The sequence below is a fragment of the Protopterus annectens genome, chromosome 11.part0, assembly GCF_019279795.1.
Source record: "Protopterus annectens isolate FY-2018-M chromosome 11.part0, PAN1.0, whole genome shotgun sequence".
Taxonomy (NCBI): Eukaryota; Metazoa; Chordata; order Ceratodontiformes; family Protopteridae; genus Protopterus; species Protopterus annectens.
In genome coordinates this window covers 922,403,821-922,673,010 of record NC_056745.1, presented here as the reverse complement: position 1 = coordinate 922,673,010, position 269,190 = coordinate 922,403,821, and the positions used below count along the sequence as shown (strand labels likewise).

The 269,190-nt window shown below is 41.5% G+C and overlaps 1 long non-coding RNA gene across 1 annotated transcript; it reads left to right on the top strand.

Annotated features, from left to right (window-relative positions):
- Positions 1-26,876: 26,876 nt before the first annotated feature.
- On the top strand, positions 26,877-167,324 carry LOC122815641. Its single transcript, XR_006366978.1, has 3 exons — positions 26,877-27,885; positions 90,822-90,955; positions 166,950-167,324. It is a non-coding gene; the product is annotated as an uncharacterized LOC122815641 (long non-coding RNA).
- The last annotated feature ends 101,866 nt before the right edge of the window (positions 167,325-269,190 follow it).

Genomic DNA, 269,190 nt, shown 5'->3' with positions numbered 1-269,190 from the left:
GTTAACAAAAGAAAATGTTTAAGATAAAAGTATTTGATGAAACAATTAACTGTAAAGCAAAACAAGTATGTTTAAAGCAAAACAAATGTGTTTGAGGCAAAGTTGGGCATGTTTAGAGTAAAATGAGCTCAAGAAAAGTATGTTGGGCATGAAAGGGCTTAAACGAGCAAAATGATTATAATAAGAAAAGCAAAGGGCATGTTAAGCAAAAATAAAGCAAGGTGACTGCCTGTGTTTTGGGCAAAGTGCTATGTTTGGGCATAACTATGACTTTGTATTGTATCAAGGGCATAAAATGAAGTTATGTACTTACCATAACGTTCAATGTTTGTAGTTCATCTCACCCTTCATTCTTACACTTGGGATTGGAGCCGAACCTCGGCTCCGACTCGGCCATTCTCTAGCTCAAAAACTTCTGGTTGGCTCATGGCTAGGAGGTATTCCATAATGCACCACTAACATATCCCAGATCTTGTTTGCTGCAAGGTGAAAATATACAGAGACAAAGAACAAACCATGTAGAAAGGAATCAACATAACTAAAGCAGTAGTCACTCTACCCCCAGGTCCTCAAGGAGGGGGCAGGAGGAAGGGTTTGTAAGAATGAAGGGCGAGATGGACTACAAACATTGAATGTTATGGTAAGTACATAACTTCTTTATGTTTTGCAGTCCTATCTCGCCTTCATTCTTACACTTGGGACAGCGTCCCCAGCACCTTTGTCTTGGGTGGCTCACTGGAAAATGCTCTTGAGTACTGCGGAACCAATGGAGTACCTGTTCCTGGAAGCCTTGTCCAATTTGTAGTGAGTAATGAATGTGTGAGGTGAAGCCCATGTCACTGCTGCACAGATGTTATCTATAGGAATTTTTGCTTGAAAGGCTACTGAGGTAGACACAGATCTGGTAGAGTGAGCTTTCACCTTGAAGGGAAGATCTTTGCCACTGGATGTATAGACAAAGGAAATGCAGCTGTAAATCCAGTGAGGCAATGTGGTTTTAGAAACTGGAAGGCCCTTCCTTGCATCTGAAAAGGAAATAAACAATTGATTTGACCTTCTGAATTTCTTTGTTCTGTCAAGATAAAAACGCAACTGTCTATGCACGTCAAGTTGGTGAAATCTGTACTTTGCCCTATTAGAAAAATTAGGGAAGAAAACAGGTAATTCAATGGACTGATTAATACTGGCCTAAGAAGAAACCTTAGGAGCAAAAGTAGGGTTTGTCCGTAAGGAGACCCTATCTCTGTGAAACACCAAGTAAGGGGGCTTAATGGAAAGGGCTTGCAGTTCAGAGACCCTCCTTACAGATGTAATAGCCACTAAAAATATAGTTTTCCATGATAAGAACTTCAGGTCACAAGTTGCTGAAGGTTTGAAAGGGTCTGAAGTAAGTCTATGGAGTACAAAATTCAAATCCCAGGGTGCCACCAGATCCATGACTGGAGGTCTTAATAAGGTGGCCCCTTTAAGGAAAGCTCTACACAGTCTATGCACCATAAGGTTAGGGTCATTAGCCAAGTGAAAGGTAGAAATAGCTACCAGTTGAACTTTAATAGTGGCAGCTGCTGAGCCTTGATGGAACAACTGAGTAAGGAACTCTAAAATGGCAGAAATGGGAGCTGTGTAAGGATTGAGGTTTCTCTCACGGGCCCAAAATGAGAACCTTTTCCATTTACTGGTATAAGTCTTTCTGGTAGACGGTTTGTGAGAAGATATCAGAATATGTATAACCTCAGGAGAAAAGTCATGAAGCCTGACTAGGGATGGAATTGGAGCAGCCAAGCTGTCAAACTGAGGGTGTGGAGAGAGGGATGGAAAACTCCTGACATGTGAGCCAGCAAATCTGGCACTGGGTCCAGAGTCCACTGTTCGTCCATTAGATGAGGTCTGAGGAAGGGGAACTAAATCTTTTGAGGCCAGTAAGGAGCAATTAGGATCATTTTGCTTCCCAAAGATATTACTTTCTGAATTACCTTCGGTATCAGAGGGAATGGTGGGAATGCATGGAGAAGTCCCGAGGGCCAATCGTGAATGAGTGCATCTCTGGGTGCCTCCCCTTCTGGGGGAATTAGGGTGAAGTAGCTGCTACATTTGGCATTTAGGGGGTGGCAAATAAATCTTAGCAAGGCTGACCCCATTTGTGAAAAATCTGTTCCGCAATGTATGTGTTCAGAGACCACTCGTGAGGCATCAGAATAGCCCTGCTGAGCCTGTCGGCTATCACACTGGATTTCCCCGAAATGTGCATTGTGACCAGAAAATGTTGGGAAGACACTGCCCACTCCCACACTTGAAGTTCCTCTCTGCAAAGGGGATAAGATTTGGTCCCTCCTTGTTTGTTTATATACCACACCACCGACGTATTGTCCAAGTAGATCACAATCGTCCCTAGAAGGAGAAAGCTGTGAAGTGCTTGCAAAGCTAGAAGCACTGCTCTCATCTCCAAGATGTTTATATGCAAATGAGCCTCGTGTTCCTGCCATGTGCCTTGGACTGTTCTCCCTAGATAATGCCCCCCCATCTGGGTGGCATCCGTGGTCACGGTGGAAACACGGGGGGGGGCAGTACAAATGGTCTGCCTGTGGTCAGATGGCTAGACTGGGTCCACTAACGAAGATCCTGTTTGCATGATTCTGTTATCAGGATGGGGTGAAAAAGAGATAGATGCTGCAGTGACCACTGGGCAAAAACTAACCACTGCAGAACCCTTATGTGCAGTCTGGCTAATGGGACTAATGTTATTGTAGAGGCCATCATCCCTAACAATTTGAGCACCATCTTTGTTTTGCTTTCCTTAGAGGAAGTAAGCTCATAATGTGTTCCCTGAGGTTCTGAATTCTGTCTACAAGAAGGTAAGCCCTCATTGAGATGACATTTATTTCGGCGCCAATAAAATTCACATGCTGAGAGGGTGATAATGCAGATTTTTGCCAGTTTATTGTAATTCCTAACTGCAAGCAAGTTGAAATGGTAGCATCCCTGGCTTGTAACAGTAGATGCCTGGTGGTGGCAGTCAGGAGCCAGTCATCCAGGTACGATAACACTTGGAATCCCCAATGTCTCAAGTGAGCCATTACCACTGCCATGCATTTGGTGAACACCCTGGGGGCTGTGGTAAGACCAAAGGGCAGGGCGCAAAACTGGTAATGACTGGCCCCCAGCTGGAAGCATAAGTGACTCCTTGATGCTCTGTCCATTTTGATATGGTAGCACGCATCTTGGAGATCTTTGGAGCACATCCAAATGTCTTCCCCTAACAACGGCAGTATCGACTGTAAGGCGACCATTCAGAACTTGGACTTCTGTACAGATTCATTCAATTTGCTGAGATCCAAGATGGGTCTTAAGTCCCTTGTTCTTTTTGGCACCAAAAAGAATCTGGAGTAAGTCCCTAATTCTACTTGGTCTGTGGGGATGAGTTGGATGATTCTCTTTACGAGCAACTTTTGGATTTATAGAGTTGCTGAATCCCTGTGATTTGGTGGAAGGGATCCAAGGAAGGGGGAAAAGGAAGGGAATATGGTAACCTCTGGTAATTATCCTTAATACCAACTTGTCTTGAGTGATATCATGCCAGGCTTCTCGGTATAAGGATATATGACCCCCGACTGGCTCCAGAGATGTGCAGTCAGGCCTCCTTTCAGGAGCGGTGATAGGGATGACCACAAAAGGAATCGTGGTCTCCCTGGTTCTGAGGGCCTCCCCTGCCTCTAGAGTGGCATCTACCATTATTTCCTCCTCCTCTGCCTCTGGAGAAGGAATCACCTTGTGCATCCTGGAAAAACCTCTGCGACTTCTTGAACCACATTTTACCACCCTTCTGCCCTTTGGGATATGGTCTAGAAGGAACAGAAAAATGGACACCCATGGCAGACAGGGTTTTTCCCTTCCTGTTTGCACCTGGTGAGGGTGTCCTTTACCTTGGTTCCAAACAATAAGGATCCATCAAAGGGAGGGTTGGTAAATGTAGACTTAAAGGCCTCTGCAAAGTTACACAAGCCCATCCAGGAGTGTCTTCTAAGAGAAACTCCTGAACCCACTGCCCTACTTGCTCCATCAGCTGTGTAAGATACCAGCCTCATGGAGGAGTTTACAATAGAATTTAAGGTAGACATCTGTGTGTTAACCTTCTCAGATACCACTTCAGATACGTTACCTTGCAGAGTCTCTCCCAGTTCTTTTAGGAGATCTCTCTGGAGCCTTGTGAAATGAGACAGGTAGTTCAATGATCTAAGTGTAAAAGCCACTGAAGAAAAGATGCGCATCCCATACCTATCCATCATTTGAGACTCCTTGTTCAGTGGATGGACAGTGGAGGAAGTTTCAGCAAGTTCCTTTTTGCTGGCACCACCATGGCATCTACTGGCACACCCTTAGTAAGAAAGTCTTTGTTCTGAGGTGCTGACAAAAATATATTAGGTCTTCTAGGAACCGGTTCCACAGAATCAGGAGATTCCCACACCTTTTGACTCACTAGATCCAGTAGCACGTCAAAAGGTGGAGTCACCCAAGAGGCGGAGGGTTGAGACCCGAAAGCCTTCAGGTACACTGATGGATCCACAATAGAAACCTCTGTCGGTACTGAGACCAGTGGAGCCGGCGAGGATGTAGTCAGTTTGGCAATTTTGTCTGGTGGTTCCAACAACACAGCATGAGTGGGAGACCACCTTTTTGTGGACTTGGCTTTGTCTTTCTTGGAGGGTGGAGACTTAGAGCTAGAGGACAAAGAAGCCAACTCATCCTCAAATGAATGCTTTAATAGTCCTTTCAAGATAAGTCTGTTCTCTCTCTTGAAGAACACGGGGACTAAAGGCATGACTAAACATGCAAGACTCTTGAAGGTGAATAGCACCCAAGCAGTACACGCAAAGATTGTGCCCATCTGTTTTCTGGGCACATTTTGTACATTTTTTAAAGCCCAAATGCTTGTGATCCTTAGTATCCTTGGACATTAGTGCAATAAGTAACTAAATGTAATAATGAACCAGAACTACCTCCAAAAGGTTAGTCCAGGCAACAGCAAAGACAAACAGACAGAGGATTAGGTCCTCTAACTTAAATGGGCTTAGCCCTGAAAGAAGACACAAAAAACAGAGCCAAGGACTAGGCCCTCTAACTTAAACAGGCCTAGCTCTAGGTGAAAGAGAAAAAAACAAGAAGCAATTAAACAGCACAGCAAGTGAAAGCGATGCATGGATACAACAAGGCCAACAGAAGGCGGCCAATCAAAGCACAAACAGTACAAACAATAAACAATGCAGCAAATTGTCTAAAACAGACACAGAATGTGATAAAACACTAAACTAGAGAATACAATTATTCTTAGTCAGCAAATAACTAGATAATGTGTAGAAACGTTTTCACTTAGCCACGGCCAAGAAGAAGCATGTCTAAGCTCAACGAGTGGCAGATGAGATCTGGGATACGTTAGCGGTGGATTATGGGATACCTCCTAGCCATGAGCCAACCAGAAGTTTTTGAGCTAGAGAATGGCCGAGGTTCAGCTCCGATCCCAAGTGTAAGAATGAAGGTGGGATAGGACTACAGAACATCTAAAGTTATTCAAAGTATGAGCTTACAATGTATGCTTATTACTGTGCATGTATTTCAAAAAGTTTATTGTGTGCAAAGTGCAATTATTTTGTGCAACCCAGTCAAAATATAGCTATTTTGAAAAAGTTTTTGTGCTTGGTGTGTCTATTTGCAAAGCACTGCCATTACAGAGTGCTTCTTGTACTGTAAAGAGTTGTCTAGCAAGGTACTGCAATTTTAGGGAAACTTCAGTGTGCTGTATGTAGTTATTCACAAAGTGTAATTACTCTGAAAATTATTGAGTTTTGGGCAACAGATGTTCGATTTATTCACATTGTGCAGTTGTTTGACATGTTTCTTACACTGATGCAAAAGATGACATTACAAGAGTATTACAGTGCTCGTGAGTTATTCAGTTGCATTGCAAAGTTCTCAAATGTGTCTTAAAGTGATGACTTTAACAAATGATGGTGCATGACTGTAGCATTTCTGCCTTTACTTATAAAATTCTGAATGCATCGAACAGCCCAAGAAGTTATTTTGCAAACTTCGGTAAGGTATTGAAAAGTTCGAGAAGTTATTTCTTAAAGTTCAGTAAAGTATCAAAAAGCTCAAAAAGTTTATTTCACAAAGTCCAGTTATTTGAAAGTACTACAAATTTGTTCATTCATATTATTCTGATAAGTCCAATGAAAATATAAGCTCAGAGCATGAAGGCATTGGAGAAGTTCTGTTTATGCCAGAAACGTCTGCATATGTGTATGCGTGTATATTCATGCTTATTCACAAAACTTCTTTGCTGGTATGTGTTAATATGGTAGATGGATTTTGAAACCCCCTACCACTTGTCTTTGATCAGAATATTGCAGAAAACTGGAGGATATTTGGGCAGGAGTATGATATTTTCATGCAAGCAGCTTATGCAGATAGAGATGCATTCATTTTGCTAAACCTAGCAGGGTCAGAGGCCATAGAAAGAGAGCATTCATTTGTGTATGCACCAGCAGTGTATGAAGGAGAATGTGCAGCCCGCCATATTGTTGTACAAGTTGAATCAAGGGAAGACCTCAAGTGTTTGAAGTGCAAGTTTAGAGAAATTTGCAACTCTCAGATGAATGTTACATTAGAGAAGCATTTGTTTTACACAAGAGATCAGAAACCAGAGGAAACATTTACAGCTTATATAACTGACTTGAGAAACAGAGCTAAGACGTACTGGTTTGGTGATCTGAACGATGAGCTGATAAAGGACAGGCTTGTATGTGGTATTAATAGTGCTGCTGTGAGAAAGATTTTACTTCGTGACAATGATTTAATGCTGAGTAAAGCCATAAAGATTTGTCAAATCCATGAGGTGACAGAAAAACATACAAGTATGCTAGCGAGTGACAGAAGCATAGGTTCACTTGGCTGCAGAGCAAATGTAGACAGTATGCAACATGTAACAAACAAGATCAGGCTTAAGCATGTGGCAGCTACAGGATTTCCAAAGAAGCCGTAAGGTTTCCTAGAAAGTTCCAGAAATGTTCAAGCTCCAGCACCAGCTCAATGTAACACAAACGTGAATCAGCAAAACCCAAATCTACCTTTATTGGTTACCATCGCAATTGTGGTGTGAATCATGAGTCTAAAAGAGAGAAGTGCTTAGCATTTGGTCAGCAATGTTACAAGTGTAAAAAATGGAACCATTTCCAAAAGTTTTGTAAATCAAGTAAACCTCATGTAGTTGTAAAGAAAGGTTGCACAAAAAAGCAAGTTGATCAAGTAGAGCCAAAACAGCTTTCTATGTAGATGGTGTATCAGTGCTTGGTGAAAGAGTTGATGCAGTAAACTTACTGACAAGAAATGAAGTGTTTTATACAGTCTGGATTACTGGAAAATCCACAGAGCTCAAAGTAGACACTGGGTTAAAGTGTAATGTTATATCAGTGACACATTTGCAAAAATGAGAGCTAACAAACTCAATGTAACCAGTAGTGTGAGACTTGCTGCTTATAGAGGTGAAGAAATTCAAACCAAAAGTTCAGTTATACTTTCATGTGATTTGATCGAGAACTGTTGCAACTTGTTATTCTGTGTAGTCCAAAGGCCAGTGCAATCTTTATTGTGTCTCAAAGATAGTTTAAAAATAAATCCTTTTTCTTTTGCCAAAGAGGTTCATCATGTGAGTGCAGTTCTGAGTTCCAGTTTCTCCAAAGCCATTTTCTCAGAGTATGCTGATGTTTTTGATGACAAACTGGGCAAGCTTACAGTTGTATATTCCATGGAGTTAGACACAGAGATCACTCCAGTAGTCAGACCAGCAAGCAAAGTTCTGATAGCCATGCAAGATAAAGTTAAAGCTCAGTTGGATAAAATAGTGCAACAAGGTGTGATTTGTCCAGTCAGAAAACCAAATGAATGGGTATCATCCATGATAGCCACTCACAAGAAAGGCTCAGATTAAATCAGAATATGCATTGACCCAAGAGATTTGAACAAAACATTAAAAAGACCGTATCATCCAATACACACAGTTGAAGAAGTTGCAGCTCTAATATTGAATGCCACTGTATTTTCTGTTTTGGATGCAAAGAGCTCATTTTGCAAGTGATGCTTGATCATAAATCCTCATTTCTAACTGCTTTTGGTGCTCCATTTGGCAGATTCAGATTCCTAAGGATGCCGTTTGGAATAAATTCTACAAGTGAAGTTTTTCAGCGTGCAATGGAACAAATTTTTTAAGGTTATCCTTGTGCCATAATAGTAGACAATCTGTTGATTGAAGGCAATGGTGAAGCAGAGCATGATAGAAAACTCAAGAAAGGTTTAGACAGAGCATGTGAAGTGAACTTAAAGCTCAATCCTCTGAAGTACAAATTCAGACTTCCAGAAGTTATGTATGTAGGTCATTTGTTTACAAGTACAGGTTTGAGACCAGACCCAACCAAGCAAGCAGCTATTCTAGAGATGTCAGCGCCAGACAATGTACAAAGTTTACAGCATTTTCTGGACATGGTCAATTATTTAGACAAGTTCATACCAGACTTCAGTGAGTTAGCATCTTTAAGAGAGTTAACACACAAAAATGTTGCATGGTCATGGCTGGAACATCATAAGAAGATAGTTGAAGACCTTAAGTGGAAAATTGCCACCCCACCTATGTTAAGATACTATGATGTGAACAAACCAGTTATTCTTTCCTGTGATGCTTCAAAATTTGGCCTAGGCACAGTTATACTTCAAAAGGGCAGACCAGTAGCCTATGCATCTAGAACACTAACCCAAACTGAGATGCAATATGCTCAAATTGAGAAAGAGCTTTTAGCTATAGCATTTGCATGCTCCACGTTTCATGATTATATTTATGGTGAAGCTATTCAGATTGAAACTGAACATTATCCTCTAGTTATTATTCTAAAAAAGCCTATGCATTCTGCTCCAGTGAGATTACAAAGAATGATGTTCAAATTGCAAAAGTACAATTTCAAATTGATTTACACTAAAGACAAATTGCTTTATCTGGCTGATACTTTATCCAGATCTCCATCCAATGCACACAGCTGAAGAAGTTGCAGCTCTAATATTGAATGCCACTGTATTTTCTGTTTTGGATGCAAAGAGTTCGTTGTTGCAAGTGATGCTTGATCGTAAATCCTCATTTCTAACTAGTTTTGGTACTCCGTTTGGCAGGAAAAGAGTCCTAAGGATGCCATTTGGAATAAATTCTACAAGTGAAGTATTTCAGCGTGCAATGGAAAAAGAAGTTATGTACCTACCATAACGTTCCATGTTAGTTGTCTCCATCTCGCCTTCTTTCTTGCTGGTTGGGATCGGAGCCAATCCTTGGCTCTGACTAGGCCATCTTCAATAGCTTGAGAGCTGTTTACTGGCTCGAGGCTACCCCTTATCCCATGATGCCTAGCGATAGCTACCCAGATCTCGTTTGAAATAGCTAACTCTAGACATAGCAAGAAAATAAACCAGTCCAAAAAATAGGTTGACTATACCTGCCATATTCTCTAAGTCAATAGAGGAAAAATAACAGAACACGCAGCCAGTGAAACAGGAACTCCTCTCGTTCCACTAGGACAGGGGGACAGAGGGTGGTATGCAAGAAAGAAGGCGAGATGAAGACAACTAACATGGAATGTTATGGTAGGTACATAACTTCTTTATATTAAGTTGTCTATCTCACCTTCATTCTTGCTGGTTGGGACAGCGTCCCTAGCACCTAATATCCTGGGTGGCTCAGTGGAACAGACTCTTCAGAACAGTGGAACCAAAGTCAGCTCTGCTCCTGGAGACCATATCCAGTTTGTAATGAGAAATAAAGGTATGAGGGTTTGCCCACATGGCAGCTGCACAGATAGAATCCATGGGCAACCTAGACTGGAAGGCTACAGAGGTGACCAAGGCCCTAGTAGAATGACCTTTCGGTTTAATAGGTAACTGTTTGTTCCTTAACTGATAAATGAAAGTAATATTGTGAGACAACCACCTGGATAAGGTTACCTTGGAAACTGGGAGACCTTGTTTGCCTAAGGCATAAGAAAGAAATAATTGGTCCGACTTTCTTATTTCTTTAGTTCTGTGCAGGTAAAAACGCAATTGTCTATGAATGTCCAATTAGTGTAGTTTGTACTCTGCCTTGTTGGTATGATTAGGGAAAAAGTCAGGAAGATCTATAGATTGGTTTAAATTATTTTCTGAGCAGACTTTAGGAAGAAATGAAAGATTAGTCCTCAGAACAACCCTGTCCTTATGAAAAACCAAGTAGGGAGGACGAACACATAGTGCCTGAAGTTTGGAGATGCATCTGGCTGAAGTAATAGCTACCAAAAAGAGTGTGCTCCAAGATAAAAACTTGATGGAGCAGGATGCTGCTGGTTCAAAAGGGAGCAGAATTAAGGAAGTTAGGACTAAATTAAGGACCCAAGAAGGAGGGGAATCTCTCACTGGAGGCCTAAGAAGAGTTGTCCCTCTCAAAAAAGCTTTACAGAGCTTATGAGACATAATGTTAGAATTCGACAAACCAACATGAAAGTTAGAAATGGCCGCTAATTGTACCCTGATCATAGCAAAAGCAGACCTGGAGTGAAACAATTGTGCTACGAATTCCAGAATTTTGTGGACTGGGGCTGAAAAGGGATCCACATTCCTAGCCTCTGCCCAACAAGAAAAACATTTCCATTTGCTAGCATAAGTTTTTCTCATTGTAGACCTGTGAGAGGAGATGATAATCTCACGTACTGCTGGGGAAATGCTGGGAAGCCAGGCTAAGGTAGGAAGTGGAGCAACCAAGCTGTGAGCTGGAGAATTTGGAGGGATTGATTCAGCCCGCCTGATTGATGAATCAGGAGATCTGGAATTGGGTCCAGAGTCAAGGGTTGATCGAGAAGGTAATGGTGCAGGAACGGGAACCATATCTGTCGAGGCCAGTAGGGGGCAATGAGGATCATTTTGCAACCCAATGATTTTGCTTTCTGTATGAGTTTTGGTATCAGGGGAAATGGAGGAAAAGCATAGAGGAGTCCCTGAGGCCAATCATGGACTAGGGCGTCTCTGGGTATGTGACCTGGAAGTGGAAGAAGGGAGAAGTAGTTGCTGCATTTGCTGTTGAAGGGGGTGGCAAAAAGATCGCAGCAAGGCTGTCCCCATTTGCGGAAAATAAGATCCACAACTTCCTGATTCGGAGACCACTCGTGAGGCATGAGGATAGCTCTGCTGAGCCTGTCCACTATGACGTTGGATCTCCCAGGGATGTGCATCGCAATCAGAAAATGGTGGGAGGAAATCACCCACTGCCAAAGTCTGAGTGCTTCTTGACACAGGGGGAAGGATCTGGTTCTGCCCTACTTGTTGATGTACCACACCACTGACATATTGTCTGTTTGAATTGCAATGGTCCCAGAAGGAAGAGAGTTTTGAAGGGCTTGCAACGCCAGGAGCATGGCTCTCATTTCCAGGACATTTATGTGCAGATGGTACTCGTGAGGTTGTCAAGTGCCTTGGACTGTCCTGCCCAGATAATGCCCCCCCACCCTATCAGAGGGGTGTCTGTCATCACTGTGGCTACTGGAGGTGGCTGAATCAAAGGTCTGCCCTGAGTAATTAGTGGGGAGACCATCCACCAAGAAAGATGTCTTTTGCATGCATCCATGATCAGGATCATGTAAGTCATGGGTAGCTCTTGGAAGACCACTGCGTGAACAGAAGCCACTGAAGAATTCTCATATGAAAGTGCGCTAATGGGATTAGAAGGATGGCTGCTGCCATGGAACCCAGAGTTTGAAGGACATACCTGACTTGGATCCTTTTGCTCTGCATCAGAATCTATACTTGCTGACGAATTGCGGACACCCTTTCTAGTGGTAGCCTTGCAAACATATCCATTGTGTCTAAGTCTGCTCCTATGTAAGTGATAGATTGACAGGGCAACAAGGCAGATTTTTCAAAATTTATTGTGATGCCTAGCTGGGAGCAGATTGTGATTGTGTAGTCCCGTGCTTGCAAGAGTTGATGCCTGGTGTTAGCAGAGAGGAGCCAGTCGTCTAGATATGGAAACACCTGGAATCCTTGACATATCAGGTGAGCCTTGACCACTGCCATACATTTGGTGAACACCCTGGGGGCAGTGGTGAGATCAAAGGGCAGAGCTCTGAACTGATAATGACTGGCCCCCAGCCGGAAGCGAAGATATTTTCTGGAGCGCCTGTCCATCTTGATTTAGTAGTACCATCCTGAAGATCTATCGAGCACATCCAATTGTCCTGACCCAGAAAGGGTAAAATAGACTGTAGTGTGACCATCCGAAACTTTGTTCTTTGCACAGACCTGTTTAGTCTTCTGAGATCTAGAATCAGTCTCCAGTCCCCTGTCTTTTTTGGTACTAAAAAGAACCTTGAGTAAGTTCCGGATCCATGCTGGTCTGCTGGGACTTCCTGGATGGCTCTTTTTTCTAGCAGTTTTGAAACTGCTGTTACTGCTTGCTCCTTCAGATTGGGTGGAACATCTGGAAGGGTCTTCCTTGACTGTATGGGGGGTTGATGGAAGGGACTTTTGTAACCTCTGGATATAATGGACCGTACCCATTTGTCTTGTGTTAAACTTTGCCAGACTTTTGGGTACAGTGAAAGTCTTCCCCCGACTGCCTCCAGAGGTGAGCAGCCAGGAAACCCTTCAGGGATGCTGGAAGGGCTTATCAGAGAAAGATTCTCTGTTTCCCTGGTTCTGTGGAACCCCTCTTCCATGAGGGCGGCATCTATTATTGTTGTTTCCCCCTCTGCCTCTGGAGGAAAAATCACTACGTGTGTCAGGCAAGGCTCCCTGAGATTTACGGAACCACATCTTCCCACTCTTCTGACCCTTGGGGTAAGGTCTAGAGGGAGTGGAAAAATGGACTCCCATGGCAGAGAGAGTCTTGCCTTCTTGCTCACACCTAGTCAAAGTGTCTTTCACCTGTGGTCCAAAAAGAAAGGAACCATCAAAGGGAGTGTTGGTGAAGGACGCTCGAAAGGGTTCCGCAAAGTTACAGAGCCGCATCCATGCATACCTCCTAAGGGCCACACCCGTACCTGTGGCTCTACTCGCCCCATCGGCTGCATAGGAAATTAGCCTCATGGAGGAGTTAACAACAGAGTTAAGCGTCGCTAGCTGGGAAGCTATTTTGGCTTGTGCTCCCTCAGCTGTTGGATCTTGAAGGGTATCTCCGAGCTCTTTAAGGAGATCCCTTTGAAGTTGGGTAAAATGACATAGGTAGTTCAGTGACCTCATAGAGAAGGTTGCTGAAGTGAACACTCACTTCCCGTATCTGTCCATCATCCTAGACTCCTTGTTAGGAGAATGGACAGACGAAGAGGTCTCCGCTAACTCTTTTTTGGTGGCTGCTGCTATAACCATGGCATCAACAGGAACACCTTTTAAAATGAATTGCTTATCCTGGGGTGCTGTAATGAATTTACCAGGTCTCAGAGTTGGTTCCACTGTATCCTGAGCTGACCAAGCGTTTCGAGCCACCACTGTCATAAGTGGATCGAAAGGTGGAGAAACCCAGGAGGTGGAAGGTCGGGAACCGAAAGCATCCAGAAATACAGACTCATCCTCGGTGGGGGCGAGGGGATTCCAGTTCACCCTCTGCTTAAGCATTTCTAGGATGTCCGAGAAGGAAACATCTTCAGAGGGGGATCTCGGGGACCCTTCCAAATCATCTAAGTCTGTATCAGAAGTGACAGACTCGGGGGAGTCAATGTGCTTCCTCTTATACTTTTTCTTCCAAGGGGGCTCCTCTGAGTGATCAGGAGAGGCCTCGGAAGAGGATGAAACACCCAATGGGGTGTCCTGGAGCATCGGTTCCCTACACTTATGGTCTGGAGGAGGAGCAGAGGTTGGCACAGGCACTACAGGGGATGGAGCCAGTGGGTCTGAAAGTGGAGCTGACTCAGAGGACAGCACACTCCGCATGACATCAAAGGCGTCCATGCCATGATGCAGAGAAAGCTCCAGTTTTGAAGAAATAGGAATCTCTCTAAGTTAAATGAGTTCTACAAAAGGAGGGATAGTATAGAATAAACAATTATCTACCACAGTAAAAACACTATTGCTAATAATAAGATATTAGAAGAGTTAAATTCTAGTAAGAATTTACACAAAAAATTCTATACAAGCCTGAGCCAGAAAAATGACACCTTGCAGCTGAAGCGGCAAATGAGATCTGGGTAGCTATCGCTAGGCATCATGGGATAAGGGGTAGCCCCGAGCCAGTAAACAGCTCTCAATCTATTGAAAATGGCTGAGTTGGAGCTGAGGATCGGCACCGATCCCAACCAGCAAGAATGAAGGCGAGATAGACAACTTAACATCAAATTTTTTCAGGTTATCCTTGAGCCATAATAGAAGACAATTTGTTGGTTGGAGGAAATGGTTAAGCAGAGCATGACAGAAAACTCAAGAAAGATCTAGACAGAGCACGTGAAGTGAACTTAAAGCTCAATCCTCTGAAGTGCAAATTCAGACTTCCAGAATTTATCTATGTAGGTCACTCATTTACAAGTACAGGCTTGAGACCAGACCCAGTCAAGCAAGCAGCTATTCTAGAGATGTCAGCACCAGAGAATGTACAAAATTTACAGTATTTTCTGGGCACAGTCAATTATTTAGGCAAGTTCATACCAGACTTCAGTGGATTAACAGCATCTTTAAGAGAGCTAACACACAAAAATGTTGCATGGTCATGGCTGGAACATCATAAGAAGATATTTGAAGACCTTAAGTGGAAAATTGCCACCCCACCTATGTTAAGATACTATGATGTGAACAAACCAGTTATTCTTTCCTGTGATGCTTCAAAATTTGGCCTAGACACAGTTATACTTCAAAAGGGCAGACCAGTAGCCTATGCATCTAGAACACTAACCCAAACTGAGATGCAATATGCTCAAATTGAGAAAGAGCTTTTAGCTATAGCATTTGCATGCTCCACGTTTCATGATTATATTTATGGTCAAGCTATTCAGATTGAAACTGAACATTATCCTCTAGTTACTGTTCTAAAAAAGCCTATGCATTCCGCTCCAGTGAGATTACAAAGAATGATGTTCAAATTGCAAAAGTATAATTTCAAATTGATCTACACTAAAGACAAATTGCTTTATCTGGCTGATACTTTATCCAGATCTCTTAGAAAAGCAACAGAACAGCTTGTTGCCAAAACGTTTGACTTTGATGTGATGTCTGTGCATACCTTTTCCACAACTAGACTTGATGAGTTAAGACATCAAACTCAGACTGATCCAATTTCACAAAAGCTCAATCATTATAGTAATGTTGGATGGCCATCAAGCAATCTAGTGTATCACCTGAGGTGCAAGCACATTTTCCTTACAGAGATGAATTGTTGATGGAAGATGGCATTATTTTCAAAGGTCCTATAATTGTTGTTTCTGCTTCCTTACAACAAGAACATATTCAGATTTTGCATCATAGTCACCTAGGATTCACACCTACTAAGAGAAGAGCAAGAGAATTGGTATTTTGGCCTTCATTATCAAAATACATTGATAGAGTTCTTTCTTCTTGTTCGGTATGCAATAGTACTAGACCACATTTAGAGAACCACCTCAGCTAAATCCAATTCCTAAACTACCTTGGTCTACTGTAGCAACTGATATCTTTGAGTGGAACAATCAACACTACTTAGTTTTGGTAGACTCTTATTCAAATTGGTTTGAAACTGATCTACTACCAAACTTAACCTCAACTGTTGTAATTACTAAATTGAAACATCATTTCTCAGTTCCTGGTAGTCCACAGAAACATTTTTCTGACAATGATACTCAATTCACTAGCCAGTTGTTTCAAACATTTGCAAAGGAATGGGACTTTGTACATGTCACTAGTAGTCCTGAATATCCTTAGTCCAATGGTCTAGCTGAATGAGCAGTACAGAGTGCAAAGCAATTACTTGAAAGATCAAAGCATGACAATACTGATGTATTCTTGAATTTGCTTAATCTCAGAAACATACCTGTGATGATATTCTTGGCTCACCTGCTCAAACACCACTTTGCAGGCAAACTAGGACTACGCCACCTATTTCTTCAAGTTCGTTGCAGCCTAAATCTAGGAAGACTAAAACCGTCAAGGCTCAATTGTTTAAGAAGCGTAATAACCAGAAATCTAGTTACCACAGATCAAGCAGATTAGTTCGTCCATTGAGGGAAGGAGAGACGGAACAAATCCAGAGAACAAAAGGTTTTAAATAGGACAGATTACAGGCATCTGTGAAGAGCCGAGATCTTACTTGGTAAATTCCGAAAGAGTGGAGTATAGGAGGAATCACAGACATCTTCTTCCTGTACCAGAACCATCATCATTGCAACCACAACATTGTATTTGTGCTGAAAATTCTAAATCAAAGAATGAGTCAAACACTGTTTCTAGATCAGAATGTGTTCAAAAGTGTGATTCTGTTCCCGAAAGTGATTTGAACATTCCATAGGTCAACCATTTTCCAGAAACTGTCCCACTTGCTAAATCTAATTCCCAGTTTTATGTTACATGATATGGAAAAGTCTCTAAACCAAGTGTGAAATATGCAGCAACATGGACTTTATTGTACATACCTATATGTTTAACATTGTATAATGCATGTCTATAGATTACCTGTGATGTCTGCCTGCCAAACAGTCTCATAACAATTGTATGGTCTAATTCTCAAAGATAGAGGATGTAGATCAGAATGTAAATTGTGTGTGCTTCTATCTTTAAGAAGCATGTGAGGTTGTATGTGCACGTATATAACCAGCACACGTGCACAACTTTAGTGCTATTTTGAAGGAGCAGCTAGGGAGTGAGCATGCAAGATCATAGTCATCAATTGTATATGAGTTACTTAAGTTACAGTCTATAGTCAACAATAGTAATGTGTTTGTATATAATAAAGCTGCTTGAACAGAACCCACAAAGATTTGTTTATTCCTGCCCTAACATGAAAGCGACAAAAAACATTTGTGAAAAAAAATAATAAAAAAAGAATGACAGAGAAATAAAGCTGAAAAAAAATTAATTCAAGCATAGCATATCCCTAGTAATGAAGAGATGAAGAAATGCATTACAGTGACACATTATCCTTCTTACATCTCCTTGACACATCTGAACTTTAATTTCTGGCACATATTACCAGGACTGTAGGTATTGCCATATAATGTTAAAGGGAACATACAACAGCTCACATTTTGTTTGCAATAATAGGAAAAGTTGATTTTCAAACAGCAACACAATGATGTCATAAAATGTGTATAAATATATATTCAGCCCACTCCTTTTTATAATTATCAGTTCAATGGATTCAGACCAAGCATCAACTGTTTTCTTTCTGTACAATAACTGTACTTACACCTTGTGCTACAGAGAGAGCTACCTGAGAGATGCATTTTCTTCATTGCATACTATCCATAGTACTGACAGCTGTACACTGGCACCAGGCTTGTTTGAACTACAGAAGGCAGCCTAAATTAAATTTTCAACTATTTTCCTTAGGCAGAGAACTGTACTTCACTGCTAAGGACCTTTGTCAGTCCAGAGTGGGTAATGCAAAATGATGCACAAACAAGGAAGAGAAAAGAAAAAAATGCTACTGAAGTAGAGGAAATGTTATGAAACAAGTAGTTAACTGTATAATTCTAATATTTCCTCAATTTGGTTGTGAAACATCACTATATTCACACAAACACAGCCATGTCTGGATTAGAACCCCAGGGCACTAGGGCACTCATATGAGAGAGTTCAGATTCTTATCACTATGTGCCATACTCATTATACTGTGAAGCTAAAAAAGACGTTACCTACACTTAATATGTGACACAATATCAAGTGACATTACAAGCGCAACAGAAAAACTTTCCTGACCTTTGTCTTGTGTAATTTGAATTTAGATGTGTGAAAGGCTGTGATATTGGCAACAGGGAAAATATTCTTTCCTCACACATTATGAAATAAAAAATGTGAACACTGCTTCTCTTTATTTTTTGAACATCACTCCCAGATATATGCTTCTCTAATAAGACTGCTTTGTGCTTTGCCTTGCAGTTGATATATGTTTCAAAGAGTAACCTACTTCCTTAGAATTGTTGATACAATTGTATTGAGAGACAGAAACTGTTGTTGCAAACAATTCAGATCAACAGTAGGAATGTTCCTCTCCTACATCTGTCAATGGTAGTCTCAGAAGTTCTTGTCAACCCTTCTCCCTGACTCGCCATGATTAATACTGCAGTCAGAATAATCATTCACAACTGCAACCACTTAACAGGTAACACATCTCAGTGCTCACCTTTGCAGATGTAAGGAGTGAAGGTGTGTTCATACAATCATACAGGTCCTTATACCATCTTTACATTCCCTAGACTTAGCACAGATTTTAGAATTCACAAATGCTAATAAATTCACACCTCATTTGTATATTCACAGTGCTAACAGGGCTAAATCTGCACTATACCAAAGTAATTGTGTAGGCAAGGAAATGTGTATTGTGGTAGAGGAAACAGTTTAACCGGAGCACTACATGCTGCTAATTGCTTGCAAAACACATTTCTAGAGCCACAATGAACCCAATGCACTTGTAAGTTGCTGTGTTGTTTTTTTTTTTTTTTTTTTTTTTTTTTTTTTACAAAATGCTGTATTTCAACTTTACCAATAGATTGCAATTCACAATAAACCCATAGCTTAGTGTATGTATTGTTTATTCCTTGGTGATGGCATAGGCGTGTATATGTTATTTGTTATATTATAAAGGTTTATGAAGAATGCAACATGAAATTATGGAACATTTTCTAGCCCATCTGGTAAGTTATTGCAGAATATTGTTATATCACTTTCTAGCAAGGTCAGGGGGTTGATGTTTGTAGTCCACAGATGTGTTAAGTCAGTGATATATAAATGACTGCCCTCCACACAAGTGGACATCCAAGAAGACTTTTAACCATTTGTACTGGAAAAGTGTGCATTGCTTTGGTTAATGCTACAATGTACTACTCATTACACATCTGTTGTCCTCCTTACATGACTTGCACACTTGGTTTTCTTTCTTTTTATGGGGGGCTGTATTTACTTGTATGTACTAATATGGAGCCTTCATTTTTTAATTATTTTGTATGTTGATGTTGGTTCTGGCATGAAGAACAGCACCATTTGGTATACTGCAGAACTTTAAAGAAGGCAATACAATTCAATAATTCACACTTACTTCTTTGGTCTTCAGCTTGCCTTCAACTGCCCCCCCCCCACCCTCTGACAATGATATGACTGTGCACTGGCCTTTGCACATTTTTAATACAGTCTGAACTCCATATATGTGTGGGAAAGTACAATTCTTGATGCACATTACAGTTGTACAGTATTACTGACATTACTATACAAAGGACAAATGTCTCATCTTAGGGACATATAAATACTTGCATATGGAACTAAGTGATTAGCTATTTTTTTTTCAAACAAGTTCTACGTTTACCTTGGGCCTTAAATGAGGATGAAAAATGTGTATATTTATTTACTGTTTCCCTATCTACCCAGTTTTGCTGTACAATTTTCTGTGTCATGCAGTACATACCAAGTCACACACAGTATAAAACCCTTCTTCTTCATGGAAGAGGTTTGGTAACAGCAGCAGCAAATTTATTTAAAGCCTGCTACACTTAGAAAAAAATGTTAGCAGCTGCTGCTGCCATTTGAAAGTTGTAAGTATAATCATGGCTGTAATCCAGAGTTTTATATTTCAAGGCAAATGTCTACACTGAATATACACACTTGCTTTGCGGCTTCATGAATAGCTCTGCCATGTTGGATTGGTTAATTAGCATGTAATTTGGCTATTTATGCTTTTATTAGCATATTCTGCTAGCGCACTTTCATGTGTGTGTGATATGTCACCCCTGTACACAACAGCTGCACTTAGTATAGCTGTTAATGAATACGGCTCTTAGTTTTCCATATTGAAATCATATTTACTTATTGCATAGTCTGTGTTAACCACTTTAGTCTCACTTATCTCACTTAACATTTGATTACAAAAGATTAAATCCCTATTTGTAAGATTAACTTTTTTTAATTCAGACTACCTATACATTCTGTTCTAAATTATATAAAAAATAATGTAAACATGCCATGCTGTTATATCAGGATATTTGTATATACCATTTTTAAGTGTTTTAATATGTCTAAGTAGAATTTATTGGATTATTTCTGTTTTTTAAATAAATATTTCTTTAAGAGCTACTTCATATTATTATTTATGATTTGTTTATGATGCGTAGTAATGTTTTTTTCTTTATTTAACAAAATGTTTTAATGTATTTTTTCCTGACTGGCTTATAATTATACATTATTCTTCTTTGTTTCCTTTTAAAGAACACATTAAACAATTTAGTGACATTTATTTGAAGTTACTGTGGTACCCCAATAAACCTAAACTAGCTTTGTGACATCATGCAAAAATCTGGAAAATGGTGGAATAGGATTTCCTGACCTAGAAACATTTGTTATAGCTTTGGTTATTAAAACCATAGCTTTGTGGTCAAGTTCTGATCATTAAGAAGTTTCTTGGAGCACTTTCTTCCATCTGAAATTGTTGTTATTTGGACTGGTTAGCAGACTGTTGCTACCTTATGAATGGTATATGACAACTTTCTATCTTTTTGTCATTGCTTTGCAACCTAATAGACATTCTCTGTGTTATCTTCTGAATCACATTCCAGAAACTGGTAGAGCTTCTCTAATGCCTCATTCTTTGCCATTGAGACTATTAGCCTCTTTGTTAGTCATACAGTATTCCTTTTTAGTCTGTTTTATCTTTTCTGTCTCCCACTTCTTCCTGCACTGCTTCCTCTTGCCAACTTCTGTATTTTTGCATTCCATCATCAGCTTTCCGTATGTACCTTACTGCACTACTTGGCTTGACTGCACAACTGTTCTATTGTCTTCTCACATACTGTTTTGCAATGCCACCATTCCTCTTCAGCTCCACCTATTTTCTTTTCTTCCTGTGGTGCTACAGATATATTACCTTAAACATTTGTACCTTCTTTCCAATTAACTTCCAGATCACCAGCCTAGTCTGTGTTGACCTTAGAGCCTTCTCTGATCACTGCTTATGGCTGATTGTGGCCAACTGTGGATTATGCTATGGACCATCCATGTCATTATGGATGATTTTACAATCTCTGATTTGACTTCAATGTTCTCTTCTTATTAGGAGGACGTTTACTCAAGTTGGCTGCTGACCATTCTTGAATATGATCTTGTGACTGCCTCTTGGAAAACTATTCCATCTCTCCTTATCCTGTCAGTACTCACGCTCATTAATGCATGTCATCTGTCCATAGCCTGTCAGGACTTAAATGTTTTAATATGTAACATCTCTCTATTTGTCAGTACTTAACACCCTTTAATGCATGTCATCTGGCTCTACCCTGTTAGTACTTACCCCCTTAAATGCATGCCATATCTCCTTCCATGTCAGTACTAACACCCTTTAATACATGCTATCTCTCCTTACCTATCAATAATTACAACCTTTAATGCATGCCATCTCATCTTACCCTGTCAGTACTTGCATCCTTTAATGCATGTCATCTCTCCATTCCCTGTCAGTACTTGCACCCTTTAATGCAATTCATCTCTTCTTAATCTACCAGTACTTATATCCTTTAAAATATGCCACATCTCCTTCCCCTGTCAGTACTTATACTCTTTAATACATGCTATCTCATCTTAACATGTCACTACTTACACACTTAAAAGTCATCTGGTCTTACCCTGTATGTACTTACACCATATGATGCATAGATTCATAGGTGTGTACTAGGCCAATGGCCCTGGAGTCTTTACAAGCCTAGCCCATTGAAGTGCCCTGGCATCATGCCGCCATTAGTTTCCGGTGCCTCTAACAAGTAGAGTCATCATATCTTACTCAGTCAATGCTTACACCCTTTAATACATCACACTTTACCTTACCAGTAAGTACTTACACTCTATAATGCATACCATCTGGCCTTACCCTCTCAGTACTTATATCCTTTAATGCATGCCATCTGGCCTTACCCTCTCAGTACTTATACCCTATAATGCATACCATCTGACCTTACCCTCTCAGTACTTACACCCTATAATGCATGGGTCTATATTATATATTTGAATTTTGAAAATGTTGAACGCTCTAAAGAGCGAAAATGCCGGAACTCAAAGTTTTTTTATTGAGATCGCAGTACAGTGAAGATCAGAATATATACCCTTTCCTCACTGTACTGCGATCTCGGAGTTGCAATATATATTTAGTGGGGGTCAGTAGTTTGAGTTCTGGCATTTTTGCTCTTTAGAGCGTTTGACATTTTCAGTAGTCAGTTATATGATATAGACCCATAATGCATACTATCTGGCCTTACCCTCTCAGTACTTACATCCTTTAATGCATGCCATCTAGCCTTACTCTCTCTGTACTTACACCCTATAATGCATACCATCTGGCCTTACCCTCTCAGTACTTACATCCTTTAATCCATCCCATCTGACTTTACACTGTCATATTTATACCTTTTAATGTATGCCATCTCTCCTTATTTTGTCAGTACCTGCACCCTTTAATGTGGCCATCTCTCCTTATTCTGTCAGTATGTGCACCTTTTAATGCATGCCATCTGTCCTTATCTTCTCAGTACATATATCCTTTAATGTATGCCATCTCTTCTTACCATGCCATTACTTACACATTTAATGCATGACAACGTGCCTTACCCTGTCAGTCCCTTTAATACATACCATCTGTCCTTTTGATTCTTACTTACCATTAGAATTTGAGATATCTTCATATTAGTTTTATTCTATACATCCCAGTCCCAGTTAAGGTGAATTATTTGCAAACAGAGGCCACTATAGACACCAAACCAACAGTACTTTTGCAGAAAATGAGGTGAGTGATAACACGGTTGGAAAAGGAAATACTCCAAGCCACATTACCCTTCCTCTCCAAAATATCTCTAGGTTTTAATTTCTCCAAGTCTTGTGTTTCTAATACCATGACGGAATTGGACTTCATTCCTAAATCAAAGTCTGATTAAAGTTCATGAAATTAGTATTGTTTCAATCTTTAATATTAGTGAGAAGTACTCTTTGCAGCACCCACAATGCGTCCAGTAATAACTCCTTCTGCAGTTTGTATGGATCTACATGTATCAGTAATATAGCTAAATACAACTGTAAATTCTTTTTTATAAGACCCATTCTTCCTACTACTATTGAAACTATCTGGGTATCCTTCTTCTACATTGCCCTCATTTCTGCCTGCAAATCCTGGTATTTTATGACTTTGTGTCTCTATGTAAAACACTGTAGTCACTGAGTGTAGCAATTTCAATGATCAATGCTACTTTTGTCTTCTTTTTATGGACCGCTATATCTGTTTTTCTCACATCTATTTTTTGAACTGTAGGTAATAGGTGATCCCATATGATATAAACTTCATCATTTTCTATAATGCTTTGTGGTTCATATTTCCATTATTTTTCAGCTACTTCAATACTATAATGTTTGCACAATCCCCAGAGCAACAGTCTTGCCACATTATTATGCCTTTCAGTATACAGTCTTTCTGCCATTAGTATATCACAGCTAGCAACAAGATGTGCGACTGTTTCCAATTCTGTTTTACAAAACCTACATGTGTCTGTTTCTCCCACATGTTCAGTGGACTTTGTAAACCAATGTGTACATAGTCCACAGTCTTAGGCCAGCACCTTTCATCTTTTGGTTTAAATTCACTTCTCCTTAACCATTCCTGCATTTGATCCTGATCAACATGATGCTGTTCCAAGAGTTTTCTATACTTGCAACTATAATTATGAATTTTACACATTTATTGCCTTCTCATCTAATCCTTCACCTTATATTCTTTCTTTTGTTTTTTTGGCACATTCAGTTGCTGCTGATTTTTATCTACTTCTGGTTTGATTTCCATTCCCACTTGATGCTGATATGCTTCTGCTAAACTAAGCAGGGAAGTCATCTTAGACTTATTCTCCACATTTTAAAACCTTCACTGCATCTGGGTCTTGTGAGGTCAGCAGATATGTATGCGGTCCCATGATTTCAGATCTATACATGTAATCAATTTTGAGGAGACCCCATACCTCCTTCAGAACAGGAAATATATAGACTTGTTACACACTGATTTCTATAAATCATTTGATGAACATGAAGCATCCTTCTTGTTTTCCTGTCCAACCTATCCAACACCTTTTGAGGCCAGTCAATTACTCCAAAACTGTAAGGACAGGAACAGCAAATTGGTTTATAGTTTGAACTTTGTTCCTAGATGTCAATGCTGTTTTCGGAATTCATTTAACTCTTCTAAAATTTTCCTAAGTTTTATTCACATTTGTTCATGTTTTATTGTTGATCCTTCATCAATTTCTCAAATATTTATACACTCCCTCTTGCACAAGTTCTTTTATATCACAATCCTATCCCAAACTGATGTTTTCTTGGTGCTGCAGCTTTCCTGCTTTAAAGGTTACTTTTGCACATTTATCAAGACCAAATGACATTCTTATATCATCTGAAAATGTTGTGAAAACTTGCAGTTGTGCTTTCAGTTCCCAATCTGATGATCTATACAATTTTGAATAATCTACAAAAAGAAGATGAGAAGTCTTTACACGTTGTTGTATTCTGGGAGCCAATTTGTAGCCATGATCTAACAAGTTAAGTAGACAGCTTAATGGGTTAAAGGCAAGACAAAACAGCAGTGGTGACAGAGAGTCACCCTGGAATATTCCCCTTTGAATTTTTATCCTTGAAATATTAATTTGACCTTTATCATGGTTTAATTGCAAAGTGGTTTGACACTATTTCATGGTCACTGTAATGAAATTGATCATTGTAGGGTGTATCTTATACATTTTTAAGCACTCTTTTATCCATGAATGTGGGATACTGTCAAATGCTTTTTTGTAGTCTAGCTATACCATACTTAGATTCTTCCCCGTTTTACAGTTCTCCATTATGATTTTATTTAACAAATGATCCTTTGTTCCATATGACTTTTTATCACCCTTTTGTTCTATTGCCATGATTGAGTTTCCTTCTAAATGACTATAAACTCTGTTGGCATCAATTCCAGTGCATAGTTTATATGTTATCGGAAGGCAAGTTATTGGTCTATAGTTTTCAGGTTAGCTTGCAGGTTTGCTCTTAAGCAGTAGTATTGTATTTCCTGTTATTAACCAGGCTGGTGTCTGTCCGGGGTGCACATAAAATATTTCTTGCTCATGGCTAAATCTTCATGTAAAGATGTTAATACTTTTTGCCAGAAGTTAGGTACTGCATCTAGGCCTAGGGTTTTCCAGTTAGGAGCTTTTCTTAACTTTGTTTCAATCTCCCTGGCCATTACTTTATCCCATTTTATATCCTGTACATTTGAACTTCTTATTCTTTCTTTTACTTCTTCTATCCATTTATCATCTTTGTTATGTTTCACAGGATCTTGGTAGGTATATCTCCAAAATGTATCTATTTTTTTTCTATTTTTGGTGGTGTTTCAATTTCTTTTGCCATGTTTTCTAATTCTCTATAAAACTTTTTGGGTCATCAATAAATTGCTTATTTTGTACTTTTCTTTATATTTATCTGCATATCTTCTAAGTTCTCCTGACTGTGCTGATGTTTATTATTTGATATAGTGCACAATAGATCCTGATCTATTCTGATACTCCACATTGTTTTTATCATGTCTACCTTTCTATTTTTGTTGATCTGTTTCCTCTTCTGTACTCTTCTAACAGTGATACTTCTTGTCTTAATTGCTTTATAGTTTTCTCTATTTGATACTTCCATGATGGCATTTGATTTCTCCCCTTCCTTTCCTGCCCTGTGTTTTTGTGGTAAGACTTTATCTGTTATTAATTTAGCTGCACAGTAATATATCCTATTTACTTGTTATATTGCATGAATCTCTATAGACAGAACTAATTACCATATTCATTTATTTTATTAAACTTCCAACTTTTGGGGTTTTATTGACTTTCTGTATTATATTTCTTTCAATAATCTTAATATATCTGACCGTGTCTATTAAATCAAGCAACTCTTCTCTTAGATCATTTTCTTCTAGACTGAGGGCACATTCTTTGTTCTCCATTTCCTGCAAGCTTTTTATAGAAAGCTCCAGAGCATCTTCCTGGGCCACATTCTCTTCAGTTTCATCCTGTGTCATCTGTTGCTCTCTAGTCATAGGATGTGGGTAATGTACGACAAGATCACTAGACCGATAATGGCAAAAAAGTAAGGAAAAATTATGTCCAGCATTGTGGCGCTTTATTTCAGAAATCGTAGAGCGTAGGGCATTTTCTGCGAAAGTGCTATTGGTAGGGCTTGTCAATAATTATTGCCAAGGGAAAGGAGTGCAACCAGGATTTCTGGAAATGTACACTGACTTTGATACTATTGGCACTCCCCCGCCCCTTGAAATATTCGATTTGTAAATATAGGTCCAGCTTCTGATGTGCTACCATTGCTGTATCTAACTTAAGTAAATTTCATTTTTTTGTTGCCCGCGCTATAAATATCTTAAACACAAAATTAAAGATGCACAAATACTAATATTACTACAATAGAAGCCTTTAGTTGGACAGATAAGTATATCATGGATAAAATCATATTATGTGCTGGTTCAACTGAACTCTTGTTTGGAACTTGGGCATTTAAAAAATGTGCCTTTATGCTTGGCAAAGTGCTGCCCTCTTAAAAGTAGATTAATACATCACGCCTTTATATGGTGTACGCCTAGCTACAGACCTGCTAACCACGTACGATTGGATAACATTTACAGGAATACTTTGGGAGAATGTCTTGATCGGAATAGTTACAGCGATCCGGGCAGGTGCACTACTACATCATAACTACAGGGAAACAACTATGTAGTGCGGTGCCCGACTGATTGTAAACTATTTACTATTTATGTACAGCTCACAAGACCAAGCAACGTATGACTCTAGATAATGAAAAGTGCTCCGGGGGTCGTGGCTGTCGCAGTTTAATTCGGTACGTGCGTGTCTGATCCCAAGGCTCCAGGGATTCCAGAAAGAGCCGCACCACTCCCCCTCCCCTGTTACTGCAGCAACTCACCCATCCAGTTTCTCTACAACATCAGTGCTCCTGTCCAGAGGATATACGATTTACTGAAATAAGGCGCAGTTATGCTGGATATATTTTTCTTAATGTTTTTTGCCATTATCGGTCTAGTGGTCTTGTCTTACATTATCTATATCCTATGACCAGAGATGTTTCGGAGAGGAAGGGCGATGTGGCTCGGAGTAAGTCCTTATCCAACCGTGTCTTCGCTCACTTTATTTTCTGCAAAAGTGCTGTTGGTTCGGTGTTTGTACTGGCCGCAGTTTGCAAATAATTCTCCTTAATTGGGGCTGGCAAAATTGCTTTCAACTTGCTTGTCCTTGATTTCAAGACCAGAAATTACATGCTTTCTTTTGTGAGGATGTGCAACAATCAGCGAACTACAAAGCTGCTATCCTTGCAGGAGTAGCCCTTCACTAGATGACATTCTCTTCTACTGCTGCAAGCTGTGGCGACTGCCAAACCCCGAACCTAATACCATGGACAGCTCCACGTCCGGCCTCAAACAACGTCCTTCCGTAAAGAGGTCACGGTCATTGGGCACTTTTTATTCTACAATTGCTGGCAGATTGATGCATGTGTATCTTTATTTTTTAAATAAAAAGGATATTATGTGATAGGCGAACCATTTCCACTTTCAAACAACGCCGAAGATTAATCGAAGGCCTGCAAAGTGAAAGGTTAGAAGAAGACAAGGTAAACACAGAAACATACATACGTACATACTGGCCATGCACGCTATCCCCAAGCACAACTTTATGTGTTCCCCTATTTCTGTCCATCTGATATATGCATATGTGTTAGGACTTGATGTTGTGAAAATGTTTTATGTTCCACCTACCTAGTGCTTGATGCTTGACCTTCCACCTATCCAAATTACTACACACATCACTCCTCACAGTCCCCACCATTTACACACACACTGCTGTTTGTTTCTTTCTGCCTGTTATTCCTTGCACATGGCTCTTAGCTTTATTTTTTATTTATTATGTAAAATGTTGTTTCATTTACTAGGTAATCTACCTTCTAGCTATTCACTTTATCTTCCCGTCAGTTTTGAAAAAGGTCCACTGGGTCTTCACCACATTATCAAAAGAAACAATAAGTTATGCAGTCATAGAAATGTTAAAAACCTACAACTTGCGACAGCAAGAAAAGGAGCTGGAAGGCTAAATCAGATTTGTCACAAGGCACATATTTTCATGTAAGTGACTAGGATGGATGTACAGTGCACTGAATCAAAATATGTAATTTTACCGTGTTGCCAGGGAAGCCTGCAGAAAAATTAAACAGTGTCATTGCTGCTGGTGAGCGCTAAAAGCTTTTTCAGTTTCATTTATTTATTCACTTAACTGGCTAAATGAATTTTCCACTCTCATTCTCTCTCTCTCTCACACACACGTACGTATGTATAAAATTGACCTTTATATATTCAAATGTTCTTAGTGTTAGTTTAAAAACTGGCATTAAGCAGTTTGAACACAGAGAATGCTGAACACCCTAAATATTGAAGGTACAAAAGATCAAGAAAGGAAAACTATTTCCTTTCCCAATCTTCACACTACCCCCCCCCCCCCACACACACACACACAATAACATTAGCCTCACATTTGTCTGAATAGTTTCAATGTTAAGGAAAGGTATTAGATTATGGCTGAGGAAGAGGCAGCATTAGGGTTAGCACCCACTACTAAGATGGGAAGGGGGCTCTGTAATCCTAACACTGACCCTTCTCCCAACCCTATCCATACACCTTACCTTAATAAAAACCCCACCTTCAGTACTTACATATTATCACAACCAGATTTTGGATCTGCTGTAATTTGTAATGTTACCGTGGAAGGAGTTTATCTCTTCTGGCGTCCTGACTGCAATTGTTGCTCATTTATGGAAAGTACTGTTAATTTCATTTTTTACCACGTCATTATGTTATCTTTGCAATGGGAACATGTTACAGGTCTTGGAAAACTTAAATAATAACAGGAGTAGCACTGACATGTATTTTCTGAAGTACAGCAAGCACAAACAAGCAAGCCACGGTAGGAGAAAGTCAAAATACCACTTTCCTCGGCCAGTATAACATCTTTTACCAACATAATAATAACAGTAAATGTCTGCACCATAACCACAACTGCAGACTGAGTCATTCCGAATCTGCTTGAAGTACTTAAAAATGTGTGTTTGCGGACGTCTATATAATACATCACTCCCTGCTTTTTCTTCATGTAATGATATGTACTCGCTGTGCATTACACAGTAGTGAGTAAATGCTTCCCCTGACTTTAAACAGCAGTGAAACCTGTTTTGTCACCTGTTTGTACCCTTACAACCCCAAAGCAGTGTAAGGAGTGATGATTGTTAAAGTGGAATGCAGGCTTTGCACAGCATGCTGCAACTGTGGAGTTCACAAACACATGAGGCGCACCACGGAGGAGTAGGAAATTTCACTTTTTTTCCTCCTGCTGCGTCATACCTGTTGTGACACACTACTTCCTTCAAAACACAGTGGGAGGTTTCTGGGCAGTAGTAAGCACTTACCATGACACATTCAAATGTTTCATGCTGTCCTATCTCTGCAGGTATGCGGGTATGGCAAATCTGAAAATCTGGTTGCGATAATACGTAAGTACCAAACCCTTCCCATAACACTGCCACTACAGAAGATGCACTCAAACCCACAGACACATAAACACACACACAGTGGTGCATGCAGTGGTTAGCAATTGCACCTCACAGCAAGAGGTTCCCCAGTTCGATTCTTGGCTGGGCTAACTTCTGTGTGGAGTCTTCATGTCCTTCCTGCATTTGTGTGGGTTTTCTCCAGGTGCTCCAGTTTCCTCCCACATTCTAAAGATATGCATCTGGAGCATTTCTCCCTGGGCCTCTAATGAATATGGGCTCTGTCCCAGTCGGACCTTCCTGGTAAACAAATGTTAAATAAAAATAAAACTACATCTGTCCCCTTATCTAACCCTGACCCTAGCCCCAAAATTCTCAAACAAACATACAAAACCTATCCTCTGACTTCTCCCTGACCCTAACCCTAATGCTGACACACACATGGACAAATGCTCTCACCCCACTAACTCCAGCCACCTTTTTCGATGAAACATTATCTCAACAGTTTTACCATTCAACTCTCCGTATTTTCAATATAAAGTACTACCCCAGCACTCATTGATCAATGGACATTTGCTGAAATGCATTTTTGTTAGGGAACTACGATTTTTTTTCCCTGGGAAAAAAAAATCGATGTTTTGTGTGTTCGTTATTGTGCAGTTTTGGACTTTTGGGTTTGATATTACATCGTTCGAACTTATACAAGTTCGATGATTTGATATATATATATATATATATATATATATATATATATATACATTTAATAATAAAACCCACATATATATATATATGTATGTGTGTGTGTGTGTTTTTCATTTGATTTTTGCCCCATGCCTGCTGATCATTGACCCTCCCCCATTTGGACACACCCCATTCATTCTCTTACATAGAAATTTCACCTGGAGTCAGGACAGATGCTGTGAACATGAAGACTGAGCACCTGTAATGAAGAAGCTACTCTACAACTTTAAGATACAATACAATATTTTAAAGTGAGAGGATTTAGTCACATAATTTTGGATATGACTAAAGACATGGTAATGGCAGCATAAGCTGCAAATGTTAAGCATATTTTTCTGAAACATTTAATATACCATGAAGGTAGATAACAAAGGGTAATGTTATTATATTATCCTTAACATAAACATAATAAAGGAGACATTGATATATATATATATATATATATATATATATATATATATATATATATATATACACTCCAATCATTTCAAAGACTTGCTAATGTGAAACAAGACCATTCACAAATCAGAATGTGAAATATCTGCAATGAAGATTTATTATAAAGAAATAAATTTTACTCAAAATATTAAATGTAGTCAAAAAAGAGATATACCATATTATAATATGTAGTATTATAATACATATTTAACATACTGGAGGGATAGGTTCTGACCCAGTGACTCCCCATACTCTGGAATAGACTGCCCATACATGTCAAGCAGAGCATCTCCTTGGCTGTCTTCAAAATGAACCTTGACAATTGGATGGGAGATAGGAAATTCACCTCGGGGATCACGTCAGTCGCCCTGCTAGACAGGGGTCCAGGGAAGTAAATATTATGGGAAGAAATATCCAGGGAATTGTTATGGCTAGGCTTGTATAGGCCCTAGGGCCGATAGCCTAGTACAAACCTATGAGCCTATAAATGCTAGCAATGCCAATGTCTATACAATTGGAGATTTTTGTACCCCCTATAACAAATAGGAGGTATTTCTTTTATTTCTTATTTTTACTGGGAAGTACTTCTTAAATATGTTTGCAGACTGTGTTTTTAAAAATGTATTATAGGCTTTGTGTATTATGTGTCCTGCATTCTATTTAGGAATACAAATTGAAAATTTAGACAGTGCATTGTTGCTTTCAAAAATATGACAAAGGGCCTGATACCAGAAGACTTGCTGTTACTGTAATGACCACTTACACTGACAGCAGGTCCATTCTAATCTGGTTCTCTAGGCCTTACAATAAAGCAAGTCACTTACATGCATAGCGAGTCTTTTAGAACCAGGGCAGACTTACACCGAGAGCAACTCTTTTGGAATCTGGTCCCAAAGGATAAAACTAATGTTTTATACAGCATACTGAAGAATGTAACAGAACACACAAATTTGTGTTTGCAATATTACACACTGTGCATGAAAATAGAAGAGGTGGTGGTGTAGCTTATACTGAAACATGAATACAATTGGATAAATACACTTGGTGGTGATGGGCTCCATGTTTAAATGGTTAAATTAGTATAACATTTGTTTTGTGACTTATTCCATTGAGGAAATGAAGTAATAATGCTATATTTCATGTGAATCATTATGAACTGGTCATATGTTTTTTTTCTTTCGTACACAAAGCATTTGAAAGGAGGTATTCTGGTTAGTACTTGAGGAGGCATAAGAGGTGTGGATGCTTGCACATTTTTTCTTTTAACACCTATATTAAATTATCAATTAAGACATAGGCACACATACATTAATAGAAAGGAAAACAAACCATAATACATTTTTCCTTCATGCATTATACATTGCATATGTGTTTTCTTTTTTTATAACTGTTGTCATACACTCCAGCATTACATACTTTGCACAATTCCTGCCTTTTCTGAAACCTCACTCCTCCTTCTCCTGAACATTATTTTGCATGTATCATTTCCACAAATTTAATTTATTTCTGTGTAATGTGCTTCTTCCCATATCTAAATATCTTACTTCAATTTCTTTCATCACTTTAAGAAAATTCAGTGCTTCACTTACAGTTGGTTGGTTTAGATATTGATTTCCATTTTCTAGTAACTGCTTTTTTGGCAGCCAATAACGTTAAACTTAATAAGGTCTAATGGTGTCTTGGCAATTCAGATTATGTATCCTAGTGCAGAAGAGTAATTTCTTTAGATACAGCAATTTGCTGTCCCCATATTTCTGAGAGAGTACACTGTAGTGTAGTTTTAAAATCTACGAACTCATTACACTCCCAGAAAACATTCTCCCAGTTACTTCCTTCTTTCAGATTACACCTGCAGCATTTGCGCTCTAGCTGATGATTTTTTTTGAAGTCTACTTGGAGTATAAAAATATCTATGCAAACACTTCCCAGCAAAAATCCTAAACCTTCTGGACTTTGTTGCATACCTGGGAGCCATATATAAGTCCTTCCACTGTTCCACTGTAATTTGTTCTTCCTGTCTCTCTTCCCAGTCATTTCTAGCCTCATCTGATCGATTCTTATAGCAGTACTTTATATGTGATACTAATTATCCCTTTTTAACAATCTCTCTTCTAGACTTGACTGAAAACTCTACTAGACCTGGTCCTTTACTTAGGACTCCCCTATCCCTTTCTCTTTGCCCATACTCTGATATCAATCCCTGCTAAGAAAGACAATCTTTAACCGACAGTGCAAACTACTGCTTATCCTCATCCCACTCTATTATCTCTCCCTCTCTAGTTATTTATTACCAATACCTTGGTTCCTTTTCCAATTTTCTCCAGCATATTACAATCCCCTCTTGTTTATTGTTGGTACACCTCTTTGCAGTCTTCCCTACTGGCAGAATCTCCTTTCTCCATTCCCATGCTGACTTAATTCTTAGAATACTTACTGTAACTTTATAAACATAATATTCTGTATGGTTATTGTTATTCTTCTTAAGGATCTGCATTGTAAATCCTACTCTGTCCATATTTCTAACCCCCCCTGCTTAATCACTATCCCATTTCACCTTGAACTATAATCTTCTGCTTGTGTTATGTTTATGAGCCTTAACTGCACATTTATAAAATACCCATACAAATTAGGTAATCCTAAGCCACCTTGCGCTATGGGAAGGAGCAATTTATAGTTTCATAGGTAATTACTAGGCTAGCTGTGCTTGTAGGGCATTTTAAGCCCAGTCAGTTTCCTAAATTTTGCCAAACACTGTACCTTGTGTCTGTGAGCTAAACAGCTCACCAGCCTGGGCATAAACCCTTACGTCACAAGATGGATCGCAAACTGGCTCTCAGACAGATCCCATAAAGTAAGAGTAGCGGGATCTATGTCCGAATCCAGACCAGTAAGGAGTGGTGTGCCTCAGGGCTCTGTCCTGGGGCCCCTCCTGTTTGGCATATACTTCTCAGATTTACAGGCAAGCATGGAAGGGCTGTGGCTGACTACGTTTGCGGACGACTGCAAACTGAGTGCTATAATAGAGTCTCCGGCCGACATGGAGATCCTCCAGAAGGGCCTAAATGAGACTGATGCATGGTGTCAAAGCCATGGTCTCAAGCTAAATGCAAAAAAATGCGTAGTAATCCCCTTTGGAAAAAACAGAGTACCCACAAACTACAACATAGGAGGTAATCCCCTGAAATTTGAAGAAGAAATAGGGGATCTAGGGACCCAAGTAGATAGTCAGCTTTCCTTTGATAACCATGTTGCCAAAGTGGTTAGAAAATCCTTCTATGTGACCCATCTGATCACAAAAAGATTCACATCAAGATCTAAGGATGTAATGGTGCCCCTCTACTCTTCCCTCATCAGACCCATTATTGAGTACAATGCACCAATTAGAATGTACCTGGCTAGACATCTCCAGCAGCTGGAGAGACCACAGAGGTACCTAACCAAGAGGATTACTGGCCTCAAACAGTTGCCCTATGCAACACGATTGAAAAAGCTAAGACTGTTCCCTGTTGCATACCGCTTTCTCAGAGGCTATCTCTGTCTAACGTATAGAGCCATGTCCAACCCAGAATTGTTGAACATGCTCCATCTTAGCAAAACCAAATCTACTCAAGCTACACGCTCTAGGGATATAAACCTCAACACAACAATGAATAGAACATGCTGGAGGGATAGATTCCCTTCACAGAGACTTCCCTTACTATGGAACAGGGTCCCGATCTACATAAAACAGAGCCCCTCACTGTCACTCTTCAAGAGGAACCTTGATGAGTGGATGGGTAACAAAAAGTTCACACCGGGGATCACACCAACAGCACTACTAGATAGGCGCCAAGGGTACTAGCTGCTAGTATAAGGGTCTAGGGAACTACTAAATGAGCGGTGAATACCGCACAACATGGCTGGGCTAATATATGCCTTCGGGCAGATAGCCCAGTACCAACTTATGAACCTATGAACCTATCTTAACCATTATACCAACACTCAACCCCTTATACCAACCCCCAACCACTTAACTCTCACCCTCTTCCCCTCATAAATAACTTCCTTCAACTCTTTGTTAATTATTGTCCACAACTTCTCCTCTGGTTGATATAAATATGCCTGACCTGCACATAAAACTAAAGGGACTAAAGATTACTATCCATATCCATAAACAGGAGCTTCTAGTTTCACAGCTTTTGTATAATCTTTTGTTTAGTCTCTTCCCACATATGCACTGCCAAAACATAATCCTTTTTAATCCATACAATTGAATACTTAATTTTATCGTCCTCCATAAATATACATATTGCTGAACACATTCATGTGTGGGCACATAATTAAATGCTGTAGCCTTTGCTTTATCTTTATAATTTTATATGTCAAAAAAGACAAACTGTCTCAAAATGTTCCACAACACAGAAATGCCATTTTCTGGATATATCACATAAAAATAATATCATCCACAAATAAAGCTAAGTTTTTTTGTACTACCACACCAGTTTAGACCTCTCAACCTCTTGGAACAAGAAATCTGGAGAAAGCCATAAATAGTGGGGGGAGAAGGGCCTGAAATAGGGACAATTTTTTAAATATCACTCTTACAAACTTAGAAAGTTGATAGAATAACAGGTTTTACATTATCATTTTCTGAAGGATATGATGTTTGAAACTCAGATGTCTATCATTATTTCCTGACTTTAATCCTGAATGATTTGTCAGTGAATTTCCAGAAAACCAATATTTTATGAGAAGCACACCAAAAATATTAGGCAAAAATCTGGACATTCTGTGAAAATCTGAACAGTTGAGAGGTATGTATCAGTTATATATTTCAACTTATGTGACCCTAATTTTCATTATTAATGATTCTAAATTTAAAGCAAATAACAAAAGGTAAAGATGGCACATCTACCTGGTTCCTGTCTTCAAACACAGCTTATAAAAGAGGAACCCTCCCACCTTAATTCTTGTCTCTGATCCTTCATATAGCCTCCTAATTAACCCAATTATTGTAACAGGTATTTCAAATGCTTCTAATTCCCTAATCATAAAGTCCAAGCTTACTCTGTTGAATAATTTCTCTGCATTGAGACCCATCAACAACAGCACTGTTTTCTTACTATCTGCTTTCCTCTAGATCATCATTGTTTTGCTAATAAACTGAATAAAAAGTTTTAATTCATAAACCACGGTAAGCGCTTTCACATAAAAATGCTTCCTCAGACCTTCATAAATCATAAACCAAAAATTAACACGCATATATATATATATATATATATATATATATATATATATACACACAATAAATTAATTCAAATGAACCAATAACGATTCACAACTAATTAATTAACCAAATCAACTTAAAGGAAAACCACATAAAAATGTACAATAAGAAATCCCTAAAAAACTCATATGATTCGTTCTAAGCATATTATACTAAAAGTATAAAAGGACATATTATACTAAAAATATTAAAATGTTTAATGACATATTTCATCTAAATAACCTTTGTTTCTTCAAAAGGGGTTTAATGGAAGCACGTTCATTAAGACCATGGCCTCTATCAGCTCTAAAAATTATCATCCAATTATTTTCCTTAAACTCAGTATGATTGCAAATGTTGCCCATGCGTATATTGGGCAAAACTAAATCTATAACTCTGAAGACAAAATGATGCAATTCCCCAAGTGCCATAATATGTTTGGAAAGGGCATTGGCAGTAATACCCTTCCTAATGCTATAGACATGCTCTCTAATCCTATCACGAAGGCTACGATTAGTTTTGCCTACATAAAAAGACATACAGAATGTACACTGAGCAAGATAAACAACATTCATAGTCATACAATCAGCACTGACATTAAAAGAAAAACTCCTATGTAAATCAGGATGTTCAAAAACTGAAGAAGTATCAATGTATTCACAAAAATTACAATTACCACAAGGTAATGTAACACCATCCTGACCAAACTCACTCTCTCTTCCTAACTCTCTACTACCACAAAGAATCCGCTTCAGATTTTTCTTGTTCCTAAACACAAACTTGGGATTAGGACCAACAATATTCCCCAGATCGGAATCAACATGTAGAATAGGCCAAAATTGTTTAAAAATATTACATAACGCATTTTGATCTCTAGTAAAAAATAAAGCAATACGCACATGATCAGAGTACCTCTCAGCTGAAGATAAGGTTGAACTAGGCTCTGTAAACTGCGGTCCATAATATGGAGCTGCTATACCCTTTCTTAGGGAACTCAAGTCAGACCAACTTGACAAAATCTCATCTTGTGTATACTCTCTAGGATCCCTCAGTTTGGTGACAACCCTTTCTACATTCAGTTGCCTAAATCATTATGTTTAAAGTTTTTGTGATCTGGAGTTGTTATAGAAAATAACTGCTTAACTGCAATATTTCTAAATTCATATATATTATCCAAATCCTCCCTTATTTCCCATTTAGCACTCTGTAGTTGCTCTTCGTGTTCTTTGAGGTTCCCCTTATTCTGCAATAGTTTAATAATTTTCAGCTATTCTATTTATTTCTACTGTATTTTAAACTCCATTGTCATTTTATCCCTTTTGAAGAAATTATTTCACTTAACAACCAAAGAGTAATTTCCACTTCTCATTCCTTAAATGTCTTTCTTTTTAACAGGTACATGGGAAAACACCAGTGTCTCATTTCTACTTCTTTACTCTGTATTTTTATCTTAGGTGTTATTAGTGAATGATCTGAAATAGTTATTGGATATGTGTCTAAGCTTTCAATTAAATGCACATGTTCCTGTGAAATATAATTTCTATTCAATCTAGCCCAGCTATTATTCCTCAGGGAATACTATGTAAATTATGTCTGAGTTCCTACTACTGAATGCACATCTTCCATACCAAATATTTTCATAAATTTCTTTGGAAGCCTACCCTCCTTTGTTTTATTTTCCTTTCTAGGTCCCCTAATACATACTTACTATTACAAATCAAGTTCTAATCCCCACATATACATAATATTCCTGCTAAAAGCTGATTATTTATCCCCAAATTTTCTTAAGCTCCATAAAAGCAGTTTTTGGTGGAATATAAATACGTCAGCATAATCCTCCTCCCTTTCCAATAGCACCTTAGTACCATAAACCCATTATTATATTCTTACTCTTCTATCACTATTGGAGCCCATCTAGCACTTAGTATTATTACTCCCCCTTTCTGTTGTCCCTGATATTCTAATGAATATCCATCCCAAAAATCCTTTCTCAAATTCACATGCTCATTTCTGTCCAAATATGTCTACTGAATTATTACTATTTGCACTTTATATTTCTTAATATAATTCAATACCATTTCCTTTTTGTCTATACTTTTAAGGCCATTCACATTCCAAGATAATACAGACAGAGTAGCCATTATAATAGAAAGCTGTTGCTTCCCCCTGTTATACATGACAGCTGTTTTGAATGTGTATTTCCAACATTTGTCTTACACACACAGTTTGGTAGGCTGATCTTTTATACTGCTGCTTCTTCTCATCTCTGTTCAAACAGAAGATGTTTGAACCTATGTAACATTTTCAAGACTTTTTTTCTCTAAATAAAACCATTAAACAGAAAATTAAATACATGTTCACATCTTAGAACAAACACACACAATAAGTACATTTTAAACAAATGAAGTTTAACACTCCAGATAGGGGCAATTACTCCAAATTCATGACTATACCACATGCACTACCTAATCTAAATTTTAAAGTTATTCAAGCTAAAGCACATGTTGCAATCTATGTCCCTTCTCATGTTGATTGCTGTTTGTACGTTTTGTATTTCTGTTCCCCTCCCAGATGAGAAAAACAGTTTGCATGGTTTCAGATAGCATTAAAATTTAGCCATAAGAAAAAGTACACTGGCTACTGTACCTTCAAATTCTTCATTTATCCCAGCAAAGAATGCACAGAACTCTCAATATTAATTAATTACACCTGTAGACAGCTTGTCAGCAATTAAAAAAAAATCAGCTAACACCTTTGCAGGAATCTTTGTACTTTTCATTTAGAACACAATGTACAATATTCTCCCGGCCAGCTGCCTTCACCTGCAGATTTCATGCTTCCCAATAACAGCATTTGCTAATGGAAAAAAAAAAAGAAAGCAAGCTAATAACTCTGCAGATTCAAGAAACCCAACATTTTCCCATACCTTTCATTATTTTCTGTGGTCTTTCAAGAATATATTTTTAAAGAAATGTCCATAGCTCAAGCCAGGGGCATTAATCTAGATATCTACCCTTGTAAAAACAAGGGAAATTATTATTTTAATTATATATATAATAAAATCAGTACACTTTTACACCCTAACACCACCCCAGCAGCCCAAGATCATACAATATTAACTTAAACTTGCTTTTCCCCAGCTTTCCTTATCTTTACACAGTAGAAAGTGGCTCCCTATTGAAATATAGACATTCAACATGCTGACTGACAAAAAGCTGAAAAAAGACCAAAAATACAGGAGAAGAGTGAATCTCAAACATCTTACTTCTCCTTAAAACTTTTTTTTGCAGTGGGGGGCAGGCCTCCCTCACCCCCAAACTTATATATACCAACCCCAAGATCACTATACCTCAACGAAAAGGGCATATTCCAAGAAATGGCATCTTGAACTTAGTATATACAAGTCTGATCTTTTAGCCATTCAGTCTCCGCATTTTGGGACTTGCTCTAGTGGCTCACAGCATGTCAAATGGTTACTGTGTAAAGCATAGCTATCTTCTAACTAAAAAAGAAGCTTGTTTACTTTAGTATCTTTAACATATATAGCAGTCACTGAAAGGATTCACACCACATGTATAATACCCCTGATTTCCTAATATACAACACTTTTTTTACACTATAACATGCAATTTACATCATGAAATGTTTTATACAGATATTAATAAGAGCAATTTTTTACTTACAGTTATCCCTTTAGTATCCTTTTAAACACAATTAAGAAAAGCTGCTAAATGGAAAACCCCAGGCTTGGATGCAGTACATAACTTCTAACTAAAAGTATTAACATTGTTGCATGAAGATTTAGCCTGAGTAAGAACTACTTATATATGCACCCAGAACAGACACCAACCTGGTTAACAACAGGAAAAATGATACTCCTCATTAAAAGTGAACCTGCAAGCTATCCTAAAAACTATAGGCCCATAACTTGCCTTCAGACAATATATAAACTATATACTGGATTTGATGCTGACAGAGTTTATAGTCATTTAGAAAAAAACTCAATCATGGCAATAGAACAAAGGGGTAACAAAAGAAAGTCATATGGAACAAAGGATCACTCGTTAAATAAAGTCATAATGGAGAATTGTAAAATGAGGAAGAATTTAAGTATGGCTTGGATAGATTGCAAAAAAGCATTTGATAGCATCTCTCATTCTTGGATAAGGGAGTGCTTACAGATGTATAAGGTACACTCTACATTGCTTAGTTATATTACAGTGACCATGACCCATTGGCAAACCACTTTGCATTTAAACAATGATAAAGGATAAATTATTATCCCAGGGATAAACATTCAAATGGGCATATTTCAAGATGACTTTCTGTCACCGCTGCTCCTTTGTCTTACCCTTAACCCATTAAGCTGTGCACTTAACAGATTAGCTCATGGTTACAATTTGGCTCCCAAACAACAACAGAGTGTAAGGACTTCTCATCTTCTTTTTGTGGATATTTTAAAACTGTACAGTTCATCAGATGAGAAGCTGAAAACACAACTGGAAGTGGTCAAAACTTTTTCAGATGATATAAGAATGTCATTTGGTCTTGATAAATGTGCAAAAGCAACATTTAAATCAGGAAAGTTGCAGCACCAAGAAAATATCAGTCTGGAACAGGAATGTGATATAAAGAAACTTGAGTGGGAGGGAGTGTATAAATATTTGGGAATTGATGAAGGATCAGCAATAAAACATGAACAAATGAGAACAAAACTCAGTAAAGATATTTTAGAAGACTACAGTTAATACTGAAAACAGCCATGGCATCTAGGAACAAGGTCCAAGCTGTAAACCAATTGCCTTTCCTGTTCTAACTTACCTTTTGGGGCCAGACAGTCATCCCACAACTGTATTGGATAAGTTTGACAGGAAAACAGGAAACATGATTCATGCTTATGAAATGATATTTAAAAATCAGTACATGCCAAGGTTATATATCCGTCATTCTGAAGACGGTATGGGCCTACTCAAAATTGATTACATGTATAGATCTGCAGTTGTAGGACTGCATACAATATCTGCTGACCTCATCAGGTCCAAACAAAGTGGAAGTTTTGAAACATGAAAAGAAAATATCTAAGATAACTTCCCTGCTTAGTTTAGCAGAAGCATAACGGTGTCAAGCAGGAATGGAAACCAAACCAGAAGTAGATAAATCAGGCAACAACTGAATGTGCCAAAAAACACAAGAAAGCATATAAGGAGAAGGATCAGATGAGAAGGGAATAAATGTGGAAAAGGAATAAATATAGTTGCAAGTATATAAAATACCTGTAAGAGCCTCATGTGGATCATGATCTGATGCATGAATGGTTAAGGAGAGGTGAATTTAAACCAAAAGCTGAAAGGCTAATATTAGCATCCCAGGATAGTGGATTATGTACAGTCCAGTTTACAAAGTCCATTGAACATGTGGGAAAAACAGACAAATGCAGGTTCTGTAAAACAGAACAGGAAACAGTAGTACATGTTGCTGGATGTGATACACTAATGGCAGGGGGCCTGTATATTCAAAGGCATAATAATTTGGCAAGACTGTTGCACTGAGGATTGTGTAAACATTACAATACTGAAGTAGCTGAGAAGCATTGGAAACATGAGCCACCAAGCATTGTAGAGAATGATGATGTTTGTATTGCATTGGATCACGTAGTACCACCAGTTCAAAAATAGATGCAAGAAAACAGATATAGTAGTCCATGAAAAGAAGACAAAAGTAGCATTGATCATTGAAATTGCTACACACAATAATTAGTGTCTTATGTACAGAGAAACACAAATTCATAAAACACCATGATTTGCAGACAGAAACAAGGGCAATGTGGAAAAAGGATACTCACACAGTTCCAGTAGTAGTAGTAGGAGCAATGGGTCTCACAAAAAAATAATTTCTAGTCTTATTTAGATATGCTACTGATATATATATATATAACTCTGTATGAACTGCAGAAGGACTCAGCACTTTGTGGGTCCTGTGAAAAACACTTTTGGCTAACAACAAAGATTTAAACAATACTAATTTCATGAACTTTAATCATACTTTAACTTAGGAATGGGATTCATTCCTGTCATGGTATTAGAAACCCAAAAGACTTGGAGAAATTAAACTACAAGAGACCATAGGACTATATAATACAAATTATCTGAAGAAATAAAGAAAGGCAACAGCATAGAGAGCTGTTAAGCTCAGGTGAGGTCTACTTGGTCACCATGAGTGAGAATATTGGAAAGGGGAAGGAGGTAAGGATGTTGAACTGGGCAAAAATAAGGCAACACTGAGCTACCATTATGGTAAGTATGTAACTTTCATATTCATTTGAATCAATGTTTGGGACAAATTCCCAAGCTGCTAATTATCCAGGTGGTATCAAGGAAGGACATTACTGAGGATGGTGGAACCAAAGAATGACTGTGATCTAGATTTACATCCACTTTATAATGAGACACAAAAGTATGAACAGTGGACCAATTTGTGCTGCACAAATATCATCAACTGGAATTCTATTCATAAAGACTGCAGAGGTAGTTACTGCTCTTGTAGAATGAGCTCAGGATTTTGATGTAAAGATAATCTGCTATTAGTGTAAGCAAATGAAATACATTCTGGTAACCATATTGACAGGATAATTTTTTAAATGCCCTTACTCAGTTTTGCCCTGGAGTAGGTTACAAATAATAAGTCTGACTTTCTGAAATCCTTTAGAATCTGAGCTGATAATGAACATCAAACATGTGCAAGATATACTCTCCTTAGTTTGAGAATCTTGGGAAGAACACTGGTAGATCAGTAGACTGATTTAGATTTGGTTTGGATGTCACCGTAGGGAGAAAGGATGAGTTAGTTTTTTAATGCCATTCTGTCTTTATGAAAAAATTAAATACAGTTTTACATGAAAATGTTTGTAGCTCAGAAATTCATCTTGCTGAAGTAACCGCAACTGGGAAAATCATCTTCCAAGAAAGGAACTTCTGCATAGGTTGCTGGTTCAAAAGGGGAGCAAGTCAAGGTTTGGAGCAAAATTAGTCCCTAACTGGAGGTCTTATCAAAACATTTCCCTTGAGGAAGGCCTTGGAAATTTTCAGAGATACTGTGGAGGTGTCATTTTGTCTAACATGAAAATTAGAAATAGCAGCCATTTGTTCTTTGATAATTGAAAAACTGGATACACTTTGAAAAAAAGTTCTGACAAAAATTCTAAAATAGAATGAGAAGTACTGAGAAAGGATCTAAAGCCTTTGACAAGCCCCAAATGGAAAAGCTTTTCTATTTACTTTGGCAATATCTTTTTCGTGGATTGTTTTTGAGAAGTTGAGACCTCTGATGCAGAAAAACTGGCCTCTCTGGCTATGGTTAAAACTGGAGGAACCAAGCAGTCAATATCATGGACGTTAGGTTCAGAAGAGGCAGCCTGGATGGATGACTTAGAAGATTTGGATACTGATCCAACATCCAAATTGGATGTACCAGATGAGACCACAGGAAGGGGAATCAAACTTGCCAAGGGGAAGCAATAAAGATTATTTTGGTCTTGCACCTTCTGGCTTTCTGAATAAATTTGGTTATTTGTGGTATTAGAAGAAAGGCACAGAGGAATCCTGGGGGACAACTGTGGATTAGAAAATCTCTTGGTGATTGTCGCTCTGGAATGATCAGGGCAAAGTAACTGCTGCATTTGTTGTTCAGGTAGGATGGGAAGATGTCACAGCAAGGTTGGCCTCAGCAGCTGAAAATATCAGTTGCCATTGTTTGGTTGAATGACCACTCATGAGGTATAAGTATTGACCTCCTCAGTTTGTTCGCTAGTACATTGGATGTCCCTAGGATATGCACTGCTAACAGAAAACAATGTGAAGACATTGCCCATTGCCACACTGTAATGGCGTCCTGAAAAGAGGGTATGAGTGAGTTCCCCCTTGTTTGTTGGCATCCCAGACTACAGCCATGTTGTCTGTATAGACAGAAATCACACCCTTGGAAAGGAAATCCTGGAAGGTCTGCAATGCTAGGAGAACCAACCCTCATCTCCTAGGCATTGATATGAAAATTGGCCTCTAGATGTGACCAAGAACCTTGGAACATCCTCCTTTCTAAATGCCCCCCCCCAAACCCAGAAGAAAGACATCCATGGCTACTGTGACCAATGGCTGTACCTGTTAGAATGGCCATTCTTCTGTTACTGACATAGGTAATCCATAATCCGATGGGAGCCTTGCATACTTGTGTGATATGAATCCTGGAATGGAGATGGTGAATGTTCTGACACCACTGAACTGAAAGGGTCCACTGAAAAAGTCTCATGTGGAACCTGGATAAGGGTAGCAGAGTTACTGTTAAAGCCATTAGGCCTAGAAGATGAAGTATTAGTCTAACATGAAGAGAAGGATATTGGATGAGTTGGGTGGCAAATCGACAGAGGAAAAGCACCATGTAATATGGTAATTTGACTATTTGAAGAGTTGTGTTTAGGTAGCATCTGATGAATTCTATCTGTTGCATAGGAATCAACTGACTTTTGAAGTGATTTACTGTTATACCCAGATTATGTAGCAACTGGAGCAAATGGTCCCAATGTTGAAGCAGTAGATCCCTGGAGGTAGGAGTGAGAAGGCAATCACCTAAGCATGAGAAAGCTTGGATTCTTAGACAGAGATGCACTGCTGCTCTAGCATCATCTATGTAAACACCCTGGGGACTATGGTGCGACTGTAGGGCAGTGATGCTGAACTGACAGTGATTGTTTCCCAGCTAGAAATGGAGAAATCTCCCATATTGTGTCTCTATCTTTATGTGATAATAGGCATCTGGTGATCCATAGAGCACATCCAGTTGTCCTTCCTCAAAAGAGGTAGTACGGGTTGAAGCAAAATCATCTGGAATTTTATCTGTTTCACAAATTGAGATGACTCAGGTTCAAAATTGGTCTGAGGTTCCCTGTCTTTTTGGGTACTAAAATGTACATGGAATAGACTCCAGATTCTAACTGGTCTTAGGGGACTTGTTGGATGACTCTTTTTTTTTCTAGCAGCTTGGAAAATTCTGCTGCTCTCGATTCTCACTGATTGGGTGCTATGTGTGGAATTTTTCTCTTTTTCTTTGGTGGATAAGAAAAGGGATGGAGTAGCCTCTGATTATTATCCGTAACATCCAAGAATCTGTTGTGATGTTCTGCCAAGCTTGTAGTTGCAGGGATAAGTCATTCAACTGCCTCCAAAGTGCAGCAGTTGTGCAACATTTCAGGAGTGCTGGTAGGGTTTTTCAGTGAAGGGACCATGGAAACTCTGATTCTGAGGTCAGCAACTGCTTTTGGGGTGACATCCATTAGAATTACCTCCTAAGGGAGGACTGTCATGGTGATAGCCCTGTGACTTCCTGAACCCCACTTTCTTCCCATCCCTCTGATTCTGAGAAAATGTTCTTTGGGGAGCAGAGAAATGCATTCCCATGGCAGACAGGGTTTTACCATCTTTTCACTCCTGGTCAGCACATCTTTTACTTTTCATCCAAATAGTATGAACCCATCAAAAGGGGTATTGACAAAGAATATCTTGAAACCTTCCAAAAAAAGTTACAAAGGTGCAGCCAAGTATGCCAGTGCATTGTAATGCCAGTGTCTGCTACACTAGATGTGCCATCAGCCTTGTTGCATAGCAGAAGCATGGCCATGTTCGATATAGATTGAAGAATAGACAGTTGGGAGTCCAGGTTTCCTGAACGTCCTCTGGTAATTTATCTGACAGTGACTTGGTAAGTTCTTTGATAAAGTTCCGCTGGAAATGTGTCATATGTGCTAAGCAGTTCAGCACTTTGAGGGCAAATGTCACTGAAACATAGGTCCCTTTCCCAAATCTGTCCAAAGCCCTTGATTTTCTTTTAAGGGGGTGGACAGAATAACATTCTTTGAACAGTACTTTTTTGTCGTTTCCTATCCTTGGTGGATACCAATATCGTATCAAGCTTTTTAGCAATAGGTTCCACCACATCAGGATCCTTCCAAGCCTATTGAGCCACAAGGTCTATAAGAGGATCAGTGGGTGGTACCACCTACAATGCAGATGAGCCAGCACTAAAAGCTTTGAGGAACACAGATTTGTCCAGTGAGAGATCATTGGTGGACCAATCCCCTCATTTTTTTCATCAGTTCAAGTATGTTGCCAAAAGTGACATCTTCTAAAGAGGATTTGGGGGAATCTTCACCTTCTTCCAAGTCTGCATCTTCTGTGACTTGACTGTGGTGATGAGTCTAAGTGCTTCCATTTGCACGTCTATTTCCTGTGACCATGTCTCGGAGAAACATCCGAAAGGTCTGAATCTGACTGCAGACTCACAAAGTGAGTGACCTCTTGGCCTTTTGGTATTGAATGTCCATGTCTATTAGAATGAATGGAAGGGGAAGCAGTATTCACCTAAGGCTGGGACAGAGCCAAGCTGGAAGATAATGCATTTTCTCCTTGTCTGGCAAAAACCCTTTTAAAGGCCTGAAAGGCTGAAACCACAGTTGATGCCAAAGAAACTTTCCTGCCACCTGAGAATGATTCCTGATAGGCCTTGGCTCTGAAAATGACCCCATACCCAAACTGTTGAGAACCAAGGCCATGAGAGCTGGAGATGGCCCCAAAAACTTTGAAGTCAATTCACCTCCCTAAACCTCAGTGTTGACACTTTGGCTCAGATGTTCATCCTAATTGAGTGAATCAGAATCAAGAAGGTCAAGGATTTTATTGGTGTTAAAGTCATTTGGACTGTCGGCTCTAGTAAAAGTACACCAGTGGAGCCTGGACTCATAGGAGCTGTACTAGAAGGGTGGACAAGTACCGGAGATAACAAAGGGGAGGTTGTTAGACCTGCTGCATGTGCATTTGAGGTGGATGGCACTGAGAGAACCCCAAGCTGAATCTGCATTCTCAAGAACTTCCTCATCATTCTATCGATGTCTATCTCTGTAAGGCTTCTAAATGACCAGGTGGACTTCAAAGATGTTGCACAGAAGAATTTCTTCTCTTAAAGGATAAGAGGGTGGAGTCTTGAGCTCACCAATTCCAGGGAAGAACAGAGCCATAGAGAAGAAGATCAGGCCCAAGGAACTGGTGGATCTAACTTCTGAGACATCTCAGCATCTGGACCCATAGAATCATTTGGCTTCAAGGCCCTTTTCCTTGGTTTTTCACTTTTCTTTTCCTCTTTTCTTTCTTTCAGTTTTTCCTTTTTTTATAGGCCTGTCTTGTTTCTTGCCTGGAGAAATGAAGCAGTGGATGAATCTGGGTAGACCCTATCTGAGGTGGTAGAAGTCCTTTCAAAATTATCTTTTCTTGTTTAGTTTCAATGGCTGAGGTGCCAAAGAAGGCACAGGCCTTGCATACAGTATCTAAATGGGCAGCACCCAATCAGTAGATACAAAATGAGTAAAGGTACTGTGGGGGGAGTTTTGTGCCTACAGGCCGTGCACTTTTTTAAATCCTTGGACCTTATCTGTTATTATAGGTATAAAACACCACCAGAATATATTCGTTATTGAAACTCACTATTCAAAAGTAGAAAGCACTTGCAGAGATCTAACAAGTGGGAGCATTGATGGAACACTTCTACTTAACAGTAAACAATAAAAGGAATACTAAGTTCTATCTAAACTTTAAAAAGTTAAAGATAAATACTATCAAAATTGCTTCACAGCAACAAAGTGTGCTCTAGCTATAGTAAAAAATAGCATATGTACGGAAGAGAAGTAGCTAAATATGTAAATATTATTGTAATTATTACTATTTTTTAAACTATTAGCCCAATAACTATCAACTGTTCACTAAAAACAACACTAATTTAGATAGGAAAGGAATCATAATTATGAAAATTGTAAAAGTGAAGAGAACAACTCCTATCACTTTAGAGAGCCCTCAGATATTCTGATGAAGTTCGTAGATGAACGAAACCTAGGTCAATAAAGGATTATCTGGTACGTTATGGTGGTGTTTCTGCTTTTTCATACAACTACGCATTACTTGTTATCGTGAAGGTTTGCTTGGCTTAGCTGCACTTCTCTTTATTGGTGTTTCTTCCTTCTCGTTGTTCCAACTATCAGTTTGTGTTTGGTTTTGGTTACTAGCCCTCAGATATTCATCTGGATGCTTCTGGCAGCAGACGATATCTGGGATACTAAAGTGGTGTAGAGAGAATTATGGGTAGAGTAAGAGTCAGAGTCCTGCTTTAAAAAAAGAGAATGAAGTTGGACTCAGTTGGATCCAACAATCCAAAGGTTATAGACAACATTGGATCCTACATTTATATAAAAGATAAGCAATTTTAACATTTGGATATGGTGCAGTGGTAGTGTTGTTGCCTCACAGCAAGAGGCTGTATGGTTCAATTCTTGGCTGGAGTGCCTTCTGTGTGGAGTCTGCATGTCCCGCCTGAGTATATGTGGGTTTCCTCTGGGTGCTCCTGTTTCCTCCCATGTTGCAAAGACATGTGTCTAGAGCATTTCTCCCCAGGCCTCAACAGAAAATTGGCTTCATTTCAAGTCGGACTTTCCTGATAAACAAATGTTAAATAAAAAAAAAATTAAAAAAAACATTTTCACAGTTACTAACATTATGCATAGCATATCTTCTTTTATACAATTATCATCAATCCAGCATTACTTAAATCGATCAATTCCTGCCTCCAAAACATAATTCTGTATGTATTGTTTTCTTTTTTTCTATGTAATTTGCTCCTAACCTTTTCTAAAGATCCCACTTCTAGATATTTGTATTACTGTGTTAATATGTATTTTATTTTTATTAATTTATACAATATTTACTATTTCTAGTAATTGCTTTTTGGTAGCCACCAGAATTAAACTTAGCAAGGCCTTACTATGTCTAGGCAATTCAGATCCTATATCTCAGCTCAAAAACCATTTCCTTAGTTACACCCATTTGCTGACCCAGTATTTCTGACAGAGTACTCTATATGAAATTTTTAAAGTTTCCAACTCATTTTCTCCCAAACATTACCTCTTCCTTCCCCATTACATCTCCAGTATTTGCCACCCCTTCATTTTTATGAAGAAGTGGTTAACAGAGCATGAGGCTCCTCAAGAAGTGTTTCAAAAAATAGAAAAGTTGGAAGACAGTGTGCAAAGAGAAAACCAGAGATTTTCTACTGTATTAGAGAAGCCAGAAGGAACAACCTCTGTTAATTTTTTGAAAGAACAAAACAGCAAAAATCAGAGGCTGAATTGAAGAAAATGCTAAGTATGAAACTTCTTAATAACAGCTGTTTTAAAAAATGGTAGAATTGGAAGACAGAGCACACAGAGAAAACCTGAGATTTTCTGCTGTACCAGAGAAACTGGAAGGAACAGACTGTACTAATTTTATGAAAGCACAAATAAGCAACTGGACTGGTATTCCAGAGCATGATTTGTTAATTAAAAGGGTGCATCAACTGTATTCTCCAAACTTTGCCATGAGAAAGCAGTCAGGACCTGTATTAGTAAAATGCAATCATTCCAGCAGAAAGAGTTGATCCAGACAAAACTGTGGAAGAATGAAAAAGTATTAAAAATTGGAGACAGTGGGGTATTTGTGAAAAATAATGATTCACTGTACACCAGGTAGAAGAGAAGCAAATTTATCCCATTACTCATAGGAATGCTGAGAGACAGGTATGAGATTCAAAGTGCTATATCCAGCTGTCTTCAGCATATTTCTTTCCAGGAGGATCATAGTCATTTTTGGATGCAAGACAGGCTAAGGAGGAAATAAAAAGTCTATCAAACAAAGAGTGAGCCAGCAAACAGAAGGGTATTCTGCTTCTCATTCTTCCCACAGTAAATCTCACAGAGCGACTTTACCAGTGAGCCCTTTTTCAATGTTCAAAACGAAAATGCTTGAGAGACAGAAAAGCAAAGGTGTTGATTATAACAATCAGGAGTGCCTTCAGCTTGAACCAAAGACTGGTGTTGGGAGATAGCGATGAACAGGAAGAGGATCCACAGCACTGAAATTAGTGAATAAATAGGAGAATGTAAAGCATCAATCTCATTTGTGAAATATAGCTTTGCAAGAAAACATATCTGAAAAAGACTGGCCTCCTGTTGACTTTGTTAAACATGTGGGTCGACTGTAAAGAATATACCCCACTTTATGTCATTAATGTTTAGAAGGGCAATAAAAGGGAAAATGTAACTGCAAATAAAACAGTTTTGTTCTTTTTAGCATTTCTGTAAAACATTTCATGATATAAACTGCATGTTTTATATAGTAAAGCAGTTTTGTATAGTATGTAGTTAGAAATACTTTAATTGTAGAGGGAGTCTTTTCAGTGACTGTTGTATCTGTTAAAGATATTAAAGTAAACAAGCACTTTTTGAGTTGTAAGAAATATAGGCTTTATAGTGTACCAAGAGAAGAAAGGCTGGACAAAAGCAAGTTTAATGTTAATATGTTGTGGTCTTGGGCTGCTGGGGGCATGTACAAGTGCACTAATTATATTATATTATATTACCTGTAAAATTAAGATATTTTCCTTGTTATTACAAGGGTAAATGTCTAGATTAATGCCCTTGGCTTGAGTTATGGTCATTTGTTTTTTGTAGGCAGGTAGGCTTGAAAAATAAGACAGAATAATGAAAGCCATGAAAGATGTCAAGTTTTTTTCACATCTGCCAATATAGTGGCTTGTTTTTTTTCCATTAGGAAATGTTCAGTGGGAGTCGAGGAGTCTTCAGCTGAAGGCAGTTGTACACTGTATTCTGTAAAATTTATGATTCATTGCTGACTACTTTTACATGGAGAAGTTGTCTGTAGGTCCAAGCTGTGAATGTTGAGAGTTTTGAGCAACCTTTGCTGGGGGAAATGTAAAATTTAAGAGTGCAATGGCAAGCAGTTCAGTGAAAAATAAGGTTTGAAGGTATGGGAAGTGAATAAGCGACAGCACCCTTCCTAGGAGCCTTAGTACTTGAATGCATTTAACAGAACAGTGTTCAGTTTAGTTTTATTTAAAGATAGCCAGTGCATGTTTTTAGGACTTAAAGGTAATTTTCTGAAACCATACAAACATTTTTTACATCTGGGAGAGGAATGGAGATAAGAAAAGAACAAATAACCAGTGTAGCATACACTTTAGTATTGGTAACCTTAATTTTAAGTCAGGGAATGCTTGTGGGTGCAGATGTTGATTTGGGGCAGCTGTTTTCTATCTGGATGGTAAACTTCATTTTTTGAAGATATCCATAGTTTTGTCTGTTCATTCTAAGTTAATAAAGGACAGGGAGTTATGAACATATATTTAGTTTTTTGATGGTTTTCATTAAAACAAAAAGTATTGAAAAATGAGAAATAAGTTAAAATTGAGATGAGAAGAAACAACTGTATAAAAGATAAGCCTACCAAACATTAGTGTGTGTATGTAACACAAAAGTTGGAAATGCACATTGAAAAAACTGTTATGTGTAAAAGGAGGGAACAATGGCTTTTTATCATAATGGCTACACTATCCATACAATCTTTGAGCATAAATGGCCTTACAGGTATAGATAAAAAGGAAAGAGTATTGAAATTATATTAAGAAATGCAGAGTGCAAATAGTAATGCAACAGGAGACACATTTGGAAAGAAATGAGCATGTGAATTTCACAAAGAAATGATTTCAGGATAGTTAGCAGAATATCAGGGACAAAGGAAAAGAGGAGTGATTATACTAATTGCAAGAGGGCATCCAGTATTGATAGAAATGGAAAAAAAGACAATAATGGTAGATTTCTGGTAGTGTTAAGGTACCAAATAACTTTCACATGCCACAGATCAGCATAGAATAATAATCTCCTTTATTGTAAAGAAAGGCATATCAGTATTAGGACAACCACTGCCCAATTGATAATTAACACTATGGCATGATTTCTGCTAAGATATCCTGACTCAGTGTTTGTGACTTTCCATATTAAGCATGAGTCCCTAGTTCCATAAAATAATGTTCTACAAAGAACAGACCTTTCTCCACATTTATCCTGCTAGCATTTTTTATATTTAGCAGGAAGTAAATCATCACATACATTATGAAAAGCATGCAGGAATCCATCTTGTAATGAAAACATATTAAAGTGAAATACACACTCTTAACACTTTTCCTTCTCTATACTCATCATTCTTTACAGTAGTAGAGGGCTATTGACAAGGGAGGAAGATTATTTTGGCATGTATTTATATTCCACCAAAACTGCTATTATGGAGCTTAAGAGAATTTGGGGGGAAATAATCAGCTTTCAGCAGGGAATATTACTTACAGATAAGGACTGGAACTTTTATTTGAAATAGGATGTATAAGTGGGACATAGAAGCAAATTATAACAAAAGATGCCAGCTTTCTGAAGAAATTCATGAAAATATTTGGTATGGAAGATGTGAATTCAGTAGTAGGAATTGGAACAGAAGTTACATATTATTCCCCAAGGTACAATAACAGGGCTAGAATAGATAGAAATTATATTCCAGAGGAACATGTGCATTTAATTTAAAGCTCCAACACACATCTGATAACTATTTCAGATCATGCATGAATAATTACAATAAAAATGAAGGGTATTGAAGTAAAAAAGACACTGGTGTTTTCCCCACCTACTTGTTAAAAAGAGAGGAATTTAAGAAATGGGTAGTGGAAATTATTTGAGAATTATTATCTACATAAATAATAGCTAGTGAGTGGGATAAAATAACTTGAAGTTTAAAAACAGAGTAGAAATAAAAGAGAAAGGGTTATAGCTAAGAAGTAATAGGAATTACTTACAGGGGCTGACAAATGTTAAAGTAATGCAAAATAAGGGGAATCTCACAGAATAAGAAAAGATGCAAATGCAGAGTGCTAAAGAGAAAATAAGGAAGCATCTGGATAATATGCATGAGTTTAGAAAGATTGCTGTTAAGCAATTATTTTTATAACTCCAGAGCACAAATACTTTCAGCAGGACTTAGGCAACATAAAGTTGAAAGGGTTGTCATTGAATGTAGAGATCCTCTATCAAGAAAAATAACCAGAGATCCTATAGAGTTATTTTGAAATTTTATGAACATTTGTGTAAAGCAGAATAATATGGGAATCGAGAAGGAGCACAAATGGAAACATTTATGCCAAGCTTAGAGGTAGATGAGACACAACAACAAAGATTGGAGGAGATGAGATAAAAAAAGTAATGTGTACTCAATCTTCAGGAAAGTCTCTAGGAATAGAAGGTATTCCTGTAGAAATTTGGAAGTTAGGAGGGAAGAAAGTGATAAAGATCTGGAAGATTTTAATGGTATTTTAAAAAGAGGAGAAGCACAATATATTGGAAGAAAGTTGTGGTCACTGTATTACCTAAGGATGATAAAGACCCATCAGACCCAGCTTCATATAGACCCATTTAATTTTTAAACCATTATTGCAAAGTGTTTTGTGTCTATACTAGCTAAAACAAATGCAAAGGTGTTGCCAAAATTGACAGATATGGATCAAAGTCGTTTTCTGGAGGGGAGGCAAATATCCAACAACATTAATAGAATTATGATGATCCAGAGAGAATGAGATTGTAAGAAAATATGGCTGTTGGTAAGTCTTGATGCAGAGAAAGCATTCAACAGAGTAAACTGGGGTTTTATGAGTAGAGCAATGGAAGCATTTGCCTTCCGTGATGCAATGCTAAGGTTAATTAGAAGTGTATATGAAGAATAGGAGTCAAGAATTAAAGTGGGATGGTTTATCTGATAAGTTGTGTTTGAATAGGGGTGTCCTCTTTCCATTTTAACTGCTTACTTTTTAGAGCTATTTGCAAAGAAAATGAGGGACTGAGAAATACAAGGATATGATTGGTATGGTAGTCAAGAAAAATTGGCTTTATTTGCGGATGATATTATTTTGTACCTAATAAATCCAGAAAAGAACATTTCAGAGTCAGGTAGCATTTTGAAACAGTTTCAGTTTTTTGGGACATCAAATTAATGAAGATAAAACAAAGGCAATAGAAGTAAATCATGTATCCCTACACAAATTGGTTCATTAATACCAATATTTATGGGACTCGATAAGATGAAGTATTTAAGAGTATGGATTTAAAAAGCTTCTGTTATGGCGGCTAAAGGGGTCTATATTACAATGTCAAACAAAAACAACTTCGAACATTGTAATATCGAACCCTAAAGTCCGAAAGTGGAAAATAACAAAGCCACGGCACATCAACTTTTTTCCCACGGAAAAAAAATCGGTGGGCCGTTTTCGGGGCTTTTCTATTTTTTCCACTGTGGTGCGATCTCGGAGTTGGTATATTTAAGTAGGGGGGTATGGGGGCATAGCCCCCCACATTGGGGTGTGGGGGGGGTAAAGTCCCCCAATTCAGTTTAAGTTTAAGGTTAAGTTTTTTTTTTGACACGGAACAGCAATTTTTTTTCCCTGGGGGAAAAATCGGTTTTGTTGGGTTTCGGACAGTAGGGTTTGATATTACAACGATCAAACTTTTGTAAGTTCGACTTTGTGATGTAGACCCCAGCTAAGGATATGTGGGAAGAGACTAAACAAAAGACAATACAAAACAGATAAACTGGAAGCTCTCATTTATAGATATGGATAGTGAGATACAAGCAGTGAAAATTTTTTTGGTCTCTTTAGTTTTATATATGGGTCAGGCACACTTTTATCAACCAGAGGAGAAGATGCGCAGATTAATTAATAAAGAATTGAAGGCATTTATCTGGAATGTGAAAAGGGCAAGAATCAAGTGGGAAAAGTTGATCCTTCCAACAGAACAAGATTGTTTAGAATTACCTGATTTAAAGGCATATTTTAGATATTTAAGGGTCATATGCATACAAACAGAAGGTCATCATTCAAAATAAAAAGGGATGATGATGATGATGATTATGAAGCAAGGGAGAATTTAAAAAAATTAAGAGAGAGTGGGATTTTGGATGAAGATCTACGCTAGTGATGCTTCCAGGTGTTCTGCAGTTGAATCCTACTGATGCTTTTAGGTGTCAAATACTGTTTGTTTATATTTGCATTAATACTTCCAAAACCATGCTATATACAACATATTAAAATATTTCATCTTAAAGCTTAAATAATGACAAACACAACTGCATTGATATTTGATCTCTGTCTAAACTAAGTAAAGGGATATTAATTGTTTTTCATATAATATTTATATGTATGGTCATAAATTTCATGTTTCTCAAAATATCCTGACAAACACGTTGCACAGACAGAACTGCTTAGTAGCACATAAAAGCTCTCAGCTGGATGAACAAAATGCTGCTGACAGTGTGCGTGTGTGTATGTGTGTGTGTGTGTGTGTGTGTGTGTGTGTGTGTGTGTGTGTGTGTGTGTGTGTGTGTGTGTGTGTGTGTGTGTGTGTGTGTGTGTGTGTGTGTGTGTGTGTGTAACTTGAGTGGTTGCTGAGATATTGTAAGTTTATAAAATATTATACATTTGCAGTAGCGTTGTCGCCTCATAGCAAGACGTTGTCCCGTTCGATTCTCAGCTAGAGCATCTTCTTTGTGGAGGCATACGTGAATGGGGCGTGCCTTCGTTGAAGGTTGTGCATCAGGGCTGGTAACCCGGCACGTAAAAATCCACTACCAATCATTAGCGGACTGGAGTTCCACTGTGGCGACCCCTAACCGGGAAAAGCCGAAAGACACAAACAAACAAACATTTAATAGTTACTGTGTTTACTGTGACTTATAAAATCTGGTTTAACATGTAGAATCTGAAAAATTCTACCACTGTAAAAACTGTTTGTGCTGAAGAATTTGACATTTACATTTCTTTAGTAACCCCCTATGGTTCCATAGATAAGAACATTTGTTTTAAATGTGAGGGTATAATTTGATTTTATCAAAAAGCTTAGGCTCCGCCCATTGGAAGTTACAGTGCAAACTTCCAGAGCTCAATTGGAGGGAATGAGTTAAGGAGAATGATAACCATTCTTAAAATAGCAGAAAGTATTCTAAGAACTAAGCCAACATGAGACTGGAGAAGACAGATTTTGCCTATAGAAATGAGTGCAAGAAGGGGTACAGAAAATAGACAAGATGAGGCTCAAATTTACAGGTGACAACTAACAAAGGAGCCAAGGTATTAGCAGCAAATAACCAGAGAGAAAGAGAAAGGTAATAGAGTGGGATGAGGCCAAGAAGATGTTTGGATTACAGGCTAGAGACTACCTTCCCTACCAGCGACTGTTATAGAGTATAGACAAAGAGAAAGGGATAGGGAAATCCTAAGTGAAAGGCCTACTCTGTTAGAGTTTTTCATTGACTTTAGGACAGCTGCTGTTAAAAAGGGATAATTAGTAGGGGCTTATAAAACATTGCATGATAACTATAAGAAGTGAAGTTTAGGGAAAGGTAGGAATTCATCAATTTATGCAATGTTAAACTCTATATTTACAAAGGAAGAAAGGAAAGATATGTGATATATATTGTATTTAAATGGAAAAATGTTAATATGTTTTGTTTTCTTTAGTTAATGCTCGTTTGCCTATGCCTTTTTTACACTTGCCTATATCTTACATGTTAATTTAATAAAGGTGTTAAAAAAGGAAGCAGGAAAGTAAACATTTATCTTCCTCTGTCTCAGTTACTTTGGACAGGAGCGATTTGTAGGGCTTAATTTAAAGTCTTGACCCTTCTGTTTCTAGTCTTACTAGTAAGAGAAAAGGGAATTCTTTTTCTGAAAATTACCTATTTATTGGACAGGAAAATTATTTTGATGGGACATAGGTTCATAGGTAGGTACTAGGCTATCTGCCTGAGGGCATTTATAAGCCTAGCTGGAGTGTGTCAGCTTTCGCTGCTCCATTAATTAACTGATCCTCTGTCAAACAGAGCCAATGAAGTGATTCCAGGGGTGTATTTTCTGTTATCCATCCACTCGTCAAGGTTTCTCTTGAAGAGTGTTAGTGAGGGGCTCTGCCTGATGTAATTTGGAATTTTGTTCCAAAGCATGGGGAGTCTTTGTGCCAGGAATCTATCCCTCCAGCATGTTCTATTTATTGTTGTGGCGAGGTTTAGCTCACTAGAGCGCGTGGCTCGCAGTGACTTGGATTTCTTTAGGTGGAGCATGTCCATCAATTCTGAGTTGGACATGGCTTTGTAATTCAGGCAGAGATCACCTCTGAGTAAATGATATGCCACTGAGTACAGCCAGAGTTTTTTCAGTTGGGCTGCATAGGACATATGTTTGAAGCCAGTAATCCTCTTGGTGAGGTACTTTTGTGGTCTTTCCAGCTGTTAGAAGTCTCTTGTGAGGTACATCCCAAATGGGGCATTGTACTCTATGATGGGTCTTATGAGTGATGAGTAGAGGGGCACTATAACCTCTATTTCTAGATGCGAACCCTTTAGTAATTAGATGGGCCACATAGAAGGATTTCCTAACTACTTTGGCAATATGATTGTCAAAGGAGAGATTACTATCTACCTGGGTCCCCAGATCTCTTATTACCTCTTCTGTATTAAGGGGGCTGCCACCATTGTGGTAATTTGTGGGTGTTTTGTTTTTCCCAAATGGGATGACTATGCATTTTTTGGCATTTAGCTTGAGGCCATGACTTTGACACCAGGTGTCCGTCTGAGTAAGGCCCTTTTGGAGGATGTCCGTGTCAGCTGGAGAGTCAATTATGACTCCCAGTTTGCAGTCATCGGTGAACTTGGTTAGCCATAGTCCTCCTGTGTTTGCCTGTACTTCTGAGAAGTATATGCCGAACAGTAGGGGTCCCTGGACCGAGCCTTGCGGGACACCACTTATGACTGGTTTAGAGTCAGACCTGGAGCCTGCTATTCTTACCGTATGAGTTCTGTCTGTAAGCCAGCTGGCAATCCATCTCATGACGTATGGGGTTTATGTTCAGGCTGGTGAGTTTTTCTGTAATACCTGAGTGGGGAATGGTGTCGAAAGCCTTGGTGAGGTCAAGGTAGGCTGTGTGAACCACCTTTTCCATGTCTATGGCCTTGGTGACTGTCTCGAAGAAGTCAACCAGGTTTAGTAGGCATGATCTGCCCTTAACAAAGCCGAACTGGGTCGGGTCAAGTGTTTGGATGTTCCCAATGTCTTTGTTAATGAGTTCCATGATGATGCACTCCATGCAGACCAGGCTAGTCCGGCTTATGGGGCAATAGTTACCAGGTCAGTTGTGGCCCCTCCTTTGTGGAGAGGAATAACCGTTGCTGTGCACCATTCTATGGGCACGTAGCCTGTGGAGAGGCTGAGGTTGAACAGTGTGTTTAGGTGGGGGGTTAGTTTGTTCTGTAGTTCATGCAAGATGCAGCCTGTGACACCATCTGGTCCCATTGACGCTGTATTTTTGGCTTTTGAAAGGGCTGTTTTCACCTGTGCGTCTGTGATTTTTGGGACACTACACTTTTCTGGTATTGTTGTGGGCCCTTTTGGAGGTGAGAGGGGAGTGAAGTTTTCAATGAATCTATCTGCAAGGATGTTGGCAATATCAGTAGGTTTAGTATATTTTGTGCTATTTTGCACTAGTTCAGTGCATATCTGTGAGTTGCCACTTAGATTCTTAACATAGCTAAAGAAGGCTTTGTGGTTATCTTTTGAATCCTTGGCTATTTTTCTTTCGAAGTTAGCCTTGGATGATTTCATGAGGGACCTTAGTTTCTTACTGATACTGGTCAGGGATGTCTTTCCTTCTTGGGATTTGCTTTTTTTCTGAAATAGTTTCCTCCTTTTATTGTATAGCCTGTTTATGGCAGGGGTCCACCAAACTGGTTTCCTTCTCTTAGAGGAGTGAGTCTTGATTTTGCTAAGGATGGCACGATCCATGCATCCTTGTAGGTGCTCATAGAGTGCATTTGTAAAGGTTTCTGCATCTTGGGCAGCGTTATCCTTTAGCATGGGGGCTGTGAAATGTACCACCTCTGTCTTAAGTATGGTGAAGTTTGCTTTAGAAAAGTTTTTTACTGTGGTTTCCTTAGTTGGGGGGTGGTGGTGGGGTGTGGCCATCCAGAGTGATTAGTTTATGGTCTGATCTAACCAGTGATGGGTTGACCTCCGGTGAGGAACACCTGTCGCCCATGTTGGTGATGACCAGGTCCAATATGTTTTCACCTCTGGTAGGGGAGTTTACCAGCTGATCCAAGGCGTTTGAGTTGATGAATTCCAGGAAGCGCTAGGCCTGGTAGTTTGTACTTGACTAGTTTTCCCAGTGAATGGTAGGGTAATTGAAATTGCCCAATATCAGGGTGTTCGGTAGGACCTTCATGTTTTCCAGTGTCACAAGAAAGGTGGAGTGGTGGTCCTAGGTCATGGAGGGTGATCTGTAGCAGGCCACAATTTGCACTGCAGATTTGCCCAATGTTAGTTGCACATGGATGATCTCAGAGTTATCATGCTGCACCACTAACCTGGAGGTGTAGGTATCCTTGATTAATATGGATACACCCCCTCCTTTTGTGTTTCGGTCGGTGTTCTGTGGCCGAAACGTGTGGTATGAGTTGTAGCCCGGTAGTGCTGCGGTGCTCTCTGGAGCCTTGAACCAGGTTTCAGTTACTGCACAGATGTCGACGTTCTCCATACTGAGGAGTACTTCGAGCGCGTGCATTTTGAGATTTAAACTCCTGGCATTGAGTAGCATAATACATCCAGAAAAGATTGCACGGAGGACACTGCACGGCTAGTAGACCAAATGAAAAGCAAAAACAAAGCCAGCAGTTGTTGGTAACTATATTTAATTCATAAAGGAAGGAAAGATCCTTCCAAGCTAAATAACAAATAGCTCATATAAGCTCATCCAGACCGGTTTTGGCTCAACAGAGCCTTCCTCAGTGAAAATCACAAATATATATAATCATGAAGACACAAACCCAGTGACTATAAATATATAGAAACTGGGAACCAATCACAATACATAATCAATAAATCATAATTGGTCATTAAGACCAGATGGAAACAAAGCCCCAAGTCTAATAATCCATTTCCTCTCTTTAGAAGTAAGTATTTCATGCCACTTCAACTTGTCATAACATTTACCCCTGATACAATCAATAATACTAAACATAAAATTGGCTGTAATATGTTTCAAACTGTGCTTATATAATGCATTGTTGCCCCGTTTATTTTTAATGTCACTCATGTGTTCACAAATTCTAAGACGAAAAGCCCTGGAAGTTTGACCTACATAAAACGCAGAACAAGTGCAGGTCACCAAATAGATGACCCACTCAGAACTGCAATTGGCCCAAAAATTCATCTCAAAAACCTCCGGGGTATTAAGACTACTAAATTCACCAGTACGTGAAACTCTAATACAAAATTTGCAATGCCCACATGGGGTACAGCCAACCACTGGTGCCCCTGTAAAAGTTGATTGAATAAGAGTTTTGGTATTAGGCAGAGACCTCTTATAATGGCTCAAATATGACCCAATAGTTCGTCCCCTTCTGAAGGAAAAATAACATCTGTCCCTGAGAATGTTATGTAATTTATTGTCCGCCAGAAGAATGTTCCAATGTCTGTCAATAATTTTCATAAAACCCCTGGTATTACGTCCATAGGTAGTGAGCAACCTCAACGGCTGCCGAACCCCATCCTGGTTGCGATCTTTGTATTTCAATAGATCTTCTCTATTGAAATTTGAGGCCCATTGTTTGGCCATACAAACAGTGCCTGAACGATACCCTCTATCTTTAAACCTACCTACCAAATCATCACAAATTGTAGCATAGGACCGTTGGCTAGAGCATATTCTTCTGGCTCTTAAGAATTGGGATTTAGGTATATTCTGGATGATATGTCGTGGGTGGAAGCTGGTGGCATGCAATACAGAATTATATTCTGGAAATTTCCTAAATAGGGTAGTAGAAAGAGTATCATCCATATTCCTACTGACTTCCACATCCAAAAAAATCATTTTGGATTTGTGAAAACTCATCTTGAATTCAATACCCCATATGTTGTTATTAAGATAATCAAGAAATTCCATAAGATATTGCTCATCAGCCTTCCACACCAACCAACAATCATCCAGATAGCGACGCCACATATCCATCTCACACATATAAATATTGTGATTGGCATCATAGATTATTATCTCCTCAATATATGCCATAAAAAGATCTGCATAAATGGGTGCAAAAGATGCACCCATAGCAGTCCCCTTGATTTGCCAAAAGCATTTGTTTTGATAATAAAAAACATTGCTGGTTAGTACATATTCTGTAAGGCAAACCAAAAAGGTGTTAAAACCAGGTTTATATAAATCAGATCTAACTAGCCAATAGTCCAATGCTTGTAGGCCTGCCCAATGGGGAATATTGGTATAGAGGGACGTGATGTCAAGAGTACATAATAACCAATGGGGTTCAAGTTGTATTTCATTGATGATGTCCAAAAACTGAGTAGTGTCTTTAATTCTAGCTCTGATAAAACCAAGTAATGGTTTTAAATAATGAGTCAAATATACAGACAATGGTTCTGTCAAGGAACCATGTCCAGAAACAATAGGTCGACCTGGGGGATTGCTAGCATGTTTGTGTATTTTGGGAAGCATATAGAGATACTGTTTCTTGGGGGACTGAACTGTTAATTGTTCTTTAGTGGCCTGTGTAATTATGCCCTCCTCCACTGCAAGTGTGGGAAACTGATCAATCTTACGTTGAAAATTTAAAGATGGATCCAAAGGCATAGCCATATAGTGATCCTTGTTCCCCAATTGTCTCATAGCTTCCTCATGATAGAACTGCATGTCTAGCATCACCACCGCCCCACCTTTGTCAGCTTGTGTAATGACCACATTTCGATTTTTAGCAAGCTCATCAAGACTACCTATTTCATCATTGGACAAATTATTATAAGATATAGAAAAATCCTTATAATAATAGTGTAAGTCATGTAATACATTCTTTTGAAACACACCCACCAATTGTGTCATGGGTGGACTAAAAGAGGATTTTTTAAACTTGAAATCTTGAGATTTCTCTCCCCCATTATCTGCATATAACAGTTTCAAGTTTAACAACTGACAAAAGTTGACCACATCTTGGGCTAGAGACTGTTCTGGTACAAAAAAACCGGGGACAAAGTTTAATCCTTTATTTAATAATTCACTCTGTGTAGCAGTGAGCTCAATAGAAGAAATATTGTGTACATTAGAGTGAGATGTTACTGTGCTGTCATCATTTTCAAAAGTGCCTCCATACTTTGTTTTGGTGTATCTTTTCTTATGTTTCCGCCCCCCTCGTCTATGAGTGAAACGGAAGGGTATGACAAATTATCCCTCTTTGCATTAGGCAAGACCTCTAACTGATTATCCTCAAATTCTCCCTCTGTATTGGAAGAGGTCTCATCCCCTGAAGTAAAATTTGAAGATTCAAAACCATTCTTCAGAATAGATTTTGGTCTTTTTCTTTTTGGGGTAGAGAATCTCTTATTCCCCTTATCATATTCTCTGGATAATCTGAATGACACATTTTTGGAACTATCAAAAGGTTTACCCTTTTCGTAGTCACCAACATCTCTGAAAAATTTTTTAATTTTCCTTTCTTTAAGTGTCAACTCCATCTTGGATAAATCTAATGTTAATTTTTTAATTTGTACTTGAAAGGAATCACAAGATTCAAACTTGCTAGCATCTGCACAAATAGTTTCCAAATCTTTGACCCCTTTATGTACTTTCCGTTCATAAAAATCTGTCAAGGCATCAACAAATTTAGAAGAAGCCAACTGTTGAACCTGACCCCAGTCTTCTAATAGTTTGTCATCAATATTTGAGACCAAAGGTTGCACCTTCACCCTGAGGCCACGGGGTGTAATATTTTTTCTTTGATATGCCTTAAACAGTCGTAGATGCCAAACATTGGTCCTAACCATTTTCATGTTTTTGCTAAGTAGACCAAAAAACATGTCACACTGACTATTAAGATTAGGTTCACCAGTACAAGAAGAATGTGTTGAACTGTGCGGACCCAAGCCAAACACAGACAAGTCATCCATATCAGATGATAACCCCTGAATAAGAGGTGATAATGCCATAATTTCAACCAAAGGACCAGACCACACCAAAATACAATACAATCATAGACCACTAAATGTTACCATGAAAATAGCCCCAGCTACACATGAAACCAGATAGCAGGATATGCCAACCATATAAATAATAAATCCTTCATAATCTATGGTTTGGGCCTGTTCATTCACCTTCATAAACAATAAAAAAACCACAATACAATCAACAGTCAAGAAGTACTTCATATAGGTACTTCATACTGTGTATTGGTTTATTAATTATTAATTGAAAAGTCCCTCATATATACAAATACAATCAGCAGTCAAGTGAAAAGTTGAAATATCACCCTGCGTATTTGTATAACACACAATTGTCGTGTAAAAGAATGAACACATAAGCCCAAAAATCCCCAAATTCTCAAATATACATATAGTCCAGTAGCAAATATATAGTCAACCAAACTTTATATAAACTATAACTCCAGTAATAAACAAAAAACTGTATGTAAAAAAATGTGGAAGGGTCCAATGGATAAAGAATGGCATTAAAAATCAAAACAAGTGAACCCAATCTCAAAATGTCAAACCCAAAAGCAAGTTGGACAAATAGAAGAATTGTGGCAAGAATGTCACAGCAAAAATCTGAAGATGTCAGTCCCTGCCTACCAAATGCAAAAATTCTGAGGCCCGAAAAACAATGATATACTCATATACCATATACAGCAAGCCATATAATTGTTACAAGATATCCAATTAAATATAGCATGGATATCACCACGGTAAGCTGAAAAAATCAATATCCTACCTCTCTAATACAAACTCCCTAAAATAGTAACAATCAATATGGATATATTTATACTGTATATTGAACCATATATATATAATAATATATATATTTTCCAAGTCATAAGGCAGAAGTCACCTATACCTAACACCTGCTGCTCAGCAAAAACACATTTGAACAAAATGTATTTAGAAGACTATTACATATAATGACTAAATCTTAGCGACCCCAAAAAAAGGGCCAACCTAATTACAATGTGCATGAAAATATAACAAAGAACCTTTGCAGAGGCAAACAATGTCAATGTTCAAAGTCCTGGAACTCCCGTTGACCGTACACAAGCCTGTGTATGTTAATCAGCCTGTCACTCGACGAAAACACACAGGCGTCAACCCCAAAAGGAGAAGTCTTAGAAATATCCGTGAAGCAACCAACGGTTCACAAAAAAAGAAGAAAGGCGTCAAGCAACCAACAGTAAAACATCCAAAAAGACGCCCAAACTCAAACTTGATTCCCCGTTCGTAGCATAGCACCAAAGGGCAAAAGTAGACCGGAAATGACACCACGTATATCCGGCAATGTATCCACCGGCAGAAAGACAGCCAAAAAATGATGAAGAATTAATCTTGAGCCTTCACGAACTAGTGAAAAATATATATTAAGCCAAAGAGGCTGATAGTGACCAACATGAGTCCCCAGCAACCAAAATTAGAGTCCATACATCCAGAAAAGATTGCACGGAGGACACTGCACGGCTAGTAGACCAAATGAAAAGCAAAAACAAAGCCAGCAGTTGTTGGTAACTATATTTAATTCATAAAGGAAGGAAAGATCCTTCCAAGCTAAATAACAAATAGCTCATATAAGCTCATCCAGACCGGTTTCGGCTCAACAGAGCCTTCCTCAGTGAAAATCACAAATATATATAATCATGAAGACACAAACCCAGTGACTATAAAAATATAGAAACTGGGAACCAATCACAATACATAATCAATAAATCATAATTGGTCATTAAGACCAGGTGGAAACAAAGCCCCAAGTCTAATAATCCATTTCCTCTCTTTAGAAGTAAGTATTTCATGCCACTTCAACTTGTCATAACATTTACCCCTGATACAATCAATAATACTAAACATAAAATTGGCTGTAATATGTTTCAAACTGTGCTTATATAATGCATTGTTGCCCCGTTTATTTTTAATGTCACTCATGTGTTCACAAATTCTAAGACGAAAAGCCCTGGAAGTTTGACCTACATAAAGCAGAACAAGTGCAGGTCACCAAATAGATGACCCACTCAGAACTGCAATTGGCCCAAAATTCATCTCAAAACCTCCGGGTATTAAGACTACTAAATTCACCAGTGCATTGAAACTCTAATACAAAATTTGCAATGCCCACATGGGGTACAGCCAACCACTGGTGCCCCTGTAAAAGTTGATTGAATAAGAGTTTTGGTATTAGGCAGAGATCTCTTATAATGGCTCAAATATGACCCAATAGTTCGTCCCCTTCTGAAGGAAAAATAACATCTGTCCCTGAGAATGTTATGTAATTTATTGTCCGCCAGAAGAATGTTCCAATGTCTGTCAATAATTTTCATAAAACCCCTGGTATTACATCCATAGGTAGTGAGCAACCTCAACGGCTGCCGAACCCCATCCTGGTTGCGATCTTTGTATTTCAATAGATCTTCTCTATTGAAATTTGAGGCCCATTGTTTGGCCATACAAACAGTGCCTGAACGATACCCTCTATTTGTGATGATTTGGTAGGTAGGTTTAAAGATAGAGGGTATCGTTCAGGCACTGTTTGTATGGCCAAACAATGGGCCTCAAATTTCAATAGAGAAGATCTATTGAAATACAAAGATCGCAACCAGGATGGGTTCGCAGCCGCTGAGGTTGCTCACTACCTATGGACGTAATACCAGGGGTTTTATGAAAATTATTGACAGACATTGGAACATTCTTCTGGCGGACAATAAATTACATAACATTCTCAGGGACAGATGTTATTTTTCCTTCAGAAGGGGACGAACTATTGGGTCATATTTGAGCCATTATAAGAGGTCTCTGCCTAATACCAAAACTCTTATTCAATCAACTTTACAGGGGCACCAGTGGTTGGCTGTACCCCATGTGGGCATTGCAAATTTTGTATTAGAGTTTCACGTGGTGAATTTAGTAGTCTTAATACCCCGGAGGTTTTAGATGAATTTTGGGCCAATTGCAGTTCTGAGTGGGTCATCTATTTGGTGACCTGCACTTGTTCTGCTTTATGTAGGTCAAACTTCCAGGCTTTTCTTAGAATTTGTGAACACATGAGTGACATTAAAATAAACGGGCAACAATGCATTATATAAGCACAGTTTGAAACATTACAGCCAATTTTATGTTTAGTATTATTGATTGTATCAGGGGTAAATGTTATGACAAGTTGAAGTGGCATGAAATACTTACTTCTAAAGAGAGGAAATGGATTATTAGACTTGGGGCTTTGTTTCCACCTGGTCTTAATGACCAATTATGATTTATTGATTATGTATTGTGATTGGTTCCCAGTTTCTATATATTTATAGTCACTGGGTTTGTGTCTTCATGATTATATATATTTGTGATTTTCACTGAGGAAGGCTCTGTTGAGCCGAAACCGGTCTGGATGAGCATATATGAGCTATTTGTTATTTAGCTTGGAAGGATCTTTCCTTCCTTTATGAATTAAATATAGTTACCAACAACTGCTGGCTTTGTTTTTGCTTTTCATTGAGTAGCATAACCCTCAGTTTTTTGTTAATTGTGATGTTTACGGAGCTGGGTTTGACTTTTGAGCCTTGCCTAAAAAAGACACTATGGGGGCAGCAAGAGCCTTGGCCAGTATTCAAAAGCCTAGGGGTGACAGGTGCAAGCCATCTCTTGCAAAGCAATGTGGCTTGTCAAGCATGTCGTCCAAGGCTGACAGACACTGGAAACCATTTGAATGACACCAGAAGCTTAGCCAGTTGTTGAAACTGATTATTTTTTCTTTATACTGAGGTATCATTCTTGGTGAGGGCAGGATGCCACTCAGGGTCAGGGTCATACCAGCCTGGGCTACATGATCAGAGAGCTCTTCCATATCTCTTTTCATGTAATCCAGGGAGGTACGTCTCAGGTCATTTACACCAACATGAACAATGACAGAGTTGTATTTGTACTTGTTCTGGAGTGACCTGAGTGCTTGTGTTATGTGGCGGATTCTGGCTCCCGACAGGCAGCTAACAGTAACCTTCTGTTTGTCCAGCCTAGTGAGTGGGACATCAATGTGCCTGACTATAGAGTCACCTATTACTAGAAATGAAAAAAACATCCAGGGAAAATGAAGCGTTCTGTTGTACTTTTATTCCAACTTGCAGAACAACTCAATGAAAAGCATAATACTTGTTTTTATTCCAGCTTGCAGAACAACTCAATTATTCCAACTTGCAGAACAACCCAATGTTTTTTTTATTTCATTTTACTGGTTATAGTTGTGACTTAACCATAGGCTGCTGTTTAGTTTGAGTAGTGTGTTAGGTATGTTATTTCACCTTAAGGGCTGTGATTATGCAGCACACTGATTTTGTGTTTTATGTGTTGTCTGGTTTGTGATGGGAGGTGCAGGTTGTTTGGGTGTCTTTGGAGGTCTCTGATGCTTTTGCAGGTTTTTATTTAGAGCTTCCGAGTATGATTTTGTGTAGTTATGTGTATTTTTTGCCAGTGCTGTTTTAGTAGGTCTGTGTGCGGCTGGAGGTGTGGTGCAAGTGTTAACCTTCTCCTCTTGACTGTCTGATCCAGTCTTGGGTGGAGACAGCTTAGCTTCCAGTTTGGCTGTATAATTGCATCTCTCGCATATGTTAGTGTTTTGTGGTAGGAGGAGAGGGTTGTCTGTGTACATGAGGCAGTTATAATATTGCCTCAGGATACCCAGATTCACCTGCTGGACTGGAGAGTGCGCCTGAAGTTGCCCTTTGGTCATGCCTGAATAGTAGGGTGAGCTACTTAGTCACTTGGTTGGTGAGGGGTGAATAAAGAGCCTTGCCCTGCTGGGCAGTCAGTGTCAGGGTATATTAGTGCTTGGTATTAGGTCTGAGCAAGTGCTGGGCTGTAAGATGCTTTTTGAGTGCTTAGGTTGAGAACACACCAAACAAGAAACAAACTAAAACTGGTAAAAAACGGATCGTACACAATAGGAGAACTGGAACCCAGATTTAATATTCCACAAATAAGAACCACAGATACACGTAAGCGCTTTCGGCAGGTTAAAATAACCCGCCTTCTTCAGACAAGAATTGGGTTACAAAATTGATGTTATATACACAATTGTTAAACAAATAGAGCCTATCAGGCTAAAGTGCATTAGTGCTTATTGCAATTGCCATGACAACCTTAAAAGGGGTATCACTTCAAACAGAATGGTAATAGTAAACAATTGAATTGTGTTTGCTATATGTTAAAGTCATCAGTCAAACATTACTACCATGAATCAATATTATAAGTGAAAACTAGTAATTGTTGTTAACCTTACGCCTGATTGTATATTGAATGCCAATTATATTTTAAACATATTTTTTAAAAATGTTTTTTAAAAATATTCATTAAAAAACACACAAGGTCATATGCAGTTCGCTGTCGCTTCTTCTGTTTAAAAACGCAAAATTAACTAATTATAAAAATAATAAAAATTATTATTACAAAATTTAACTACTTGATTTGAAAGGAAATGAACCTTACATTATGATTCCAGACTTATTATCTATACCCAATACAGCAAATACATTCAACACCTGGAAGCCAGAAAATATTCAAACATATAACGCATAAATGCGTATATGTATTTAAACTTATCAATGAGGTGTTGTGTTGTAATATAGTGTATGCATAAATACGTATCTATACGTGACCTCAATACTCCTTATTACTGAGTATCACAAACTAAATAGTATAAGTACCCTCCTAAATATTTACCTATTATATGATAACCATTTCAAAACACATTTTATGGATACACTTTCGTTTATGCCTGGAAATACATGAGCTCTAGTCCTTATCTGCCAAAGCAGTTCGTCTATTTCTAAAAGAATCTGCCATGGCCCACCCCTTAAGTCATTCTCCCTGTGTTGCAGGACAAAAAATTGGAATGCATGACTTGGGTATTCTAGGCAATGTCTTGAGAGGGCATTATTGACATCTGCTTTTTTAATGGCATACTGGTGTTCGTAAATCCTGTTCTTTAGCTTTCTCTCGGTTTTCCCGATGTAGAAAGCTTTACAGGAGTTACACAAAGCTGCATATATAACAGCTTTTGATTCACATGTGTGATGTCCTTTACATTTGTAATCATTACCATTAATATTGCATACTTTAGCAACTCTAATATGTTTGCATTGAGAACATGAACCACATTTTTGCATGCCCCAAGGTCTATTGGGCTTTAAATCTGGCTTTCTCTCAAAAATGCATTTTAAGTTTTGCCCTCTCCTGTATGTAACCCTAGGACCATCACCTAGAAGGATACTCAAGGATTTGTCCTCTTTAATAATTTGCCAATTTTTATTCACCACTTCCCTGATTTTGACTGAATCAAAACAAAAAGTCTGTAAAAAACTGATGTTAAATTTACCCCTATCATTGTTATGTGCAAAAGAATTAGAGTCTTTTGTCTGTGAATTGTTGTCAATATATTCCGGGTTATTTGTTATACGTCCCGTAAGTAGGGGGAAAAAATGTCCTGATTCTCTTTTGTTAGTTACTTCATCAAGTATATTCAGAACAAGGGACTGTGGGTAACCCCTTGCGACAAACATATTGGTGAGTTTACTACACTCAACTAGGAAATCACAAGGGTCACTAACCATGCGGGCTGCTCGAACCATTTGTCCTTTTATGACAGATTTCTTTTGATAATAGGGATGGTTACTAGAGAAATGTAAAAAGGCGTTTGAATATGTCGGCTTCCTATATATTCTACTTTTAAACCTTTGATTGTCTGTGTCTTTTATCAAAGTTATGTCCAAGTAGTTGATCTCTGTGTCATTAATGCTGTATGTGAATTCTAGGAAATCAGTTAGTTTTGTTATGTTCTCAATAAATGTTGGAATTAAATCCCTCTCTCCATCCCAAATGCAAAAAATGTCGTCCTGGTACCGAGTGTACCAGGACACATGTTTAGAGTAAAGGTCATCCTTGAATAAGTATGTGGATTCCCAATGTGCAAGTACAGCATTGGCAAAGGAGCCGCCACAGGGTGAACCCATGGCCACACCCGAGGTTTGTAAATAAAACCTACCCTCAAACATGAAGAAATTGTTAGACAAAACAATTTCTAACAAAGTTTCAATCAAATTTATGGTGTCATGATCGACATTTTTTGTATACATGAACTCTCTTACCCAGGCAAGGCCAATGTCCTGTGGAATGACAGTATATAGATCTTTTATGTCGACAGTAAGAAATAACATGTTATCATTATATGTGAGAGTGCTTATATCTCTAAGAAAAGACCATGAGTCTTTACATATATGAGATTCAGAGTTGATCAAAGGTTTCAATATACTGTCGACATACTTAGCACATGCCTGGGTAATGGACCCCCTCCCATCTATTATAGGTCTAAATGGAGGGGAATTGAGTCTTTTGTGCAGTTTGGGTGTTCCAAAGAATACCGGAATTTTAGGAGCTAGCATGGTTAAGTAGTTTAAAATTTCTTTGTTAATGTACCCTTCCAGGAACAAATCATTAAGCATGTTGTTAATTCTTTTATATGCTCCATTTATTTCATTTAAAGAGGATGGTTTATAAGCCGGTGACTCGAGATGTTCGACCAAATACTCAACGTATTTGTAATGGTCCATAAAGGCTAACCCCCCTCCCTTGTCAGGTTTCATCACACGGATGTTGCAATCTTTTATTAACTGGATAAAATCTCTTTCCAGCATTGAAATGTTTGGGGGGCATTTCTGTTTGGTATATGTAATAGAGTTCTTAATAGCCCATATGTCTAGTTCGCACATTCTTTCAAACGTTTGTAAGGTTGAGTGCAAAGGTGGATTATATGAGCTAGATACTCTAAGTAAACTAATAGCAGATGAGTTATCACCCATCAAACTATGTAAATTTAATTTACGTGTGAAAACCTTCAGGTCAAGTCATGCATTCCAATTTTTTGTCCTTCAACACAGGGAGAATGACTTAAGGGGTGGGCCATGGCAGATTCTTTTAGAAATAGATGAACTGCTTTGGCAGATAAGGACTAGAGCTCATGTATTTCCAGGCATAAATGAAAGTGTATCCATAAAATGTGTCTTGAAATGGTTATCATATAATAGGTAAATATTTAGGAGGGTACTTATACTATTTAGTTTGTGATACTCAGTAATAAGGAGTATTGAGGTCACGTATAGATACGTATTTATGCATACACTATATTACAACACAACACCTCATTGATAAGTTTAAATACATATACGCATTTATGCGTTATATGTTTGAATATTTTCTGGCTTCCAGGTGTTGAATGTATTTGCTGTATTGGGTATAGATAATAAGTCTGGAATCATAATGTAAGGTTCATTTCCTTTTAAATCAAGTAGTTAAATTTTGAAATAACAATTTTTATTATTTTTATAATTAGTTAATTTTGCGTTTTTAAACAGAAGAAGCGACAGCGAACTGCATATGACCTTGTGTGTGTTTTTTAATGAATATTTTTAAAAAATATTTTTAAAAAATATGTTTAAAATACAATTGGCATTCAATATACAATCAGGCGTAAGGTTAACAACAATTATTAGTTTTCACTTATAATATTGATTCATGGTAGTAATGTTTGACTGATGACTTTAACATATAGCAAACACAATTCAATTGTTTACTATTACCATTCTGTTTGAAGTGATACCCCTTTTAAGGTTGTCATGGCAATTGCAATAAGCACTAATGCACTTTAGCCTGATAGGCTCTATTTGTTTAACAATTGTGTATATAACATCAATTTTGTAACCCAATTCTTGTCTGAAGAAGGCGGGTTATTTTAACCTGCCGAAAGCGCTTACGTGTATCTGTGGTTCTTATTTGTGGAATATTAAATCTGGGTTCCAGTTCTCCTATTGTGTACGATCCGTTTTTTACCAGTTTTTGCTTAGGTTGAGAGTTAGACAAGTTTCAAGGGACAATGAAGAGGAGACTTAGTGGAGCCGGGAATAATTTAACCGTAGTTAACCGACACTGTCCGGTGCACAAAACTGTGCAAACGCGGTTTTTATAGTAGGGAAATTAAAGAGATAGAAATTAGCCCAAAATGGCCAATAAACTACTAACTTCTGGGCTGGAACCACTCCTCTAGGGACAGATAGGTTGCTCAAAGCTCCCCTCTCTCATAGGTGAACAGAGAAACTTCCTTCTATCCAAGTAAGGTATGGGCAACTCAGAAACTAGTATCACAGCCCTGAATTCAGCACTAGCCTGAAAACTGGACTATACTATCTTAGAAAGGCAGGAAACAAAGAATTTTTTTTGTTTTTTTGAAAAGATAAGGCAAAACAGTACAAAATACACTTAAAACAGCTTTAAATGACTACAAACGATCAGAAAATGCTATCGCACTTTAGTGTGTAGCTTACAACAGTTAAACAAATTATTTAAACAAAAAACAACTTTTTAAAAGTGCAGAAAGTCAAATAAGTACAATACATGAAAAAAACAAGCTTTTAAATCACAATAAATGCTGGAAAATCTGTATTTAAGTGGAAAACAGTTAAGTACAGCAAGAAAGTACAGAAAACTGATACTTAATCACTCCAAAGTCTCTCTTCTGCGCTAGAAGGCTTGTATCAGTTTAAGGCTTTCTAGTGCTACCCAGTAGGTTAGTTACAGGAAACATGGAAAACAAGTGCAGATGTGGTATTTTAAACTAGAAAGTTGAAAGAGACGGACAAACTGTCCAAATGGTCAATAAACTACAATTTCTTGGCCAAGAACCTCTCCTCTCATGGTAGACAGGCTACCTAGTGCTTACCACTCCCACTGATAAGCTAGAAGGCTTTCCTCCAACACAGAAAGGCTTGCAGGGCTCAGAAGCTTACCAACAGTCCTGGGTACAGCAACTCTGTATCTGGACTAGGCTAGTTACAGGAAAGGTGGGAAACAAGCGTAAGTGTGGCTTTTAAACCAGAACGTTGAAAGAGATGGAAAAAAAACTGCCTAAACGACCATTAGCTAGAATTTCTGGGCCAGGAACCAATCCTCTTGTGGTAGATAGGCTACCTAATGCTTACCACTCCCACTGATAAGCTAGAAGGCTTCCCTCCAACACAGAAAGGCTTGGGGGGCTCAGAAACTTACAAAGAGTCCTGGATACAGCAAATCTGTACCTGGACTAGACTAGTAAGAGGAAAGGCAGGAAACAAGCACTAACATAGGCATTTAAATCGGAAGGTTGAAAGAGATGGAAAAGCTTCCCAAACGGGCAATAAACTATAATTTCTGGGCCAGAAACCACTCCTCCTGTGGTAGATAGGTTACCTAGTGCTTACCACTCCCACTGATAAGCTAGAAGGCTTCCCTCAAACACAGAAAGACTTGGGGGGCTCAGAAGCTTACCAGCAGTCCTGGATACAGCAAATTTGTATCTGGACTTGACTAGTTACCGGAAAGGCAGGAAACAAGCTTAGAATTTTATTTATTTATTTTTGTTACAGAAAAGCAGCTAAAACAGCAGTAAATACAATTCAAATTGTAGTGCAGGCCAGCATACCCGAGTGTGTAGCAACAATATGGCAAATACAGTTCAAATAAATGCAATTAAATTAACAAATGACTAGAAAAACAAGTGCAGAAGGCAGTAAATTAGAAGGCTACTGACAAGCAGTGATAAGTCCAGAGTAAGAGCGACTGAACAGATAACAGCACGCAGAAGAGCAACTAAGACAGTTACAGTAAGAACAGCTGAATAATATATATATATATATATATATATATATATATATATATATATTTTTTTTTTTTTTTTTTTTTTTTTTTCTTCTCACCTTTGGTACTGATTCTGAGGGGTGTATTTTTTTCTGATAGTCCCTTAGGAGAATTTTCTTTTCTTGTTACCATATCCAGAATAAGCCAGTTATTTAAGTGGGAACATAATGATATTCTACTTTCTTAGAAAAAAGATTATGCGTTATTACAACATGAATTTCCTGAAGCCATTCCTATTCTACCTGTTATTTTATCATTGTAAGCTGTGTTTATTACATCCATTAACTTGCCTGACACCCAGCCTGCTACCCCTAAGAAAGCAGCTAGATTGTATAAAGTTACTCAGTCATACATGTTTTTATTTTCCAATCCTAGATTTCACTGTGCAGTGATTTCCTTGGTAAACCCTGCTGCTGATGATAAACATCTGGTAAATGCTAATCCCTCGTCCTCTGATAAGTATAGGAAAGCTGGGAAAATATGTACTTCTGCTATTCTTATTTTTGGATTCTTAATTTTCAGGCTCATATGTTAATATTTATGCTTGCATCATTTGAGACTATAAAGAACATCACAGCCACATGTCTCTCTCTTCTATATTCCAATTAGCTATGGCTACTGCAGCAGTGACCAAATGATAAACATTAGCAGTTTTCCATGCCTAAAATGTAACAGGAGAAATGTTTTCCCAAAGTATTCAGTGTCCACCATGATGTAGTAAAATAGTGCTGATCTGTTTTAGTACAAATGAATGCTGTTTGCTGTGTGTGGATTATTATTCTAGCTACACTAAGATCATACATCTTCGAGATATAAATAACATTGATGTTACCAATGTCCTTAAGCACATTCTCAAAACACAATTCAGAATTGTTTTTCTCATAATGGTCCTCAATTTTCTGGCCAGGGATTTAGAAATTTTGCAAGCAACTAACTGGGAATTCAAATATATTGCTTCAAGCCTGCTCTATTATAGTAATGAACAAGTATAAAAAACACTGCATATCATTTATTTAGTTATTGTTTATTTATTATTTATTGACATTTGATTACCAGGAAAGTCTGACTGGGTTGATGCCCATTTTCAGTGGAAGATAGGAGAAAAGCTCCAAAGTCCCAACCACTGCCAACAACAATGTGATGGCCGTGCCCTGGCCCAGCAATCAAGGAGCCTCAATCCTCACCACTAACACTAGGGAGGGCATCTCATATAAGAGGAAAGGATAACAAATACACACAGTAAAGTACAATTTCCCTTAAGTGCACACAGAGATCACAGTCAGTCTGGGGCTGGTTGCTCCCTTGCTCTCCAGGTACCCCAGTAAGCCTCCCCACTGGCACAGCTATAGGGTTCAGATCTCAGCCTAGCTGGCAAGCTAACCTCCATACCCTCTCTGTCCCACCAGTGCTTTGTGTCCCTGCTCAGGTAGCTGACACACCACACACACTTTGAGATAAGTATTTTTACAACATCACAGACAATCCTGGGAAAGGCTGACACCGATTTTCCAGCTGTGCCCCATTTACCCAGACTATATGATAGTAATTACTGCCACCACCAGCTAATATATATCAGCTACCCAAAGGCCCTTAAAAGGGTGTCCAATTATTACTGTGCAATATTATTATCCAATTGGTAATGTGACTAATCAGTCTAAGGCTTATTAGAGTAGCCTGGTACAATAAACTCTATAAATATGGAATGTACTCTAGAGCTTACTTATCTCTACACAAACCAGCCACAGGTAAAATGTTTTAAAAATATTTAATAATAAGTAATTACAAACACAAGACAATACTACTACACCACAGTGATATCTAAGAGTTCAGAGATCACACAGAAACTTAAAACAATACAGTACTAAAGTTCTGATATAGCAGAAAAACACAAGTCTAATCTATATAGTCCTAGCTATTTCTACAAGAAAACATACTTCTAAGATACTACTTACATAAAGAGAGCATAAGGCAGTGCTGAGAGTTGGATATCAAGATCAAATTGCCTACAGTCTCTCTCTCTGAACAATAGTTTTTAAACTCACTAACAAACATCTCTGCTGGACCCTCCCAGATTACATCATTTTGACACTTAGGTTTTCCCAGTATGCACATTACATCATTTTGACACTTAGTCTGGAGTTCCCAGTCCAAAAGGCTACATTATTTAACAATCCAGCACCTACTCAGGAAACTACAACAATAAAAGATATTTCACATGTACACTCTAGTAATTATTCCTTAAGTTAAAACAATAGAAAGAATGTGTTCACCCATCCTCTTCGGCACCACTATCTAGATCAAAAGGGTATACAAGACATAATTTTAACTTCAAAAGAACAGATGTGAAATGCTTGGCTTAGTTTTCCTTACAGCAGATGGCAACATTGCAACAATCTTGAAGTTCACATTTTACAGTGTTTTCTTTCATTTAAGAAACAAGGCTATATTTTACTTTTATATTCACAAATGATAGAATTATGTATCAAATTCTATTCGACTAGGCTGGCTGCCTTCGCCCATCTTCCCCCAATCTTCACATCTCCCCCCCTGGAGAACTCAAGCTAGTTTTTCAAGTGACCCTTGATAAACCCTACTTGAGAGGGTTAGGTCTATCTGGGTGTACCTCACTCCATTCCCTGTCTTGACAGCCCATCTGCATTGGCATTGCTACTCCCACTGTGGTGCTGCACTGACATATATGCTTGCAACCCAGGCTCCATCTTAGCAACTTGGCATGTTGCTGACTGGCTCTGTGTAGCCATGTTAGAGGGTTGTGATCTGTCATAACAGTGAATTTCCTTCCATACAGATAAGGCTGAAGTTTCTGCAGTGTCCACATAATGGCTAGACATTCCTTTTCTACAGCTGCATAGCATTCCTCCCTGGGTTGGAGCCTACAGCTGAGATAAACTACTGGGTGCTCTTCCCCCTCTGAAGAAATCTGGGTAAGCACAGCCACCACCCCATAGTTCGAAGCATCCACTTGCACAACAAATTCTTTGCTGTAATCTGGACTGGCTAACACAGGGGGTCCTCCCAAAGCTTTTTTATGCTTCTGAAATGCCTGCTCACATGCTGGGGTCCACACTACCTTATCTGGCCTCTTCTTCCTTGTCAGGTCTGTGAGGGGAGCAGCTATGGTACTATAACTAGGGACGAACTTTCTGTAGTACCCTGGTTTCCCTAAGAATGCCCTCACCTGCTTTTTGGTAACAGTTGCAGGTCATGCCTGAATAGCTTCCACTTTGGCAGGTTCTGGCCTTATCTTACCACTCCCCACTCTATGTCCTAGGTAGGTGACCTCTGCCATACCCACCTGACATTTGCTCGGCTCAATGGTCAACCCTGCCCTCTGTAGTCTACCCAGCACCTCCCTGACATGCTGAAGGTGCTCTGGCCAGGAATAGCTGTAGACAGCAATATCATCTAGGTAAGCAAGGGCAAACCCTCCTGCTCCTGCTAGGATATTATCCACCAGCCGCTGGAAAGTCGCTGTGGCACTCTTCATCCCAAAGGGCATCTTTGTGTACTTATACAAGCCAAAAGTAATCACAAAGGCTGACTTCTCTCTAGCACTGGAAGTCAAGGGCACCTGCCAGTAACCCTTGGTAAGATCAGTGGTTGCAAGATACTCAGCCCCACCCAGCTGCTCTGGGGCCTCATCTGTCCTAGGCATGGGGTAAGCCACACTCAGTGTGATTATTTAATTTCCTGTAATCCACACAGAACCTGATGCTGCCATCCTTCTTTGGCACCAGCACCACTGGCGAGGCCCAGGGACTGTTGGACTCTTGAATCACCCCTAGTTCCAACATCTCCTGTACCTTTTCCCTCAGAGTCTGTTTGACTCTCTCAGGCACCCTATAAGGGGCCTACCTAATAGGCCTTTGGGGTCCTGTATCCACCTGGTGCTGCACCAGGTGGGTGCACCCTGGTTTCCCAGTGAACATGTCCCCAAATTCCTGCAACACTGTTCGGATTTCTTGAACCTGGGTAGGAGATAGCTGCTGGGACATTGCTACCCCTTTCACTGAGGTGTCAGCCCGAAGCTCATGGAGGAGATCAGTCCCCAGATCTCCCACAGACTCCTCCTGCAATCCACTGCAAGTACTCAGCACAAGGGCCTCCCTGTCATGGTAAGGTTTCATCTTGGTAACATGGTACAATTTGTGCCCCTGCTGTCTGACTAGCACTTCCACCATATAGTTAACATCACTTACCTTTCTTACCACCTTGTACGGTCCCTCCCAAGCTGCTTGCAGCTTGTTGTGTCTGACAGGAATGAGAACCATTACCTGCTGCCCCACAGCATACTCTCTAGCTCGAGCATTCCTGTCATACCACACCTTTTTCTGTTGTTTGGCTTTTGCCAGGTTCTCCTGGGCCAAGCCCATGAGTTCCCTGAGCCTTGTCCTGTGGTGTAGGACATATACCACAACAAACTCCTTGTGAGTCTCGCACTCACCTTCCCACTCATCTCAAATTAAATTTAGAGGTCCCCTCACCCTATGCCCATACAGCAACTCAAATGGTGAAAAACCTGCGGATTCTTGGGGAACCTCTCTGTAAGCAAACAACAGATGGGGCAAATATTTGTCCCACTCCCTCTTAAACTGATCTGCAAATGCCCGTAGCATGGACTTGATTGTAGAGTTTAACCTCTCAACAAGACCATTAGTCTGGGGATGGTAGGGGTGGTCTTCATGTGCTTCACCCCAAAGGACTTCCACAGACAAGCCAGCAGGCCTGACATGAAATCAGCACCTATGTCAGACAGTATTTCTTTTGGGAAACCTACCTTGCTGAAAATCTCTAACAAAGCATTTGCCACCTTCTCTGTCTCAATGGAGGACAACGCCACTGCCTCAGGGTATCATGTAGCATAATCCACTACCACTAGGATATACTTTTTCCCTGTGGAACTTGGGGTACTCAGAGGACCCACAATATCCATAGCTACCCTCTGAAATGGCTCCTCAATCACAGGCAAAGGCATCAAAGGAGCTCTCACCTTGTCTCCTGCCTTGCCTACCTTTTGGCACTGCTCACAGGTCCTGCAGCACCCTGTTACATCTCCGGAAATTCCAGGCCAATAGAAGTTCTGCATAATATGCCTCTTTGTACGTTTTATGCCCATATGACCTGCAAAGGGAATATCATGGGCTATGACTAGAAGCACCAGATGGTAGGCTCTAGGCACTACCAACCGATAATTCTGTCATTTGTGAATATAAATGTAAAATACAGCCTTCTTTCTTAAATGAAAGAAAACACTGTAAAATGTGAACTTCAAGATTGTAGCAATGTTGCCATCTGCTGTAAGGAAAACTAAGCCAAACATTTCACACCTGTTCTTTTGAAGTTAAAATTATGTCTTGTATACCCTTTTGATCTAGATAGTGGTGCCGAAGAGGCTGGGTGAACACATTCTTTCTATTGTTTTAACTTAAGGAATAATTACTAGAGTGTACATGTGAAATATCTTTTATTGTTGTAGTTTCCTGAGTAGGTGCTGTATTGTTAAATAATGTAGCCTTTTGGACTGGGAACTCCAGACTAAGTGTCAAAATGATGTAATGTGCATACTGGGAAAACCTAAGTGTCAAAATGATGTAATCTGGGAGGGCCCAGCAGAGATATTTGTTAGTGAGTTTAAAAACTATTGTTCAGAGAAAGACTGTAAGCATTTTGAGTTTAAGTTTCTGTGTGATCTCTGAACTCTTAGATATCACTGTGTTGTAGTAGTATTGTCTTGTGTTTTTAATTTTTTATTATTAAATATTTGAAAACCTTTTACCTGTGGCTGGTTTGTGTAGAGATAAGTAAGCTCTAGAGTACATTGCATATTTATAGAGTTTATTGTACATGGCCACTCTAATAAGCCTTGGACTGTCACATTACCAATTGGATAATAATATTGCACAGTAATAATTGGACACCCTTTTAAGGGCCTTTGAGTAGCTGATAAGTATTAGCTGGTAAAGGGGCACAGCTGGAGAATCTGTGTTCGCCTTTCCCAGGAGTGTCTGTGAAGTTGTATAAATACTTATCTCAAAGTGTGGGTGGTGTGTCAGCTACATGGGCAGGGACACAAAACACTGGTGGGACAGAGAGGGTACTGGAGGTTAGCTTGCCAGCTAGGCTGAGATCTGGACCCTATAACTGTGCCAGCAGTGAGTCTTATTGGGGACCTGGAGAGCAAGGGAGCAACCAGCCCCAGACTGACTGTGCTCTCTGTGTACACTTAAGGGAAATTGTACTTTACTGTGTGTATTTGTTATCCTTTCCTTTTATATGAGATGCCCTCCCTGGTGTTAGTGGTGAGGACTGAGGCTCCTTGTTTGCTGGGCCAGGGCACGGCCGTCACATTGTGGTTGGCAGTGGTTCGGATAAGATATCCTCACTTGTGGTTTGCAGTGGTGTGGGTAGAGTGAATCCTGTAGCTTATGTAATCTCTGAAGGTGTTTTGTACTCTAAAACAGCCACACAGTGAATACTCAGAGTTCAGATCACAAATGTTTTATTTCTTTTGTTAGCTTAGTTAGTCAGGGTGAGCAGGCAGCATGTCAGCACAGGAGTATGGAAAGCTGTCAAGGAGCCAGCTGGTGGATATGTTCCAGGCTAGGGGACTGGTGCATGGAAACCTGACTAAGGCAGACCTGATTGCAGCCTTGGTTACAGCTGCATCAGAAAACAGCATCCAGGAGAACAATCACAATGGCAGTGGAGATGCAATATCCTCGGAGAATGGACAGCTCAACATTTCTGTGAAGGACAATCAGACTGGCAGTGGAGATACAATATCCTCGGAGAATGGACAGCTCAGCCTTTCTGCAGTGGACTTAAATATCCAGCTGGAGCTAAAGAGACTTGAGTTGGAGGCCAGGCATTTGGAGATAGAAGCCGAAGTAAGGGAGCATCAGAGGAAGCATGAGAGGGAAATGCTGACTCTTCATCAGAGTCATGGAGGTAATGGGGAAGGGAGTAACTGGACCCAGAAGCACAACAGGTCAGTAAATTTCTTCTGCAATTTAAAGAGCGGGATAATTTTGATAGTTTAGTTTATATGTTTGAGAGGGTATGCAAATGGTATAGTGTTGACCAAAGGCTCTGGGTACAATTTCTGATCCCCCTTACTCTATGGGAAAGCTGTAACTTGTATATCACAAATGCCTGAATGTGTGTTTTGATTATACTGCTGTAAAAATGTCTTTTAGAGTGTTTTAAGCTAACACCTGAAATGTATAGGAAAAAGTTTCATGAGCATAGATGCAAAGCAGATGAAAATGTATATGAATATGTTGCTGAACTGAGCACTTATTTTCATAGCTGAGTGAGTGGATGTCAGGTCACCACTTTTGAAGGGCTGGCAGACCTGACCTTTTGGTGAGGGAACAAGCCCTTAGCACTTTGCCTGAGGACATGAGGATCTGATTAGCTGATAGACAATTTGCTACTTCAGATGAGTTGGGGAAGAAGGGAGACCTATACCTGGCAAGCAGGGCAGCCCTGCACAGGAAGGGGACCCCCTGTACTGCTCATGGGTCTAAAGGAACCCATAGTGGGCAGCACAGACTGCTCCAACAGAATCTGCCAGTAGCAGGGGAAGCCACTAGTCCAGGTACACGTCCAGGAGCTAGGGTTAAATGTTTTGAATGCAACCAGTGGGGCCATGTGGCATACAGGTGTCCATGGAGGCAAGGTGGGGAGCCAAAGGTGAGGGAGCCAGTAAGTGGGAAAGACAAAATGCCAATAGAAGGTTGTCTTGAGACAACAGGGGTATGGAACTACCATCCTGCAGATGTCCTAAGAGGGAAGTATTTGTATGAGGCAGTGCCATGTACTTATGCAGTGAGGCTAGGAGACAAGCATGTGGTTCTCGTAGCCTGGGGGAGACCCAGACAGACTGCATACTTGCAGCCAGGACTGCTGAGGTGATTACTTCAGGGAGGGCGCTACGCTCTAGCAGTGAGACTGTATGTGAGCCACAGCTGCTTCTGGGTATTGATGTTCCCTTGGACAGGATAACTGCAAAGGTGGAGGTGAGTAGTAGTACCCAGGCTGACAGTGAGGCACCACTGTCAGAGGATGCCAGACTTCCTGCGGAAGGAGAGCTGGTAAGGGTTACAAGGAGAGACTTGAGACAGGCTCAGTTCTCAGACCCTACATTGCAATGCCTGAGGCAGGTAGCTAGGGAGGCACCTGATTCTCAAGGGAAGGGGGAATCTGTATACTGGGACAAAGGGTTACTGTACAGAGAGCGGACCCCTGAGGGAGGGCTAGAAGGTGAGAGAGTACAGCAGTTGACTAGGCTGGCAACCTTTGCCCATCTTCCCCCAATCTTCACAAGAACAATCATTTTTCAATCTACAAAAAATAATAAAAAACATCTCTAGATTAATTATAGCAGATTAGACATAATATGAAAATGTTGGTTAAGAATAGATACAATTTATATGACAATGATTTAATAGTTACAGAAATTCAAGCCACTTTATAGAGAAATTAAATGTAAGTTAGTATAATGCAAACAGGAATTGCAATATGAAGTGAGAGAAAAAAACAGGATTATGTCATATTTAGAAAGAGAGTCATGGGATAGAGTTATAAAAAGAGTAATGGGAGAGCGTAAGGATGTTTAAGGTATAAATAGGTACTTGTTCATATTTAGGGATATTGTTTATCCTGAGGTTGGGGCGGCCATGGTGATGCAGCGGTTAGCGTTGCCACCTCTCAGCAAGAGGTTCTCCGGTTTGATTCTTGGCTGGGATGCCTTCTGTGTGAAGTCTGCATGTACACCCTGTGGTTGCATGGGTTTCCTCCGGGTGCTCCGGTTTCCTTCCACATCCCAAAGACATGCATTAGGTGGACTGGGCACTCTAAATTGGCCCTAGTTGTGAGTGTGTCCGTGTGTGTGCCTTCTGTGGAAGGTTGGGCGCTGGGCTGGCAACTCGACACCGTAAAACTCCACTGCCAATCATGAGCGGACAGATGATCCGCTGTGGCAACCCCTAACTGGGAAAAGCTGAAAGAAGAAGTTTATCCTGAGGTTGATCAGGAAAAGAGACAGATTTTATCTAGGGAGTCTTTCAGAATGCTTTTAAAGGACCGGATGGTGGGTATTGACCTGATGGTTACAGGTAAGGAGTTGCATGCCTTAGCAGCATGGTATGAGTATAGACCATGTCCAGCAGATCTCACAGGTTTGTGGACAAAGGGGAGATTTTGGTCATTGGATCATAATGACTGGGAAATTAGTTGTGTAAAATGTTTTTAGTAAAAATGAAAAGCCGGATTACCATAGTTGTAACTCAAAATATACCAACGTAAAACAAAAAAAACGGACCAACAAAATCCAATAAAAATCAGGCTTTTCATTTTTGTTGGATTTTATTGTTCCATTTTTTTGTTTTATGTTGGTAAAATATTTTTAGTGCTGGACAAGCAGATGGATGCTGGATACTTTTTATGGTGGTAAGAAGCCATGTATATGCCAGTTGATGGGGTAGTTCTAGCCAATTTAGTTTTTTTACTGCTATACAGTGGTGGGTTCTGAAAGGGGTATTTCCTGCAAAGCTAGCCATTTCATTAAAGCATTATTCAAGTTTTGATTTTTATCATGCCTGGATGTTAGTAAGGATGGAAGCGTCATAAAGTAGTGAGGGTAGAAGGTAAGTAGTGGCAAGTGTAGCTTTATTTGCATTGGTGAGAAAATGTTTGACTCTCCAAAGCATCTCTAGTTTCTGGTGATTTTTTTAAATACAATTCTCTATATGCAAGTCAAATTTAAGATTATCATCCACTATCATCCTAATAATTTGCTTTGAAAAGTGACTTCAGTGGTTGTATTATTAAGAGTATGGATATTATTTTATTTTTTCACAAGCAAGGGATTTGGGGAAAAAAGTAGTTTTTTTTTTTTTTGGCGGGGGGCGGGGGGGTGAGAATTAGTTGTGAGATACAAAGACATGTTTCAATTGTTGTTAAAGCTTCCTGAAGAATGTTTTGGAGCTGTGTCAGGTTGTCTGATATGTATATGAGTGTGGAGTCATCTGCATATTGTATGATGGAGGCCTGTTGTGTGGATGTGTGGAGAGTGTTGGTGAGAATGTTAAAAAGGAGGAGACCAAGGATAGAGCCTTGTGGTACACTGGGGGTGACTGGGAGATGTGGAGAGAGGGAGGAGTGCCATTCTACTGACTGATAACTTTGGACAAGTAGCTTCTAAAACATAGAAGGGTGGGCTGAAATAGAGCTAGTGAGGACATCTGAAGAGACCAGATGGCTTAGTGGTTAAGGTCTTTGCCTCCCATGCAGAAGGTACATTGTTCAATCCTGACCTCCGACCAATGCCTATTTGGAGTTTGCATGTTCTCCCTGTGTCTCTGTGGGGTTTCTCCCATGTCTGAAAAACATGTTGAGTGTTTCCATCTCAAACTCGCCAATGAATAGAGCTGTGGGCAGCAGCACAGACTCTACATGGTGCCCTATAGGGGGAAGAGTTGTACAGACCAACCACTTTGGGCATCTATTGTGGTGCACAGTATCCTCAAGATAGGAGAACATGGATCACAGACTGCACAGACTGCACGCCATGGCAGGGCTAGCCACTCAATGGTGTAAACTATGGCTCTAGGTGATTCAGTCATGTTGACTAATATCACCAAAAATGGGCATGGGTAGTTGCTGGTGATAAGTAGGTTGAGGACCTGGCCTACTCTAACCCATGCCAGGGACCCGTGTGCTAATGGTGGGAGGGGTATACGTGCCCCTATTGACCAGTATTTGCCTGCCATAAAGCCCAGCAGCCCTGGGTCAATAAGCTACTGGCTGGCCGGTGTCTAATTGCCCAGTCTGGGTTACCTGGGATAGCTCTGTTGAGCGAAAGGTGGATGTAAAACCAACCAACCTGCCAAACTGCTAAGTTTAATGTAGGTTCCCTGACAGGATGCAGCTTGGAAGTGGATGACATGATGATACAAAGGAGGCTGGACATTCTACGTATCCAAGAGATGAGATGAAAGGGCAGTGCAGCAAAGCCACTTGGCTTGGGATCCAGAGTCTACTACTCAGGTGGAGGGCAGGCTAGAAATGGTGTAGGAATTGTGGTGAGAGAGACGCTTCAGAAGGCAGTAAGGGATATCATCAGAATTAATGACAGACTCGTGGCAGTCAGACAACAGTGTAATGATAGGGCAGTATTTATAATCTCAGCCTATGCCCCACAGCAGGGTTGTGATAGTGAGGAAAAGAGTGTATTCAGACAGCAGTTGCAGGACCTACTAGATAAAGCAGGACAACATGAATTGGTGTTGATAATGGGTGACTTGAATGCACATATCGGGACAGACAGAATAGGATATGAGGACTGCCTGGGTCCACATGGGTGGGGCAACAGGAATAAAGAAGGAAAAGCCATTCTAGACTTCTGTCTGGCAAATGGCCTGATAATAGCCAGCACATGGTTCAGAAAGAGAGACAGTCACAAGATCACATGCAAGAGTAGTCAACATGCAAATCAGGTAGACTTCCACCTAGTAAGGAAAAGGCACTGTGACAGAATCCATGATTGCAAGATCCCAAGTGTAACAGTCGGCCCACAGCATAAACCACTAGTTGCCACAATCAGCTGAAAGCAGTGGTCAGAGAAGGCTCTGAGGTCAACAGAGACCAGGCTGAAGACCTGGAAGTTGACTGGAGAGAAAGTACACCAGTTCAATAAATTACTCAGGGCTCTAGCACCCCAAGAAGAGGAGGAAGTAGGTAGAGTTGAAGAAGAATGGCAGCACCTAAAACAGCATGTGTTAGGACTACAGAAAAGATATGTGGCCGGGCCAGGTATGGAAATAAGGTACATAAAGAATGCTGGTGGTGGAATGCAAGAGTCCAGGAAGTCATAAAAAGAAAAAAGGAGTGTAGGAAGAAGTGGGAGACAGAAAAAAAACTGACCAGGGTAGGAAGGACTCATGGTTGGCTAACAAAAAAGCTAAGAAAGAAGTTGCAATAGCAAAGAATAGGGCATTGGAGGCATTGTACCAACGTCTGGAAAGTGACTGAGTAAGGGACACAAAGAAACTATATCAGGTTGCAAGGCAAAGACAGAAAGATAAAGAAGATAGTCAGACACCCTTTATAAGGGATGCGAGCAACAACCTGCTCACCAGCCCAGAGGACATCAAAGGCAGATGGAAGGAGTATTTCCAGCAGCTTCTGAATAAAGAAAACCTCACAGAAGCTGTACTGCTTCAGAAACAGCCTATGATGAGAGAAGAAGAGGAGCCCACCCTAGAAGAAGTAAGAACAGCACTAAGGAAGATGAAGTCAGGGAAAGCAGCAGGCTCAGATGAGGTCACAGCAGATATGATAAAGATGCTGGGTGAGATAGAGGAGAAATGGCTCCTGAGGGTACTAATAGTGTGGAGAGAAAGGTGTATCCCAGATGACTGGAGAATAAGCATACTCGTCCCAGTGTACAAGAACAAAGGGGACATCCACAACTGTGAGTAGTACAGAGGCATCAAACTCTTGTCACACTGCATGAAAGTTCTGGAGAGGGTGGTTGATAAACGGATACACAGAGTAGTAGAATGTAAGATGGGAGATGAGCAGTTTGGATTCAGATCAGGATGCAGCAGAACAGACCCGATGTTTGCATTGAGACAGATACTTGAGAAGAAGCTAGAGATGAGGAAAGAGTCCAACTGGGCATTCCTAAACTTGGAAAAAGCATATGACAAGGTCCCAAGAAAGCTGATCTGGGCAGCACTGCAGTGGTTTGAAGTCCCAGAAACATTGGTAGAATTAGTGCAGGCTATGTACAAGGACTATGACTCAAGTGCGGACAGTGTTCAGCCTCACAGAGGGGTTTCCAGTGGGTGTGGGTGTACATCAGGGTTTAGCTCTGAGCCCACTGCTGTTCATACTGGTGATGGACTACATTAGCAAACAGGCTGGAGGGGACGGATCAACAAAGCTGCTGTATGCAGATGATGTGGCAGTACAGGCAGACTCTGAGCTAGAATCTCAGCAAAGGATAGGAGAATGGAATGCAAATCTGAAGACACATGGGATGAAACTAAGTACAGATAAGACGTGGTAATGGCAGCAAATTGCGGAAATCAGAAGAAGCTAAGATTAGAGATAGAAGGGAAGACAGTAGAACAGGTAAACAGCTTCAAGTAGCTGAGGAGAAGGGTAGTCTGAATGAAGAGGTCAAAGCTGGAATCAGAGGGGCTGCAGCCAATTGGCATATAGTATCAGGTATAGTCTATGACAAAAAAATGCCAAAGAAGCTGAAAAGCAAGGTGTACAAGACAGTAGTTTGACCAGTACTATTGTATGGTACAGAAACCTGGGCAGTAAAGGCAGAACAGCTGAAAAAGCTAGAGGTGATGGAAATGAAGTGCCTGAGAAAGGTGATAGGATGCACACTGTGGGACAGATGAAGAAATGAGGACATAAGAGCAGAAGCCAAAGTAGCTCCAATTGCAGAAAAGATCAAAGAGAACAGATTACAGTGGTATGGATACATGTGTAGAAAAGCAGAAGACAATCAGTTCAGGAAGATTTGGGACAGACAGGAAAAAGGTAAGATGAAGCGAGGACATCCGGCAAAGAGGTGGAATGGATTGTGTGAAAGAAGATCTGCAACAGTCAGGCATGAGTGTTGAATAAGGCAGGAGTGTGGCACTGAATCGAGAGAGTTGGCGACAGTTAACATGATACCCCGACTCCATATAGAAAAATGGGAAAAATGAGGCTGATGATGAGGAGGATATCTGAAGTAGAAGCTTGCCGTGACAAAGTGTGTTGAAGGCTTTAGACAAATCTACATTTAAGGAGGAGTCTAGTTTGACAATATCTCTAGTTTTATTGAGAGTATCTACAAAGGCTTGAAATACAGTGTTAGTACCATGGGAAGAACAGAAGCCATGCTGTGTGGGGATAGGAGTTCTTCATGCAGGAAATAGTTTAGCAATTGTTTTTGAAAAAATGTTCAAGTATTTTGGAGTGGGGATAAGATTGCTATAGGTATAAAGTTAGTGATGTCTTTTGAATTCCCTCCTTTGGTTAGAGGGATGATGTGTCATTTTTCCAGGGAGAGGGAATGTGGGATTCCTGGATTCACCTCTTTATAAGGATTGTGATAGGTAAGGCAATGCTATTGGCTGCTATTTTAAGGTACTCGCTTAGAAGGTCATCAGCTGAAGTGCAGCTTGGTTTGAGTTTGTTTAAGAGTAGTTTTGTATACGATGTGGGCACAGGTTTGAAGGTGAAAGTGGATGTGGTGATATGCGGCTGTTGGACAGAGCAGGAACTGGATGCTGGGAAATCCTTGGTTAGGGACACTGCACTACCTATGAAAGATAATGTGGAATCTAATGAAAAAAATGAGGGAGGAAGGTGTCAAGGTGCCTCACATGGTTGGACATCTCAAGTGACTTAATTTGTTGAGGTTAGATTAAGGATTATTTTTACGTTAAAGTAGATTTTTTGAGGCAAGTTTGATAACTTTGAAATATGACAGTGTTATACATGCAATGGTGGCACAAGCAATGGAAAAAGTAGTGAAGAAGTGGATTTAGATGGAGAAACGTGCAATGAGATTGAATAAGAAGTAGGTCCTGAACCCAGTTATGGTGACAGTAGTAAAACAACGATTTGACAATGTTAAACATATAGGTGCTGTGTTAGAAGGTATTAAACATGAGCTGTGGCATTTAACATGGTTCTAGTACATAGGGTCTATATTATATATTCAAAGCTTCAAAATTTCGAACCTCATATGTTCGACAACAGATGTGCAAAACTTGAAACCTCGAATATATAATAAAAAAGTAAAAAAAAAAAAAACTTACCTTAACGTCCTGAGCAAGCCCCCCTGCACCCCCCACACCCCCCTACTTAAATATACCAACTCAGAGACCACACTTCAGTGCAGAAAAGGGAAATTTTCCCATTCTGTGCATACAGAGCAGTTGCCTTTCACCTTCAAACTTTTCAAAGTTCGATCATATGGTGTTAACCATATGACATTCGAACTTTGAAACGTTCAACAATTTAATAGGACCCCTAGTAGATATACTAGTTGATTACAAGGATATGAAGTTGATGACTGTGGATTTTTACCATGATGCGGAACCAAGACAGAGAGCCTCCGCGAATGTTTTGTGTTACTATGTGTGGATTTTGGTGGTGTAGATTTAGTGAGACTATGTGATGAGTGTGGTGTGATGCAAATGTTTACCTTCTCCTCATGACTGTCAAGTTCAGTCTTGGTTGGAGAGAGCTTTACCTCCATTTTGGCTTGATAAGTGCATCTCTCACAGGTTGTAGTGTTGAGTGGTAGGAGGAGAGGGTTGTCTGTGTACATGAGGCAATTTCTACATTGCTTCAAGATGCCCAGATTCATCAGATAGACAGGAGAGAACACTGGGAGCTGACCCTTGGACATGCCTGAATAAAAAAAACATTTTCCTCTAGATAAGTGAGGAAAGTGAGTACAAGAGCTGTTTTTCTCTAAGCAAGTGAGAAAAGTAAGTACAAAAACTGTTTTCATCTAGGTAATGAGGAAGGTTGAGTGCTATAGTAATTAGTAGCTTATTTAGTGCTTACAGTTCTGAACAAGTGCTGAGCACGAATAAGCAAATTTAAGTGCTAAAACTAAGAATCTGTATCTGCACTAGACGAGTTACAGGACAAAAATAAGGGCAAATGCAGGCTTTCAAATCAGAAAGTTGAGAGAGATGGAAGAGATTGCCCAAACGGCCAATAACTACAATTGCTGGGACAGAGCCACTCCTTATGTGGTAGACAGGTTACCTAGTGCTTACCACTCCCACTGATAAGCTAGAAGGCTTCCCTCCAACACAGGCTTGGGGGGGCTCAGAAACTTACATATAGTCCTGGATACAGCAAATCTGTATCTGGAACACTAGTTACAGGCAAGGTAGGAAACAGGCTTACAGTTGTTTTGTTTTTTTTTGTTAGTGATGTAACGTGCTTACATTTTCTGTAGACTGTTGATGTTAGTGATATAACGTGTAGCTTACATTTTCTGTAGACTGTCGATACTAGTGCTGCAACATGTATACCTTACATCTTCTGTAGCCTGTAGATGCTACTGATATAACATGCGTAGCTTACGTTTTCTGTAGACTGTTGATGCTAGGGATGTAACATGTGTAGCTTACATTTTCTGTAGATGTTAGTGAAGTAATGTGTAGCTTATGTTTTCTGTAGACTGTCGATGCTAGTGATATAATGTGTAGGTTATGTTTTCTGTAGCCTGTCAATGCTAGTGATGCAACATGTATACCTTACGTGTTCTGTAGCCTGTAGATGCTAGTGATGTAACATGTGTAGCTTACGTTTTCTGTAGACTGTCGATGCTAGAGATGTAACGTGTTGCTTACGTTTTCTGTAGCCTGTCGATGTTAGTGGTGTAACAAGTGTAGCTTCCATTTTCAATAGACTGTCAATGTCAGTGATGTAATGTGTAGTTTTTGGTTTCTGTACTGTCGATGTCAGTTATGTAACATGTGTAGCTTACGTTTTCTGTACACTGTTTATGTCAGTGATGTAACATGTGTAGCTCACGTGTTCTGTACACTGTTTATGTCAGTGATGTAACATGTGTAGCTCACGTGTTCAGTAGACTGTTGATGTTAGTGATGTAACATATGTAGCTTACATTTTCAGTAGAATGCTGAAATTCTCTACAGGCACTGTACAGTTGCATGTCTAAATCAATACTGACATCCTTATATTTCTGTTTACTGTAATTCTTGCTGACATGATCAACATATCTTTGCCCAGTCCTGACCTATTTTTGCCTCTCCTGTCTCTGTAGGTCTCCTCCTCTTTAGACTTTCTTTTCAGACCAGTAATGGAATGCATACTGGGAACCTTCCCTTTGGACCTGTACCAACATGCATCAACTGTCTTTACACAACTTCTGCTCGTTCTGGGACATATTAGCTACTGGTAAGTCCTGCCTTTATTTCATTTCCTTCTGCAGTCGTACACTCAGCGCACTCACACTCATTTGATTGTACTTCACATTTCTTTGCTTACACACACTGATGACTCTTATACACTGCCCATTCACTCACAGTCACATATGCTTAGTCACACACCCCCACTCCCCCATTATTTACTGCAAGCAATAACACTTGTTCATTAGCACAGTCACTTTCATGCACAGATTCACCCATTAGGTATCCATTCTGGGATATATTTACAGCTTCAAATAAAATTTGTAACTATAAGTTATAATTACCTTGGGAGTTCATTTAATACCAGCTAGTATTATTATTGACATTTACAATTTCAGCATGTTTAAAGCTAATTTTATTTGACAAACATATGCCTATATTTCCAAGTGAAATGCAGGCCTGTATAGTTGTAAATAAGTTCATTATTTTCATATATAGTGTTATACTACCACTCAAATTATAGAACTGCTGGTTACTGAATTTTAATATTCATTATTAAGAAAGCAGTCATGCTTTAATGAGTTTGTGACTGGAAAAGAGTTAATGTGGACCAATAGCTGGCTTTCAGTGAGCACAGAATTAGTATAATTTAAATACAACAATATTTCCATTTAAAATTTTAGTATTCTGAGCCAGATCATTTGGAGAAGTTAATTTCTACCTGAGGGAGCCATATGTGCTTAATTATTTGAACTCCAAATAGATATTGTTGTAAATGTGCTCAGTATTTTACATAAAATGCTTCTTTGGAAATTACAGAACTGACATTAATGATTTGGTACATGTCATTAAAAAGATGTAGTGCATGGAGCGCCATGATTACACTCCAATAATAGTTAAATCACATCCTTGTTCAGCTCTACTCTAGTAAGAGCTACAACCTTAATAATGCTTAGAAAGATGCGTATTAACTATTAATCACCCCATATATGCTGCTAACATTATGTCTGAGACTAAAACCTGATCTTATCTTCATACATCTCTCTTCACTTAAAGATTACCTTAGGTTTAGAAAGAAGAGTTTCTGTTTTGTTTTTCTTTTGGTTGTAAGAAAGCTTTAAGTGAAGAGAGATTTATGGAGATGAGAAGTGACCATGGGGAATGATGCTCATTTTGTGGTACAGAATGTAGAAACTTAAATTCCATCCTAGAGAAGATATCGTTAAGAGCTGTTTTTTTTTTAAATTCATGAGTTCTGAAGAAATCCAAGCATTGGATATGGATGAAAGTGTTTAACTCATATTTCATAAAATCTTCATACTTCAATTCGGATGTATTAGAATTTTTGACTTTCTGCACCCTTTTATTTGTGAGGGCAACAGTGTGAATCACACTATTTTGTGTTATAATTTTGTAATCTCCCCCTCCTTAATGCCAGTAAACAAATGATGCTGTGCTGGAGTGATGGTAATTATTTTTTTGTGGTGTCAAAAAAATGAGGTTAATATAGCATATTCTAGGCTTAATTCATGGTTGAATAAGGCTTAAGTTGGAGTTTGGGTTCAGTTAATAACCTGTGAATGAATTTTTAAAGGTGGATAGCTCTGTAATACCAACCATATTAATTATCCCAAAGATACACAAGAGTATAGCGGATTCCCCTTTGAGACCAATTATTGCTGCAGGGGATTCCCAGACTGAATCTTTGGCAAAATGTGTGGATTTTAGCTTAAAACATTTTTTGATAACAAATATATAAAATATTTCCCAAATACTATGGCTGGGGTTATATTTGAACAAATAAGCCTTTTAGTCATGGTGGATATAAAAGATTTATTTCTTGTCATTCCACATGATCTAGGTGTGACACCCATAAACTTAATCAAGGAGCCTCAATCCTCACCACTAGCATCAGTGAGGGGCGTCCATGTTGTGAGGGATAACAAATACACACACAGTAGAGTACAATTTCCCTTAAGAGCACACAGAGATCACAGTCAGTCTAGGGCTGGTTTCTCCCTTTCTCTCCAAATCCCCAATAAGACTCCTCACTGGCACAGCTATAGGGTACAGATCTCAGCTGAGTAGTCAAACCAAAACCTCCAGTGCCCTCTCTGTCCAACCAGCGCTTTGTGTCCCTGCTCAAGTAGCTGACACACACACACTTTGAGATTTGGTGTATATACAAACTGGGGAAGGCTGGCACAGGTTCTCCAGCTATGCCCCCTCCTGCCAAGCTATAAGGTAGTAACAAATGCCACCAACTACTCTTATCAGCTACTAAAAAGGCCTTTACCAAAGGGTTTCTGAGTATACTGTGCAATATTATTATCCAAATAGTAAGTGGATGAACAGCAAGGCTTGCTGTTCGTGGCTTGCTGTTCGTCCACTTATTATTTGGATGTAATCTAAAATGAGTCAGCAGTGATGTATTACCAATTTAAGAGATCTCAGAGAGAAAGAGAGAGCATTTTGGAATGGCCTTGTACAGTATCACCAAATATATGCAAGTACTCTAGAGCTTAAATTATCTCTACATTAAATTATCTCTACACAAAACAGCCACAGTTGAAAGAATTAAAAATGTTTAATAATAAATAATAAAAACACAAATCTTCTCAATTCAACACAGTGCTAGTCAAGAGTTCAGAAATCACTGGAAAATGCTTAAAATAATACTGTAGAATAGTCTGACATAAATATAGAAAACAGATAGACTAAATTTACTATTTTCTATCTATTTCTAAGAGAGACACTAAAGTGCAAGATCCTTCTTACATACAGACAGAGTAAAGCAAGTGCTGGTGAGTGGTCAGTCCTGAAGACAAATGCAAAATGCTCTCTTTTTCTCTCTGAGATCTCTTAAATTGGTAATACATCACTGCTGACTCATTTTAGATTACATCATTCTTTTCTGGTTCCCAGGCTAGCAGAAACTGAGAGTTTTAACATTTTTTTGATCTTGCACATGGCCAGGAAGCCATAACAATAAAATACATTATACATGTAAAACCTTGCAATTAACTCTGGTCTCAAAACAATAGAAAAAATTCCTCAGTCCAGACATTATGTCTCTGAGCTTTGAGATCAGTGTTACAATGCTTGACTTATCAGCTTTCTTCCAGTAGAGTGCACTGTGGTTGCATTTTTGAAGTTCAATATTTAACACAGTTTTCTTACATTTAGGAGGACAAGCCTGTGGATTATATTAATATTTACAATGACATAGAATTATCTACAAAATTCTGTCTAGCTAGGCTGGCAGGCTTCACATATCTTCACATATCTTCCCCCCTCCCCCTGGAGAACTCAAGCTAGTTTTTCAAGTGACCCTTGAGAAATGTTGCTTGAGAGGGTTAGGTCTTTCTGAGTATACCTTACCCGATTTCCTGTCTTGAGAGCCCATCTGCGTTGGTGTTGCTAAACCCACTGCAGTGCTGCACTGACATATCATATGCTTGCAACCCTAGGCTCCATCTTAGCAACTTGGCATTTTGCTGGCTGGTTCAGTGTAACCATGTTAGGGGATTGTGATCTGTAACTAAAGTTAATTTTCTTCCATACAGATAAGGCTGAAGTTTCTGCAGTGCCCACACTATGGCTAGACATTCCTGTTCTACAGCTGTATAGCATTCCTCCCTCGGTTGAACCCCACGACTGAGATAAACCACTGGGTGCCCTTCTCCCTCTGAGGAAATCTGGCTAAGTATAGCCCCCACCACATGGTTCAAAGCATCCACCTGCACAGCAAATTCTTTGCTGTAATCTAGACTGGCTAACACAGGGGGTCTCCCCAAAGCTTCTTTACACCTCTGGAATGCCTGCTCACATACTGTGGTCCACATTACCTTATCTGGCCTGTATTTCCTTGTTAGGTCTGTGAGGGGATCGGCTGTGGTACTATAACTGGGGATGAACTTTGTGTAGTACCCTGCTGTCCCTAAGGATGTCCTCATCTGCTTTTTGGTAACAGGTGCAAGCCATGCCTGAATGGCTTCCACTTTTGCAGGTTCTGGCCTGATCTTACCACTCCCCACTCTAAGTCCCAGCTAAAAGACCTCTGCCATACCCACCTGACATTTGCTGGACTTAATGGTCAACCCTGCCCTCTGTTGTCTGCCCAGCACCTCCCTGACATGTTGAAGGTGGTCTTGCCTGGAATGGCTGTAGATGGCAATATCATCTAGGTAAGCAAGGGAAACCCCCCCTGCTCCTGCTAGGATATGATCAACCAGCCTCTGGAAAGTTGCTGGGGCATTTTTCATCCCAAAGGACATCTTTTTGAACTCATACAAGCCAAAAGGAGTCATAAAGGCTGACTTCTCTCTAGCACTGGGAGTCAAGGGCACCTTCCAGTAACCCTTGGTAAGATCAGTGGTGGTAAGATACTTAGCACCACTCAGCTGCTCTAGGGTGTCATCTATCCTAGGTATGGGGCAAGCTTCTGACTGTGTGTAAATATTTAATTTCCTGTAGTCCGCACAAAACCTGGTGCTGCCATCCTTCTTGGTACCACCACCACTGGGGAGGCCCAGGGACTGCTGGACTCTTGAATTACCCCTAGTTCTAATATTTCCTGTATCTCCTCCCTCAGAGTCTGTTTGACTCTCTCAGGCACCCTGTAAGGGGCCTGCATAATAGGCCTTTGGGGTCCTGTATCCACCTGGTGCTGCACCTGGTAGGTGCACCCTGGTTTCCCAGTGAACATGTCCCGTAACTCCTGTAACACTGCTCGGATTTCTCAAACCTGGGTAGGAGATAGCTGCTGGGACATTACTACCCCTTTTGCTAAGGTGACAGTCCGAGCCTCATTGAGGAGATCAGTCACCAGATCTCCCTCAATCTCCTCCTGCAATCCACTGCAAATACTTAGCACAAGGGCCTCCCTATCATAGTAAGATTTCATCAAGTTAACATGGTACAATTTGTGCTCCTGCCTCCTGCCTAGCAGTTCTACCAGGTAGTTAACACCACTTACCTTGCTTATCACCTTGTAGGGTCCCACCCATGCTGCTTGCAACTTGTTGTGTCTGACAGGAATGAGAACCATTACCTGCTGCCCTATAGCATACTCTCTGTCTCGAGTTTTCTTGTCATACCAGACCTTTTTCTGTTGTTGGGCTTCTGCCAGGTTCTCCTGGGCCAAGCCCATGAGTTCCCTGAGCCTTGTACTGAGGTTTAGGACATATGCCACAACAGACTCCTTGTAAGATTCACACTAACCCTCCCACTCATCTGGAATTAAATCTAGAGGTCCCCTCACCCTATGCCCATACAGTAATTCAAAGGGTGAAAAACCTGTGGATTCCTGGGGAACCTCTCTGTAAGCAAACAACAGATGTGGCAAATATTTGTCCCACTTCCTCTTAAACTGGTCTGCAAATTCCCACAGCATGGACTTGATTGTAGCGTTTAACAAGACCATTAGTCTGGGGATGGTAGGGGTGGTCTTCAGGTACTTCACCCCACAGTTCTTCCACAGACAAGCCAGCAGGTCTGACATGAAATTGCCACCTCTGTCATTCTGTATTTCTTTTGGGAAACTTACCCTGCTGAAAACCTCTAACAAAGCATTTGCCACCTTTTCTGCCTCAATGGAGGACAAAGCCATGCCTCATGGTATCTTGTAGCATAATCTACTACCAATAGGATATACCTTTTCCCTGTGGAACTTGAGGTATTCAGAGGCCTCACAATAGCCATAGCTACCTTTGAAATGGCTCCTCAATCACAGGCAAAGGCAACAAAGGAGCCCTCACCTTGTCTCTTGCCTTGCCTACCCTTTGACATGCTCAAAGATCCAGCAGTGCCCTGTTACATCTCAGGAAATTCCAGGCCAATAAAAGTTTTGCATAATATGTCTCTTTGTATGTTTTATGCCCATATGACCTGCAAAGGGAATATCATGGGCTGTGACTAGAAGTGCCAGATGTTAGGCTCTAGGCACTACCAACTGCTGTACCCTCTCAGCTTCTAGCCCTCCCTCAGGGGTCCACTCTCTGTACAGTAACCCTTTGTTCCAGTATACAGATTCCCCCTTCCCTTGAGAATCAGGCACCTCACTTGCTACCTGCCTCAGGCCTTGCAATGTAGGGTCTGAGAGCTGAGCCTGTCTCAACTCTCTCTTTGTAACCCTTCCCAGCTCCCCTTCCACAGGACATCTGGCATCCTGTGACAGCTGTGCCTCTCTGTCAGTCTGGGTACTACTACTCACCTCTACCTTTGCAGTCACTCTGTCCAAGGGAACATCAGTACCCACAAGCAGCTGTGGCTCACCTTCAGTCTCACGGCTACAGAGTAGCTCCCTCCCAGAAGTAGCCACCTCATCAGTCCTGGCTGCAAGTGTGTGGTGTGTCTGGGTCTCTTCAGGCTACCACACCCACTTGCTTGTCTCCTAGCCTGACTGCATGTAACTGTATGAGTGCATGGCACTGCATTATCAAAATTATTCCCAATCAGGACATCTGCAGGGATATCCTCAAACACACCTACTGGCTGGCTTCCTTTTCCACCCTCCCAGTCAAGGTGAACCATAGCCAAAGGTATTCAGAATGGGGTCCCTCCTAAAGCTCTGACTAGAGTAGACTGCCCAGGCAAGTAGTGCTCCTCTGTAACCATTGTAGGCTTTACAATGGTTATATCAGAGGATGTGTCTCTCTTAGCAATGGTCTCTTTGTCATTCACTATAATAGGATATAACCTCTTGTGGTAGTTTGGTACCCTTGTTGTCACAAGACAACCTACTGTTGGCATTTTGTCCTTCCCACTTACTGGCTCCCTCACTTTTTGTTCCCCTCCTTGCCTCCGTGGACATTTGTATGCCACATGACCCCACTGGTTGCATTCAAAACATTTAACCCTAGGTCCTGGATGTGTACTTGGACTAGTGGCTTCCCCTCTTACTGGCAGATTCTGTTGGGGCAGTCTAGGCTGCCCACCATGAGTTTCTTTAGACCCATGAGCAGTATTGTGGGTCCCTTTCCTGTGCAGGGATGCCCTGCTTGCTGGGTATAGGTCTCCCTTCTTCCCCAGTCCATCTGAAGTAGCACATTGTCAGCTAATCAGATCCTCGTGTCCTCAGCCAAAATGCTAAGGGCTTGTTCCCTCACCTAAAAGTCTGCCAAGCCTTCAAAAGTGGTGACCTGACATCCACTCACCCACCTATGAAAATAAGTGCTTAGTTCAGCAACATATTCACACACACTTTCAGCTGCCTTGCGTCTATGCTCACGAAACGTTTTCCTATAAGTTTCAGGTGTTAGCTTAAAACATTCTAACAATTCTTAACAGCAGTATAATCAAAAGAATTCACAATCAGAAAGTTTAGAAAACATAATTACAGCTTTACCATGGAGTAAGGGGGTCAGGAACTGTACACAGAGCCTTTGGTCAACATCATGCTGTTTACATATCCTCTCAAACATATTAATGAAACTATCAAAATTATTCCACTCTGTAAACTGCTGAAGAAATTTACTGACCTTTTGTGCTTCTGTGGTCCGGTTACCCCCTTCACCATTACCTCCATGACTCTGGGGAAGAGTCAGCATCTCCTTTTCATGCTGCCTCTGCCTCTCTTTCTCCTCAGCTTCCAGGCATAGCAGTTTCTCATTCTTCTCAATCTGTAGATGTCTCAGTCTCTCTGTTCTAAATGCCTGGCCTCCAACTCAAGTCTCTTTAGCTCCAGATGGATTTTTAAGTCCTCTGCAGAAAGGTTGAGTTGTCCATTCTCTGAGTGTTGTACACTTCCATGCCCAATCTGATTGTCCTCATGATTGCAGTTTTCTGATGCAGCTATGACCAAAGCTGCAATCATGTCTGCCTTAGTCAGGTTTCCATGCACCAGTTCCTTAGCCTGGTGCATTTCAGCCAACTGGCTCCTTGTCAGCTTGCCATACTCCTCTGCTGACATGCTTGCCTGCTCTCCCTGACTAACTAAGCTAACAAAAGAAATAAAACACTTGTGATCTGAACTCTGAATATTCACCGCATGGCTGATTTAGAGTACAAAACACCTTCAGTGATCACTGTACAGAAGCTACAGGAATTCACTATCCACATCACTACAAGCCAATTGCCAACCAATTAATACGTGGTGTGGATATCCCACCAATACCAACCAATTAATATGTGACACCTGTACACTGGCCCAGTAATCAAGGAGCCTCAATCCTCACCACTAGCATCAGTGAGGGGCATCCACATTGGGAGGGATAACAAATACACACACAGTAAAGTACAATTTCCCTTAAGAGCACATAGAGATTACAGTCAGTGTGGGGCTGGTTTCTCCCTTTCTGTCCAGATCCCCAATAAGACACCCCACTGGCACAGCTATAGGGTATAGATCTCAGCCGAGTAGTCAAGCCAAAACCTCCAGTGCCCTCTGTGTCCAACCAGTGCTTCATGTCCTTGCCCAAGTAGCTGACACACACACACACTTTGAGATTTGGTTTATATACAAACACACAGACACTCCTGGGGAAGGCTGTCACAGGTTCTTCAGCTATGCCACCTCCTGCCAGGCTATAAGGTAGTAATCACTGCCACCAACTACCCTTATCAGCTAGTAAAAATGCCCTTGCCAAAGGGTGCCCGATTATACTGGGCAATATTATTATCCAAATAGTAAGTGGACAAATAGCAAGGCTTATTGGAGTGGCCTTGTACAGTATCACAAAATACATGCAAGTACTCTAGAGCTTACATTATCTCTACACAAAACAGCCACAGTTGAAAGGCTTAAAATATTTAATAATAACTAATAAAAACACAAGACAAATCTTCTCAGTTCAACACAGTGCTAGTCAAGAGTTCAGAAATCACAGGAAAATGCTTAAAATAATACTGTGGAATAGTCTGACATAAATATAGAAAACAGCTAGACTAAACTTACTATTTTCTATCTGTTTTTAAGAGACACACTAAAGTCTAAGATCCTACTTACATATAGACAGAGCAAAGCAAGTGCTGGTGAGTAGTCATTTCTGAAGACAAATGCAAAATGAGATCTCTTAAATTGGTAATACATCACTGCTGACTTGTTTTAGATTACATCATTCTATTCGGGTTCTCAGGCTAGAAGAAATTCAGAATTTGAATATTTCTTTGATCTTGCACCTGGCCAGGAAGCCATAACAATAAAATACATTGTACATGTAAAACATTGCAATTAACTCTGGTCTCAAAACAATAGAAGGAATTCCTCAGTCCAGACATTATGTCCCTGAACTTTGAGGTCAAGCAGTCATACAATGCTTGACTTAGCTTTCTTTCAGAGTGCACTGTGGTTACATTTTTGAAGTTCATCATTTAACACAGTTTTCTTACATTTAAGAGGACAACCCTGTGGATTATATTCATATTTACAATGACATAGAATTATCTACAAAATGTTATCTAGCTAGGCTGGCAGCCTTTGCATATCTTCACACTAGGAATGTAAATTGTTTTGCAGCATTACCTTTCAGCATGGAATGATATGGTCGATAGACCTAAATGCTTTGCCAGAGATGGTCTTCATCTGTCACCTCTAGGATTTTGGTTACTGGCTAAGACACTTGCCTACCCAATACTGCCTTTTTAGGCAATGTCACAAGAACAAAATTCCCAACATAAAAATATCCTCAAAAACAACCTCAAGGTTATGCTGCCAAGTGCTAGGAGTCTGAACCTAAAAACTGCACTCACTGGAAGCAGTCCTCACTTTGGAAGATGCTGACATCTATGCAGTCGCAGACACCTGGTTTTAGGCCAAGGAAAGCACCCTGGCCATACCAGGTTTTAATGCCTTCCACACGTTCAGACCAATAACTGAAAGTGGGAGAATTAAAGGAAATGGAGTATCTGTATTCATCAAAGATAAATACACCTCTAGAATGGTTAAATAAAATGATTCCCTTGAATTACTCCAGGTGCAACTGACTGTAAGTAAGACTCTGCTCCACATTATAGCCAGCTATAGGACCCCCCCTGTGAACCAGGCTACCCACACTGCCTACTTGAATCTTCTTGAGACCCAAGTGAATCAATGAATTAACCCTTTCCTTTTTAAGACTACCTTGTAATTCTCCCTTTCATTTAATCCAGGGAAGTTACATGCATTTCAATTTTCTGTGGTAGATCAAGTATCGAATTATGCTAGTAGGTTTGATGCTGAGGATGACTTAAATTGGAAAGAATACTGTTGGCAGGTAAGATTAAATGCATGTAACTTCCCTGGATTAAATGAATGGGAGAAATACAAGGTAGTCTTAAAAAGGAAAGGGCTAATTCATTGATTCACTTTGGTCAGCTGTTTCTGATGTAATCTTTTAAATAAGGCTTTTTTTAAGCCTGACTTGGTCTGAAAAAGTTCCTTTTGAAATGAAAGCACTTTCCAGGTTTATGTAATAGTTTATACTTTTGTGGTTCGTTATTGCATTGTTTTTGTTTTTATAGGACCACTGTTTTTATTCATGAGGTTTTTGGTTTAATTTTGTTAACCTTGTAAAGTGTTCCACAGCTAATTATGAATCCAAATTAGCTACACTTGCCAAAGATAACCACAAGGCTTTCTATAGCTACATCCATAACCTTAAAGGAAAAACCCAGATTTGATCAGAACTAGCTGTAAATGGCACCAGATATACAGAATCTGTTGCTAGCGGACAGGTTCAGTGAAAACTTCTCGCCTCATATACCCCAAAGCATCCCTACTACCTGTTCCCACCTAGAATCTCTAAGGAGCAGGTCTTAAATGCTCTCTCCAGAGCCGAAAAACACAGCCTCTGTGGGACCTGATAACATCCCAGGCTGCATTTTTAATGGATTAATACAGGAATTAGCAGCACCACTGGGTACCCTTTTCAACCACAGCCTAAGCACCGGTTTTATCCCTGCTGAATGGAAAACATCTACCTTCATCCCTTTGCATAAAGGGGCACATCCACCAATCTGGGGAACCATAGACCCATAATCCTGACCAGCCTGATCTTTAAGGTCATGGAGAGAATCATCATGGACCTTATCAACAAAGATATAGGAGCCCTCCAAACATCTGACAAGACCCAGTTTGGGTTCATTAAAGGAAGGTCGTGCCTGTTAAATTTGGTGGACGTCTTTTAGACAGTCACCAAAGCCCTGGACAAAGGCAAATCTGTGCATATGGCCTATCTAGACCTAGCCAAGGCCTTTGACGCTATTTCCCACTCAGGCATCATTGATAAACTTACCCAGCTGGGGATTGACCTGTATATTGTCAGGTGGGTTGCAAACCGGCTCACCGATAGATGACATACAGTGAAATTAGGTGACTCAACCTCCACCAGCACACCTGTAACCAGTGATGTTCCACAGGGTTCGGTGCTGGGGCCACTATTCTTTGGCATCTACTGCCAAAGTCATGGGTTAAAACTCAATGCTAAAAAAATGCATCATCATCCCCTTCGGCAAGGGAGATGTTCCAGCAGATTATTATTTTAATAACAACACCCCAAACAGTAGTGAGAGATTTGGGCACACAGGTTGACAGCAACCCATACTTTGACCACCATGTCTCCATAGTGGTAAGAAGGGCATTCTACATTGCCACTTCATAAGTAAGGGCATTGCTTTCAGAACAAAGGAGGTTCTTACCCCCCTGTACTTGTCCCTCATCAGACCAATGCTAGAGTACAGTGCTCTCTTTGACGTGTATCTTACCAGACACCTGCAGCAACTGGAGAGACCTCAAAGGTTTCTTACAAAGAAAATTCAGGATCTTCAGCACATGTCATATGTTGGCAGACTGAAATCACTGTCACTATACTCTGTGTCATATAAACTCAGAGGCGACCTGTGCCTCGCATATAAAGCAATCTCAGATCCTGCCTTAATGGAAAAGCTGCACATTCATAAGTCAAATGGTACATGATGCACTCGCTCTAGGAACCTGAACCTACTATGTGACATCAGCAGGACTTGCTGGAGAGACAGATATGCTTCACAGGATCTACTTAAGTTGATCGACCTTCCGAAATGCCAAATGTCATATGGCCGAGACCATATGACCGACATTTCAGAAAGTCGAAACTAAAATAAAATAAAGCAAAAAAATAAAAACTCCGGGGGTTTCACCTGTGTCCCTCTTGGGCAGGGGTAGTAAGTGTTGAATTAGTCTGCCTGAAACATGAACTCTCTAGGGAACAATGGTTGAACTTGGCTAGGCTTGTAAGGGCCTTCAGGCCATTAGCCTAGTAATCTCCTATGATCCTACCATGGGAAGATAAGAGAGTAAGCGACATCGACGTTCAGTTAACAACTGATTGTATGCAAGAGGTATTGGTAAACAATTATGTTTATTATGAAGGGAATATTACAAACAGACAACAGGTGTCAAAATGGGTGCCGCTTCATCTCCAATTTTTGCTTAGTTTTGGGGTGATGGGAAAAGGGATTTGTTTTTTCTTCAACATATAATCAATTTATATTGCAATATTCTAGTTTTTTGGATAATATATTTATATTGTGGGATTAGGGGAAATGATTTGTATAATTTTATGGTTACATTAAGAAAACCACCACTTTTTAAAAACATATGTATTAAGTGGGTACAGAAAGTGCAGACTTTTTGGATAGTTTCTTATATAACCGTGAGACTGGGAGATTTGGCCCAGGAACTTAAAGAAAACACTTATTTAAACCATATGCTGCATTTTAATAGCAGTCATATGTAGTGGATATACTAAATTTCTACCTCGGATTATAGATCTAATGTGTTTAAAGGCAAGGAATGGGGAAGGAAAGAATTATTCCAAAGGGATAGTATTTAAAGATGAGGAATAGGGAAGGAAGGAATTATTCCAAAGGGATAGTTCTAGATTTTATGAATAATATAAAGGATATTAGCAATAGACTTGAAAAGAAAACTGGACATGCTCATCTGAAGTCTTTGATTTAAATGAAAAGCTTGACAATGCCCCACAGATTGTATATATCAGAGGGCTAAAAGCCTGAAATATTTATTTGAGAAAAATCAAGGGAGCTTTAATGGGATATAGTAGAGGGTTAAGGTTATGAAAAAATGTGGAACCTGTGCACAGTGCAGGTGAACTTTGGACACTCCTAATATTGCTATTGATGGATACCCCAGGGTTATAGAACCAAACAGAAGTTAATACCAGAGAGATAGTATATGTAGCTCTATGCTCATCCTAACTAGCATTTAAAATTGGAAAAACAGGACATCATTTCAGTAGGATAATTTATCAGTATAATTATGCAATAAAAAAGAAGGGATTGTACTGATGCCTTATGTAGTCACATTGAAAAGTGTTCACATTTCAGAATTTGTGTTTGTTATGCTGGAAAGAGTAAGATCTTTTTGCAGAGGTGTGAACTGGCAAGATTATCTCAAGTCAAGGCAGTTACACTGGTAATTGTTGTTAGATGCAACAAAAACCCTGGGCATTAATGATAAATTGTAGTTTTGGCATTAAGGAGGAGAAGATTATAAAACTGTGTTTATTACATATTTTTCATCCTTATTGAAAATATTCTAAATTCTAATTTTTAAATATTTAATGAATACCCATATATTTTTCATATACATTACAAATATAATGTGTTTTCTTTTTATAATTTAGTTTTTTTAAGCATGAATGCTCTACAAGGTAATTTAATGTTCTCTTGAATTTTGCTTTAGAGACTTTTTATTGTTTGGTGTGTGTCATGGGATTCATAAGGAACTGGTTTAAAAGTGTCTTGTGTTAAAATATGGTTGTTCTAATGGAGTTCTTTGGAATGAGAATGAAAGCATTTAACCAGTAAAAGTATATTGGTAGTTGGAACAATAACGAGACTTGTTTTCCTGTACCAACATTTTGGTTATGTGTAACATGTATATTATATGTTCTTGGCATGTCTCGAACACATAATATATACGTTACTATTGGAGACTCGATCATAATCCTGCATATAGGATTACTAAATAAATGTATTAACACTATCAGTAGTGAAAGTTGGTCATGCTTTAATGGGCATACATTTGGACATGGAGAATGTGAAGTGACACCTGGCTTTTATGTGAAAATAAAATTAGTAGAATTTAAATAAGTTAATGCCACATGTGTATTTCTATTATGGAAATAAATGTATCATGCAACATTATTATTATTACTTATTATTATTACTTATGTTACTTCATGATTTGGATGTCCCTGAGCATTCTCCAACCTCCCCATTGCTAACTTCCTCACTTTCCTTTGAATCTTCAAGACCTTTTGGTTCAGGGAACTATTCAGCCAGTTCCACCTTCTCAGCAGGGCAAAGGATTTTATTCCTATGTTCCCAGGAAGGAGGGTTCTTGGAGACCCATTCTGGATCTCTCCTTTCTCAACACTTTTCTAAATGTTCCAGCATTCAAATGTTGTCTCTCTGGTCTCTGTTTCCTCTGTTGCTTCCTCATGCCTACTTGGTGAGTCTGGACTTAAAGGACACCTATGTTCACATTCCTATTCACTCGGTCTTCATGAAATTATTATGGTTCTATGTTTCCCCTCATATTATCAATGCTCTGCTTTGCCTTTTCATCTTTCTACAGCTCTAAGAGTCTTTATCAAATGTGTGGCCCATGTGGGAGCCTTCTACAGAATTCAGGAATTCAGATATTTCCTTATTTGAACAATCTTTTGATTCAAGCCCATTCTCAGTAGCTTCTGCTTCAGGATCTAGACTATACTATGCTTTTGCTCCACAGTGTGGGGTTCACTCTCAATCTCAAAAAAGTCTGTTCTAACCTCTTCTCAGGATCAGGTTTTTCTGGATTGCAGGATTCAGACTTTGCCAATGGTGACTTTGCTTTCTCCTCTCAAGATCCTTTCCTTGACAATTTATTTCCAGTCTCTTGTTCTTATTCAAGTGGTTTCTGCAAGAGAATTTCTTCAAGCTCTGGCATTCATGGCATCCTCCATTCCTATGGTCCCCTTTGACAGACTCCACATGAGAAAATTTCAGTGGTATCTCAAAAGTGTTCGGCTACAACACTCTCACCCTCCAGACTTTCCAACCCCTCTCTAGCCTTGCCTCAAACATGAATTCTACTGGTGGATTCATCAGATTTCTCTAAATCCTGGCCTGCCTTTTCAGGCTCCTCTTCCCTTTCAGGACCTTTATACAGATGCTTCGGATCAGGGTTGGTGAGTGTCTTCCAGAAACATCAGACTGCATGAGGTCAACAACTAGCAACTCAGCAACTAGCAGATCATATCAACATCAAAGAGTTGAGAGTTTCAATTCTGGCTTCTCATGCTTTGCACTCCATTTGGGCACCAGGTCTCTTACATATTCTCACAGATAACACCACAGTTTTGTGGTACGTAAACAAGCAAGGGACCTTGCCAGTGCTGGCTTTGCTTCCTCCTCCCAAGGTCCTTTTCTTGACAGCTTATTTCCAGTTTCTTCTTCTTGTTCAAGTGGTGTCTGCAAGAAAATTTCTTCAAGTTCTAGCACTCATGACATCCACCATTCCTACAGCCCTCTTTGCTCGACTTCATGTGAGGAAAATTTGCTACAACACTGTCATCTTCTGGACTTTCCCATCCCTCTTTTGTCTTGCCTCAGACATGAATTCCTATGTTAGATTAATCAGATTTCTCTAAATGTTGGCTTGACTTTTCAGGCTCCTCTCCCCAGTCATATGCTTTGGATCAGGTCTGGGGAGATTCTTCCAACAACATCAGAGTCCATTTGGTTTGGTCTCCTCAACAATTAGCAGACTATATCAACATAAAGAGATGAGAGCCCTGATTCTGGTTCTTCCTGCTTTGCATTTCCTTTGGGCCTCTCCCAGATAATGTCATGGTTTTGTTGTACATAAAAAAGAAAGGGGGCACAAAGTCCTACCTTCTTTTCAGGATGGTTCTTTGGGCTTTGAATTTTGTGAACCACTATATGCTGACCTTTTAGGCATTCTCCATTCTGTCAGAGCACAGTCTAGTGGCAGACAACCTGAGCAGATTCAGGACAGATCCTCATGAATGGATACTTCACAGGGAGGTATTCCTGGACATTGTCCAGTGGTGGGGTACTCAAGTAGATACTTTTACCTTCCAAACAGACAACTTCCCAGGTTCTGTTTCAGAGTGCCAAGCCCTCTGTCTTGGAAAGTAAATGCCATGCTTTTTTCTTGGAAAGGGATGTTTCTGTATGCCTACCTCTTACCAAGAGTCCTATGCAAGATCCTATGAACAGGTCCAAAATCTTGTTGTTGACCAGACAGCACTGGCTCCCCTTCTATTTTATATGGCCAGGAGCAATTATCACAAGCTACCTCAAAGGATGGATCTTCTCACAGAGGACAAGGGATCTCTCATTCACCCTTTGGATGTTTTCTGAGGAAGTGCTTTGGATTTTGCAAGAAGCCAGAAAACCCACTACTAGAAAATCTTATGTGACTAAGTGGAAAAGATTTCCTGTTTGGTGTCACAAATATGAACAGGACCCTTTTTCATTGGGTATCCCTACCATTCTTTCTTATTTGTGTGAGCTGTTCTTTTCTGGCCAGCATACTCAAATGTTAAAGGTCATTTCTTATCTATCTCTTCTTCTAGGCTATTAAATCCACCACTTTCATCTAGATTTGAAGTCAAGCTATTTTTGAAAGGCGTCTTTCATATCAGGCCCACAGGAAAGCCAATTCCTCCTTCTTGGGACCTTAATTTTGTTCTTGAAAAGTTGACTCAGCCACCATTTGAGCCTGCAGTTTCTTCTTCTTTGCAGCTCTGTACTTGGAAAACTGTTTTTTTGGTTGCTGTTACATCTGCCAAGAAAGTTTCTGACCTTCAAGCACTCATGGCAGTCCCCCCTTTTCTGTTTTTTTTTTTTTCACAGAGAGAGTTTTTCTTTGCACCATCTATCCATGCTCCATCTACAACTCTGTTTTCCCATTTTTGCTCATTGGGTTGGGGTGTCACTTCAACAATGACAATCATCTAGAACCGTGGTTTTCAACTATTTTACTCTTGGGGACTGGTGAAAATAGGAGAAATATTTCAGGGACCGCTAAGGCAGAAATAATAAAAAAAAAACCATTATTTAAAAGGAACCAATTAAAACAATCACTGTTTGAGCATTGTATGCCAAAGGGGGTCTACTTCTAATGACCGAAACGCCGATTCGCCGACAGTGAAATCACCGACACGAAACAACCGACAACGCACAAACCCGACAACGCGAAACACCGAACACCATAACACCGACACACTACACGGAAACAACACAGTACACTACAACACATATCCACTAGCCCTAACCCAAACCCTAACCCTAAGGTCCGACACTACCGCACACTCCCTACCTGCACCCTAACCCTAACTCACTTACACCCGAACCCCAAGCTCCGACACTACGCACTCTCCCTACCTGCACCCTAACCCTAACTCACTTACACACCCCGAACCCCAAGCTCCGACACTACCGCACACTCTCCCTACCTGCACCCTAACCCTAACTCACTTACACACCCCGAACCCCAAGCTCCGACACTACCGCACTCTCCCTACCTGCACCTAACCCTAACTCACTTACACACCCAACCCCAAGCTCCGACACTACCGCACACTCTCCCTACCTGCACCCTAACCCTAACTCACTTACACACCCCGAACCCCAAGCTCCGACACTACCACACACTCACCTATCACACACCCTAACCCTACATCCCTGAGTATTGCACACTTACCTGTCCGCTCCCTACTCCTAAATCCCTCACTATCGCATACTTACCAGGTCGCGCTTACACATTCCCCTTGTCGGTCTTCCGTCTGTCGGGATTCCAGCGTGTCGGTCAACTGCGTTGTCGGTCGTTTCGTGTCGGTGATTTCACTGTCGGCGAATCGGCGTTTCGGTCATTAGAAGTAGACCCGCCAAAGGATATGAAGTGTAAAAAGGTTGAAAACCACTGGTATAGACTGTGTAACTATGACAATAAAGACAACCCTGGAACATATAAAAATTGCTGGAGTGTATAAACCACCAAAGTCAAGTGCTGATGACCTAGAGAAATTCATACATTTCTTGCATGAAACACAGGAGAGAAGAAGAATATTAGCTGAGGGCTTAAATTTACCAGAAACAGACTGGAATAATATTGATTCAACAACATTAGCAAGGAAATTATTCACAATGTATGTTCAGGAACAACAATTGCTTCAGGTTGTAAAAAAAACTACCAGAGAATGGAACATACTAGACATTGTTTCTGTTCCTAATGAAATTACTTTTACTTCAAGTCAAGTTTTATCACTGTTGATGATCATGGGGTTATAAAGTTTAATTTGTTGCTGGATAATTCTACCAAACTGAAATCTAAACCAATCCACAGAAGATTAGTTACAGATTATATGGAAGCAAAACAGTCACTATGTAAAACTAACTAGAGTGGTGTGTTCAGTGGAAAAACTGCAGATGTAATGTGGAAAGTTTTGAAAGAGAAATTCAGTACAACAAACAAAAAAAATATTTAACATCATCAGGATCTAGGCATACAATGTCAGGGGCATATTTCCATAAGAAAAAGATACCTGATTAAGGTAATGGATAAAAAAATATAAGAAATGGAAGAAAGGTCAAACTACAACTGTGAAAACTGAAATAAACAAGCTGGGCAAACAAATCAAGCATAGTGTGAGAGAAGATCAAGAAAAAATTGAAGAAAACTAATATAAAGACATTGATTGTAATAAGAAACCTTTTATAAATATGTGAGATGTGGGAGGAGTAAAGACATACAAACTGATAAACTGTGTGTATATTCTAAAATGTATTCTCAGACACAACAGATTATACATGTATTTACAAAATCTTATGCAAAACACTTTGGCTCCACAAAGGGAGTGATAAGTCATCCTAGCAACATCCAGGTAACCTCAGATACTTAATCAAATTAGATTTTATCGAAAAAGAACTGCGCAAACTAGATCCAAACAAAGCACAGGGAGGAGGCAGAATTAGTAATAATGGCCTGAGAACTCTTCAGCAAGAACTTATGGTACCATTATATTAATTATTCATTAGGTCATATAAATAAATATATGGAGATTCCTCAAGATTGGAGACATGCGCTTATTACACCTGTCTTTAAGGGAAAAGGAGTAGGATAAATCCAGAGTCATATAGACTCTTAAGTCTACTTTCATGTTGTGGAAAATAATGGAGAAGGTAATACTGGATAAGTTATTGTCAGAACAGGATAGGTTGGGACTTGAAACCATATATCAGCATGCATATGTTGAAATAGATCTATTACCACCTGCACCATGATGTTTTATAACAATATAATAACAGTTATGAATGAAAATTTGTGCTGTGATGTCATTTATATAGATTTAACTTTAACATTTGACAGGATCATACACAAAACAGTGATCAAAAACAAGAACAACTAGATATCAATGTACTCTTTATAAGATGGATGGCTGCAGGGCTTACAGATAGGACATGGCAAGTATCATATAGCAACTGAACAGGTGACATTCTTGGTTACAGTCAAGGTGTCCCACAGGGCTCTATCCTAGGCCCTTACTTATTTAGATTGTATCTTTCAGACCTAACATTTTCATCTGAGGCATTCTACAGTCTATATGCAGATGACCTGAAATTGGATAAACTGATTAATTGTGTTACAGATAAGACATGTCTGCAAAAGAGCTTAACTAAATTGACCATTTGGGCACAGAAGAATAATATGCTGATAAATACATCAGCAACTAAGCATATGAGATTTGGAAGACAGAAATTGAAAGGTGAATATTTATTACAACACACAGTGATTGAAACTGTAGATTCATTTAATGACCTGGGTATATGGGTAGATCCAGCTTTGAGTTTTTCTAATCGTGCCAATCAATTGGTTAATGATAGTTATAGGACTATAGGTTGTACAAAAAGATTTATAAAGGCGAGGAAATCAGAAATGACAAAGTCATTGTTTATTAGTTACCTTAGACCCAAAATTGAGTATGGAATAACAGTATGGAAACCTTGTAAGAACACAAGCATGAGTAAACCAGGAAGAGTACAGCGGAAATATACCAAGGGCATCCACGCATGTGAAAATTTAAGTTATTACGAAAGACTAAAATATTTGAACTTGTACAGTGTCTCTTATAGATATCTAAGAGATCTTATTCAGGTATATAGGGCATTTAGAGACAACTTCCTCTGGGAATGTTTGGGGTTATCAAAATGTACTAGAGAATCATCAGACAACCTATGTAGAAGATTGTTTAGGAATGAAAAGTATACTAATTGTTCGCTGAGAGAGCACCTGATGCATGGAACAGACTACAAAATTACATTAAAGCAAGTACTAGTTTAGATATTTTTAAGAACAGTCTGGACATCTATTATGGGGACAAGTGTTTTGGTATACTGGCAGGCTAGAAGGGCATTAATGCCCGTGCTTGAAATATTTGTATGTATGCATGTTATATTGATGTTTCGGTTCAGTGGGAGAGTCAGAATATATTAACTCTTAAATGTCTACTTTATATAATTATTAATGTACTAAACATGTAGTGCTCTGTTATGCCATCAGCAGATATTACGGTGATAGTTTGTTGTGGTTTGCTTTAATTTTTACATGCTGGGCCATAATAATATAAGTACAGGAAAGTATGGAAATTTGTGTACCTGACTGCCAGTTTAAGGAAAACCATTTATCTCCATAATATTTTGCAAGTCTTGAGTTAAAGGTCTCTGCATCATCACAAAGTCTAATTTGAATGGACACGCTATTCAAGAGTTTAGAAATGCTTTCTGCCAGCAAATAGTGAGGGAAGAAATAGCCAGGGAATTGTTATGGCTAGGCTTGTATAGGCCCTAGGGCTGATAGCCTAGTACCAACCTATGAACCATCTGTGTAAGGCATCTCTTATTTCTATTAAATATTCTTATTAGTTTTATTTCTGCTCTTCTTGTATTCTTATGAAGACCAAAGCATGCATACTCATCATTTTTGCCTTAAATACACTAATCAAGTCGTTCTTGTTCTGTTCTAATGGGAAAAATTAATTCATCTGGTTCAATTCGTGATAGTAGTGCAAGCCCCTCATGCTTTTAGTTCACATTGTTACAGATCTCTGTCTCCTTTCAGTCTTATTCTTATATTTCTTTTGGGCTGGCAAAGTCTGAACTTAAACTCCATTTCTGATGTTATAAGAGGTCAGTAAATATTTAATACTGTATCAGTATTTCTAGATTTTAGGTACCTAACCATGTATCAAACTGTTTTGTAGTTGCCTCTGTATAGGTTGCTGCAGAAGCTAAGTTTTTGATCCATCAAGATATCCTGATCTTTATCAGTATTTGTAGTCTCAGTCTTACTCAGACTGAATCAGTAGTTAGATACAGCCTATGTCTGTAACTCACATTGAGTTTTGTTAAGACTTATTGTCATGTTGCTGGGTGGATGCTAAAAACATTTCATGTCATTTTTTCTAGATATTAACTTTTCATATTTAATAGTTTCAGCATACATAACATGAAATACAGTTTTGTCCTCAATAACATTTAAAATATAGAGGTTGATTAACTAAGGGGCCAAGACTGAGCCCAGTGGTTCACCATCTGTAGCATTACACAAAATGCTACTTTTCCCCTCTAAGTCAGCACATCACTCCCTGTGTTTTAGCTAGCTTACTCCCCAGACTATTAGTTGTAAAAACAATTACATTTGTTAAAGTTTGTCAAGAAGATTTGTATGGCTGACTGTATCACACACACTGGGAAACTGATGTATTCTGCATCTATGTGCAGGCTTACATCAATGGCTGTTTTACACTATAATAAAAATACATCTTTGTAATTCCAATTGGTCTGCCAGCAATGCATGCATGTAGCTCTCTAATAACACTTTCATCCCTTTTATATCCTCTTGCAGTCTCACTGTAACATGCTTCTCCAAGACATTACTGAAAATGGTCAGCAGACTATAAACGAAGGTTATGCACTCCTTGTTGTCTTCTTCTGTCCGTCTCACCCTGTGAATATCGAACCCAATGTTGACATCTTCAGAAATTTCAGTCCTAGAGCTTCATCTCCTCTACCAATAAGTCCCTACTCTAACTAACCCTCCTCAGATTAAGTCTGTCCCATCACTGTCCCAAGAATAACAGATAAAGGAAAAATCCATTTTATTCAGATAATCAGGCAATGAGAGAAATGCAGCAAGAGGGCCTTCCCACATAGACCTTTGGGAGTGACCTGCACTGCCAGCCAGGAGCCACAAACAACAGTGACAATTTGGAGGAGGCAAGGAGGAAGGGAGGGATGGTTGAAATGGACAGATAAAGACAACACAGATCTCTCGTTATGGTAAGTACTTAACTTTTGTATCCAATGTCTTTTCCATTTTTCTCAATCTATGGGACAGAATACCCAGCGAGTAAAAACCCCAGGGAGGCCCTAGGAGACAACATTATTCAAAGTGGTGGAACCAAAGGATTCTCTAGACCTAGACAGGACATCAAGTTTGTAATGGGACACAGAGGTATGAGTGTTAGACCAGGTAGCTGCCACACGAGTATAATCAATAGATGCTTAAGTTAAAAAGGCAACTGAGGTAGCAGCTGTTCTGGTGGAATGAGGCCTAGGCTTAATAGGCATAACAATCCCATTCAGTGAGCATGCAAAGGAGATACAGTCAGAGAGACATCTCAATAAGGTCGCTTTGGAAAAAGGCTTACCAAAGTGTGACTTGGGAAAAGAAACAAAAATCTAGTTAGATTTTCTGAAATGTTTTGGTTCTGTCCAAACAGAATCTTAGTTGGTGGTGAACATCCTAATAGTGGAAAAAATACTCCCCTTTGTTGCTGAAATTAGAAAGAAAATAGGTAAATTGTACTGGCTGATTCAAATTAGACTTCGAAGCTACCTTAGGTAAAAAGGAAGGGTTGGGTCTTAAGGTGACTCTATCCTTGGGAAAAACGACACAGGAAAAAAAGAAGTTATTTACTCACCATAATGTTCCATGTGGGTTGTTCATCTCGCCTTCATTCTTACAGATGGGTTTGGAGCTGATCCTCGGCTCTGAGTTGGCCTACTACAAAGCTGAAGGTCTTCAGACAGCTTGAGGCCAAGTCCCTATCCCATGATGCACCTTGAGATACCTCAGATCTTGTTTGCTGCTTCTAATAATACCATATGCCATTCTATCACTTTTTTAGGTAAAAAGCATAGAAAGACAGATCAGCCATGATAAAACTAGTATCTTGGTCCTTGAAAAACCCTGGAGGGGGTAGGAGGGTGGGAAGTAAAAATGAAGGCGAGATGAACAACCCACATGGAATGTTATGGTGAGTACATAACTTCTTTATGTGAAATTGTTCTATCGTGACATTCATTCTTACAGATGGATAGCATCCCAAGCACCATCTTTCTCGGGTGGCTCACCGGAGTATATTTTTCAGGACAGTAGAACCAAAGAAGGCCCTGTCCCTGGAGGCCCTATCAACTTTCTAATGAGTGATAAAGGTATGAGATTTTGACCAAGTGGCTGCTGCACAAATACTGTCTATAGGAAGCCTAGCAGAAAAAGCAGAGGATGTGGATACTGCTCTGGTAGAATGAGCCTTAATTTTGTGTTGTAGAGGTAAATTGGCAGTTGAGTAAGTGAAAGTGATGCAGTCAGATAACCATTTAGATAGTGTTGTTTTTGCCACTGGCATACCTTTCCTAGAATCTGAAAAGGAAACAAAAAGTTGTTCTGATCTTCTGAACTCTTTGGTTCTATCCAGGTAAAATCTGAGCTGTCTATGAACATCAGGCTTGTGCAGCATACACTCTAAGTTGTTGGTGTGTTTGGGGAAAAAACACTGGTAAATCTATGATTTGGTTAAGGTTAGCTTCAGTACAGATGTTAGGTAAGAATGAAGGATTTGTTCGCAGTGACACTGTCAGCATGAAAAACCAAATAAGGAAGTTTTATGGACAAGGCCTGTAGTTCCAATACTCTGAGCAGATGTGATGGCTACTAAAAATATAGTCTTCCAAGACATAAATTTCAAATCACATGAGGAAGCTGGCTCGAAAGGTGGGAGAATAATGCATGAGAGCATAAAATTTAGGTTCCATGGGTTATAAGGGGATTTAACTGGTGGTCTGAGGTGGAAGGTCCCTTTGAGAATGGCTTTGGATAGCTTGTGTGACATTATGTTAAATTCTTCAGTGCCAAGATAAAAATTAGAGATGGTGGCAAGCTGTACCCGAACTGTAGCTGCTGCAGCACCTTTGTTGGAAAGCATAGTCAAAAATTCTAATATAGAGCAAATAGAGGCTTAGTAGGGATCAATGTTATTCTGAGAAGCCCATATAGAAAATCTCCTCCATTTGCTAAAGTACAACTTCCTAGCAGAGGATTTATGAGAAGATATTAAAATATGTTGCATTTTGTTTGAGAGGTTATGGAACCTGGCTATGTTGGGAATTGGAGCAGCCAAGCTGTCAATTTTAGGGACTGAAGGGAGGGATGAAGAGCCCCCGACAAATACGTCAGAAGGTCTGGAACTGGGTCCAGACTCCAAGGCTCCTCCAACAGATGAAGTACAAGGAAGAAGGAGAACCAAATTTGATTAGACCAATGAGTGGCTATTAGAATGATGGCCCTTCCAAGGGCTTTTGCTTTCTGTAGTACTTTGGGTATCAAAGGAATTGGTGGGAAAGCATAGAGGAGGCCCGGAAGCCAATCGTGTATGAGTGCGTCCCTTGGGGAATCTCCCAGAGGGGGAATCAGGGCAAAGTAGCTTCTGCATTTTGTGTTCATGGGGGAAGCAAAAAGATCACAACAAGGCTGGCCCCATCTGCGGAATATTCTCTCTGCTATATATTTTTGAGGGACCACTTGTGAGGCAACAAAATTGTCCTGCTTAGTTTGTCTGCAATCACGTTGGATTTCCCCGGGGTGAGCATTGCTATCAGAAAGCGCTGGGTGGATGTAGCCCACTGCCATACCCTTAGGGCCTTTTGACAAAGGGGATAGGACCTGGTTCCTCCTTGTTTGTTGAAGTACCAGACCACTGACCTGTTGTCTGTCTGAATCACAATTTTCCCCAGAGGGAGAAAGTCCTGAAAGTACTGCAACTCCAAGAGTACCGCTCTCATCTCCAGGATATTGATATGCAGATGTGTCTTTTGTTTGGTCCATGTGCCTTAGGCTGTTCTTCCCTGAAAATGCCCTCTCCACCCAATCAGGGAAGCATCCGTGGTCACTGTGGCCGATGGTGAGGGTAGCCTAAAAGGACAACCTATCATTACTTGAAGAGAGGTCAACCACCACTGAAGATCTTTTTTGCATGTGTTTGTTATAATAATGAGATTAGACATTGGGAGCTCTTGATAAAACCATTGCATGAACAGCAGCCATTGTAGAATCCGCATGTGCATGCGACCCAGCGGAATTGCTATTATTGCAGCTGCCATCATCCCTAACAACTGTAGCACTTCTGATGCTGAAACCTTGTCTCTGGATATGATGTTTTGAACTTGCTGACAAAGTAGTAATATCCTTTCTGATGGAAGTTTTAAAGTGGTGGTGGTGGTGTCCAATTCTGCTCCAGTAAAAATGATATGTTGAGATGGTGACAAGGCAGATTTTTCTGAGTTTATGGTAATGCCCAGTTGATTGCAAAAGAGAGGTTTCCCTGGCTTACATTAGTTGATGCCTGGTGGTGGCGGTGAGGAGTCAATCGTCTGTACGGAAACACCTGGAGTCCCAAATGCCTCAGGTGAGCCGTGACCACTGCCATACATTTGGTGAACACTCTGGAGGCTGCAGTGAGACCAAAGGGCAGGGCTCAAACCTGGTAATGATTGGCTCCCTGGTGTATCCTCCTTATATGTTATTTGGATTTTTTCTTCTTTTTGAGAGGGTACTTTATCCTGGTTCGTGTTTACCTGCTTCTCCCAGCTGGAAGTGCAGATGATCCCTGAATGGTCTGGCCATTTTGATATGGTAGTACGCATCCTGGAGATCTATCGAGCACATCCAGTTGTCTTTCCCTAAGAAGGGAAGTATCGACTGAAGCGTGACCATCCGGAAGCTCTCCTTCTTGACAGATCTGTTTAGTCTGCTGAGGTCCAAAATAGGTCTCCAGTCCCCTGTCTTTTTTGGAACTAAAAAGAATCTTGAGTATGTTCCGGGTCCTGTCTGGTCTGCTGGGACTGGTTGGATGACTCTTTCTTAGCAACATGTGGACCTCTACTGTTGCTTGTTCCCTGTAACTGGGTGGAACGTCAGGGATTTTTGTTGTCAATGGAGGGGAGATGGCGAAGAGAATAGAGTATCCTCTGGAAACTATACTTTGTACCCAGTTGTCATTTGTTATTTTGAGCCAGGTGTCTGAATACAAAGATAAGCGACCGCCTGGAGTGCTGGTAGGGCTTCCCAAAGAACTGGTCTCTGTCGCCCCGGTTTTGCGGACCCCCTCTGCTGTGAGGGTGGCATCTTCCTTTATTGCCCCCTCCTCTGCCCCTGGAGGGGGGGTTCATCACGTGTATCCAGAAAGACTCCTTGGGCTTTTCAGAAACCACATCTTTCCTCCCTTTTGACCCTTGGGGTATGGTCTAGTAGGGGTGGAAAAATGGACTCTGACGGCAGACAGAGTCTTTCCTTCCTGCTCACACCTGGTCAAAGTTTCCTTAACTTTAGGCCCAAAAAGAGATGAGCCATCAAAAGGGGTGTTGACAAAGGATGACTTAAAGGGCTCCGCAAAGGAACATAAGCGCATCCAGGAGTGTCTCCTGAGAGCAACTCCTGTACCTGCTGCCCTACTCATTCCATCAGCTGCATATGAGATGAGACGCATGGACGAGTTCACTATGGAATTAAGGGTAGCAAGCTGGGAGGCAACTTTGTCTGAAGCTCCTTCAGCTACTGTACCCTGAAGAGTATCTCCAAGCTCTTTTAGGAGGTCTCTTTGCAGTCTTGTGAAATGCGTAAGATAGTTCAGTGAACGCATGGCAAAAGTCACTGAACTATACATGCACTTCCTGTATCTATCCATGATCCTAAAGTCTCTGTTAGGAGGATGGATAGAGGAAGAAGTTTCTGACATCTCCTTTTTGGTGACTGCTGCCACCACCATGGCATCAACAGGCACTCCCCCTTAGTGAGAAAAGACTTATCCCGAGGGGTAGAAATAAATTTATTTGACCTGCTAGGGACAGGCTCCATGGTGTCTGGAGACTCCCACGCCCTTTATGAGACCAGCTCCATAAGTGTATTGAAGGGCAGAGACACCCAAGAGGTGGAGGGTTGAGACCCAAAAGCTTTCAGGAGAACCGACTCATCTTCAGTAGGGTTGGTGGGCTTCCAGCCACCCCTCTGCTTAAGGATTTCCAACATATCTGCAAATAAGATATCTTCAGAGGGGGACCGTGGGGACCCTTCTGATTCATCTAAGTCGGTGTCAGATGTGAGAGACTCCTGCGGGGAGTTTAGATGCTTCCTCTTGCAAATTCTCTTCCTGGGACCCTCATCAGTGGGAACTTCTGGTGAGGTCTCGGAAGAGCAGGGGCCACCCAATGGGGCTTCCTGAGGCTCAGGGTCTCCATGCTTCAAAGGGATCTGTGAAGCAGAAGTGCACACAGGTGCTTTTGAGGAGGGGGTAGTTGGTCCTGAAGTTGTGGATGTCCTGGAGGACATTACTCTCCTCATGACTTCAAAGGCACCTCTGCTCCAATGAGAGGGAACTGCTGGATCCAAAGAAACAACGGAACTCCTCGGCACTGGAACAGTGGGCTATGAATCAGATGTAGGAGCCAAACTCATCTGAGTTGAGGCCCCAAGAGGCAAAGTTGGAACCGACAGGTCAGTCTGACTATCCTCCATGGACCCGACCGGAGAGTGTCAGCTCCTAGACTCCTCGATGGGCACTGAGGAAGTCTGAGTAAACGGAACTGATGGCACTGGAGTAGGTGTCACTCCGTAGGGTTCTCAATCATCAGGTCCAACTCCTCTGGCTCTGACAGACTGGTATGGCTTGGAGGAGGAAAATAAGTGGATGGAATAACAGTTTTTGGTTCCAAAACTGCTTGGGTCAGAACTGATAAAAATTTAGCAAACGCCAGTGCCTGTAGCAGCTTCTGCACCACATGATCCACATCCAAAATGGATAGGCTAATCGAAGACTGAGATGAGTGGATGGTGGGTGGTACCGACTGGAGTATACTTGATTTCAATACCTCAGATACTGGTTCCAGGACTGGGGACTGGCTCTGAAAGGACAGGATGCTCGTCTCCGAAAGCTGTGGAGCCGACGTCCGTGTTTTTTTAGATTTCGACAAGTCTGATGAAGAAGCCTTAGAGGACTTAGAAGACTTGGAAGATTGACTAGTTTTATCCTGGTCATCCAAAGCTTCTTGAAAAGAAGATTTTACCAGTCTTCTATCAATTTTCTTTTCCTTTCATGTAATACTCTACTTGAAAAGGAATGGCAAACGGAGCAACTCTCTTGCAAATGCAAGGCACCCAGACAATAGACACAATTTACATAACTATCAGTCACTGCCATCTTTTGTCCACACTTTGGACATTTTTTAAACCCAGACTGGGATGTTTATCTTTATCCTGGTCAGCCATGAAACTATCCAACTAAACCAAGAAGTCTTGAATTATCAAACAAGAATGTACACACACAATTTTTAGCAATTTTAAACTACACTATAGTATAAACAGTAAATAGCCATTAAAAAACAAATGGAGTCTATATGGATAAATGTATAAACACAGACACACACACACACACACACACACACACACACACACACACACACACACACACACACACACACACACACACACACAATTTTAATATCTATAAATCAGTCCAAAAGTGAAAATCACTCCCCACAGAGTAAAAGCTCTTTGCACACACAATCCTGATATATAAATAAACAAAACAACCCAGTGCAAGAGCAAACCAAGGCAGCAAATAATATAGAACATTCAAATATGCGAACCCGACCAAAAAGCATACGCATTCAGCAAGCAAAGTGAAGATACAGCAGCAGCAGAAAAACTCATAAAATAAGTTTATTGGCCAAGACAAACATGGTAAGAGGTTTCACCTAGAAGGCTTCCTCAGACCATATAATCCCACATTCTAACTGTTCATTTAAACAAAATAGGGCACGAAAATCACAGAGATCTTTGAAATCCTTAAAGGCATAGCAACCATACATATAAAAACACATATTAATATAAATATAAAATGCATATAAAACACTTTAATATAAAATAAAAAATCTTAAAAAAGTTATGCAAAATTGTGTCTATATATCAAATGAGACAAAACCTTGTATCTAGTGCAATCATTAATGACCATTAACAATAAACATATAACAAATAATCCAAATATGTCAGAGTGGCACACCAGACATGGTGTGTCTACTTCAACCTCCTGGATTTCAAGAATGGTTTTAATGGTACTTTTTCATTCAACCCTGGATATAAGTCCGCTCTAAGTCTAACTATCCATTTGGACTCAAAAGGGTCTCAGTTCTGTTCCAAAGATCCCCTCCCCTAAAATTCATCAAGACTTAATCAAGGACTTTGAAATAAAAAATGTGTGTATCATTAGTAGCCAAAACTGGTCTACTTTAATTAACCAAAAGCTGATTTCAGCGAATGCAAATCCATCGACACAAATGCATCGAATGGCGAAATAAGCGAACTCACAAAACCGCAAAATTCAAAATGTGGAATTGTTTTGGTTGGCCCGTCTGAGCTACAGATCCATAAGGTAAGTGTGTGATAATTACGGACATTAGGGTGCGGGTTAAGATAAGTGCATAGATAGGTAATGTAATATAGGTAATGTATTTAACGTTTAGTGTAGGGTTTGAGGTAGGGGTTTGGTTAGTGTATGTGTGTGGTTTATTTATTTTTTTGGGTATAGCTCCGTAGGGTAAGTGTGCGGTAGTTACGGACCATAGGGTTAGGGAGGGGTTAAAAAGAGTGCATCGATAGTGGTGTAAGTGGGGTTTAGTGTAGGGTTAGAATTTATTTATTTATTTATTTTTATTTATTTAAATTTGTTGACCGGGAAAGTCCGAAGAGTTTTGGTTGGTGTATGTTTGTGGTTTATTTATTTTGTTTGAGTGGGTAGTGTGTTTCGGGCGGTGGGGTTGGCCGAGTATGACAAATCGGTATTTTGAGTTTCGTAGTTTTGTGAGTTCGCTTATTTTGCGGTTCGATGTATATGTGTCGATGGGTTTGCATTCGCTGGAATCAGCTTTCGGTTAATTAAAGTAGACCCGTCAAAACATGCTTGGAAAGGGTATTCACAGTAGATTTGATCCTAATCTGATATAAATGCTCGAAATGAAGAAAAAACAAATCAGTCCTGGGTAAAGTGCCTCTTGAGAAAAAAACAGTAATATCATAAAAAACAAAAGAGGCTCTCCACGACTAAAATACGGCAACACTTTATTCGAAATAAAAATATATAGTAATAGTAAGCGCTTTCACGTTTTAAAAAAGTCTGAAGAAACGTTTTTAAAACGTGAAAGCGCTTACTATTACTATATATTTTTATTTCGAATAAAGTGTTGCCGTATTTTAGTCGTGGAGAGCCTCTTTTGTTTTTTATGATATAAATGCTCCCTTATCCTGTCCCTCAACCTCCTGTCTGTCTTACCCACATAAAAAACCTTACAAGACGAACAGGAGGCGAGGTAAACCACATGCATGGACATACAATCTGCAGACACCTTCACCCTGTGTCTACTACCAGATATAGGATGAACAAAACCAATATCTGTGTCAATGTAATCACAATAATTGCATTGGCCACACGGAACAGTCCCTACGACCTCATAATTCTTCCGTGCTTCTTTTGGATAGCATAGCATTTTCTTCAAATTGGGTTTATTCTTATACACAAAGTGTGGCATGGCACCTACCAACTCTCTCAAATCGGGGTCAACTGTCAACACACCCCAATGCGACCCAATCACATCCTTTATACTACCCACATCTTTTGTGTAAAATAAAGGTACCCTAAAACAATTCCCCGAATCTATCCTACCCTTTGATCTATCAAGTCCATCACTCAGTGAGTCCCCTACCATGTCAGAGAAATATGGGACACCACCACCTTCCCTCAAAGTAGATACCTCACAGAGCCCCTTTTCTAAATCAACATCTCTATAGGCTCTGGCTTTAAATCTTTCACATAAATCAGTCAGTCCTGATTCAAAACCTTCACTCCTCAGAGTATAACGGGAGGTCCTGAGAACTTGACCCCTAACAATGTTCCCAAACATATAACCAGGGTGCATACTATGCCTATGAAGAAGCGCGTTTCATGACAAGGCTTCCTATACAGACCTGTGTTCAACAAACCACAGGTAAACCTCTCTATATAGACATCCAAAAATGAAATCCATGTGTCTGAGGACTCATAGCTAAAATTCAAAAATGGTGAGAGGGTATTGACTTTATCAATAAAGCTTAACAGTTTCTCTGTAGATCCTTTCCATATAAAAAACAAATCATCCACAAAACGTCTATAAAATAATACCTGCACAACAAACTCATCTATTACAAACAAATAGGTCTCCTCCCATGCAGCCATAAAGAGGTTGGCATAGCTGTTGGCACAAGAAGTGCCCATAGCCACACCATCCCTCTGTAAATATCACAATTTTGCACAACTTTTTTAAGATTTTTTTTAAGATTTTTTATTTTATATTAAAGTGTTTTATATGCATTTTATATTTATATTAGTATGTGTTTTTATATGTATGGTTGCTATGCCTTTAAGGGTTTCAAAGATCTCTGTGATTTTCACGCCCTATTTTGTTTAAATGAACAGTTAGAATGTGGGATTATATGGTCTGAGGAAGCCTTCTAGGCGAAAGCGCTTACCATGTTTGTGTTGGCCAAAAATTATGAGTTTTTCTGCTGTTGCTGCATCTTCACTTTGCTTGCTGAATACGTATGTTTTTTGGACTGTTTCGCATATTTGAATGTTCTATATTATTTGCTGCCTTGTTTCGCTCTTGCACTGGGTTGTTTTGTTTATTTATATAATATCTATAAATGCTTATAAAACACACCACTAAGCTATTCTATCTATATAAGGCACACCAAAGAAGGGAAAGGGAATACTAAAGGCCTATAAAAAAATCGAAGGCCAAATGGAGTATAAGAAAAACTATCGGAATTTAAGCTATCAATGATCTAAAGTTCTAAAGTTATAACTATTAATAACTATAAATATGCAAGACAAAATTTAGGAATTTTGAGAAAAAAAGCTATACTGGCCCGAGCTATGCTAGGAAATCTCCGATCTATTGCAGCGGCAAACTAGATCTGAGGTAACCCAAACTGCATCATGGGATAGGGACTTGGCCTCAAGCTGTCTGAAGACCTCAAGCTTTGTAGTAGGCTGACTCAGAGCTGAGGATCGGCTCCAAACCCATCTGTAAGAATGAACGGCGAGATAAAACAACTTCACATTGAAGGATAATGCTTGAAGCTCAGACACTCTCCTTGCTGATGTAATGGACACCAGGAAAAGGGTTTTCCAAGCCAAAAATTTCAGAGAAACGTTGGCTTCTGGCTTGAAAGGAGGTCTGCTTGCAAAAGCAGTTGAGATCCCAAAGAAGGACCAGATCATGAACAGGAGGTCAAGGAAAGAAGGTACCTCTCAAGAAGGCCTTAGAATGTTTTAGGGCCACCACTAAGGTATTATCCATGCCAATCTGAAAGTTGGAAATGGTGGCCAATTGATCTTTAACAGTAGATTAACTGTGGCCAGAGTGAAAAAGGTCAGCCAGAAAATCAAGGATAGGATCCAGAGGGACAGCAAAGAATATGAGTAATCCTCATGGAAAGCTTGTAATCTCTCAGTATTATTTTAATTGGAGGAACCGTGCTGTTAGTTTGAGTGAGTGAAGATTTGGGTGAGGTAAGTCCAAAGGGATGAGATATCAAACCTAGGACAGGGTCCAGTGCCCAGGGGAGGGTGAAGCAGATGAGGCCAAAAAAGGGAACTAAACCTGTATTGGCCAGAATGAGGCAATGAGAATCTGGGTGATCTGCAATGGGCTGTCTTCTGAAGAAACTTGATTATCAGTGGGGTCGGGGATAGGAGTACAGGAAACCTGAGGGCTAAGCATACAGAAGGGTGTCCCTTGGTGGCTGACTCTCTGGGGAGATCAGTGGGGGGATCAGGACAAAGAAACAGCTGCATTTGGTGTTGGATGGGGAAGCAAACAGATTGCAGCAGGGGCTTTCCCAATGGCTGAAGATCATCACCACTATCTCTGAAGTTAGAGACTACTTGTGAGGCAGGAGGATGGGCCTGTTCAGATTGTCTGCTAAAACACTTGACTTTCCTGGGGTGTGTGTTGCAAGCAGAAATGGTTGAGAGAACATTTCCCACTGCCAAACTCTCATGAACGCTTGACGCAGCAGATAAGATTGTGTTCCTGTTTGCTCAAATATCATACCACTGATGTGTTATTGGTCAAGATGGCTATCACACCCTTCAGGAAAAGGTCATGAAAGGCCTGCAACACTAAGAGGACCATTCTCATCTCCAAGATGTTGATCTGAAGACTGGCCTCAAACTGCGACCAAGTACCTTAGATTGTCTTCCCCCTAAAAATGCCTCCAATCCTAGAAGGAAAGGACCTATGGTTACAATAGCAAGAATGTGGGGAAGAACAAAGGATCAACCTGCTGTGACCAGAAGAGTTCCAATACCCACTGAATGTGGAGACAACAGATATTGGTCAGGGAAATTCATCCAATGAGTGAAATAAGGCCACTGAACTGCCAGAGTCCATTGGAGGACATGCATGTGGAACTCTGCCATAGAGACTAAAAGACAGAAGTGGACATATGTCCTAGGAGATGCAGAACATTGAATGCAGGAGGTCTCAGACATTAGAATCTTAAAAGCATGCATTTGAAGAGAATTTAACCTGAAGTGGCAGTTTTGCAATCTGATTTATTGTATCCAAATGGCAACCAATAAATTCCAGTTCCTGAACCAGTTTCAGATTGGACTTGTCACAGTTCACTGTTATGCCCAAAGGTAGACACAGACAGAGCAAGGAATCTCTGGCTTTGATTAGGAAATCTATCAGAAGGCAGTTTTCCAGGTACAGAAAGATCTGAAACCCCAGCAGGGCTGAGCCAGGATGCTACCACTGCGATACATTTGGTGAATAGCTATGGAGCTGTGGAGAGACCAAAAGGCAGTAATTGAAATTGGTAATAACTGGCTCCCTCTTTATTTGATAGTAGACATCTTTGAGATCTGTTGAGCACATCCAGCCATCCTTTCTCAGAAGAGTTAGGATGAACTGCATAGTGACCATCCAAAATTTGATTGAGAAATTCATTCAGCTTGCTGAAATCCAAAGGAAATCTGAGGTCCTTGTTTTTCTTTGGTAATAAAAAGAATCTTGAAAAGTACTTAGATCTTTGTTCTGGTGAGGCCTATTGGATGATAAACAGTTTCTGGACTTCCAGCACTGCTTCCTTTTACTGATGGGGTTTTACATCAGGAAGGGAATGTTATAACCTCTTGTCTAGCTTCTCAAGCTTTTGGGTGTAGAACCAGGTGCCCCCGACTGCCTCCAGAGTGCAGCAGTCGGGTAACCCTTCTGGGGAGCTGAAAGGGCTTCCCTGAGAAGGCACCACAGAAACCTTGGTTCTGCAGACTACTCCTTTTGTGTGGCATCCGTTAAAGTTACCACCCCCTTCAGCCTTGTGGGGAGCAATCTTTAGCAGCATCTTGGAAATAGTGCTGTGACTTATAAAAAACGATCTCTGATGGATGGAGAAGTGGACCCCAATGGTAGACAGGATTTTTCCATACTGTTTCCTCCTGGTCAGGGTCTCTTTGACCTTTGGTCCAAAAAGTGAAGATCAATTAAAATGGGCATTGATAAAGGACACCTTGAAGTAGTCCGCAAAGTTGCTTAAATGCATTCAAGCATGGTGATGCACAGTAATACTGCTGCCTGTAGTGATGTCCCATTAGCAGCATTAGATGAAAGCCTCATGGATACATTGGAAATAGACCACATCATTGACAATTAAGCCTCCAGGGTCTTCTGGGAGTCCAGAGGCTGTTGTGTCTTCACCATCTTTGACACTTCCAAGATAAGGTCCCTCTGAAGTCTTGTCAAATGGCCTAGATAATTCAGTGCATAAGGGTGAATGTAGCCAAAGTGTAGCTGCACTTTACCAGATGGTCCAAGGTCCAAGGCTCCCTGTTAGGTGGATGGACTGTGGAACTGTCCTCAGTGATATTCTTTTTGGTGGTAGCAGCAACCACAATGGTGTCTACTTCTGGACTTTTGCTTAGGTGGGCTCTATTTTGGACAGGACCAAGGCATTGTAAGGTTTCAGGTAAAAGGTACCATCACATTGGGTTCTGTCCAAGTCCTCCAGGATATCAGGTCATTGAGGACATCTGAAGGGGCGACCACCCAGGATATGGATGGGCCTATGCCAAAGGCCTCAAGAAACACCAACTCTTCAGGAAAAGGAGCTACAGTGGTCTACCTACACTTTGTTTCAACAATATGAGTAAGTCAGCAAATGAAGAGTCCTCGTGAGGGGACTTAGAGGAACCTCCCCTGCATCGAGGTCAGTATCCTCAGTGAGGGGGCCCCTCAGGGGAGTTAAAGTGTTTTCTCTCACATTTGCTCTTTGTATGGACCTCTCTGTAGTATGCAGAAGGGGGAAGGGACTAGGACATATCTGACTTAGCTGCCAAAGCACCCATCTCAGTGCTGGAGAGGATCCTTTCCTCATTGTCAAAAGCTGACACAGTGGCCAGATGACTGGAGCCAGCTCCCTTCAGATCAGAGGATCCAAGTGAAATCCTGGAGTTCAGCACCAACCTGGTGGGCTCCAGTGTTGAGAATGTTGTCAAGCTATCAAAGGCTGAAGCACTGAAGGGCAGGGATAACTTGGACCTCTGAAAGTTGACCCAACCTAGCAATGCCTGTCCTGACCACTCAGCTTCAAGATGCACCCAGCTTCAACATGGTTGGAGTAGAGAACATCAAGGGCAGTGCTGGTACCTGAAGTAGCCGACAAAGGGAAGGGCAGCTGGGCAGTCCCAAGAACTCCAGTGCCAATGAGAGTGGAGGAGAAACAATAAGACCTGTGGCCAAAGGTGCCACAGACTTGGGCCTCAGGGCTGAGGAGGTGGGGATGATCCATAGATCCATCTGGGCCTGTGTGAAGAATGCATCAGCTACCCCAAATCAGAGAATTTAAGGCACCCATTTGACCTAGTGGACCTGAAAGAAGCCATAGATGATGGGTAGTTTTGAGACTTTCTTAACAGATAGACCTGCATTTTGGATCTGGAAGAGAGAAGTTGGATCTGAATAGGAGAAAGGGATTGTTCTGAGGAAAACTCAGCAGGGATAATGGGGAAGAAGGGTGAATGAACATTAACCAAGGAAGCAGAAGAATTCTTAGAAAGAAAGGGACAAGGTGTCCTGACAGTAGGAGAGTCAAAGACTGGTGACTCTTTAGATTTGGCTGGCCATCAGTTGAAGAAGAAGGAGAAGAAAGAAGAAGGAAGAAATAATAATAATAATAATAATAATAATAATAATAATAGCCCTTCTATCAGCCAGAGCTTTACCAGGAAAAGCGGTGCAAGCCTGGTACTGAATGTCCAGGTGCGCTGCACCCAAACAACACATGCACTTCTGCCCTCAGTCTCCACATACCACAATACAAAAACAAATACTAGTAAAAACACAGCACAGCAACAATAACAATATTAACAGCAATATTAACAGCAAGAAAGTTTTTTTATATGACAGAAGGAAGGATGTGGTAGAACTACCAAGGCAGACTAAAGAGATACATAAAGCCCTAACATACCTAGCTGCTAATCTAATGCTAATCTAAATATTATTCTAGATACTACAGCACAAACAAAACAAAAAATTAAGGGTAGAGGAGACTGACAAAATAGTTATAGCAATATCAACAAGACACCACATAACATGAGGAGCTCTTAAGACTATGATCCATTGGCAATGGTGGCAAACAAGATCTGAGGAATGTCAGAGTAGGGAGTTATGGGTAGAGGAGGTGGAGCTCCAGGACTGAAGATTCTGAAGGTGCCAGCATCAGATCCGAGTTGGATCTGATAACCCACAGGTTCAGATGGACAGAAAAGATGACAACTGGATTTCCTGATATCATCCTTATCTGCATTCTTCTTATAGTTATTCTTAAAAAATAGGCTTTAAAAGTAGCTGTGACCCATTTTTGGGGAATTTCCTGTGGCTCTAGAGACCTCCTAAAAACATTCCGAGTGGTTCAATAATTGCATCATAATGGCTCGATAATTACATTCCTATTTTGTTTTAAATTTTTTGTTGGCAATGCATTCCACATTGAACAATTTCTTAGTATTCAGTTTGATTAGAATACTAGCAAGGCTTGCTGTATCAGTTGTTTTCCTGTTTGCAGAACTCTCCTAAACTATGGTATAATACTTTGAAGGGTATGTACTATATATTGTATTGAAGAGTGTAAAAAATAAGTCATCCTTTTCATTCACAGTGACAGCCCCACTCATTTTATGACAAGGTTAGTATGGTCACTGACAGGTTTTCTGTTTTTTGTTATACATTGATGGCATTATAAACGATATACTTACCATAACTAGACATCTGTGTTGTCCATTTTCATTATTCCTCACTACTGGGTTCAGATCCGATCCTCAGATCTGACTCGGCCGCATATACTAGGTTTTGGATTCAGCTCTTGAGTTCCTCCCTCTACCCATAATGCTCTACTCCATCACCATTGCCTCAGATCGAGTTTGCTGGCTCCTCTTCCAGTTTTTCAATAGAAAAATAGGCTAGACAGAAATAAAGGCGGGGCTCAAACCTGGAACAGTAGGTTCCAGGCATAGTCCAATAGGTTCATTCAGAAGCAAAAAAAGAAAGGATGGTGGATGGATGGGAAGGAAGATGAGGAAGAATGAAAATTTTTTTCTTATTATTTTTTCTTTTTCTGGTTCTCTTTTTTCCACTTTATTCAAAATGATGTGTAATAACAATACTAACTAATTATACAATAATATTTTTATAGATAGTTTTTAGGGTTCTTGTACACACTGCGGTGGTGGTGCTGCGGTAACGTTGTCGCTTCACAGTTAGACGTTGCACGTTCGATTCTCAGTTAGAGCGTCTTCTATGTGTCGACATGCGTGAATGGGCATTTCTTCGTTGAAGGTTGTGCGTTAGGCCCGGCAAGCCAGCACGTAAAAATCTACTGCCAATCATTAGCGGACCGGAGTTCCGCTGTGGCGACCCCTAACCGGGAAAAGCCGAAAGACAGTTTAGTTTAGGGTTCTTGTACACAGACCTGAAGAAGTCTAGAAGGACGAAAGCGATCTTTGATAACAATACGTTATGAAAATAGAATATGATTTTTGCAATTGATTCTTTACATGCAAAGTGTGTATATATATATATATATATATATATATATATATATATATATATATATATATATATATATATATATATATATATATATATATATATATATATATATATATATATATATATATATATATATATATATATATACATATATATATATATATATATATATATATATATTTATATATATTTTTTGACTGCCAAATGAACTAAGGTTGATATATTTCCAGCCATGCACTATATTGTCTTGGATAAAATCACAGACTTAATAATCTATTTAATAATCTGGTTAAATAAGAGGTACCACATGATTATAAATTTTATTTAAAGTACATAAGGGTTATATTATTATGACAGCTACTAAGTAGGGCAGGACCAGCTTGAATGTCACACTGATGGGGGAAGGGATGTGAATTTAACATGTACCAATAATAAGAAGTTATGTACTTAGCATAACGTTCCATGTTTGTAGTCCATCTCGCCTACATTCTTGCTGGATGGGTTCGGAGCTGATCTTCGGCTCCAACGCTGCCGATACTAAAGCTCGTGAGTTTTTACTGGCTCGAGGCTATCCCCTATCCCATGGTGCACCACAGCAGTTCCCCAGATCTTGTTTGCAAGAAAGTAACTAAATACGTAATAGTAATTATACTATCAATAACTATGTACATACAAACAAAAGGACTTTGTTTTACTATCCATGCCATGTGGACAGACAACTATAACAAGGTCAGACAGCATAATGGATAGTCCACCAGTTCCTCCAGGATACAGGAAGGGGAAGGAGGGTGGGAAGCAAGAATGTAGGCGAGATGGACTACAAACATGGAATGTTATGTTAAGTACATAACTTCTTAATGTTATATAGTCCTATCTCGCTGTAATTCTTGCTGGATGGGACAATGTCCCCAGCACCTTTATCCCGGCTAGTGCAAGCAAAGAGACTCTTCAGCACAGTGGACCCAAAGGATGACCTGTCCCAGGAGGCCAAATACAGTTCCCCCTTGTTTGTTTATGTACCACACTACAGACATGTTGTCTGATTGAATTGCAATTGTCCTGGTGGGAAGAGAACTGTGAAGTGCTTGCAACGCATGTAGCACTGCTCTCATCTCCAGAACATTTATGTGCAAGTGGCTCTCGTGATCCTGCCAGATACCTTGGACTGTCATTCCCAGATAATGCCTCCCCTTACCCTATCTGGGAAGCATCCGTGGTCAAGTCTGCATTTTGTTGAGGGAGAAGAAGGGGACGACCTAGTTAAAGCTGATCTGTATGTAACCACCATGTTAGATCCTTTTTGCAAGCGTTTTTAATAAGTATTTGGTGGGACAAGGGTAGATCCTGCATTGACCACTGGGCAACTATTAGCCACTGAAGTACTCTCATGTGTAGATGGGCTAAGGGAACTAAAAGAATGGTGGATGCCATAATACCTAGGACTTGAACAACTATCCTGGCCTGTACCTTGTCTTTGGTCAGCAAGAGTCTGACTTGGTTGTGCAATGATTCTATCCTTTCTGGTGTCAGTTTTGCTGTCTCTGTGGTTGATTCTATGTTTGAGCCTAAGAAGACAATGTACTGCGATGAAGATAAGGTGGATTTTTTTAGATTTACTGTAATTCCTAATCTGGCGCACAAGGATAGAGTCTCATCCCTGGCTCGGATTAGTTGGTGCTTGGTGGTAGCAATGAGGAGCCAGTCGTCTAAGTACAGAAACACCTGGAATCCTTGACATCTCAGGTAAGCCGTGACCACTGCCATACCTTTGGTGAACACTCTGGGGGCTGTAGTGAGGCTAAAGGGCAGTGCTTGAAATTGAAAATGACTGGCTCCCAGCCGAAAGAGTAGGTGTCTTCTGGAGTGCCTGTCCATTTTGATATGGTAGTACGCGTCCTGAAGATCTATGGAGCACATCCAATTGTCTTTTCCGATAAATGAAAAAAATTGCCTGCAGAGTGATCCTACGGAACTTTGATTTTTTTACAGACTTGTTTAGCTTGCTGAGATCTAGAATTGATCTCCAATCCCTGGTCTTTTTTGGAACTAAAAAGAATCGTGACTAAGTTCTGGATCCTATTTGCTCTGTGGGGACTTCTTGGATGACTCTTTTTTGAAGCAATGAGATGACCTCTGATGTTGCACGGTCTATTTGATTGGGTAGTACATCTGATAAAGTCCGATTTGTAGGGGGGTCAAAAATAAAAGGAATCAGGTAACCTCTGGAAATTATATTTTGTACCCATCGATCTTGGGAAATTTTTAGCCAGGCACTTAGGTACAGTGAGAGACAGCCCCTGATTGCCTCCAGAGATGGACAGTCAGGCAACCCCTTAGGGGCAATGAAAGGGACGATCAGAGAAAGCATCTCTATCACCCTGGTATTGCGGACCCCCTCTGCTGCGAGCGTGGCATCTTCCATTATAACTTCCCCCTCTGCCTCTAGGGGAGGGCTGACCTTGTGCTTGAGGGAAACCTTTTGGGGATTTATGGAACCACATTTTCCCTCCTGTTTGACCCTTGGGATAGGGTCTGGAAGGAAGGGAGAAACAGACTCCGACAGCAGATAAGGTTTTCACACAGATACCTTGTCAGCGGATCCCAAAGCTACTGAACCCTGAAGGGTATCTCCCAACTCCTTTAGGAGATTCCTTTGAAGCCTAGTAAAATGGGACAGGTAATTCAGTGATCATAAGGTAAATGCCGCTGAAGAAAAGGCACGTTTTCCATACCTATCCATCATCCTAGACTCTTTATTAGGAGGATGGATATTTGAGGATGTCCCTGATAACTCCTTCTTCGTGGCCGCTGCTACCTCCATAGCATCCACAGGTACTCCCTTAGAAAAGATTTGTCTTCTGGAGCACTCATAAATTTGTTTGGCCTCCTTGGTACAGGTGTCCGGAGTGGTCCAAGCTTTCCGAGGTATGACCCCTAAAAGTTGGTCATATGGCGGTGTCACCCAGGAGGTGGAAGGTGGGGAACCAAGAGCCTCAAGGTACACTGATTCAACCTCAGTAGGGTTACAGGTCTTCCAATCACCCCTCTGTCTAAGGATTTCAAGGATGTCCGCAAAGGAGACAGCCTCAGAGGGGGATCTTGGGGACCCTTCTGACTCATCCAAATCAGTGTCCGAAGTGACAGACTCGGGTGAGTTAATATGCTCCCTCTTACAAAGTCTCTTCTGAGAGACTTCTCCAGTGGGATAATCTGGGGAGATCTCGGAAGAGGGGACACCTCCAATGGGGGCTCCTTGGGGCTCTAGTTTCCTACACTTAGGGGCAGGCAGGGGAGAATAGGTTGCTGCCGGCTGCTGGAGGGACATTGGGTCCAATGGCAGGACTTTAGCATTAGACAAAGCTTTCTCTATCACCTTGAAAGCCTTACCACCCCACTCTGAAAAGACCTCCGCTCCGAGGAAATGGAAGGTTGGCTCCAAACAGGAGTGGCAGGTTCTGAAGTGGACATGGGAGCCGAGCTCACACAAGCAGAAGTACAGAGAGCGAGGGTCAGTTCCAAAGAAAAAAACGGAGTGACTATCCCACTCAGAGTCGACCCAAGAGCATCGGCTCCTAGACCCCTCGGCTCCAGACTGAGCCGATGAGGATAGAGTTATTGGTTCAGAGGAAGCAGGAAGAATTTTTGGAACAGAAGGTTCCAGCACTAAAGGACCCGAAGCATTAGACTTGGAGACTGAAGCAGTCAGAGGAGGAGCAGTAGACTGAAGATGGGATGGCTCCGAAACCTTTGGGTCTGGAGGAGCTAAAATTTTTGCCAGCTTCGGGTCACAGATCAGCTTCTTCACCACCTGCTCGACATCCTCATCAGAAAATGTCCTGGAGGAATGGGTGAAGATAGATGGAGATCTCCTCCTTTCCAAAATCAGAGATCTTAAGGTTGGTGAAACTGGTTCCAAAATAGGTGAGTGTCTCAACATAGAAGATTGTCTCGCACTGATGAAACAGATGGCGCAGAGACTGAAGAAGCAGAATTGGAGCCAGAACTCTTCGGCTCTATCGCTTTTGATTTCTTTGATGGTTTCGAAGCCTTAACTGATGGAGATTTCCTTTTATGACATTTAGGAACTGTCTGACCTTGTTCCAGGTGTTCTTGGAAGGAGCTAGTCATAAGGCCCCTATCTATAAGTTTTCTTTTCCTTTCATTAAGAACCCTGGTGCTGAAAGCTTGACAGAAGGTACAGGGTTCTTGTAAATGAGCCTCTCCAAGACAGTACACACAGCTGATGTGACTGGCAGTCAATGACATTTTTTGAGAACATTTGTCGCATTTTTTTAAAGCCAGAAGGGCGGTGTTCTTTATGTTGTCTGTCTTTATCCTTTGACATATTTCTATTGAGAAGAAATAATACAATAACAAAAAAACAATAGAACAACTATAAAGAGAAGAAAAAAATATATATATATATTTTATATATGTGTATATATATATATATATATATATATATATATATATATATATATATATATCTATATATAGAAAGAGAGGGACTAGCACACAGAGAGGAAAGGCCCTTTAATTTAAATGGGAAACTATGGCCCTCTAACTAAAACGGGCCATACAGTCTTTAAGAAAGGGGGACAGGAGAAGCAAACACTCACGACAATCACTCAGATAATAAGAAAAAAACTAGTTAAATAGAAAAAGGTGAAGGGATATAGTCAAAAATATGGAACAAATTTCAGTTAGCCAATGAGCCAGTAAGAAGACAACCTTGAAGCTTTCGTGGCAAACGAGATCTGGGGAATTGCCATGGTGCACCATGGGATAGGGGATAGTCTCAAGCCAGTAAAAGCTCTTGAGCTTTAGTATCGTCCGAGTCACAGCCGAGGATCAGCTCCAAACCCATCCAGCAAGAATTACGGTGAGATAGCACAGCACAATAAACCACTCCCTTGCCTTATAAAAAGTATATTTATATATATTTAGAAAGCTTGTGAGGAACCTATTACTCTATTTTTGTTTTACTTGGATCGCTTGTCTGTGTACTTAATAAATCATTTTCGACTGGAAACAGACTGCCTGCTTTGCTTGGATTACTTTCGAATGCTTAGTAATTCTGTACAATTATACATTTTTTTTTTTTTTTTTTTTGACATAAGATGAGTTTAAGTTTGCTACTTCCACTACTATTGTCTGATCTGATTAATATACAGTGATTAACTAGAGATGTATGGACTGAAAATCTTCTACACAGAGAAGTTTCTTACACTGTTTTGTCAAAGGAAAGAAATATCAACAATGGTACAAAGACTACTCAAAAGTGAGTACAGAGTCAAGAAAAGGTGCAGGAAAATCCTAATGCCAGCGACCACTAAGAGGGATGATATAGAAAGAAGACTAACAAGTTTAAGAAGTATATTAAATTAACTAGTAACTATGAGAAGAAAAAAAAGGCTTACTATGCACGAGAGCAGAACCTACATCTAACCACAGTGGCGGCAAATGAGATCTGGGGCAATGGAGATAGAGTAGAGCATTAAGGGTAGAGGGAGGAGCTCAAGAGCTAGATCCAAAATCTCATATATACAGCTGAGTTAGATCTGAGAATTGGATCCAAACCCATTAGTTGAAGAAGAATGGAAAAGATAACATCAGATCATGGGAACTAATAGATGTTCTTTGTGTTTCACTGTTGCAGTCATTACATTTGGGTTATCTGCTTGCAGGTAGCCCTCAGTCTGTCTGATTAACAAAGTCTTGGGGCCTGCTTTGGTTGCTGTCCCTTCTTCCATGATGTCATGTTGTCAGGGGTATAAAACATGCAGCCGACGCCATTGCATCAGTCTTTCTTGTGGTGTGGTGCCCGAAGCAGAAACAGTTCGCAAGTGCCGGTCGGCCGACTCCTGAAATTTTCGTTTTCGAGGTTCAGAACCAAAGTCTTCAACTAAAGCTAAGTACCCCATTGGGGAAACTTTTTCTTACTCCTTACCGAAGTCAGTAAAAGTTAATAATTGCATTACTTGTGGAAAGCAAATACCTCATAAAGATTTTCATTCGTTCTGTATTCCTTGCCTAGGCCCTGACCACAAAGTACCTTGCTGTCAAGTTTTGTGCTTTATTTAATTAGTGCACTATCCATGGTCGGTATATTTTTGCCTCTAAATATTTTGTTTCTCAGTTTAATTATCCAGAAATGTCGTCGTTTAGCCATCCAACTACAGGGATTCCGAAAAAACGCAAAGATAAAGACAGAGACAGGCTGCCGAGGTCCAAAGCTGCCAATGACGCTTCTCCTGAGCTAGTTGCCAGTTCGCCGGTACTCAGTGAGGTGCTTCGCAGCCCCTGATACCCACTACTTCTGATTCGCAGGCCTCTACTGAGACCTATTCAGAGTCCGGTATGCCACGAGATGCTTCAACTATGGAACCCACGGATGTCTCTACCTTGGATGGGTCCGGAGCCGCTGTGCAGGCACCGGCTTCTGAGGGTGTATTCAGGCCTACAGACTTGCATATTAAACCGGCGCCTCCTTCTTTACTTAGGCCTAAACTTCGATCCATGCCAAAAAAAAAAAAAATGACGCCCAGGCTAAATGCTTAGGCCTGTATGCCTAAAAACAAATGATAAGAATGGCTGAAGATCTAGTAACTCTAATCAGGGGTAGCCAACCCCCCCCCCCTTCTAAGAGGCCTAGGACTGAAGTTGATTATGAATCTTCTGATCAGGATTCTGTTTTTTCTGATTCTTCTGATGATCTGGATTTGCCCTTATCTACTTATGAAGATTCTGATGCAGAGGACTCCATTCCCTCTGCTTCCCCTCCTGAGGATTTTTCTTTTGGGGAAACCTTACATACTCTATGGGAGCATTTTCACTGCGAAAGCCAGGATTTTTCTGATTCAAAAAAGAGGCTTAGGGATTTCTTTCTCCTACCTCAGCATAGGCCTTTAGCTATTCCTCCTATACTAGACATTGTTGATGATGCTTTTTCGGAATCTAGTTTGGCCCCTGATTCCCTGCCTACTGCTCCCAGAAAACCTGATAGATACTACAGGGTCCCTGAGTCCCACAAGTTCCTTTTTAAAAATCCTATTGCAGATCCAGAGACTATTTCACAGGGGCCCAAGGGCATTAAAGCTTCTACTGCTAAAAATCCTAGCCCTTCTGATAGAGACTCCAGAGCGCTAGATAGATGGGGTAAAAAGGTTTACACTTCTGCAACCTTGGCCATTAGGGCTTTAAACTGCCAGTTTCATATGTTAAAGTATCAGCAACATGTTGTTGGACTACGTAAACAGAAAATGATGTTGATTCCTGACTGTGTGGAAAATAAAGAATTACAGGATTTAATGCATTCTGCTGAACAAGTTGGAAAACATACTTTGCAATGTGGTTTTGATTCATTAGAGGCCTCTTGCAGGGTTGCTGTTACTGGGTCTGTGCTCAGAAGGCATGCTTGGCTTAAGGAGCAATCTTTGCCTGATCATGTTAAAGCTAAATTGTTGGATGCTCCTTTAAATCAGGACCACCTGTTTGGCAACAAGGCTGAGGAAGTTCTTAAAAAGATGGAAGATAAAGCTAAATCTATGCAAACTTTTAAAGATTTTTTACAAGTTCAGCCTCCTAGATTTAGTAGGAACTGGCCCTCTAAGAATTGGTCCTTTCCAGCCCCTTCCAGGTCTTCTCAAGCCAAACCAAGACACAGCAAAAACTCCAGGTTTCAGTCCCAGGGGACACACAGAACTAAGCAGTGGGGGGCCTCCACTTCCAAATCTGGGAATAATAAAACTCCCCCCTATGGTAAACTGTCACAGTGACTTCCTTTTAAAATTTCCAAGCACTTATCAACTGACTGCCCCTTTGGGGGGAAAGATTGCTCTTCATGAAAAGAATTGAGAACTCATTACCCAGAACAAATGGGTTTTAAATATAGTGTCCCAGGGATACAGATTTCACTTCCACACTTTGCCAACACCAAGCAGGTGGCCGGACCTACCCCCAAATCAGTGAGCAGATGCCCCAAAATAAGAAGTTATGTACCTACCATAACGTTCCATGTTAGTTGTCTTCTTCTCGCCTTCTTTCTTGCTGGATGGGTTCGGAGCCGGCCAATACTAAAGCTCGAGAGCTAATTCCACTGGCTCGAGGCTCCCCTATATCCCACAATGCTAGGCGGTAACTACTCAGATCTCGTTTGATAGCTAGACCAAGCAATTCTATTCTCCATAGTATGGAGAAAGGTAACCCACCTCTATATAAACCTGAGTGTAAGGTATCCCAGACCTAACAAAAGGGGAAATAGAGGTGTAGAACGTGTGGGAATGAAAACTTCCAGAGGAAGATCACAAAATGAATTCCTATCGGTCTGTCCAGGCTTGGGGGAAGGAGGGTGGGACGCAAGAAAGAAGGCGAAAAGAAGACAACTAACATGGAACGTTATGGTAGGTACATAACTTCTTCATGTTAAGTTGTCTATCTCACCTTCATTCTTGCTGGATGGGACTGCGTCCCTAGCACCTTATCCCGGGTGGCCTATCGGAACAGACTCTTGAGAACAGTGGAACCAAAGTTGGCATGGTTTCTGGAGGCCATGTCCAATTTGTAATGTGAAATGAAAGTATGAGGAGAAGCCCAAGTGGCTGCTGCACAAATGGAATCTATTGGCAGCCTATCCTGAAAAGCTATGGATGTAGCTAATGCCCTAGATGAATGAGCTCTAGGTCTTGAAGGTAGTTTTTGATGTCTGATCTCATAGATGAAGGTAATTGTAGAGGTAAGCCATCTTGAAAGGGATACTTTAGTAACTGGAAGGCCCAATTTCCCTTCCGCATACGAAAGAAAAAGCTGATCAGATTTCCTGAATTGTTTAGTCCTGTCCAAATAATATCTAAGTTGGCGGTGAACATCCAGAAAATGTAGCTTTTGTTCCAACCTGTTGGAATAGTTAGGGAAAAAGACAGGGAGATCAATCATTTGGTTTAGGTTTGTTTGAGAGGAAACCTTAGGTAAAAAGGATGGATTAGTGCGGAGGGATACCCTATCTTTGTGAAACACTAAGTAAGTAGGACGACTGCACAGAGCATGGAGTTCAGATACCCTTCTCGCTGACGTTATGGCTACCAGAAAAAGTGTCTTCCATGAAAGCAACTTCAGAGAACATGAAGCCGCTGGTTCGAAAGGGGGAAGGATTAAGGATGCCAGAACCAAGTTCAGGTCCCATTGAGGCGGGGGATCTTTGATTGGAGGTTTGAGAAGAAAACGCCTTAAAAAGGCTTTGCAGAGCTTGTGAGCCATGATGCTAGACTCCGAGACACCTACATGATAATTAGATATAGCAGCCAATTGAACTCTAATGGTAGATGAAGAAGAGCCTAAATTAAAGAGTTCTGTTAGAAAGTCTAGAATAGACTGGATGGGTGCAGTGAAGGGATCTATATTTTTTGATGTTGCCCAAAAGGAGAAGCGTTTCCATTTGCTATTATAAATCTTCCGGGTAGAAGATTTGTGAGAGGCTATCAAGATATCTCGGACTGGGTGAGATATTAAGGGAAGCCTGGCTAAGGTCAGAATTGGAGAAACCATGCTGTGAGGCTGAGAGAATGAAGAGATTGGTGCAGCTGGCCTGATTGGTGGGTCAACAGATCTGGCACTGGGACCAGATGCCAAGGCTGCTCCAAAAGGTAACGATGAAGGAATGGAAACCATATCTGTCGAGGCCAGTAAGGGGCAATGAGGATCATTGTCACTCTCAAAGCGATGGCTTTCTGAATTAGTTGAGTTATCAGTGGAAAAGGGGGAAAAGCATACAGAAGTCCCCGAGGCCAATCGTGGACTAGAGCGTCTCTGGTGGGACCTGGTAACGGGAAGAGAGTGAAGAAGTTGTGACACTTGCTGTTTTGGGGAGTAGCAAAAAGATCGCAGCAAGGCTGGCCCCATCTTTGGAACACTTCTTCCAGTACTGATTTCTTCAGAGACCACTCGTGAGGCATGAGAATTGCCCTGCTCAACTTGTCTGCAATCACGTTGGACTTCCCGGGAATGTGCGTTGCTACCAGAAAACGCTGAGAAGAGATCGCCCATTGCCAAAGTCTGAGTGCCTCTCAACATAAGGGGTATGATCTGGTTCTGCCATGTTTGTTGATGTACCACACTACGGACATGTTGTCCGTCTGAATTGCAATAGTCCCTGTGGGAAGAGAGTCGTGAAGGGCCTGCAACACTAAAAGCACTGCTGTCATCTCTAAGACATTTATGTGCAAGTGGCACTCGAAAGGTTGCCATGTGCCCTGGACTGTCCTGCTCTGATAATGCCCCCCCCACCCAATCAGGGAGGCGTCTGTTGTCAACGTGGCGACTGGGGGGGGATGAGTGAAAGGTCTTCCTTGGAGAAGCTGAGGTGATGTGATCCACCAAGATAGTTGATTCTTGCATGATTGAGTTATCAATATGGTGTGGGACATCGGGAGCTGTTGGAAGGACCATTGAGTAAACAGCATCCATTGGAGGATCCTCATGTGGAAGCGAGCTAAGGGGAGAAGGGGGATAGCTGCTGCCATGAGTCCTAATACCTTCAAAACAAGTCTGGCTTTGACTTCGTTGCATTGTAAGAGAAGGTAAACTTGCTTGCGGATGTCTGACACTCTTTGCTCTGTAAGTCTGGCTGAAAGATTGAGTGTGTCTAAGGTGGCGCCTATAATGGTAATAGATTGACAAGGCGACAAGGCAGATTTCTCGAAATTTATTGAAATGCCTAGAACTTGGCAAGTTTGGATAGTGAAGTCTCTGGATAGAAGTAGTTGATGTCTAGTGGTGGCAGTAAGGAGCCAGTCGTCTAAATATGGAAACACCTGGAATCCTTGACGTCTCAAGTGAGCCGCGACCACTGCCATGCATTTGGTAAACACTCGGGGGGCTGTAGTGAGACCAAAGGGCAGGGCTCTGAACTGGTAGTGACTGGCTCCTAGCCTGAAGCGGAGAAATCTCCTGGAGCGTCTGTTCATCTTGATTTGGTAGTATGCATCCTGAAGATCTATCGAGCACATCCAATTGTCCTGACCCAAGAAGGGTAGAATGGACTGTAGCGTGACCATCCGGAATTTTTGTTTTTCTGACATACTTGTTTAAGTTGCTGAGATCCAGTATGGGTCTCCAGTCCCCTGTTTTTTTTGGTACCAAAAAGAATTTGGAGTAGATTCTGGATCCTTGTTGGTCTGCTGGGACTGATTGGATAGCTCTTTTTGATAGCAGCTTTGAAATTTCTAGTGCTGCTTGTTCCCTTAGACTGGGTGGAACATCTGGAAGGGATCCTTTGGTTGGGATGGAATGTGAATAAAGGGAATTTTGTAACCCTCGGATATGATCGACTGTACCCATTTGTCTTGTGTAAGGGAAAGCCAGGCTTTTGGGTACAGGGATAATCTTCCCCCGACTGCCTCCGAAGGTGGACAGCCGGGCAGCTCCTCAGGGATGCTGAAAGGGTTTATCAGAGAAAGTTTCTCTGCTACCCTGATTTTGTGGACCTCCTCTGCCTCTAGGGCGGCGTCTAGTGTTATTCCCCCCTCTGCCTCTAGAGGGGAATCGACCTTGTGCGTCAGATGAGACTCCCTGGGTTTGTTTGCGGAACCACATTTTCCCTCCCCTCTGACCTTTGGGATAAGGCCTAGAAGGGGTAGAAAAATGGACTCCCATGGCAGAGAGAGTCTTACCTTCCACCTCGCACCTAGTCAATGTATCCTTCACCTGAGGACCAAATAAGGATGATCCATCAAAGGGGGAATTAGTGAAGGATGCCATGAAAGGGTCCGCAAAGTTGCACAGCCGCATTCAGGCGTGACGTCGTAAGGCAACGCCTGTGCCTGCGGCTCTACTCGCCCCATCCGCAGCATATGAGATGAGCCGCATGGAGGAGTTAACGATGGAGTTCAGGGTTGCCAACTGGGAGTTCATTCTGTCTTGGAACCCCTCAGCTGTTGGATCCTTTATCACTTCACCCATATCCTTGAGTAAATCTCTCTGGAGACGAGTGAAGTGACATAAGTAGTTCAGCGACAGCATCGAAAAGGTTGCTGATGAGAACATCCGCTTACCGTACCTGTCCGTGGTCCTAGATTCCTTATTAGGAGGGTGGACAGGTACTGAAGGATCAGCTAACTCCTTCTTAGTGGCCGCGGCCACCACCATGGCATCAACGGGGACACCTTTAGATAAAAAGTCTTTATCTTTAGGGGCAGTAATAATCTTTGACGGCCTCCTCGGGGTGGGTTCCACTGAATCAGAGGCCGTCCAGGCCTTCCTTGCCACCACTTCCATAAGGGGGTCAAAGGGAGGGGACACCCAGGAGGTGGAAGGGCGAGAGCCAAACGCCTCAAGGTACACTGACTCATCCTCTGAAGGGTTAAGGGCTGGCCAGTTCCCCCTCTGTTTCAGGATCTCAAGGATGTCAGCAAAGGAGACATCCTCAGAGGGGGATCGAAGGGAACCTTCAGATTCCTCTAAGTCAGTGCCAGAGGTGATAGACTCAGGGGAGTCAATGTGCTTCCTCTTACACTGCCTCTTCCTAGGGGGTTCTCCTACCGGGTCAGGAGAGGCCTCGGAAGAGGAGGAAATTCCCAATGGAGAAACTTGAGGAGTTGGCTCTCTGCAGTCTGATGCAAGGGAGTGGGTAGAAATCACCGCAGGCACTGAAGATGGAGGGGCTGACGGAGCCGACTGTGGAGCAGACACTGGTTCTACATGATAATTAGATATAGCAATCAGTTGAACTTTAATGGTAGATGAAAAAGAGCCTAAATGAAAGAGTTCTGCTAGAAAGTCTAGAATAGACTGGATGGGTGCAGTGAAGGGATCTATATTTTTTGATGTTGCCCAAAAGGAGAAGCGTTTCCATTTGCTATTATAAATCTTCTGGATATAAGATTTATGAGAGGCTATCAAGATATCTCGGACTGGGCGAGATATTAAGGGAAGCCTGGCTAAGGTCGGAATTGGAGAAACCACGCAGTGAGGCTGAGAGAATGAAGAGATTGGTGCAGCTGGCCCGATTGGTGGGTCAACAGATCTGGCACTGGGTCCAGATGCCAAGGCTGCTCCAAAAGGTAATGATGAAGGAATGGAAACCATATCTGTTGAGGCCAGTAAGGGGCAATGAGGATCATTGTCACTCTCAAAGCAATGGCTTTCTGAATTAGTTGAGTTATCAGTGGAAAAGGGGGAAAAGCATACAGAAGTCCCCGAGGCCAGTCGTGGACTAGAGCGTCTCTGGTGGGACCTGGTAATGGGAAGAGAGTGAAGAAGTCGTGACACTTGCTGTTTTGGGGAGTAGCAAAAAGATTGCAGCAAGGCTGGCCCCATCTTTGGAACACTTCTTCCAGTACTGATTTCTTCAGAGACCACTAGTGAGGCATGAGAATTGCCCTGCTCAACTTGTCTGCAATCACGTTGGACTTCCCGGGAATGTGCGTTGCTACCAGAAAACGCTGAGAAGAGATCGCCCATTGCCAAAGTTTGAGTGCCTCTCGACATAAGGGGTATGATCTGGTTCCACCTTGTTTGTTGATGTACCACACTACGGACATGTTGTCCGTCTGAATTGCAATAGTCCCTGTGGGAAGAGAGTCGTGAAGGGCCTGCAACACTAAAAGCACTGCTGTCATCTCTAAGACATTTATGTGCAAGTGGCACTCGAAAGGTTGCCACGTGCCCTGGACTGTCCTGCCCTGATAATGCCCCCCCCACCCGATCAGGGAGGCGTCTGTTGTCAACATGGCGACTGGGGGGGGATGAGTGAAAGGTCTTCCTTGGAGAAGCTGGGGTGATGTGATCCACCAAGACAGTTGATTCTTGCATGATTGAGTTATCAATATGGTGTGGGACATCGGGAGCTGTTGGAAGGACCATTGAGTAAACAGCATCCATTGGAGGATCCTCATGTGGAAGCGAGCTAAGGGGAGAAGGGGGATAGCTGCTGCCATGAGTCCTAATACCTTCAAAACTAGTCTGGCTTTGACTTTGTTGCATTGTAAGAGAAGGTAAACTTGCTTGCGGATGTCTGACACTCTTTGCTCTGTAAGTCTGGCTGAAAGATTGAGTGTGTCTAAGGTGGCGCCTATAATGGTAATAGATTGACAAGGCGACAAGGCAGATTTTTCGAAATTTATTGAAATGCCTAGAGCTTGGCAAGTTTGGATAGTGAAGTCTCTGGATAGAAGTAGTTGATGTCTAGTGGTGGCAGTAAGGAGCCAGTCATCTAAATATGGAAACACCTGGAATCCTTGACGTCTCAAGTGAGCCGCGACCACTGCCATGCATTTGGTAAACACTCGGGGGGCTGTAGTGAGACCAAAGGGCAGGGCTCTGAACTGGTAGTGACTGGCTCCTAGCCTGAAGCGGAGAAATCTCCTGGAGCGTCTGTTCATCTTGATTTGGTAGTATGCGTCCTGAAGATCTATCAAGCACATCCAATTGTCCTGACCCAAGAAGGGTAGAATGGACTGTAGCGTGACCATCTGGAATTTTTGTTTTTCTGACATACTTGTTTAAGTTGCTGAGATCCAGTATGGGTCTCCAGTCCCCTGTTTTTTTTGGTACCAAAAAGAATTTGGAGTAGATTCTGGATCCTTGTTGGTCTGCTGGGACTGATTGGATAGCTCTTTTTGATAGCAGCTTTGAAATTTCTAGTGCTGCTTGTTCCCTTAGACTGGGTGGAACATCTGGAAGGGATCCTTTGGTTGGGATGGAATGTGAATAAAGGGAATTTTGTAACCCTCGGATATGATCGACTGTACCCATTTGTCTTGTGTAAGGGAAAGCCAGGCTTTTGGGTACAGGGATAATCTTCCCCCGACTGCCTCCGAAGGTGGACAGCCGGGCAGCTCCTCAGGGATGCTGAAAGGGTTTATCAGATAAAGTTTCTCTGCTACCCTGATTTTGTGGACCTCCTCTGCCTCTAGGGTGGCGTCTAGTGTTATTCCCCCCTCTGCCTCTAGAGGGGAATCGACCTTGTGCGTCAGATGAGACTCCCTGGGTTTGTTTGCGGAACCACATTTTCCCTCCCCTCTGACCTTTGGGATAAGGCCTAGAAGGGGTAGAAAAATGGACTCCCATGGCAGAGAGAGTCTTACCTTCCACCTCGCACCTAGTCAATGTATCCTTCACCTGAGGACCAAATAAGGATGATCCATCAAAGGGGGAATTAGTGAAGGATGCCATGAAAGGGTCCGCAAAGTTGCACAGCCGCATTCAGGCGTGACGTCGTAAGGCAACGCCTGTGCCTGCAGCTCTACTCGCCCCATCCGCAGCATATGAGATGAGCCGCATGGAGGAGTTAACGATGGAGTTCAGGGTTGCCAACTGGGAGTTCATTCTGTCTTGGAACCCCTCAGCTGTTGGATCCTTTATCACTTCACCCATATCCTTGAGTAAATCGCTCTGGAGACGAGTGAAGTGACATAAGTAGTTCAGCGACAGCATCTTAAAGGTTGCTGATGAGAACATCCGCTTACCGTACCTGTCCATGGTCCTAGATTCCTTATTAGGAGGGTGGACAGGTACTGAAGGATCAGCTAACTCCTTCTTAGTGGCCGCGGCCACCACCATGGCATCAACGGGGACACCTTTAGATAAAAAGTCTTTATCTTTAGGGGCAGTAATAAACTTTGACGGCCTCCTCAGGGTGGGTTCCACTGAATCAGGGGCCGTCCAGGCCTTCCTTGCCACCACTTCCATAAGGGGGTCAAAGGGAGGGGACACCCAGGAGGTGGAAGGGCGAGAGCCAAACGCCTCAAGGTACACTGACTCATCCTCTGAAGGGTTAAGGGCTGGCCAGTTCCCCCCTCTGTTTCAGGATCTCAAGGATGTCAGCAAAGGAGACATCCTCAGAGGGGGATCGAGGGGAACCTTCAGATTCCTCTAAGTCAGTGTCAGAGGTGATAGACTCAGGGGAGTCAATGTGCTTCCTCTTACACTGCCTCTTCCTAGGGGGTTCTCCTACCGGGTCAGGAGAGGCCTCGGAAGAGGAGGAAATTCCCAATGGGGAAACTTGAGGAGTTGTCTCTCTGCAGTCTGATGCAAGGCGGTGGGTAGAAATCACCGCAGGCACTGAAGATGGAGGGGCTGATGGAGCCGACTGTGGAGCAGACACTGATTCTAGCACACTCCGCATGACCTCGAAGGCACCCCTATCGGGCAAGGCCGGAGGTCCCCGCTCTGAAGAGACAAGGACCCCCCCGGCACCGACAGGGACGGCTCCAAGGCCGATGTCTAAGCTGAACTCACCAGCGCCGAAGCCCCGAGAGGGAGAGCAGGGTCAGACAAGAGTCCGATGCCACTCGCCCCCTCGGAGCCAACGAGGGAAGCTCGGTGCCGAGATCCCTCCAAAGAGGAGATCGGAGCAGACGACAGAGCCGAAAAGGAAGGTATCGGTTCTGACGCGCAGACAGTCATGGCTCCGATGAGCCCCGGCTCCGAGCTCAAAGGAGTCGGAGGAGGAATACATTGAGGGACGGAAATAGCCGCTGACTGTTGAGTCGGGCTATGCAGCATTTGGGCCAGTGCCTCGGACTTGAGAAGTCTACTCACTACCCTTTGTAAATCGTGGTCAGATAGCCTGGAAGACCGTGAGGAATGCGATCTATGGCTCTGTTCCGAAAGAAGAGGGGATCCTGGTGCCGAGTGAACGGAGCCGATGGAGGGGGACCTAGACCTTTTCCTCGAAGGTTGCTCCGATAAGAGTATCGGAGCCAACTGAGTCTTATCAGCCTCGGCTCCGGCTGGAGCCGAGGAAACAGTATGAGGCTTGGAAACATCGGCTCCAGCCGGAGCCGATGTCGAAGCAGTTTTGATGCTTCCAGAGGACGGCTGAGAAGCCGGAGCCGACTGTCTGGAAGTCTTAGAAGGCTTCCCCGACACAGACTGGGTCGAGGGGCCTTCAGGCTTTAACAAGCCACGCAAAATCAATTTATTTTTGCATTCCTGTGGGACTCTAGGGCTGAAACCATGGCACACAGCACATGAGTCCTGCAGGTGCAAAGGTCCCAGGCAATACACACAAGAAGTGTGACCGTCTGTCAGAGACATTTTCTGACAGCACGAGTCACACTTCTTGAAGCCTGTGACCTTGGAGTCCTTAGACATACTAAAGGCCTAAGTAAAAAACACTCACACACACACACACAGGCCTTTTAGAAAAAAAATATTAATTTCCAGTCACACTAAAGGACTAGGAGAAGGAGGGGAAGGGGCCTAAGGCCTAAAGTTAAAGGGGAATAAAGGAAGGGATTATGGACAAAAGAGGGTCGATCTAATGAAATTTAGAATTAAAACTAAAAGTTATACTAAGGTAAATAATAGGGGTCTAAAGATTTGTGAAAATAGAAAATATTTTGCACTAACCTGCCAGAGCCGGTAGAAAAGCACCTCGTCAGCTAAGCGGCAAACGATATCTGAGTAGTTACCGCCTAGCATTGTGGGATATGGGGAGCCTCGAGCTGGTGGAATTAGCTATCGAGCTTTAGTATTGTCCGAGTCGGAGCCGAGGATCAGCTCCGAACCCATCCAGCAAGAATGAAGGCGAGATAGACAACTTAACATCAAGTACTTTCTCTCTTAAGCATGGGGGTTATTCAGCTGGTACCAGAAGAGGAAAAGGGATGAGGTTTCTACTCGAGACTTTTCCTGGTACCCAGAAAAGACAATTCATGGTGTCCTATCCCGGACCTGTCTACTCTAAACACCTTTTTGGAGATTCCAAAATTCAAGATGCTGACTCTTCACCAATTATTTCCTATGCTAGGCAAAGATGCCTGGTTGGCAACACTAGATTTAAAAGAAGCATACCTGCACATCCCAATCAGGGAATCTTGCAGAAGATACCTACGCTTAAAAGCAGGCTACATGCACTATCAGTTCTCTGCAGTGCCCTTTGGCTTATCTACTGTGCCCAGGGTATTCACAAAGTGCCTAGCTCCAGTTATTGCATTTTGCAGGCAAAGAAATATTCAAATATACCCATACCTGGACGATTGTCTAATTCAGGCAGAAAGCCAGGACATACTTTTGAATCATCTGGCCTTTGTACAAAGGGTTCTAACTTGTCTGGGGCACACCATAAACAAAAGAAATCACACCTGGTACCCTGTCAATAAATTATATTCCTGGGAGCAAGCTTGAATACAACTTCCCAGATGGCTTATCTCATGCCAGAGAAACAAATTAATTTGTCAACCTACTTCAAACAAGTGGCCACAAAAACCCTGCTATCTGCAAGACAAATACTGGAAGCCTTGGGGTTCATGGCCTTCTGCATTCTTCTAATTCCATATGCAAGACTGCATATGAGGAAACTACAGTGGTATCTAAAAAGCCTATGGTGTCAGCATTCTCAAGACCTAGAAACAATGATTCCTATCATACCTTGCCTACGCCTAGAGTTCCTTTGGTGGGCAGAGGCCTGCCATTAAAACAAGGGACTACCTTTCACACTACCCCCCGCCGCTCAAACCCTAACAACAGATGCATCACACTATGCATGGGGGGGCTCACCTGGCAGGGAAGTGCATTCAGCGCAAATGGAACCCAAGTCAAATGCACCTGCATATCAATCAAAAAGAAATGTTAGCTTGTATAGAATGCTCTGACAGCCTTCAAAGACCACATTCTTCCAGGACAACTAATGGTAAAGACGGACACCACCACTGTTATGTGGTACATAAACAAGCAGGGGGGTACTCATTCTAACCCCCACTGCAGACTAGCCATGGCATTGTGGAACACAGCCTTCAGCTACCAAGTGCACCTACAAGCTCAATTCCTGCCAGGAAAATTAAATAGACTGGCAGACAGACTAAGCAGAAACCTCATGGACCCACATGAATGGAAACTGGAACCAAGGATTTTCAACATGTTGACAAGCAAATGGGGGAGCCCAGATATAGACCTGTTTGCCAGACCTGTTTGCCTGTCCCCAGAACTACCAATTGGACAAATTTTGCACAAGGACTCCCCACAAACAAACCTGGAAAGTGGATGCTCTGTCCTTCAGCTGGAAAAACCTATCAGTCTATGCCTTCCCCCCTCTGCCTCTGAAGTCCAAAATACTACGAAAAATCAAACAGGACAAACCAAGGATGATTTTGATTGCTCCAGACTGGCCGCGCCAACACTGGTACCCCCTCCTGCACAGTGTGTCATGGTTATCTCCATGGCACCTGCCTCAGACTCCTTCCCTGCTGTCTCAGCAGGAGAACCAGATTCTGCACCCTCAGCTTCTAACACTGAATCTTGCAGCCTGGCTAATTACTTAATCTCTCCTTTACCATCCCTCAGCAAACCTGTGATGGATATTATTTTAAAGGCAAGGAGGCCTAGTACTAGAAGAACTTATGCTGAAAAATGGAAAAGATTCTGTGCCTGGAACTAATCTCAAGGGATGAGCACAGCAGCGCCCAATTTATCTCAGATTTTACAATACTTAACTGAGATGCTTCACAAGGGCCTGTCTTTTTCCTCCATTAAAATCCACGCCTCAGCCATTTCAGCTCATTATAACACAGAACCTCCCCTCTTCTCTCATTCACTGCTCAAGCAGTTCCTCAGAGGGGCCAAAAATTTGATAACACCCAGGAAAGCTCCAACCCCAGCCTGGGACCTTAACTTTGTCTTGGAGAAACTCACTCTATTTAAGCAATCACTTCAGCTAGAAGGGTATCTGAATTACAGGCCCTTATGGCAGTGGAGCCTTTCATCATCTTTCATGCGGAAAGGGTGTCCCTCAGAACCAATCCATCCTTCATGCCCAAGGTGGTATCCAGTGTGGCTCTTAATCAGTCCATTCATTTGCCAACCTTCTTTCCCAATCCACAGAATAAAGGGGAATGGATACTGCATTCCTCTGATGTGCACAGACAACTTAGATTCTACTTGGACAGGACTAAACCTCAAAGGAAATCTGAACAACTGGTGGTGGCATTTGCTGCAGGGGCAGAGGGGAAAGCTATTTCAAAGCAAACCATTTCTAAATGGATAAGCCATTGCATTCATTTCTGCTATAAGCACCATGGAAAACCTATCCCCCAGGGGATCAAACCTCACTCCACCAGGGCTGCATCTATCTCTACAGCCTTTCTCAGAGGCGTCCTTACCAGGGACATCCTAGAAGCTGCTACTTGGAGTTCTATACATACTTTCACCAAGCATTATCATTTGCCAATTTTCTCTAAATCCAGAGATGGCTTTGCCACTGCAGTCTTGCAGGGCCTTATAGCTGACCCTAATGCTATCTAAATTCCTCCTTCCAGCCATAGCTTTGGGAATCTACCCAAATGTAATGACTGCAACAATGAAACACGAATAACATAGTACAGTTGTGTACACTTACCATAAATGTAGATGTTCGAGTGTATTCACTGTTGCATTTCGGGTTACCCTCCCTCCAGCCCCCTAAGTTCTTTTTGCTATACCTCTACTTTCCTTTATTATGCTTAAAAGCCTTTTTGGTGTATTTGCTTTTCTGTTGGAGGTATATCTTTGTACTTTTATATTTAATTGCTTCCCATTAGGAGGGCACCTGACATCTGGGGCAAGGAAAAACTGATGTAATGGCGTTGGCTGCATGTTTTATACCCCTGATGACCTGACGTCATTGAAGAAGGAACAGGAAGAAGGGGCAGCAACCAATGCAGGACCCAAGACTTTGTTAATCAGGCTGACTGAGGGCTACCTGCAAGCAGATAACACAAATGTAATGACTGCAACAGTGAATACACTCAAACATTTACATTTATGGTAAGTGTGCACAACTGTACTGTCTGTGTTTTAATGCTCTTTCTCTTATTCTTTATGGTTCTGTACATTAATTTGCTCTCTTTGCTCAGTTTAAGTGCAGTAACATATTGGGACTTTTATGTCTTCTTAGCTTTTTAGTCGTATTGCACAATATATTTCTCTACTTTCATGCTATGTTATACAAACTACTTGTATTTTATTCTTGCTGAGTTAGCTGGGATCATGCTGATTTCATATAGCTGTTTCTTTTTTTTTTAATCGTTTTTAAATATTGTCATAGGTTATGAAAGAAAAAAAAAAAAACAGAAACCATACAACTAAAACCATATAAGCAGATTAAGCCTGTCTCCTTTATAACTTCAGAGTTATGCAGATGAGCATAACATCATTTGAGGTCCACTGCCCAGCTATTCTTTTCTGGTAGTAGTAAGTCCAGGTGCAGTATATTAACAAAGGGCAGTCAAAATTAAACGTTATGTACTCACCATAACTATGCATCAGTGTTGTTCATTTTCATTCTTCCTCAACGAATGGGTCTCAGATCCATCTCAGCCACATTTCTTCCAGACTCTTGAATCCAACTCTCAAACGCCTCCCTTTACTCATAATGCCCTGCACCCCTGTATTATCTCAGATCGAGTTTGATGGTCTATCAGAAAAAAAAACAGGTTATAGCCCACATAAAGAGTAAAGACAGTAAAGGAGCTGGGTCTATATTAAAAGACCGAAGAGGTATTTCAGCGAACACCTCTTGGTTGACACGTAATGAGTGAACGCACCAAAGTGCGAATGCTCAAAACAGCGGTTTATTTCCCTGGGAAAGAAAAACAAGCTTCAAAGCAGGATCTGACCAACGTAATCCACAGAGTAAACGAGTGCCAAGTGGGTAGTTGCAAGAAAATTTATTGATATAAAACAAGTGCTTTCGCTCGGCTAGATACCGAGCTTTTTCAAGTTAAAAATGAATTAAAACATTGGAAACAGTGCCATTTTATATATCTTTCCCTATCACATGGTTAGCTAGTTAGCTGTTAGTCTTAAGTCAATTAACAATTAACAATTAGTAAGGAGTGCTACTTTAGTGAAGCAACACTCATAATTTAAAAAGGAGAAATGCTCATGTGTTTAAAAAGAAATACCCATATTACAAAGCGTTGCACATTTGAAACATAAAATACACTGTTTAAAAATGTACGTGCTAATGCTCATGTACTAACTCTAGTAGCAAGTGTGTATTATCAGTTATATTAAAAAGCTGTATTCCTGTCGTTCATAATTTTTGTGTTAAATATATTTGGTGAATGTTAAAACAATTTTAAAAATAGTAGAAATAGAAAACATACATCTGTAGAAAAAAAATTGTTGAAAAAAGTATACAAGCATAAAGTTTACTGCAGTTAAAAAGTCATGTTACAGCAGACACCCACAACAGTGAATGATCTTACTGTGAAGGGTGTGTCTACTTACAAACCTACAAGCAAGCTCTTCTAATTTTGAGAACACTACTGATGTTAACACTCTTATTTAAACCTGGGGCTCTACTTGCTTCTAACCTGAGTTGCCAGAAAAGTTCTCTATATTCTAGACTTGTTTCCCAGTCGCCACCCATAGCATTGGGAAGTACTTGTTCCAATACCAATAACTTGAATTTGAAATTCTTGCAAACCAAGGAATGCTTATATAAAGCATTTGATTCCTTTTGTTTAGAAATGTCATGTAAATGCTCATAAATTCTTCTTCTAAAAGGCCTTTCTGTTTTGCCAATATAGAAACTAGCACAGGTGGTACAGAACCCTAAGTATACCACTCCTTTGCTGACACAGTTTGTAAAAACTTTAGGTCTAAACAGAAAGTTTCTAGAAACAATGTAAATACCAGGGGTGTCAAAAATGGTGTTACATTGTTTGCAGGCACCACATTTAAAGGTGCCTGCTTTGGGCAATTGAGTGTTCGTTCTGGTATGGTTGTTCCCTTCAAAAATTTCTTTGAGGTTGGTGTCCCTCATTCTAATAAACTTTGGGTGTGGTGGTATAATATTTTTCAATTCATCATGTAGTGAAAGAACTGGCCAATGTCTGTGGAAAATTTCTTCAACTTCAAAGGAGTTGAGACAGTAAGTGTAAATGAACCTGCCATAAGTGTGGTCAGGCTCTTTAATATCAGTGTGATGAACAACCACATCTGCACCTAAAAGAGGGGGATAGAGTGTTTCTCTGCTGTCCATGACCTGTTGGGCTAAAGTAGTTAAAAGTGTTAAGGGGTATCCTCTTTCAAGAAACAGAGATTTTAGGAAGTCAATCTCTTCTAAACAATCGTGTGTAGTACTGGACATTCTAGAAGCTCTTATGAATTGTCCTTTGACAATGCCCTTTTTCTGATAGAAGGGGTGTCCACTCTGAAAGTGCAAGTATGTATTAGAAAAGGTTGGCTTCCTATACAGTTTAGATTGGAATACATTATTGACCCGATCCTTGTATAAGGTTACATCAAGGTAATGGAGTTCATCATTACTAATCGTATACGTAAAAGATAAAAAATGGGTGGTTGAGTTTAAATACTTGATGAAGTCCAAAAATTCATCATGGGTTCCTGCCCAAAAAATGCATATTTCGTCTAGGTACCTCTTGTAGTGCACTAAATATCGTACTCAGGTGGTAGAAAAAATAAACCTTTGTTCCCATCTATGTAAGACGGTGTTAGCATAAAAGGACGCATAAGGAGTGCCCATAGCTACTCCTTTTTTCTGCTTGTATATTTCACCATTAAAATGTATATAGTTGTTTTCTAAAATTGTTTCCATGTATTCAACTAACAGGTTAGTTATAGTGTTGCCCAGATTGGTTTCAGTACTTAATACTTAATTAAACCACTCTAAGCCCACTGAATGTGGAATACTTGGGAATAGATCAACTATATCTATAGTGATCAAAAGAAGTTCTGGTTTGTAAAAAGCATGTTTCATTCCTTTGAGAAAATCCCAGGAGTCCTTACAAACGTGTTCTAATGATGTTCCGAACTGTTTTGTTACCTGGTCAATAAATTTCCCTAAAGGTTCTGTAATGCCTCCTGCCCCAGATACAATTGGTCGAAACTTTAAAGGGTCAAGCCCTTTGTGTATCTTGGGGATTCCGAAAATAACAGGGATTCTTGGATGTTCTTCGTCTCACATTGCTGCAGTCATGACCTGTGGGTAGTCCGCTGTCCTCGGTCGGCCCGAATACCAAAGGGCTAGGCTGGTGTCGGTCATTGTCGCTTAGAGCTGACGTCAGTACACAGTGGTACTTAAGCGCATGACCGACGCCATATCCTCAGTCTTTCTTGCCGCGTGGTCCAAAGCAGAAGCAGTGTTTGCGAGTGCCGTTCGGCGTTCTGAAATTTTCATTCTCCGAGTTTCAGACCGAAGACCAAGTTGGGCTAAGTACCCCGTTGGGGAAATTTTTGTTTTTTCTTGCCTCAGTTATCCGGATGTCAGAAAAAGTTAATAATTGCATTTCTTGTGGGAAACAGATACCTCATAGGGATTATCATTCTCTCTGTATTCCTTGCTTAGGGCCTGAGCACGGCGTAGTCGGTGTCGCTTTGTGCTAGATTTAATAAGCGCACCATTAAGCGAAGGTTAGTCTGTGCCAGGCTTGTTTTCGTAGCGGTGTAACTATAACATGCCGTCGGATCCTCCGCCGCCCGCTACCGCTAAGAAGCGTAAGGATAAATCTTTGAAATCTAAACCGGATGAGTCGTCCGTTGCGGACGCCGGTTCTTCGAGCCTCGGTTGAATCTGTGGATCCGGCCGAGGTTGGCTGAATCCCAGGGGGAACCTTTACTTTTACAGGAGTTGGCCTCTCAGGAGTTAGGACAGGCCGAGGGTGCTTCTCAGGTTTCAGTAGTTCCATCCTTACAAAAGGTTATTAGGCCTTCTACTTCAGTGGCTAAAGGCCATGCTAGGGCCAAACCTGGTCTTGTTGGACCTGGTCATTCTTCTAGCTCTCCAGCCCGTTCCTAAAAAACATATGTTGAAAATGGCGGAGGACTTGATTACTTTGATCCGGGGTTCTATGCCCCCCCCAGAGAAAAGGCCTAGGGTGGAGGCAGATTTAGAGGGAATGGATCATTCCTCGGACTACTCTGATTCCTCAGCTGAAGAAATTCAGGATTTTCCTTCCTATTCCGATTCGGATGCAGAGGACTCCTGTCCTTCTGCTTCTCCTCCAGAAGATTTTTCCTTTTCTGAAACTTTACATACCATGAGAGAGCATTTCAAGTGGGAAGGTCAAGATTTTTCAGCTTCTCGGAAAAGGCTTAGGGAATTTTTGTTTTTGCCACAACATAGGCCCTTGGCTATTCCTCCTGTCTTAGATGTTGTTCAGGATGTTTTTTCTGAATCTTCCCTTAATCCTGATTCTCTGCCTCCGGCCCCTGTTAAGCCAGACAGGTATTACAGAGTTCCAGAAGCACATAAGTACTTGTATAAGAGTCCTAGGGCTGATCCGGAAACCATTATTCAAGGCCCTAAGGGTGTTAGGGCTTCTGTGGCTAAAAATCCAGTCCCTTTGGATAAAGATTCTAGGGCGCTAGACAGGTGGTGGAAAAAAGTGTACACCTCCTCTACGTTAGTTATGAGGGCTTTGAATTGCCAATTTCATATGCTGAAGTATCAGAACTTTTTATTAGGCCAATTGAAATCTAAGGTGGATGCTTTATCTGAGGGTATAGAGTGTAAGGAGCTCCAGGAGTTGGTTCATGCATCAGATCAAGTTGGCAAGCATTCTTTGCAGTGTGGTTTTGATGCTCTTCAGGCTTCTTCTAGGGTGGCTGCTACAGGTTCAGTTATTCGTAGACATACCTGGCTTAAGGATCAAAATTTGTCAGAACATGTAAAGGCTCGAATTTTGGATGCTCCACTTCAATCTGAAGTTCTTTTTGGTCCTCCTGTGGAATCAGTTTTGAAAAAGATGGAAGATAAGGCTAAGTCTATGCAGACGGTCAAGGATTTTTTGCAGGTGCAGCCCCCTAAGTTTAGTAGGAATTGGCCTGCTAGGGGATGGTCTTATCCTTCTTTGGATTATCAGCCTAAGGGCAGGTCTAGACATGGTAGAGGCAGGGCTCACGCTCAGGGTTCCTTCAGACCTAGGACTTGGAGTTCTCCTGCACAGTCTTCTGGTGAGGGCAGGGGTCAGCCCTTTCATAAGCAGACCCAATGACCTGTATCTTCCGCTGCCAGACCCTCCATTACTGGCAGCTCCTCTAGGAGGAAAGTTGGGACTTTTCAAAGAAAACTGGAATTTGATCACCCAAGACAAATGGGTGTTGGATATAATAAATCGAGGTTACAAGTTTTATTTTCACACTTTACCTCCTTTCAAAGGCATGCCGGATGTGCCTCCTCAGCAAAGGCTGGAGGCTCAGAAGCAGATTTCTTTACTTTTGCAGATGGAGGCAATTCAGGTGGTCCCTCCTTCAGAAGTAGGCCTAGGATTTTATTCCCGTCTATTCCTAGTGCCAAAGAAAGGAAACACTTGGAGGCCAATTCTGGATTTGTCCATTCTCAACACCTACCTAGAAATTCCAAAGTTCAAGATGTTAACATTACAACAACTTCTGCCTATGATAGGCAAAGATCATTGGATGGTAACCCTGGATCTCAAAGAGGCCTATCTTCACATCCCTATCAAGCCCAGCTGCAGGAGATTCCTGAGATTTCAGGCTGGTACTTCACATTATCAATTCTCTGCATTGCCCTTTGGCTTATCTACTGCGCCCAGGGTGTTCACAAAAGTTCTGGCTCCGGTGATTGCTTTCTTCAGACAGGGAGGAATATAAATTTATCCTTATTTGGACGATTGCCTGATTCTTGCTCAAAACAAAAGACAAATTGCTACAGCATCTCCAGTATGTAATGACAGTTTTAAGGTGCCTAGGGTATACTGTGAACGAAATAAAGTCCAGTCTAGTGCCCTCTCAGGACATGTGCTTTCTGGGTGTGAGACTGAATACAGCCTCTCAGATGGCATTTCTGACCCCGGACAAACAAAGAACTCTTCCTCTCTACTTCCAGCAGTTATCAGTGATGTCCAGGCTGACTGCAAGGACAGTCCTACAAGCCTTGGGGTTCATGGCATCTTGCATTCTAGTACTTCCCAATGCCAAACTGCATATGAGGAAGCTACAATGGTATCTCAAAAGTGTGTGGGCTCAACACTGCCACAGTTTGGACACTGTCATTCGGATTATACCTTGCATCCAGAAAGAATTACTTTGGTGGGCTCAGGAATGTCACCTAAACAAGGGACTCTCTGTGACCCGACCAGAGGCGAGTCAGATCCTAACGACGGATGCCTCGGACTTGGCTTGGGGAGCGCACTTCAATGGAAAATGGGTACAAGACATGTGGCCTCCCAAACTATTTCATTTGCATATCAACATGAAGGAGATGTTAGCAGTTCAATTTGCTTTGATGGCATTCAAGGAACTCCTTCAGCCAGGACAGGTGTTGATACAAACAGACAATACAACAGTCATGTGGTACATCAACAAGCAGGGGGGAACCCATTCCTACCCTCTTTGCAGACAAGCAATGATTTTATGGGAGACTGCTCTGGGTTTGCGAATCAATCTTCAAGCAAGGTTTCTGCCAGGAGCACAGAACTCCCTAGCAGATATTTTGAGCAGACAAATGGTGGATCCCCACGAGTGGAAACTGGATCCTCAGATTTTCAAACAATTGACTGTGGCTTGGGGAACTCCAGACATAGATCTATTCACTTCCCCACTGAATTTTCAACTTCCAAAATTTTGCACAAAGATGTTCCACCCAGATGCTTGGAAAGTGGATGCTCTATCTTTCAGTTGGAACAACCTTCACGTTTATGCTTTTCCTCCTCTGCCTCTTCTCCCCAAGGTACTCTTGAAAGTCAGACGGGACAAGCCTTGCATGATCCTAATAGCACCAGACTGGCCACGTCAACATTGGTATCCTCTGCTGAGGAGTTTAATCCAGGAGCCTCCTTGGCCTCTGCCACAGTTTCCTCATTTGTTGTCCCAGTCAAACAATCATTTTCTCAATGTACAGCTGCAGTCCCTCCATCTGACAGCCTGGCGTATTCAGTGATGGAGCCGGTGGGGTCTCAGCTTCCTCAACAGGTTTTAGATGTCATTTTGGAAGCTAGGTGGCCTAGCACTAGAAAAGTTTATGCTGATAAATGGAAGAGATTTTTTCTTTGGAGCACTGCAAAGGGTTTTGATGTTTCAGTGCCTAATTTGAGTTTTGCACTACAGTACCTTACTGAATTACTGGACAAGGGTTTGTCATTCTCTTCTGTGAAGGTTCATGCTGCAGCCATTTCTGCTCACTATGATTGTGACCCTCCTTTCTTTTCCCATCCTTTGTTCAAACAATTTCTTAGAGGGGCAAAGTATATAAGACCCCCACGTAGAGCTACTACTCCTTCCTGGGATCTCAATTTTGTTTTGGAGAAACTTACTTTACCTCCTTTTGAACCTGCAGCTACGTCTGAACTGAAGTTTTTGTCTTGGAAGACTGCTTTTTTGTTGGCCATTACTTCTGCCAGGAGGGTATCTGAATTGCAGGCTCTCATGGCAGTTGAACCTTTTTTGATATTCCATAAGGATAGAGTTTCTTTGCGGACTAACCCTACTTTTATGCCTAAAGTGATTTCTAGTGTGGCCTTGAATCAGTCTATTCATTTGCCTACTTTTTATGCTGACCCCCAAAATAAAGGGGAAAAAGTCTTGCATTCTTTGGATATCCATAGGCAGTTACGTTACTACTTGAACAGAACTAAGGAGTTCAGACAGACTCAACAGTTATTTGTTTCTTTTGCTTTGAGTTCACAGGGGAAAGCTGTTTCTAAGCAGACTATTTCAAAGTGGATTGGTCATTGTATTGCCTTTTGTTATTCTCATCATGGGAAGGATGTCCCTGCTGGGATCAGGCCTCATTCTACTAGGGCTACTGCCACTTCTACTGCTTTTTTGAGGGGTGTAGCTACTAAGGATATTTTGGAAGCAGCTACTTGGAGTTCTGTACACACTTTCACTAAGCATTATCATCTCCCTCTCTATTCCAAGTCTAGGGCTGGGTTTGCCACTGCAGTTTTACAGGGCATGTTAGCAGCCCCTAATTCTTTGTGATTTGCCAGCCTCCCTTTTCCTTTGCTTTGGGATTCTACCCACAGGTCATGACTGCAGCAATGTGAGACGAAGAACATAGTACAGTTTTGTACCTACCATAAATGTAGATGTTCGAGGATCTACATTGCTGCAGTCCAATTCCCCCCCCTCCTTCCCCTCTATAGGTTGGGGTTGCTGGGTTTCTTTTGGAGATATTCTTTACTTACACACTGGGGGTTTGTTGGGCATTTCCTATTTTTGGCTTTGGCCTTTCCTTTAGGCCTTCTGACATCTGGGGCAAGAAAGACTGAGGATATGGCGTCGGTCATGCGCTTAAGTACCACTGCGTACTGACGTCAGCTCTAAGCGACAGTGACCGATGCCAGCCTAGCCCTTTGGTATTCGGGCCGACCGAGGACAGCGGACTACCCACAGGTCATGACTGCAGCAATGTGGATCCTCGAACATCTACATTTATGGTAGGTACAAAACTGTACTTTTGTTGACATACAAGTAGTTGTAAAGCTTTTCATTAATAGCACCTTGAAGTAGGTGGTCAGTTAACATAAAACTAATCTCCGAATAGGCGATATTAGCCTCATTTCTAGATACTAACTCATACTGGTTAGAATCCTGCAACATGCTGTAAATGTAGGTATCATAATCCGAGTTGTACATCAACACCACCCCTCCCCCTTTATCAGGTTTCATAACTCTAACATTCTCTTTCTTGAGATAGTTAATGAGTCTGAGTGCTTGTTGGTCTAAGTTGGTTGGAGATGTTTTAGCTACTTTGGACCGGAATGATCTAAGGTCCCTATCAACAAGTTCCTCAAAGACCTTAATAGATGGGTGGGTGGGGGGGTTGAAAGTACTACTCCTACTCAATTTGTTGTTGGTATAGGGTTGCCCCTTGAAGTAGAGTGTAAGATTTAAATTCCTAACAAAAAGTTTCAAGTCTATTAGAGTTAAATTGGAGACCTCTGGTTAGCAAGTCAAAGGTGTCCTGCTTAATGTCAACGTCTGTATAGTTGAAAATAGTAAAATTATCTTTCTTGATTACAACGTAGTTACTACCATGTGTAAAGGACATGTTATGTTCATTCTGAGACACATTGCCAGCTTGACATGCTACTATCTCCTGTTCCACCCTTGAGGTGTCTGTTTTTGTCCCCCCCCCCCACCGTTCTCCCGGGGGGTTGCTGAAAATCCTGGGGGAGTTCTTTCCTTCCTTTGTCAGCCAGCCTTTCGCTTCTACAAAGTGGGTCACTATATTTTAAATTGTGTTCTTCGGGAATGTTCCCCTGGTTGTTGTTATTGATATAACTACCCACATTTGGTTTATTGACCCATCGTGATCTACCAGGCAGTGGATATACCACCCCTTCACGATATTCAATGAGGTCACGTTCTAATTTACGTACTTTTCGGTTAAGGATTCTAACACAAAACTGATCTACTTCATCAAACACTTTATCATAGTTGAATTTTACACTCTGAAAATTTCTGTCATTCACTAATGAGTTGTTTAAACCATTTAGCTCAGTTATAAGAATATCGGCTTTCGCCTCATATTCCAAAACCATAGCATTTAAAATTTCAATACCAGCCCTGTCAAAGATTTCACATAGTTTCTTGTAATATGGAGTTCCCATCTGTACATTGTTAGGGAACTTGAAACAACGTAGACCCTTCGGTACACATTGCACTTTCACACACTCTTTTAAATAATTAATTTCGAGCTGGTTGCTCTTATATGCATATAATTTGTCTCTTAGTTCATTAAAATTAAGTTCAATGCTGTTAGTGGCATTGTTATTAAAAGTACCTTGCTTGAAGACAAATTGTTGATCTGTCCAGGCATTAAAGTTAAAATCTTTAGGTTGCCTGCCATTTGTGTTGTTAACCGCAGTGGACAAAGACCCAATGTGCTCAGAGCCAACTGCTCTAGCAAAGACAGAATTAGACAAAGAAGGGGCTTCTAAAACACCAGTACCATCTTGTGTTAAGCCTGGTAGAGATTTTCTGGCCAAGTTAGAGATCTGTTGTTGGTTTCCAGGCAATAGAGTATCTCTGTCGCTGTTGCTTTTTAATATATTAGTTGAGTCAAAAGGGAAAGGACTTGATTAAATTCTCTTCTTGTTACAGGACCGTCTTCACGGTTATCTTTTAGCAGCTGAGGTGTATCAGCGAAATTAGTGGATCCGGTCTCCTCAGCCATGAAGCAGTAGCACCAAAACGATCAAAACCAAGAAATAAATAGCAACAGTAACAGGTTTGGTGATACTGTTGCTATTTATCCCTGGGAAAGAAACCGCTAGCACAAACACACACACACACACACACACACACACACACACACACACACACACACACACACACACACACACTTTAAAACATAACAATGTGGGGGGCTTCACCCCCCCCTAACTAAATATACCAACTCCATGATCGCACTACAGTGAGGATAGGGGTAAACACATGGGGATGGCCAAGCAATTTCTTTCCCAGGGAAAGCGCTATTTTGAGCATTCATGCTTTAGTGCGTTCGCTCATTACATGTTGACCAAGCGGTGTTCGCTGAAACACCTCTTCGGTCTTTTAATATAGACCCAAGGGGCTCAAACAGGGACAGTGGTTCCAATAGTTCTATCAGGCCACTCCCAAACTAAAAGGAGAAGGGGAAGGGGGTTGAGGAAGAATGAAAATGAACAACACAGATGCATAGTTATGGTGAGTACATAACTTTTAAATGTGATGTTGTCATTTTCATTCATTCCTCAATGAATGGGACAGAGTCCCCAGCTATGATAAACTTGAGTGGCTCTCATGGAAGGATATTTAGGAGTAGCCATGGATCTAGTGCAGTAAGCTTTTGGAGGTCTCAGCAAAGGCAAACATTGCTCAGAATAAACATATGAAATGAAATCTGTTAACCATTTTTTGAAAGTAACCTTAGAGACTGATTTTCCCAATCTACTGGGAGCAAAGCACATGAGCAACTGGTTAGTTTTTTCTAAAACTCTTCATCCTGTGAAGATAAAACTGAAGCTATCTGTGCATATCTAAAAGGTGACTCATGTATTCACCTTTATTAAAAAATTTGGAAAGAACACCAGTAAGTTGATCACTTGGTTGATGTTTGTCTCAGAGACTATTTTGAACAGAAAGGATGGATTAGTACATAAAGTGACTCTATCCTTGTGGATTATCAACTAAGATAACTTTGAAGAGAGTGCTTGGAGTTGAGAAACTCAGCTGAAGTGATCGCTACTAGAAAAATTGTCTTTCAAGACAGAAACTTGAAATCCATCTTGGCTGAAGGCTCTAAGGGAGGCTCAGTCAAACTGTGCAATAAATGTATATGGTCCCACCATGGAGTATGATCTTTAATAAGCAGTTGAAGCAAAAACATTCCTTTAAGGAAGGCTTTGAAAAACTTGGAAGAGGCTAGAGGGAAAGGATAACCTCCAGTGTGATAATTGGAAATGGCTGCTAGTTGAACTTTAATGGCAGAAAAACTAGCTCCTTCTTGAAAAACTGAAGCAAGAAAATCTAAAAACAGCATGGATAGAAGCAGTAAAGAGATCCAATTTTCTCTGATAAGCAAAATAAAAAAATATCTTCCATTTGCTTTTATATATTTTTTTAGTGGAAGCTTTTGGGGAACGATAACAGAATGTGGTGAACTGGGGAAGAAAGCTGGGCTATCTAGCCATCAATGGAATTGGAGAAACCATGCGGTCAGTTTGAAACCGTGAAGGTCCTGTTTGCCATCCCTGTAGGGGGGGTGATCAGATCTAGAGAGGAATCCAGTGTCCAAGGAGGACATAGAAGATGAGACCAAAGGAAGGGGAACCATACTTGACAAGGCCTGAAGTGAGCAAGGGAGGATAAGTGTAAAAGGAGCTTGAAGGGCTAAAGGTGGGCTAGAGCATCTCTGAGTGACTACCCATGTGGGGGCATTAGGGCAAAGAACCTGCTGCACTTGTTGTTGAAGGGAGAAGAAAAGAGATTGCAGCAAGGATGACTGCATCAGTGGAAGATTCTCTCCACCACAGCTTGACTGAGAGACCACTCATGAGGCATCAGAATTGACCTGCTGAGTTTGTCAGCTAGCACATTAGATTTCCCCAGTATATGCATTGCTTGATGAAAGCGGTTGGAGGAGATTGCCCACTGCCACACTGTCATTCCTTCTCATTAAAGAGGCTAGGACTGGGTTTCCCCCATTTGATGTACCAAACCAGACATGTCTGTTTGGATAGCAATTATTTCTACAGTGAAAAGTCTGCAATGCTAGGAGGATTGCCATCTCTAGGACATTGATATGCAAATTGGTCTCTTCTGGGGACCACGTGCCTTGGACAGTCCATAAGAAATGACTCCCCACTCCAACTGGAAGGCGTGCATGGTCACTCTGGCTACTGGGAGTGGAAATACAAAGGGATGACCTTGACAAACTTCACTGGACTTGATGCACCAAAGTAGGAATTCCCTGCATACCTAAGAAAATTTTATAAGATGGGACAGAGGCTGTTAAAAAATTGACCACTGAACTGCTAGAGTCCATTGAAGAACTCACATGTGGAAGTTTGTAGTTGGTAGTAAGGTAATAGCCACAGCCATTGATCCTAAGGCCTGAAGAACCAGTTTTGCTGGGGGAGAAGGGTGTGAAAATATCTTTCTGACATGCAGTCTTAAGGACTGTACTCTGTTTTGTGGGAGAAAGGCCAACTGACTATTGATGTCAAAGCGACCTCCTATAAAATCTAAGACTTGAACTGGTTGTAGATTGGACTTGGCATAAATGACTGTGATTCCTAGAGACTGACATAATTGAAGTAAGTAGTTATTGGCCTTTTAGAGGAGATGCCTGGTTTGGGCAATGAGGAGCCAGTCAACTAAATAGGGAAACACTCTGAATCCATGCAGTCTAAGATGAGCTGCTACCACTGCCATGCATTTGGTGAACCAAAGGGCAGGACTCTGAATCAATAATGACTGGCCCCCAACTGAAAGTACAGATATCTCTGGGAGTGTCTGTTCATTTTGATGTGATAATATGCATCCTGGAAATCTATAGATCACATCCAGTTATCCTTCTCTAGAAGAGGTAAAATGAACTGAAATGTGACTATATGGAACTTGAAGTTTTTTACAAACTGATTTAGATTGCTGAGATCCAGAATGGACCTCAGGTCCCCTATTTTCTTTGGCACTAACAAGAACCTTGAGTAAGTTCTGAATCCTATCTGGTCTGGTGGGACCTCTTGGATGACATTTTTGTCTAACACCTTTTGAATTTCTAGGGCTGCTAACTCCCACTGATTGGGTGAAACATTGGGAAGATTTCTCCATTTGGATTTGGAGAAAGGGAAGGAAATATCTTCTGGATGTAATCTTCTGCATCCAAGTTTCTTTTCTGATAGATGACCAGGCTTCCAGGTGTTGAGACAAGCATCCACTGACTCTCTCCAGAGAAGAGCAGTTGGGCAACCCTTCAGGAATGCTGAAAGGGTCTATTGGAAAAAGAATCTTGAAACCGTTGGTTTTGCGGGTCTCCTATGCCATGAGGGTGGAAAAGGTCCTTGTGACTTTTGGAACTATATCTTTTTATCTCCAAGATGATTCTTAGAAAAGGATCTCTGTGGGGTAGAAAAACAGATTCCCATATGACAAGTTCTTCCCATCTTGCTCACTACTGGAGAGTGTTTCTTTTACTGTGGGTCCAAACAGAGAAGATCCATAAAAGGAAGCACTGATGAAAGAAGACTTAAAAGGCTCTACAAAGTCACACAAATGCATCCAGGCATGTCTCTGGATGGTCATGCTTCAACCCAGCATCCATGAGGAACCTTCTGCTCCATGGAAAATTAACCTCATGGACACACTGGAAACTGATTGAAGGGTGGCCAGCTGTGAAGAAAAATGTTTAAGTTCCTCCACTGACATGGATCCTGGAATAGAATGAGAAAGTTTCTTTATCTGGAGGGTTAACTTGAGATGTAGATGGGCCAAATCCAAAGGCTTCTAGGAACACTGACTCTTTCTGGGAAGGGAGGTCAGAAGACCATCCACCTGTCTGGCTAAGGAGCTCTAGAATGTCTCCAAATGTGACAGCTTCTGTTGGAGATCTTGGGGACTCCCCTTTATCGAAGTCAGTGTCTTCAGTTAAAGATTCTTCAGGGGAATCTATGTGTCTCCTTTTACACAATTTCTTCCAGGGGGACCTCGTCGGTGGGATGATCTGGAGAGGTATTGGAAGATAGAGGAACTTCCTGTGCAGGAACTGACTAGAAGCTCCTATGGGCCAACTGTCCCTGAGGGATAAGGTGATAAGTCTCAGACGTCAGATCCGAATGAGGTATGGAGGTAGGATCTCAAGATGCAAGCATAGAATGTACTCTCGGTTGGAAGGTTGAGAGAAAACCCTCTGCACCACCTTGAAAGCAGAAGGACTGGGAGAAGCTGTTGTCAGCCTCTCTGGAGCTGAAACTCCAGGTGCTGCCAAGCTCTGACCCTGCCTGAGCTGCTGCTGTAAGGGAGTAGTCTGACCCAAGCTGTCTATGACCAAGGCTCCAAGGGGGTAGAGGCAATTCTGAAAACCTCAGAGACAAGGACATCTGTCTCAGACCCGGAGCAGATGCTTCAGCTCTGAGACTTATCCAGCTTTAAGGGGATCAGTGCAGAATGAATCAGGATCACCGTCAAAGAAGCTCTCTTCAGATCCAGTGTTTTGACACTCAGGGCTCTCAGATCAAAGGGCTTCAAAATCATTGGATGGATCAGAGAAGGAGAGCTAATAGAATGGGGTACTCATTGACAGCTCATGGATCCATTGAAAGACAGAGATGATAAAACCCCCATCTGGATCTGAACTTTGAGGAGCTTCCTCATCATCTTATGCATATCTACTTTAGAGAGGCTTCAGGAGGACCTAATAGAAGATGAAGTGGAAGGAGGATGGGACACTCTTTTGAGTGTCTGCCACAAGAATGGAGATGGGAGTCTACGGGAAACATGCTCAGTAGAGAAACAGGGAGTTTGGTGCCGAGGAGACTTTGATGCTCCAGATGTCAGATCCAAAGAAGTTGGATCTGAATGTTAGGTACTTTGGCAGGTGGTTCCAATCCAAGAGCAGGTTTAGGAAACCAGACAGGAGAACATTTCTTATCCTCCTTGGGCTACGTAGTCGATCTAGATTTCTTGGTAAGGGTTTGAGCTCCTGAGAAAGATGCTGAAGAGCAAGGAGCAGAAGCAGGCAGCAAACCCTTTAAAACAAATTTGTTTCGATGGTCACTTAAGGCCCAAGACTTGAAACCCGCACAGATTTGACAGGAGGTTTCAAGGTGATCTAGTCCTAAGCAGTCCCTAAGCACTCCTTGTGGGAATCGTATGCCCACAAAAAATGTAATTTTTAAATCCTGTAGGGTTTTCAGCCATGTTAAAAAAAAATTAAGATGAATGAATGGGAGATATATATTTTTTATATAACAGATAAAAGATAAATGAATAATACTAGAATTACCCTAAAGTTGGGTAAAGGATAAAGAAATACCAACAATGGTATGGAGAAATAAACATAGGAATAGTAAATGCTATAATAAAACAGAAAAAAAATGAGTAAAGAGAGGATAGGGCTATGGAAGACAGTAGTGTAACAGACAGAAATATGGTTTAATAAGAAAAACAACTCTGCTTCTACTTACAAAATATAAATAGCTAAGCCCAGAGCTCAAGAGAGCATGATCTGTGTTCGAATCATTAGAGCTGCAAATTAAATCTGAGGTAATACAGGGGTGTGGTGCATTATGAGTAAAGGGAGGAGCTCGAGAGTTGGATCCAAGAGTGTGGAAGAAATGTGTCCGAGCCGGATCCGAGACACATTCGTTGAGGAATGAATGAAAATGACAACATCAAATCATGACAATAAAGCATTTTTGTGTATTTAAAAATAGTACTTGCTGCCTTTTTATAAAATGGAAGCCAATTTGAGAACTGACATCACTTAGAAGCTGGAGGCTCATAAAATAGTTATGCTGTTTACCTCACAGGCACAAAATACAGCATAGGATTCCTCGCCTTTGAAAGGAAAATTGGCTAAGCTTAAAAAAGTGGCAAAGAACAGATAGCTTAGTCCTTAACTAAGAACAAAATCTCATAATTAAAATCATATTTTACTAAGGGGAAATGACATAGGCTAGGTTTCACAAACAGCAAATGCTGGTGCTCTGTAGCCAAACACAACAGTCACATCCTAAATGATTGGCATGGTGTATGTTTTTTCTAATCTAACAGATGGTTGGCAAAAGTGTTTTATGCCATATTTTTCAGGAATATTCCATCTGATCATCCATCCACACCAGTGGAGTGTCTGTCTCAAACTTTTCTAGCAGCAGCTGCGTATTCATAAGGGCATTTTACATACCTTTTTGTAACATTTATGGTGGTACGCCTGTGAAGTGGAATTCATCATGATGCAGGCATGAGAGAATTAGGAAACATTAGATATTTGTGCAATCCATATTTCATTGTTAAACCTAGCAGAGCTTCTTCGAGTACTTCTGCCATTATTAAGACCAACAGATTTTGTGTGGATTGGAAATAAAGTAACCTCAATTTCATTTATATAAGAACTTCAGGAAAATCATATTATGTATGTACGTATATTATAGATCACATGTTTTTTTTTCTTTCTTTTTCAGATGTCTTATGACCGTAGGACTTTTTATAGTTTTCCACTGGCAGCCAAGTCACAGCATGTGGAGAAGAGAACATGACAAACTAAATGACAATAACATAGGCCCTTGTTCAGCAGAAGAAAATATTTTCATCCACTTGTACTACGTACTTTTTGTAAAACAGTATTTAATGGAACTTTAATCAGCAAATTTCCTGGTCCCTGAACTGCATGTATGGTACTTAATAGGATCTGTTGTACTATTCAAGTCTTTCTGGTTATTAAATGTAGCTGTCCATTTTACTCTTCAATGATTACTATGCTACCAGGAGTGCTGCTACATTATATATGAAAATTCTCTGGTTTCATGGCATTACCAATAAATATTATGACTATTAAAGCAATGTAATGCATTCTACAACATTTCAAAATAAGTTGGAAGTAGAAAGGATATTATTTTTCATATCCAGCTGATTGTTTTGAAGAAAGTGTTCAGTGGTGGTTGAAATCTGACACTAGTGCTATGATTATAGTACATAAGGAAAAAAGCTCTGATTCTTAATGGAGTAATGAAATGAGTTTTCTCATCCTTAGCCTTCTTCTGTCGCTTCTCTTGCCCCACTCACTCTTATGACTTTAACCTTCCTATAGTTGAAAATGTGGGTTTCAGTCAGGGTTGCCAGATTTCTGAGGGGACAGGTAGGGACAAAAAAAAAAAAAAGGTCCTTCATGCTAAGTGAATACAGACAAAAAAAAGGTGCTGCATGTGGAACAGCACTAAGCAGAAGTGGCTGCGCTTTGCAATTTATGATTGGCCCATATGCAGGCATACGAGCCAATCAAAAATCACACAGCAGAGCCTCTTCTGTTCAATGCAGAACAGCTCACTGTTCTGCATTGAACAGAAGTGGCTCCGCTTTGCATTTTATGATTGGCCCGTATGCCGGTATATGAGCCAATCAAAAATCACAAAGTGGAGGCTGTTTCACCGGGATTTTCAAAAGGCAGTGTGGGACTCGGGATTGAGTTGCTGATCTCAGGGCAGTCCCACTCAAATAGGGACATTTGTCAACCCTGGTTTCAGTGCTAGCTTCCTCACTAGCTGCCTGAGAGCTGTGGGAGATACTCCACATGACAGCGAGGTCAGTGTAACAAAAATATCATTTGGGTTTCCTTGCCAGTGAAGCTAGACTGGTCAGACCTTTTTTCAGGTTAATGTTGGTCTCTTGCCATTGGAGGTTCCAGTGTACGTGGCAAGTGAAAAGACCTTATAAAAAACATTACCTAACTACACCTGCCTCACTTCCTTGAGGTTAACACCATTGCAGTGACAGTGTTTACTTCTGGTAGGCAAAGAAAAAAACATCAGGACACCAGTCTTAACCAGAAATTTACTTTGAGAGCAAAACTCAACAGGTGAGCTTCTTGAAATCCAATAAAAAATGAGAAAAGATGAAGTTATGATTGACAACCCAACCATAATTCGATGTAGTACACAGAACTTTGAGGTACAGCAGTTGCAGTGGAGGAAGATGTCTTGTGATGTTCTAGAGTTGAAAATAATCGTGCCCATTTTACATGTTGGTTCTATTCACACTGCTACTTCATAGACTGAGGTGGGGATTATATTACTTTGTAGTTTCTGATGAAATAGAAGCCTGTAGCTCTAATGTAACCCATAGTTTGTCTAGTGTAAGACCGGGGGATAAGTTGCTTGCATAAAAATAAATAAATGATGACAGTAAGCTTTTCTGGATGTTTCCCTTTGGACCTGTAATCACAGAAACAATCTGTTTTTACTGCAGTATTTTGAGCTAGGACGACAGTAAAATAAGTGAGACTCAATAACTATGCACATCATAGTGATATCAAAGTTGTGGTCACTTCATCGAATCTTTAATAGTAATAAATACTGTGTCACTCTCTGTTGTGGTCTGTTGCCATTTTCTATAACTTAACTACATTGGAGAGTTATTTATGTCTATTGCTTTATAGTATTCCACATATTGTTTGTGGGAAGAATTACATTTTTTTAAGAAGTGAGGCCTAATTATCTCAACCAAACATAGAAAGTGTTGGATAAACATTGATATGCAGTTCTGGAGTTTCTATGGAAATGTAACCAGTTTTGATTTTTAAGGATGAGATTTTTACTTGTGAACCTTTACACAACTAAGTTTATAATATGAAGGCTCTTATGTAATAACCTCTGTACTGCAATACAATATAAATATATAATTTAGTCATGTTTTGATTAAGGGTGCTCTGTGTATTTTGTATATATACATGTTTACATATATATATATATACCTGTGGTGGTGGTGCTGCGGTAGCATTGTCGCCTCACAGTAAGACTCTGTCCGGTTCGATTCTCAGCTGCGTGGAGACATGCATGAATGGGCATACCTTCGTTGAAGGTTGTGCGTCAGGGCTGGTAACACGGCATGTAAAAATCAACTACCAATCATTAGCGGACCGGAGTTCCACTGTGGCGACCCCTAACCGGGAAAAGCCAAAAGACACAACAACATGTTTACATATATATCTATATCTATCTACCTATATACATATATTTGGGTTTACTATCGAAATGTCCAGTGTCTTTTGTATGCAGTTAACATGTGCAAAAGTTAAAATATCGTGTTAGGAATACTATTAAGTTAGAAACATCAAAATAACAAAATATGAATGTAAAGGTGCATTCATCTTTAAGAACACGTTCACATAAACGCGATGATGTCACTGATTCGTATATGTGTAAGCGAAATTCCGTGGTTTGCCTGTAACTCAACTATTCAGCTATACGTGGTCAAAACGTTATATTGGATTGCATTTATGAAACTCTGAAGGGTATAACTATATATGCCATTTTTAGGCAAGGTTCAAATGACAAATTCACCACCGTAACAGGAACAAGCAAGCAAAATCTGAGGGTAATGCTACTCAATGCTAGAAGTCTAAACCTCAAAATGCACTCACTTGAGGCACTCCTTAAAATGGAGAACATCTATATCTGTGCAGTGACAGAGACCTGGTTCAAGGCTCCGGAGAGCACCCCTACATTACCAGGCTATAATTCATACCACACCTTTCAGCCAGCTAACCTGGACCGAAACACTAAAGGCGGAGGTGTGTCCATATTCATTAAGGATATCCACACCTCCAGGCTAGTTGGTCAGCATAATGCATCCGAGATTATCCAAGTGCAACTAACTCTGGGCAAGACCGGAATTCAGATTGTGCTTGCTACAGATCCCCCACCATGCCCCAGGATTCCCACTCCTCATTTCTTGATACACTAGAAAAAATTAGGGTACAACCTAACACCCTAATAATGGACGATTTCAACTACCTCACCATTAACTGGGAAAACTACTCATGTAGATTTTGCTGAACGTTTTCTGGAATTCATAAATTCCAACGCCTTGGATCAACTTATCCACACCCCCACCAGGGGGAGCAATATCCTAGACCTGGTCATTACCAACATGGGCAACCAGTGTTCCACACCAGAGGTCAATTCCTCATTGGTCAGATCCGACCACAAGCTAATTACCCTAGACATCCACATCCCGCCCCCACCCCCGTTAGAGAAACCACCGTAAAAAATTTCTCCAAAGCCAACTTCATGCTACTTAAGACAGAAGTGGCAAACTTCATGACACCCATGCAGATGGACAATAGAGGAACAACTGCTGTATCCTACACAAATGCACTTTATAAGCACTTACATGAGTGCATGGATCATGCAATCCCTAGCAGAACGAAGATGCTATCCTCAAAAAAAAAAAAAAAGGAAGCCAATCTGGTGGTCCCCTGCCATAAACAAACTACAACAGAAGAAAGAAACTGTTGCAAAAAAGAGTAAAATCCCATGATTGGAGGAACTCCCTGGTCAGTCTCAGTAATAAGCTGAGATCCCTCATAAACTCCTTCAAAGCTAGTTATGAAAACAAAATCTCCACTGATTCTAAAGACAACCATAAAGCATTCTATAGCTATGTCAAGAATCTCAATGGCAACACTCAGATCTGCTCTGAGTTACAGCACAATGACACTAAATATACAGAACCAACTGATATTGCCAACATTCTGGCAGATAGGTTCAGTGCTAACTTTACCCCCCTCTCACCCCCTAAAGGGCCCATCTCTATACCGGAAGAATGCAAAGTTACTGTAATCACAGCTGCACAGGTAAAAGCCACACTCTCTAAAGCCAAGAACACAGAATCCATGGGACCTGACAACATCCCAAGCTGCATTCTGCACAAACTACAGAACAAACTGGCACCCAACCTAAGTACCATGTTCAATCATAGCCTTACCTCAGGCTTTGTGTCCAATGAATGGTGCACAGCGATTGTTATCCCACTCCACAAAGGGGGAGCCACCACGGACCCTAGGAACTACCACCCCATTAGCCTGACGAGCCTGGTCTGCAAGGCTATGGAATGTATCATCATGGAACTTATAAACAATGACATTGGTAATCTCCAAGCTCTGGACTCCACCCAGTTCGGGTTTGTAAAAGGTAGATCATGTCTCCTAAACCTGATAGACCAAAGCCGTAAATGAAGGTAAGGTGGTTCACACAGCCTATCTAGATCTCGCCAAGGCTTTCGACACCATCCCCCACTCTGGAATTATAGATAAACTCACTAAACTAGGTAGAAATCCCTATGTCACAAGATGGGTTGCCAACTGGCTCACTGACAGAACCCACACTGTGAAAGTAGCAGACTCCAAATCCGACTTCAGACCAGTGACAAGTGGAGTACCACAGGGTTCAGTCCTGGGTCCTCTCCTTTTTGGTATCTACTTCTCTGAAGTACATGCTAACACAGAAGGTCTTTGGCTAATGAAGTTCGCAGATGACTGCAAACTAGGAGCCATAATTGAAACTACTAATGATTTGGACATCCTACAAAAGGCCTCATTGAGACAGATGCCTGGTGTCAAAGCCATGGCCCCAAGCTCAGTGCCAAAAAGTGCATTGTCATCCCTTTTGGTAAAAACTCTGTACCCATGAACTAATTCATAGGTGGTAGTCTACTTAACACTGAAAGTGTGATAAGAGACCTTAGGACACAGGTGGACCGTAGTCTCTCCTTTGATAATCACATCGTCACAGTAGTCAGGAAATCCTTGTACGTGGCACACCTCATTGCAAAAGGTTTCTCATCCAGGAAAAAATAGGTCATTGTTCCTCTCTACTCATCCATCATCAGACCCATTATAGAGTACAACACCCCTTTTGGTATGTACCTCACAAGACATCTACAACAACTGTAAAGGCCGCAGAAATACCTCACAAAGAGAATTACTGGCCTCAAACAGATGCCCTATGCAGACCGTCTCAAAAAACTCCAGCTTTACTCCGTCACATATCGCCTTCTCAGAGGCGGTCTCTGCCTAACATACAAAGCTATGTCAAACCCAGAGCTGTTGGACATGCTCCACTTAAAGAAATTCCTCTGAGCTACACACTCTGTCCCAGAGACTTTCTATACTCTGGAACAAACTACTTATCTATATCAAACAAAGCTCCTCATTAGCACTCTTCAAGAAAAGTCTTGATGATTGGATGGGAGATAGGAAATTCACCCCAGAGATCACTTCTGTGGCTCTGCTCAACAGGGACACAGGAAAATAATTTTCTTGGGTGGCGAAAGCCAGGGTACCTTTTTGGCTAGGCTTATATAGGCCCTAGGGCCAATAACCTAGTACCTACCTATGAACCTAAGTAGACAGCTTATTATGTGTATGTGTAAATATTTCCCTGGTATTCATTATACAGTGTCATTAAACATGCATTGTTCATTGGTTTTGGTGTACAAAATGAGTTGCGGGAGAGAACAGTGAGTGTGTACGTGGTACAACTGGTAATTGTTATCAAACTATCCTAACTCAAAAAGGGAAGACACTGCTGTTGGTTGATGGATATCAGTATTACCTTGAGAAGAGTACTAATGTACATAATTATTGGTGTTGTTTTAGATAGATGAAAGATAAATGTAAAGGATTTTACATTACTGAGACATTAGATGGTGAAAAAGTTAGTTAAGCATAGTGAGCATTTTCATGGTCTTGATGCCTTAAAGTGTGAAGGCTGTAAGGTTTGTACAGCAATTAAGAGGAGGGCTGAAAGCACTTTGGAGGATCCATGCAAAATGATATCCGAAGATTTAACAGGTACATCAATAGAAGTAGTAAATAGTTTACCCAACACAGATGCCTTAAACCAAACAGGAGAGTAAGACATAAAGGTAAAAATGCACTTGTGAGAGCGTACATGTGTTAACTGACAAATGCCCAGTAATGTTACCTATTAAAAATGAAACTTTCATTATCCATCATAGTAGTAGTGGAACAAGTACTTCACATGCTGTAAGTATTGACCACGCAAAGCAACTTGGAAATAATGAGTGCATCTGATTTCATAATTGTTGATGGGGCATTTCCAATAAGTACCAGTGAATGTAAACAAGTTTACACAGTGCATTGCTGTTTACAAGGTGGACAAGGGGTAAAATTATACCTCTAGTGTGCGGTATACTGAATTCTAAAGCACAATATAATCACAACTATTTTTGGACATCTATCATACATCTCTGTACACAATTTTCATATACATTTCAACCTAAAATGTTGTGTGACTTTGAAAAGGGTGCAGTCAATAGTATTAGTAAAAATTTTCCTATGTGCAAAGTGAAGGATTTCACCTATGCCAAATCATTTGGCGACAAATACAAAAATTGCATCTTGCTGGTTAGTTTGGTACTGACATTCATTTTGCAATGTTATGTAAGCAAATTGCAGCTCTTGCATTTCTACACCCTAATGTTGTTTTGCCTACTTTCAGTCAAATTGAATAAGACATGCCAGAGATAGGGAAACGATTATGTGACTTTTTTAAGCAGAATTATCTTACAGGCAGACCTCGACATTACAGCATTCATAATGCTCCATCTGAAAAAAATCCACCTTTATTTGAAATTAATTTCTGCAACCATTACGAAACATGTACGTTAGGATACACTAGAAGTCAAAATAGTGTGGAGGGATGGTACAGAAGGTTGCACAGTTTGCTTGGAAAGAAACGTTTGTATTTAACAGATATTTTGCATGTGATCCAACTAAAACAAAATCATATAGAAGGTTTAAAACGCAGACTGCTTAGCTGCTTGCCTGCTTCTCTGAAACAGCATTGGTTGTTAGTTAGAGAGTCTACATTTTTGCTTTTCTTGTCTAAAAGGGATAAATTTGGTGCAAGATGGTTTGTCCAACTAGCGGCACAACACTGCTCATTTTGAGTTGATGCACAGTTAATTACTGCGTATATAAATTTCTTATTCTGGACAACTGTTTTCTGGGTTGCAAATAACTGCATACATATGTCATTACATGGATACATCAGTATTTTAAGTTAACTATGTTACGTTCAGTTTGGTTGAATAAATTCTACTGTGGTGCATAAACAGTGGGACATTGGATGGTTCTGATATGTGGTTTACATACTTTATGTGGTGTTTGGGATAAGCATAAATGAAACAGAAAAAAAACAGATGCACATGGGATAAACATACAGTGGACGTTTCCTGTTATATCTATGATATTTCGACATTAAGATTGAAATGTAATTTTTGGAAATATCATTCAACCTTCTGCACACAAGTTCTTTCAAACTTCACATATTATATTTGGGATTTTGATTGGAAAATTACTTGTTTTTCGATATTTTGATAGTAAACCATATATATATATATATATATATATATATATATATGTATATATATATATATATATATATATATATATATATATATATATATATATATATATATATATATCTGTAGACATGGGTCTATGTCATGACACTGAAAATTTATATCACTGAAAGCTCATAACACCGAAAACCCATAACACTGAACACATTCTCCATACAAAATATATCCTAAAAACATGATTTTACAGGGGCAAGCACCCCTGTACCCACCCCCTTTACTTATATATAGTAACTCCAGGATCACACAACTGTGAAGAAAATTAAAAAAAAAACACCACACTCAGTGAATCATTGCTTAAGAGCAAATATGGACATCTACAGATCTGGGGCAGGTCATCGTAATTCACTCATACTGTGTTAGACTCACTTCCCTAATAACTCCTGTGACATCCCTCCTCTAGGTTAATAATCAAGGAGCCTGAATCCTCACCACTGACACCAGTGAGGGACATTTACTTGGAACAAAAATAGATACACACAGTATTTCCAGATGCAACTCTCTGCATCTAGCACAATTTCCCTTAAGAGCACACAGGGAACACACCTAGTCCAGGGGTTGGGCTTCCCTCTCTCTCTCTCTTCAGGCCCCCAGTAAGACTCCCCACTGGCAAAGCTGTAAAGTTGAGTCCTCAGCAGTGTCCCAGCCAAGTCCTCCACCACTCTCTCTGTGATACCAGTGCTCTGTGTCCCTGCTCCAAGTAGCTGGCACACACACACACACACACACACACACACACACACACACACACACACACACACACACACACACACACACACATACACACACATATAAATATACATACATACACACACACACACACACACACACACACACACACATCTGGAAAGGCTGGCACAGATTTACTAGCTATGCCCTTCTGCCCAGACTATAAGGTAGTTAATGCCACCAGACAGTCCAAAGCTAGCTACTCTAAGGCTCTTATGAGGACACCTGATTATACTGACTGAAATTAATAGTAATACAAATTGTAGTGTTTGACCAATGCAGTAAGGCTTTCAGGAGTGGCCATAGTGTCACCAAATAAATATAAGTACTCTCAAAGGTTAAAAATAACCCAGCCACTGGGGATGTACAAGCCAGTGCATTTCTTTGTGCCAGTCCCAAGCCCGGATAAATGGGGAGGGTTGCATCAGGAAGGGCATCCGGCGTAAAACTTTGCCAAAACATTTCATGCAGTCACCAAGAAAAGTTTTTATACCGGATCGGTTGAGGCCCGGGTTAACAATGACCGCCACCAGTACTGTTAGCCTACCCAGTGCTGGCCGAAATTGGGCTACTGTTGGCCGAAGGAGGAGAAGAGGCAGAAGACATGGCCGAAGGCAGGAGGAGAGGAGAAAGGCTAGGACTGTGGTAGTGAGGGTCGGAACTTTGAATGTTGGCAGTATGACTGGTATAGGGAGAGAGCTAGCTGATATGATGGACAGAAGGAAGGTTGGTATATTGTGTGTGCAAGAGACCAGATGGAAGGGGAGTAAGGCTAGGTGTATCGGAGGTGGGTTCAAATTGTTTTATCATGGTGTGGATGGGAGGAGAAATGGCGTAGGAGTTATTCTGAAGGAACAGTATGCTGAGAGTGTTTTGGAGGTGAAAAGAGTGTTGGATAGAGTGATGTTTATGAAGCTGGAAATTGATGGTGTAATGATGAATGTTAGTGCGTATGCTCCACAAGTTGGGTGTGCAATGGATGAGAAAGAAAAATTTTGGAGTAAATTGGATGAAGTGGTGATGACTGTACACAAGGGTGAGAGAGTGGTGATTGGAGCAGATTTCAATGGGCATGTTGATGAAGGGAATAGAGGGGATGAGGAAGTGATGGGTAGGTATGGTGTTAAACAAAGGAATGCAGTAGGTCAGATGGTAGTGGATTTTGCGAAAAGGATGGACATGGCTGTGGTGAATACGTATTTTAACAAGAGGGAGTAGCATATGGTGACATACAAGAGTGGAGGAAGATGCACACAGGTGGATTATATCTTATGTAGGAGGTCCAGTTTGAATGAGATTGGAGACTGTAAAGTGGTGACCGGAGAAAGTGTCGTTAGGCAGCATAGGATAGTGGTTTGTAGGATGACGGTTATCAAGAGGAGGAGGAGGAGTGTAAGGGCAGCACCAAGGATCAAGTGGTGGAAATTGAAAAAGGGTAATTGTGAGGTGGAGTTCAGGGATGAGTTAAGGCAGGCACTGGGTGGCAGTGAAGAGTTACCAAATAGCTGGGTAACTACAGCAGAGCTAGTAAGGGAGACGGCTAGAAAGGTGCTTGGTATCACATCTGGACAGAGGAAGGACGACAAGGAGACATGGTGGTGGAATGAGGAAGTACAGGAGAGTATACAGAGAAAGAGGTTGGCAAAGAAGAAGTGGGATTGTCAGAGAGATGAAGAAAGTAGACAGGAGTATAAGGAGATGAGGTTCATGGCAAAAAGAGAGGTGGCGAAGGCTAAGGATAAGGCATATGAAAAGTTGTATGAAAGGTTGGAAACTAAGGAGGGAGAAAAGGACCTGTACCGATTGGCTAGACAGAGGGACCGACCTAGGAAAGATGTGCAGCAGGTAAAGGTGATAAAGGATAATGAGGGAAACATACTCACAAGCGAGGAGTGTGTTGAGGAGATGGAAAGAGTACTTTGAGGGGTTGATGAATGAAGAGAATGAGAGGGAGAGAAGGTTGGATGATGTAGGGATAGTGAATCATGAAGTTCAATGGATTAGCAAGGAGGAAGTAAGGATAGCTATGAAGAGAATGAAGAATGGAAAGGCTGTTGGCCCAGATGACATACCTGTGGAAGCATGGAGGTGTTTAGGTGAAATGGCAGTGGAGTTTTTAACCAGATTGTTTAATAAAATCTTGGAAAGTGAGAGGATGCGTGAGGAATGGAGAAAAAGTGTTTTGGTACCGATTGTTAAGAATAAGGGTGATGTGCAGAGCTGTAGTAACTACAGAGGGATAAAATTGATCAGTCACAGCATGAAGTTATAGGAAAGAGTAGTGGAAGCAAGGTTAAGAAGGGACATGATGATTAGTGATCAGCAGTATGGTTTCATGCCAGGAAAGAGCACTACAGATGCAATCTTTGCTCTGAGAGTGTTGATGGAGAAGTACAGAGAATGTCGGAAGGAGTTGCATTGTGTTTTTGTAGACTTAGAGAAAGCATATGACAGGGTGCCTAGAGAGGAGTTGTGGTATTGTATGAGGAAGTCAGGAGTGCCAGAAAAGTATGTAAGAGTGGTACAGGATATGTACGAGGGTAGTGTGACAGCGGTGAGGTCTGCGGTAGGAGTGACAGATGCATTTAAGGTGGAGGTGGGGTTACATCAAGGATCAGCTCTGAGCCCTGTCTTATTTGCAATGGTGATGGACAGGTTGACAGACGAGATCAGACAGGAGTCCCCGTGGACTATGATGTTTGCAGATGACACTGTGATCTGTAGTGAGAGTAGGGAACAGGTGGAGGAGACCCTGGAGAGATGGAGATATGCTCTAGAGAATAGAGGAATGAAGGTCATTAGGACTAAGACAGAATATATGTGTGTGAATGAGAGGGATGATAGAGGAATGATGAGGATGCAAGGAGTAGAGGTTGCGAAGGTGGATGAGTTTAAATACTTGGGGTCAATAGTTCAGAGTAACGGTGAGTGTGGAAGAGAGGTGAAGAAGAGAGTACAGGCAGGATGGAGTGGGTAGAGAAGAGTGTCAGGAGTGATTTGTGACAGGCGAGTACCTGTAAGAGTGAAAGGGAAGGTCTACAAGAGGGTAGTGAGACCAGCTATGTTATATGGGTTGGAGGCAGTGGCATTGACAAAAAGGCAGGAGTTTGAGCTGGATGTGGCAGAATTAAAGATGTTAAGATTTGCACTGGGTGTGACGAGGGTGGACAGGATTAGGAATAAGTATATTAGAGGGTCAGCCCAGGTTGGAAGGTTTGGAGACAAAGCCAGAGAGGCACGATTACGTTGGTTTGGACATGTGCTGAGGAGGGATGCTGAGTATATTGGGAAAAAGATGCTAAGGATGAAGCTACCAGGTAACAGGAAAAGAGGAAGGCCTAAGATAAGGTTTATGGATGTGGTGAGAGAGGACATGCAGGTGGTTGGTGTGACAGAGCAAGATGCAGAGGACAGGAAGAAATGGAAACAGGTGATCTGATGTGGTGACCCCTAACGGGAACAGCCGAAAGAAGATGATGATGATGACTCTCAAAGTTTAAAAATAGTCTCTAAAAGACCAGCCACAATGAAAAGTTTAAATATATTTAGTAATAAACAATAAACATAAAAATACTAAATATCTATTTACAATAAACACCAGAGTTTTAATCACATAAAATATTAACAATAAGAGATGGATACATTCACACAGTTACAGAAAAACAGTACTTAACTAATCTCACTGTAATTTCCTGATTGATCTAAAGAAAAATAAGTTATGTCTTATTATAATGTTCCATCTCTGTTGTAGATCTTTATTCATTCATTACTGTTAGGACTTTGGTTCCATCCTCGGAACCGACACAGCCATTACCAAGCTCACGCAGCCAAAAACTCTCAGCTAAGACCTACCCACAATGCCCCTCTCTTAGTCTCTTCAGATTGAGTTTGCCCACCATTAGTGTATAGAAGTAATAAAAGTGATAGTAGGAGGCTCTGTCTGAGCAAATACCTTAATTAATAAGGAAATCCTAAAGTCCACCAGGAGTCCAGGCAGGGGGAAGCAGGGCAGGAAGTAATGAATGAATAAAGATCTACAACACAGATGGAACGTTATGGTAAGACATAACTTCTTTATCTGATGTTGTAAATCTTTATTCATTCCTTAATGTTAGGACTGTGTCCCCAGCTACTTGATTCCTGGGTGGCCTTAAGGAAGGATGCACCATAGAACCAAAAAATGCTCCTCCCCTGTTGGCCAAATCCAATTTGTAATGAGTGATAAAGGTATAAGGTCTTGCCCAAGTGGCTTCTGTGCAGGTATCATCCATAGAGGCTCTGTAATGAAAAGCCACTGATGTAGCCATCAATCTAGTAGAGTGAGCCTTTATTCTGGAAGGTAAAGACACTTTGTTCTGATAGTAGATGAAAGTAATGGTGTTTCTGAGCCAAGAAGATAAAGTTATTTTGGAGACAGGCTTACCCAGTCTGGGTCCTGCAAAGGCCACAAACAACTGATCCATTTTTCTGAAAGATTTAGTTTTGTCCAAGTAGAAATGAAGTTGCCTATGAACATTGTGTGTTTGCAGAAGATATTCCCCTCTATTTGAATGATGAGGGAAGAAAACCAGTAGGTCAACAGACTGATTAATGGAAAACCCAGAAATGACCTTGGGCAAAAAGGCGAGGTCAGTACATAGGGACACTCTTTCCCTATGAAAAATCAAATAAGGTCTCTTGACACTCAAGGCCTGCAACTCAGATACTCTTTTCGCTGAGATAAGGGCTACTAGAAGTAGAGTTTTCCAAGACAAAAATTTTATATCACACGAGAGAGAAGGCTTGAAAGGAGGACTTGTTGATGACTGAAGCACCAATGTCAAGTCCCAAGGCTCTATAGGAGGCTTGACAGGAGGTTTAATATGTAATATTTTGTAAACTGCTGTAATCTGTTTGTTACCATTGTTTTGAAGCTTTGTCTTTACCCTACAAATGATTGAAATTGTAAACTGCTGTAATCTTTTTGTAACCTTTGTTTTGGAGCTTTTCTCCACAGGACTCCATTGAAAACGGGTTCTTATTGGCCCAATGGACTATCCTGGTTAATCAACTGCAAATAAATAATAAATAAATAAACAATACTCCTTTCATGAAGGTTTTGCACAGTCGGTGTGACATAACAGATGAATTGTCGATTCCATTGTGAAAATTTGCAATAGATGCTAAATGTACTGTAATCGATATTGAAGCTCCTGCGTGCAACAGGGTAGTGAGATACTGTAGATCTTCTGAATAAGCATGGAAAAGGGGTCTATGTTATGTTCTTTGGCCCATCTAGAAAACCTAGTCCACTTAATAAAATAAATTTTCCTGGTGGAAGGTTTGTGTGAAGCCAGAAGAATCTCGTGAACAGAGGATGAAATATCAGGTAGCCTGGCAATCATCGGAAGTGGAGAAACCAAGCTGTGAGCTTGAGGCTGTGGAGATTGGGGTGAATCAGTCCCTGAGGATGAGACAGCAGACCTTGGTATTGATTCAGGATCCACAGGCTTTGAATCAGATGAGGCCATAGGAAAGGGAACCCGACTTGATGGGGCCAGTAAGGGGCAATGAAAATCACTCTGTTTCTCAACCTTTGAGCTTTCTGGAGGAATTTCGAGATGAAAGGAAATGGGGAAAGGCATACAGCAGACCCGGGGGCCAATCGTGCATGAGAGCATCCCTCGGTGACTCCCCCTGAGGGGGTATCAGGGCAAAATAGCTCCTGCATTTGTTGTTTAGGGGAGAAGCAAACAGGCCCCAATGGCAGAAGATCTGATCTGCTATTATAGGACTGAGGGACAACTTGTGAGGCATCAAAATGTTCCTGCTCAGATTTTCCGCAATAATATTGGAACTCCCGGGAAAGTGCATTGCTATGAGAAAGTAGTTGGAAGCCTTCGCCTAGTACCAAATTCTCATGGCCTCCCGACACAGGGGGTAAGACCTGGTTCCACCTTGTTTGTTGATGTACCAGACTGACATGTTGTCCGATTGAATTGCAATGGTCCTGGAAGGAAGGGATGTGTGGAACGCTTGCAATGCTAAGAGAACTGCCCTCAACTCCAGGACATTTATGTGCAAATTGGCCTCCATGGGGAACCAGGTGCCTTGGACTGTCTTTCCCTGGAAATGCCCACCCTAAGAGGGAAGCGTCCGTGGTCACCGTGGCCCTGGGATGAGAAAGGCAGAATGGTCGACACCAAAGATTTGATTCTGGCTTCATCCACCAAAGCATTTCTTTCTTGCAAAGGTTTGTAAGGCGTATCATATGGTCGAGTGGGTGGGTTAAGATCGACCATTGTGATGAAAGGGGCCACTGTACTAGTCTCATGTGCAACCTCGCCGGTGGAACTAAGGTAATGGTTGCTGCCATAGATCCGAATAACTGTAGTACAAGGCATGCTGGTACAAATGTCTGTGGAAGGAGGACTTGAATCTGGCTTCTTATTTTTGAGAGCCTGTGAGGAGGAAGAGAAGCTGGACAGGATGTTGTGTCAAAAGATCACTCCAGTGAATTACAGTGCTGTTGTTGGAGACATTTGCGATTTGTCCATATTGATCGTGATACCTAGATGAAGAGCAAGGCCTTGAGTGTAAGAGAGACTGAGAATGAGAAGATTCCTGGTCGTGGCGGTATTGATCCAATTGTCTAGATATGGAAACACTTGTAATCCTTGTAATCGGAGATAAGCTACTACGACTGCCATACATTTGGTGAACTGATAGTGATTGGCTCCCGGCCAGAAGTGAAGAAATCTCCGAGAGCATTTGTCCATCTTTATGTGGTAATACGCATCCTGGAGGTCTATAAGCACATCCAGTTGTCCTTTCCCAGAAAGGAGAGGATGGACTGTACCATGACCATCTGGAATTTTTGAGGTTTTATGAATTTGTTTAGTAAGCTGAGATCCAGGATTGGGCTCCAGTCCCCTGTCTTTTTTGGCACAAAAAAAAACCTCGAGTAAAACACTGATCCTCTCTGGTGTGGTGGGACTGGCTGGATGACTCTTTTTCTTAGCAGCTTTTCGATTTTTAAGGCTGAAGCCTCCCTATGACTGGGTGGGACATCGGGGATTCATTTTCTGCACCCACGCATCCGTTGTTATGAGTTGCCAGGCCTGTAGGTGCAGAGAAAATCAACCCCCCGACTGCTTCCAAAGAAAAGCAATCAGGCCACTGTTCAGGAGCGCTGGAAGGGTCAGCTGGAGAAGGAATCTCTAGCGCCATGGTTGTGCAGACCCCCTCTGCCCCAAAAGGGGTGTCTTCTGGATGAAAAGATCCTTGGGAATTCTTGAACCACAATTTTCCTCCCCTCTGGTTCCTGTAGTAGGATCTCGTGGGGGGGGGGGTGTGTGGAAAAACATATGTCCACAGCAGACAAGGTCTTTCCGTTCTTCTTGCTAAGTGATAATGTGTCTCTTACTTTGGGACCAAAAAGGGAAGATTCATCAACAGGTATGTTGACAAAGGAAGATTTAAAGGGGTCTGCAAAGTCACACAAACGCATCCAAGCATGCCATCTCATGATGATGCCTAATGCGGCTGCTCGAGCTGCCCCCTCGGTATTGTGAGAGATCAAGTGCATCGAGGAGTTTGAGATGGATTCCAGGGTAGCTAGCTGAGAGGCAACAGTATCACGCACCCCTTCAGGCAGTACCCCCACCAAACAGGCAAACATTTCTGAGATTAGTTCACTTTGGAGGTAAGTAAAGAGTGCCAGATAATTCAAAGACCAAACGGCAAAGGTCACTGAACTGTAGGCCCAGTTCCCCAGGCTGTCTATAGCCCGAGACTCCCTGTTTGGTGGGATGAACAGTGGAACTATCTTCTGCCAGTTCCCTCTTGGTGGCCGCCGCCACAACCATGGAATCAACTACCAGTGCTTGGACTAATTGGGCTGGTCTTCAGGGGTAGATAAAATTTTATCTGGCCTCCGGGGGACAGGTACTATGTTGTCTGAGGCCTTCCAGGCATGCTGCACAATAAGTTTAATAAGCTCATCCGCAGGTGGGGTCACCAAGGAAGTAGATGGCCGAGCACGGAAGGCCTGCAAGAACACTGATTCCTCCAAAGAAGGGTTGGAGGGCTTTCAGTCTCCCCTCTGCTTGAGAATCTCAAAGAATGTCTCCAAATGAGATGTCTTCCAGGGGAGACCGTGGGGACCTTTCTCCCTCATCGCAATCAGTGTCTTTGGTAATGGATTCCTCAGGGGAATCAAGATGCTTCCTCTTGCAAAGTTTCTTCTGGGGTGGCTCCCTAGTGGGATCCTCTGAGTAGGACTCTGGAGAAAAGGTTCCCTTCAAGGGAAGGTCTTGCGGCTCCTGTGCTCAGGATCCTAGAATAGGGGGTTGGGACAGCTGCATGCTAGAGGGGGGTTTTGGTGTTGATGCCAATGGTGCCAACTGTGAGCCTGTTGAAGCAAGGACCCTCTCCATCACCTGGAAAGCAGGCCCGACCAAGGAGGGATGGGAGCCTGGGACTGAGAAGGACAACTTCTGAACCGGGGTCACACCCCGCCCTGAGGAGCCCACCTCCAGGTGAGGAGCTCCAAGAGGACCAGCAGCTGCCGAGAGAGCCATGGCCATAGATGGTGCCAATGAAAAAATAGGAGCTGAACTAGGTGCTATGGTGTTGACAGCCCAATCACTGCTCTGAGGGTGCACCAGTTCCAAAGGAGCCATTGCACTGAGAGTAATTGGTGCCAACTGTCGGAGCTGAGACAGAATGCACCGGGATGGCCATCGGTAGCAAAGCCTCCGAGACCTAGGAGGAGGCTGGAAGATATACAGGTGAATATGCCATGAGTGCTTCCATTCTATGAGGGAAGGAAGACCTAGCAGGGGTGGGTAATCCTCTAGCTGCCAAAAGCTGGTCCACAACCCTTACTACATCTTGTTCTGAAAGACTTCTGGTGGATCTGAAAGAAGCTGCCAATGGAGAGTCTGGTCTCTCAAGAAATGGAGTACATTGCTGTCCCAAAAAGGGGTCATAAGAGGCAAAATATCTGGTTCTGGGAAGGTGCTCGACCTTTGGAACCGACGGTGTCAGTATCAGTGGAGCCGTATAGGACATTGGCACCATGGCCGGGAATGGTGCCAATGCAGGTACAGTAGTCGGAGCCTGTGTCAAAACCAAAGTTGCCACCGAGGGGGATGGTGCCGAAGCTGGTACAGTGGTTGGAGTCAGAATTAAGGGCAGCACCGAGGGAGAAGACATGGAGCCTGGTGCCAAAGTAGTCTGCTCTGAAGGCATGGTAGAAGCCCGGTGTCAGCTCGCTTCAGAGGAGATCGGAGATATCGGAACTGAGTGACTCCGTTTCTCTTTGTTTTTTTCACATCCTTATGCTTAGGAGGTGATGAGACCTCTGTCCCAGAAAGAGCCTCCGATAAGGGTGATGTTCTTTGTGTTTTACTGTTGCAGTCATCACATTTGGGATATCTGCTTGCAGTAGCCCTCAGTTGGCCTGATTATCAAAGTCTTGGGTCCTGCGTTGGTTGCTGTCTCATCTTCCATGATGTCAGGTAGTCAGGGGTATAAAGCATGCAGCTGACACCATTACATCAGTCTTTCTTGCCGTGCGGTGCCCGAAGCAGAAGCAGTTTGCAAGTGCCGGTCGGCTGACTCCTGAAATTTTTGTTTTCGAGTTTCAGAACTGAAGTCGTCAACTAAATCTAAGTACCCCATTGGGGAAACTTTTTCTTGCTCTAAACCGATGTCAGTAAAAGTCAATAATTGTATTTCTTGTGGAAAGCAAATACCTCAAAGATTTTCATTCGTACTGTATTCCTTGCCTGGGCCCTGACCACGACATACCTCGCTGTCAGTTTTGTGCCTTATTTAAACAATGAACTATTTGTCGTCGGTATATTTACGATTCTAAATATTTTGGTACTCAGTTCAATTATCCAGATATGTCTTCAGTAAGCCACCTGACTACCGACATTCTGAAAAAATGCACAAATAAAGGCAAAGACAGGCCACCTAGATCCAAAGCTGCCGATGACGCTTCTCCCAAGCTAGTCGCCAGTTCGCCTGTACTCAGGGAGGCGCTTTTGCAGCCCCTGATACCCACTACTTCAGATTCGCAGGCCTCTACTGAGACCCATTCGGAGTATGGTATGCCATGTGATGCTTCAACTGTGGAACCTGTGGATGTCTCTACCGTGGATGGGTCCGGAGCTGCTGTGCAGGCACCGGCTTCTGAGGGTGTATTCAGGCCTACTGACTTGCATATTAAACCAACGCCATCTTCTTCATCAAGGCCTAAAACTCTATCCATGCCTAGAAAACCGACACCCAGACTGCATGATCAGGCCTCTATGCCTAAAAACAAATTATAAGAATGGCTGAAGACCTTATTACTTTAATCAGGGGAAGCCAACCTTCCCCCTCTAAGTGACCTAGGACTGAATTTGCTTATGATACTTCTGATCAGGATTCTGAAATTTCTGTTTCCTCTGATGACCAGGATTTACCCTTATCTACCTGTGAGGATTCTGATGCAGAAGACTCTATTCCCTCTGCTTCCCCTCCAGAGGATTTCTCTTTTGGTGAAACCTTGCATACTCTTAGGGAGCATTTTTACTGGGAAAGCCAGGATTACTCTGATTCTAAAAAGAGGCTTAGGGATTACTTACTCCTGCCCCAACACAGGCCTTTAGCTATCCCCCCTGTACTGGACATTGTTGATGATGCCTTTTCGGAATCTAGCTTGGCCCCTGACTCCTTACCTCCTGCTCCCAGAAAACCTGATAGATATTACCGGGTTCCTGACTCTCACAAGTTCCTTTTTAAAAATCCTACTGCAGATCCTGAGACCATTTCACAGGGACCAAAGGGCATTAAGACTACTACTGAAAAAATCCTACCCCCTCTGGTAGAGATTCCAGGGCGCTGGATAGATGGGGTAAGAAGTATACACTTCTGCAACCTTGGCCATTAGGGCCTTAAACTGCCAATTTCATATGTTAGAGTATCAGCAGCATATTATTGGATTACTTAAACAGAAAATGATGTTGATTCCTGACTGTGCTGAAAATAAGGATTCACAGGATTTAATGCATTCTGCTGAACAAGTTGGAAAACATACTTTGCAATGTGGTTTTGATTCACTACAGGCATCTTGCAGGGCTGCTGTCACTGGGTCTGTACTTAGAAGGAATGCTTGGCTTAAGGAGCAATCTTTGCCAGATCATGTTAAAGCTAAATTGCTGGATGCTCCCTTAAATCAGGACCACCTGTTTGGCAACAAAGCAGAAGAAGTACTTAAAAAGATGGAGGAAAAAGCTAAATCTATGCAAACTGTTAAAGATTTCATACAAGTACAGCCTCCAAGATTTAGTAGGCATTGGCCCTCTAAGAATTGGTCCTTTCCTGCCTCTAACAGGCCTTCTCAGTTCAAACCCAGAACCAGCAGAACACCCAGGCTTCAGTCCCAAGGTACGCACAGGACTAAGCAGTGGGGGGCTCCCACTTCCAAACAGGGAGTAGTAAGACTCCCCCCTATGGTAAACAGTCTCAAAGACTTAACTTTAAAACTTCCAAGCCCTTCTCAACTGACTGCCCCTTTAGGGGGAAAGATTGCTCTGCAGGCAAAAAACTGGGAACTCATTACCCAGGACAAATGGGTTTTAAATATAGTTTCCCAAGGATACAGATTCCACTTCCACATGTTACCAACCCCAAACTGTTGGCCAGATCTACCCCCAAATCAGTGGGCAGAGGCTCAAAAGCAAGTACTCTCTCTCTCTCTCTCTCTCTCTCTCTCAAGTATAAGGGCTATTCAAACTGTACCAGAAGAGGAAAGGGGACAAAGTTTCTACTCAAGACTTTTCGTGGTACCCAGAAAAGACAACACATGGCATCTTATCCTGGACCTTTCTATCCTAATCACCTTTTTGGTGATCTCAAAATTCAAGATGCTAACTCTTCACCAGTTGCTTCCTATATTAGGCAAGGATGCCTGGTTGGCAACACTGGATTTAAAGGAAGCCTACCTGCACATCCCAATCAGGGAATCTTGCAGAAGATGCCTATGCTTCAAAGCAGGCTACATGCACTATCAGTTCTCTGCCTGTCCTTTGGCTTATCTACTGCGCCCAGGGTATTCACAAAGTGCCTAGCTCCAGTTGTTGCATTTTGCAGGCAAAGAAATATTCAAATATACCCATACCTGGACGATTGTCTAATTCAGGCAGAAAGCTAGGACATACTTTTGAGTCATCTGGCATTTGTACAAAAGGTGCTAACCTGTCTGGGGTATGCCATAAATGAAAATAAATCACATCTTGTACCCTGTCAACAATTTATATTCCTGGGAGCAAGTTTGAACACAACTTCCCAGATGGCTTTCCTCACGCCAGAGAGACAAATTCATTTGACAGCTTACTTCACACTAATGGCCACAAAAACCCTGCTATCTGCAAGGCAAATACTGCAAGCCTTGGGGTTCATGGCATCCTGCATTCTCCTAATTCCATATGCAAGACTGCATATGAGGAAACTACAATGGTATATAAAAAGCCTATGGTGTCAACATTCTCAGGATCTAGAAGCAATGATTCCTATCATACCTTGTCTACAGTTAGAGTTCCTTTGGTGGGCAGAGGCCTGCCACCAAAACAAGGGACTACCATTCACTCTAACCCCTGCCACCCAGAATGCACCTGCATATCAATCAAAAAGAAATGTTAGCTGTACAGAATGCACTGAAAGCTTTCAAGGACCGCATTCTTCCAGGACAATTAATGGTAAAGACAGAAAACACCACTGTTATGTGGTACATAAACAAGCAGGGGGGTACCCAATCATATCCCCTCTGCAGACTAGCCATGGCTCTGTGGAACACAGCCTTGGGCTACCAAGTGCATCTACAGGCTCAATTCCTGCCAGGAAAGCTAAATACACTGGAAAACAAACTAAGCAGAAATCTTATGAATCCACACGAGTGGAAACTGGAACCAAAGACTTTCAACATGTTGATAAACAAATGGGGGAGCCCAGATATAGACTTGTTTGCCTCCCCACAGAACTACCAATTGGACAAATTCTGCAGAAGGACTCCCCACAAACAAGCTTGGAAAGTGGATGCCCTGTCCTTCACCTGGAAAAAATCTATCAGTTTATGCCTTTCCTCTCCAAAGTACTACTAAAGATAAAACAGGACAAACCAAAGATGATACTGATTGCCCCATTCTGTCCACGCCAACACTGGTACCCCCTCTTGCGCAGTGTGTCACTGCTGGCACCATGGCACCTGCCTCAGACCCCAACCATGCTGTCCCAGCAGGAGGGCCAGATTTTGCATCCTCAGCTTCAAACCCTGAATCTGGCAGCCTGTACCTGATCTCTACGTTACCATCCCTCAGTAAACAAGTGTTGGATGTCATTCTGGAGGCAAGGAAGCCTAGTACTAGAAAATCTTATGCTGAAAAATGGAAAAGATTCTGTTCCTGGAACCAAGCTCAAGGGATGGGCACAGCAACATCCAATTTACCTCAGATTCTTCAATACATAACTGGGATGCTTCACAAGGGCCTTTCCTTTTCCTCCATCAAAATTCATGCCTCAGCCATTTCAGCTCGTTACAACACAGAACCACCCCTCTTCTCTCATCCACTGCTCAAGCAGTTCCTCAGAGGGGCCAAAAACTTAAGACCACCCAGGAGAGCTCCAACTCCAGCCTAGGACCTTAACTTTGTATTGGAAAAACTCACTCTACCTCTTTTTGAGGCAGCTGCAAGTGCAGAGTTAAAATTCCTTTCTTGGAAAACAGCCTTCCTTTTAGCAATAACTTCAGCAAGAAGGGTGTCTGAATTACAGGCCCTTATGGCAGTGGAGCCTTTCATCATCTTTCATGCAGACAGGGTGTCCCTCAGGACCAATCCCTCCTTCATGCCCAAGGTAGTATCCAGTGTGGCTCTTAATCAGTCCATTCATTTGCCAACCTTCTTTTCTAATCCACAGAACAAAGGGGAATGGATACTGCACTCCTTAGATGTGCACAGACAACTTAGATGTTACTTGGACAGGACTAAACCTCTCAGTAAATCTGAACAACTGCTGCTGGCATTTGCTGCAGGGGCAGAGGGGAAGGCCATTTCAAAGCAAACCATTTCTAAATGGATAGGCCATTGCATTCATTTCTGCTATAAGTACCATGGAAAACCTATCCCACAGGGGCTCAGACCCCACTCAACCAGGGCTGCATCTACTTCTACAGCCTTTCTCAGAGGTGTCCCTACCATGGACATCCTAGAAGCTGCTACCTGGAGTTCTGTACATACTTTCACCAAGCATTACCATTTGCTAATTTTCTCTAAATCCAGAGCTGGTTTTGCCACTGCAGTCTTGCAGGGCCTTATAGGTGGTCCTAATGCTATCTAAATTCCTCCTCCCATCCTTAGCTTTGGGAATCTACCCAAATGTGATGACTGCAACAGTGATACATGAAGAACATAGTACAGTTGTGTACACTTACCATAAATGTAGATGTTTGAGTGTATTCACTGTTGCAGTCCTGGTTACCCTCCCTCCAGCCCCCTGACTTCTTTTGGCTATACCTCTATTTCTCTTTACTATGCTTAAAAGATTTTTGGTGTATTTGATTTTTTTGTTGGAGGTATAACCTTGTATATATATATTTAATTGCTTCCCATTAGGGGGGCACCTGACATCTGGGGCAAGAAAAAACTGATGTAATGGCATCGGCTGCATGCTTTACACCCCTGACTACCTGACGTCATGGAAGATGAGACAGCAACTGGAGCAGGGCGAGATCGACTACACTACAAACATGGAATATTATGGTGAGTACATAACTTCTTTATGTTCTGTAGTCCTATCTCGCCTTCATTCGGGTGGTTCACGGGAATATACTCCTAAAAACCATGGAACCAAAGGATGCTCTACCCCTTGAGGTCAAATCCAATTTGTAATGAGTAATAAAAGTATGAGGGGTAGCCCAAGTTGCTGCTGCACAAATACTGTCAATTGGGACTCTGGCTTGAAAAGCAGCAGATGTGGATTGGGATTTGGTAGAATGAGCCTTAATTTTAAACGGAAGTTCCTTGCCATTGGAAGAGTAGATAAACGAGATACAGTTTCAAATCCAGTTTGATAGTGTTACCTTACAGATTGGTAGACCTATTCTAGTTTCAGAAAGGATATGAACAATTGGTCTGTTTTTCTAAATTCCTTGGTTCTATGCAGATAGAACCTTAACTGTCTGTGAACATCAAGCTGATGAAATTTATATTCTGCACTGTTTGAATGATTAGGAAATAAATGCTGGCAGTTCGATAGTTTGATTCAAATTAGACTGAGAGCAAACCTTAGGGATGAAAGACGGGTTATTACGAAGGGAAACTGTTTCTATGAAAAATCAAGTAAGGAGTTTTGACTGACAGTGCTTATAACTTTGACACCCTTATGGTGGATGTAACAGCTACTAGAAAAATGGTCTTCCAAGACAGGAACTTCAGTTCACAAGAATGCAAGGGTTCAAAAGGCAGGGAAGTAAGTTTGGACAGAACAAAATTTAGCTCCCAAGGAGATACAGGTTCCTGAAAGGGAGGTCTTAGCAAGGTAGTGCCTTTAAGGAAAGTTCTACACAATCTGTGAGCCATAAGATTAGGCTCATGTCCAAAATGAAAATTGGATATCGCTGCCAGTTGAACTTTGATTGTAGCAGCAGCTGATCCCTGATGAAAAAGTTTGGTTAGGAATTCTAACACCAAGGGAATGGATGCTGTGTAAGGATCTACATTTTTCTCTTTTACCCAGATAGAAAATGTTCTCCATTTGCTAGCGTATAGTTTCCTCTTGGAAGGTTTGTGGGAAGAAGTGAGGATATGGGTAACTGCAGGTGAAAATTCATGAAGCCTGACTAGGGATGGAAGTGGAGCAGCCACGCTGTCAAGTTGAGGGTGTGGAGGCAGGAGTGGAGGGTGCCTGACGTGTGTCAAGAGGTCTGGAATTGGGTCCAGAGTCCATGGATCATCTAGAAGATGAGGCCCGAGAATGGGGAAACAAATCTGATAAGGCCAGTAAGGAGTGCTCAGAATCATTCTGCTTCCCAAGGACTTTGCTTTCTGGATCACTTTCGATATGAGTGGAAAGAGGGGAAATGCATAAAGAAGTCCCAGAGGCCAATTGTGAACAAGTGCGTCTCTCTGTGTCTCCCCCAAAAGGGGGATAAAGGAGAAGTAGCTGCTGCATTTGGCATTGATTGGACTGGCAAACAGATCGCAGCAAGGCTGTCCCCATTTGCAGGAAAATCTGCTCCGCGACTTTCTGATTCAGAGACCACTTATGCGGCATCAAGATTGCCCTGCTGAGCTTGTCGGCTATCACATTGGTTGTCCCTAGGATATGCGTTGCTACTAGAAAGCACTGGAAAGATATTGCCCACTGCCAAACACGAAGAGCCTCTCGACATAGAGGTAAGATCTGGTTCCTCCTTGCTTGTTTAGATACCATACCTCTGACATATTGTCCGATAGGATTGCGATCATCCCTAGAGGAAGAAAGTCATGAAGTGCTTGCAATGCTAGTAACACTGCTCTCATCTCTAGGACACTGATATGCGAGGGAGCCTTGTGATCTTGCCATGTGCCTTGGACAGTCCTGCCTAGATAATGCCCCCCCCACCCTATCTGGGAGGCATCCATGGTCACAGTAGCAACAAGTTGGCGAGGAAGGAAAGCTGTTCCTGTTGCTAGCTGATCGGCCTGAATCCACCATTGAAGGTCCTTTTTGCAAGATTCCGTTATTAGAATATGATGAGACAGAGGCAAGGAAAAGAGTAGCCATTGAAGGATTTGCATATGCAGTCTGGCTAGTGGAACTAGAGTTATGGTAGAAGCCATGGTCCCTAAAAGTTTCAGCACTGTCTTGGCCTTGACTCTTTGTTGAGGAAGTAAGCTGTATATCTGAGATTTTGAATTCTGTCTGTAGGAAGACGAGCCATCATGGCGACTGTGTCTATTTCTGCACCTATAAAAGTCACATATTGAGAGGGCGACAAGGCAGACTTTTCCCAATTTATCGTAATTCCTAGCTGGTGCAGAGCTGGATGGTTGAATCCCTGGCTTGTAGAAGTAGGTGCCTGATGGTGGCAGTTATGAGCCAGTCATCCAGATATGGAAACACTTGGAATCCAAGACGTCTCAAGTGAGCTGTCACTACCACCATGCATTTGGTGACTGGCTCCCTGACAGAAGCGTAGATGACTCCTCGATACTCTCTCCATTTTGATGTGGTAGTACACATCTTGGAGGTCTATGGAGCACATCCAATTGTCTTTCCCTAACAGAGGGAGTATAGACTGCAGAGTTACCATTCGGAATTTGGACTTCTTCCCTGATTCATTTAATTTGCTGAAGTCCAAAATGGGCCTCCAGTCCCCCTGTTCGTTTTGGCACTAAAAAGAATCTGGAGTAAGTTTCAAATCCTATCTGGTCTGTGGGGATAGTTTGGATGACTCTCTTTGTAAGCAACTTTTGAACTTCTATGGTTGCTTGATCCCTGTGATTGGGAGGAACATCTGGGATCTTCTTGAGGGTATGAGATGGAAGAAAGAAGGGTACGGAGTATCCTCTGGGTATGAGATGGAAGAAAGAAGGGTACGGAGTATCCTCTGGTGATTATTCTTTGTACCCACTTGTCATGGGTGATGTTGAGCCAGGCTTTTGGATACAAAGATAAGTGACTCCTGACTGGCTCCAGAGAAGTGCAGTTGGGCACCACTTCAGGAGCGCTGACAGGGACGACCACAAAAGGAATTGTGGCCAACCTGGTTTTGCGGACCACCCCTGCCTCTAGGGTGACATCTACCATTAGCTCCTCCTCCTCTGCCTCTGAAGGAAGAATCACCTTGTGCGCCCGGGAAAAATCTCTGGGATTTCTTGAACCTCATTTTCCCACCTCTCTAACCCTTGGGGTATGGTCTAGAAGGGACAGAAAAACATACTTCCATGGCAGAGAGAGTTTTCCCTTCCTGTTTGCACCTGATGAGTGTATCTTTTACCTTTGGTCCAAACAAAGAGGAACCGTCAAAGGGGGCATTGGTAAAAGTAGATTTGAAGGGCTCCGCCAAATTACATAAGCACATCCAGGAGTGTCTCCTAAGGGAAACTCCTGAACTCGCTGCCCTACTCGCTTCATCTGCTACACAGGATATCAGCGTCATGGTGGAGTTAACAATGGAGTTTAAGGTGGACAACTGAGCAGTAACTTTCTCTGGGACTCCTTCAGTTGATGTACCTTGGAGAGTATCTCCTAGTTCCTTTAGGAGAACTCTTTAAAGCCTAGTAAAATGGGTGAGGTAATTCAGCAATCTGAGAGTGAAAGCCGCTGAAGAGAAGATATGCTTCCCGTATCTGTCCATCATTCGAGACTCCTTGTTCAGTGGATGGACAGATGTAGAAGTCTCTGCTAGTTCCTTCTTTGTGGCTGCCACCACCACCATGGCATCTACAAGCACACCTTTGGTTAAGAACTCTTTCTCTTTGGAGGCTGAGAGAAATCATCTGCAGGCACACCTTTGGTCAAGAACTCTTTTTCTTTGGAGGCTGAGAGAAATTTGTTGGGCCTTCTGGAGACTGGTTCCATGGCATCAGGAGTTTCCCACACCTTTCGACTAACACGATCCAGGAGCTTATCGAAAGGTGGAGACACCCAAGAGGCTGAAGGTTGAGACCTGAAAGCCTTCAGGTACATTGACTCATCAGAAGGGGTAACACTGGGCCAGCCACCTCTCTGCTTCAGGATCTCTAAGATATCTACAAAGGAGATATCATCAGATGATGACCTAGGGGACCCTTCTGACTCCTTGAGGTCAGTGACCAAGGTGATGGACTCATCCGGGGAGTCTACATGCTTCCTCTTGCATGTCCTCTTCTGAGGGGGCTCCTCAGAAGGGTATTCTGGGGAGGTCTTGGAAGACTGGAGGCCACCCAATGGGGGCTCCTGAGGCTGCAGGTCTCTGCTGCCGAGAGAGAGAGAGAGAGAGAGAGAGAGAGAGATGGTGCTGAGACAGAGGTTAATGCTTGAGGGGGAATAGCATCAGTACCCTCATAAGGAGCTGATGACCTAGACAGCATGCTCTTCATCATCTCGAATGCAGATCTCTCTGGCTGCGAGGACACCCCCAGTTCTGAGGAAATGAAAGTAGCACTCGGCTCCAAAGTGATCGGCTCTGAGATGGATGTAGGGTCTAAGCTCAACCTAGCCGATGCACTGAGAGGTAGGCTCGGCACCAAAGAAGTTCGGGTCCAAGCATCCCTGTTGAGGTCAACTGGTGAGCTTTGGCTACTAGACACCAAGGACGGCGCTAAAGGTGTTGGAGCAGAACTTGGCTCCGAGAAAGACACAAGGGGTGCTGGAACCGATGGTTCCAAAATAAATGGCACCAAAAGCTCTGGATCCGAAGGACCAACATGGCTCAGAGGAGGAGGAACAGCAACAGGGAGAATGGTCTTAGATGGCTCCGGAACCAACTGGGTCGGAACCAGCAACAATTTTGGTAAAGCAGATGACTTCAAGAGTCTAAGCACTACTCTCTCTACATCTTCAGAAAGACTCTTGGAGGATCTGGATGACGGTAGGTGACCTAGATCTCTGCAATATGGGAGATCATAAAGTTGGGGAGACCAGCAATAACTCTCTGGACAGGCTCTGAGGTAATTTCTCAGTGGTCGGCTCCAAAAGACTTGGGGCTAACACTGCAGTGTCAATATTGATAACCTTGACCAGCTCCAAGGACAGTGGAGCTGAAGAAGTAGGCTTGTCCAATATCAAAACTTTGTGTGGCGGTCCAGACAAAATAGTCGGTGCAGGAGAATGTCTCTTGGCTGACTTGGCCTTCTCTTTCTTTGAAGAAGGAGACTTGGAGTGTGATGATGAAGAGCTGGCTAAATCCTCCTCAAAGGAAGACTTAAGGAGACCTTTCAGGATTAGTTTGTTCTTCCTTTTTTAGAGAACTCGAGAGGTGAAGGAGTGACAGAAAGAACAAGTTTCCAGAAGATGAATGGCGCCGAGGCAGTAAACACAGTTACTATGCCCGTCAGTTATCGACATTTTTTGGGAGCACTTAAGGCACTTTTTAAAACCTGAAAGTTTATGATCTTTGCACTCCTTAGACATGCTTAGTACAAAACAGAACTCTATCAAAGACAGAAAGAGGACAAGGTCCTCTAACTTAAACAGGTCTCACCCTGCAAGAAACACTGCACACAATAAACACAACTGAGGACTAGGTCCTCTAACTTAAACAGGCCTAGCCTCGCTAAAGATAACTCACACCCAGACGAGCAAAAAATAGAGGACTAGGTCCTCTAACTAAAATGGGCCTAGCCCTGTTGAAACAACACCAGGAAAGTTTAATAGAAGACTAGGTCCTCTAACTTAAATGGACCTAGCTGTTAAGAAACAGAAAAGAAGCTAAGTCAGAAAAGATACCACAAAATGTAAATTTAAACAACAGGCTAAAAACTAGCCAGTAAGGATAGTAAACAACACTGCACACAAAAATACTATACTATTGAAATACAATACTAGAAGAAAATGGTCCTAACATAAACGTGGACCTAGGGTAATAGAAAACTATATCAAGAACTATCTCAAAGCTAGCACACGGAAGGGATACCACTTGGAGAATAAAAAACAGGCCTAGAGACAGCCAACAAATTCTCAGCAATAACTAAATAGTAAAACACACTACTATTCACTATCTATAATAACTATTACCTAAACTATGTAAACTAAGCTATATTATATGCAAAAATATCAATAAGAACAATAATAGTAATGTAAAATATCCAACTTAGCCATGGCCAAGATAGAAGCACTTCTGAACTCATAGACATGGCAAACGAGATCTGGGGATTCTTACTAGTGCATTATGGGATACCTACCTTGCCAGGAGCCAACTGAGAGACTTTGAGCTTTGTAATCGGCTGAGTCGGAGCCGAGGATCGGCTCCAAACCCATATGTAAGAATGAAGGCGCGATAGGACTACATAAGATCTACAATTTAACCAACCAAAAAGCAACAGCAAGGTTATAGAAGTAGAGTTATTTATTTATTTTTTTAAACAGATAGCAAAGAAGAGTGCCAACAATGGTACTAAGAAATACCACAAAGTGATAGGGAAAGGGCCTACAAAAGGTAGGGGAAAGGGACAGCACCAACGATGGTATGAAAAGAACTACTGAAGGTAGAGGGTAGGTTTCAGTAAGAAAGTATATAAATTTAAAGGCAAAGAGATAATCTTAAGGGAAAACTGACAAGAGGAATGTAATTATATAGATAAATCACAAAAAATACTACACTTAGCTTGAGAGAAGAATTGGCACATCTGACGAGGAACGTGGCAAACGAGATCTGAAGAGACTATGAGAGGGGCATTGTGGGCAGGTCTTAGCTGAGAGTTTTTGGCTGGCACGAGTTTGGTAACGGCAGTGTCAGTTCCAAGGATGGAACTGAAGTCCTAACAGTAAGGAATGAATAAAGATTTTCAACATCAGATGTACTATTCCCTAGTTACTTACTAAAGCAAGGCAAGATAAAGTGGGTGAGTGGCCCTTCTATGTCAGGTTTCAAAAACAGACTGCTCTGAGACTTCAGTCTCATATAGTATTAAAACATCATTTTGTGCTGGATTACAGAATGACATCACATATATCTAGTCATCTGACTTTTGGTTCCCATACTACTCCCTTTACTAGAAATGAACCAAAATCGTGCACATGTGTGTTACCATACACACAGGTAGAGCTTTGCTAAGATTGTTATAGCATCTGGAAGCCATAAAACTATTTCAACACTTCCACTCTTCCAAGATAGCAATTAGTTCACTGTTAAGGAGAATACAGAACACTTCCTAGTACAGACTTGTTGTCCCTGGCTGCACTGCGAACTGAAAGATACAATCTTTATGGCCTAAACCAGGTAATTTAATTTCAGGATATTTTTCTACAAGTTAGCTGGACTGAGATCAACCTTTCTTTTCTAATACCCTCTGTTACAATATTAATTTCAACAGTTATAATATAGTCTGACACACAGGTGTACTTCTTTTTTCTCTCCAGCAGGACCCAGTGCAGGTACATTTTTTTAACACAAGCAGCTTTACATGCATTTTCAACACAAGCACTTGTACAAATCAGTTTGATGTACAAATGACATATAATTCTTTACAAAACTCCAGCTAGCTATCCTGGCATATGTTACACATCCACTGTCCTGCTTCTCTTAGCATAGCTGGCAATACGTCATATTGTCACACCCCCCCCCTTTGAAAACTGAAGCTAGTTTTTCAAGTAACCCTTGTGAAATGTTGCTTGAGAGGAATGAGCCTGTCTTGGAATACATTAACCCATACCCTGTCTTGAGATCCCATCTACATTGGCATTGCTGACCCTACTATGGTGCTACACTGTCATATCATATGCCTGCAACCCTAGGCTCTACCTTACTAACTTGGCATTTTGCTGACTGGCTCAATGTTGTCATGTTATGGGATTGTGGTTTGTAACTACAGTGAATTTCCTTCCATACAGATAGGGTTGAAGTTTCTGCAGTGACATTATTTTTCTACAGCTGCATAACATTCCTCCCAGGGTTGGAGTCTACAACTGAGATATACAACTGGGTGCTCTTCTCCCTCTAAGGAAATCTGGCTAAGTACAGGCCTCATCCCATGGTTCAAAGCATCCACCTACCCAAAAAATGCTTTCCTGTAATTGGGACTCGCTAACACAAGGGGTCCTCTACAAGCCCCTTTAAGCTTTTGGAATGCCTGCTTGCAGGCTGGGGTCCACACTACATTATCTGGCCTGTTTTTCCTCATCAAGTGTATGACAGGATCAGCTATTGTACTATAATTGGGAATTAATTTTCTATAGTACCCCACTGTCTCCAAAAATGACCTCACCTGCTTTTTGGTAACAGAGTAGGCAATGCCTAAATATCTTCCACTTTAGCAGGTTCTGGATTGATCTTATCATGCCCTACTCTATGTCCCAGGTAGGAGACCTCTGCCATACCCACCTTACACTTACTGGGCTTAATGGTCAACCCCGCCCTTTGCAATCTGCCCAGAACCTCCTTGACTTGCTGAAGGTGCTCATGCCAGGAATGGCTGTAAATGGCAATAGCATCCAGGTAAGCAAGGGCATAATCCCCTGTTCCTGCTAGAATATGATCTACCCACCTCTAGAAGGTCACTTGAGCATTTTCATCAAAAAGTGCATCCTTGTGAACTGGTATAATCTGAAGAGAGTCACAAATGTTGGGAGTCTGGGGCACCTGCCAGTAGCCCTTAGTCAGATCAGTAATAGTCATATACGTATCCCCACCCAACTGCTCTAAAGCTTCATATGTCCTAGGCATGGGGTAAGCATCTGACTCTGTGTGACTATTTAGTTTTCTGTAGTCCATACAGAACCTGGTGCTGCCATCTTTCTTTGGTATCAGCACCACTGGGGAGGCCCAGGGACTGCTGGACTCCTGGATTATCTCCAGTTCCAACATTTCCTGTGTCTCCTCCCACTGAGTCTGTCTGACACACTCAGGCACCGTATAAGGGACCTGCTTGATAGGCGGTTGTAGTCCTGTATCCACATGGTGCTGCACCAGGTGGGTGCATCCAGGTTTCCCAGTGAACATGTCCCCAAACTCTTGTAACACTGCTCGGATTTCTTGAACCTTGTTAGGGGATAGCCATTGGGACATTGCTACCCTTTCTACTGAGGTGACAGTCCGAGCTTCACTGAGGAGATCAGTCACCAGATCCCCGTCGGACTCCTCCTGCCATCCACTGCAAATACAGAGCACCAGGGCATCCCTTTCATGGTAAGGCTTCATCATGTTAACATGGTACAATTTGTGCTCCTACCTTCTGCCTAGCAGGTTTATCATGTAGTTAACATCTCCGACCTTCCTTACCACTTCAAAGGGTCCCTCCCAAGCTGCCTGCAGCTTATTGTGTCTGACAGGAATAAGAACCATAACCTGCTGCCCCACAGCATACTCTCAGGCTCAAGCATTCCTGTCATACTAGACATTTTTCTGCTGTTGGTCTCCTGTCAGGTTCTCCCAGGCCAAGCCCATGAGATCTCCAAGCCTTGTTTTGAGGTTTAGGACATATGCCACAACAGACTCCTTGTGAGATTCACACTCATCCTCCTACACATCATGAATCAAATCTAAAGACCCCATACAGCAATTTAAAGGGCGAAAAACCTGTGGATTCCTGGGGTACCTCTCTGTGTGCAAAGAGCAGATGGGGCAAATATCTGTCCCATTCTCTGTTAAACTGGTCTGCAAATGCCCGTAGCATGGTCTTTAGTGTAGAGTCCCAAGACCATTAATCTGGGGGTGATAGGGAGTGGCCTTTAGGTACTTCACCCCACAGCACTACCACAGACAAGTCAGCAGGTTTGACATGACATGAAATTGGCACCTCTGTCAGTCAGTATTTCTCTTGGGAAACCTACCCTGCTGAAAATCTCTAACAAAGCATTTTCTACCTTCTCTGCCTCAATGGAGGACAGAGCCACTGCCTCAGGGTATCTAGTAGCATAATCTACAACCACCAGGATATACTTCTTCCCTGTGGAACTTGGGGTACACAGAGGCCCCACAATACCCACAGCTACGCTCAGAAATGTCTCCTCAATCACAGGCAATGGCATCAAAGGAGTTTTGACCTTGTCTCTTGCCTTGCCTACGTTTTGGCACTGCTCAAAGTCCTGCAGTACCCTTTTACATCCCTTGTAATCCCAAGCCAGTAAACATTCTGCATAATACATCTCTTGTTATGCTTTATGCCTATGTGGCCTGCAAAATGAATGTCATGGGCTATTTGTAGAAGTGCCAGATTGTAGGCTATAGGCACTACCAACTGCTGTATTACCTTGCCCTCTAGCCCTCCCTCAGGGGTCCACTCTCTATACAGTAACCCTTTGTTCCACTATACAGGATCCCCTTTTCCTTAAGAATCAGGTGCATCTTAAGCTACTTCCCTCAAGCCTCTTAGTATAGGGTCTGAGAGCTGCACCTGTCTCAACTCTACCTTTGTGACCCTTCATAGCTCCATTTCCACAAGAAGCTTGGTATCCTCTGACAGCGGTGCCTCACTGACAGCCTGTGTACTACCACTCACCTCTGCCCTGACAGTCACTCTGTACAAAGGAATATAAGTACCTACCAGCAACTGTGGCTCATCTTCAGGCTCACTGCCCTGGCTTCAGGTGTGGGGTCTGTCTGGGTCTCCTCCAACTACCAGACTGACATGCCTGTCTCCAAGCCTGACTGCATTTAACTGCATGCACACAAAGCACTGTATTATCAGAATAATTTCCTATCGAGACATCTGCAGGGATATCCTCAAACACACCTACTTGCTTGCTTCCTTTTCCACCCTCCCAGTCAAGGTGAATCCTGGTCAAATACATATGGAATGGGGTCCCTTCTAAAGCTCTGACTGGAGTAGACTGCCCAAGCAAGTACTGCTCCTCTTTAACCACTGTAGGTGTCACAATGGTTATGTCAGAGGCTATGTCTCTCTTAGCAGTGGCCTGTTTTCCATCCACTAAAATAGGATGTAAACTCTGGTGATAGTTTGGTACCCCTGTTGTCTCCAGATAACTTACCTCTGACATACTGTTATTCACACTTGCTGGCTCCCTCACCTTTTGTTCCTTTCCTTGCTTCTGTGACATCTGTATGATACATGCCCCCACAGGTTACATTTAAAATATCTAATCCTTGATCCTGGCCATGTACCTTAACTAGTGGCTTCCCCTGTTACTGGTGAAGTCTTTTGGGGTGGTTTAGGTTGCCCATTATGGGTTCCCTTATATCCATGTGCAGCACTGGGTATCCTCTTTTTGTACAGTGATGCCGTGCTTGCTAAGTAGAGTTCCCCTTATTTCCCTGGCTCACCTGCAGAGTTAACACTCCCAATCTACCAACCAGATTCTCATGTCCTCAGGCAATATGCTAAGGGCTTGTTCTCTCACCAGAAGGTCTGCCAGCTTCTCAGAAGTGGTGACCTGGCAACCACTCACCCACCTATAATAATAATTGGTTAACTCAGCAATATAATCACATACACTTTCATCTGCTTTGCATCTATGCTCACGAAAATTTTTTCTGTAAGCTTCCGGTGTTATTTTATTTTTTATTTTTTTTGTTTTAATTTACATTTGTTTACTGGGATAGTCCGACTGGACACATGTCCATTTACAGCAGAGGCCTGGGGAGAAAAGCTCCACATTCAGTACAGAAAAACAAATAGTTGAACAAATTAATAACAATATGATCATCTATACAGAAGCAACAAATTGACAATAGATAAAAATATACAACTTTTGATACAAAAACAAAATTTGACACTAGGTAAAAAATACAACTTTCGATACAGAAACAGATATTGACACTAGATAAGCATTATAACTGACTATAGAGACAGACAGAGACTACTTATAGAAATTAATTAGCGTAAGTTTAGCATGAGCTAGTATAACTATTAGAAACTTGAGCAGAAAATATAATTCCTGATACTGTAGAAAAATTACATTAGGCATAATTGGATATGAAGCTATCTGGGGTGGTAGAAACAGTGAAGATTAGGTAAAGCATGGACATAGCCAGGAATTCATTAAGTGTGATTTAAGTGAGTTTTTGAACAGTGTAATAGTGGAGGCAGAAGATAAAGCAGGGGGAAGGTTATTCCAGGATTTAGCTACGTTATGGGAGAATAGTGCTTTACCTTCAGTGTTGTTAGCCTTAGAGATACAAAGGAGTGATTTGTCAGTGGAGCAAAGGGGATGATTTGATTTGTAGGGCGTGAGTAGGTGACTTAGTGCTGCAATTCTATCAGGATGTCTCACAATATTGTAGGCAATGAATAGTTGATGGTAATTGAGTAGTTGAGGAAATTCTAGCCATTGTAGATCCTTTAAAACCTGACAGTGATGGGTTCTGAATGTGCAGTTATTAGCAAACTTGGTGATTTTGTTGTAACATGTCACAAGTCTAGCAAAATCATGTTTTCTGATATGGGTAAGGATTGGTGCTGCATAGATTAGAGTGGACAATAGATGGGTTTGGGATAGGGAGATTCTAGCTTGTTTTGAGAGAAAGTTTTTGTGTCTGTAAAGTGTTCTCATTTTTTATAGACTTTTTTGATGGTTTGTGAAATGTGGACATCAGACTGTAGGTGTTTTTCAATTTCTACACCCAAAAGTTTGGTGTGATCAGAGGGGGTGATGCTAGTACAATTATTGGAAGTGGTTGATAGAGAGGTAGGAATAGATTTGTTGGGGGTAAAAAGAACCAATTTAGTCTTTATGAGATTTAGGATAAGTTGGATCTGTGTAATCCAACTTTCCACTAAGCTAAAGGAATCCTGAATGAGTTGTTGTTACATGGTAAATGAGGATGCAGCGCAGATAAGAGTCGAATTGTCTGCGTACTGTATGAGTGTAGCAGGGTGGGTGGAGGTATGAAGATTGTTAGTGAAAATCGAGAAAAGAAGAGAACCTAATATAGAGCCTTGTGGTACACCTATGGTTGCTGGGAGTAGAGGAGATAGTATACCTTGCCAATGGACAGACTGCTGCCTGTCTGACAGATAATTTTTAAACCAGGCAATAGTTGAAAGGGCAAAGGCTAGAGAGGCATGGGTGTCTAGAAGTAGGGAGTGTGAGACCATGTCAAATGCTTTTGAGAGGTCTAAAAATATAGCAGATACAAAGTTGATGTTGTTTCTGTGATGGTTTACCAGGTTAGTAAAAGAGAGAAGAGCAGTAGTTGTGCTATGATGTTGCCAGAAGCCATGTTGTATGGAGGAGAGAAGATTGTGAGAGCTTAGAAAATTCATTACTTGAGAGTAGATACATTTTTCGAGTAGTTTAGACAGAGGGGATAGAATCGCAATTGGACGATAATTAGTGAAATCATAGGAATTACCACCTTTGTGAAGTGGAATAATATATGATACTTTCCATAGTTGAGGGATGTAGGCTTCCTGTATGGAGCGATTGACAAGGATGGATACAGGGTAAGATATGGACTCAGAAGCTACTTTTAGGAAATTAGCAGGTAGATTGTCTGCAGCAAGGGTGGTAGGCTTCAGTTTTAGGAGGAGTTTTTTAATAGTAGATGTAAGAACAGATGAGAGAGTAAAGGAGGGGATGTTATCAGGGTATTTTGTTGAGATATCTGAAAGTTTGTTTTTGGATAGTGCTGATTAAATTGGCAGGCTATGTCTTTAGTATTGTTGGTGGAGGTGGGAGTTGGAGTAGCGGTTTTACCTGGTTTTAACAGTGAGTTGATAGTATGCCAAAACTTTTGAGGGTCTTTTGAGTGATTATTTTGGGCAGCAAGGAAATCATTCTGTTTTATCCAATTTGGCTTGTTTCTTGGCCTGATTTCTGAGTTGTTGGTAGTTTTGTTTGGATACGCTAGTGTTTTCTCTTTTCCACATTTCCCAAGCATTGTCTCTTGACTTCAGTAGGGCTCTTGTGTCTCTACTTAGCCATGGTGCGTAGTTTGTCTTAACTCTAACTTTCCTAATGGGTGCGAATAATTTAGGACATTAATGAAAGTGCTACTAAAGTAGTCAATGGCCTGGTCTAAACTTAGGGTTTTAAGTGGTTCCCAGTTACATTGTTTTAGAATGGAGTTAAGATCCTGTATATTTAGTTTGCGGTCATCTCTGACGTGTATAAAAGCTATGGGCTTAGCTAAGTTGGTGTGTTTATGAAGGAGGACTGTTGGGAATCGGTCACTTAGAGTGTCTGGTAGACATCCTGTCTGGTAGTTTTGTTTGGGGCAAATGACTAGCGTCCAGTCTAGTATAGATTGTTTTTTTTTTTTTTTTTTTTTTTTTATCTATTCTAGTGGGTTCTTGGATGAGTTGGGAAAAAACAAAGAGATTGATGTGGTTCATGGGGTTGTTAGAGTTACATGCTAACCAGTCAGTATTTAGATCACCTAGTAGGATGGTCTCCTGTGGAAGATTATCTGTAGTCCAGTGTAGGATTTCTTCAATGGTGGGGGAGTTCTTTCCTGGGGGAATGTAACAGCAGAGTATATTGATTTTTTGGTGTTGTTTATATATAGGACTGAGCCTAAGATTTCGGCATTTTGAAATTCAGGTAAAGAGGTTTGTAGGGGTTTTATGTTGAGTGTATTTTAAAGAGGATAGCAATTCCACCTCCCTTCTTGCTTACTCTAGCCTGTCTTAATATATTATAGCCTGGTGGAAGGATTTCCTCATCTTGAGTGTTTGGTTTTAGCCAGGTCTCAGTAATGGTTAGTATGTCTGGTTAGTAGTGGGCTATAATTGCATGTAGGTCAGGAAGTTTGTTAGATATTCTCCTAGTGTTGATATTAAGTATTGATAGGTCAGAAGTTTGTTTGGTTGATAGTAGAGTGTTAAGTGGTCCTGGGTTTGGGTGTATGTCTCCTGAAGTGAGTAGTTTCTTTGTGATAAACAGTATATATTTAATAGTGTGTGTTACTTCTGAGTTGGACCTAAGTGATATTTTTCTAGTGTAAGAAGTGGTTATGCGAAACTTGTATATGCGTAGTACTGAATTGTCTTTAAATAATGTGGCAGTGATAGGGAAATCGGAGGGTGTTTTTGATTTTGTGCAAGTATGTGTTGTATGGAATGCAGTGTTTTCTAATGTTGTGTTAGTATGAATGTTTGCGATGCAGGTTAGATATGAGAGTGTAAAATAAAGAATTCCTAGTCTGAGATGCATTTTTTGAGAGAGTGGTGGTTGGATACTGTTGGTGGTGTGGTTTGAGTGTGGAGGGAAGAGTGAGGATATGCTGGTAGATACTAAATTTGTATTAGTGGAGAGTTAGCAGGAAAAATTAGGCCTAACTAAACTAACAAAAAAACAAATAGAAACATTTCAGTGTTTATAACACTATCGAAGAATTATGTAGTATTGTACAAGTAACTCCACAATGTCAGTTTACAAATTTAAAATACTTCATATATAAAATATCAGACTACAGCATTTAAACAAGACAAAAAAGTATAATCAGCTCCTATTCAAGCACACTGATTATTAGGCCACGCTTGTGTGTGCACACTTGTGAGTGGATGTGAGATATCTGAACTATACCCTAAGATAGCAGTTTTAACTCCTTTTCCATGCTTCCACAGTACTATTAAGAAATTAGGCCATGCTTCTCTATGCACACTTGCAAGTGGATGTAAGACTCTAGCATGCTTTATATTATCATGCTAGTACAATAACATGCTATTACAGCATTAAACATTCAGAAAACAGCGTGTCTACTAGGAAAGTATGTCGCCTGTTACTAGCAGGACTAAAATAGATAGGCCATGCTTCTCAGTGCACATGTGTAGGAGGGCAGTTGACTCCTCTCAATCATTAACATTACACAGCTGATTGTTTGTTTGTGTTTTTTGGCTTTTCCCGGTTAGGGGTCGACACAGTGGAACTCCGGTCTGCTAATGATTGGCAGTAGATTTTTACATGCTGGCTTGCCAGGCCTAACGCACAACCTTCAACGAAGGAACGCCCATTCACGCATGTCGCCACACAGAAGACGCTCTAACTGAGAATCGAATGGGCAACGTCTAACTGTGAGGCAACAACACTACCGCAGCACCACCACCGCAGTCTGATATGGAACAAAAATACAGATAGCACACCAGCCCATAAACCAGAAGTTAAATGATAGGAAAACATAAAAACTGCAGTGTCACAGAGATGATTTGACAAAAGATAGTCCTACAATAATATAGATATGAAATCCAGCTCAGGAATTGTAACATAGGCCCAAAATACGGCGTTCTTTGAGATAGTAAAGGCTGCTAAATATAGCTGTGTCTCACTCAGAATAACATGACAGGCCTAAATCGACATTTGTAGTAAGGTACAGTGCCAAATAAAACACTTAAGACCAGGGCCATTCACAAAACTGATTCAAATGTTATAACGCTGAATGTCTAAGCTCAAATCAAAAGGATAGGAAACCTGTGCATATAATCGGGTCTATATTAAAAGACCAAAGAGGTGTTTCAGTGAACACCTCTTGGTCGACATGTAATAAGTGAACGCACTAAAATGCGAACGCTCAAAATAGCAGTTTCTTTCCCTGGGAAAAAAAATGCTAGCACAAACACACACACACACATTTTAAAACATAACAACATGGGGGGGCTTCAGCCCCCACACCTAGCAACCAGGGAAAGAAATCGCTGTTTTGAGCTTTTGCACTTTAGTGCATTCGCTCATTACGTGTCGACCAAGAGGTGTTTGCTGAAATACCTCTTTGGTCTTTTAATATAGACCCCATATAATCACCAAGCTGAAAAAACAAAAACTGATTATATTTACAAATTTCAAACTGACTCGGTCTGCATACACACAAAACAGTGCCTCCAAGAAGTTCGATTAGTATGGCCCACATCAAAAAAATAATAAAAAATAACAGGATATATAGTTGAACAGATAAGCCAAAAAGAAATATGGTGTGATACAAACTATGATTACCAAAAACAGAACTGTCCCGATGTCAATAAAGTCCATCCTATTAGATCACAAAGAAATAAAAGTTATTTTTTTGTCCCAATGGCCAGCAAACATTAGGAACTAAGTTCACAATGCTCGAGCTTACTAAAATAATATCCGCTACATCTGTAACTAAAACACAGCTACCTGATGAAAAAATTGTTGTTTTTTACCTCATCCGATATACAGGAATGTGTAGCAAAAAATTCGCAAGGTCAGCAAATGATGCACAGCCTCCTATTAACAAAAAAGGTTGGTATTCACCTCATCCAATTTAAAAAAAAAAAACAAGTAAGGGAGGTCAGTATACATTCCACACCATATTTAACAGCGAAGAAAGTGCAACGCTTCTTTTGTCTTGCTCGGTATGTTTTGTGCCACAGAATTTTCTGTTTTCACAGAAAGTCCCACATCGGACACAGCGGAGATCATGCGCTTGTGTCTTTAATCACCATACGACCTCACATAGATTCATAGGTAGGTACTAGGCTATTGGCCTGGGGCCTATAAGTCTAGCCAAAAAGGTACCCTGTCTTTTGCCACCCAAGAAAATTATTTTCCTTTGCCCCTGTTGAGCAGAGCTACAGAAGTGATCCCCAGGGTGACTTTCCTATTTCCCATCCAATCATCAAGATTTTTCTTGTAGGGTGATAATGAGGAGCTTTGTTTGATAAAGATAGGTAGTTTGTTCCAGAGTATGGAAAGTCTTTGGGACAGGAATCTATCCCTCCAGCATGTTCTGTTTATTGTGATGACAAGGTTTAGGTCCCTAGAGGCTGTAGCTCAGAGGGATTTGGATTTCTTTAACTGGAGCATGTCCAACAGCTCTGGATTTGACATAGCTTTGTATGTTAGGCAGAGATCACCTCTGAGTAGGCGATATGCAACAGAGTAAAGCTGGAGTTTTTTGAGACGGTCTGCGTAGATCATCTGTTTGAGGCCGGTAATCCTCTGTGAGGTATTTCTGTGGCCTTTCCAGTTGTAGATGTCTTGTGAAGTACATACCAAAAGGGGTGTTGTACTATATAATGGGTCTAATGAGTGATGAGTAGAGGGGAACAATGACCCCATTTTTCCTGGATGAGAAACCTTTTGTGATGAGGTGTGCCACAGAGAAGGATTTTCTGACTACTGTGGCAATGTGATTATCAATGTAGAGACTACTATTCACCTGTGTCCCAAGGTCTCATCATACTTTCAGTGTTAAGTAGACTACCGCCTATGTGGTAGTTCATGGGTACAGAGTTTTTACCAAAGGGGATGACAGTGCACTTTTTGGCATTGAGCTTGAGGCCATGGCTCTGAAACCAGGTATCTGTCTCAGTGAGGCTCTTTTGTAGGATGTCCACATTGTTAGGAGTTTCGATTATGGCTTCTAGTTTGCAGTTATCTGTGAACTTCGTTAGCCAAAGACCTTCTGTGTTAGCCTGTACTTCAGAGAAGTAGATACCAAACAGGAGAGGACCCAGGACTGAACCCTGTGGTACTCCACTTGTCACTGGTCTGAAGTCAGATTTGGAGTCTGCTACTTTCACAGTCTGGGTTCTGTCAGTGAGCCAGTTGGCAATCCATCTTGTGACATAGGGATTTATACCTAGTTTAGTGAGTTTATCTATAATTCCAGAGTGGGGGATGGTGTTGAAAGCCTTGGCGAGATCTAGATAGGCTGTGTGAACCACCTTACCCTCTTCTACAGCTTTGGTGACTGCTTCAAAGAAGTCTATCAGGTTTAGGAGACATGTTCTGCCTTTTACAACTCTGAACTGGGCGGGGACAAGAGTTTTTAGATTACCAATGTCTTTATTTATAAGTTCCATGATACATTCCATGGCCTTGCAGACCAGGCTTGTCAAGCTAATGGGGCAGTAGTTCCTGGGGTCTGTAGTGGCTCCCCATTTGTGGAGTGAGATAACCGTCGCTGTGCTCCATTCAGTGGGCACAAAGCCTGAGATGAGGCTATGATTGAACATGGTACTTAGGTGGGGTGCCAGTTTGTTTTGTAGTTCATGTAGAGGGATTTTGTCAGGTCCCATGGAGAGTGTGGCTTTTACCTTATGCAGCCGTGATTACAGGAACTTTGCATTCTTCCAGTATAGAGATGGGCCTTTTAGGGGGTGAGAGGGGGGTAAAGTTAGCAATGAATCTATCTGCCAGGATGTTGGCAATATCAGTTGGATCTGTATATTTAGTGCCATTGTGCTGTAACAAAGAGCAGATCTGAGTGTTGCCATTGAGATTCTTGACATAGCTATAGAATGCTTTGAGGTTGTCTTTAGAATCAGTGGTGATTTTGTTTTCATAACTAGCTTTGGAGGATTTTATGAGGGATCTCAGCTTCTTACTGAGGCTGACCAGGGAGTAACTCCAGTCATGGGATTTTACTCTTTTTGCAACACTTTCTTTCTTCTGTTGTAGAGTTTGTTTATGGCAGAGGACCACCAGATTGGCTTTCTTTTTTTGGAGGATAGCATCTTGGTACTGTTAGGAATTGCACGATCCATGCATTCGTGTAAGTGATTATACAGTGCATTTGTGTAGGATTCAACAGTCATACTTCTATTGTCCTTCTGCATGGGTGTTGAAGTTTGCCACTTCTGTCTTAAGAAGTGTGAAGTTGGCTTTGGAGAAATTATTTACGGTGGTTTCCCTAATGGGGGGTGGGGGTGGGATGTGGATGTCTAGGGTGATTAGCTTGTGGTCGGATCTGACCAACGAGGAATTGACCTCTGGTGTGGAACACCAGTTGCTCATGTTGGTAATGAGCAGGTCTATGATATTGCTGCCCCTGGTGGGGGTGTGAATAAGTTGATCCAAGACACAGGAATTTATGAGTTCCAGAAAACATTGAGCAAAAGAGTTGGTACATGTGTAGTTTTCACAGTTAATGGTGGAGTAGTTGAAAACACTCATTATTAGGGTGCTGGGTTGTACCCTAATATTTTCTAGTGTATCAAGAAATGAGGAGTGGGAATCCTGGGGCATGGTGGGGGATCTGTAGCAAGCTACAATTTGGATTACGGTCTTGCCCAGAGGTAGTTGCACTTGGATAATCTCGGATGCATTATGCTGAGCAATTAGCCTGGAGGTGTGGATATCCCTGATGAATATGGACACGCCTCCGCTTTTAGTGTTTTGGTCCAGGTTATGTGGCCGAAAGGTGTGGTATGAATTATACCCTGGTATTGTAGTGCTGCTCTCTGGAGCCTTGAAGCAGGTCTCTGTCACTGCACAGATGCCAATGTTCTCCATTTTAAGGAGTGCCTCAAGTGAGTGCATTTTGAGGTTTAGACTTCTAGCACACTGAGTAGCATTACCCTGAGTTTTGCTTGCTTGGTACCTGTTATGGAGGTGAATTTGTCATTTGAACCTTGCCTAAAAAAGGCACTATAGGGGTGGCAAGAGCCTTAGCCAGTATCCAGAATCACAAGGGCAACAGATGCAGGCCATCTCTGGCAAAGCATCGTGGTCTGTCGATTATGTCATCCCAGGCAGACAGATACTGGATCCCCCATAGAATGACACCAGAAGTTTAGACAATTGTTGAAGTCAATCAGTTTGTCCTTGTACAGTGATATCATTCTGGGTGATGGCAGGATGCTACTCAGGGCTAGGGTAATACATGCCTGGGCTACAAGATCGGAGAGCTCCTCCATGTCTCTTTTCATGTAGTCCAGGGAGGTACATCTCAGGTCATTCACACCAACATGGACAATGACAGAGTCATATTTGTACTTGTGGAGTGAACTGAGTGTGTGCATTATGGGGTGAATCCTGTCACCTGACATTCAGTTGACAGTAACTTTCTCCTTGTTTAGCCTGGTGAGTGGAACATCAGTGTGCCTGACTATAGAGTCACCTATGACTAGAGTGTTAGGTACGTTGTTATGCCTTATGGGCTGCAGTTAAGTCACTATGTATGTAAATAACACTGAGGAAGGCTGTGTTTGTTCCTGCTGAAACCGGTTTGTTTTTTACTTTTGTAATGATTTAATCCTCATTACAATAAATCTTGGAACACTGTATGCTGGCTCTGTCTTTTTGCTTTGGATTTTGTACTTGTTGAGCCGTGCATTTGTCCCACGTGCAGATGACTTTTTTGATCAAATTTGTCTTCCTTTTATCTGCTGGGGGCCAGTGTTCTTCTAGAGACTATCATTTTATTTTTCATAGTCACAATCAAATGTATTATTGGCTCAAGGTGAACAATTTTTATACACCTTTTTTTCTAACTTCAAAAATCATAGATTTTCGTTTCCAAGCATATTGCTGTACTTGGCTTTTTGCCCCGCTTAATTTGGTGTTACTAAATTGCCAGGACACTACGCTGCTCCTTGAATCTATGCGTTATGGAAGTTCATTTGGTGACATACTCTTTATGGTTTATCTGCCTTGAATAAACCCAATGCAACGCAGCTTATCACATTAGCGTGCATTCAGAATACAACGCTGCTTCTTGTGTACCACAAAATCATACTTGCTGACATACTCCTATTGGTCTGCCTTGTTTGAACAAACCCAGTCTAACGTAGCGGAGTTTGTTATTCTTTGAACATAACGCGTGGTTATCCTGCCTGCTACCAGCCACACAACTCCATTGCTGTCCGGATGTTTTCTTTGAATTAACCCTGTGCCACATTGTGTCTATAAGGACAAATTCCGAAAAAAAGAATAAATCTTCACCAACGTGTATTTCTTCGTTTGGGGGACATTTTACATCGGAACATGTGTTTTTTTCAATTCTTCTTGGATTAACTGCACGCTGGACACCTTGGACTTTATTTTGGTTCTTTTTTACAATGGATTAAGATTTCTATCCTAGGAATCTCTATACACAGGTACTTTTTCAACTCTCCTCATTATTATGAGGCTTTTATATATCGAGGGAATTATTACTTTGACTTTTTAATTTTTGCCATATAATGTTGTTGCATTACACTTATTAACAACTTTTTGGTTTTTGTATATGAGGTCGAGTTGTTTTCATGACGTTTTACATATACTATTTAGATAACAAGCAATTGGTTATAACATAAATAATTTCTGTGGTGTATGGATATTCCTTGCTTGTTATATTCACACACATTGCTTGATTCCTCCAGCTATCTATGTTTGGAACTATTTAAAGACATTATATTTATGCAGTGAGGTCAGCGACAGGCAGCTGTATTCTTTCTTTTAGTGGTTTCATCACACAGTCTACTAACAATTAATTGTATTACTATACAGCAAAATTATTTAATTATATACCAATGAATACCAGTTTTTGCTGACGTATGCTATATTCACAGCTTATATATTTGGAAGGTGGACCAGTGTGGTTGTTATTTCTGTGTATGTTCCTCATGTGTTTTTTATGTGTTTTTTCTCAAAGGGGTTTCTTCTGTTCACCTCACCAAGTTGGGAATTTTTTTGGTCGTATACTTTTGAATATTGTTTTGTCTGCTGCTTAGTGGACACCTGGTTATAGCCTGGTATTATTGACTTAATCACAGAATAATTCTCTAAGGGGCACAGCCAGCATCATCTATTTTTTCAATTATTTGGGCTGTATTTGTCCCCATTTCTCAGCTGACTCAGTAATTTTTTTGACTGATATTGTCAGCTATCAATAACAAGCATGGATTTAACTTCCTTTATAACAAGCCTATCTGCTGATAGAGAGGATTTGAGGATATTTGGTCTTGGCCCCATTTCATCTGATAAAACCCAGACTATAGATTAGAGTGACTCTGAAACTAAATGCACAGTAGCATTCCAAAACCTTTTTGGCCATCTAAAAACACTCAGATCAAACATCTGGCATTCCAAATTATTCAAGGCCTATTTGGCCAAGGGTATCACTCCCAGAGGGTTGAGAGTACGGATCCAACCTTTGGTGACTAATCCCGACCAGGAACTTATGGATCAGTGGTCCACCATTCAGCAGCAAACCTCCACATCTTTTGTTGAAATCTTATCAAAATTTCATGATAGAATCATTGATTCTGAGATTCAAACAGTTTCAAGGTCGGTGGGTGAACTCAAACCTTTTGAGGGTGAAACATTTTTTAAAACACAGCTGAATAAAGTAGCCAATGACCTCAAAATACTAGAGGATCAATTACGCATAAGGAAGTTGAAGAAATTTCAGAGGGATGAGGGTGATTATCAAAGCAATAACACATTTGCAAACAATATCAAACAGGTTAGATTTACACCAAGGGCTCAGAGAACCCCCAAGAGGAAAAGACCTCGATCCATTCTGAAAAAGACAGGTACAATTCCTGCATCTTCTACAGAGGAGATATCATCCGGCACAGACAGTGAATTTCAATGCACATCTAGGTCACCTTCCCCCAAACGTAATCCAAACACCATCCCTTTAGGTTTAAATACAAAAGAGGGGGGAGAAAACACAGGAGGAATCACCAATATAGAAAGTTTACTGAAAATGGTCATGGAGCAGTAGACACCTCACCAAGTAATAATGTGCTAAATCTATCTGATTTTGTATTATCCCCCACACATCTGTTGGTCCTTAATAAAGGGTTGTCTTTTGTACCAGGTTTCATGGTCTCTGAGGATTTGTTGGCTCAAGATGTTGTTTCTTTTTGTAGAACTTTGAACCTCAAACTGTTTTTTGGCAACTCTGGGCATGATGGTAATGAAAGATTCATATATCATAAATCCACATTTGTTCCACCCATGCATCCACTTGTACAACAGTTTCAGAGGAATATTCTCAATGATCTTCATTTTTCTGGTTCTGATATTCACTTTAAATCAAACAACATATCTCGAGCTGAACGCGAAGCCATTTTTGAGTTACAGAATAATGAAAATATTGTCATTATTCCGGCTGACAAGGGGGGTGCTGTTGTGATCTTAAATTGGAGTGTTTATGATAAAGAGGCCAACAGACAGTTGTCTGATCCTAAATACTATTCCTTGATGAGTACTGATCCTACATATAGGTTTCAAAAATATATAGAGGAATTTATACACTGGGCCAGAGATGAATGTATCATAACCAATGACATTGCACAACAACTCATTGTCAAGGATCTATCCACTCAATATATTTACTTCTTGCCCAAAATCCACAAGGATATCTCGACTCCTCCGGGTAGACCAATTGTTTCGGGAAGGGGCTATATTACAGAACCCCTTTCACTGTTCCTTACCAAACATCTCAAACCTTTACTGGGCATGATACGCACAAGATTACATGATACCACTAGTTTCCTTCAGATTGTTTCTGACAGCCAGCTCGAAGAAAATTGGTTACTATGTACCCTGGATGTCTGCTCTTTATACACCAATATTCCACACAAATCTGGACTTGAGGCCTTGTCCTTTTGGTTGGACAAGGCTGATTTATACCCATCCACTTTCAATTCTTTTTTGATTGAGCTAGCCAAACTGGTTCTCACCAGTAATGTCTTCTCTTACTCAGATAAATGCTACTGGCAGGTCAAGGGGACAGCTATGGGGGCATCATTTGCCCCCATCTATGCGGATCTCTTTATGACTTTTGTTGAATACCACATCATTTATGATTCTATCAATAATACATTTTTACCATACATTGACATCTGGAGATGCTACCTTGACGATTGCTGGTTGGTTTGGACAGGTGAAACACACATGTTAATTGAATTTCTCATATATTTGAACAACAACATCTGGGGACTGGAATTTACTGTCCAGTATGACCGCAGGAATATTACTTTTTTGGATGTTGCTGTTACCAAGTTGGCTGATAACACCTTATCTACTGAGGTTTTTAGAAAACATCCTGAGTATAACACCATCCTTCATGCCTCCAGTTTTCACCCCCCACATGTTATACGCAACATTCCGAAATCTCAATTCATTAGAATTAAACGGATTTGTTCCAATGATTCCTCTTTTCAAACCTACAGGAGAGATCTCACCAACAGATTTAAATCTAGGGGATATGGCATGGGCTATGTCCTAGCTGCCAGAAACATGGTTGATTCTTTTGATAGGGATAACCTATTGAAATATAATGAGCATAAACCAAATAGAGATTCTACTTTAAGATTTACTACTACGTATGCTAGAAATTCTAATCATTTGATTGATAGTGTGCACAGACACTGGAACATTCTTAAATATGATCCAGATGTATCTAGCCTCATACCAGACAAATGCCTCTTTTCATTTCGCAAAGGAAAAAATTTGGGTTCTTTTTTTAACCACTTCAAACATGTGAATAGGCATGACGACCCCAATTTCATTCAAACAACACTGACAGGGGACCCACTGGTAGGTTGCTACCCTTGTGGACACTGTACAAACTGTGACAAGATCAATAAGTCCAAACAATTCTCAAGTAGAAATTGCCCAGTAGTTTATGATCTCAGGTTTTTTGCAAACTGCAGTACTGACTGGGTTATTTATTTGGCCATCTGCCATTGTGGTTCATTTTATGTAGGACAAACATCCAGACCATTAAAAATCAGGATTTCTGAACATATCAGCAACATTAAAAACAAGAGACAGAACAATGCACTGTATAAACACCATTTAGTACATGCTTCTGCTAAGTTTACCTTTATTATAATTGATAGAATTGTTGGCAATAAGCACAACAAAACTGGGTTGCACTCCATTCTTAACACCAAAGAAAAAAAGTGGATAATCAAACTGGGGGGATTATTCCCACCTGGTCTTAATGAAAATCTTTGATTGAACCAATTGGATTAATGATGAGTGTCTGTGTATAAATATCCCTGTTCACCACTATGTATGTAAATAACACTGAGGAAGGCTGTGTTTGTTCCTGCTGAAACCGGTTTGTTTTTTACTTTTGTAATGATTTAATCCTCATTACAATAAATCTTGGAACACTGTATGCTGGCTCTGTCCTTTTGCTTTGGATTTTGTACTTGTTGAGCCGTGCATTTGTCCCACGTGCAGATGACTTTTTTGATCAAATCTGCAGTTAAGTGGCACACTGAATTTGTGAGCTATGTGCCATTTAGGTTGTGTAGGGGGGGGGGTGGAGGTTGCTTGTGTTTCTGCTTTGAGGGTCTCTGTTGCTATGCGAATGTAGGTGTGTGTTTTGTGTTTCTATGTGTGTGCTTTGGTACTGTAGGTTTTGAGGGACTATGTGATGAGTGTGGTGTGCAAGTGTTTACCTTCTCCTCTTGACTGTCTAGTTCAGTCTTGGGTGGAGAGAGCTTTGCTTCAAGTTTGGCTATATAAATGCATCTCTCACAGGTTGTAGTGTTGGGTGGTAGGAGGAGAGGGTTGTCTGTGTACATGAGGCAATTGCTGCATTGCCCCAAGATACTGTAGTAATTTGTAGCTTATTTAGTGCTTACAATGAGTTCTAAATAAGTGCTGAGCTCACAGAAACAGATTTAAGTGCTAAAACTAAAAAGACTGGCTAGTTCTAAGGGTAAATTTGAAGAGCAGACTTTATGACGCCGGGAATAATTTAACCCTAGCTAAGTGGTGTTGCATAAAGTGTATTTTTTTAATATAACAGTAGCAATGAGCAAACCGATTTAAACAAATTAGCCAATTAAACAATAAAAAGCTAAAAACTGTGTCCCGTTCCAGCAGTCTTCAATCAGACAAGTTCTAACTGCACACTCCTGCCACTAGGGTGCAGGGGAACCTTCTCCAAAAAAGATGGCCTGGATTAGTGCTCAAGTTGTACAAACAAAGCTAAATTCAGCAGGTCTGAATCTAGTCTATGCTACAGCAAACAAGGCGTATCAATTTTAGAAAGAAACAGTTCAAGTAAGCAGGCACAATAAGCCTTTAACCAGAAACTCCCAGCTCAGAACAGCATAATTTACCTTTCCTCCCACAAGAGTGCAGACCACACATTCTTAATATAAAATAACTGGCCCAAAGCCCAAGTGCTTAAACCAGAACTAATACACTTTTAGAATAACAGACAGTAAGCCTTCAATCAGCAACACCCAACTTAGAAGGATGTAAGCTACCTGTCCTGCCACAACAGTGCAGACCACAAAGCTTCTTAATGTAAAACAACTGGTCTGAAGCCCAAGTGCTTAAACCAAAGGCTTAGAATAACAGTTACAGTTTAATCAGGCTACTAACAAGCAGTAATAAGTGCAGCAGAATAAATGCAATGAAGTACTTTTAAGAACAGGCAGCAAAAGCAAAATAAAGTAGGAAGAATCACAAATACAGTAAAAGCAGATGAATAACGTGCAATTTTTTATATAACAACAGAAAATGAGCAAACTGATTTAAACACATTACTCAATTGTCGAGTAAAAAAGCTCAAAACTGAGCCCCATTCAATCAGACAAGTTCTAACTGCACACTCCTGCCACTAGGGTGCAGGGGAACTTTTTCCAAAAAAGATGGCCTGGATTAGTGCTCAAGTTATACAAACAAAGCTAGATTCAGCAGGCCTGAATCTAGTCTATGCAACAGCAAACAAGGCGCGCCAATTTCAGAAAGGAACAGTTCAAATAAGTAGGCACAATAAGCCTTTAACCAGAAATTCCCAGCTCAGAAGGGCAGAATCTAGCCTCTCCTCCCACAAGAATGCATACCACAAACCCTCTTAATGTAAAATAACTGGCCTGAAGCCCAAGTGCTTAAACAAGAACTAATACACTTTTAGAATAACATACACTGAGCCTTCAATCAGCAATTCCCAAAAATAGAAGGGTGTAAGCTACCTGTCCTGCCACAACAGTGCAGACCACAAGCCTTAATGTAAAACAACCGGTCTGAATCCCAAGTGCTTAAACCAAAAGGCTTAGAATAGCAGTTACAATTTAACCAGGCTACTACCATGCAGTAATAAATGCAGCAGAATAAGTACAATTGAGTACTTTTAAGAAGAGGCAAAAGCAAAATAAAGTAATAAAGTAGGAAGAAACACAAATACAGTAAAAGCAGATGAATAAAGTGCATTTTTTTTGTTAGTAAAGTGCAAGGAGAGAGGAAGGAGGAGCAGAAGATAATTCAAGGATAAGAACCAAAGTGGGTTGGCCTTCTCAAATGTTCTCTCTGTATTAAGTAGACTGAACACTAGACTGGGAGGGGTGTCCCAGATCAGTTTTACTGTAGGGGCAGGCAACTGCAAAACCAATCAGTTTCAGGACAGATGAGAAACAGAAAACAATGCCAGACAAAATATAAAATAATTCAATCAGGCAAAAAAATAATTCAGTCAGGCAAAATTAAGACAATGCAGAACTCTGAAAGATTAAAATGCCAAGAAATATACATTTTTCCATTTCCCCATCTCCCAGTTATCCAAGGAAGTGCAGACAATTTAGAAATAGCAGTTACAGCTTTACCATGGAGTAAGAGGGTAGTGAACCATACCCAGAGCCCTTGGTCAGCATTCTCAAATATATGCATAGAACTATCAAAATGATCACCCTCTGTAAACTGTGGAAGAAATGTACTGACCTTTATTGTTTCTGGGGTTCAGTTATCCCATTCCCCATTGCCTGCATGACTCTGACAAAGAGTCAGGATCTCCGTCTCATGTTGATGCTGTTTCTTATTTTCTTCAGCCTCCAAACACTGCAGTCTCTCTGCTGATTATAATTCCATATGTTTTGCCTGCTGCAGTCCATCCATTGATTATAATTCCAAATGTTTGGCATCCAGTTCAAGAATCTTTAACTCCAGATGGATTTTTAAGTCCTCTGAGGAAAAGATGACCTGTCCTGTTTCTGAGGACTGGAAATTCCCATCACCAGACTGGTTATCCTCCTGGTTGCTGGTCTGAGCTGTGACTTAGACTGAAATCCTTTCCTCTTTAGTCAGGTTGGTACGCACCAGTCCTTTGGCTTCACACATCTTGGAAACCTGGTTCTTTGTCAACTTGCCATAATCCTCTGCTGACATCTTTGCCTGCTTTCCCTGACTAAACTAAACTAAAAGAAAAATAAAACTGTTGTGAAAATGAAACTCTGTATGCTTACCTTGTGGCTGCTGAGAGTACACACACCTTCAGTGACAACTGCCTACAGGCTAAAGAGGTTCCGTTAATATCCACACCACCATTCACCAATATGTGTTGTGCCCCCTCCCCCGGACCTGAATCCTCACCACTGACACCAGTGAAGGATGTTCACTTGGAAAAAAAACAGATGCACATGGTATTTTCAGCTCTCTGCCTCAAGAACAATTTTCGTTAAGAGCACACAGAGAACACACTCAGTCTGGGGGTTGAGATTCCCTCTCTTTTTCACTCTTCAGGCCCCCAATAAGACTTCCCACTAGCATAGCTGTAGAGTTGAGTCCTGAGCCAAGTGTCCAAGCCAAGTCGTCCACCACTCTTTCTGTGAAACCAGTGGTCTGTGTCCCTGCTCCAAGTAGCTGACACACACACACACACACACTGTTTAAGATTTTCATACACACACACACACACACACACACACACACACACACACACACACACACACACACACACACACACACACATAAACCCCTGAGAGAGGCTGGCACTAATTTACTACCTATGCCCAGACTATAAGGAAGTTACTGCCACCAGACATTCCAAAGGAAGGTACTCTAAGCTCTTACAAGGATACCCAGTTATACTGAGTAAAATGAATACTAATACAAATAGCAGTGTTTGACAAATGCAGTAAGGCTTTCAGAAGTGGCCACAATGTCACCAAATAAATATAAGTACTCTCAAAGTTTAAAATATTATCTAAAAGACCAGCCACAATGAAAGGTTTAAATATATTTAATAATCAATAAAAGAATATGAAAATAATAAATATTTATTTATAACAAACACCAGGGTTTCAATCACAGGAAATATTAACAATAACAGAGATGTATAGATTCACACAGTTACAGAAAAACAGTACTTAACTAATCTCACTGTATTTTCCTGACTGATCTAAAGAAGTACTATTCCCTGGTTACTTATTAAATCAAGCAAAGATGAAGTGGATGAGTGATTCTTCTATGTCAGGTTTCAAAAACAGACTGCTCTGAGACTTCAGTCTCATCTAGTATTAAAATATTATTTTGTGCTTCCCATACTATCTCCTGTTACTAGAAACTGAACCAGAATTTTGCACATACGTGTTACCATACACATGGCTAGAGCTTTGCTAAGATGTGCTATAGCATCTGGAAGACAAAAAACTATTTCAACACTTCCACACTTCCAGGGTAGTAATTAGTTCACTGCTAAGGACAATACAGAAGGCTTCCTAGTACATTCTTTTTGTCTCTGGCTGCATTGAGAACTGTAAGATAAAATCTTTATAGCCTAAAGCAGGTAATTTCAGGATATTAACCTTTCTCTTCCAGTATCCTCAGTTACAATATTAATTTCAACAGTTATAATACAGTCTGACTTACAGGTGTATTTCATTTTTCTGTCCAGCAGCACGTGTTATTGGTACATTTTTTAACACAAACAGCTTTACAAATATATTTTCAAGACAAGCACCTGTGCAAATCAGTTTGATATACAAATGACATATAATTCTTTACAAACCACCAGCTAGCTATGCTGGCATATGTTACACACTGCTCAACTTCTCCTGGTATAGCTGGCAATATCTCATATCATCACAACTCGTATGATAAGAAATTACACCATTGCATAAGTTCTACACAATTCTATACAGTTCTGCACTTTTCAGTGTTATGGGTTTTCAGTGTTATGAGCTTTCAGTGAAATGGGTTTGACCTTATGGGTTTCACTGTTATGACATATACCCACCTATATGTGTGTGTGTGTGTGTGTGTGTGTGTGTGTGTGTGTGTGTATGTATATATATATATATATATATATATATATATATATATATATACACACACACACACACACACGGACATTATACATATATATATATATATATATATATATATATATATATATATATATATATATATATATATATATATATACACACACACACACACACGCCGGGAGCACCAGTTAGCTAGGGTATAACTATTCCGGGCTCCACAAAGTCTACTCTTCAATTTTTCCCTTGGAACTAGACAAACTTTCAACTTAAGCACTCAAATCATTCACTTTTCATCCTTGCACTTGCCCAAAACTCATAGCAAGCACTAAAAAGAAGTTATGTTCTTACCATAACGTTCCATGTAGAGTGTTCATCTCGCCTTTGTTCTTACACACAGGTTCAGAGCCGATCCTCAGCTCCGAGTCAGCCGAATTGCAAAGCTCTGAATCTCAGAGAAGCTCGAGACCAGCCCATATCCCACAATCCTCCCTGCCATTACTCAGATCTAGTTTGCAAACAAACCAGACCAAAGGATCCAACACCTACGGTGCTAGAAGCATACACTCTCTTCAGCCATTCAGAGACACTCTCTCACCATAGCAATAACTAATGGTCTAAGCATATATCCCATGACACATGGGACCATATACCCCGGAAGGGGTCAAGACACGTCGATCAGACTCTAATCCTACCAGTTTTTCCAAACACAAGGGGGGAAAGGGAGGGAATGTAAGAACAAAGGCGAGATGAACACTCTGCATGGAACATTATGGTAAGGGCATAACTTCTTTATGTAAGAGTGTTCAATCTCGCCGTTTGTTCTTACACACGGGTAGCATCCCTAGCTCCATGACCCCGAGTGACTCATGGAAGAATGTTCCTAAGCACAGTGGAACCAAATGATGTCCTATCCTTGGAGACCTTGTCCACTCTATAATGACTGATGAAAGTATGTGGTTTAGACCACGTGGCTGCTGCACAAATAGTGTCCAAAGGCAAGCGAGCCGCATGAGCTAAGGAAGTGGAAACGGATCTGGTAGAATGGGCCTTAGCTTTGGTGGGTAAGGATTGCTTTGATTTAGAGTATACAAATGTTATACAGTCAGCAAGCCATTTAGATAGTGTACGTTTAGTAATTGCCATGCCCTTTTTATTGTCTGCAAATGCGACAAAGAGCTGATCCGTTTTCCTGTAAGCTTTGGTCCTATCTAAATAAAATCTAAATTCTTAATTGCCTGTGAACATCCAACTTGTGCAACATATACTCCAGTTTGTTAGTATGTTTTTTGAAAAAGGTAGGGAGTTCTATAGACTGGTTAATATTCGTAACTGAGCATACTTTTGGAAGGAAAGATGGATTTGTACGCAAAGAGACCCTGTCTGGATGGAATATCAAGTAAGGTGGTCTGACCGATAATGCCTGCAGCTCTGAGACTCTACGAGCTGAGGTCATGGCGACGAGAAACAGCGTCTTCCATGATAAGAACTTTAAGAGACATGACGAAGCAGGTTCAAAAGGTGGCAACATGAGTTGCGACAGCAGCAAATTCAGGCTCCATGGAAAGAAAGGTTTTCTGACAGGTGGTCTAAGATGGAAGGTTCCTTTCATAAAGGCCTTACAAAGTCTGTGAGACATAATGGGAGAACCTTCCTCACCAATATGGAAGTTTGATATGGCCGCCAACTGTACTTTTAGAGTGGAAGTAGAAGCTCCTTCGTGAAAAAGGATGGATAAGAATTCTAAAATTTTATGTAGAGGAGCTACCAAGGGGTCTAAGTTTTGACTAGATGCCCAATATACAAAGCGTTTCCACTTACTCATATAGAGCTTAGTAGTGGAAGCAACCAGGATGTGTTGAACTGCCGGAGGGAGTAGATGAGACCTGGCTAAGCAGGGAAGCGGAGCAGCCAAGCTGCTAGTTTGAGGGACTGTAGAGACGGGTGAGGAACTCCCGACGAATGTGTCAGCAGATCTGGTACTGGGTCCAGAATCCATGGTTCCTCTATTTGATGGGCTCAAAGAAAGGGGAACCATATTTGATGAGGCCAGAATGGAGCTATGAGTATTATAGTCCTTTCCAGGTTCCTGGCTTTCTGTAGAAATCTGGTAATCAATGGAGTCGGTGGGAATGCATATAGGAGACCCGGGGGCCAATCGTGTATCAGTGCGTCCCTGGGGACATCCCCCGGAGGGGGTAGAAGGGCAAAGTAGCTTCTGCATTTTGCATTCAATGGGGAAGCAAACAGATCGCAGCAAGGCTGGCCCCATTTGCGGAAGATCTTTTCCGCCGTCTGTGAATTGAGGGACCACTCGTGAGGTAACAGGATGGCTCTGCTCAACCTGTCCGCAATGACGTTGGATGACCCCGGGATGTGCGTTGCTATCAGAAAGCGACCCGTGGACTCTGCCCATTGCCAAATTCTCATGGCCTCTCTGCATAACGGGTAAGACCTGGTTCCCCCTTGTTTGTTTATGTATGTACCAGACTACAGACATATTGTCTGTCTGAACTGCTACTGTTCCTAGAGGTAAGAGAGCTTGGAAGTGTTGCAATGCCAGGAACACCGCCCTCAACTCCAGAACATTTATATGTAGAGTGTACTCTGTGCTGGACCATTCTCCTTGGACTGTTCTTCCCTGAAAAAGGCCCCCCCCCACCCTATCAGGGAAGCGTCCGTGGTTATTGTGGCTGTTTGACTGGGTAGAACGAATGGACGACCCACAGTGAGGTTCTGATCGCGCACCCACCATGAGAGGACCTGTCTGCAAGATTCTGTTATCCTGATCTCATGTGCTAGGGGTAGGTGTTGGAACGACCACTGCACGAAGAGCAGCCATTGTAGAATCCTCATGTGTAACCTTCCCATAGGGACTGCAATTAGTGCGGCTGCCATCAGTCCCAACACTTTTAACACCAGTTTGGCTGGGGCTTTCTTGCTGACCAGAAGAAGAAGGACCTGCTGTTTGAGTGTTGAAGCTCTTACTGGGGGGAGTTTCAGTAGTGTCGATCGTGTATTTAGATCTGCTCCGATGAAGGAGATACACTGTGAGGGCGATAAGCAAGACTTTTCGAAGTTTATGGTTATCCCTAAGTGGGAACAAAGGCCGATTGTATAGTCTCTGGCTTGCAATAGGCGATGCTCGGTGGTGGCAGTGAGGAGCCAGTCGTCCAGATAGGGAAACACCTGGAATCCTTGCCGTCTCAAGTGAGCCGCAACTACTGCCATGCATTTGGTGAATACCCTGGGGGCTGAGGTGAGTCCAAAGGGCAGAGCTCGAAACTGAAAGTGACTGGCTCCCAGCCGAAAGCGCAGGTGATCTCTGGATGGTCTGGCCATTTTGATGTGGTAGTACGCATCTTTGAGATCTATAGAGCACATCCAATCGTCCTTCTGTAAGAATGGAAGGATCGATTGAAGCGTGACCATCCGGAACTTTTCCTTCTTCACGAAGTTGTTGAGATGGCTGAGATCTAAGATCAGTCTCCAGTCCCCTGTCTTTTTTGGAACTAAAAAGAACCTTGAGTAAGTTCCGAATTCTCTTTGGTCCACTGGGACTGGTTGGATGACTCTGTTTTCGAGCAGCTTTGAAATTTCTACAGCTGCTAGCTTTCGCAGATGGGGTGGCACATCTGGAAACTTTCTTTGTAGAGGTGGTGTTGAAATGAAGGGGATTTTGGACCCTCTGGTTATAATGCTTTTTACCCAAAAATCTGAAGTAATGTTTAGCCAGGCCAATGGGTATAAAGCTAAGCGACCCCCGACTGCCTCCAGAGCAGGACAGCCGGGCCTCCCTTCAGGAGTGCTGGAAAGGCTTCCCAGGGATGGAATCCCTGTCGCCTTGGTTATGCGGACCCCCTCTGCCGCCGGGGTGGCATCTTCCATTTCTACCCCCTCCTCTGCCTCTGGAGGGAGTATCACTCTGTGTGGTCTGGAAAGATCCCTGATTCTTACGGAACCACATTTTTCTGCCTCGTTGCCCTTTGGGGTACGGTCTAGTAGGAGCGGAAAAACGGACCCCGACAGCAGACAGGGTCTTTCCCTCTTGCTCGCACCGAGTGAGAGTCTCCTTAACCTTCAACCCGAAAAGTGTGGCACCATCAAAAGGGGCATTGGCAAAGGAAGACTTGAAGGCTTCCGCAAAGGAGCACAGCCGCATCCATGATTGTCTTCGAAGAGCAATCACTGAAGCTGCAGCTCTACACGATCCCTCGGCTGCATACGAGATGAGCCTCATGGATGAGTTTACTATGGAGGTGAGGGTGTTAAGTTGTGCTGTTACCTTTTCTGAAACAGCAGCATCTGTGTTACCCTGGAGGGAATCTGCCAGCTCCTTGATGAGATCCCTCTGCAAACGTGTGAAATGGGTCAGGTAGTTTAGCGAACGCATGGAAAAAGTCGCTGAACTAAAAATGCACTTCCCATATCTGTCCATAGTCCTAGAATCCTTATTAGGAGGATGAACAGATGAGGAAGACTCAGACATCTCCTTTTTCGTGGCTGCCGCCACCACCATAGCGTCGACAGGGACTCCCTTAGTGAGATAAGATTTATCTTGGGGGGCAGTGATGAACTTGTTTGGTTTCCTAGGGACTGGTTCCACTGTGTCAGGTGTCTCCCACACCCTTTGAGCAATCAAATCCATTAATTCATCGAAGGGCGGAGTCACCCAGGAGGTAGAAGGTTGAGCCCCAAAAGCCTTCAGCAGCATCGACTTGTCCTCAGAGGGGGCTAGGGACTGCCAATCACCCCTCTGTTTCAAAATCTCCAGGATGTCTGCAAATGACACATCCTCCGAGGGTGATTTGGGGGACCCCTCTGCCTCATCCAAGTCGGTGTCAGATGTTAGAGATTCCTTTGGGGAATCTATATGCCTCCTCTTGCACAACCGTTTCCTTGGGACCTCATCAGAGGGGGCTTCTGGTGAGGCCTCCAAGGAACAGGGGGAACCCTCTGGTGATGGCTGAGGCAATTGGGCTCGACGCTTGGGATGGATCGTGGGAGCAGAAACAGAAAGTGGCCCTTTTGGGGAAGGAGAAGATTCCCCTGATGATGTGGTTGTCTGTGCAGACAATACCTTCCTCATAAGGTCAAAGGCCCCCGAACCCCTGGCCGAGGGCTCCCCCGGTTTCGAAGAACATGGAAGCATCCCAGAACAAGGTGCCGTGGGCTACGACCCCAAGGATGGAGCCAAGCCAGTCTGTGCCGAGGCCTCGAGAGGGAGAGTCGGTACCGACAGGTCGGTATGACTCTCAGTCCAGGAACCGAGCAAAGACTGTCGGCTCCGCGACTCCCCTAACGGTTCCGAAGGAGTCGAAGTCAAAGGTGTCGATCGTGCAATGGACGGTTTCAGCACCAAGGGCTCCACTATCATCCGGTCATCTTCTCCCGGCTCCGAGATCTGGATGGGTCTCGAAGGAGGACCCGTTGGAGATATGGGGAGGCCTTCTAGTTTCGACACCAACTGGGAGGAAACTGCAATTAACTTGGAAAGGGCCGTGTTTTCCATGAGTTTCTGCACGACACGATCCACATCTGTCTCAGACAAGGGTCTGGAAGAATGGGTCGAAGGAGCCGAAGATGGCACCGACTGAAGAATGGATGGTGGTGGCAGTTCCGACACCGGTTCCAAGATCTGGGGCTCAGGAAAAGATAAATGTTCGACACTTGGCCCCGAGATCTGTGGAACCGGCGAACGAACCCGAGAAGATGAACTCGGAGCCAATGACATGGGCTCCAACATCTTCGACCCCTTCGAGGATTTAGAAGCCTGATCCGACTTGTCCAAAGCCTCTTGAAAGGCAGGCTTCAGCAATCCTCTGTCTATGAGCTTCATGCGTCTATCTGTCATGACCCTCACGCTAAAGGAATGGCAAATATAGCAATCCTCTTGGAGATGGAGTGGGCCAAGACAGTAGACGCAGGAAGCATGATTGTCAGTAATGGACATTTTCTGCCCACACTGACATCTTTTAAAGCCAGATTTAGCTTTTTCTGACATAGTACAATATAACAACAATAACTATGAGAATAGAAAAAATACTAATCCTATAAGAATATATATATGTGGACAAGGCTATATAAAGAAGACACTCACAAAAACCACACCCAAAGAAAAAGGGTTAGGCCACAAAGGGTGCCTGAAGAAAAAAAAGGGTATATATATATATATATATATATATATATATATATATGTATATGTATATGTATATATATATATATATATATATATATATATATATAAAACACACACACAGCACTTCTACAATAATCTAATAACTATAAGGAAATATCAGAAAAAAAATCAGTATCTTATCTGAAAATAGTAATAACAACTCAATTCTCTGTCTGGTCCAAGCTCTCCTCGATCTGATCTGTTGCAGCGGCAAACTAGATGTGAGTAATGGCAGGGAGGATTGTGGGATATGGGCTGGTCTCGAGCTTCTCTGAGATTCAGAGCTTTGCAATTCGGCCGGGCTCCGAACCCGTGTGTAAGAACAAACGGCGAGATTGAACACACTTACATTAAACCTTAGCACTAGACCCCCCCCCCATACTGTAGAGAAGGACAAGGCTCTCTATTTGACCTTACCAGCCAATCAGTAAAACAGTTCACTGTACCTATCCAGGTATGTCCAAAGGGCAGTTTCAGGTGTACTCTCCAGTCCAACTGGTGAATCTGGGCATTTTGAGGCAATGTTACAATTGCCTCATGTACATAGACTACCCTCTCCTCCTTCCACCAAACACTAATACATGCAAGAGATGCAATTATACAGCCAAACTGGAGGCTAAGCTCTCTCAAACTAAGACTGGACCAGGCAGTCAAGAGGAGAAGGGGATTACTTGCATCACACCACCAATCTCACATAGACCTATGAAACCAGCACTGGCAAAAAACACACATAAATACACAAAAACATACCTGGAGGCTCTAAATAAAAATCTGCAAAAGCAACAGAGACTTCCAAAGCAGATATCCAAGCAACCCCCCCCCCCCCAACACAAACCATGAAACACATACTTCACAAAACCAGTGTGCCACACAATCACAGCCCTTAAGGCAAAATAACATACCCAACACACTAGTAATACATGACTCTATAGTCAGGCGCACTGATGTCCCACTCACTAGGCTGAACAAGGAGAAGGTTACTGTTAGTTGCCTGTCAGGTGCCAGGATCCGCCACATAACACAAGGACTCAGGTCACTCCAGAACAAGTACAAATATGACTCTGTAATTGTCCATAATGGTGTGAATGACCTGAGCCGTACCTCCCTGGACTACATGAAAAGAGACATGGAGGAGCTGTCTGATCACGTAGCCCAGGCTGATATGACCCTAACCCTGAGTAGCATCCTGCCCTCACCAAGAATGATACCACGGTATAGAGAAAAAATTATCAATTTCAACAATTGGCTAAGCTTCTGGTGTCATTCAAAGGGGATCCAGTGTCTGTCAGCCTGGGATGACATGCTCGACAAGCCACGCTGCTTTGCTAGAGACGGCTTGCACCTGTCACCCTTAGGCTTTCGAATACTGGCTAAGGCTCTTGCCTCCCCCATAGTGCCTTTTTTAGGCAAGGCTCAAATGACAAACCCACCACCATAAATAGCACAAGTAACAAAAACTGAGGGTAATGCTGCTCAATGCCAGAAGTCTAAACCTCAAAATGCATGCACTCGAGGCACTCCTCAGTATGGAGAAAATCAATATATGTGCAGTAACAGAAACCTGGTTTAAGGCTCCAGAGAGTACCCCAGCACTACCAGGCTACAACTCATACCATACATTTCGGCCACAAAACCCGGACCGAAATACAAAAGGCAGGGGAGTATCCATATTCATCAAGGATACCCACACCTCCAGGTTAGTGGCACAGCATGATGCTTCAGAGATCATCCATGTGCAACTAACAGGCAAAACTGCTATTCAAATTATAGCTTGCTACAGATCACCCACCATGTCCCAGGACCCCCACTCCGCATTCCTGGAAACACTGGGAAACATAAAGGTCCTACCAAACACCCCGATATTTGGTGATTTCAGTTATCCAAACATTAACTGGGAGAACTACTCAAGTACGAACTCCCTGGCCCAACATTTCCTAGAATTTATAAACTCAAATGCCCTGGATCAACTGGTTAACACCCCCACCAGAGGTAACAACATATTGGACCTGGTCATCACCAACATGGGCGACCGGTGTTCCACACCGGAGGTCATCCCCTTGCTGGTTAGATCTGACCATAAACTAATCATTCTGGATATCCACAATGCGCCACCACCCCTGGTCAAAGAAACCACCGTGAAAAACTTTTCAAAAGCAAACTTCATGTTACTTAAGACCGAGGTGGGAAGTTTCAAAGCCCCCATGCTAAAGGATAGCGCTGTCCAAGCTGCAAAATCCTTTACTAATGCACTGTACTGGCACCTACAAGAATGCATGGATTGTGCTATCCCAAACAAAACCAAGACTCACTCCTCCAAGAAAAGGAAACCAGTCTGGTGGACCCCTGCCATAAACAAGATATACAATAGAAGGAGGAAACTAGTACAGAAAAGAGTAAAATCCCAAGAAGGGAAGACATCCCTGATCAGTATCAGCAAGAAACTACATTCCCTCATAAAATCATCCAAGGCTAGCTTTGAAAGAAAAATTGCCATGGACTCCAAAGATAACCATAAGGCATTATTTAGCTATGTCAAGAGTCTAAGTGGCAATTCTCAGATCTGCTTGGAGTTAGTGCAGAATGGCACAAAATACACTGAACCGACCGATATAGCCAACATCCCGGCAGACAGGTTCAGTGCAAACTTCACCCCCACCAAAAGGGCCCACAACTATACCAGAAGAATGTAGTGCCCCTGAAATCACAGACACTCAGGTAAAAATAGCCCTTTCCAAAGCCAAAAACACAGCATCAATGGGACCGGACGGTGTCCCAGGCTGTGTCCTACACAAGCTCAAAGATGAACTAACCCCTCATCTAAACACACTGTTTAAACTCAGCCTCTCCACAGGCTATGTGCCCACAGAGTGGCACACAGCAATGGTTATTCCACTCCACAAATGTGGAGCCACAATAGACCCCAGGAACTATCATCCTATAAGCCAGACTAGCTTGGTCTGCAAAGCTATGGAGTGCATCATCATGGATCTCATTAACAGGGACATTGAAAACCTCCAAACACTGGACCCAACCCAGTTCAGCTTTGTTAAGGGCAGATCATGCCTCCTAAACCTGGTGTACTTCTTTGAGACAGTTACCAAGGCTATAGATGAGGAAAAGGTGGTCCACACAGCCTACCTAGACCTCAGAAAGGCCTTCGACACTATATCCCACTCAGGTATTGTAGACAAGCTCACCAGCCTCAACATAAACCCCTACGTCATGAGATGGGTTGACAACTGGCTCATGGACAGAACCCACATGGTAAGAGTTGCAGGAGCTAGGTCTGACTCTAAACCTGATACAAGTAGCATTCCCCAGGGCACAGTCCTAGGACCCCTCCTGTTTGGCATATACTTCTCAGAGGTACGTACAGGTAAGCACAGGAGGACTATGGCTCACCAAGTTCGCAGATGACTGCAAACTAGTGGCTATAATTGACTCTCCGGCTGACACAGACATCCTCCAAAAGGGTCTCACTGATACAGATACCTGGTGTCAAAACCATGGTCTCAAACTAAATGCCAAAAAGTGCATAGTCACCCCCTTTGGAAAAAAAAAGTGCCCACAAACTACCACATAGGTGGTAGCCCCCTAAATACGGAAGACGTAATAAGGGATCTGGGGACCCAAGTAGATAGTAACCTCTCCTTGGATAATCATATTGCCAAAGTGGTTAGAAAATCCTTCTATGTGGCCCACCTAATCACAAAATGGTTTGCATCCAGATCGAAAGAGGTCATTGGGTCCCTCTACGCATCACTCATCAGACCCATCATAGAGTACAATGCCCCATTTGGGATGTGCCTTACAAGACACCTGCAACAACTGGAAAGACCACAGAAGTTCCTCACCAAGAGGATCACTGGCCTCAAGCAGATGCCCTATGCAGCTCAACTGAGGAAACTCCAGCTGTACTCGGTTGCATACCGCCTACTCAGAGGTGATCTCTGCCTGACATACAAGGCCATGTCCAACCCAGAACTAATGGACATGCTCCACCTAAAGAAAACCATATCCCCTCAAGTCACACACTCCAGGGATCTAAACCTCACCACAACAATAAATAGGACGTGTTGGAGGGATAGATTCCTGTCCCAGAGAATTCCCATGCTCTGGAACAAGATTCCAATCTACATTAGGCAGAGCTCCTTGCTAACCCTCTAAGAGAAACATTGACGAGTGGATGGGAAACAGAAAGTTTACCCCAGGTATCACTTCAATGGCTCTGCTGGACAGAGGCACAGGGAACTAATCTAAGGGGGCAGCGAAAGCCAACACATTCCGGCTAGGCTTAAAAATGCCTTCGGGCAGATAGCTTAGTACCTACCTATTAACCTATATATATATATATATATATATATATATATATATATATATATATATATATATATATATATATATATAGGGTTCCTATTAAATCAGTGAATGCTTAAAATAGCGAATACTGTTTAATCGAACCTCTTTACTCGAAATGGTGAAATCCTGAAAGCACAGAACAGCAATTTTTTTCCCAGGGAAAAAAAATCACTGGGCCATTTTTGGTACTTTGCCATTTCCTCCACTGTGGTACGATCTCAGTGTTGGTATATTTAAGTACGGAAGTGTGGGGGTGAAGCCCCCCACTTTATTTTGTGGTGTTTTTTTGTACTGAGCAGGGAGTTTTTCTCACTGGGAAAAAAAATCGCTTTTCCGTGTGTTCGGTATTTTGGTGTGTCGACATATTAGTGTCGATTATACATCGTTCGCTGTTTAAGCGTTCGCTGATATAATATAGACTATATATATATATATATATATATATATATACACATACAAACACACACACACATACACAGATATATATGTGTATGTGAGCGTGTTAATCTAAATATGTATCAGCAAAAGCAACTGTATAAAAACAGTTATGTCCTCACCAGAATGTTATATCTGTGTTGTCCATTTTCATTTTTCCTCAACTGATGGAGCTCAGATCTAATTTGGATCTGACTTGGTCACTTCTTCCAGATCCTTTGTTCCAAAAACTCTCAAGCTCCTCCCTTTACCCTTAATTCTCCACCACCTGAACATATCTCAGATCATGTTTAAGAGCTGGAGTTAAAAAAAGGAAAAACAGTTCCCAAAGTGGTACCCTTAGGCTTATCCAGAACAACACAGATGTAATGTTATGGTGAGTACATACCTTTTTGATCCTATGTTGTCATTTTCATTCATTCCTCAACTGATGGGACAGAGTCTGCAGCTAGATGAACCTTAGGTGGTCCTCATGGAAGAATATTTCAGAGTACCATGGAGCCAAAGGCAGCTCTGTTCCTAGAAACCAAATCTAATTTGTAATGAGCAATGAAGGTATGAGCATTAGACCAAGTAGCACAAATGTTATCAATGAATGTTATTGACCAAACAGCAGGGGATACAGTCATAGACCTTGGGGAATGGGCTCTAGGAGGTTTAGGCAGATGTTTTCCAAGACAAAAACTTGAGGTCTGACCTGTCTAATGGTTTAGGGGGTCTTGGGCCCAAGCTTGAAGCAAAATAGTTAAATCCCAAGGAGGAGTAGGTCCTTTAGTGGAGGTCTAAGTAAAAAAGTTCCTTTGAGGAAGGCTTTGAATAATTTAGAAGAAGCTAAGGAAGAATTAATTTCCCCTAGATGAAAGTTTGAAATGGCAGCTAAATTGACCTTAATACTACAAAAGCTAGCCCCTTTAGTGAAAATTGAAGCTAACAATTCAAGTACCACTGGCATGGGCCCAGAAAAAGGGTCAAGATACTTCTTAAGATCCCAGAATACAAATCTCTTCCATTTACATTTGTAAATCTTTCTATTAGAATGTTTTTATGAAGATAACAAAATACGACGGGCCAGGGGGTAGTGGCTGGGTTGCCTAGTAATAAGTGGAACTGGAGAAACCACCTGGATAGTTTGAGGCCCGTTAAGTCGAGATCAGTCATTCCTGTTGGGTGAGACAGAAGGTGTGGATTGGGATCCAGTATCTAGGGCAGATGTAGAAGATGAGGCTAGAGATAGGGGAAACAAATTTGATGAGGCCAGAGGAAGGGGAACCAAATTTGATGAGGCCAAAAGGGTGCAGAGAGGATAAATGTACTCTTTAACCAATATGCAGACATTTGGGAATGAGAGCTAACAGGGAGTAAGTACAGAGAGGGACAGTTGTGGTCTAGAACATGTCTGTGTGAATCTCCCTTTGGAGGAATCAGGGCAAAGAACCTGCTGCACTTGTTGTTGAGGGGAGAAGTGAAAAGGTCGCAGCATGGGTGACCTCATTGATGCCATTTTGACATTAAGAGACCACTCATGAGGCATAAGAATGGAACTGCTTAGTTTTTCTGCAATCACGTTGGCTTTCCCTGGCATGTGCACTGCTATGAGAAAGCATCCAGAAGAGATCGCCCATTGCCACATTCTCATTACTTCTTGACATAGCGGGTAAGAACTGGTTCCTCCCTGTTTGTTGATGTACCAGACTATGCAGATATTGTCCATATGAACAACAATTGTCCTTCAGGGGAGAGCATCTTCAAAGACCTGCATTGCTAGGACTGCTCTCACTTCCTGAACATTAATATGCATCTTGGCCTCTTCCAGGGACCACCCACCTTGGATTGGCCTTCCCAAGTAGTGCCCCCATCCCAACTTGGAGGTGTCCATCTTCTCCATGGCCGTGGTCAGAGAGAGAACAAATGGGCGGTTTTGGAAACTTCATCCAAGTGAAGCCAACATAGAAGATATCTTTTGCAAGCTTGTGTGATCTTGACTGGGGAAGATAAAGGCTGCTGAAGAATGGGCCACTGTACCGACAGATCCATTGCAGAATTCTCATGTGAAAACTGGCTAAATGGACTACAGTAATAGCTGCTGCCATGAATCCCAAGGCTTGTGAGATTAGTCATGCTGGAACAGAAGAGTTCTGAATTACTTTCCTGACTTGGGATTTGAGTGTCTGGATACAAGTTGATGGAGGAGAGGCTGTCTGATTGACTGTGTCTAAACAAGCACATCTGAACTCCAGACACTGTAGGTGTGAGCTGTGATTTGCTGTAATTGACTGTGATGCCTTGGTGGAGACACAACTGGAACATGTAGTCCCTTGCCTGTAGCAGGAGATGGCTGGTTGGAGAAGTCCTAGTCGTGTAGGTATGGAAACACCCAGAATCCCAGCAATCTCAGGTGAGCTGCTACAGTTGCCATTCATTTAGTGAACACCCTTGGGGCTGTGGTGAGACCAAAGGGCAATGCTCTGAACTTTTAATGATTGTCTCACAGCTGGAAGCACAGATATCTTCTGGAGCACCTGTGTATTTTGATGTGATAGTATGCATCCGGCAGATCTTCTGTACACATCCAAAGGCAGCTCTGTTCCTAGAAACCAAATCCAATTTGTAATGAAAAATAAAGGTATGAGAATTAGACCAAGTAGCAGCTGCACAAATGTCATCTATGGAAGTTCTTGACCAAAAAGCAGAGGATACAGTCATAGACCTTGGGGAATGGACTCTTAGGAGGCTTAGGCAAGGACAATCCTTTTTAATATAGATAAAGGAGATACAACTGGTTAACCATTTGGCCAGTATAACTTTAGAAACTGACTTGCCCAATGTGTTAGGTGAGAAGGATACAAACTGGTCAATCGTCCTGAAATCTTTAGTTCTATGTACATAAAACTGAAGTTGTCTATGTACATCCAAAAGATGGAGCGTGTATTCTCCCTTGTTTGAAAAATTTGGAAAGGAAACCAGGAAGTTATTGACCTGGTTGATATTAGACTCAGAACCTACCTTAAGCAAAAAGGACGGGGTTGGTCCATAAGGAAACCCTGTCTTTGTGGAAAACTAGGTAAGGAAATTTGGAAAGTAGAGCTTGGTTTATAGATTCCTAGGTTCATAGATTAGTACTAGGCTAACTGCCCTTGTGGTTTATTTTAAGCTTAGCCAATTACCCCCTGTGAGAATCAAACCCTGCACATTGTATCTGTAAGACAAAAACCTTAACTATTATGCCAACCATGTTTGGATACTCACCTACCAGATGTAATAGCAACTGGAAAAAATGTTTTTCCAAGAGAAAACCTAGAGGTCTGCCCTGGCTGAGGGTTCAGAGGGGTCTTGGGTCAGAGCTTGAAGCAAAATAGTTAAATCCCAAGGAGTAGTAGGATCCTTTAGTAGAGATCTAAGTAAACAAGTTCTTTTGAGGAAGGCTGTGTGTAATTTAGAAGAAGCTAAGGAAGAATTATTTTCCCAGGTGGAAGTTTAAAAAGGCAGCTAACTACACCTTAATAGTACAAATGCTAGCCCCTTTATTGAAAAGTGAAGCTAGAAATTGAAGTACAGCTGGTATGGGTGCAGAACAAGGGTCCAGATCCTTCTTAAGAGCCCAGAATACAAATCTCTTCCATTTATTTTTGTAAATCTTTCTAGTGGAAGGTTTTCTGTGAAGATAGCAAAGTGTGACAGGCCAGGGAGGAGAGCCTGGGCTGCCTAGTAATAAGAGGAACTGGAAAAACTATGTGATCTGTTTGAGGCCTTTTAAGTCCAGATAAGTCATTCCTGTCAGGTGAGCAGACGTTCTGGATTGGGATCCAGTATCTAGGGCAGATGTAGAAGATGAAGCCAGAGAAAGGGGAAACAAACGTGACTAGGCCAAAAGGGTGCAGTGAGGATAACTGTGCTCTTTAACCAGTATGCTTTCTGCAGCAATTTGGGAATGAGAGGTAATGGAAGTAAGCATAGAGAAGACCGGAGGGCCAGTTCTGAATTAGAGCATCTTCTGTGACTCTCCCTTTGGGGGAATCAAGGCAAAGAACCTGCTGCACTTGTTGTTGAGGGGAGAATTGAAAAGGTTGCAGCATGGGTGGCACCATCGATGCCACTTTGACATTGACGTACCACTCATGAGGCATAAGAATGGAGCTGCTTAGTTTGTCTGCAATCACTATCAAAGTACAAAATGGCTTAAGGGTAAGGTTGGGTGCAAAAGAAAATAAGCTGAAATAAATATAATTGCACTCATGTTACACAACCAAAAACATTTAGTAGAGCAAAAATAGAAGTTATGTACTTACCAAAACGTTCCATGTGAGTTGTTTATCTCGCCTTTATTCTCACTGATGGGTTCGGAGCCGGACACGGCCGATAGCAAGCTCAAGGTTTGCCAGTAGCTCAAGACCAAACACCTTATCCCACAATGCACTGCTGGAATTACTTCAGATCTTGTTTGCAGTGAATAACAGTATATACATATATATACATATATACAACATACACATACCCTCTTATATATACATACAAAGAACACTTCCCAAAGGGGAAGAAGAAATATTGAATAACCAGGATGGTACTAGCTTCTAAGTCAACAGTCAGCCAGGAGGGGGAAGGAGGGTGTGACGTGAGAATAAAGGCAAGATAAACAACTCACATGGAACGTTATGGTAAGTACATAACTTCTATATGTGAAGTTGTTAAATCTCGCCATTTATTCTCACTGATGGGTAGCGTCCCTAGCACCCTCAACCTTGGGTGGCTCATGGGAGTATGTTCTTCAGCACCGTAGAACCAAAGGAAGACCTGTCCCTTGAAGCCCTATCTACTTTGTAATGTGTGATAAAGGTATGAGGCTTAGACCAAGTGGCTGCAGCGCAAATATAATATAATATAATATAATGATTGCAGAGAAAAAGTCGCTGAACTAAACATGCGCTTCCCATATCTATCCATAACCCTAGAATCTCTGTTAGGGGGATGGATAGAATTGGATGTCTCAGATACTTCCTTTTTGGTGGCTGCAGCTCCCACCATGGTATCAACAAGCACCCCTTTTGTCAAAAATGTCTTGTCCACTGGGGCAGATATGAATTTATTGGGTCTACGAGGGTCAGGTTCCATGGCCTCTGGTGACTCCCACGCCTTACAAGAGATCAGTTCCATGAGCTCGTCGTAAGGCGGAGACACCCAAGAATTGGAAGGTTGAGACCCAAAAGCCTTCAAGAGCACGGACTCATCCTCAGTAGAGGTCTTGGACTGCCAATCACCCCTCTGACTAAGGATATCTAGTATCTCTGCAAAGGAGATATCCTCAGAGGGGGATCGAAGGGGCCCTTTTGACTCATCTAAGTCCATGTCAGATGTCAAAGACTCCTGTGGGGAGTCTAAGTGCCTCCTCTTGCACAGTCTCTTCCTGGGCACCTCCTCAGTTGGGGGATCTGCGGAGGTCTCAGAAGAGCAGGGGACACCCTGTGGGGGTACTTGAGGCTCGGGGTTTCTATGCTTAGAGGGACTGGTAGATGAAGAAGCAGACACAGGAGCTTGAGGGGAGAGGGAAAGCTGAACCAATGCTGACGTTATCTTTGGAGACAAAACTCTCCTCATAGCATCAAAGGCACCATGGCTTCGATGAGAAGGAGTGGACGGACCCGGGAGTACCGTCCATTCCTCCCACTCTGAAACCCTGGGCTTCGAGCCCGAGGTAGGAGCCGAGCTCATCCGAGCCGAAGCCCCAGAGGAAGAGTCGGCACTGACAAGTCGATGCGACTATCCTCCCCGGACCCGACAGGAGAGCATCGGCTCCTAGAGTCCTCGGTTGGTGCCGAGGACATCCCAGTAGATGGAGCCGATAACACTGGTGCAGGTATCGCTCTAAGGGTTTGACCACCATCGGTTCAATTTCCTTCGGCTCTGAGAGTCCAGTACGGCTCGGAGGAGGAGTAGACAAGTCCGGTTCCATGGTCTTTGGTACCGACAAGCTGGTCAGGGCCGACAACAATTTGGCAAGTCCTGGTGCCTGTAAAAGCTTCTGCACTAGCCGATCCATGTCCAAATCTGAAAGGCTGACTGAAGACTTGGCTGAATGCACCAAAGGTGCTGACTGGAGCAGAGGTGAAGAAGGAACTTTAGAGACCGGCTCCAATACTGAGAGCTGGCTCCGAATCAAAGGTATACTCAGTTCTGATGACTGTGGAACCGATGACCCTCCTTCTGAAATCTTAGCCTTTTTTGAGACCTTATCTGAAGACTTGGATTTTGAGGATTTGGATGATGTACTAGCACCCTCATGGCTACTCAAGACTTCCGAAAAAGATTGCTGTAGCAATCCCCTGTCTATACGTTTCCTCCTTTTCTCCAAGAGAACTTTTGAAGAATAGGAGTGGAAATGCTACAAGTGTCTTGGAGGTGTTTAGCCCCCAGACAGTAGACACATTGAATGTGTCCATCAATAACAGACATTTTCTGCCCACAATCTGGGCATTTTTTGAAACCCGATTTGGGATGGGATTTCTCCCTATTATCCGACATAGTTAAGTGAAAAAAGCAGTACATTAGATACACAACAACTAAGCCCAAACCGGGCACTAACTATAACAGTATATATATATATATATATATATATATATATATATATATATATATATATATATATATATATATATATTTTGAACAAAAAATATAGATACAAATATAGGGCTAAGAGGCTCACAGAAAAACCTGACTATAATAACGATTAATAGTAGAGTAAAGGAGCTTAAGGCCCACACAAACTAAGAAGTCAACAAGGCCCTAACATTTAAAGTATTTCTACTATCTAGAGAGTAAATATAATAGTACTAACACACACTATATATATTAAACAAAAAATAAAATTTTTTTTATAGACTTGCTGTTAATTTGTTTCTAAAATGGTCCGAGCTAACTGGAACACCGAGATCTCTCTTGCCGCGGCAAACTAGATCTGAAGTAATTCCAGCAGTGCATTGTGGGATAAGGGGCTTGGTCTCGAGCTACTGGCAAACCTTGAGCTTGCTATCGGCCGTGTCAGAGCCGAGGATCAGCACCAAACCCATCAGTGAAAATAAACGGCAAGATTTAACAACTTCACATCAAAAAACACAGAGTGTGTTTTTTGTTTTGCTCTATTAAAAGTTTTTGGTTGTGTACGTTGAGTACAATTATATTTCTTTCTTGTCTGCAATCACATTGGCTTTCCCCAGTATGTGCACTGCTATGAGAAAGTGGCCAGAAGAGATTGCCCATTGCCACACTGTCAGTGCATCTCGACAGAGCAGGTAAGATCTGGTTCCTCCCTGTTTGCTGATGTACCAGACTATGAACATATTGTCCATCTGAATAGCAATTGTCCTGGAAGGGCCAGCTTCTTCAAACACCTGGAATGCTAGGACCGTTCTCATTTCCTGAGCATTAATATGTGTCTTGGCCTCTTAGTACATATCCGCAGATCTTTCAAGCACATCCAATCATTCTTTCTCAGTAGGAGCAAAATGGACACAGCTATGACTATCCTGAACCTTGAATATTTCACAAACTGGTTTAGTTTTCTGAGATCCAGGATGGGTCTCAAGTCCCCAGTCTTCTTTGGGATTAAGAATCTTGAGTATTTCCCGGATCTTGTCTGGTCTGGTGATTCCTTCTGGATGACTCTGGCTGAGCAGCTTTTGTATTTATAATGCTGCCATCTCCTTCTGACTGGGTGGAACATCAGGGATTCTTTTCATTCTTGTAGGGAGAATTTGGGAAAATGGTATGATATAACCTCTGGATATAATTCTCTGCACCCAGGAATCTTTTGTTATGGATACCCAAGCTCTTTGGTGCAGAGACAAATGCACCCAGTTGCCTTCAGAGGGCAACAGTCAGACTGCCTTCCAGGAGCGCTGATAAGGTTTGTCTGAGAAGGACTCCCAGAAACCTTGGTTCTGTGGGCCATCTCTGCCCCGGGGGTGGCATCGTCTGTTAGAGATCCCCCCTCTGCCTTTGGGAGAACTCTCTCCTCCTGAGACTTGAAAAGGACCCTGGGATTTGCAAAACCACATCATGTTATGTTGTCCATCTCACCTTCCTTCTTTTGGTTTGGGTGACTCGGCCACTTCCAAAGCTTGAAGAGTCGTTACTGGCTCGAGGCTAACCCCTTATCCCAGCATGCATAGCAGTAGCTACCAAGATCTTGTTTGCCGCTTGCAGCATCGACATTGTCTTCTGCTGGCTCAGGCTAAGTAGTTAATCTTTTTCAGTAAAATTGTTATTTTAGACTTTTTTCCTTAGAAGTTAGAGTTTATCTTACTTATTATCCCCTATCCTTGTTACAGTTGTTGTTTGCTGTTGATAGGCCATCGTTTCCTCTCAGGCCTTTTTTCTATGTGTCGTCAGTGGCCCGTTGTTTTCTAAGGGTGTTTGTCTTGTCCCCTTTTCCCCTTCTTGCTTCTTAGGGAGAAGCCTTTTCAGTTAGAGGCTTTCTCCCTTTGGGAGCACCATACAAATACATTTTTCTACCCCTCAAGGGCCCTTTTCCTAGAATCAATAAGGAGGTAGAAAGATGTGGTTTCTATCTCCTCACTGATTCTGGGAAAAGGGCCCTTGAGAGGTAGAAAAATGTATTCGTATGGCAGACAAGGTCTTTCCCACATCTGGGCTAAATAAGGAAGATCCATCAAATGGAGCAATGATGAATGAAGACTTGAAGGCCTCTGCAAAAGTTGCAAAGGTGTATCCAGGCATGTCTTCTAGTGGCTATGCCTGAACCTGCCACCCACGAGATACCTTCCATCACTTAGGAAATCAGTGTCATAGACGCATTAGTTATAGATTGAAGGATAGCCAGTTGCAAACAGACTCTGTTCTGGTCCTCAGTAAGCATGGACTCAGAAGGAGATTTGGAGAGCTCCTTAGTCATATCTCTTTGCAGTCTTGAGAAATGCGCCAAGTAATTCAGTAACCGCAGAGCAAAGATCTCTGAATCATAAACATGCTTACAAATCTGTCCAAGTCCCTAGATTCCCTGTTAGGGGGGTGGACAAAAGACCTCTGCTCTACAAGCTCTTTCTTTATGGCTACTGCCACAACTATGGCATCAACTAGGACCCCCTAGCTCCAGTGTGTCCTCTGCTTGGGGTGGGGCTAGAAATTTATCCAGACACTTAGGGATGGGCTCCACAGTATCCAGTTGTTTCCATGCCCGGTGAGAAATAAGGTCTATAAGTTCATTTGCCCTGGGGGGGGTCACCCAAGACATAGCTGGGCCAGACCCAAAAGCCTCCAGGAATACCAACTCCTCTTGAGAAGGGGTGTCACAAGACCAACCACTTTTGTGTTTTAGGAGTTCGAGAATGTCTCCAAAGGAAACATCTTCAGGTGGAGATCTGGGGAACCCCTACCCTTCATTGAAACTGGTGTCCTCCATTTGAGATTCCTAAGGGAATCTAAGTGTCTCCTTTTGCACATTCTCTTTCAAGGGACCTCATCAGTGGGATAGTCTGGTGAGGTATCAGAAGTATTAGGGGAGTCCTGAGGGACTGACTGGAGACTTGAACGGGCTGGCTGTTCCAGTGGAATGCAAGATCGAAGCTCAGAGCAAAGATCCAAAAGTGGTAGAATGATCTGATCCATGTTAGGTAGGGATGTCCTTTCTCCATGTAAAGGAAAAGCCCTCTCCACAATCTCGAAGGCATAGCACTTGGGGAAACTGAAGGCAGAGGTAGTGGAGCTGATATCGAGGGGCAGGGATGTGTCTAATAACTTCAAACTTGACTCTGGTCCCCCCCAGATCTGGCACTGACACTTCAGCTCTGAGAGTCCTGTAGCTCTAAAAGACTCAGAACTGGATGGCTAAATGAAGTGACTGGAGTCATAGAATGAACTGTCTTTGGATCCAATGAGGACACCCCCAGGGATCTAAGATCCAAGGACTCTGAAACAGCAGATCAGATTGGCGACGGAGAAACTAAAGGGGGACTAGTCATGGACAGGCTTTCAGATCTGATGGAAGACAGAGACAGAATTACCCCCATCTGGATCTGAGCTCTGAGGAATTTCCTCATCATCCTATCCACTTCAGCTTCAGATAAACTGCTGGAAGGCCTGAGAGAGGAGCTAGTGGATTGTGGCCTAGAGACATGAAGTGGTAGTCTGTTCGAAAGGTGTGGTAACCTCTGGGAGACACATCCGTCCTTCCAGCAGGTTCCATTAATGTCATATACCAGGTTAAGATCTTTAGAGCAAGTAATCCATGTGCCATTTGACTTGCACATATGCATTTCCAGTAAAGCGGGGTCAGAGATTGCCTTATACATAAGGCAGAGATCACCTGTGAGTAGTCTGTATGAAACAGAATAAAGTGACAGTGATTTCAGCCAATCCACATATGACAGATTCTGAAGACCTTGAATTTTCTTTTTGAGGAACCTTTGTGGTCTCTCCAATTGTGGCAGATGCTTGGAAAGGTACATACCAAAAGGGGTGTTGTACTGAATTATTAGCCTGATGAGGGAAGAGTACAGGGAGGTTATAACTTCTTTTTTTCTTGGGGCAATACCCTTACTTATGAGATGAGCAATACAGAATGCCATTCTTACCACTCTGGAGACATGGTGATCAAAGTAAGGTTGCTGTCAACCTGTGTGCCCAGGTCTTTCACCATTGAGTGCATACTTAGGGTGTTGCTATCAGTGTGGTAGTTAACAAGAACATTGTTCTTAATGAAAGGGATGATACATATTTTTGCATTCAGTTTAAGTCCATGACTTTGGCACCAATCATTTGTCTGCATAAGACCCTCTTGTAAGATGTTATATCATTTGGAGATTCTATGACCGCTCCCAGTTTGCAGTCATCAGCAAACTTTTTCAGCTACAAACCTTTAGTGTTTGCTTGTACTTTGGAAAAATAGATTCTGAATAGCAGAGGTCCCAGGAGTGATCCCTGTGGAACACCACTGCTTATGGTCTGCTGTTGGAGGTGAATTCCCCTATTTTGATTGTATAGTTTCTATTAGTGAGCCACTTAGTGAACCACCTAATGATATAAGGGTTAATACCTAGCTTGGGTGAGTACATCAATAATGCCTGAGTGGGGAATAGTGTCAAACTCCTTGGCCAAGTCCAGGTAGGCTGTATGCACAGATCTCCCCTTGTCCTGGGCCTTAGTGACTGTCTCAAAGAAGTCCACCAGGTTTAACAGACATGATCTCCCTTTGATAGATCCAAATTGAGTAGGGACAAGTGTTTGGAGATTACCTATGTCTTTGCTGATAAGGTCCATGATGATTTGCTCCATGGCCTTGCAGCTAAGGCTAGTGAGGCTAATAAGTGTATAGTTCCTGGGGTCAGTGGAAGCACCACCTTTGTGCAAGGGTTTAACTGTGGATGTTTTCCATTCAGCTGGGATGAAGACGGTGCTTAGACTATAATTGAAAAGAGTACCCAATGGTGTTGCTAATTCTTGCTGGAGCCCATGTAGGATGCTGCCTGGGATGTTATCAGGTCCCATAGATGCTGCTCTGCTCTTTACAGATACAAGGTAGGGGGACAGGTGGTACGTATGTCATGGGGTATGTGTGGTGGGGACAGGGAAATGAAGTTTTCACAGAACCTGTTGGCTAACAGGTTAGCTATGTCCACAGGCTTAGTATATGTGTTATCATTAACTACCAGTTCAGCACAAATCTGGGCTTTTCCTTTTAGTTTACAGACTTAACTAAAGAATGCCTTATGGTTGTCGTTAGCACTGGTGTAGAACTTGGCATAGCTGCCAGTTGCATTTGAGGGTGGAGGTACAGTGAAGCTATTTAAACCATCCTGTAAAAGGTTATAATCTGTTTTGGAGAAGTTTTTTTAGTCTAATTGCTTCTGGGGGGGGGGGGTCAGGTGTGATAGTTACTTCAAATGAGACTGAGGGAGACTTCTGCAAAAAGGGAGATGTGAGATGAGAAAGTATCAGATCCGGTAAATTAACAGGTGACCAAATTCAAGGTGATTTTGGAGCAGTGGAAACTGAAATGGTCGAATCTGACTTTTTTGGTGGTGGCTGTGAGGAAGGAGCCAAAGATGTCATAGGATCCAGGGATCTCTTTCTAGAGTCTTTTGTCCTTGGGATCTGAGTTGAGCTTTCCTTTGTCAGGTTTCTTTGATGGAGGTTGAACCCCAGCTGAAATACAGGAAGAAGAAGGAGAAGGAAGGAGACCCTTTGAAACAAGTTTATTTCGTCTGTCATCTGAGTTAAAGCCATGACAAATGGTATAATCTACATCTATATGGGTAGCACCAAAGCCTAGATGCATTCCCTGTGGGCATCTGAAGTATTTTCTGCCCACAGGTTATGCAGTTTTTGAAGCCAGCTGGTTTATCAGCCATTCTGGTGTACCTAAAGAAAGGAAAGGCCCAACGGAAAAAAACAATCAACTGTAAAAAGTTAGAAGAAAATTTTTTTTTAATGTAGGAAAGACTATCAGCAATGATATACAAGAATACCCTAAAAGGGGTAGGAAGAAGACAGAAAGAATAAAAAGCAAAGTACCAGCAATGGTATTGGACAGAAATGAGTGCTGGGGGGCTAGAAAAAGAAAATTACAGGGAAAAAAAGGAGAAAGGTGACAGAAAAAACAGTAGATAGCTTAACAAAAGAGAAAAATGTAAAGAACTTACTGTTTTAACCTAGAAAAAAACACCAATAACTCAAGAACGAGAGGATCTGCATCTGTAGCAATATAGCAGCAAAAGAAATCTGAGGTATGTTAGGTTGGCGGGGCATTGTGGGTAAAGGGAGTAGCTCTAGAGTTTTTGGATCTGAGGATCTGGAGGATGTGGCTGAGTCCAATCCAAGTCGGATCCGATACCCATTATTTTAGAAATGAATAAAAATGCTAACATCAAGTCAGATGCTGACTGTAATGCAATCCATGAGAATGTAGTAGTTTAGTTTAAAGCTGTTTTAAGTATATTTTTTACTGTTTTTGCCTTATCTTTTCAAATAAAAGTTTTCCTTGTTTCCCACCTTTCTAAGCTGGTATAGTCCAGTTTTCAGGCTAGTGCTGAATTCACGGCTGTGTTACAAGTTTTTGAGTTGCCCATACCTTACTTGGATAGAAGGAGATTTCTCTGTTCACCTGTGAGACAGGGAGCTTTGAGCAGCCATCTGTCCCTGGAGGAGTGGTTCCAGCCCAGAAGTTAGTAGTTTATAGGCCATTTTGGGCTAATTTCTCTCTCTCTTTCATTTCCCTGCTACAAAAAAACATGTTTGCACGGTTTTGAACGTCCAGGCAGCATCTGTTAGCTAGGGCTAAATTATTCCCGGCACCACCAAGTCTCCTCTTCAGTTTTTCCCTTGAAAGTAGTCTAACTCTCAACCTAAGCACTTAAAAAGCATCCTACAGTCCAGCACTTGCTCAGACCTAATAGCAAGCACCAATATACCCCGACACTTGATTGCCCAGCAGGTTAAGGCTCATTATTCAACCCTCACAAACCAAGTGACTAAGCAGCTCACCCTACTATTCAGGCATGACCAAAGGGCAATTTCGGGTATACTCTCCAGTCCAGCTGGTGAACCTGGGTATCCTGAGGCAATGTTACAACTGCCTCATGCAGGGGCGGCTCGTGGCATCGGGCTGCCGGACTGCAGCCCCCTCAAACTAAAAATTAAAAAAGAAAACAAAAAAAAAATTTTTTTTTAAATTTCGCTGCCTTCGCGCATGCGCAGTAGTCGTCGGGAAGGAGCTTTGCTGGGATCTCGCGGGTCTTTGTGAGTATTGAGTGGGCAGAATATGGTATGGAGAACAGACAGGTAAAGTGTATGGTGCATTTTACTTTATGTGTTGGTTAACTGGATAGAGTTGTGGGTGTGGTGCTTTTAACTGGACTGGATAGAGTTGTTGTGTGTGTGGTGCTTGTAACTGGACTGGATAGAGTTGTTGTGTGTGTGGTGCTTTTAACTGGACTGGATAGAGTTGTTGTTGTGTGTGTGGTGCTTTTAACCGGACTGGTGTGTGTGTGTGTGTAAATGCCCCAGGTGCTCATGGTGGTGTGGTAGGGAATACCTCAGGCTTGAACCCTGTACCCTGTATGCAGGTGTTAAAGACTTGAGTTCCCTACCCACCACCATTTGTAAAAAAATTGCAGATTTTTGCCTCATATTTGATCTGATCTGTTCCTCATAATATCTGTGGTTTGTAAATGCTGTAATGCTTGATATTTGATGGTGTAGTAGTAGCATTGTTGCCTCACAACTGCAGGCTCTCAGATTTGATTCTTGGCTGGGGTTCCTTCTTTGTGGGGTCCGTATCTTCTCCCTGTGTCTGTGTGGGTTTGCTTTTGTGTCCTCCCATGTTACAAAGACATGTCTGCATTATTTCTTCCTGGGCCTCTGCTGAAAATTGTTTTTTTGTTCCAAGTCAGACTGTCCTGATTAACAAATGTTAAATAAAATTGACAGGCATTTGAATTTCAGACTTCAGGTTTCTGAATGTTTAATTCCTTGCAGATTTGATGGTGCAGTGATAGTATTGTTGCCTCACAGCTATAGGTTTTCTGGTTTGATTCTTGGTTGGGGTGGCTTCTGTGTGGAGTCTGCATCTCCTCCCTGTGTTTGTGTGGATTTGCTCTGGTGCCCTGCCATTTTACAAAGACGTGTCTGCAGTATTAATCCCTGCGTCTCTGCTGAAAACTGTTTTTGTTCTGTCCGCAGTAAAATTGACCGGCAGTTGAATTTCAGACTTCAGGTTTCTGAATGTTTAATTCCTTGCAGATTTGATGGTGCAGTGTTAGTATTGTTGCCTCACAGCTATAGGTTTTCTGGTTTGATTCTTGGTTGGGGTGGCTTCTGTGTGGAGTCTGCATCTCCTCTCTGTGTTTGTGTGGATTTGCTCTGGTGCCCTGCCATTTTACAAAGACGTGTCTGCAGTATTAATCCCTGCGTCTCTGCTGAAAATTCCGCAGTAAAATTGACCGGCATTTGAATTTCAGACTTCAGGTTTCTGAATGTTTAACTCCTTGCAGATTTGATGGTGCAGTGGTAGTATTGTTGCCTCACAGCTATAGGTTTTCTGGTTTGATTCTTGGTTGGGGTGGCTTCTGTGTGGAGTCTGCATCTCCTCCCTGTGTTTGTGTGGATTTGCTCTGGTGCCCTGCCATTTTACAAAGACGTGTCTGCAGTATTAATCCCTGTGTCTCTGCTGAAAATTGTTTTTGTTCTGTCCGCAGTAAAATTGACCGGCATTTGAATTTCAGACTTCAGGTTTCTGAATGTTTAATTCCTTGCAGATTTGATGGTGCAGTAGTAGTATTGTTGTCTCACAGCTATAGGTTTTCTGGTTTGATTCTTGGTTGGGGTGGCTTCTGTGTGGAGTCTGCATCTCCTCCCTGTGTTTGTGTGGATTTGCTCTGGTGCCCTGCCATTTTACAAAGACGTGTCTGCAGTATTAATCCCTGCGTCTCTGCTGAAAACTGTTTTTGTTCTGTCCGCAGTAAAATTGACCGGCATTTGAATTTCAGACTTCAGGTTTCTGAATGTTTAATTCCTTGCAGATTTGATGGTGCAGTGGTAGTATTGTTGCCTCACAGCTATAGGTTTTCTGGTTTGCTTCTGTGTGGAGTCTGCATCTCCTCCCTGTGTTTGTGTGGATTTGCTCTGGTGCCCTGCCATTTTACAAAGACGTGTCTGCAGTATTAATCCCTGCATCTCTGCTGAAAATTGTTTTTGCTCTGTCCGCAGTAAAATTGACCGGCATTTGAATTTCAGACTTCAGGTTTCTGACTGTTTAATTCCTTGCAGATTTGATGGTGCAGTGGTAGTATTGTTGCCTCACAGCTATAGGTTTTCTGGTTTGATTCTTGGTTGGGGTGGCTTCTGTGTGGAGTCTGCATCTCCTCCCTGTGTTTGTGTGGATTTGCTCTGGTGCCCTGCCATTTTACAAAGACGTGTCTGCAGTATTAATCCCTGCGTCTCTGCTGAAAATTGTTTTTGTTCTGTCCGCAGTAAAATTGACCGGCATTTGAATTTCAAACTTCATGTTCTTCAGAATACATAGTAGCACAACCTTTTTTTCTAGCAATTTTCTAAGTTTATAAGATGAATATTTTAAATTTGTCCCTATTTTTGGGACTGTATTCCCCCATTATTGGCTTCGTCCAGGTTTTTGTGCTAAGGTTGACAGCTATGGCAAGAACTGAATTCACTGAATATGGACTGTAGAATTGTGCATATTTACTGATAAAGGTGCACTGTAGAATTGTGCATATTTACTGATAATGGACTGTAGAATTGTGCATATTTACTGATAAAGGTGCACTGTAGAATTGTGCATATTTACTGATAATGGTGGACTGTAGAATTGTGCATATTTACTAATAATGGTGGACTGTGGAATTGTGCATATTTACTAATAATGGTGGACTGTAGAATTGTATATATTTACTAATAATGGTGGACTGTGGAAGTCTGAGTAGACTTTTTTATGATAAATGTTCTCAACTGGGCAGTTTTGCCATTACGGGTGCATATGTTTTGTTTCATTGCTTACTGGAAAAATGTTCAAAACAAATTTAAAACACCCTCTAACAAGTGTACTGTATTGTACAAGGAATATAATTTTAGTACAATGAGGAAGGTGTATCAAAGAGCACATGTATGTTTCATATGCAAGGGGCCTATGATTCGAAAACAGCCCAAAATTAATCTTTATCTGCCACTGGCAAAATGTATTTTCTTTGAATGTGGGTTTCAATGCTGTTTCAATGAATGTGAGTTTCAAGGGCAGAGAAGTTTTAATGCTAAGCTTTCATTGTGAGACTGCATTGCTTTGTTTAACAGATGACTTAATGTTTGTGCTGTAAAATATGAAATAAAACTTTCAAATGAAGTCCAACTCATCATTGAAGTAAAGCAGTATGCACATTAGTGTTTATGGTAAATGGAGTGAAATAGCCAAGTAATGGTTCATTGGAATGGCTGCAGAGGCTCCATTCAACCATTATTTTGTTAGGGGGGGAAGGGCAGCAAACTCAGACAGGCCCAGCTGAACTATACCTCCCAACTGTCCAGATTTTCAAAGAATGAATAGATTTTTGCTTCTTATTTTTAGTTTGTTCATAAAATTTGTAGTTTTAATTCCTAAATGATTTGCCAGAAGTCACTAAATAATAAGTTTCAGACTTCATAACCTTCATAAAAATGCGTGTTAAAGTAAGAGCCGTTCTATCAACTGTCTCAATTTATACAAGAGCAATTTTTAGTACTGTTTATATGTGCCCCCAATATATTTGGCCTTGTTCAGATTTACTGCATTAACAGGTTGAGAGGTACATGCAAATAAATTGCTTTATAGAATTAGGCATAGCCAACCTCTCAACTGTCCCCAATTTTTGGCTCAAAATGTTGCTCTTCCCCCTAATAATCCCTCCACAAAATATCAATTTTGGAAGAAAACATGGAGGGTTTACAATTAAGAAATAACTGTAATAATCAAAGTTATAGATTCCTTGAAATGCATGTAGATGCATGTAGATTCTTTTATTTTGTCAGCTGCTCAAGGTAGCAGTACTAATATTAAAGTGTCCCTTCTTTGACAGGTAGCAGCTGTATTGTGTGTCTATTTTATATTTTTGCATCACATTTTTGGTCCATTTTTCATAAAATTGTGTTTTTTGGCAAATTAGTGACAAATCACTAAAGACTGAAGTTAGAAAATGACAGACATTTGAGTTTCAGATTTTATACCCTTCAGAAAATTCATACTAATGCAAGACCTATTCTATTATCTTTCTAAGTTTATTAGAGCAATATTTAAAAATTGTCCTTATTGTTGTGCCTTTGTCCCACTTCTGTGTATGGCTTTGTCCAGATTTCTTGCTCTTGAGGTTGAGAGGTATGACAAATGTGTCAGGGCCATCACAGTCAGCCAGAGAGATTTCAAATTGTGACATGCTTGTTGCACCCCACTCCCCCATGTAGTGACTCTGGATGTGTCCAAGCAAGGCAAGGAGTAGTTGTATCTACCTTGGATGGGGAGGACACACTGCATAAGTACTACAGTGGCTTTTCATCTGTCCTTGATTTTGCAGAATGGTCTGGTTTCTGTCATATTTTTGTACTGTTGATTTATGCTTATTACTCAGATTTATGCTTATTACTCAAAGTGCCTGTTGCTCTGTGTTTAAGTAGCAATGCTTTAATGACCATAAGGTAAGCATGTCTGACATTGTAAGATGCAAGTAAGCTTTAATAAGCATACTGTTAAAGAATTGCCAACATTGAAAGCCTTTCTGTTGTTGCCATGCAGAGAATACTTGACTAGATAATGTATAAGCCTTGGGTATTAAAGGACAGGATTCCATTATTTTAAAAAGCTCATTACACTTGTTGGAGACTTCCAGTAATCTCTACAGACTTTACCCGTAAACTAAACAGAATGCCAATCATGTGTGGTCCATAACCTGTACAGTAATCCTTTAAGCAATGTATCTTGAGCTTGTTTCTTGTTTGCTTTTCATTTTTACTTTTATCATGTTTTCCCCATGAAACAAGTTGTCAGGCAGCAGGTCTTTTTTGGATAAGAAACATTTTTACAAGTGGGGGCATCACATAGATTTCTACTTTCAGCATGTTGCTTGGTACTTTAAAGCTGAATATATTATAATTAGAACTGCAGTGCAAGGAGAAGTGGTTTGAGTTGAGTGCTTCTGGTTTTTCTTATACTTGATTTTGACTGGCATTCCAGTAATGTATTTAAAAAGTAATTTATTTTTTCATGCCTCACAACCTTTTGTTTCCATCTAGATATTAATCTAAGCTATCATGCAGCCAATGCATTGAAATATTTTTATTCTTCTACACTTATTTTTGTCTTGATTGGACTTTCATAATGATGGTTTGCCACCCAGGGCAGCGTATTTAATTAAAGTTAGTTTTTTGTGGTTGTGTGCATAGCTCCTCCCCTTTATGGTTGACCACACCCCTTCCCTTTGACCCCACCCATTCAGCGTCTCCTGCAGCCCCCCTGTGATTTGAAGTCACCAGCCGCCACTGGCCTCATGTACACAGACAACCCTCTCCACCTACCACAAAACATTAACATATGCGAGAGATGCAATTATATAGCTAAACTGAAGGCTAAGCTCTCTCCACCCAAGACTAGAACAGGCAGTCATGAGGAGAAGGTTAACACTTGCACCACACCTCCAGCCTCACATAGACATACTAAACCAGCACTGGCAAAAAAATACATATAAATACATGAAATCATACTCAGAGGCTCTAAATATAAACCTGCAAAAGCAACAGAGACTTCCAAAGCAGACACCCAAAAAACCTGTACCTCCCATCACAAAACAGACAACACATAAAACACAAAATCAGTGTGCCGCACAATCACAGCCCTGAAGGCGAAATAACATGCCTAACACACTAGTAATAGGCAACTATATAGTCAGGCACACTGATGTCCCACTCACTAGGCTGGACAAGGAGAAGGTTACTGTTAGCTGCCTGTCGGGAGCCAGAATCCGCCACATAACACAAGCACTCAGGTCACTCCAGAACAAGTACAAATATGACTCTGTCATTGTTCATGTTGGTGTGAATGACCTGAGATGTACCTCTCTGGACTACATGAAAAGAGACATGGAAGAGCTCTCTGATCATGTAGCCCAGGCGGGTATAACCCTGACCCTGAGTAGCATCCTGCCCTCAACAAGAATGATACCACAGTATAAAGAAACAAATTATCAATTTCAACAATTGGCTAAGCTTCTGGTGTCATTCAAAGGGGATCCAGTGTCTGTCAGCCTGGGACGACATGCTTGACAAGCCTCATTGCTTCGCAAGAGACAGCTTGCACCTGCCATCCCTAGGCTTTCGAATACTGGCCAAGGCTCTTGCTGCCCCCATAGTGCCTTTATTAGGCAAGGCTCAAAAGTCAAACCCACCTCCGTAAACAGCACAAATAAAAAAATGAGGGTTATGCTACTCAACACCAGGAGATTAAATCTCAAAATGCACATGCTCGAAGCACTCCTCAATATGGAGAACGTCGACATCTGTGCAGTAACTGAAACCTGGTTCAAGGCTCCACAGAGCACCCCAGCACTACCGGGCGACAACTCATACCACACATTTCGACCACAGAACATGGACCAAACACAAAAGGAGGGGGTGTATCCATATTCATCAAGGATACCTACACCTCCAGGTTAGTGGCACAGCATGATACCTCTGAGATCATCCATGTGCAACTAACATCGGGCAAATCTGCAATGCAAATTGTGGCTTGCTACAGATCACCCTCCATGACCCAGGACCACCACTTGACCTTTCTGGAGACACTGGAAAACATGAAGGTCCTACTGAACACCCTGATACTGGGTGATTTCAATTACCCTACCGTTATCTGGGAAAACTACTCAGGTACAAACTCCCAGGTCCAGTGCTTCCTGGAATTAATCAACTCAAATGCCCTGGATCAGCTGGTAAACTCCCCTACCAGAGGTGAAAACATATTGGACCTAGTCATCACCAACATGGGCGACAGGTGTTCTGCACCAGAGGTCAACCCGTCACTGGTTAGATCAGACCATAAACTAATCACTCTGGATGTCCACACCACACCACCACCCCCAACCAAGGAAACCACAGTGAAAAACTTTTCTATAGCAAACTTCACCTTACTTAAGAGAGAGGTGGTAAGTTTCACAGCCCCCACACTAAAGGATAACAGTGTCCAAGATGCAGGAACCTTTACAAATACATTCTATGAGTACCTACAAGGATGCATGGATCGTGCCATCCCTAGCAAAACCAAGACTCACTCCCCTAAGAGAAGAAAACCAGTCTGGTGGACCCCTGCCATAAACAGGCTATACAATAGAAGGAGGAAACTAGTTGAGAAAAAAAGCAAATCCCAAGAAGGAAAGACATCCCTGATCAGTATCAGTAAGAAACTAAGGATCCTCATAAAATCACCCAAGGCTAACTTTGAAAGAAAAATAGCCAAGGATTCGAAAGATAACCACAAAGCCTTCTTTAGCTATGTCAAGAATATAAGTGGCAACTTGCAGATATGCTCTGAGCTAGTGCAAAATAGCACAAAATATACTGAACCTACTGATATTGCCAACATCCTGGCAGATAGATTCAGTGCAAACTTCACCCTCCTCTCACCCCCAAAAGGGCCCACAACAATACCAGAAAAGTGTAGTGTCCCGGAAATCACAGACGCACAGGTGAAAACAGCCCTTTCAAAAGCCAAAAGCACAGCGTCAATGGGGCCAGATGGTGTCCCAGGCTGTGTCTTGCACGAACTACAGAACAAACTAACCCCCCACCTAAACACACTGTTCAACCTCAGCCTCTCCACAGGCTACATGCCCATAGAATGACGCACAGCAACGGTTATTCCGTTCCACAAAGGAGGGGCCACAACTGACCCTGGTAACTATCGTCCCATAAGCCTGACTAGCCTGGTCTGCAAGGCTATGGAGTGCATCATCATGGAATTCATTAACAAAGACATTGGGAACCTCCAAACACTTGACCCGACCCATTTTGGCTTTGTTAAGAGCAGATCATGCCTACTAAACCTGGTTGACTTCTTCGAGACAGTCACCAAGGCCATAGATGAGGGGAAGGTGGTTCACACAGCCTACCTTGACCTCGCCAAGGCTTTTGACAACATTCCCCACTCGGGAATTATAGAAAAACTCTCCAGCCTGAACATAAACCCCTACGTCACGAGATGGGTTGCCAAGTGGCTTACAGACAGAACTCACACGGTAAGAATAGCGGGCTCCAGGTCCGACTCTAAACCAGTCACAAATGGTGTCCCACAAGGCTCGATCCTGGGACCCCTACTCTTCGACATATACTTCTCAGAAGGACAGGCAAACACAGGAGGACTATGGCTAACCAAGTTCACCGATGACTGCAAACTGGGAGCCATAATTGACTCTCCGGCTGACACAGACATTCTCCAAAATGGCCTTACTGAGACGGACAGCTGGTGTCAAAGTAATGGTCTCAAGCTAAATGCCAAAAAATGCATAGTCATCCCGTTTTGGAAAAACAAAACACCCATGAATTACCACATAGGTGGCAGCCCCCTTAATACAGAAGAGGTAATAAGAGATCTGGGGACCCAGGTAGATAGTAATCTCTCCTTTGACAATCATACTGCCAAAGTAGTTAGGAAATCCTTCTATGTAGGCCATCTAATTACTAAAGGGTTCACATCTAGAAATAAAGTGGTTATAGTGCCCCTCACTCATCAGACCCATCATAGAGTACAATGCCCCATTTGGGATGTACCTCACAAGACACTTCTAACAGATGGAAAGACCACAAAAGTACCTCACCAAGAGGATTACTGGCCTCAAACATATGTCCTATGCAGCCTGACTGGAAAAACTCCGGCTGTACTCAGCGGCATATCGCTTACTCAGAGGTGATCTCTGACTGACTTACAAAGTCATGTCCAACTCAGACTTGATGGACATGTTCCACCTAAAGAAATCCAAGTCACTGCGAGCCACTCGCTTTAGTGAGCTAAACCTCGCCACAACAATAAATAGAACGTGCTGGAGGGATAGATTCCTGTCACAGAGACTCCCCATGCTTTGGATCAAAATTCCTAACTACATTAGGCAGAGCCCCTCACTAACACTCTTCAAGAGAAACCTTGACGAGTGGATGGGTAACAGAAAATACACCCCTGGGATCACTTCATTGGCTCTTCTTGACAGAGGCTCAGTTAATTAATCAATGGGGCGGCGAAAGCTGACACACTCTGGCTAGGCTTATAAATGCCCTTGGGCAGATAGCCTAGTACCTACCTATGAAACCTATGAACCTAATGAACAAACAATAGCAAACTTATTCAATGGTCCGAATAAGTAACAAATAGGGAGAAGGAGTCCAAGTATCATAGTTTTTACAGCAACTTCTCAAAGATCTGCTGTTATGGTGAATATTTCATATAAATGTAGCACCATATTGAGATAGGGTCACCGTGACAGTAAGTCATAAAATCTGGGTAGAAATAAAAAGTAGTAAAAAAGACTGCTCATAGTGACAAATTGTGAAATATCTCACCATTGAAGTGTTTTGTGTGGGGAAGGCACCTTCTGCACCCCACTGGCTGTGCATCCACATTCCTGCTACTTACACAGTCTAACTCTGAGACTACTGTATTTTGGACAAAGGGGAAAACTCCGAGATCCATTAACCTTGGGCATATTAAAAAGATTCTCAAGTAATCTTGTAGTGCTGTTCTTTTGAGAATCACAACAATAGTCCTCCAATTTTTAACAGGCATGCACCTGTGAGAGGTGGACAGTTACACAACATAGTATAACACAACTACGTCCTACCCCTGGACTGAGTTTCAAGATAGCAGTGTTTTGTCAATGTATGAATAGTGGGAGGTTAATGCTTCCAGAGTGTCCTGGACAGGAGTCATTTCTGAAATATGCCATAACCCTACCTGTTACTGGGTTAGAATGAGCCTGAAGTGTTTTATTGTGCTTATCAGAGAAAGACAGTACATTGGGTTTAATGACTGATTCATTCTGTTGTAGTATGCCATTTGCCTGTGAATATCCATGGTATACAGCAGTTGTTCTACTGTATTTTGGTGATTTGGGAAGAAGTTTAATAGTTTGGCTCACAGGGCCAGCTAATATCATGACAAAAAAGAAAAAGAAGTTATGTACTCACCACAACATTTCATGTTTGTTGTCCATAATCTCGTCTTCATTCTTGATGGTTGGGGTCAGAACTGAGCATCGGTTTTGACTTGGCCACATACCAAAGCCCGAGAGCTTTTACTGGCTTGAGGCTATACCCTATCCCATGATGCCTAGTAACAGTTACCCAGATCTTGTTTGTAAGTACCAATCACTAGATTATCTAACCCACCAGGGTAAATACAATAATTCTCTGCCCATGTCTCATGAGGCATGAAGGGAATCAGAGAACTTATGACCAATTCTAAAAAATTCCTCTCGATCCTCCAGGAAGGGGGAAGGAGGGTGGGATGCAAAAATGAAGGTGAGATTATGGACAACAAACATGGAATGTTATGGTGAGTACATAACTTCTTTATGTTATGTTGTTCTATCTCACCATCATTCTTGATGGTTGGGACAGTGTCCCCACCACCTTCTTTCTTGGATGGCTCAAGGCAATAAGCTCTTCAGAACAGCGGAACCAAAGGAAGCCATGTTCTGGGAGGCCACATCTACTTTGTAATGAGTGATAAAGGTATGAGGGTTGATCCATGTGGCTGCAGCACAAATAGAATCCAAAGGTAGTCTGGCTTGAAAAGCAATGGAAGTCGACATAGCTCTAGTCGAAAGGCCTTGGATTTTTCCTGGCAGCTGCTTATGCTGAGAACTATATGCATAAGTAATGGTGTATGTAAGCCATTTAGATAAAGTGACTTTTGAAACTGAAGTTCCTTTTCTGTTCTCTGAGAATGAGAGAAATAATTGGTCCAATTTTCTAAATTCCTTTGTCCTGTGTATGTAGAAGTGTAACTGCCTATGGACATCCAGTTGGTGAAGCTTATATTCTGCCCTGTTGCCATAGTTGGGGTTTGTGCCCTTGATACCAGACTGACATCTGCCTACTGCTCTTCAGAATGCAGAAAGGACTGCCACTTTGATTGGATTGCACAGCCACAGAAGACACTGCTTGAATCTGTCCAACAGGGGTGCAAACCCATGATCCTTTGATATCAAAGGATGCCTGCCCATCCCTCAGCCCCAACAGAGCTGGCATCCTCTTCAGAAGTACAAAGCATCTTTGCAGAAAATACATTACCATTATAAATTAATATCCTACAGATGCAAACTGAAAAGCTGAGTCACTTGAGTTTGGGCTGAGGCACTTTACCCTGCTTTTTCAGTACATCTTTTTGATTACAAGAAAGTGCCAGATGGTTGACTAATGATTTCCATCAAAAGAGAAAGCCACTGTTGTCTTTGTCAGGTGGGCGGGTAAGAATAAGTTTTGTTTTGTGCAGCATGGCTTTGAGAAGGACCTTCTGGATTTATGGTATTAGGAAACCATACAATAGGTCCTGATCTCATGGAAAAGAGAAAGTGTCCGATATCTAAACCATGGATTAGCAGAGGAGTGAATTTTATAAGCTGGGTATTCAGTCGAGTGGAAAATATGCTCACCTTTAACATGTTTTCAAAGCATTACTATTTGCTGAAAAACTGTAGGATCTAATTGCCTTTTGTGCATTAGTAACATCTGCCTGCTGAGAGAATCCAACTTGATATTCTGCTGATCTGGAAGATAAGCTACACAAAGAGACAGCTTGTGATGAACTGCCCATTGCCTTATTTCCAGCACTTTCACACAGAGAAGACTATGATCTTTTATTCCTTATTTTGTTGACATATCATACTACTGTGGTTTTCTCAGAGGTATCTGATATGTCTCTGGAAAAAAATAACTGGAAAGCTGCCAGTAACCCTGCACATTGCCTTCATCTCCTTCAGAGTGATGTGTAGATCCTTCCATGTTGATTCCAGTCACTCTACACTAAACGTTCCTTGAAGTAACCACCCTAAGCATAGCCTGAGGTGTCTCTTATGAGCTGTTGCTGGATAGGAAGGAGAACCAGTAATATTCCTTTTGCAAGCTCAGAGTGTCTTGCCACCATTGGATCTCCTCCTCCTTTACTAAATTCAGAAGAGGAATCACTGTGTCTGGAGAGATTGTTGACTGATTTTATATACTTTTCAGAACCACTGTGTTTTTATCTTCTGAAACTTGGCATGGGAAGCCAGAAGAATGCATCTTGACATATAACTTAGAGCTATGAGGTGTTGCCTTTGTGTCACTGCCGGTAGTGACAAAAATTCCTTCTTGGGATTCTGTATCTCCAATTGCTTTCTTGTGTCACAGCCTGACTCAACGTCAGAATGATGGAGCACTGATTTCCATCCAGGTGACTGAGGTTTCTTTAACAGCACTGATACTGCAGGAACCAGGCAGGGAGGGAGAGAAATGAAGGGGCATGGCCTGTTTGCCCGTCCTGAGGATGGAGAGAGTTATGTTTCCTCATAGGCATACAGAGTTGGTGCAATTTCCCTGGTAGAGACTGGAGGAACCACCACTCAGGGGTAGGGGCAGTGCTGTTTGGAGGGAATGCCCTTTGCATAAGTAAGGAGATGTACTCCATGGACATCACACTGTATGCTGCTCCTTAGTGCTTAGATGAATGTGGGTGGGGAATAGGCCTGTAAAACAGAAAAACCTCAAGCCACCTCTGATGGCTGTCTAAAGGATGGCCTCTGCCAGATTACCCTTAACTTGGTTATGGATAACAAGTTAGCCAAATTGCTTGGTGGGGGATGATGATTAATAGACATTGGTGCAAAAAGAGAAAAAAATGCTTTCTTGTGTCAGAAAGATTTTCAATTTGATCAGAATCTGAAACTGTCCCAAGGAAAGTGTTGAATGGAGAGGGCAAAGGGAGGACTTCTAATAGTTTATGCTAATGCCTAGTTAGGAAAACAGAGCTACATTTGCTCTTTTGTATTGAGATTACAATTTTTAATTCTTAGCCACTGTCAAACAGACATCTAGCTATGGAGAACTGTCATCTGTTATTTTTTAAGATGTGGAAATGGAGCTAAATATATAACTATTTTGTGAAAATGTGTGGGCTATGCTGTGTTTTCCAGTGATAGCTGACAATATTAGGCATACTAAGCCGGAGCTCAGGATCCCTTTTCCTGCTATGTGAAGGACCTCCACTTGCCCCTTTCCTAAGACCAACAAGAGTGGTACTTCCTTACCTAGGGAGGGTACCACTACAGACACAGCAGAGGTGTGTACTCCCAGGTCCTTAGACACTCTCTAATGGCTGAGGCAAAAATGGAGCCAGCCTGATACCCAAAGCCTCCCTGACTACTTTCTTTTTTTGCAGACAGGGCAATAAAGAACTGCAGAACTGTATAATTGCTTCACAGGTTCAGCTGTGAAGAAGGCACTGAAGATGGGAAGCATAGCTTGAAAGAGAAGGTAAAGCTTTAAACAGCCAATACGATCGTCTAAGGTAAAAAAAAAAACGGACTCCCCCAAAACACAAACTGACCCCCCCAAAACACATTATCCTGCCCCAAACACATAAAACTGACACAGAAGGTGAAAAGACCAACAACATTTATATAAAGAATGGAAAATAAATGATATAGTTAGTTTGGGCATAAAACTGCTTCCAGTTTGGGTGTCAAACTAGATCTGAGGAATACATGGAAGGCAGGTTCATCGTGGTAGCAAGGAAGGATCTCAAGCATTTCAGAATAGCTGCATTTGGCAGGTCAGATTTGCCTGGTGGTAAATTCCCACAGGTTGTAGTTGGCAGACAGGATAATATAAGATAAAGTTATAACATCAAATAACCAATATTTATATATCTAGAACCAAAAATCTTATTAGTGAAGTGCAAACTGATTAGTACAAAGTTGCCTGTACAGTGGTAACATTCATTGGATTCTAGGCATGCATTAAAACCAGATTTAATGTCACAATAAATACAGTAGTTGTCAATTTTGCAATATTTTGTCTACAACTTGCAATACCTCAGTTCCCATTCAGTCTAAACATATACCTGTTGACATAATTTTGTTCATCCAGTTGTGAGCTTTCACATGAGGCTAAGCAATTCCATCTGTTATTAGGTTGTTGAGGTATTTGCAGAAAAATGAGAGCTTTGAGAATATTAACACTTGTACATGAACAGCACTTAATATCTCTTTAGAAGTCAGATATCAGTGCAGGTGAGTTATCCATGATGCATTTTAAGACAAAACTTTCCAATATCTTGCATGCAACAAACCTTTGTAATTATTAATGTAAATATAGATAAGCAATATTAGATGCCTACTACTGTCACTTAGAAAATTTTACAGAAAAGTGTGGAGGCGTCAATAGGGTTTAATAGGTTACGTTTGCTTTTTATGTTTGAAAGGACTTTGGTAACAGAATGTACACAGAAGGACCTGGTTGTATGGAACTGAAAAGATGCTTGTTTCTGTTGCTAGGGAATAGAAGCATCCAGAAGCAAATGCATGGGAGCTCATTGTTTTGGTATAGTGTAAACTTATCTATGTCATGACAGTTCTACTTTACTATGTCTAGAAAGTCTGGATGCTATCCATGGCAAAATTGTATCTGCTTAGAGTGGCACTATACTGTGTTGCTGGCTTGAGATGTAAATTTATTATATTCTTTGACTTAATTACCTGTTCCTTTTTTATCATTACTGTCCTGCACAATTGGTGATAATGAGTGTCTCCTGACTGTTTATGCACCACATCACTAAGTTTTCTGTCACCATCTTCAGAGTCCCTAAATAACTGTCTGGAAGGACAGAAGGTCCAGAAAGATAGCTAACATCTTTACATTTATAGTCTTCTTCCCCAGAGAAAAAGACCAGATTCCTTCACTCATATATCTTGAAAATAACCCCCCCAAATATAATTTAAGGCGTCCCTAGTAAAGTTATGGATTAGCATATAAAGTAGAAATGGAACTCCTGGATTCACTTATAGTTGTTGGACCCACAACTGCAACTCCTTTATCGATGATGGCAAAAGAAAGCTGAACTATCGTGGCTGGGTCTTCTGACTGCATTTGTTTCTCACATACCACGGATTTATCTCAAGTGGGACCTTCATAAGGAATCATTAGGCTAAAGGAAGACATGAACACTTGTATTTTCAGGAGCATTCTGAATGATAAATTAGTTTTTCCATTATTTTACTGAAAGAATTCCACCCTCATTGAAATCTTGTCCTGTCTTGTGGGGAGAGAACAAGTTTTTGTGTTTAAAATTGATAAGAAAAATGTGTTTGAGAGGACTGTTTTGAACTGTGCCTATTTACTGAAAATATAGGATAGTCTGTTAAAGAGCAGAGTGCAAGGTCTTCATACACTCTCTTTACTCTAAGATGGACAAATACAGGGGCTAGCCTTTTCATGAAGATTCTTGGTGCAGTAGAAAGTAGTAAAGAAAAGGACATAAACTGAAATGTTTGCTTCTCATATAATACTTTAAAATTCTCCTCCTGGATTTCAGTGTAAGGAAATGAATACATGAAACTGCATGATTAGAGTCATTAGAAAGGCATGTTGTGGTAGGTGCAGTGGTCTTGTGGGCTTTTCTTTTATGAAGTTTTCAGATTTGAAGGATCTTGGATGGGTCTTTATTGATTCTCTCTCTCTTTTGAACCAAGAAACCTTGAATTAAATTCTATATGTCTTTCTACTTCAGGAATTACTTTTATTGTCTAAATGTCCAGAAGGTTTTTCAGTACTGGAACTGGCAAGAAAATTCAATATTCTGAAGCAGGCAGGTATGACCAGAGAGTGGATTCTTGCAAAACTCCCCAAAGTGCACCTTGACCTGTAGTCTGATATAATCTGCTCCCAGTATATTATGAAAATACATTATCTGCTTCTGTTTTGCACTGAATTGAAAAGGGCACAGAAAAAGCAGTGATAGGGTCTTTATCTCATACTTGGATCAAGAAATATCTATCCTGAAGTGACGGGTCTTCACATCTTCAAGTACCATTGAATTTTTCTCAAGTGTAGTCTGCCTAGTCGAATCATGAGGATCACTGAAGCCATGAGGCCTAGAATTTTTGAGAAACTCCCTTGCTGAGGCAAGATCTAGAACAGACAAATCTAGGAAAATGCTCTGATAAGTCAGAACTTTGCCTTTTGGCCAACCTTTTTATGAGTCTATGACATTTTGTCGTATGACTATTCAGTTAATAGCCATTCGTCAAATACATATTTATCGAAGCTGCTCTTCAGCGAATGGCAGATTTTAACTAGGGCACACAAGCAGTTGGCCGAGTGACCCCCCAAAAAATGCAAAACCTGCCAAAGTGGGGGGCTATTCCCCACCCAACTAAATATACCAACTCTGAGACTGCACTACAGTGGGGAAAAGGGCAAATTCCAGATGGTGGCCAACCGCTGGTTTGCCCTAGTTAAAATCTGCCATTTGCTGAAGAGCAGCTTCGATAAATAGGGATTTGGCAAATGGCTATTCACTGAATAGCCATTCAGTGGTATGTCATAGACCCCCTTTTTATCATATCACTCTAACAGTGAGAAAAAGAATTAATTGAGAGAGTATGAGGAAGGACATTTGAAAGTTCAGTGTGAAGCACAGGTATGAAAGGAGGGATGCAACCTTGTATAAGGATTCCAAGTGCAAATCAGCAAATCATATAAATAAGGAGCACTGTGGATGTCTAAGGTTTGTTCTTTCCCTAGAAGGAAAATAAAAAAGTTATGTCTTACCATAACTTGGCATCTGTGTTGCCTTCCTTCATTCATCCTCATGATAGGGTCTTGGATCCAACCCTCAGATCCGGCTCGGCTACTTTCCACAGACTTGTATCCGACTCTCAAGCTCCTCCCTCATACCCACAATATCCTGCATCCACCCAACTACCTCAGATCGAGTTTGCCAAATCCAATCATACCACACTCAAACCCAAAAACCAGCAGAAGAGGCTCAGACACAGGACTTAACAGTCCTAAGCTTATTCAAATTCCTCAAGAAAAAAGGCAGGGGGATGGTTGGGTGGGAAAGTGAGGATGAATGAAGGAAGACAACACAGATGCCAAGTTATGGTAAGACATAACTTTTTAATTTGATGTTACCTCCTTCATTCACCCTCAAGATAAGGTCAACATCCCCAGATATGAGAACATTGAGTAGCCTTCATGGAAGGACATGCTGAAGCACCATCGAGCCAAAGGAAGCCCTGCTCCTGGAAATAACATCCAACTTGTGACACAAAGGTGTGATTATTAGACCATGTAGCGGCCGCACAAGTGTCATCAATAGAGGTTCTGGCATAGAAAGCTGAGGTAGTAGCCATAGCTCTGGTAGAATGTGCCCTAGGGGGTTTAAGTGAGTAAGTCAGTGTGTACTGCAATAGTGCCAAGAGGGAGAACTTCCTGAAAGGCTTGCAACGTTAGACAAATAGATCTCATCTCTAGGACATTGACATGCAATCTATCTCAGGAGTCAACCACGTGCCTTGGACCATCTTTCCATTGTAATGCCCCCCTCACCTGAACTGGGAAGCATCCATGGTCATGGTGGCTATCGGAGGATTGCTGACAAATGGCCTGCTGAGGATAACATTTTCTGAATGAACCCACTAACTGGCATGACGTTTGCAGACAGAAGTCATTTTGATGCAAAGGGACAAGGGCTAAAACAGAATGGACCATTGATTGGCTAGTGTCCACTGTAGAACCTGCATGAAGAACATGGCTGGGGAACTAATAGAATAGCTACAAACATGGACCCTAAGACCTGCAAGATCAGATGAGTGGAGGGGGCTTGATTTGCTAATAACTGCTGGACTTGAGTCCTCAGAATGGCTACATGGTATAAGGGAAGAAAAGTTATCTGATCTCTGGTATTGAGCTGCATACCTATGAACTCTAGGTTCTGAACCAGAGTAAGACTGGACTTGTTCATGTTTATGGTGATGCCTAGTGAGGGGGATAACTGGAGTAAGTAGTCCCTGGCTTGAATAAGTCGATGCTTTGTGGGAGAAGTCAGAAGTCAATCATCTAAATATGGAAACACCTGGAATCCGTTGAGTCTCAGGTGAACAGCTATCACTGCCATGCATTTGGTGAACACCCAGAGGGCTGTGGTGAGTACAAAGGGCAGTGCTCTAAACTGATAATGATTGTTTCCCAGCTGGAAGTGCAGATATCTCCTGGAATGTCTATTTTGATGTGATAGTACGCGTCCTTGAGATCCATCAAGCACATCCAGTCATCCTTGTACAACAATGGCAGAATGGATTGGACCATAACCATTTGAAACCTCACTTTCTTTACATATTTACTTAACTTGCTGAGATCCAGAATGGGTCTTAACCCCCTGTATTTTTGGCACTAAAAAGAAGTGAGAGTAGGTTTTGAATCCTCTCTGTTCAGCTGTCGGTTGGGACCTCCTGGATGACTCTTTTTAGAAACAGCTGTTGAATTTCCTGTGCTGCCTGCTCCGATTGACCAGGTGGCATGTCCAGGAGGGTTCTGGAATTTGGAAGGGGAAGGGAAAAGGGAATATAATAACCTCTGGATATCACACTTAGCACCTAATGGTTTTGAGTCAATTGGGTCCAGGCTTCGGGGTACAAGCTAATCGTCCCCCAACTGCCTCGAGAGACAGTTGGGTAGTGCCTCAGGAGTACTGGTAGGGCTTACTGGAAGGGGGTTCCCTAAAGCCCTGGTTCTGTGGACTTCCTCTGCCACTGGGTTGGTGTCTACCATTAAATCCTCCTCCTCTACCTCTAGAGGAGGGTTCTCCACACACACGCTCCTGGAAAGGCCCTTGGGACTTGTGGAATTACATTTTCTTGCTGTCACACTGGTTTCTGGAGAAGGACTTCTGGGGGATAGAAAACTTGATTCCAACAGCAGAAAGGGTCTTACTATCCTTTTCGCTGTGGATGAGGGTGTCTCTAACCGAAGGCCCAAAAAGGGAGGAGCTATCATAAGGGCATTGAAAAATGATGCCTTAAAGGACTGCACAAAATTGCATAGCCTCATCAAGGCACACCTGCTCAAGGAAAGTCTTGAACCAGCTGCTCATGAGGTGCCCTCCGTAGTATGGGAGATTAACCTCATTGAAGAATTGGTGAAAGATGAAAGAGTGGCCATCTTGGGAGAAACCTTCCTAAATTCCTCCTCAGGCATGGACTGTGAAAGAGAAGCCGTCAGTTCTTTGATCAGGTCAGTATGGAGCCAAGTGAAATGAGCTAGATAGCACAAAAGTTGCCGAGGCATAAACATGCTTCCTAGTTCTGTCCAACATTCTGGAATCCTTGCTCAGTGGATGGACATTGGCAGTTTCCTCTGCCAGCTCTTTCTTGGTGGCCACTGCCACCAAGTTTCCTGTCTGTAGGGGGCACTAAAAACCTATCGTGTTTCTTGGGTATGGGCTCGATGGTGTCTGGTTCCTTCCACGCACGGTGAGATATTAAATCCACTAGGGCATCCACTTGGGGGGGTTACCCAGGATGTAGATGGGCCCATCCCAAATGCCTCCAAGAAAACTGACTCCTCAGAGGAGAAGGTTGGGCAGACCACTACCTTTCTGCTTCAGGATTTCCAAAACATCTATGAATGAGACATCCTTAGGTGGGGATTGGGTGATCCTTCCCCCTCAATGAAGTCAGTATCCTGAGTTAGGGATTCCAGGGGGGAGTCTACATGCCTCGTTTTACATTACGTGTTCTGAGGAACCTCCTCAGCAGAGAATTCTGGGGAGGTATCAGAAGAGGGGGATCCCTCCTGAGCAGGGAAGTCTTGAAGGCCACTTGGGACAGGAAGACTTGTGGCAGGATAAGAGAGAGAAAGGCCTGGATCCGATGGAGGTAGAGGGGTGGATTGAGAAACTTGTATGGTCGAATCTCCAACTCGGGAGAAGACCCTCTCCACTACCTGAAAGGCTGAAGGACCAGGCAAAGTCCCAGCCAGATCCTCCTTGAGTTGAAGCTATCAAAGAAAAATGGAGAGGACTTGCACTGGATCCATGGCCTCCAGAAGGGATTGGACCTGAGCTATCAAGTGCTGAAGCCCCCAAGGGAAGGGACAGCACCGAGAAGTATGGAGCCAATCCCAGTCCCCCAGACCTGGCACCAATGCCACAGCTCTGAAACTCACTCTGCTCTGACAAGGCCGGAACAGGGCTAGTTAAGGGTATACACATCACCGAGGAAGGGACCTTCCTTTGCACAAACTCTGACTCATCTCTGAATTTCTAGGCTTTGAAGCCAAGGGACGGATCGGAGGAGGAGTCTGGATAGTGACCCAGATAGCTCACGGATCTGACAGGGGATGGAGCGACTACCCCCATCTGGATCTGGGCCTTAAGTAACCTCCTCACTATCCTGTCCATGTCACCTCAGACAAGCTTCTCAAGGACCTAGAAGAAGCTGATGAGGGGAGCTAGGAGTGCTTAGACTTAGAGGACATGGCAGGAGACTTAACTGAAGTCCTCAGATCCAGAGGTATAGGATTCAAAGTAGGAGCCGATGTCAGAGTCACAGAAATAGAACTAATCTCCTCTGGATCAGAGGAGACCATAGGATCCAATCAGGAAGCAGACTGCTGTGGATCCAAAGGAGCCAAATCCTCATCTTCTTGGGCTTCTTAACTGAAAGAGAGTTCCTTGAGGAGGCAGGGAGGGACATCTTTTTTTGACTCCTTAACGGTAGGAGAAGAGGAAGAAGCCAAGGTAGGGATCTGAGCTTCAGCTGAGGAAAGAAGAAGACCCCTATCTGTCAGCTAAAGCCCAAAGGTTAAAGGCAGTGGAGATGGAACATTCAACTTGAAAATGGTCGGCACCCAGGCAATACACGCACTCCTTGTGGGCATCCTGGTTTGGGATTTTGTGCCCACAAGAAGTGTAGTGCTTAAACCTGGGAACTATCTTGTCAGACATGAAGAAAAGCCCATCAAAAAACTAACTGATGGGAAGGAAGAAGTTGAAAACACCACTGATCTAAACAGCACAGGTAAGAGCTATTACTACAAAAACTACCAATACTAAAGTTAAACACTAAAACTAGAAATTTTTATTTATTTTTTTTACAGGAAGAGAAAGAAAAGTGCTTACACACACACACACACACACACACACAGACGCTAGAAGGGTAGAGAGGAAGGAAAATACAGCCAAAGACACTTACGATTTGAAGAAACTACCTAAGCAACTACTCATGCTTGAGAGAGAGAGAGAGAGAGAGGAATCCATGTCTGACTTGCTGGAGTGGCAAATGAGATCTGAGGTAGTTGGGTGGATGCAGGGTATTGTGGGTATGAGGGAGGAGCTTGAGAGTCAGATCCAAGTCTGTGGAAAGTGGCCGAGCCGGATTCAAGGGTCAGATCTGAGATCATATTGTAAGGGTGCATGAAACAGACATCAGATCACCTTGTTTGGACAGAACTTGGGTACATGAAACATCCTAGGTAACCAGTGAATTAATTTGCCTCAATTATCCCACTATTTGAGAATCTGTGTAACAGAGGGCTCAAACACCAGTTCAGAACTTAAAGGTGCATTCAGAATTTCAGTTTTTATATCGCCAGATAAGATCTGATTAAGTAACCAAGCATACAATCTTAAACAAAAAAAGCAGCAGCATTTCTCAGGACTGTAGCTGCACATTAAAGCACACCACTCAAAGCTTGTTTTGAAACTTGAGTCAAATTAGAAATAATTTCATTCTTGTAAGACTTTTGCTCTGAAGGTAAGGATTCAACAAAATCATCCAAACTGTATGTACACTATAAAATAAATTTCCACATTTAGCCTTGATAATTTAACATTCTAAAGGCTAGACTACTAGAAAAAGAGATAATTTTGTTCTGAAGGTCTAAGCATTTTCCTTGTGTATCAGGAGTGTTAAATTAGATGAAGCCAGTGACTTTTTTTTATTTGAGTAGGCAGCTGGGGAGACAGCAGTCAAATGAGAAAAGAGATCTGTTATATCATCTGAGGAGACACAAACGTTAATGCACTTACTATAATGATAGAGCTGTGTTGTCTGCTTCAGTCCTTCCTCATAGGATGGTCCTTTGGATCCAACCATGGATCTGTCTTTGGTCACTCAAGACTTTGGATCCTAATCTCAGGCTCCTCCCCTTACCCATAACCCCCTGCTAAGCCTAACATTACCTCAGATTGAGTCCACCCAATAGAAAAAATTTTCGCACCTTCCAATTAACAGTAATAGCAGTAATGCTATAAAGAATTGTGCAATCTTCAGAAACTGTTATGAATGCTAGAAACTGATCTAGAGCTACAAATATAGTTGAAGGGCATTTAGAATAGGTCACTCTGGTCAAACTAGGATAAATGAAAAAGAAGTTATGTACTCACCATAATATTCCGTCTGTGTTGTCTATTTTCATTCAGCCTTACAAATGAGTTCCAGATTCGAGATCGGATCCGACTCGGCTGTTACTACAGCTGGTGGAAACATTCAAGCTCTTGAGCTCTCCCCTACCCACAATGCACTGCCACCCTGTCATCTCAGATTATATCCATAGCTTTAGAGACAGAAGAAATACATGCAATAGACCTTTGTACAGAAGCATATATACCTACAAAATACTCAAGAAATATATCCGTGAAGCAGAGACTAAACTGTATCGACAAAAGAAACTGGTTATGATTAGGTTAGAATGATGTTATACCATCCCAGGTTTACAGAGATGATCCCTCAAGTTCTGGGGAAATCTTTTGTGCCCTCACATTTTCCCCAAAGCAGAAATAAAAAACGCAATGGCTGGGGGATGGAGGGAGGGGAGGCTGAATGAAAATATACAACACAGATGGAACGTTAGTGTGAGTACATAACTTATTTATCTGATGTTGTCAATTTTCATTCATTCTCATGAATGAGACAGAGTCCCCAGCTACCTGAGCCCTGGGTGGACCCTAAAGGACATACTTGAGAATGGTTGAGCCAAACGCTGATCTACCTCTTGAGACCAACTCCAATTTGTAATGATTGATAAAGGTGTGTGGATTTAACCATGTAGCAGCTGCACAAATATCATCTAATGAGGCTCTAGATTGAAAAACCGTGGATGTCGCCACCGATTTGGTGGAATGGGCTTTTACTGGTTTCTGTAGAGGAACATTCAAGGCTGTGTAAGCCAAGGTAATGCATTCTGTTATCCATTTGGCTATAGTCACCTTTTTAACAGATTGGCCTAATTTTGATGTGCAAAGGAAACAAATAGTTGGTCTGATTTTCTGAATAATTTAGTCCTATGCAGATAGCGGCATAACTGTCTATGGACATCTAGTGAGTGGAGAAGGAATTCTCCCTTATTACTGTAGTTTGGAAAAATGCTGGAAGGTTGATGGCTTGATTAATGTTGGTTTCTGACACCACCTTCGGTAAAAAGGAAGCACTGGTCTGTAAGGATACCCTGTCCTTGTGAAAAATTATATAAGGGGGTTTAGAAGATATGGCTTGAATCTCTGAAACACTCCTAGCAGAAGTTATGGCTATTAGAAGGGCAGTTTTCCAGGAAAGAAATTTTAATGCACATTTGGCTGCCAGTTCAAATGGAGAAGCAGTTAAAGCCTGAACTGCTAAGAAAAGGTCCCAAGGAGATACGGGATCCTTCAAAGGGGGTCTTAGCAGAAGCTTCCCTTGCAAAAATACTTTACAAATTTTGGCAGATGCCATTGAAGAATTTGAAATTCCAACATGAAAATTCGAGATTGCTGGTAAATGAACTTTAATGATAGAAGCACTAGCTCCTTTGTGAAACAATTCTGCAAGGCATTGGAGAACAGCATGGGTGGGTGTTGTGAAAGGCTCTATATCATGTTGTTCAGCCCAATAAAAAGAAGTTACGTACTTACGATAACGGTCCGTGTTTGTAGTCCATCTCACCTAC